A 231338-nucleotide genomic window follows, 5' to 3' on the forward strand; every position below is an offset into this window, starting at 1 on the left:
CGCCACGCGGGCCCGCGCGGCGGTTTCAAGGCTCCCCCCCCTTCCCTTCCCCCCTCCTCCTCCCCGCCCGCTGCGAATCACGCGCGGCGGTTTCCAGGCCCCCCCCCCTCCTCCCTCCACTCCCGCCCCGCCCCTCCGGGTGCTGCTGGGGGGGGGGACACACACACAAGGGGGTGACCCCCCCCCCAGGGTCTCGCCGTTGTTTTTGAGCTTTTTCCCCGCTCTTTGCCCCTCCCGGAGGGGGGGGGGGGGAGGGAAATGCCGCCGGGCCCTCTCCCACGGCCCCGCCGCGGACAAAGCCGCCTTTGAATTAGGCAAAGGGGGGGGGCAAAATATTTTGGGGGGGGGTAAAGGGGAGGTGCCCCCATCCCCCTCGCTGGCCCCGCCGTTAAAAATCGGGAAAAAATGGGAAAAAATGGGAAAAATCGGCTGCAAAGCGACACCGCCGGGCTGCCCGCTGGGGGGGGGGGGGCAAGCACAGCGCCCCCCAGGATTGAACCAAAACTCGGGGTTTTTTTTGTATTTTTATTTTTTTCCAGCCGCGGGAAGAAGGCAGGAAAAAGCTGCCCCCCCCCCAAAAAAAAAAAAATAAAAATAAAAAAAATTCCAGCCCCGCTTTCCCTTTTCAATGCCCCCCCCCCGGCCCCTCCATCCCCCCAAATTCCCCATTTATTTGGGAATTAAAACCCCAAAACCCGGTTTCTACAGGGAGGGGGGGAAGAGAAAATCCAATTTCATCCCGATCTAAATAAAATAAAATAAAAATAATCAACTCCCCCCCCCCATGCCCCCCCCCAGGGGTTTCGAGCCGCCCGCAGCCGCCGCCGGGCGTTTCCAGGCTGCCCCCGGCCAAAAACCGGGTGAAATTACCCCAAAAATCTCTGGGTTGAGGGGTGGGGGGGAGGCCCGGGACCCCCCCCCCGCACTTTATTTATTTTTTTTCCCTTTTTTTTCTTTTTTTCCCCCATTTTTTGTAAAGCCGCCGCGTTCCTGGCGTTCCGCAAGGCGCCGGATTTAAGGCAAAAAAAAAAAAAAATAGAAAATTAAAAAAAAATCCGTATTTATAGAAAAAAAAATGGGGTTTTATTTATATCCCAGAGCCGGCTGCGTCAGAGCCGAGGGCTCAAACCCCGCTGCTTTTTTTTTTCCTTTTTTTTTTCCCTTTCTCCTGCAGCAGCCCGAAAAAAAAATAATAAAAAAAATAAAAAATATATAAAATATAAAAAAAAAATAGGAGGGGGGGATATTAATGGCTTAATCGCTTTTATGTGGCTTTAAAAGCATATTTGATAAATGTTTAATGCCTTCACGCCCGGACCTCCCCGCCGCTGTCCCCGGGCCGGGGGGGGGTGGCGTGCCCTAAATGCCATAAATCAGGGAAATACTAATAAAAAGGCTGCCCCCCCCCCCCCGCCCCCCCCACCCCTTCCAAGCCCTTCCTCCTCCTCCTCCTCCTCCTCCTCCTCCTCCTCCTTTCCCTCCTCCCCCGGCCGGAGCCATTTTGCAGCAGCAGCTCCGGGGCTGGGGCAGGGCTGCAAAAAGCCCCCAGAGCCCCCCCCCGGTTAAAAATTCCCCCCCCACCCCCCCGTGCACCTCTCGTTTAATTTAATTTAATTATTAGGATCGCCTTTTCTCACCGCTTTCCCCATTAAACCCCCCCCCGTTATCCCCTCGCCCCCCACCCCCCCCCCCCAGCAGCAGCCGCTCCGGGGGGGGGCACCACGCTTGGGGGGGGCTCTCACGTTTTCTGCCTGAAATCAGCGTTTTTTTTCCCAAAACGCCGATTTTTTATCATTTTTTTGGGGGGAGCCGTTCACTGATGACCCCCCCTCGGGCAGGTTCCCACGGTGCCGCCCGCCCCTAGCCCCGGGGGGGGGACACCCCCCACCTCCTGCTCTGCCCCTTCATTAGTGCTTTAATTTATTATTATTAATTCATTCATTTCCCCCTTTTTTCCTTTTTTTTTTTCAATATTATTCCAATTTTCCACTTTTTTTTTCTCCCCCATTTTTTTTCCCTTTTTTTTTTTCTCCCCCCTTTTTTCTTTTCCCTCCCCCCTTTCTCACCCCCTTTTTACCCTTGGGGGGGGGCAATGGGAACAGAAGGGACCAGCCTGGAGATGCGAGAGGCAAAACAAACTGTCCCCCCCCCCTCCAAAAAGCTCCCTTCCCTTGCTTTTTGGGGGGACGAAGCCTTGGGGGGCATAAAGGGGGGGGGGCTCAATTCCTTCCCCACATCACCAAAGCGGAGCAGGGATCCCCCCACCCCAAATAACACCCCCCCCCCAGGGGGTGGCACAGCACGGATGGGATTTGAAGGCAAAAAGGGGTCCCTGGTGCAACGCATCCCAATACCAGGATAAATTTGGGGGGCATGCGACCCCCCCATCCTCGCTGCATCCCGGTGGGGGGGTCCCGTAGGGAGACCCCCCAGGAAGCAGGTGAAGGATCCCGGGGTGTTTGGTGGAGCAGGGCTGGCTTCTTGGCTTGTGTTTTGGTTTGGGTGTTATTTTTTGCTTTTTTTTTTTTTTTTCCTCATCTTTTACCCAATAAAAAGCTTTTTTTCTTCCCAAATCAGGCAAAAATAAATAAAAAATAAAGAACCCCCCCTGGGCAGGATGGGGGCTGGCACCCACCACCCACGGGTGTATGGGGAGGAGCGCAGATCCCGGGGCTGCTCACACCCCGGGGAGTGAAAAATGTGGTTTAGTGGGGAAATGTAGGGGAAATACCCCAAAATGCAGCCCCCCTATAACGCCCGGTGTCACAACTGGAGGTTTTTGGCACCCGTGTGCCGGGCTGTGCAGGGTGAGCCCTGTGCCAACCCGTGCCCGAGGGGGGGGTTCCCTGGATCTGTCATTTTGGGATCGGATGGGGCTGGGAGGGAGCATCCGATTTGGGATCAAGTTTGGGATTTGGGGTAAAACCGGTGTCCCCTTCTACATGCCTGCCTGTCGTGACATGCAACGTGTCACGACAAGGTGCCATCCGTGGACCCTGCCCTGTCCCGAGGTGCTGCCCGTGCACCCTGTCCGTGTGCCCTGCCCTATCGTGACAAGGAGCCCTCCAAGGACCCTGCCCTGTCGTGACAAGCACCATCCCCACGCCCCACCCCCCCCGTGGTGATTTCACGTGCCAGGCCCCACCACGGCCCCCCCAGGGCTGTATTTTTTTTTCCTCGCCCTCCCCAGGGACTCTGCCCCAGCCGCGCCGTCACCGCGCGCAGCTCAGCGCCCCGGCCCCGCTGGTGGAAAAGAAGAACAGGGGCAAAACCCAACCCCAAAAACACCCCAAAAAAGAGCCTGACCCAGAGGGAAACGGGCCCCAAAGCTGAGCCCGGCCTGCTGCTGCCAGCAAAAGCACGTCTGGAGAGAGCCCGCCGGGATGAACACCAAAAAATCGGCAGCAATAAGGGGCGCACGGGGAGACCCTCGGAGCCACTGGCTCCTCCTGTCCTTGGGGTGCTCCGTGCACCCACCAAGACATCACGGCACCCATGGGCACGTCACAGCACCCCATGGCCAACCCAAACACACTAGAAGGACCCCATTGGGGCAAATTTGCTGGAAACATCCCCGGTCCGAGCACCTGGGGGCTGTTGGAGAGGGCTCCCCAGCCCCGGTGTGAGACCCCACGGTGTCCTTTGGCCTCCAAACCCCAGTGAGGGTGTCCCTTGGCTGTCCCTTCCCACGTCCCCAATGCTCCTCGTGGCCCCGGGTGTGATGCAGGACCCGGGACGGGCGTCCCCATGCCCCGACGAGCAGCGGGGTTCGGCGAGGCGAGCCCTTTCTGCCCCACAAAGCTCCGCAGGCAGCGGGCCGATAATTATTATTTCCTTAAAGACGAGCCGAGCGGCTAGAGACAAAAAAAAAAAAAAGAAAAAAAAAGAAAAAAAAAAGTCCCCTCTTGTTGGAGCTGGAATTTGATGTCCTAACGACTGTTTTTGTACCGTGGCTGTTAGAGGAAAGAGCTCGGCAGGAGGGGGAAAGAGAGATTTAATTATAGAGCTGCATTGTGATTTTGCACACATAGCTGGCTGCTGTAATCAGGTTACAAGTGTATCTGATTTTCCTCCCTCCCCTCCCTCTTCCTCCTCTTTCTCTTTCTTTTCTTGCCTTTTTTTTTTTTTTCCCCCTTTTTTTTTTTTTTTCCTTTCGGGGGTCCAAATGACTTGCTGATGTTTGGGTGGCGCGGGGACGAGCTTTTAAATTTGGCTTCTCCCAAGGAGATGGCGATGAAGGGAGCGATGCTGCAAAAACCCCCACGGGACCCCCGCGGGGCTGCAGCTCGGCCCCTGCTCCCCGCCAAATTCCTGCAGATTCGGCCCCGCTCCCCCAATAAATAGAGGTTTTTGGCGGAGAGGAGGAGCCCTATTTACCTCCGCCGGGGTGGGAGGAGGAAAAGAGGAGAAAACACATTTTTAAAAGCAACTTTCTGGATTTGTAGCCGCTGCTGCGCCTGGATTCGGGACTGTTGTTAGGTTCGTTTAGGAATCCATTGTTGTCCATGTGAATTCTTTTTTACATTTCAAATAACAGGATTATTTCCCCAGGGGGTAATATCCTGTAATTTGAACACAATAATGGGAATAAATTACTTACTTAGAACTAATAACGACAGCCTGATTCCAATATATATAGGAACTGTAACAGCTTTGGTTAGTTAAAGTGTAATTGTGTCGACGGATGACATTTTCTTTCAAAGGAATCTGAATGACTTTTAATTAAATTTGCTGGGGGTGGGGAGGAGAGGGAGATACCGGGCAGATCTCTGCAGCCGTGGCCCCAAAGCTTGGCGGGGAAGGATGGTGATGGGGCAGGACCCAGCGGGGGCAGGATTGGGGTCGGCTTCTCCCACCCCTCTTTAGCATTTTGGGGTGGGGGGCAGATTGGCAGCGTGCAGGGCAGGGGGGGCACTGGGGTCCTGGGCACCCCTGGGGCATCCCCAGCGGATGGGTTTTGGCCATCGGTACTGGGAAAAGGTGGTGGGAACCCACCGGGCCCCCAAGGGTGTGATCCTGCCCCCATGCCCCCTCCCCAGAGCATCCCCCTGAGCTGCTGCTGCTGAGGAGGGCAGGGGTGGATGGAGGGGCACAGCCTTGCCCCTACCCACCCGTGGGGATGGAAGAGCTGTGGGGTATCCCGGGGGGGCTCTCCCGTACCCCAAAACACCCCGACCAGCCCCCTGCTTTGCACCTCTCCCCCCCATACCCCCATACAGGGCTTTCCTGCAAACCACCTGGGGGGGGTATTTCTGACCCAGCAGTGCTCGAGGTTCCCCTTGGAGGAAAAAAAAGAAAAAAAAAAGAAAAAAAAAAGAAAAAAAAAAGAAAAAAAAAAGAAAAAAAAAAGAAAAAAAAAAGAAAAAAAAAAAGAAAAAAAAAGAAAAAAAAAAGAAAAAAAAAAAGAAAAAAAAAGGCATCTTTCAGCCACGGCGTGCAGAAAGCCAAGTCCCTGCCCCGAAATATCTCGGAGAGGAGCGGCGTGCCGCTGCCAGCGGCTCCGGCCTCCTCCTCCTCCTCCAGGACTCCTTTTCCTCTGTTTATCTTGAAAATATTTCTGCGCTGAGGTCCCACCCAGCGCCGCCGAGCCCTGCGAGGCCGCCTCCAGCCTGACACACGGCCTCTTGTTTATCCAGAGCCAGTTTTACAAATAGCTCATTAAAGCCCGGGGGCCTGCTTACTGCGGGGAAAAAAAACCTCGCCGAGCGCACCCGGCCGCACGCAGCCCCCACCGAGGCTCCCTCCGGCCCCCCCGGGATGGGTTGCAGATGGCTGCTGGCTTTTGGAGTTTCTCAAGATTCCAGATTTTTAATAATTATTATGATTATAATGAGGAGAGCCGGAGCTGGAGCTCCCTCTGGTCCCGTCCCTGCCCCGCCGCTGGGATTTTGGCGCGTCCCGTGCGATGCTGCTGGGTCTGGGTCATGGGATGGTGGGAGGGTCGTGGGGGTTTTGTGAGAGCCCACTGCAAACGGGGGTGGTTTGGGGGTGGATTTGTAGGGATTTGGCTCAGATGGTGAGGTTTGGCACACGACAAACCTTGTTAGGGGTGTCCCGTTGTGCTTGAGCCTGGCCATAGGGTGCGGGTGCCTCTGGCCCTGCTGCCAGAACTGCCCTCAGCAGGGCTGGGATGGGGACCCTGCCTTGGTGTCCCCTCCTCACCACCCCAATGTGATGCCGGACTCAGCCCCAATTCGGGACGCCCACCCCGAGCATCCCCTCCCCAAATCCCCCCTTGGCACGCACCCACGCAGGGATCCTTCTGGCCAAGGGGATTGGGTTACCTGCCCCTGCAGGAATAAAGCCACCATTCAGCGGCGCTTTCCGCCTTTCCCTCTGCCAAGGCCAGACACCACGGTGACCGTCACACACCGAGGCAGGGGAATACGAGCCCCCTCCCTCCAACGGTGACCCCGATCCGCCCGCGTCCCCCCTCTCCAACCCCATAACTCCAGGCAGGGCGCACGCTGCGCTCGCCCGTCCCCGGCTCCCTTTATTTTTTTTAATAAAACCTTTAGAGCAGAAGTCAGTCCTCGCCGGCACAAAGGCAGCGAGATCTCCTCCCGGGATATTAATCACGGTCTTGGACGCGTTTTGCTAATTAGCCGAAGCGTTTGCCTCGACGGGGGAGAAATTGGGGCCTGGGAAAATAAAGAAATAAAAAATAATAAATAAAAAAAAAAGGAAAAGAAGGGGGAGAGGTGGAAGAAATGGGGCAGAGGGACAGAGGTTGGACACTGCTCTGCGCTCACATCCCCAGGGAGCAAAGCCAGCAGCAGCAGCTCCATCCCCAGCCTGGTGTTATCGGGACGGGGCGATCTGCAGCCCATTTTTACCTTCCCCATCCCCTTCCTTCTCGCCCCGGTTCTTGCCCGGCGCGACAGCAGCGGGCTCTTTGAAACGTGCTGGCTGGAGCTTCGACTGGCTGCTTTATCTTTTACACGGCTGTTAATCCTTGGGACACATGTTTCCTATAAGCTGGTGATATTTAACATACAATAAGCGCCTTATTAAAGCGCGGGGGCTGGCTCCACGCAGACCGCTCCCCCCCCCCAAAATGTGCTCCCGGCCGAGGGCACCCCAAAGGCCACCCCAGCACCCTCCGTGGCCATGGGTGTGCAAGGTGAAAAATGCAGCAGGGGGAAGGCTCCCCTGCCTCTGAGCAGTTCATGAATACAAGAATTCCTTGCAATTTTTTAAAGTCTTATTTTTAACATTTTTTTGGCACTGCCTGGCACTGTACATGTGGAGGTTTGGCCTGTACCCGGGGCTGAGGTCCCACCGCAGGCAGCTCTCTCCATGGGGCAGCTGGGGAGGTTTTGGGGTGGCACATTGCTACGGAGAGACCAGGAAAGCGTTAGGGAGGGCAAAAGGCAGCAGAAAACCTTCATCCCCAGCATCTCCCAGGGCCGGAGTGGCCAGCAGCGGCCGGTGACCACAGGGACACGGCTGGGAACCAGCCCATCCCGCGCAGGAACAGCAGCTGCCCTGGGCAAACTGCTTTTTCCAAGAGTCCAACCCCATTTTCCTAGCACCCGATGTTTTCTGGGGAAGGGAACACAGAGCAACCCACAGCGAAATCCCTGTCCTGATGCACTGAAAAAAAAAAATCCCAGTAAGAAACCGGCTCCCAGCACGTAACCTCTCCACACCCCAGCGAGCAAACCCTCGGATAGAGCCGGGGAGGAAATTTCATGGCACAAAACTGCTCGGCACCGTCCCCTTCTCCCAGCAAAACCAAGCGCAATGACAACAAAACCGGGCGACACTTTCCCCGCTAGGGAAGGGCACCCGGCTGCGGGTCCCCCCGGCCGTCCCCATGGCTCAGAGCAGAGGCAGCGAGAGCGTCGCTGGGGAGCCGGGGCCGCTCCTTCGGGCAGCGCTAAGAAAATAAATCGCAGCTCTTTGCTGCTCTTCAGCACGAGCTTCTCATTGCTGCGGGATGACACACGCCGCCCCCACCAAAACAAGGCGCTTTATTATTATTCTGTTTCTAATTTGGGGCTTGGAAATAATTTTCCATCCCGGCTTCCAAACTAAACCAATCAAAAGAATAAAAAAAAAAAAAAAAAAAAGAAAGAAAAGAAAAGAAAAAAAAAAAAATAAAAAAGAAAAGAAATTTGCTTTCCAGAGAGCCACCCAGGGGTCGGCGCTGCGCGAGAGGGATGGGAGCGTGAAAAGTCACGGGAAAGCTTGCGGCGGTCGAGGCGAGGGCTGCTCCCTGCACCCGTTTCCAGGAAAAATAATAATTTTTTTTTTTTTTTTTTAAGTTAAAAAAGGCAGTTATATAGAGAGCATAATGCATAAATCCTTCACCATTTTTTTTTTTTTTTTACCCAAAGTCTCCTGGTGGATCCTGTTTGCTCCCTGCACCCCCAGGCGCACCCACGCTGTCGCAGGCGTGCCCAAACCAGCACGCGCGGCGCTGGCGAGGGGCGGTGGAAACCCTGCAGGCTTCCTCTGCCGTTGTATAAGAGCCGCTGGAAAATAATAATCCCCCAAAAATTCGGCACTGGGAGCGTGACCAGGCTGCTTCCCAGGCGGCCGGCACGGTTTGCAGAGCCAACGCTGCACGAGGGGAGAGGGAAAAATAAAAAATAAAAAATGCCTCCAGGTGAGGAAAGCGCTGCGGGAAGGTCAGGATCCCAGCTGGGTTCATACCAAAGTCCTCCAAAAAAAAAATAAAAAAACAATAAACACAGAGCGAGGCACAGAGGCAGAGCACCCGGCATGCTGAGCGGCCGCAGCACAACAAGGTTTGGTGTGACTCAGCGGTGGGCAGAGCCGAGCCGCTGCGTCCCGCGGGTGGGCTCGGCCATGGGGACCCCAAAGGAGAAGCCCCCGGGGTCAGGGGGAGGATGCTCGGCGTGGCCCCGTGCGCTTCGCTGCGTGGATCCGTTCCCCTCCCCAGGAGGAGGCAGGAAAGTGGTTTGGGGTCACGCTGGGAAGGCTTCAACGGGAAACCCCAACCATGACCGGGGGTCTCCGGCCCTCATCCTTTGGGCATGGGGAGAGGTGTTTAGTCTGCAAGGTTTTCCCGTCCTCCCCAACCCAATTCCCGGGGGTGTTTCATGTGGACACCCAAGATGTGCCCTCACCGTGGCCTCGGGGCTTCTCCGCATCTCCTCTGCACCTCCGGCTCGTCCCGAAACCCCCGGGGCTGCCAGGCGCTCCCCACGGCACCAGCGCTACGGAGGAAGAAATTAGAAAAAAAATAATAATTTATTTATTTTTTTTTTTTAGAAAAGAAGCAACCCGAAACAAACAGTTTTGATTTATTGCTCGCGAGGAGAAATAGAGCATGTTGAAAGAAAGCACAGGAAGTCCTGGGGATAATAAATCCTGCGCAGGAGCAGATAAAGCCAACGCGCTTCCACGCTTGGGGAAGGCGGCGAGGTTACGGGGAGGGCGGGCGGGTAAAGTTTAGGGAATCTGGGGTGGGTTTTCGGGTTAAAAATACCCCAAAAAATAAATAAAGTTCAGCGGTGGCTGCTGAGCAGCAGGGGCCTGGCACGGAGCCGGCGGGATTGTCCCCATCACCTCGAGTTTTGGGCACGGGATGAGCCCAGGTGCCAGGGAAGGGGACGGCGCAGCGGGGGCCCCCCTGGTCTGTGATCCCTGACCCACAGACGTGTGGCAGGGATGTGACAGCACCGGGATGGTGTGGGGAGGACCGGGGCTGCTGCCCGTCCTCGTCAGCCGCGGAATAACAGGAATCCTGGATGCGCTGCGGGTACAGAAACAGCACGTACTCGTTTCTGGCTGGGTTTCCTGGCAGCCCCAGCGAGGATTTGGCTGCGCAGGAATTTGGAAGCTGCCTTAAATCCAGGAGAAATGAGAAAAGGCTGGAAGTGACTTTCTGAGCGGAGTTCCAGCAGCAAATCCCCGCTCAGCAGCAGCTCACGGAGCAGGGCAGTGCCTGCCCGATGCATGGCACCGGGGGCACGTTTGGAGATGGAGGTGCTGGGTATCGCCTCCTCCTCCATGGGGACACCGTGGGGCCCCCCAGGACCCATCGCCTCCCTCTTCCACCTCCCCAAAAAGCCTCCTCGGCCACAATGTGCAGAAGGCAACCTCCAAAACAGAGCGAGTGGGACAAGAAGTCCCTGTGCGCATGGGGGGTACACATTGGCTAAAATACCTATTAATTTATAGGAGTCCCCATCGGCACCAGCCGGCAGGATTTGGGCCACCCTTGAAGCGAGCCCTTTCCACCACAATGGTTTCTATCTCTCTTAGGATAACATTTTTAGTCAATATCCCCACCACCCCACACACTTGCTGTACAAACAAGACCTCTCCTCGATGTTTTAAGCACCCTGATATCCCCCAACCCTGATCCGTGCGTCCGCAGGGGTACCCGGCCCCAGGAGCTCTGCTTCGAGCCCAATCCCCCTTCCCCAGCCCCTTCCCCTCCTCCTGTTTGCTCACACCCGACCTACAGAAAGGAACGTGCTCCGTGTTCCCCCAAATTTGTCCTCCTTCACTGCCCAGCTCCCTTCTGTGCAAGAGGCTGGGACAGGGATGGACACAGGGGACCCCACACGACGTCTCCTCCAAGTCACGTTGTATTCACCCAAAAGGGACTTTCCTCCTCCTTTTTCCTCACCTACAGCCTCAGGCACCCTCCTTTCCTCTCCACCTGCGCCATGACCAATGTCACCCAACATCCCAGCCGGATTTTAAATATTAATCCTTTAAATCCCATGTGGGAGTCTGCAGGGGAACGGCTTCCTATACGGACAGCTTCCTATACGGACAGCTTCCTATATGGACAGGAACTTTTGCACCAGGCTGAGCATCTACAAAACCAAAGACAGCAGCAAACCCACTTTAAACAAGAGCAGAAAGACAGCCCCATTCTGGCCAGGTACTCAAATCAAATTAAATCCCAAAGGCCAGACCGCAAAAGCCTCCCCCAAGCAGGGGGAACCCTCGGTGTTTCACCTGGGTTGGAGAATGGCTACTGATGATGCTTTGGGGTGAGCAGAGATGCTCACTGGGGATTTGGGATCCCCTCCCATCAACCCACGTAGCCAAAAAATACGTTTTTTTTTGCTCATCAGCAGTAATCCACCATGAAAAGGGGAAAGAAACCCCATTGTGCCCTCAGTCCCATACAGCCAGGGCGGCGTTAAACCACACCAAACGAGCAAGCGGATGGGAAAGCAAAGAGAAAAATTGCATTAAAGAGCGAAATCAGGTTAAAAACCCAAGCGTGCACCATAAATACCAGCGCGGGGTGCGTGCGGGCGGAATGGCCGAGCGCATCGAAGCGGCGGCGAAGCGAGGGCGCAGATAGCCCTAAACGCAGACAGCGCCCCTGCAAAAATGCTTTGATTAGGATCTGGGCAGCATTCAGCCCAGATGTTCATTTGTCAATGAAAGAGGGATGGGGGGGAGGTGAGAAAGGCTTTAAATTAATCTTTACAACTAGAAAGGAGCTTGTAATACACACCATATGGGCACCAACGGCCTCCGAGCCCCCCCGGCCCCACCGCGGCTGCCTTGGATCAGGCTGGGGCTGGATCCTCCCTCCCCCCCCCAGCCCTGATTTGCCCCCATCCCAAAATTTCAGCCTGGGGTTTTCCCAAAACAACCAGGGGAACGTGAACCCGAGGTGCTCGGCCCCTTCCACATGTGTTTTAATCCTCCCCCCTCTTACTGTGCACAAAACTGCGACTCCTCTCTATTTTATCACCCCCCCCTTCCCCTCCCGCATCCACATGTGGCTTCTTTTTTTTTATTTTTTTTAACCCCTCCGAGCGGCTGTTTATTAAATGCCATCCAAATTAATCCCCCTAATGGACTCGTCGGCATCACGGCGTGCATCGCAATGAACACTCTGGCACCTCTCGGGGAGCAAACCTGCTGGAGAGCCGGGCCGGCGGTGGTGGCAGCGATGGGGACAGACCTGGGGAGGGAGAAATAAAAAATTAGCTACAAATGCCCAACGTGACGTGGTGGTGACGGGGCTGCGGGCGGCCCCCAGGAGCTGCAGCCCCAGCAGAGCAGCGAGGACGGGAGCTGCTCCTTCGTGGGAAGAGGGGAAAAAACAAAACGTGCTGCTGGGGTAGGATGGATGCGCAGGAGCCCCCATGCATGGAGACATCCTGGGATATTTTTTTTGCTGCTCTGGAGCCCTGGGAAGTGGTGGCAGGAGGATGCTGAGCCCCGTCCCTGCTGCACCCCGATGGTTTGGGGGAGCTGCTCAGCTCCATCCCTCCAGGCTGAGCCCCCAGCAGCTCCCAGCCATCCCCCAGCACCCAGGGGACCCCTGGATGCGGCCGCACGGACAGAAAGCACCCAGGGGGCAAGGGGAGCGAGGATGTCCCCAGGATGGGGACACAGGGAGGTGTCACAGCCCAGGTCAAGGGGACATCAGCCCTTCCTCCAGGAGCTCCGAGGCCCCGAGGAAGGAGGCAGCAGCAGCAGGGGTGCAAGCAGAGCCCTTTCTGCCACCGCTGGGGGCTCGCACGGGGTGCGGAGCAGCGCGCACGGAGCTGGGGAGCAGTGTGGGGTGTGTGAGCGGTGCTGAGCCCCGTCTGGGCCGTGTCCCCCCAGCGGGACGTGTCCCCAGCAGCCCTCCTGTCCCCATCGCACAGGCTGTAGTGACATCTGCTGGGCTCTCGCTCAGGAGCTCCCCACCAAAAATGTTCAGCGCAGACCCTCCGGCACCGCACGGTGCCAGGCCCTTCGCCCTGGGAAAACGGGGGACACCCGGCCCCAAATTGCCCCAATGTGCCCCAAACCTGGCTCCTCGGCACCCCAACAGCTTTGCTGCCAGCCACAAGCCAGCTCCCAGCCAGGACAGCATCGCCACGGGGGTGAAACCAAACCTCCGTGCGCCAGGAGCCACCGGGTGCCCACAGCACCTCGCCACCAGCACAGGGCTCCTGCTGGGAGCAGCGGGGTGCTGGCAGAGCCGAGGGGTGCTGGTGGTCGTGGTCCCCAGGGAGATGGGGCAGGGGGCTCCCTGGGGGCCCAGGAGCTGGAAAAAAAAAAATCAAATCAAATCAAAAACCCGCATCCAGCTTTGGGGGGGGAGGAACGATCGAATGAGGAGCAGGGGTAGGTTGTTTATCTCGAGCTGATTTTGATTTTCTCCTTTCAAATATCAGCAGGATGCTGAGCCTCGCCTCATTATGCAAATAGAAGCAATTAGAGCTCACCCAGGCTCTGCCCACGTGACGGGTTTATGGCACTCGCCGAAATCCTTCCTGCTACACGAGAGGAATAACAACAGCCCCCCGGCCGCGGGCTCCAGCCCCTCGCCCCCCGGCATCCCCACCCGGGTGCCCTTCGATGCCCACGGGGGAGGATTTTCCCCCGAGGAGTCTCCCCATCCTCCAGGGGGACACCAGTCCCACCAGTAACAAGTCCCACAGGGTCCTGGGATGGGGAGAGCCACGCTGGGAGTGTCTCCAAAACCTTTTTCTCTACCCAGCCAGGGGGGACCCCAAAAATGCCTCAATTTAGGGGTGGTGTCCAGGTGGATGCTCTTTGCTGCAGGGTGGCTTCAGCTTCATCAACGCCTGCAGAAAGGAGCAAATCCAGAAGTGTTTCCAGCCAGGGCTGCAGCCTGGCAGAAGCCCCAGCCTCGCGGGTGACCTAAAGTCACCAAATGGGGGTGAAAACCCCCAAAAACTCCTTGCAGCGACACACGCACCTGGCAGAGGGGCACCCACATGGTGATGCGTTGAGGATGCTCTGTGGGGATGAGGAGGGATGGGATGAAGCTGGCACAGTGGCACCGGGGTCGGAGGGTGCTGGTGCCCCTCGTGGGGCACACGGCGACCCGCAGGGACCAGGCACGGACGTAAATCCGGTGCTGCTCCCCTCCACCCATCACCTTCCCCCCGATTTATACCCTTGGAGGGTATAAAATCCCACCTGGAGGCTGCACCCCCAAAGGAACACAGGAACCAGGGTGAGTGAAACACTTCCAGCATCGATCTCCCTCCTCATTTATTTTTTCCCCTTTTTGGATGCAAATGGAAATTGATGAGCCCAGGCTGCGCCTGGGAGGCTCCTCACCTCCAAGGGCATTTTGCTGTCTGCATTCCTGGGGTGAGGGAAGGGCACGGGGTCCCCAATGTCCCCCCCTTTCTGCTGGGTCTCTCGCACATCTCTGTGCTGCTGGAGAGCTCCCAGGCAGCTGGCTCAGCCCGGGGGCGTTTGTTGCAGAGCACGCTGAGACTTCATTACAGGCTGTTTCGTGGTGTCACCACGTTTAACATGTGAGCATCCCGCAGGAATCCCGGGTCTGGATCCCCTCGCTGGGTTCTGCAGGGCCCTGGGGTGGGCAGGCAGCACGGATGGAGCTGGGTTTGGGGTTTGGTCTCCCCCAGCCAGGGCAGCTCCGAAGGATGGGGTAACACAGCGTGGAGAGGGGTTTGCCAAAGCAGAAAATAAATGGTAAAGATGGAGCAGCTCCGTACCTCCAGCGCTGTGCACACGGGGATGCAGGGGTCCGGAGCTGAGCTGGCTTTTCCCCAAATGGCTCGATGCTTCCAGACGAGGAGCTCCAACCCCTGGTTTCTTCTCCCACAGCACGCGAGCATCGGGCAGAAAGCAGAGAGGGGAGATCCGGGTGCACCCCACGTCCCGGCGAAGCCCGTGGGTCTCACCCCGAGGTGCTACAGAGACAAAGAGCTGAGGACCAAGATAAAAATCTCCCCGTGCCCGTATCCACGTCCCTGCAAGCAGCAGGTGTCACATTGCTCCAAACCTCCCCAGACGGAGCCGTGCCTCGAGCAGGGCTGGAGCAGGACGCAGCACACAGAGGAAGGGTTGGAGAGGCTGAGCAGCACCGGCCGCGTCCCTCCTGCAGCAGCAGGAGCAGGATCTGGCCCAGGGGGTGTAGGGCAGGGGCTGGACCTGCCCTGGGGTCAGCCTCTACCCAGCTGCTTGTAGGCAGGGCTCAGGAAGAGTTTTTGGTTTTTTTTTCCTTCCATGACAGAGCGGAGCAAATAATTCATAGCGGATAAATAATTCACAGCGAGTTTAGCCTTCCTCCGGCTGAGGATCGTCTGCGAGCTGTTAGCAATTATCCCGTATTTATTTGCGAGGCAGAGTTTTTAGTTGAATTATTCAGACAAGCCAAGGAAAAGCCCGGGGAAAAGGAGGAGATACCCGAAGCTGCCACTCGCCTTCCTCACCGGAGTCCAGCATGGGACAAGCAGGGGGCTCCATCGTTCCTGCTGTGCCCCCCCTGTGCGATGGGCACCTGGGATCAGAGCCCCCCCAGGGTGTCCCAACCTCGGTGTCCTTCTGCTGACCAAGCAGGAGGGTCTGGAGCACCAACCCGAACACCCAAGGGTGCTGCACAACCACCTCCAAGCACACGGATAACCAACACCCCTAGCTGCATCCTGCATGGATCAGGGCTCACACACTCACCCAGGCTCCTTCCCCCTCAAATTCCTCCTTCCTGCACTACCACGGGACAATCCTCCTCTCCTCCAGAGCCACTTTCCTCTTTCCACAGCTCCCAGTTTGCTCAGGGGGGCTCTCAGCACCCCACCTGCCCTGCGCCCCGCAGCCGCTCCCCAGGGTGCAGGATCTGGAAGGAGCAGCCCCCGTCCCGCAGGGATGCGAGGAATGCCCCACGTCAGCACTTGGCCAGCAATAAATAACTAAATAGTGGGGGAAGGTGGAGGCTGCGGCCCTGGGGGTCTCCAAGGGCTCCCCCCAGCTCCATCCCCAGTATTTTTGGGGCTCTGGGCTGTTGGGGCCACGGAGGTGCTGGGCATGGGGTGCGCGTCCTCGCCACGGTGAGGCAGCTCTTGGAGGAGCCCAACTCCCCCCCCGGGGTGGGGAATACAACACAAAGAGCTTTTGTACAAAAAGCAGATGTTTCTACCTCAAGGTGTGCAAGCAGAAAGAGAGGGGAAGAGAAACGCAGCAGCTCGGAGCTGGGAGAGCAACGCGGGGAGGGAAGGAAGAGGGGGGAGGACAAGCACAGTTGAGCCCCTGTTGTTGGCCCTTTTTGGGGGGCAGAAGGTTCATGACCACCCCGAAGGGCTGCAAAACTATGCCCAAGGAGGGGACACGTCCCTGCCCATGTCCCCACCGCCGTGACCCTGGCTGCGCTCACGTCTCAGCCCCAGCAGCCCTACAACCCGCGGTGCAATCACCGAGCCCCTGCTGCAGGGGAAGCAGCTGCTGCCCTGATGAAAACCACCGGGACACAAAGCTCAGCACCCCCTGCCCACCTCCCCGGCTGGGAACGGCAGCACCTGGGCTGTTATCAGATGGGCTCGGGTACCCCATGCCCGTCACCTGGCTCCAGCACCACGCCGTTTGCCAGCCGGAGGAGGACGGGGCTGCAAACAGAGCCCAGAAAGCCCCCAGCACCTCCCCAAGCTCTCCACATGCTCAGGCTGGTTTTGGGAAGCTTTGGCTCTCTCTGGCAGCCCCCCAGCTCACGGCACGGGTGCTGTCCAGGCACAGGGCAGGGGATGCTGCTCAGGACCAGACCCAGCGGGTGGCGTTGCCTGGAGGCGATGAAGGAACGCGCCCAAGGACGCACCAAGTGTGCTCCTCACATCGGGGAACCAGAGGTTTTCAGCTCCTGAAAGTCACCACGGTGCTGATCCGTATTCACCCAGTGCCAGCCCCAAGCTCCACTTCATTTGGGATTTCCCCGGTACCTTTTGACTTCCTTGAGAAAGGAAAAATCTGTCCTGGGGTCACCGCTGGCTTTGGCACAGAGACATTCCCGTGGCAGCAGCTCAGCAAGGATGGATTTGGGGTACAAGGAGGCAGCCTGCAAGGAAAATAGTGGCACAGGAGGGTCCCCGGTGTGCCGGGATGGCTGGAGCTGTTGGAGAGCCACCGGCGGGTTACAAGCCAAACACAATTTTGAATTGGAGAAGTGTTTCCAGGAGAGGCAGAGGAATACAAATGCCATCGGACCAGACACGGGGGAGCTTCATCTGAAAGGCAAATATTTCAAGGGGAATAAAATCCGGAGAAGGGCAGAGGAGCTCATCCAGCTGAAGCCCAGCACCGGTCCGAGACCAGCAGGACTTGGAGAGGGGGGGAGCTGGAAGTTTCCTCCCAGCCGTCAGAGCGAGGAGACGCTGTCATGGCCCTGATGGAGAAAAAACAGTGTGAGACACCCCAAAACCAGAGCAGGATCCCCTTCCCTGACACGGTCACCAGCCATAACAGCAGACGACAGTCAGAGCAGAGCCCTAACCCCGCTGTAAATGATTAAAATGAGGGGCACCCAGCTAAAGCCTGATTGCAGCGGGCTGCTCGCGCATTTGCTGGGCAGCTGGGCTGTGCTCCTGCAGAGCCCGCAGGGCACGGGTAGGATTATGCTGGAAATGGGGAGATTCCCCCAAATCCTACACCCTGATCCTGGCGGAGGGGTCGCCCTCCCCGTGGGAAATGGGCTCAGAAATTCAACAGGATGGGAAAAGGGAAGGTGGGTGATATTGGGGTTAGGAGGTGCGGCTGAAAACATCAAATTCATCATGGAGAAACATTGCCCTGGGGTTTGAAAGGATAAAACCTGGTGCAAAGATCAGAGCTGCTGCAAGGGGCTGCCTCACTTCGCACCCCGAGTGCCTGAGGGACACGGAGGGACCACGTCAGGGTGCGCAGCAATGGGGCAAGGGGAAACGGTTTTAAGCTACGTGAGGGGGATTTAGGGGAGATGTTAGGAGGAAATTCTTCCCCCAGAGGGCAGTGAGGCACTGGAACAGGCTGCCCGGAGAGGCTGTGGATGCTCCATCCCTGGAGGTGATTAAAACCAGGCTGGATGAGGTTCTGGGCAAGCTGAGCCAGTGGGAGGCGTCATGCCCACAGCAGGGGGTTGGAATGAGATGCTCTTTAAGGTCCCTTCCATCCCGAGCCATTCTGTGATTCCGTGGAAGAGCCAGGAGGCATGAAATATCCCCTTGCCATCCTTGGGACTGTCACCTGCCATCAGGAACGTGGCTGTAGAAGCTCACAGCCCTCGGGCTGCGCCAAGCCCGTGCACACCTGAGAAGCCAGAGGGGACCCCTCTGCACGGCCTCTGCCCTTCTCAAGGGACCAGCAGCTCCAGCAGAGCTTTCCAGCAGCACTGAAGGGAGATTTCCCAGCCCCTCTGGTGGCTCGGGACCTGCCTGGTGCTGTCAGGAGGGTGACTGCAGCCCCAAGGGCAGATTTGCCAGAAACGCACCCAAACGGCGCAGCAGCCACGGGCTGTGTGCGTGCCTGCTGCCAAGAACTGCTGGGGCCTCCGGCACGAGAGGGGCAGCGACTTGTTTCTTCCTCTCGACTTTTCCCTAGTAAATTAAACATAATAACAGTGGTAGTAAAACCCCCTTGGCTTTATCCTCCCCCAGCAGAGCCGATGCAATTAGCAGCCTCCCTGACTGGCAGAGGCATGATTTACTCCCAAAACGGGGCGCACGAAGATGTCGGGGCAGCAGGAAGCTTCCATTTGCCCCCCAACCACGTTCCCCTCCCCGGCCGTTCCCACCACACGGCATCAGATAAGCTCTCCCACCTCGTTTCCTCGTTAACAGCTTTGGGAGGTGCAGCCCCAGGGACAGGTTCACCTGGAGGAGCTCAGACACCTCTCCACATGGAGACCGTGCGCCATCCCATCTGCGGGATGCTCTCCAAATCCAGGCATCCCAAAACCACGCTGGTAGCCAGGACCTGGGCACGAGGTGCTTCAGAAGCAGACTGAGCTGGCTACCCTCAGCCAAAATACCCCGAAATACCCCTTGCACCAGGGAAATGAGTTCCTGTGATTTGCGCAGGCGTGCCAAGGGGAAAAGCGAAGAGGGCTCCGCGGTGCTGCACGGTGCCAGCTCCGTGCCAAGGGCATGGTGCACACTGTGGGATCACCCCGTGCTGCGATGGCTTTTTCAGCAGCCAAGCTGCTGCCCGGACAGCGCAGGAACAGCTGAAACCTCCCCAACCTTTGGGTCCCATCCCAAAAAGCCTCCCTGTCCCCAACAGGGGACGCAGCTGCAACCTCACCACCTCCAGAGCGCTCGGTTGGCCACATCCCAGCACCGTGCCCCGCACAGGGGGGCACCTTTCGGCCCCAAAGGGGACCCCGGAGAGCAGCTCGCTCCCTCTGCCCCCGCAGACCATCCTCCTGCCGTGCTCGGCCAGGATTTCACGCCGAGCTCGCGGGCAGGAGGGGCACGGCCGCGGCGGTGAGCCCCCCGCATCCCGCGGCTGCCATTTGGTCCCCTTTTAAAAGGGCCCGTGTTTGTACTTCAAAACAGCCTGTTCGCCTAATTGCCAAAAAAAAAATGAAAAATAAAAAATAAAAAGAGACACAAAACAACCCTGCTACAATGACTAATTAGCTCGCTCCTGCCTCGTACCCTGTAAACAAATGTATTTGTAACCAATTTGCAAGCACTTTGCATAAGGGGCCCAGAACACTCATGCCTGTTTGATGCATTTTGACATTAATTTGATAATAGCGGCTTAACAAGGAATCCAGGCTCCCTAGCTATAAATATGCTGCTTTTCCACTTCCTTTTATCTGCACAGTGAAATAATGTTGTTTTTCCCCCTGCTGCAATAACCACCATCCAACCCTTTCATGAATGCCCTTTATGTCCTTTAGCATTTTCAAGGCTTTTTTTTTTTTTTTTCCTTTCTTTCTTCCCCTCCCCTTCTTTTCCTCCTCCTGGAGAAAGCAAACGCCTTTTATTAGCCGTGTTTTTAATTCCTGTTTATCGGGGGGAAGGAGGAGCGAGGACGGCGATGTTACGGCGATAACGCTGCCGGCACCGGGAGGCGCTCAGAAATCCTGCTCCTTCCTTTGGGCTTCGTGGTGGGGGGAAAAGGCTCGTTTCTCTCTGCTCCTTCTCCTCTTGCTTCTCTACTCCATGCATCGAAAAGCAAATTTGAGCACAATAAAATGGGAAAAAAGCACCGGAGGCCACTTGGATGCCGAGCAGAAGGCAGCCCCTGACCCAAAGGATGCCCCCCCAGGAATCCCCGCTCTGGGTCTTTGGCTGCAGCCCCTGCTTGGAGTGGAGGTGACAACACAAGGACGTGTCCCATGGGGACCGAGCCTCTGCTGCAGCTCGTCCCTGCCCCGACACCAGCCCGGTCCCCCCTGAGCCCTCCTCTCGGATCATTAATGCCCAAACCAAGGCAGCGAGCCCAGGTCGGAGGCCTGGCAGAGGCTAGGAGCACATTCCTTCCCCAGCCTCCTCCCTCCTTATCTCTTTCCTCCCTCCCCCCAAAACCACGTTCAGATCAAAGTTACTGGAACAATAAAACCCGTAAGTTAAACACGACGGGGGCTGCTCCAACAGGGGCATAAAAAAGGCAAAGGCGAGCCCAGGATCACCTCTAAAATTTACGCCTGGTGACCTTGGACCAATTAATTTGGGGGAGATCAGTGCAGACGTGCTCCCTGCACAGACTCACCTGCCAGAAGCCAAGCACACAGCGATCCCGAGAGCTTGTACCTCCCCCGGTTATTTTGGGGATTTCTTAATCCCATCACAGCGGCGCTACCGGGATTAACCAAGCCCCTGGGCTGCGACTCTCTGGCTTGGTGCAGAGGGGTGCAGCTCGCTGCCCAGGGGCTGTGGGATCAGAGCAAGATTTAGGGGGTAGCTTGGGGTTTTTTTGGGGTGCCAGACCTTCCACCGCTCACCTCGGTTCACCTACCTGCAAACCAGGGGCTGCGGCTGTGCTGTCCCACAGAAATGAGGCTCATCAGCACGTGGACACCCAGGGAGGAGCAGCATTTCCTAGGCACGAAGCAGCCCCTCAAACTCACGTTGCTTCAACCTAAAACGCGGCACCAAAGCGTGCCCTCCCGGGAGGATGGCTTCAAAGGGGAAACACGAGGCAGGAGGCAAGGAGAGAGACCCGGTTCCAAACAGTTTCACTCTTTATTTGAAGTTTTACATGCCACCAGCGCACAGGAAAGCTGCACATTCAGAACTGGACTCACCACGAGAGCACGGGGCCGGACGCAAACACGAGCATGGAACGAGCGCACGGCTGGAGGAGCCCAAGCCCAGGAGCTGGCCGGAGCTGCTCCTGGTGTCCCTTGGTGTGCCGGAGCCAGCCCCAGAGCCACCTTCCCCGGCCACCCCCTGGGTGCTGGTCACAACCCAGCTCTCCCCTCCCAGGGCATCGCCGTTCTCCTTCGATGAGCTCACCGAGCGGTTTTGGCAACGTCTCCGGCAAAGCCGAGGGTGTTTGGGGAGCCACTGCTCGAGCGATGCTGTCTGCATTCCCCTTCCCAGCAGTTTTGACAATGAGAAACAATTTCCACCCGCTGTTCGTAGCGAGAGACGACAGCAATAGGGACTCTTACACTGACATTTTATTTTCAAAGAAAAGTTTTGATAGAAAAACATTTTTCCCCAGCAGCCTTGGGCAGGGAGCTGCAGCTTCCACTTCAAAGGACGAACTTCAAAAACAAATCCAGTGTCCTAATGGTTTTGTGCTACATTACTTAATTGTCATACAGCTAATTAGCAATGCCTGATTTCACATTCGCTGTACATAGACGAAGTTCACAAAAGAAGGGGCTACTTAAAACAATAAATAAAACAAGGCACCAGGCAGCCAGGCTCCGACAGCATTAACATAAAACGTTACACTTTACCATTTAAAAAAAAAAAATGAAATAAAAACCCCACTGTAATTAAACTTATATTGATGTCTTCCTTCAGATCTCAGAGCTTTGAATTTCCACGAGGGAAGGGGGAGAAGCAACGCGGAGAGGAGCAGGGGCTTAGCGCGCACGCCCGCGCACGCATTTTGCCGGCGAGCAGCAGAGATCTTTAAAATCCCAATTATTTCCTTATCACCAAGTAAGATCGGGATCAATCGATGGTACAGCCTGACCCCTTCCCTCGAGTGTTGGGGGGGGAATTAAAAAAAAAAAAAAAGGAAAGGGAGGGAGAAAGGAGAGCGTCAGAGGTCAGCGCCACCAAACAATGGATATTGATGTCTCCATTCATTTCCAGCAGCAGAAAGGTCAATGCCTCCCTTGCTTCACGTTTTATGGCCGAAATCCTGCTGCTAACAGCAACAGTGTTAGTAGTCAGACCTCATCCATCCCGTTTCGTTATTCGGATTATTTCTACCCGGGTTGGCCATTTTGAAAATTTGACGAAAGCCGGGGGTGGGGGGGGGAGCAGAGGGGAACTGAGCCCGCTGAGGGACGGCTCTCATCGGTTTTTGGGGCTGCCTTTCCCCCCCAACCCGTGCTCTGGCTTGTCCCTCTGCCCCCTAACACAGCAGAAGGGCCGGAGGCGCCGTCCCCTCCCCATTAATCATTATTCCCCGTACATATCCCGCCTGGTTTCTATGGAAATGCTTCTCCTGCCACTGCACCCTGTACGTCTCATCGGAGGGGCCGGGGAGCTGCAGCGGAGGAGATTCGGCCCCACAGCACCCAGCCAGGCTCGCGGGGTGCCCCACAGGCAGGAGAGGAGCTGTGGCTGCCCGATAGGGACCAAAAATTGGGGAGGATTCCCCCCCAGGGGGATAAACCAATTCTCCTGCACCGATGAGGCTGCACAAACTGGAAAATGCCACGCAGCCGCAGCCGGGGCAGCCTCAGAAAAGGGTAATGGTGATGCCCAAACATCCCCACCACCAAATCCCAAAATCCCAAATCCCCCTGAGGGAGTGCTGGTGCCACCCAGCCCCCTTCCCACTGCCACATTGCAAAAAGACCCTAAAATCCACTTGGCAAGACAGCTGAGGGAGCAGTCCCCTAAAAACCACTCCTAAGAGACCTCCTGAAACACCGAGGGCTCGGTCCCACCAAGCTTCTTCCACCAAAATCACAGTCACTCCTCACACCTAAAGCCTCCCAGCCCGCAGGAACCCAAAGCCACGTTCCTAAATAGGACTTTGAACAGGAACAGAGCAAAAGACTTCTGATTTTACCCACTGCTGGGACTCGCCCCGGGACGTCCATCTCCCGGGGACCTTGCCGGGGTCACAGCGCAGGCTGCTGCTCCTGCGGTCCCCAGAGCTCGCAGGGCTGATGAGGAGAGCAGCACGAAACGCCAGCAGGGACCGGGAACCCTGCAGAGGCAGCTCCTGCGAGAAGGGCACCTTTGGTAATCGACTTCATTTATTTGAAACGATGGGAAGCAGCATCAGCAGGCGCAGGGATCGCCTCGTCAGGCGCTTACGGGTAGCAGGGGGAGATTTCCAGAGAGGTGGGGACAGAAACCAGAGGAAAGGGGGAGAATTTCTTATTAAATAAAAGCAAAACCACCAGTCCCTCTGTCCTCTCCTGCTCGAAGGCTGCACGCCGAGCGGTCTCCGAGCCCCATATATTGCTCTGCTCTGAACATATGGTGCTATGCTTAATAGCCCGGCTCTGCCAATCGGGGACTATTAGGGTGGGTTCTTTTTTCCCAGTGTAAATGTTGCAGAATATAAATTGTAATTAACACCGCTGCCAAAATAGCACTTAGAGAAAATAAGCACATTATTAACATCTGGTGGATCCTGCCTGGAGTGCAGGAGCAGCGGAAATTCGCACTCACCAGAAGAGAATTTGTAGCAGGGGTTGGGAGCCTCGGCCCGCAGTCGGGGAGCAGGGAAGGAGCTTTTAGCTCCTCGTCGCTATTTATGGGGCTCCTTTTACCACCTGTGGGTGATCCCTGCTCAGAGCTGGTAGCGTTTGCATCGGGACTTTTGACCCGTTTGCATGAATACAGCTGTCTGAACGCCGTGCTGCAGGCAACGGGATCGTGGTGCCGTAAAACCTGCCTGGTTGTCTGCCCCAGCCCAGCGGGACAGGCAGATGGGGATCGCTGGTGCTGCAGGGTGTAGGTGGAGAGAAAATCCCTGTTTGGGATGGGGACAGCCTTTCTCCTGCTGTGCACAGTACCAAACTGGTCCCCTTAGGCAGCAGAGAGCTGGCTCCATACCCTCAGCCTCCCCTCTACCCTGCCCTGAGGCTGGAGGCACAGGAGGAGACAGTGGGGTTGGTGCTGCCTGCTGCCTGACCCCCATCATTTATTCCATGAAGGAAACCTGGACGACAACCAGGCAGAGCTGAAGTGGCCTGAACTGGACAGAGCAGCGACTCGCGTGCCTGCCAAGGAGTCCATCTGATTTGCTAAAGTGTGGGAGGAAGAGAAGGGAAAAAGAAAAAAAAAACAAAAAGCTGTTGGAGAGGGAGAGAGGGATTCAAACAGCCGAGCGATGTGACAAGAGGTAGAAAGAACGGCCTCCCTGGGACAGCAGGAGAGAAAACAGTGGCGGGATGCCAAGGAGAGGGTAGCAGCCTGCTGCACGCACCAGCACAGCATCCTACCTGTGGCACTCGGGGCTCGTCTGTAGGAAGATGCAGCTGCTCCCGGAGGAGCAGGGACCGGCCTCGGTACCGGCTGCTGGTGCAGGAGGGAGAGAAGCTGAGGGCAGACAGCAAACAGGCAGGGTTAGTTTTAGCAGTGCCCAGATGTGTGGTAGTAGGTTTGTTATCCTGCTCATCCACACCATAACCTGTCCGAGTGTAGGTTGCTGCAGTCTGATTTACACCAGCAAGAGATTCCCAGCCACGTGCACATCTGACTGATGGGGAAGTAAGAAGGGAAAGTCCTCCAAAGCTGCGAGATGCTTTTTGTCCTCAAAGCTATCCCACCAAACCAGGCTTCCTATGAAACGCTGATCACAGAAGAGCATTTGGGAGGTGGCACCCTGCACAGAAAGCGCTGACAAGGAGATGGGGACATCACCTTTGGATGACACGGGGCCTCCCCAGAAGAGCACTGCTCAACACGAGACCGTGCTTAGGAGATAATGGGTGGAGAAGTTACTGGGTGATAGCTGCTTTGCAGAGGACAGACCCACTGCTCTACCCCAAAATACTCCAGCAAAACAGAAATCCGACTGCCACCCAGAACCGTCGCTCCAGGAATTCACAGCTCGGCTTTTGGTTCAGCTGTCTGATGCTTTCAGAAAAGTGCTCAGTAAATAAGGCAATATGAAAGTGATCCAGACCACTGCTGATGCCTGAGGAGGTTCTGTGGAGCGGAGAAGCTGCCTGAAATCACACTGTGAAAACGCTCGATAACATCTCTAAAATTAGCATGAGCTCAAGGCATGGGACCCGAGGACAGAACCGGCACGCTACGTTCCCATCTAAACGGCGACACGGACAGCACTTCCACCAGACAGGAGCCCCATCTACCCTAGGACAAGGATTTCCTAAATAGCTGAGAGCTTCTGCCACCAGGCCCACTGATGGGAACCGTCTCAACCAGAAGATACCATGGTCGAGGTGTTAATAACCTGGAGCTGTTACTCAAAAATTAAAGAGTCCTCGTGGTACTTCTCATCAAAGGACCGTTAGATATCTGTGATTGCATGTGTGTGCGTGTGACTACAAATGCGGGTCTGTAACACAGGAAAAACGTGATGCATTCCGATGGAGCAACACATTTGGGCCTCTTGGCTGTCTCAGGCTTTCTACTTTGCCCAAAACAGACCAAAGCACAGGATGATTTCCACCAATATCACGAAGCACGCCGCCAAAGTACACGGGGGCCCTTAAAAAACACACCGGGCAACACGGGGGGGAAGAGCGTTACTACGTCAGGTTCTCTTACCTTCATCTTGAGGAAAGGAACCAAGCAATTCATCATCAACCACAAGGAAACACTCACCACATTTCAGAAGCCTTTGAGACAGGCTTTTCAGATGCGAGCACTATCCAAGAGATGTTTCCCCACTGCGAAGGAACAGCTTTTTTGTTTTGTTTTGTTTTTATTTCGCAATTGCACCTACTGAAAGTGATTGTACAGCATCCAGCGAGGTGGCCGGGAGCTGAAGGTGGGGAAATCCAGGCCAAGGAGAAGCTATTCCACGCGTTCCCTCCAAGTGTCCCTTGCCATGCTGATCACCAGTCACCACCACAGGTTGGGGGGCTCTTCGGCCACTCGGCTTTTGAACAAGGTGATTTCATCCAAGTGCCTCATGGGGACGTCTCTGATGACCTCCGTCAAGTCCTCGTGAAGCAGAGGGAAAATGACGACGTTTAGCGCGGGGCGGTCCGCCTGGAAACTGAATCAGACACAGGTTATTAGCTGGGGAGGAATACTAAAGCTCCAGGGCAACAGGAGGGGGTCGAGTGGATAAAAACCATGCGGCGGGGGCAAGGAAGGGTGCTCAGGGGGGCAGCTGGAAGTCAGGGTCTCCCTCTCTCCTCTCTGTGTGTCATTGGGGAGCGCAGGCTGGGCTTGTGCCCTTTTCAGAGATCTGTTGAGCTGACACAAGCTTGATGAGGGCAGGGAGAGAAAGATTTAAAAAATAAATCACAACATCATGGTATTCTGAGATCCCAGCTGAGCAGGGTGCCCAGCGACAACAATTTACACCAGCTACAAAGCAGCAGCAAGTTGCAGGGCTGTTAAAAAAAATAAAATCAGGCCAGAGCAGCGCTGGGCATTCCCTCAGGGCCGAGTGGGGGATCATTGCTCCAGGCTCGGTTGTTCTGCATGCAGAGTCTGCACTCTGCAATTAGAGCACAGGCAGGTTTAGAAAGCTCAGATCTGCAGATAAGCATTTAAGAGCACACACACACACACACACACAGCCTCCTTTTTAACACAAGTGGCAGAAACCTGTCTTAGCACTCCGTGAGTTTGCCCCCAACACATGTACGTACCCCCTCTTTGCCACTTCAATTCTGGGCTCCAGTTTCTAAATCCACAGCCCCAGGGGTTTTGTCCCCTCCTAGGAAAACCTGCGGGCTCCTCCTGTCCTCCCAGCTCTTCTTGCCAACACCTCTCTGCTTTCTGGTACATGCACCTAGAATCCCAGACCCTGCAAGTGACGGGCCTGATATGACAGCACGAGAGAGGAGCAGCAGAGGAGAACAGCAAGAATTAAAGCCATCTATACAACGTATAAGGAGCCATATAAAAGCCCAAGACCCCATTAAGCAAGGAGGCTGCGTAACAGCAGCCCAGCAAGAGAACGTGGGAGAGGAGAAATTGCATTGCTTGGGGTAGCACAACAAAAGAGTTCAGCCTCCTAAAGCTGGGGGGGGGGGGAAGGAAGTTCTGCTGTAGCTTAAGGGCTACACCCTGAAGAGTAAAACACTTGTGACTATTAGCACCGTGCCACCAAGATGTTTCCACTGAACCGTGTGACAAGGGCCAGCTCGGTGTCACTCTGAGGGAGGCAGAGTCGAACTGGCAGCGTCAGTCCCTCGAGGCTGAAACGAGTTGTGTTGGGTCGAGAGAAGGGCCGGCTGCTAAACAAGCTCCTCTTACCCAGACGTGTGTCTGAAGCTCGTCTTTAGCACTGAGACGGGCAGGTTATCCTCCAGCAGAGGGGATGGCTGGAGGTTTGGCTGCTGGAAACACACCGGAGAAGCCCCAGTGCCAGCAGTGCAGACGACTGAAGAAAAGGCTACAGGAGGCTGGCATTACCTGGGGGACAGCGAGGATGCTTCCGTGCATAAAGGATTTGGAGCAGAGCTGCCAAAAAATGCTGCAGAGGAATTCCCATACCGAGTTCAGCTGCTGAGTCCTGGTGGGTTAAATTAATTTGCCTGAACCTAAGTAGCCGCAGGAGTGAGGATTTCCAGCAACAGCACTACCTGGGGCAGTTTTCTATCTTTCTGCATCACAGACTGCCCTTCATGCCTCACGCCTGAGGGCTGGCAGAAAAGGACACGGCTCCTTGGGAGGATCTGGAGGCCTGGGTAGGAGCTGAGCAGTTTCTTACTTCCCTGGCTCTACAAGAAACCAAGCAGCAAATAATCGCCGATCTGGGAGGCGGTTGGTAAAGTCTGCGGTGCAATTACAGAAAATACAGCAAATGTCTCTTTGATAGTCCCTCCTCTGCCTCAGCTCTTCATGTTCCTTATCCAACACCACAGTCCTGCAGAGAAAATCATGTTAATAGGCCGAGCTTACTGAAGTTCAGCTAGGAAGAAGCCGCGATCTTCATGAGACGCAGCCTTCCTGACCGTAACCTCCCCAAGGCAAGAAACCTCTGCCTCTTTCTTTGTATCTAGAGCCTCCCAAATTAGATCTGCATGCTGCCTTCTCACCCTATACAAGATCATGGCTTATAAGCAGCCCTGACATGTAGCTATAAGAACAAGGACCTGGACAAGTTTACACGACAATCTGCCACCAAGACTGCTGAAAAACCCCAACGCAGTAAGCGTACCTTCCAAAGAGGCCAGGGTTGTAGAAGAGGTTTGAATTTGATCTTTTTAAAAAAAGGGAAAAAAAAGAAAGCTTTGTAATTTTCTCTCCCCCTCAACAGGAAGCTGTACATTACTGCAAACCTTGTAAATTCCATCCCCCAGCAAGTTGACGCCGGAGAATTCTTTCCATGTACAATTTGCGTGATTTAAGAAAAAAGAATCAAATGCACATGGCTCGCTATTATTCTCAGCTAAACGTGCGTGCAAAGCCTCTCCTTTAACTGCCTGTTAAAAAACACCCCGATTTTAACGAGCAGCTGTCATAATGTTAAACCGGGATTAGCAGTTCCCAAAAGCAGACTCCCTCCGCAACCTCTGCTCCTCGAGTCCGTCCCCGGAAGGCAATTCCTTTCTTCGTACACCTGTCCAGGTGGGCTAGATTAAGTGAGAAGCACTTAGAGCCCTAGTTCGAAAGGCCCCCGGCACGGGGAGGAGATAACAAGAAGGGGAAGAGATCGAGTTAATGAGTTGCAGAATAGCTCCTGTAATCTTCTTGACGGTTCTTCCTCATTCCACACCTGGATGGACTTCAAACTGGATCTACCCCTGCGAGCGTGCGGCTCGTAAAACGAAAAGCTGAAGGACAGAGAGGGATATTGACCCGGGGAGACAAAAGAACTGCAGTTCCAGGCATGAAACCCTGCTTTTTTCCGAGGGAAAGAAGCCAAGGATACGCTTACTTGCTCTCTCCTACGAAACCTCCAGACTAAACTCATCATGATTAATTAAATGAAAGCAAGTTTGCGAGGCAACTGACTAGCAGCCCCTTCAAAACATGTCCTTTAATCAGAAACAACCACTGGGATACAAAGAAAATACCCCCCCGCACACATATTTTCCAGCCATAGCCTCTGGTCCAGCAGACACAACACCAAACCACCATCCATCCACCAGCAGGAACTTTTACAAGGAGGTCTCTGAAGAATCCCAGTTGGGATCTGGACACTTTGTGGGCCTGGCTGCAGCAGCTGGCTGGAATCATCCACGGAGCTGAAAAACAGATATCAGATCGTAGCCTGCTTCATACGTTCCTCCCAGCATCAACGCTGCACTCAGACCTTGAACAGGTTGCCCGTAGCTGCAAGGGTTAATGGCACTCTGTTATTTGCCTCCAAAATTATCCCAGAACAGGTGTGGACTGGACACAGGAAGGTTATTTTCAAGCGAACAGCTTGGTAAATAGCCTACCACTACGCTCTCAATTACTTCCAAGCAGCGTGGCAGGATGCAATATGTAGGTCAGGGACAAAGTCAAAAAGAAAGGGAAAAAGTCTAGAGCAAGGTCCGCACTTTAATCAGATTTCCCCCGATTTTAGCAAGACAAAAGAGTCCCTCCCCGGAATGCCTTTATCTCCTGGCAAACACTGCCGGTGTGTGCTTTCAGACACAGCTCCTTGGAGAGGAAACCAACGAGTCCCCAAACTCCACCTGCTGATATGGCCAAAGGGCAGCCCAAAGCTGCAGGAAAACCTCAGCAGAGAGCCTGCAGCCGTGGGTTGTGCCCTCCTGTCTGTCTGCACCACAAATGCCCAGAAGACGACAGCTCCGCTACCTTAGGAGCTGCTCAAACTCACCTCCAACCCCTACGGATGGGAAAAGGCAGCGTTTGGAAGCAAAGGATGTAGTTTCTCTTGCAATTTCCAGAGAAACCTAAGAAAAGCCCTGTGCTAAATTCAGGTGCTTCGGCACATCCCACTTCACGACTGCTGGCAAGGTGGCGAGGGCAGGCGAGGTGCTGTAATTAAGCACTGGCAACAAAAGAAACTCACCCCAGGTAAAACGAGGAAACACGACGCAGCGGGAGCGGATGGAGGCCAGATTTTGAAACTCCACAAACTGAGATAAGCTCATGGGAAAAGAGGCTCTAGAAAGAAAAAGGAAGGAAGGAAAGAAAGCAGGAAAGCGGGAGAAGCTTGATTTGGGGGAACAGAGGGGAACGAGCAGATTTGGACTCCGGTTTGCACAGCCCTCGCTGCAGCAGCTGAATCTCTGCTGCAGCCACGTATCCCCTCCCTCCTCCTCTTCCACTTCACACACAGGCTGGAGCGTTGCTTCCAGCAGGAGCGAGCTTCCCAGGAGGCCAGGAGGCAGCCCGAGCCACATTTCGCCCTGCGCACAGCTCTTCCACCCGCACGCACAAAGCCCCTGCTAACCCTCCGCCAGGCACGGCGTAAGTTTGTTGTTGCTGGAAGAGCGGCTCGCATCGGGGAACTCACATGTGGCATCTGTCTTGGAAGCTTCAGCCCACGTACCTGAGCCAGGCTGGGAACTCCTGTCCCCGAAGCACGGCGTGGTGGAAGGGAGCAGCTGCCGAGGGACATGACCCAAGGGGACACGACCCAAGGCCCAGGCAGGCACTTTGCTCTTCTTTTCAGGAAGGCCAGGAGGACACTGCGGGTTTGCTCCACTGGTTGTGCCCAGATCTCAGGTCCAGGGAACTGCAGGAGCTCTCTCCTCATTGACAGCGACTGCCAAGGGCATAAAACAGAGCTTTTTCTTTTTTCATCCAGGCACACCAAAGGGGCTGCGGGTGGGATTCCCCCAGGCACCCTCCTGTGTCAGCTGGGAGCATCCTTGCCACCCAGCCAGCCCCCAGAGCGCTTTCAAGAGGGGTGCAACGCCCACAGAGACCCATTTCCAACTCTGCAAGAGCACTGGTGTCGCGCAGACTTCATCTTCTCATCTCAGAAACGCACCTCTGAAGTTCCCTAGGAAAGCAGCTGCGATTCCTCAAGTCGCTTCCAGCTCCACACAAGGAGATATTTCCCCCACAGAGCATTTCCACTCGCCGTGAGCCCCGTCAGTCCAAACTCCAACCCAAGAAGGGCACAGCCGGGACTCTGGAAGTCCGTGGCACACAGCACTGCCACCTCTGCCACCGCATCGTGTCCCGGACAAGAAGCGACACGCGCCAGATGCACCCCACAAGCAGGGGGGAATTACCTCTCCGCACCGTGGTTTCCCTCTGTAAGGCACGAATGGCACTCCACCGCTTCTCCCGGGAGCTGAGGTTTGTCAGAAATGCTTCCAGACTGGGTTTCTTAACGTTATTTTGCCAGCTGAACTCTGCATCAGGCAAATGTGACCGGACAATTAGAGAGGGAGGGAACGAGAACCCAAGGAGCGACGCCAGAGCGCCCGGGACACGTCCTAGGGGAGTGCTCTGCCAGAGCAAGCTGAAAGTTATTTCCTAATCTCTTCCACAAATTAAAAAGCAACGGCAGCAACTGCTCAATTAGATTTATTTTACTATGGAAAAGCTTTAAAGCTGCAGTTAATGCTTCCGCTCAGCCTTTTACACCCGCGCGAGGAGAGAGCACGACGGTGCTGCTCCAGTTTTATCTCCCAGCCAAGACAGAGAGGAGGACGCCGCCTGAAAGCCACTTGGTGCACAAAGCCATCTTCCCCCCGAGGAGGCTTTCGGGACTGAATTCCCTTCCAAACACACGAGCTGGTAGTTGGAGCGAGTCCCTTGGGTTAGCCACAGGAATGCATTTACGAAGGGGCTGCGTTAGTGCCCCCAAAAGGAGCTACACAAACACACCAAGGCTGGGGATGGCCCCACGAGCTGTGCTGGCTTGCAAAGTATTTGAACCCACCCTGAAACAACATCCCTGGCAGAAGCAGAGGTGTCGGGGCCACACCCCGAGCACAGTCAGCCTTCGCCAAGCCCGCCAACGAATTCTTGGGTAAGGCGAGCTGACAAGGATGCAGTTTGTTATTCAGCCCGTGACAGAATGATTCAGGGGTTTCTAAGAGCAGGAAATGAAACAGACAATGAAAGCTGGAGCAGGATGCTAATGATTCACTCCGCCAGCCCAGCGATACATTAAGTCTTCTGCAATCAGACGCGGGGACGGAGCCCACAACATGCTTAGGCTAGCGGAGCGGGGTTGGCAGCTCCCGCGCTGGCTCCGGGATGCAGGGAAGCAGCACTGCGCCGAGAGGGACTTCGTCAAGGTCAGAAGGAAGAGAAGGTGGTGGAGGGAAGCAAAAACCAGCTTGGAAATCTCAAATAAGCCTCGAGTGGTGATGCCAGCTTCCTGCAGCGCCCATGCAACTGCAGCAGGGTGCTGGATGGCTCTGCAGAATTCAAAGAGGAGCTTGCGCTCCCCGACTGCCCTACAGCAGCCCCCTCCCACCCAATCCACAAGTGGAAAGGAACACCCGAGAAGGGTTTTCTTGAGGCTGAGCCCACAGTGAGAATCCCAGCAAGAAGAATAAATCAGTTGACTAGAAAAAGAAGCTGAAGGGGCTTTCAGAGCAATAGCAACAAGGTGTGGGGGGACGCACACAGCACTGATGTGAGCAGAAATTCATTTGCAATAATTTAGTTCCATGCCAAATGCCAGGAGAGGGGCTGGCTCGCTCAGCACTTTCCAAATACTTGGTTTCATCCCCAAGCTCCCACCTGGCAGCCCCGTTTCTGCAGCTGAACCCCAGGAGGCTGCTGCAGCCCTTCAGCGAGCAGCACGGCTGTCACAGCCACGCGGGGCACCGGGATCGGCAGCTAAAGGAAAGGATAGATCCAGCCAAGGGTTTCATGTTTAAAAAAATAATAATAACAACAAGCAGGGGAAAATTCATAAAATGCGACAAACGCTTGAATAGTAAGATTAATTCAGACTGAAATAGCTATTCCTGGAAAGTAGCAGGAGTCCTATTGTGAAAGTCACGTCAAACTAATCGCTGCTCACACCTGACGCTGGCAGAAGTAGGAGGGCCAAGTTAATATTTCTCTTCCTCCATGTCTTGGATCCCCAGATCAGGCAGATTGTCCTAAAACATTAAAGTTCTTTGTAATTCCCAGCACTGGTTAACCCTCAGTCATCCAGATCCCGAGGCATGGTGTTACAGAGGGACTTTGCAGAGCCATTTGCTGCAGACAGGTAGCTGGCGTGGCGAGGGAAACAAAGGCACAGAGCTTGAGCTAGGGCTGCCAGCCCTCGGGGGATGCTGCACCAGCACCCCATGCCTCCGTCCCCTCTCCCAACAAGCTACCAGACCCCAGGAGGTTCCTCCCTGCCTCTGGGAGAGGTGAGCAGGCTGGCCAAGCTGCCCCCCCACCTCCCCAAAACACAGCTTTCGCTTGCTGACCACGCCGTCTTCCACGGCTTCTCTTGAATTGCACTCCTCTAAGTCACAACTCACCTCTGTGCCTGGACACTTTTCCCTTAAGTCTCCCTGAGACTTTTCGTTTTGCTTTGTGGTGGGTTTTGTTGTTTTCTTTCTAATTTAACCGTTGCTTTCTCGGCCTTTTCCAAGGCGTTTTTCCAAGGCCTTCTCCCAGGCGTGTATTGTCTGGTACTGCAGAGTCCTTGGAGTCATTACAAGGATAGGAGCTATCTAAACCCTTAAGCTAAAACCAGAAAAATTCTAAAGGAACACACTGGAAAATAAAATCTGTCCTTGAGGCCAAGGGGACATTTGCCAAAGCATTTCCCATCCCCTCTTCCAGCCGATTTTCTGCTGGCAAGCTCCGCCAGGAGAGCAACTTGTGCACATTTGCGAGGTGCCCGCTGACCGTGCCATGGAGCAGCGCGATGCTGAAGCCATCCAAATTCCTTTTCCCGCAAGATTTTTGAGGCAGAGAAATACAAGCATATAAACACGATTATTTAGCATGCAACGCATCAGGACAGAGTAGCAGGGCACCTTCCGTAGGTCACAGCTCCATCTACTGACTGCTTCTCAATATAACAGTGTGAAAATCCTCGGGGAAAGCTGCTCGAAGCCAAGCCCCCTCCTCTGACCGCCTGGTTAGCCCGGCTTGGAGCTCCCTGCAACCATTTAGGAAGAATCCCAGCACTGCAGCTCTGCCCAGAAGGGAGAAAACCTCTCGTTTCAAGGAAATTCTTTGTACAACAAAAAATAAAGGGTTACACTTGAAGATAAAACAACCGTGGGTCCTGGCACTATGGGGTTTTAATGGGTTGGAAGTGACACTGCAATGGGTTTAACAGAAGGGTTATTTAAGCGAAGGCAGCATATGCTTTTAGATAAGCACCCTGGCAAAGTTAGGGTGCAAGCACAGAAAGGAAAACGCTGTTGTGAGATCTGCTGCTATCTGAAGCACGGCGGCAGCTGAGCACCATGTGATGGAGAGAGAAATGTCGTTTTACAGGGAAACCGTGAGCCTAGACCAGTGTGATGTGAAAGCTGAGGCAGATGGGGGCAGTGGACATGGCTCACCCAGGCTGCACGCCCCCCTCTAATCACTGGGTCCCTTCCCACGTGCACCGAGGATGTCCCTGAACCATAAAAATTACCCCTCCCCTCCACGTCGAGGAAAAAAAGAAGAAAGAAGAACGCTGCAATGATTTATCTGCCCAGAGGGAAACCGTCGTCTCCCAGGCTCAGAGGAGACCTTGCCCTTGCAAGCCTCTTGTTTGCTGATGAGGGCTCCAGACGAATTCTCTTCTGCTTACTGTGCTCCGTTGCAAAAGAGGCAGGACTGAATCAGAGGCTTTTTACGGACTGAAACACGAACTAACCTCTCTGAAACAGCAGCGAGCTGCAGCCAGAAGACTGCCCGCAGGAAAGCTGGAGAGCACCAGGCCCAGCTTGGAGCTGTCACAAGGCTAAAAGGCACGAGAACAACTTTCTTTGCAGTTCAGGAGAGCAGAAACAGATAATGCCATCCTATTTTACAGGCAAGGGGAAGAGTTTGAGAATCTGCTCAGGCTTTAAGCCATCGGTGTGGAGCTGGAGGTTCAATACCTGAGCTCCCATCACCATAGCTTCCAGCAGAGGTCTGTGGTAGAAAACTGTCCTCCACAAATCGGTCCCAGCCTCTTCTGTGAGCCAAACCCTCTGTGAATCCACATCTGGAACAGAACTGCACGGCACTGGATGGAATTTTCAAGCCCTCCCAGCCCTGCCACCTGCAGCAAATCGCTGCATACGCCCAGCCCTAGGGGACCCCCTCGCTCTCATTTCTTTTTGGAGGTGTTGGGAGAACGGGGGTGATTTCAGCCCTACCTTCTTGCTCACAAGCTGCAGTCACTTGGCTGCCCTCAGCCTAAACCAGATCATTTCCACAGCCCCACAGCAGGAACTCTGCCCCACAGCGGGACCTGAGGAATACAAATCCTTTCCCCCAGCTCCAAGGGAGGGGAGCAAAAATGCCCTCCCTGCTCTCACCTCCTCCTTCCCACTCATCCCTCGTGTTCTCCCTGCACGCACAGCATCTGCACACATCCCTCCCCTCAAAAAAAAATAAGAAAAAAAGCCACCTTCTTTCATTCTAGAGCCTTTTCCACAGGTTTCAGTCATGAACTAGCTTGCTAAGGGATTTTACTGCATGTCTCCTCGCCCTTGGAGCAGCAGATAAAACGCAGGCAAGAGAAAGTCAATTCCTGACCCCCATCAGGAGGCACATTTACGCAAGGACGAGAACAGGATCGCTGGGAAAATCAGGTGGTTAAAGGCTCGCTGATGGCTCGTGGAAGACCCCAGGCTTTGCTTACACATCATTTTCTGTATTTTGTTCCTTCCGTGTTATTGCTGGAGACAGTTGCATGAGAACGGGATCTCTGTTGCTTAGGAGAGCATCTGCTCCCACTGCTTCTCCTCCTCCTGAAGTCATAATCTTACGTGGCATCAAAATCGTTTCCAGAGCCACCAATTACAGTGTCACAGAGGATTATGACTTCAGGTGCAGGATCTGCAGTGGGAGCAGATGCTCTGCTCAGAAAAAAGAACTTCAAAAATTCTGTTTTCATACAAACGTCTCTATTAATAAGACACAAAAGGAGAGAAATAGTCTGACAGCCAGAACTGTTGCTAAATATAAAAGCAGTTTTTAACATTTTCATGAGGCATCAGCTGCTCTTTGGAAAGTTCCCAGGGTTTAAATTATTAAGAGGTACAGAATGTAGTGGGAATCCATACACAACAGAGGAAGAGAGGAGGAAGAGACTGCAGAACAGCATTTTTCTGCTCAGTAAGCAGATGTTAAAATGTTGGCCAGTGCTGCAAAGGCATCTCAGGGAGGAGGGCAGAATAAAAACCAGAAACTGTGGATTCTGGGTTCTTTCTAAGGATCCCCAAAGCACTACCAAAACCAACCCAGGACTGACTTTACCGATACAAAGCCCTGTAAAAATACAAACCCAAGGAATCCCTGACAAGGGATTCATGTAGGTGTTTCCGACAATCACTGTCCCAAAAGAACAGGGAGCCTTCTAGAGGCTGTAACAAGCAATCCCGTGTGCAGCTCAAGAGGTAGCTGATGTAGTCATAGGCTCTTCTGGATCCGATCCTCGGAAACGAGCCAAGAGTAATAAGTCAGGCTGGAGTTGGAGAAAGGCTGGGGGGAGGAGCACCCCTCAGGACGCAGTAACCACACCGTGCGATTCGGAATTTTTGTTAGAGCTTAACAGGGCAAAGCAACAGTGGGTGAGAAAGAAAACAGATCGAAGGTGGAGAAAATGCCTGATAGAAGAAAAATAATAATGGAGAGTCTGCTGCATAGGAAATATTTTGTTAGATGACTGCCGCTATTCGATTCCAAAATGCCAGGAGTAATTAAAAGCTCTCTTTTCAAATGCAGTTCACGGCTCACACAAACGTTTCCCACCACGTGAGCCTCAGAGCACTGCAAGGGGCCAAGCGAAATGCATTTAAGAACTGCCAAACGTGCAAAGGCAGTTTGTACCAATTCTTCCCCCCCCCCTTATTCTCCGCCGAAGAAAAACCCTTCACAACAACCCTTTAAAAAGGCTTTGAATTGTACTAGCAGGGGATTATCAGTAAGTGACATTTACAAGTGATTAGAGGACGAAGAATTATCTCAGTCACTTGTGGGAAAGGAGGAAAGCTTCAAGGTCAAACCTCTCAGTGCTTCAAATGTCGGCAGATGTTTTGTTTACACGAGAAGTGCCGTTTGATTTATGACGGGGCCGTACATCCAGAACTTCAGCTGATGGAGCTGCAGAGAACGCGGGTGGGAACGGAATCAAGAATTCGTACAATAACTTCAAACGTTTCACTGATTGACTCCTATGAAATTAAGAGGCTATTTCGTGCTCCAAGCAGTTACACGGTACCTATTAGCTTCTTAGAACAAGTGCTCCAAGCCAGGAAACGGGAGATAAACCTCGAGCAGCTCCAGAAATCCCACAGCCACCCCTTTTTCCTCACTCACCTCCGGACAATGGACTGCTGGAGGTTTCTGCAGACGGTGAGAGATTCTCCCATAAACATGTGGCACATGACGACCTCGAGGCAGCTGGCCATGAATGACATCACTGCGTCAGACTGCAGAGTCCCGCTCCGGGAGACGATGCAAAGCCTCTGGAGAGAGGAGCAGTGGCTCAGCGCCTGGAAGAACTGGGCGCCCGCGCTGAAGTAGGGCTGCTCCAGCCTGCGGGAGGAAAGAGAAACAAGTCAGGGGGCAGCTGGGGCTTAGGGATGCTTTCAGGTAAGAGAGAAGATGGCACATTTGCAGGGGGTTGGCAAATGGAGCAGCCAACGTCCACCAACCTGTTCCACCTGCACACACAGCTTCTGCCTGCTGGTGCCAGCGGTAGGGCACGAAATCCTGACGTTGCAAGCTCAGACATCCCACTCGAATGACATCAGGGAGACAAACACACAGAAAGGCCCTACGATGCTGTAACCCTGCTCCTGAGAGGGTTCCTCAAAGGCACGTTGGGTGAGGTGGGTCTGAAAGCTGAGCAGCAGACTGATTCTGGTCTTAGGACAAACATAGGTAAGAAAAGCTGGGCTGACATCTACTTATTTAGGGACTTACGGCCCCAGCACACCCACCCCTGCTCTGGTTAGCTTTAGTTTACTGCCTGGAGAGAAGCAGGCGTGAAAAACTCACAATGTGCACGTGGTGATGCAGACCTCGTGCCTCTGGGCCAGCACTGACCACCTCCAGCCCTGCCTGGTCAGAGGATGGGAAAGAATTGACACTATTTAATGGAGAATTGATGCAAAATTTACTTTAAATACTCAGCCCAGGGATCAGAGATTGGATTTTCCTGCCGTGGATACTCCCAACGAGGGGTCTGTGCCCCAGCTAGCAGCACACCCCAATGCCCCCCGACCTCAGAGCATGTGGGCTGCCCAGTCACTGGGTCAGCGGGGCCGAGAGCTCTGCCAAGGTGAATCCAGCAGGTGGGAACAATCCATGGGGGTCAGTTTACAACACCTGAAGAGACCCTCACAGCCCACCAGCTCCTTGAGCAAGAGCTTGAAACGAATATTAAGGAAACAGGAAGCTTCTCCAATTTTTCAGCAGCATTACTGGCCCAAAATCGGTTTAGGACAAAGCACAGAAGCCCCCACAACCTTACAGCAGGTTTTTAGGTTAATCCCTGTAGGGACACGCTGCAGTACTGCCTCTCGCTCGCTAGATGACAATGTTGCTCTGGAATAGCCCTGAAACTAACGCTCAGCCCGGAAGGTGGGGAGGGGAAAAGGGGGAGATGCACCAGAGGATTAGTTAAATGAAAAAAAAAGTGCATTATCAGGAGGAAGCGCTGAGCATTAAAAACCTTTTAAACCTATTTAAAACCTTAGGCTTCGCCCAAGGAACCACGAGAGTTCCCCCTGAATCGCCTGGCTGTCACAAGGAGAGTCCCTCGCTCATCCTTCCCAGAGGCTGTGCGCTGCCTCCCATCTTCAGTGCCCACAGCCTCCATTTCGGAGGCTCTGGGAGCTGGGAGAAGCAGCGCTGCACGCCCGAGCCTCCCTCCCCTCATCTCAGCTCTTCCAAGGGCATTCAGCCTGCTCAAGGATAAATAAATATCCACGCACGTGACCCGAGGCATTAAGCAACCGAATCTCCAACAGCATCTCCGACAGCTGCTGTCCCTGGGATGAGAGCAACGCTCCTCGCCTCCTGAAAACGGGACGTGGTGGGCAAGGGAAAAACAAGAGGGGTTTCAGCTACCTCTTCACTGTTGGGATCATGCACACAAACAGCAGCCTCAGCTGACGAGCAGTGATTTTAGTCACGCTGTAATTAACTGTCTTTGTGGTCACAGGCATGCACCATGAGAGGATGACCTTGTTTTTACTGTTCTTGGGCATTTTAGACCTCTTTTGTGAATGGATAATGACCAGACCTCATGGGTCTGCTGGTTTCACCAACAGAAATTGATTTGGGGGGAAAAATAAAATTAAAAAATAATTTAAAAAAAAATGGTGGTTTTAAAATACAGGCCAAAGGTAGAAAAATATTGCAATAGGGCTTTAAGTTATCTAGACATTGTAGGAGTCTCTTCCATCCTGGAAGTTTAGGAGATGTACGTGTACACAAAGCCAAGAAGTCAGCGAAGGCACGTAACATTTAACCTAGCCCTGACAGCTAGCTCCCAAATATGCTGCGTCCACTCTTCCTTATCTAAAAGGAAGGCAGTTGCAGCACAGAGACTTTAAGCGCTTAAAACACTGGTTAAAAGGCATATCCTGAGCCCTCGAGAACAGCACGAGATGCCTTCCTGTGCTCCTCAGCTCTGGAAAGAAAACAACCAGTTTGCAAACCGTTGCAGCAACTTTTGACCCATTTTTTTGAACAGAGGGCGATCAGAAGAGGAACACTTGCAGTTTTTACACAAACCACGCGCTCCATTTCTGGAGCTCCACAAAGAAAACGGAGATGTTCGATGGCAGCCCCTCACCTGAGATCTCTCAAGCACTTGCAGTGTTTCAGCATGTCCATGAGAGCAGACATGTAGACCACCTTCCCCATCATGCCCAGGTTGGCCAGCGAAAGAGTCCGCAAATGCTGGCACTGCAATCCGATGCTAACGAGCCCAGAACCAGTAATGATATTTGGCAGTTGTGCTAGGGTGAGGCTCTGCAAATAAGTCAACTGGCTAATGGCAGCCACCTCTGAATCCCCCACGCTTTGCGCCCGGACGCAAGGAGGCAACGAGTTCCGAATGGCCGGCTCGTTGCGGGGCATGGCAGAGGAAAAACTGGACCCTATTATCTCCAAGGTTTCCAAAAACCGGAGGCTTCCCATCAGAGTCCAGAACACCGAAGACTCTATCTTCTGATTCGCCTGGTCCGTTAAGTTCCTCGGGTACGTCTGTATCCCCACCCGGACTTTCTTTCCAAAGGTTTGGGGCGCCGCATTGGGCTGCATGGGAGGCTTTTCCACGTTTGCAGCAACGTCTGTGATGGAACAAACCGGGAGTGCTAGCGAGAGGAGGTGCTTTAGCCTGGACAGAAGCTGGCACAAATGATTCCCTATGCTTTCTGAGCTGTGGTGGTGAGCTGCAGAGAGGTTGAGGTGTCGCAGGTTGCAGCAAGACACTACCAGGCTTTCCAGAATGCTGCTGTCAATGTCATCTTCTGCTTTTCGGAACAAGGACTCCGGAGCCAGACAGTGAACGCAGCCACTGAGGTTCAGGCTGGTCAAGCTTTTAAGATCCTTCCCCCCATTAATAACTCTCTGGATCAGGTGGCCACCAGATAAGGTGCATCGGCTAAAGCTGAAGTAGAAAGGGTTGTTGAACTTCAAGTGTTGCAGGAGCCCGGAGCCGTTAATCCAGGCTTTGGGCAGTTGTAAAGCATCCAGGCGTACGTTTCGAGCCATGGAGTCCAGGAGGTTTTTAGTGGCTCCAGTCTCAGCGAAACTACCAGGGGCAGAAATGAGGAAGGCGTGCAGGTTCTCAGGCGTCCGATCACTTAGCACCGCCAAGTACAGCCTCACCACCTCCTGATTAACGTAGCCAGGAGCCAGCCTGGCATAGAAGACGCGAAGGTTCTGGTAATGGGGCACGTTGCTCTCACCTACCATTAGCTGCCCGGAGAGCATAAAACCTTCTCGCGAGCGATCAAGGATCTCAAAGTAAAGCAGCAGTTTCTCAAGGCTAGTGCAGCACGGAACGACACCGTATGACGGGGTGTAAAGGGTTTGCTTCAATTCCGAGACACGGCTAAGAGTGGCTTTACACTCACTGCTTAGCTGACTGGCATCGAAACCCGGGTTTACATCTATCGCCAGGGAGCGCAGGTGCTGGAGGGCGGACAGCATCTTTGAGAGGCGGAGAGAAGTGATGTGGCACCCAGACAAGTTCAGTTTTACCAGGTTCTTGCATCGTATTACATGATCAATAGTGGAGCTGGGCAGCCAATAGCACCCAGCCATGTTCAGCTGGTAAATCTCTTTTCCGATATCCCTCATCAGTTGCTTCACTTTGTCTTTGTTTACCTGTGCTCAAACAAAACCAGATTCAATGAGATACATGGCAAGTGTGTACTGACTCAGTTTCCCATCTGAAGATGGGGTTAACACTGGCTAGCACTTAGATTACGTGGTTCATCCAAGGGCCTTGGAACACTAGCACAGCCTAAGAATCATTAAAGCACCGCTTAATCTGCCATGCTTTGACCTCTTAAGATTACACTTCCTTTAGCTTCTCAGGCTGTGAGTTCTGCATTACTGACTGCGAGGCCAAAATCTGTTCAGCAGCTGATAGCGGAACGGAGGACGATCTCCATTTTCTAACAGCAAAACTAGTTCAGCAGAATTATCTATGGAAACTCAAAGAACGCTTTCACTCTCCTTCATCGGCTTTCTTCTTTTGGAAATGAGGAAGAGAAGCTTAGGCTTGGCGATACGGTCCTCATAACATGTATCACCCTTCATTCCTAAGCTTTATTTTTGTTACAATTCAAATACATTTTCCTGCTTAGCTGACTGCATGCCTGACAGCAGCATGCACAAGTTTTTCTGCTCACATAGATTTCTTTGTGCAACAGCATGGAAAATGTATTTTGGGAAAATGGTATCTTCATACAGCCATAGTCAAAAGCAGCTATAAATGGCAAGTCAAGTTTACTTTCATTTGGCCTCCAGAAAGGAAGATATATAAAATACCATCAATGAAAACTATCTAAGGGAGCACAGAGCTGTCCTAACAAAGCATTCTGCAAAACAAATGCTTTTATAAAACAGTTTATTGTTTATTTGTTTTTCAGAGTTCAAGAGCACGACATTTATGCAGACACACTGAAATACTCTATTTCTTGGCATTTTTTCAGAACACAGACTTGTCGTCACAGCTAACAGAAGAAGCAAGCTACTCTCCCCACCTTATAGTCTTTCTGAAGTAAAACTGTATGGGTTAAGCTCTTGTCAAGGCAAAGCGTTGCGAGTTTCCTGCAGGTTTTCCGGACATTCAGGACAAGGTCTGTGCAAGGGACGTAGCTCAGGATGTGCAAAAGGATCTCATCCGAGAACTCCATCAGGTTGACACCATTACTTTCCTCCTCGCTCTCCCCACTTACAAGCTCCTGGAAGAGAAAAAAAAAAGAAAAAGAAAAAAAAAGAAAGGCTACCAGTTCACAGACTTCAGCAAAGCTTGTGAGAAAACAGACACTCTGTGTCTCAGTAGGGTTTATAAAGATAAAACAGAACCACTTGAATCATTAAATACTTCCCCCCTGCCTTGAGAAACCCAAACCTCTCCTTCAAAAGACCATTCTGAGGTGGTGCAAAACTTCACACAAAGCCACAGTATCTTTAGTCACCTTTTTGCTGTGGGCTGCTTAAAAAATAAATCATTTACCTTCATTCCTCCTCTGCCACTGACTTTGCAGTCGGAAAAGCGTCATTTTGGAAAAGCGATCCTTTCAGAATATAACCCAGCAATCCCTTCTCACATCCCTCCCCAAAGAGCAATCCATTCCCGTAACCTTACGAGTTATGTAACTGCTCATATATATCAAAAATAATAATAAACCTGCAGGTTTAAAGCCCAGGATTGGGTACCCCATCTCTTCTGCACCACACCACGCCGTAACCGTGCCAAACCTCCCTCACCCCACAACCCCTCCATCACCCCCCAGATGCTCCTGCCTGGCCCCTAGTCCACCCCATCGCACCGAGGCGGTGTTTTGGGGCTTAAACCCTGCTTTTAACGAAGCTCGAGTGGAAATTAACGCAATGCCAGCCCCTGAAGGGGAAGGGGATGCCCTGGCACCACGTCGCAGCACCCACAAAACCCCACAGCGCATCCCTACAGGAGGGCGACCCCTGAGGACCGGGTGCTCAGCCCAGCCCCGCGGGCAGCCCCCTCACCACGGGGACCGGCTCCAGCCCCTGAGGGGAGCCCGGTTGCCCCCATCCCGGCGCCGGCCGCGGTTACACCGGCGCTCGGAGGCCGGGGAGCGGCCCCTCCGCACCTCACCTCACCACAGCGGAACATGACGGCGGTGGCGGCGGCGGTCCCCTCGCCACACCGGCCACCGCTCAAACCCGCCGCCTCCCGGCCTGGCTCCCCGCCGGTCCGGCTGCCGCTCGGTTCTTCCGGCGCTGCCATGACCCGGCTTCCGCGCCTCGCCACTCCTCCGCCGCCCCGCGCCGCCATCTTGAGGCGGGAGCGCGGGAAGGGGGCGGCCGCCTCCCGCCGCCATCTTGAGCGCGGCGCCGCCGCCATGTTGGGGGTGGCGGCTGGGCGCTGCCTCCCTCACAGCGGGGTGCGGGGCTCGCTGCTCGCCCCCCCTCCGGTTTACAGGGCTCGGCCCTGAGGTTGAAATTAAGCACTGGTTTCTTCACTTCTGCCCAGCTCTGGTGGTGCTGAGAGCCGAGCCAGCAGGGCAGCCTCCCTGCCTCCTCCCGGTCTCCTCCGCCACCTCAGCGGCTGACTCACGCCAAGCCCGCGCCCCACGAAACCTCGAGGCTGCTCCCTGAGTGAAAATCCACCCTGTGCCCAGCCGTGACTCAGCCAACAGCAGCATACGGGGCACGGAGGGCTTGGCTAGTCACCCTAGTGGGGTATTTTGCAGCCTGAGGGGCATTTGCTGTATTAGTGCCCTGCCCTTCAGTGCAGGCAGCAGGCAAATGATCCCATCCCTGTCCAAAGTGGTTTTGTAGGCTGGGAGCAGCTTGGGGTGACACCCCGAGCACTAAAGGATGTGATCCTAACAAGATCCCAACATCAGTACTATCCCCTGCCCTCCAAAGCATCCACCCCCCCCCCCCACAAACCCCTTATGTAAACCAGCTGGCTTCAACCTCGCAGGTCATTTATGCAATGAGCATAACCTGGGTGCTGATGAGACTGAATTTTCCCCCCCTGGCAGCAGGTGTGAGGCAAATCCCACACGGGTGGCCATGCAGAAGTCACCCCGAGGTGCTGCGAGCACATATAGGAACGTCCACTGGGACCAGCTGGCTCAGCACTCCCGCTGTCAGCTCCTCTTCCCAAATCTCAAGTACAGACAGGACTGGAGCGCTGGAATTTCCAGTTACGTGTGTGCTCGGGGAATTTTGTTCATAGAAAATGTGTTTTAAAGATGACCCACAAAGGAAGATGAATAGGTTGCTGCTTTCTTCCTGGTTGATTGTTGCCATTTATGGCCATGAGTGAGATTAGTGGTGGTTTGGCGTTTTGGCTTAGAAATATCAAGCGCCTCGGGTCTTGGTTACCTGTTTTGCTTCCAGGCCTGTGAGCAGGGTCTGGGCTTGGAGAGGAAACCCCCTCTTAACCCTCAGATGAGGGAGAGCCTCCATAAGAGAATCGGTGCCTGCTGTTTGTCCTGTGTTTCAGTTACACAGAAGATAATGACAAATTAAATCCAGAGGCCCTGCAGTCAGGACTGACTCGTTTGACATCTGGGCTGAATACCAACCTGCTGTATTTGCAGTCATCGGGGAAAGCAGGGACCGGGGTGGAGAAAGACCTGCATTTCCAGTGCAAATGTAAATAAGATCAAGAGCAGGGCCCATAAGCAGAGAAAAAGCCCTGCCCGGAGAGCCAGACTGACTGGAGCAGCCTGCGTTAGGACTAGCCATGGGTTTCTTCCAGTCCTGGGGCGTTTGTGGACCAGACAGCTGTTGCCAGCCTCGAATGGGATCTGAGATAGGTTGAGGAACCTCCCCAGGCTCCCAGCAGTTGTAAGAGGAGCTGGGCTCCGACTGAGGACCCGCCACGCGATGAACAATGTGGCGGTGTAGATAAGACACGAGGCTGAACGCAAGGCAGCAGCAGGACATGGGGTGGGCTGTAAAGGAGGAAGGAAGCCAACAGCCACGCTGGACCCTGGCATTTCTCTCGATGCTGATGGCCAGCAGGTGAGAGGAGAAACCTTCCCTGCTGCTCAGGAGCACTCGTCCCAGTGCTGGCCCATGGGAACCTCCCACGGAGGCAGGTTCCTTTCACTGCTGGGCTGTCTCAGAGCAGACTTTGATCATCTCTGACTAATGCAGTTTTCTTAGCCCAAAGAAGGCAAGCACATACCATGCTGTCCCGGTCCAAGAGGGCAAACAAACAAATCTAGTGCTAATATCAAGATATGGTGTCCTGTACAGTATCTCTTAACTGTTCATGGCCGGGCTGACCTGGTGATTATTATTATTATTTTATTTTTTTTTCCCTGGGAAACTCTTGGGTCATTTCCCTCCCCGGGTTCTTAACACTGATACAGTCTGCACAGCTCATTTTTTTTTGTCAGCGTGACGAAAGCCCAGTGGCCAGAGCACTTGGTGTGCTCGGGTGAACTGCCGTCTGCAGTGCTGTAAGTGGTTTTCAGTGCTTGATACGATTTAATGCGGTAAGGCCTGCTAAAGGAGATTACAGATGGGTATAATGCAAGTCAGGGCAGGCTCCAGGTCAGCAATCCCTCACTTCAAAGAGCAGGACAACTCCTCCTCCTCCGGCCACAGTCCCATCCATGAGCTGACACCTCAGAAAGCCCGTTTTTTTTTTTTAATGAAGCTGAGGCTTTGTGCCCTCAGAGGGGACTTCCAGGAGGAGACGAGTTGTGTTTGAATGCCCTGGGACTTCCTGGGACATTTGCATGCAGCCAGCACGCTGCAGTGCATGTTCTCTAATGAGAGGATGGGGCCCCCCTGACCTGGGGGGGGCCGTTTCTGGCCAGCGCTGCCCGACAAGGCTCGGAGACAACCACACAAGGAGGCCCTTCAGGGCTAAATCCCGAGAGCTGCAGCCATTCCCCTTTGCCAAGGACATCACTAATTCCTGGTGGCGGCTTGATTCCGTAAGCGGCTCAGGGAGGTGACTTTCCAGGTCACCAGCTAATTGCAGGTGAAGTGCCAGTGACTGTCTCCAGCCGGAGCGAAAGTTGGGAGCTCTAAGGGAAGAAAGGGTGTAAAACGTGTTTGCTCAGCTCTCTTTAGCTGAGCCAGCTCCCCCTGGGCAGCTAAAGGGAAGCAAGAGAGGGCTGGGTGGCTTGCAACCAGCCTCGGCCGAGCCCCGCTGTCTGCTCCACCAGAGAAATCCTGGTACATCGCGGGTGCTGAGCCAGGCAGGGGGAGCTCAGCCCAGCCTGGTGGTCTTTCCAAACCTCCTGGTGCCCACACAGCCCCTGGCTCCCTTGGGTGCTGGAGAGGAGGAGGAGGAGGCAGCCTGACCACTCATTCCCTGCACATGTTCTCCTCTGAGCCTCGCCTGCTGCTGGTGGCCTCAAGAGCCAGGACACGGCTAAAGAAACTCCTCCGCCGCCCTTCCTGTCCCTTGGCACATCCCCACTCCTGTGTGGGGAAACGAACAACGATGGAGAAGCTGCAGCCAAAAAATAAAAATAAAAATCCCCCCTTCTCCAGCGCCTGGTGTTCCTCAGAGGAAACCAGCCGGCTCCCCCCTGCTCGCCGGGGTCGGGAGCAGTGAGTAATGCTCGCAGGCCGCCCTGCCCGGCACCGCATTCTTTTCTCCAGCATGTAATGGCCCAAAGGAGGCATAAAGCAAGCGAGCCTTGCTGGAGCGGCCGGCGGAGGAGCTGCGCACGCCTCGCGTCCGAGAAGTGTCGGGGAAGGCTGCAAAACCCCCGGCCTCGCTTTACCACGGGGCTGATCGCCAGGAGCAGTGAGAGAGCTGGGAGAAGGGAAAAAAGAAAACCCCACAAAGTGTTAACGGAGAGAAAACGTCGCTTTCTGCCCTTTGGAGTGTGTAAAATCAGCTCTGCTCCCTGCCCAGTGCTGTCCCTCTCTCTGCACCCGCTCCTCTCCCTGCCTGAGCTCCTCTCCGCCACCACCCCTCTGGTTCTTTGTGTCTCAACGCATTTTTCCGCAGCGATCAGAGGCTGCTTCAGGAGGACCGAGGGCAGGAGAGCAGAGCTGGCGCCCCGTTTCCCTCTCATCATCCCTCCTGGCCTTTTTCCTGCTCTGCTCCCACCCCCAGCGGCTGCCATCGCCTCCTCCTCGCCCCGTTTCCCCAGAACCCCGGGTTATGAGCCCAGTTAGGCTCCAACCAACCAGTTCCACCTCCCCCGTGGCAAACTGGTGCTTCCAGTAACTTCCAGTCTGCCCGGCCCAGTGTCTGCACCTACAGCCCAGGAGGGAGGCTGGGGAGACAAAGGGCAGAAACCAGCAGGTCCACCCCGAGCGCAGCGTGACGCCGGAGCAGGATCAGGGCAGGCAGAGGATTAAAGAGCCCACGGAGCCTGTTCCCTGCCTTTCATCTGCTGCGAGCGTGACACCAGCACAGCAGCCATTAGCTCTTCAAAGCCGGGCAAGGCTGCAGGAGCCTGGGGAAGGCAGCGTGCCTGCGAGCCAGGCTCGGAGCTCCTGGGGTGGGAATTGGGAACGCAAAGCGTCAGCCGGCCCCGCTTTCCCTGGGTGTCAGAGCGCAAGGGAGAGCTCCCTCGCTGCGCCCTTTCCCTGCTCCACCCCTGTGTAAGAGCCCCGTGGCCCTGCGCTGAGTCCATTTCATCCACTTCACAGGCTTTCACTGCCTCCACCCAGCCGGCAGCCTGCCAGAGCATGAGTCTCCCAGCCTCAGCTCAGGCCTCCCTCGCTCCTGGGCCACGAGCAGGGTGAAGCAGAGCGAGCTGCTTGGCAGGAGACACCCCAAAACAGAAGAGGCCACACACCCGGTGTGGGGACACCAAAGCAGCTCTGTCCCAGGGAGAAGTTCCATCCCAGGGAGAAACCAGCTGCTCCACTGGAAAATGAGGGAAGAAAAGCACAGGCAGCCTTTTGGAGGGGTTGGATGCCCACCAAAACCCATTCTTTCCAGGAGCACCATGCCCTGCCCGCCCCTGCACCAGCTGGGGATCTCCAGCCCAGGAGCCAAACTCCTGCTCCCCATATCACCAGCAGCCACCTGGCTCCCACCCCAGCGCGATAGCCGACCCCCGCAGCCTGGCATAGCAAGATCAGAGCAGGTACCAACCGTCAAGAATAAAGAAAGAACCAGCAACACCAGTCGAGCCTCTATTGTGTGCACTTTTATTTGAACTGGTCTTAAGTCAGTGTACAGGTAGCCCCTCTCTCCCCCGCATACTGGCACTTCTCCTAGGCAGGGGGGACTGTAAAGCCTTCATTCACATCTATCACTGGGGAACACAGCCCGCTCGCTGAACAAATCAAAGAGAAAGGATCAAGTGTGTTTTGTTTTAAGGCGGAAGATACAAAAAGACACTTGTTGGATTACATAATTTACAGACAAGCGTTTACAACCTAACACCAGGAACTGGTATCGGCTCTTCCAAGCTGGGCTGTTGCCTTCACAGAGGCGAGTAACTTCCTGTAACAATGCATTATAACAATATTTGGAATGACTATTACAAAAAGAAACAAATGTACAATCAAAGTCCTCAGATGCATTGTAGAACTTTGGGGGCGTTCGCTCCAACATGTTTCATTTTAAGACTGCTGCTGATACCTTCACCATTCCAGTTTTTTAATCCTGAGTCAAGCGCCAAAAAAAACAAATAAAGCCATGCCAATCTTGTCTTGTTTTACACGCATTTATGGGTTTCATTTTGTCACAAGGGTGTGGGTGTTGGTAACAGTCCGGTTTAGAAGCATTTGCGGTGGACAATGGAGGGTCCGGATTCATCATACTCCTGCTTGCTGATCCACATCTGCTGGAAGGTGGACAGGGAGGCCAGGATGGAGCCTCCAATCCAGACAGAGTACTTGCGCTCAGGCGGGGCGATGATCTGTGGGAGAGAAGAGGTGCTCAGCTGCAGCGTGCTGCTACGAGGTTTGCTCCTGCGCAGCCCTGCAGCAGCTAATCCCCTCGCCAAGGCGCTCCGAGGGCCAAGCAGGCTTACTTAGGGCATGGCCTCACACACACCACCCCCACTCGCAGCACAGAAATCCCATTATTCACGGGGCTGAGCAGGTGCCACCCCACACAGAGCAGGGTGGTGAGGCTGCACCGCTCCAAGCATGGTTCCCACCTCCTGTAGGAGTTTAGCTCAGGGCCCTCCACCCACTCGTTTGCATTTCAGCAGCAGGAGGTGTGCCGGGAGGCTCCCAGGGCTCCAGCTTACCTTGATTTTCATCGTGCTGGGTGCCAGGGCTGTGATCTCCTTCTGCATCCTGTCAGCGATGCCCGGGTACATTGTGGTACCACCAGACAGCACCGTGTTGGCGTACAGGTCCTTACGGATGTCCACATCACACTTCATGATGGAGTTGAAGGTAGTTTCGTGGATGCCACAGGACTCCATACCTGTGAGGAAGGAGCAGTCTCAAGTCAGCAAGGGCTGGGGAACACACAAGAGAGCCTGAGCAGCTACTGGGGGCAACTGATAGACAATCACAACTCTTCAAGGGGATGGCATTACAGGCAAAGCCATGTCTGACATGCTCAGCCTCCTGCTCTACTGCTGAGAGTCCCTCAAACAGCTCCAGGCTGGGAGATGTGATGGGACAGGTTAAGATTTTGCAGTAGAACACAAGTACTCTGGCAGCTGACTCCAGTCTCTAGCTGACCTTAAACAGAAAGGACACAGGGTCTCCAAAATGAGCTGGACTTACCCAAGAAAGATGGCTGGAAGAGGGCCTCGGGGCACCTGAACCTCTCATTGCCAATGGTGATGACCTGGCCATCAGGGAGTTCATAGCTCTTCTCCAGGGAGGAGCTAGAGGCAGCTGTGGCCATCTCCTGCTCGAAATCCAGGGCGACATAGCACAGCTTCTCCTTGATGTCACGCACAATTTCTCTCTCGGCTGTGGTGGTGAAGCTGTAGCCTCTCTCTGTCAGGATCTTCATGAGGTAGTCCGTCAGGTCACGGCCAGCCAGATCCAGACGGAGGATGGCATGGGGGAGGGCGTAGCCTTCGTAGATGGGCACAGTGTGGGTAACACCATCACCAGAGTCCATCACAATACCAGTGGTACGACCAGAGGCATACAGGGACAGCACAGCCTGGATGGCTACATACATGGCTGGGGTGTTGAAGGTCTCAAACATGATCTAGGGGAGAGAGAAGGAAAGGTTGAGTCAAACAGAATAAAACGAGGTTCTCGCTACAGGCCTAAACCAAGTCCATGCAAGTGAAACCACTTTATTTTATTTATTACTTTTGCCCCCAGATAAGAGCCTCATCTTTGCTCCCCCAGGAAGGAGGGGTGCTTATCTCGCCTGGCCTCCACCCACACCTGCCAGGTCAGAGCCTGAGCAAGGACACCACCGCCACAGGCCCATCCGCATGACACAGCAAGGAACAAACAAGTGCCAGATCAACTACGGTACGGTCACTCAAGGCCAGTAAATGGATTAGTGTCTAGTCAGAAATAGCAGTTAGACAAGTTGCTAGTTCAGTCTCAGAGAAAGCCAGCTTAGAAGAGCAAACAAAACCTGTCAAGGTCCAGCAAAGAGGAGACTCAGGTCAGGAAAGGAAAACCCTGCAAAGATGGCAAAAAGGGAGAACAGTGGTGAAGGCAGAGAGAGGGCAACATGGAAGAGGAGAGCTGGCCTGCAGCAACATCTGCTGTAGCTCCAAGCTCAGGAGTTCTACACACCTGTGTCATCTTCTCTCTGTTGGCTTTGGGGTTCAGGGGAGCCTCTGTGAGCAGCACAGGGTGCTCCTCAGGGGCTACTCTCAGCTCATTGTAGAAGGTGTGGTGCCAGATCTTCTCCATGTCATCCCAGTTGGTGACAATACCGTGTTCAATGGGGTACTTCAGGGTCAGGATACCTCTTTTGCTCTGAGCTTCATCACCAACATAGCTGTCTTTCTGGCCCATGCCAACCATCACACCCTGCACAACAAAGAAAAAGCATGAAGTTTAACCGAAGGACAAGCCCTGTTAGGCAAGTAACATTTTTCCAAAGCCACATCTCTATAATTACTGTTCCTCTTGTGTCAGAAAAATCATTCAGTCAGCAGCTCCAACGCATGCTGCATGAAGGCTCCACAGGAGGCTGTGCACTCAGCCAGTTCCTGTTGCAGTGCAGAAGCCTCTTGTGCCACATAGGAAATAAAAGGGCTTCTTGCAGCTCGCTGCCTTTAGCAGAAATGATTTCACCAAAGGTCCTCTCCATTGTCTGGAAGCAGCACCCCAGCCACATCGTACCTGATGTCTGGGGCGACCCACGATGGATGGGAAGACGGCACGGGGGGCATCGTCCCCGGCGAAACCGGCCTTGCACATACCGGAGCCATTGTCAACAACGAGCGCAGCAATATCATCATCCATGGCTGGCTGCGGAAGAAGAGAGATGGAACGTGAGCACCGCCGGCCACACACCAGCAACCAAACCCCATCCTGCAGGGGGAATCGCCCCTGGAGGCAGCAGCCAGAGAGGGGAGAGCCAGCGGTGTACAGGGCTCATGTGCGGGGCTCTGCGATGCCTCGGAGGCCTTCCCCACCCATTTCCTTCCTGCCAGAGCCTGCACCGCTTCGCCCGGCGCCCGCTAGAGGGTGCGGCGCCTTCCAGATTTCGGCAGCGCACAGATTTGGGACAAAGGAAGTCCCTGCGCCCTCTCGCATTATTACCATAAAAGGCAATAAGGCTGCAGCTCGCTGCTCCTCGCCAGCCGCCAGCTTTCGGGGGGCCGCCGCCAGCCACTCCCCCGACCCCTCCCCAGCCCCGGGGAGCCCCACGGCCACTCCCCACCCCCCCACCCTCTTTGGGGGCTGCCACCTCCTGGGGAGGGGGCACTCACCACCCTCCCTGCCTCCCCCCACTCCTCCTCCTCCTCTTCATCCCGTCACGCCCAAGCTGCCCGCACACCTCCGGGGGGCGGCTTCCAGGAGGCAGCCGCCGAGCTCCCGGCTTCGGGAAGGGGCAGGGAAGCGGGCTCGGCCCCGGGGGGTACCGGGGTGGGGGGGTGCAGGGAGCCGAGCCCTGGCTCTGCCTGCGGGCGGTGCCGGCCGGGGGCGGCTCCTGGGACATGTGCCCGAGTGGTGCCGGCCCTGCCCTGCACACGGGGGGCTTCTCCTCTTCCCCCCCCCCCTCCTTTTTTCCCTTTGTTCCAGAGCGCCCCTCGTAACGGGGAGCCGCCCACACCCCCCCCCACACACAGAGAAACCCACCCGTTTTCTGCATGGGGGTGCTGAGGGAGCCGCCCCCCTGTCCCCACAAGGGGAACGTGCCCCCCCCCCAGTCCCTACAAGGGGACACTGCCCATCCTGACCCCACCAGGATGAGGGGAATCGCCCCTCGACCCCACAAGGGGTGCTGAGGGGAGTCGCCCCCCCCCCCCATCCCCTCACACACAGCCATAGCAGGGCCGGGGGGGGGGCAGCCCTGAGCAGACAAAGCCCCACGCCCCAGCCCACCGCCACAAATCCTCTTAGGAGGCGGATTAACCGCACACACCACGTTAGGAGAGGGGGGGGCACACCATAAAGCCCCCCTCACACCTCCACCACCCCCCTCAGCACCCCAAAGCGCCTCAGCGCTCCTCTCCTCACACACCCCCCCCTCCACAGCACTACCCAGACCCCTCACCCCCCTCCACCCCCGAGCAGATCCCACGGATACCGACCCCAAAACCCCACCGCCAGCGAGGCGAGGGCCCCCTACACCCCCCCCCACACACCCCTTTCCTTTTACCCCCCGGTCCCCCCTCACCTTCGGGGAGTTGCGCGGTCAGAGGCGGGCGGGCGGCGGGAGCGGGGCACGGGCGGGCGCACGGGGCGAAGGCAGAGCTCGCAGCGACTCCCGCCCGCCGCGCGCCCCGCCTTTTATACCGGCCGCCGCCGCCGCCGCCTCGCCATAAAAGGAAACTTTCCGAGCGCGCGGCCCTGATTGGCCCCCGCCGCGCCTCCCCGCCTCGCGCGCCGGCCCCGCCCCCTCCTCCTCCTCCCTCCCCCCCCTCCCTCCTCGCGCCCCGCCCCGGCGCGCGCCCGCCCCGCCCCGCCCCGCCCGGCGCGCGCGCGCGCCCTCCCCCCCCCCCTCCCAACCTCCCCCCCCCCCAGCGGAACAAATACACAAATAAATAAATAATTAAATGGGTGGGGGGCGATTTTTTTAATTGATTGATTTATTATTTTTTTTTGGGGGGGGGCGCAACGCCACACCCCGATTTGGCACTGCTTTGATTAGGGGGGGTAATTGCACGGCCACCCCCACTGTTGTCGCTTTGAAGCAGGGTGCAGAAATGGGGAGCGGCCGCTGCTCGGTGCTCAGGGCACGGTGCTCGGTGCATGCTGACCACTGCATGGTGCTCAGTGCATGGTGCTTGGTGCTCGGTGCATGGTGCACAGTGCCCTGTGCATGGTGCTCAATGCATGCTGACCACTGCACGGTGCTCGGTGCATGGTGCTTGGTGCTCTGTGCATGGTGTCCTGTGCATGGTGCTCAGTGCATGGTGCTTGGTGCATGCTGACCACTGCATGGTGCACAGTGCACAGTGCATGGTGCATGGTGCACAGTGCATAGTACACAGTGCCCTGTGCATGGTGCTCAGTGCATGCTGACCACTGCACAGTGCTCGGTGCATGGTGCTCAGTGCTCTGTGCATGGTGTCTTGTGCATGGTGCTCAGTGCATGGTGCCCCTGTGCATGGTGCTCGGTGCATGCTGCGTGCTGCCCGGTACCTGGTGCACGGTGCCCAGTGCCCGGTGCATGTTGCTCAGTGCCCCCCCAGCCCATTACCAGCCACAGGCATCAGGAAACAGGCACAGAGCCCAGCGAGGCGCTGGTCAAGCAGGGCCCAGCCCTGCCCTGCACACAAAAGCAAGAATTTGGCCGAATTTGGGTGATTTTCACATCTTTCCCATTTTCCACAGGCACCCAGCCGGGGATGAGGATTGCACTGAGGGCAGCGCCCGCAGAGAGGCCAGGGGCAGCTGCACGGGGCCTCGCAGCTCTGCACGAGCACGGGCTGGTTAATTAAGTTAATTAAGGAGGCCCGTAAGTAAAGGCACAGCAGCCGCCCGCAAGCTGTTGCCGGCTCGGAGCAGGCAGACGTCAGCATGGGGACTTCCAGTGCCCGCTCTTGGCAGGTCGGGAACAGGGTTTGTAGGGCAGAAAAATGAATGACCAAACACAAAATGCTTGGAAAAAGGAAAGAAAAAGGCTAAAAACGCCCATTTTTCACAGCACGCCCTCGGTGGGCATTGCAGGGATTTTTTGCAGCGGGATCTTTGTCGCGGGGATGCTGCGAGGATGGGGCGCAGAGGACGGGGACCCCTGGAAAATCCTCCCAGATGGAGGCTGGAGGTGGCCTCCAGGCACCCGGCCTCGTCCCCCCCTGGCCGGGGGTGGCCGCGGGGACACCCAGCACCCGGTGCCACCACCCCTGGTGCCACCCCCGGTGGTGCGGAGCGGCCCCGCGGGCGCACGGTGCCGGATCCCGGCGGTAAAATGGGAGTCGTCGCTGTTAATTACCTACCTGGCGGGGAATTAATTACTGTTTGCGCTCCGCTTTTCAAAGGGCTGGTTATTAATTAGGAGATCGCGCGTCAAAGAAGGGGAGCCACGAGGCATGGGTGGCGCTGAGGGCGCAGGGCACCCGCTGATAAGGGGGCTGCAGGCGGCCCTGGCAGGAAAACGTCCCACAAAAACCACGGGTTTGGGACCGGGATCGTCACCGGGAGGCCGCCAGCGGATGGGAGGCCAAGAGGGGAATCACGGGGCAATTAGCGCTCGCCTTGATTACACAGCCCCAGCCCCGCCGGGTGCATGTCTCTGGGATGGGCAGGATGTGGCCCACGGTGCCCGGCGCACGATGTGACCGAGCTGGGACCCTCCTGGGGCCATCCCAAGAGCCAAGAGGAGAGAAAAAGGGGAACAGCGCGGGGAGCACCCCAATCCCCAGATCTGTGGGGTCGGGATGTCCCCGAGGGTGCTGGCGGCCACCACCCTGCGGGCAGCCCGCAGCCAGCCGCGGCCCCCCCGTGCCCCTGTTGTGCTCCAATTCTCCCTGCCCGACCTTGGGCTCGGACAAAAGCATGCGGAGGAGAGGAGGAGGAGGAGGAGGAGGAGGCCCCGACACGGCCGGGTGCCCTCCAGCCTCCCCCTTGTCACTTTTTGCCCCAATTTCTGCGCCCCGGGGTGAGCGCTTGGGGCTCTGCGTCCCACTCATCCTCTTCCAGCCCCCCTTGGCACAGCAGCTCAGTGCCCCGTGCCATCGTGATGCTGGGACAGAAGTGGAAAATTTGGGGGCCTGCTGGGCTGCCTCGCATCGCCCCGAACTCGGGGATGTTTCTGGGAGCCTCCCCTCCCTTCCCGCTCCCCGAGGGGAAGAGGGAAAGGCGCCGGCCACATCCCCTATTGCACGGGCGCCATCCCGGCCCCTTCCTCTTTTTCGGTTCAGCCCTTGCCACGTCGGCTCCAGCGGGAATCGGCAGGAGGTGAAAACCCAGCACGAAGCCCGGGGCTGTGCCCGGCTCCCCCTCAACCCCTCAGCCCCCAGCTCCCCCTCTCCGGGCACAGATTTGGGGTAAAACCTCCCCGCTGCGCGGCGGTGCGCGGCCGCCAGCATCCTCCTCGCTGCGTCGCGGCCTCTCTCATCTCCCCCTCCTCCTCCAAGCCTCGCTCTGCGCTCTCCTCCATCAATCCCCGAGGTTCTGGCTCCTTCCTATCGATCTCCCGGGAGCTCCCTGCGATTTATCAGCCCCTCCTGCAGCAGGGCCGAGCGCCCTTCCCTTTGCGGAGCTCCACGCACCCGGTGCCGCTGCCCCCAGCCCGCTGCACCCCCCCAGCGGGCAGGGTGTCCTCGCACCCAGCATCTCCCCCGCCCCAGGCAAATTATGATTTTCTATCATGCTGGAAAACAGCAGAAATCCACCGTTTTCCATCCCCGGAGGGAATTGGCTGCGGGTGTTGAGGAGGGCACGGGAGCGAAGCCGCCTTCCCCCCGCCGAGCCCGGCTGCTTCGCTTGACCTTGGCAGCGGGAGCCGGCCCTGGTGTCGGATTTGTTTCCTCCCAAGGCCGTTCCCCAGCTCAGCACGATCGCAGCAGCACGCACAGAGCCCACTCAGCCGCCCCCTGCACCCTTGGGGTTTGCTCTCCCCCGGCAATGGGACGGGGCCGAGCCGAGCCCTGTGCTCGGCGGAGCCCCCCGCAGACCCCCCGGTGCCGGGGGTTTTTCCTCCAGCTAAAAACAGAAGGGGAAGAGAAAGAGCTGACGCTCGCCGGGCTTTCTCTGCGAGTGTCAGCCCTCTGACAGCACCCACGGGGGGGCCCAAACCCACCCTGGTGCAGCCCTGGGGGGGCTTTTCCCTAGGGATGCTCCGGGGCTTCGCCACCCCGCTCCGGCACGCACCGCGCCATGCAGCCCGGGGTCTTTTCAGCTCCTTCTTAATTACTTTAGAAATTGATTTTTCCCACTGGCTGGCCATAAAGGCGAGGAGGCAGCTGGAGGGCTCGCTGCCAGCGCCGTACCTAGGAAATGAAGCAGGGATGGGGACGGCCGAGTGCCCTGAGATTCGCTTTGATCTCCACCAGGCTTGGTGGACGGCAACGCGCAAAGGGCACCCCCGTCAGAGATGGCCCCTGGAGGCAGGGGGAGAGCCCTGCCTTTGTTTTGGGTGCTGGAAACCAAAATCCAGCGAGCACGGATGTGCGGTGGTGTGGGCCAGCACCCTGGGTGCCACCCAGCACCCGGATTTTGGAGAGCACCCGTCGCAAAGCCCGGTGGTGCCGGCACCCGTCCCTGCTGCGCTTTGTTGCCCTCTCAGCCCCTTGCCCCAGAAATTTCCCCCTCTCCCTCCAGACGATATTTCCGAGTGTGCTTTGGCTGGTTTCACGCATTCCTGCTGGCAGCAGATAAGATCTCGGGAGAAAGTCAAACAGGAGCCGTCGATGCCGGGCGCTAATTGTCACTCCCCCGTGCGCAGCCGGCGCTCCGCCGGCTCTGGAGGATTTTTCCCAGGACGGGAGCAGACACCACCACGCTCACCCCGTCCTGTATCCGTGTGCCAGGGGTTGTGCATCGCCCTCCTGCTGCCTCCGAGGAGCTCAGCAGCCTCCTGGGCCTCCAGCACCGTGGGTGCCCCCTGGGCTGTTCCATCCTGGGGACCCAGGTGCCCACCCCACAGCTGGAAAAGGATTTGGGGGAGATAACCCGACCCTCGCCTCGGTGACCGCGGGGCTCTGCCAACACCGCTCCGTGGCCATCGTTTTGCACATCGGGTTTCCCTGCCAGCCCTGGGTTTGCTTGGCCGAGGTGGGGGATGAGCAAGAAGAGGAAGCGGCAGCAGCCAAACGCGGTGCTGGGAATGAGGAAGCCTCGGGGCAGCCACATCGAGGGGTGCTGGGGGGACAGGGAGGAGGGTGAGACCTCAACCAGGGCCCCAAAACACCGTGGTGCCCTGCCCGGACCCGTGCCAGGAAGGGGTTTTCTCCTGCCCAGCTGGGTCACCAAACACGGGGCATCGCCCCGCAGCCAAACCCAGACCTCCTCCCGCGGCTTTGCGCTCTGCAAAAAGAAAAATAAAATAATAAAAGAGGAGGAAACACCACCTCCTGCCCCGCCGAGCGAGAAGGAGAGGATGGGGTGGTGGGGAGCAGAAGGCAGGGGTCCCCTGTGCTCGCCCACCTCCCTGGGTGTGCGTTTCGGTGCCCACCCGATGCCCCGAGCTGGCAGCACTCGCACCGCTGGCGGCCCGGGGAAATCAGCCTTAAATGGCAAAACCTGGCTGCAGCGTAACCGATGGGCCTGGCTGGGGGAAAAAACGGCGGAAACAGGAAACCAAAGAGCAGCCGGGGCCTCGTCGGCGGAGAACGACGTCCTGCCTTCCTCCTCCTCCTCCTCCTCCTCCTCCCCGTCGGCTGTCTGTGTGCCGACAGCACACCTGGATGCTGCCCGGCCCCTCGGCCCCGGGGTTGTGCCCAGCAGCCTCCCTGCACCCCAAGCACACGGGGATGGGGTCTCACAGGGTCCCTGCCCCGTGCACCCCTGCAGGACCCCCAGAGCGAGGGGCAGGGCAGGAGAGGAGCCTCCTGACCCCATGGTGCTGTGGCACGGTGCTGGTGATGCTGGTTTATCCCCAGGGGGGTTTGGAGGTGCCCCCTGAGTCCATAAAGGGGTGCCACTGGTGTGCCTGGTGGGTGCTCTGCCTCGGGTTTGCCAGCAGAGGTGGGCAGGGGGGGAATTGCCTTGGAGGACATCACCAATTTCCACCCATCCATCACCAAGCAGCTCCTGCAGTGTGCTCCAGCCACAAAACGCAGGAGATGCCGACCCAGCCAACACCTGGGAATCACCAAAACCAGCCATTTACCGGCCATCCCCTCCTCTTTTGGGGTTTCCAGCACTTCTCCTGCACTGACTCCGAGTGCGCCCAGCCCCGGAGCCGCACCGCGCTCCCTCTCTGCGGCGACGTCCCTGCGCGAGCGCCCTGCCAGCAGGCTCGTTAGCGGCGACGTGTCATTAAAACAGCAATCCCCGGGGGAACTGGCACCCGTTTTGGGATCACCCGTCTTGTCTCAGACCCCAACGGGCCGGGGCAGCGTGAGAATCCTCCCTCCTACCCAGCCGATGGGCAGCGGCTCCCGACGCCGCAAAAGGGGCGAGATGCGAAAGCGGAGGGCGATGCTCGGACACATCAAAATAAAAAAAAAAAAAAAAAGCAAAATTTAAATTAAATAAAACAAATCTCGGCAAAGTCAACGCTTATTTCAAAACCCACGCAGGCGGCTGCCTCCCTGCAGGCCCCGTTGGGGCTGGCTTTGCTGCGTGTAGGGCCGGTTCCCCGCTCCCCACCCCGTCTGAGCACCCGCGGCCGTGGGAGCGTTTCCTGCTGGAGAAGGAGGAAAACCACCCAGAAAGCGGCTCGGGGTGGATTTAATGCCCGTCAGATGTCCTCTCCTGTGAGCTCTGATTCTTTTGAAACCCTTTCCATCCCTTGGCAATGAGGTGTTTCCAGCCTGGGTGTCCTCGGCCAGGCGGTGCCGCGCCGTCCCCTTCACCTCCCCGTGCGCTCCAACTGGGCATGACCGCCCCAGGGGACAGGCACCCCGATCCCAGTGCCCTAAACCCAATTTTAAACACCACAGCGGGGCTGGGAGGGCCACCAGAGAGGTCCCAGCAGCTCCCAGTGCTTTGCCACCCGGCCAGAAGGGTTTCTCAGCCGGGGTGGTGATTTCCACCCCTAAGGGCGATGCCAGCGCCAGCCGGTGCCGTGCGGTGTCACCGGGTCACCTCTGAGCCACTTCCCCTTGTCCGAGCCAGGTTTTGGGGGCAGGAGAGGTTTTCTCCATCCCATCACAGCTGGGTCTGGAGCTCGGCTCTGCCAGCCCTGCTCCACCACCCCTTATTTCCAATATGGCACATTTTTTGGGGGGGTGACGAGGAGAAAACCATTTTTCCCCATGGGTTTCCCTCACCCGGGGTTGCGTGAGCCCAGCCTCCGGCCAAAGCCAGCAGCTGGGTGCCCTCGGGGGCCTTGGGGACCTCGGGGACCCGTCCCCACCACCCTGTTCCCACAGCCCCAGCCTCCCAAATCTTCACCTTCCCCGCGGCGCAGCAGCGCCTAATGACAGGCGAAGGCCGGTGCCACACCTGCAGAGAGCCATTTTTGGAAGGGCACCGGGGGAAAAGGAGCGATTCCCATGTTGCTGCTCTGTAATTAGCATTAATTACCGGGGCTTGTGAAATCTCTTCCCCATTTACTCCGGGCAGCACCTGACGGAAACTGTGGGAATCCCATCCGGCTGAGTCAGCTGTGAGGGGAACGAGCCGGTCCCCGCGGGGCACGGGGCCAAATTTTGGGGTGTCCCCCCCACTCCATGGGGATGGGGTTTGGGCATCGGCGGCCTTGGGGTGCAGGGCTGGTTATGGCACTGGAGGACACACCGAGCTCATCCACCTCGCCCTAATTAACGAGGTGCTGAGGTCTTCCCCACCCAGCACCTCCTGGGGATGGGGGGCTTGTGTGTGCCCCCCCTTTAAGCATCCCGGCTTGTCCCAGGGATTTAATCACCCCGGCTGCCAGCCCACCCTGCAGAGGGGAGCTGCAGGTCCCTTGGGTGCCCCAAACCCAGCCCGTTCCCTCCAGCAACACCCCGAGGTGTTATTAGAGACCGAGGGAAAACCCACCCCGAAAACCTAACCCTGAGCAAACCACCCCATCACCGCCAAATGGCGGGGTACCACCGCCTGAGTCACCGACTTATTTTTTATTTTTTTTTTATTTTAATATCAGTGATTTGAATGAATCAGGGCGTTTCGTCATCCGGAGCCGCTCGGGAGTCATCTCACCCTGCCCCGGTGACTCCTCGGTGGCCCAAGGACACCGCCAGCCTTCCCCTGCAGCCTCGCCCCTGAGCCAGCAGCGCTGAGCTTATAATTAAAGGGAAATAAAATAAAATGAAATGAAATAAAATAAAATAAAATAATAAGGATGGAGGGGCCCTGCCCGCCCCAGGGGGGCTGATTTTTGCCTAGAAACTCCGGGTACCCCCAGCATCCCGGGGGTCACCCCGCTCACTGCCCCTTGGAGAGGTGGCGGGGGTCCCGGGGGGCCATGCCCAGGTGTCCCCATCCTGCCCCGCTGTGACCCCCCCACCTTGGGGTGGCCGCGTCACCCAGGTGGGTGACACCCCGTGTCCCTCTCCCCGGGTGTCCCCTCAGCCTCCCCGTTGACCTAACCTCCTGGCCATAAATGGAGAGGTTTGAGAGCGCGTCCCGGGGTGGAGGAGGAGGAGAAAAAAAGGAGAATAATGCCAAGAATGCAGGACACAGCGCGGGGAGCCGCGCTCCCGGCCCCCCCCTGCGCCGGCTGGGGGCCGCGGTGGCCACCCCGGGGAGAGGTGACAGCTCTGCCTGTCCCCATCCCTGTCCCCAGCCCCTTTTTGCTTTTCTCTCTGCCTTTCTCACCAGCCGTGTCCCGTGCCGTGCTGTCACCTCCCAGCTGCGGGTCCCTTCGCAAACACGTCCCCACCCCGTGTCACGTTGTCCCCTCGCAGTGACACAGCCCCCCAGCAGGCACCCACCCAGGGGGAGAATTGGGGATGTTCCCACCACAGCCCCCCAAAAGGCCCCCCCAAAACCCCATCCAGGCTGGTGCCACGGGTGGCATGGGGACCCCTCTGCTCCTCCAGCTCCTGGGTGCTCGGGCGTCCCCTCCATCCTCCCCCGGGGTGCTGAAAAGGGGAAACTGAGGCACAGGGAGCACAGCCTGAGCTCGCACCACACAAATATCCCCGGGCTGGGGCAGGGTGCGGGGTGACGGGGACGAGATGGGCACCCAGGGTCTTGACACCCCCCCGTGGCCACCAGCCAGCTGGGGAAGCCACACGGGGCCGCAGGGGTGGCCTCCCAGGAGGGTGGCACGGAGCGGCCAGGCCTCCGCTTGGGGCCGCATCCAGCTCCTTAAAATAGAAAGCGAAAACACCCGGGTGCCCCATCCGGACGGGGAGACAGAGGGAAGGAGGGGGGGGGGTGCCCATCCACGCCTCCGCGCGCCACCAGCACCTCGCCACCCACCCACTCTGCTCCCGTCCCCGTCCCCACTGTCCCCAGGGGCGGCGGTGGCAGTCCCTAAGGGCAGGGTGGATCCCTTCTGGGTTCTGCAGGAGAATTTGCTCCGGCCGGGCTCTCACTCAAATCCTCCTTAAAAGGAAAAACAGGCGGCAGGTAGCACTGCCAAACTTAGTCATCCCCAGCCCGGCTGGCTGCTGCTGGCGGCTCCGTCATGCAGCCATTTCCTCCCCTCGGTTCTTTGAGGGGGGGGGGAAACGGGGAGGAGCGGCCCGGCCCCATGGGGAGCACCCAGCACCCAGCCGGGACATCGCCACCACCCGCCGGGCAAAGGGCCCCGCGTGGGGTCCGCGGGGAACACACGCCCTGGGGCGAGGTCTGGGAAAGGCAGCGAGGCTGGCACGTGGTGGTGTGGGTGTGCAGGTGATAAAACAGCGCTTTGGGACGAGATAATAAAAATAGGAAGCGGGATGGAGGGGCTGGAGTGGGAGCGTGCGCGGGGGCACCTTGGTGCACCTGGAGTTGGGGGGTGAAGCTCAATGTCTGTGGGGCAGGTGAGGGAGCCCACTGGAAATACAAGGGGGTGACAGCACCAGGAGAAAGTCCCAGTCCCAGGCTGGCACCAGGGTGACCCCTGAGCTGTCCCCTCCTTCCCTGCCATGCCCAGGGGGGGACGTGCCACACACGGGCAGCACTGGCCACTGCAGCACCACGCCGCCTCCCCTGGCAGCTGGATTTTGTCTGGGATCCCACTACTGAGTTCTCCCAAACCTTAACAAATCAACCCCTCCAGAACTACCAGCAGCCTAAAACCCCTGCCCTAAATCTCCCTTTTGCACTCCCTGTACGAGGCAGGGAAACACCCACGGCACTGGGGGCTCGCAGGAACTCAGGGAATCGATCAGCCGCTGCGCTCAGCTGGCACCGGGTTTTATGAGGCTTTTGTGTGCAGCCTGCCCGGCCCCATAAATGATTCACCAGAGAGATAAAGGACTTGGGAATTTGGCCAACCCTGAGGACACGTGTGGGGCTGCTCCAGTCTCAGTGCTGGGTACCACGGTGGGGCCGTGGTGTGGTTCTGCTGGTGCTTTGTGCAACCTGGGCGCAGGATGAACAGGCTGGGGAGCACCAGTGATGTCCAGGCTTCCCCTTCATTGGTGGGGATTAAACAGTGCTGGAACACCAAAATACCCTTGTCAGGATGCTCACTCCCACCCTAAACCCAAATCCTGCGGGATTTGTGCTTTCTGCTCACCACCAATGCACAGCCACAAGGGATTGACCCCGGAGCCTCCCCAAAGGGACCCCCAACCCCTCCTGCTGCCAGCGCAGGCAGCAAAGCCCCCACCACCAGCTCCCCTCGGCTGCTTTGTTCGTCTCCATGTTGTCCACCCTGCCCGGGGCTTGCAGAAGCTGCAACACCCACCCGAGCTGCTGCAGAGCACGGCCGGGCTGCTGGGTGGCAGTGTTGGGATGCACACTGCGCTGCGCAGGGGTGTGCACAGTGAGACACGCAGCGCGCAGGAGCCTGCGCACAGCACGGGGCACAGCACGGAGCCATGCACCCAGCTGCCTGCTGCACCACGGGCTGCACGCTGCCGTGCACACATCCCAGGGCCTTGCACGCTCCGAGGTGTGCAATGCACAAAGAAATGTGTGCACCAAGGTGCGAGTTGCACCAGGGATTGCGCACACACCGACACGCGTTGTCGGAGGAGTTGCATGCTCACTGCACCAGGGAGTGCACACCCTGCAGCACGCAGTTGTACAAGCAATTCCCAGGTGCACTCTGCTCCAGGAATTGCAGACCCTGATGTGCACGTTGCACCAGGAATTGCACGCTCACCACATGCTCGCTGCACCAGGATTTGCACACTCCCAGCTGAGCGCCACGCGGGGCTTTGCGCACGCCGAGGTGCACGCTGCAGAACAGATGGCACGCACTGACACGCACGTTGCACGAGGGTTTGCACGCTCCAAAGTGGGACCGCGAACTGAGCAGTCCCACCACATCACCCCTGCTTCCCACCCAAGCCTTTATTATGCCCTGCAAAGCCGCAGCCACCCCCGCTTCACCCCCATGGGGTCTGCAGGGGGACCGGTGACTTCCCTGGCTGCTGGGACCCCAGCCTCAAGCTCGGTTTTTCGGACACGTGTATGCCTGGTTCCTGAGCTCTGCGTGTTCACCCAGGACCTCCAACGCCAGCAGGGCTTTATTCTCCTGGCTGCTGGCCAAGCACCTTCGTTAAGGCAGGGCTGGGTGATGCTGCAAGCCAGGACCACCACGTACACACCACATACACACTGCATAAATCCCCATGGCACAGCAGCGGCGGTGGTGGTGGAGCTGCAGCCCCTTCCCCATCAGCCCGGGGGCCTCCCAGCTGCAGCAGCACGGGGCCGGATGCGCAGACCCAGGGCCCCTGCGAGGCGGTTTTGGGTTTCAGCACAGCCCCTCCGCCCCACATTCCTGCTTTCCCCGGGGCCTCCCTGCAGCCAGGCCCTGTAAAAGCAGGGAAAGCCCCCCCTGCACCCCAGGTGACGTGTCCCCATGGCTGTTCGCCCTACAACAAAGCAGGGAGCAGCTCGAGGTGCTGTGTCTCGGGGAGGTGAAGCCTCCCCTCCTGCAAATGGGGCACCCCCCAGGCCCCTGCTCTTCCCCGGGAAGCCAAAATTCAACTCACAACTCCGAATTGCAGGTCCCCATCCCACCATGCAGGCGGGATGTGGGAATATGGGCACAGCCTGGCTGGGGAGCACCGCTGGGCATCCCCTGCGTGCTCAGGTCCCTCCTTGCGAGCCCCTCAGCCCCCCCGTGCCTCAGTTTCCCCATGTGCAGGGCTCCCTCCAGCCCCACCAGGGAGGCACAAAACCCCATTGCAAGAGAAATGGGTACAGATGTACCCACAGAGAGGCAATAGGGTACAAAGGCTGCCCAAGGGCCCAAACCCCACGGTGACCCCAGGAGCAGATGGAGCCTCCTCCCAGAGGGGGCATTTTGCAAGCACACGAGACAATACCTGACATCCCTGGGGGGACATAAAGCCATTTGGGGTCCCGAGCCAGCCCTTTCTGCCAGCTCCCCCATTTCCCAGCCCCGTCCCCTCGTGCAACCAGCAGAGGCCGGGTGGGAGGCGCAGCGCTAATCCCTGAGGCCCCGTTCCTAATCCTGACTAATGGACCCTTTTCACCTCCACAATGGGGTTATCCATCTGGAAGGCCATCTCCGGGCTCAGGAAGCCACAGCTGGTGCCCCCCGCTCCAGCCCCAAACCGCAGCCCCCTTCCCTGAACCCAAATCCCACCCCACTGCCTGCAGGGATGGACCCTGTCCCCTTGCTCCCGCCACCCCGATACCCCCAGCCCCACCAGGCAGCCAAACCAGCCCCTCACCTCCCCAAAATCCCAAAGCACGGGCTGCAAAATGCCCCCCAGCCCCCTCCCAGCCCTTTATAGGGAGCTCCCAGCTGGGTCCTGTTACAGCTCAGGGCTCGTAGCCACAGGCGGCTGCACCCTTAAAGAAAAAAACCCTGCTCGGGGGGGGGTTTGTGGGGGGACACCCCTGGTCCTGGGGGGGCTTGGCCTTTATTTCCCTCCTGGCTGAGCCCTCTCACTGCTTCAGGAGAGATCTGGACATAAATTTGCACACCCACAGGGCGCAGCCTCTGCGGGGACAGGGGTCTCTGCGCCCACCCCCTGCAGAAGGTGCCCGTGCCCCAGCCCCAAAGCTCGAGCTGCAAGCACCAGCCCCCCCCCCCCCCCTCCTCCTCCTCCTCTTCATCCCCCATCCTCAGCAGCTTCCTCCAGGCCCGGGCAGGAAACGCCGACATCCTCCCCGCAGCCCTGACTCATTTCCAGCCACCCCAAGGCTCCCCCCATTCCTCCCGACCCCTTTTTGGGATGCTCTGCGCCCGCTCCCGTGCGATGCCGCACAGGGATGGGGATCAGGGACCCCATCCCAGCCCTGCTCCCACCACTTTTTAATCCCAAGGGAGCAGCCTGAGGGTTGGGATCGGGGCATTTCTCCCCAATCTCCCGGTTTATTTTGGCGAGCTGCGTGGGCAGGTGCTGGCAGCACGCTGGGGGCTGCGCTCCGAATTCTTCCGCGCCGGCTCCTTGCAGCAGCAGTTGGTGGGGGGAGGACACGGGGACCATACAGACCCCCCCCTCCTGGCCCTCCTCCGGGGCTGCAGCAGCTGGTGGCTGCGAGGGGCGATGGCCACGGGCCAGAAATGTGCCCCTTCCGTGCGTTTAACCCAAATCATCTCCCGTGGGCCCCAGCCGTGGGGACACGGCGCTGCCACCGCTGTGCCCTGTTTCGCATCCCCATGGGAAGCCCCCAGTGCACGACCCAAAGCCCTGGGACCCCCTCGTAGGGCTGCCCTTTGTTTTCCTCGTGCTGCTTTTTTTTTTTCCCCTTCCTTAATTCCACCTAATGCAATTTTAATGAGGCCAGGGCGCCTGCCAACTGTTGGGAGAGCCTCCACCGAGGCTCCCAGGGGCAGCCGGCTCCTGGGGTGTCCCCATCCGTGTGTGTCCCCCCCCCTGCAGCTGCCAGGAACCGCAGCCTCTGCCCGGGGTTTGGGGTCTGTGTGCTTAGGGGAAAACCCAAAATCTCAGGGGGATAAAGGAGCTGAATCAGCTCCTGGTTTGTCAGCAGCTCGCGATGCTCCTCGCCCCTTCCAGCCCCGCTGGCGGGTGCGTGGGGTGTGCGCGGAGACGTGACACCCGCTGTGCTGCCGGGGGGGCTCAGAAATACCCCGAGCCCCACGGGATTGAACTAAATACAGGGAAAAAATGCAAAAAAAAATGCAAAAGGCCCTCCCCAGCCCCACCGCTGAGCTCCGCAGGGGGTACCTGCGCTGGGGGGCTTCCATCTCGCTGCCCCTATGAGGGATGCGCACAGCCCCGGGTCCCCGAGGAGCCAAACCTCTCCCCAGTGCGTCGTCCCTGCGGCAAAATGGCCCCAAAAAATCCTTCCAGCAGGGACAAGCGAGGGCTCTGCCACCTCCCCGCCAGGCCAGGGGACACAGGGGGCACCCAGGGGTGAAGCCAGCCCTCCTTGCCCCCACGCCTGTCCCCAAGCCCCGTGTTCAGCCCGACTTCACCCGCCTGCCCCAAAGCTGCGCGGTTTTCTGCAGCCAAAGCCGAGCTGCAGCAAAAAACACCTGGGGAAGGTGCAAAAAGCAAGGGCAGGACAGGGGCCAGGCCCCAGCCCCTCTGGGCTTTTCCTCTGGGCTTTTCCCAGACTTTGTCGGGGCCGTGGGGGTGCTCCGGAAAGCCCCCATCATTTATGGCCTCGTTTATGGCCCCATCCCGGGGCTGGGGACCTGAGCTCCCGTGGCCTCGCAGCTCTCGGTCACAGCAGTTTGCAAATGCAATGCAGAGAGGAAAAGGCAGCAGGGAAAGGCAGCTCCTTCCCTCCTGCTCCATCCCACGCAGCTCGTGGGAGATGGATTTAACACCGCACCCCCAGCCTGGGGGGCACCGGTCCCCTTTGGGGACACCCGGGGACATCCCCCTGCGCTGAGCCAGCGGTGCCAGCCAGCACCGGGGAGAAAACCCTTTATTATTATTTTTTCTCCTGCATAATTGCTTTTTTTTTTTTTTCTTTTTTTTTCCCTGCTGAGCAGAAAGGGCCGCTTCTTTCCCAGCCTCGCACCATCTGCGGCAGGAGGAGGCAGCTGCGGGCCTGGGCAGCTGCACGGCCCCGCGGCCGGGTCCTAACATCCCGCTGCTGCTGCAGGATGGGGAAAAAAAAACAAAAAAAAAAGAAAAAAAAACTCTGAAACGCCCCTGCCTCGCTGGGGATGGAGGGTTTCGCTTCCAGCCCCGCCGTGGGGTTGCTTTTGGTTGGAAACGGGGTGGATTTGGAGCAGGAGGAGGAGGAGGAGGAAGGGGAAGGGGAAGGGGAAGGGGAAGGAGAAGGAGGAGGAGAAGGAGAAGGAGAAGGAGAAGGAGAAGGAGAAGGAGAAGGAGAAGGAGAAGGAGAAGGAGAAGGAGAAGGAGAAGGAGAAGGAGAAGGAGAAGGAGAAGGAGAAGGAGAAGGAGAAGGAGAAGGAGAAGGAGAAGGAGAAGGAGAAGGAGAAGGAGAAGGAGAAGGAGCAGGGAAGACGAGGGGGCTGGATGGGCCCCAAACCCCCTTGGCACCCATCCCAGCTCCGGTTGTGCCCCGGGGGGGTTGTGGCTGCAGCCCCCGGGCAGGGCGGGCGGCTGGGGGCATCCTGCAGGCAGAGGAGCTGCCGGAACCAGTACGCCCAGTACAAAACCAGTGCAGCCTGGGGGCCTGGGGGGGAGGTGGGGGTGGACGCAGTCGTTCCTGGGGATGGTGCCAGCGGCTCCTTGTCCCACTCCAGCCCGGTTCAGCTCCCTGATCCGGCTGGGAACCCCCCCATCCCTCTGTTTTCCCCCAGTTTTCTGTCCTGTAGTGCTGTGCCCACCCCACTCCCCCCTGTACCCCCCCCAGACCCCCTTTGCGCACACAGTGACCCCCCCATGGGGTCCCCCTGCTTTGCCACGTCCCTGTGGGGGATTCAGTGCGGATTTGGGGCCACATCAGCACCCGGACACCCCCTGAGCCCCCTCCCCACCCCCTGCCCACTGCAGGGGGGGGAATTTTGGGGTCCCCCAGCCCTGGGTGCCTGGCACGGGGCATTCAGGTGGCTGGGGGGGGGGGGCTACAGCACTGCCCCCCCTTCTCCCTGCTGTCCTTCAGCCCTGCAGCACATCCAACGGGGTGGGGGGGGGGGATCATTTGGGGGGGGTCTGGCAATGTAGGGTGAGTTTTGGAAGGGGGTGGGGTCTTGCGATTCAAGGGGGAGCCTTGCCTTATAATGGGGGGGGGCTTGCAGCACACTGAGGTCTTGTAATGCTTGGGGGGGGGGGGGGTCCTGCCATGTAGGGGGGGTCCTGCATGGTGAGGAGGGGTCTTACAGTGGGGGGGGGTCTCGCAACGCTGAGAGGGTCTCGCATTATGGGGGGGGGGGCACTGCAGGGAGGGGGAGCGTGGAAATGGGGTGGGGGGGGGGTCCCTGCAGCATGGGGTGGGCTTTGCCACGCAGAGGGGGGGGCGTTCCTACAGCAGGGGGGGCGGTCCCACAGCACAAGGGGGCTGTCCCTGTGCAATGGGGTTTCGTGCAATTTTATAGGGGGGGGGGGGGTCCTGCAGCAAAAAGGGGGGGGGTCCCTGCGAGGGGGCTGCACAGGAGGGGGGGCGGGGGCTCGGAGGGGCTGGGAGGGGGGGGGGCGGCGCTGCGGCGGTGGGGCCGTATAAAAAGGCGGCGGGGCCATATAAAAGGCGGCGGGGCCGTATCAAAGGCGGCGTCGGGGCCATATAAAAGGCGGCGTCGGGGCGGCAGCGGTGGCGGTGGCGGCAGCAGCAGCGGCAGGATGACGGCGAACGGGACGGCGGAGCCGGTGCAGATCCAATTCGGGCTGATCAACTGCAGCAACAAGTACCTGACGGCCGAGGCCTTCGGCTTCAAGGTGAACGCCTCGGCCGCCAGCATGAAGAAGAAGCAGATCTGGACGCTGGAGCAGGACGGCGAGGACTCCAGCGCCGTCCTCCTCAAGAGCCACCTGGGCCGCTACCTGGCGGCCGACAAGGACGGGCGGGTGAGCTGTGACAGCGAGGAGCCCGGCCCCGACTGCCGCTTCCTCGTGGTGGCCCACGGCGACGGCCGCTGGTCGCTGCAGTCCGAGCCCCACCGCCGCTTCTTCGGCGGCACCGAGGACCGCCTGTCCTGCTTCGCCCCCGCCGTCTCGGCCGCCGAGAAGTGGAGCGTGCACTTGGCCATGCACCCGCAGGCCAACCTCTACAGCCTGGCCCGCAAGCGGTACGCCCACCTCGGGCCTCGCCGCGACGAGCTGGCCGTGGACCGCGACGTGCCCTGGGGGGTGGACGCCCTCATCACCCTGCTCTTCGTGGAGCAGCGCTACAGCCTGCAGAGCTGCGACCACCGCCTGCTGCGCTGCGACGGCCGCCTCGTGCCCGCCGCCGAGCCCGGCACCGCCTTCACGCTGGAGTTTCGCTGCGGGAAGGTGGCTTTCCGGGATGGGGAGGGACGCTACCTGGCCCCCTCGGGTCCCAGCGGTACCCTGAAGGCGGGGAAGAGCAGCAAGGTGGGGAAGGACGAGCTCTTCGCCCTGGAGCAGAGCTGCCCGCAGGTCGTGCTGCGCGCCGGGAACGATCGCAACGTGTCCACCCGGCAAGGTGAGGGGATGGGGAGGAGGATGGGGTGGGAGAGGGATGGGGATGTGGGGAGGGATTGGGATGTGGAGAGGGATGGGGACGTGGAGATGGAGAGGTGGGGATGTGGAGATGGAGAGATGGGGACATGGAGAGGGCTGGGGACATGGAGACGGAGAGATGGAGACGTGGAGAGGGATGGGGCCATGGAGATGGAGAGATGGGGATGTGGAAACGGAGAGATGGGGCCATGGAGACGGAGGGCTGGGGGCACAGGGCAGTGCGCCCCCACGGTGCTCTCGGCATCGCCCCCAGCCCCCAGCCCTCCGGCACCGTCTCCTCGCCATCCCCAGCACCCCTCGGGCACCACAACCCCTCCGCGCCCCCCTGCATCCCTCGGGAGCTGTCCCCCCACGGGCACGGCCCCGTGACCCCGCTCCCTGCATCCCCCTGCAGCACGGTGTCTCCTCCGCACCCCCACATCCCTGGGGCGTCACTGCCCCCCGTGGTGCCCCCCCTGCAGCCCCCCAGCATGGGGACCCCTCCTGGGGCAGCAGCGACCCCGCAGGGTGCCCCCTGCCGCCCTCCTCCATGGCCATGTGAGGGGCTCCCCGCCCCTTGAGCCCCACAGACACCTCCCTGAAGCCCCCATTTCCCCGTGGCCCCCCCACCACAGCTCCCTGGGGTCCCTCCCCCTGCCCCCCCACATCCTGCCCCAGCCCCCTCCCACATCCCTCTCCCTCCCCCTGCGCCCCCCAGCACCCCCATCCCTGCTGCGTCGCCTCCTTGGGGTGCCCTGGAAAGGGGGGGACACACAGTGAGGGGCTGCCTGGGGGGCAGAGGGGATTTGGGGGGGGATTCATGGGGTCTTCCATTGCTGGGGAGGAGGCAGGGCTGCCGGCCGCCTCGCTGCCTCCAGAGCTCATTGTTCACCAACAAAGCCCTTCCCAACCCCCCCCCTCACTGAGCATCTCTGGGCCACGCACCCTGATGCATGGGGCCCTGGGGGGGGGGCTGCGGTGCCCCCCGATGGGGCTGTGTCCCCCCTGATACATGGGGGGCGTGGGTGCCACCACCCCCCCGGTGCTGGCAGCAATCCATAAAATGGCTTCGCCGAATCTCTCGGCGGTGCGGGGCGGACGTGACCTACATGGAGCCGGCACAAAGGCGGCCGTGATGCTGCCACCACCTCTCCCCCACGTCCCCATGTCCCCGTGTCCCCATATCCCCGTCCCCTCATCCTGTGGGTGAAGCCACCCTGTGCCCCGATCCATGCCACCGCTCCCTGGGCACGAGGCCACCGTCGAGCACAAAGCGCAACCGGCCCCGTGCCCAGTGGGTGGGTGGCGGGGCCAAATCCCACCTTTGGGGCTCAGAGAGGGGCTTTGGGGTGTGCATGGAGAAGCACCGGGCCCCCAAAAATGTGAGCCCACGGCGGGCAAGGCGATGCTGAGCAGCTGCAGCGTGGGAGCCCCAGGGCACGGCGCCGGCGTGCCAAGTCAGGCCGGCGCACGCCAGGCGCAGGATGGGTGCGAGCATGCCTGGCTGCAGCACAGCCCGGGCCAAAAAGCACCGGGGGGGGATTTTTTTCTTTAAAAAAAACAAAATATTTATATATTTCAAGGTTGCTGCTTAACCCTTATCAGCGCGCGGGCAGCGACCTTGCAGCCTTTTTCTCCTTTCGGGGAATAAATCCTGCGCTGAAAGAAAGAGATTGCTGCAGAGGAGATGGGCAGCGCTGCCAGGGGGCTCGGGGAGGAGGAGGAGGAGGAGGAGGAGGAGGAAGGCGATGGCGATGCTGGCGATGGCGGCGCGAAGCTGCCGCAGCGCTGTGGGGGAAGGGTTGCTGCAGCCCTTTGTCACGGGAGATGGGAAAACCAGATGTGGGGCGAGGAGTGGGCTGGGGGACGTGGAGAGGGGGCTGGGGGGACGCGGAGAGGGGGCTGCGCTCGCCAAGCCGCCGGCTTTGTGTGCTGCGGAGAAAGGGGGGGGGGAGTGGGAGCCAAATCTCCCCGGCAACAGGGGTCCCCCCGCTGAGCACGGGCCCTCTCCAAGAGAAATAAAGCGGGGAGGGGGCGCGAGGGGGGGAACGGGGAGGAGGAGGAGGGGGCTGCAGCCACCCAAGCGCCCGCGCTCATCCTGCGGGGTGCTGGGAGCGGCACCGCCGGGCTCCGGGTCCCTTTTGGGTTTTTCTGGGCTCCTGTCCTCCTCTTGGGAAAGGTCCCTTGGGTAACGGGCTGGCAGCCACCAAAACACCCAAACACCCAGCCAAGGAGGCATTTGCAGGCATTTCTTCCCCCTCCCCAAGCCCTGGTAGCTCCTGTGACCCCCCCAGGAGGTGGGTGCTTGGGGCTGGGGGTGGCCCCGTGGCTCCCAGTGCCAAAACTGTGGCTGTGCCCCTGGGGGTCCTGAGCCCCAGCGCACCTTAAAAAGGAGCCGGGGGTGTTTGTGAGCAGCCAGCAGCTTCCTTCCCTGCTGAACGGCTCCGAACAAAGGGCCCTTTGTGGCAAGGAGGGTCCCCGAGGGCTCGCTGCGCCCCTGCCAGCCCCCCTCCTGCCTGGGGAGGGGGGAAAGAGGGTGAGAGGAGCTCGGAAGGGAGGAATTTTTGGGGAGGGGAGGTCCAGGGATGCAGCTTGCAGGATGGGTGGGGGGCGAGGAGGGGCTGCCCCCCCGCTGCAGGCACAAAGCAGGTGGAGATGAGGAGCGGCTCCTGGATGGAGCTGGGGGCAGGGGAGGGTTTGGGGGGTGCAGCTCTGCCCGTGACCTGTTGCAGAGCTGCACCCCAGGGTGCTGGGGCGGCCCCGTGAGCTCTCCGGGCTGTTTTTCCTCGACAAAACCCCTCCTGGTTTGCCTTCGTGGGGTAGGAAGGTGATGGTGATGCCAGGAAGGTGGCCGGGCACAAGGGCTGCAGGGCTGGGATCTGCTCCTGCGCCCACGCTCACCTCCAGCCTCCTCCCCATCCCCAGGACAGAGGCGCACAGGACCCCGCAGCAACCCCTTGGGTTTCTCCCAAGCTGCAGGGCACCCACACAGGGAATTTTTTTGGGGGGACCAGCAGGCTTCTCGCCCCTCCCGCAGTGCCACCCCCCCAGCCGGCCCCGTGCTCGGCCCCCTCCTGCCTCCAGCTGTAATTAGCAGCCTTGGCAAGGTCAGGGAGAGGCGTGCTGGCTCCAGCCTGCCTTCCCCAGGAGCGTTAATTAAAGCCTGCAGCAGGAACCACGGCCGGGCGCTGCGGGAGGGCGGCGCGGGTGCCCTGGGCTGCAGAAAGTGGGGGACACGTGGCCGGGCTGGGAGCAGGACAGGGGGACACGGCGAGGGTGACACAGCCGATGTCCCACCATCCCCCAGCTCCTTTCTCCAGCCCTGACCCCCCAAACCTTCAGCTCGGGCTCGGTTACAGCCCTTTGAAGCCTCCCCATAATTGCATTCCTTTCTGCTGACTCGGCGTAACCCAACCCCGGGCTGGGGGCGGTGGGAGACCCCCCCCTCGCCAGCAGGCCCCGCGAGGCGCAGCCGCTTCCTCCTCCTGGCACGGGATAAAGGAAAAACCTCCCCAAAATCCCTGCTCCAGGTGGGAGCAGGGGGCTCGCCGTGCCGGGGCTCCATCCCTGGCCCGTCCGTGGCGCTTTGCAGCATCTCCCGGGCTCCCTGCTGCATCTCCAGGCTGAGGAGCCCACCAAAAATGTGGTGTGGAGGGGCTTGGGCATGCAGCTGGTGGGGCGAGCTGTCCCCGTCCCCACTGTCCCATCGGGGACTGGGTGCTGCAGCGTTTTCTGAGGCTGAAGCTGGGTTCGTGCCGTGCCGGGAGGCGCTGGGCTCGCCGAGGCCTCTGCGCACAAAGGTTTTTTTGGCCAGCTCTCAGCTGTCGGTTCCACGACTCGGCAGAGCCAGCGCGGGGCTGCAAGCAGCTGGGCCTGGCGCTGCTTTCCCAGCGGGAGGGCAAAATCCAAACCAAATGTTCAGATGTTCCCCCTCCGCCGTGCAGCCACGCTGCGCCCTGCGCCTCCCCAGGAGCCAAAACCTGGCCCCGTGGCACCGGGCAGCTTCAGCACACGGGGATGGGGCCGGGAGCGGGGCTGCTGGTGGCACCACAATGGGGTGGTTGAGCCAGCCCCGAGCTCTGCCCCATGTCTGGCCCCCCAATTTTCTGGGACGGAGCCCTGGGAGGCAGCAGGGCCCTGGGGAGGTGCTGGGGGACCCCCGGCTGGGGGGAGGTGGTGCGAATATGGGCAGCATTGTGGAGGTGACAGGACAGCTTGGGCGCGGGGAGATAAGATGAGGGACTACAAAGAAAAGCCTTCAAAGCCTAATCCCTTTAGCAGGGGGTGGGAGGCTGATATGCAAAGCCCGGCAGCAGATCCTGCCCGTCTGGCGGGCAGGGTTTGGAGATGCAGATCCAGCAGATAGCAGGCCGCCAGGTAGCCGGGTCTGACACATTTCGGGGGGAGGCATTTCCATTTCAAAGGCCGGGAGCCAGCTGGTGCTGGGGTGCCCTACAGAGGTGGTGCCTCCTCCTCCAGCACCTTGTGGGCAGCGGGAGCCGGCACCGGCACCGTGCGTGCCTCCAAGGGGTGCACGATGGGGTTTGAGCCCCTAACACGCATGAAGCAGGGAGAAATAGGGATGTTTCCAAGCTTTCAGCTCGGAAAGGCTCAGCCCAGCCCGTGCAGGCAGCAGGACTCCCGGGGCAGGGGCCGCATCCAGCTCCCTCCTCGAAACCCAACCCGGCCAACTCGGCTGCTCCGCTTCGGCTCCAAGCTATGGCTTTGTGACTCCCATCCCGAAAGTATTTTTAGGCAAAAAACCCGCCAAGCTGGAGAGCTCTGCCTGCCAGCATTTGGCCCCGGCAGCCCTGACTAAGCAGGTTTGTTGGGCTGAGCGCCTGCGGGCAGATGTGCTTGTGGCCGGGGGCCAGCGGTGGCCCTGGCACCGCACCCGGTGGCCACGGGGCCGGCCGCATCCAGCTTGGCAGGGCTGGGGTGAGTGGGGTCCCTGGCCTGGGGGAAAACCCACTGTGAGGCACTGTAAGCTCCAAAATGTCGGAAACAGCCCAAAAATGGTGCCCGAAAATGGGGGCAGCCACTGGCTACCAGGTCATGGCCACGGAGGTGAGCTGGGAGCCCATCGGGGGCACGGTGGCCACAGCTAAGGGGTTGGATAACCCGGCTGTCACCTCCTGGAAAACAAAAAAACAAACAAAAAGAAAAAACCTACAGCCATTTTGCATGGGAAAATACCCAAAACTGTCTTTGTTTTGCTGTGCTGGAGCCAAGAACCCTGAGCTGGGGCTGGGGCTTGCTCCTTGTGGGCTGCAGCGCTGGGTTCTGGCCCTTTCCTTGAGCATCCAAATGGAAACCCGGGTTTGAACCCCAAATGTCACAGGGGAGGCCACCTGCAAGGGACTTGGGTGTTGCCAAATTGAAGCAGGAGCTGCTCATGGCCCCGGCAGCTGGGTCTCCATGGGTTGGGGTCCCTGTGACACCCCCTGACCTCCGTCTCCATCCCGCAGGCATGGACCTCTCGGCCAACCAAGACGAGGAGGGCGACCAGGAGACCTACCAGCTGGAGATCAACAAGGACACCAAGAAGTGCGCCTTCAGGACCTACACGGGCAAGTACTGGACCCTCACCTCCAACGGGGGCATCCAGTCCACCGCCTCCACAAAGTGAGTCCCCGCCTCGCGCCCCCGGCCGCTTCGGGGACCCGCTCGCGTTTCCAAGGGGCTCGCCCCAAAATCGCTCCCCAGAGAATTCCCTGGAGAGCTGGGGCTGAGCCTGGGCTCGCCCCCGCGGTGCTCGGGAAGTCCCTTGGGCCACGTCATCCTTCCCGGCAGGCTGGGGCGGCCAAAACGCTTACCCTGCACTTAGAGCCGGCTGCTGGAGCTGGGCGGAAAGGCCCCAAAGTGCCTCCGGCTCCGTGTCCCCGGGGACAGCCCAGGGGCCGAGGGCTTAACCCGGGCGGATGCCGCAGCTTCCCTCGTCCTGCCAAAACCCAGCTGGCTCAGGACATCCCGCTTCTGAACTCAATGGGGGTGGTGTTTTTGGGGGTCCCTGGTCTGAAATGTCCCACTGACCGTGCTGTGCCCCTGCAGGAACGCGAGCTGCTACTTTGACATCGAGTGGTGCGACAAGCGCATCACCCTGAAAGCCGCCAACGGCAAGTACGTGACGGCCAAGAAGAACGGGCAGCTGGCGGCCTCCATGGAGACAGCGGGTAAGGGACCCCGTGGGTAAGGGACCCCGCGGGGACCCCAGCCCCAGGTTGGGATGGCAGCGAGGATGGGGACAGGGGTGTCCCCAAACGCGGCACCTCGCCCTGGTGATGCTGTGGGGTGGGTGAGAAATATCGGGGCACGTGCGCCCTCCTGGATGCTGGGTGCCCTCCTGGGGACCATGCTCCGTGTCCCCACGGGCTCATGCTGCTCTCCCCTCCGGCGCAGGCGAGACGGAGCACTTCGTGATGAAGCTGATCAACAGGCCCATCATCGTCCTGCGCGGCGAGCATGGCTTCATCGGCTGCCGGAAGGTGACCGGCACCCTGGACTCCAACCGCTCCTCCTACGACGTCTTCCAGCTGGAGTTCAACGACGGAGCCTACAACATCAAAGGTGAGGCCGTGGCTTCGTGCCGGGGGGCTCCGTGCACGTCCCCATCCCCGTGGGCATCGCCGCTTGGGGGGGTCCCCGCGGCGGTGGCGGCTCACGGGGTGCCCTCTGCCCGCAGATGCCACCGGGAAGTACTGGATGGTGGGGAGCGAGTCGTCCGTCACCAGCAGCAGCGACACGCCCGTGGACTTCTTTTTTGAGTTCTGCGACTATAACAAAGTGGCCATCAAAATCAATGGCAAATACCTGAAGGGCGACCATGCCGGGGTCCTCAAGGCATCCGCCGACGCCATTGACGCCTCCACCCTCTGGGAATATTAATGCACTTTAGCGTACCTCCCATTGCCAACTTTCCTTTCCCCTCTCTTTATTTTTTTTTCTATTTTTTCTATTTTTTTTTTTTGGTTCGGTTTCGTTTCGTTTTGAGTTTCTCCTCTCTGTAAAAGGATTTCCAGACTGGCTTTGCCCTCCCCTCCCGCCGTAGAGCCCAGCGCCTTGTGTCGGAGGTGGGTCCCCCCCCTTCACCCCCGTGAGAACTGGATCAGTCACCCGGCAGCGCGCGGTGCTGCCGCCTGCACCTGGAGGGTTGCCGAGGGCCCTTCCTCGCCCCGGCCTCGCTCAGCTCGGAGGCTGCCGTACCCCGTCCCGGCCCCGAGCACCACCTCAGTAGTTTACTTTCTTCTCTGCAACTGGAAAAAGAAAAAAAAAAAAAAAGGGAATGAGGTCACCTCCGTGCTCTCCTCTCCATAGCAGTGCCGGTGCCACTTCGCCCTGCGCTGCCAGGGTCCCCCCTGGTCCCTGTCCCTCCGCTGTCCCGTCCCCAGCCGAGGCACAAGAGGTGACCTGACGTGCTGCAGTAGGGCCAGCAAGCTGATCCCCACCCCGGCTGTGCAGGTGGCACACCTGGAATCAATTTTTGGGGTGATCCCATCTGGAAAGCCCCGGCAATTCATCTCGCTGCCACCCTGCGCTCCTCTTCCTCCTCTTCCTCCTCCTTGGGGTCATCCCTGCCCCTCACGGTGCCCCTGGTGCCAAAGGAGCTGCGGTGCCCAGGAGGGGACAGAGGTCGGGGTGGGGGCACGTGGAGCAAACCCGCACCGGGGGGGCTCCAGCACCGGCACCCCCATCCCCATCAATGCGGGGCCGCGTGCCCCCCCCAGTGGGCACGGCCTCCCCTGGGCACCGGCTGGAGGCAAGAGCTGCAGATTTCGGTTTACAGAATAGAAAAGTTCCTTAGCAAACTTTGCACAGTGATATTTGCTCAGTACTTTTTCTTCTTTTCTCTCTTTTTTTTTTTTCTTATCTTTCTTTTTTTTTTTTTCTCATACAAATACTGGAACAGCGAAGCGCATCCCTGGATGCCCACCGCTGATTTGGGAAGCGCCCCCGAGGAGGGGCAGCTCCTGCTCTACCAGCCCGCGGGGGCACCTCGGCTTCGCCAGCATGCCATCTCGTCCTTACTGGAAACAGAAAAGAAAAGAAAAAAAAAAATAATGACCAAAACAGTATTTTTGTTAGTATCTATTTATATATGCTCTCCATGGCACTGTGTTACCAGCTGTTGTCTGTACTAGGTCTGCATTAGCGTGTAATGATGTGAGCGTTCGCGACGGGTGGTGCTGAAGCGTCCTCGAGGGTGTTGAAAGGCACTTTGAAAATCCTTTGGGGGGCCGCTCCCCACACCACGGAGCCTTTTCCCCGCGCCCCTCGCCCCCCACGCCAAGGGTGCTCACGGCGTCGCCGCTGTGCCGAGACGAGGCCGGCGCCTGCCGCAAGCTCGGGGCTCGCCAGCCTTAAAGCCTGTCCCAGGGGCAGCCTCCGCGGGAGCTTGGTGCTAAAACTCTCAGCTCGGAGAGCGCCCGGCCCGTCCCAGCGAGGGGACAGCTCGCAGACGGGTCCCTCGCCACCACGGGGTCCCCGCCGGGGCCCTATTTCGGCTCTCCCAGCCAGCGCCCTGGAAAACGCGCCCGCCCGGGGCCGAGGGCGCCTCTCGAAGGAACCAAGTGTCTTGATGAAGCCCCGAGCGACCCCGGGACTTGGCACTCACTCTTTGCTGGCCTTCACACCCACTGCGTCCCCTCCTCCCCGGCCCCAGTGGCAGTTCAATCCGTGTCCCCCCCTCCCCTGCTCCGGCTTCTCCCCTGTGACACTAGGTCGCCATCTCCTCCCCCCCCTCCCCGTCTCCTCTCCTCGGGTGTCGTGACTCTCCGAAAACATCTCACTCTGAAATTTAAGTTTGGGGTTCGTTCGTTTGTTTTTTTTTTTTAATTTTTTTATTATTTTTTTTTTGTAAGTGCCATTTGTATAACTTAAAAGAAAACTAGCTTCAAATGGAGAAAAATGAATAAAAAAAAAAACCTGCATTCGGACACGAGCGGTGGTGCGTGGTCTGTGGGGATGGCCGGGTTTGGGGACAGCGACCGAGGAACATCGGGGCTGAGCCCGGGGCACTCGAAGCACAGAGGCTTGAGAGAATTTGGGGGCTGGCCAAAGAGCGTCCCAGAGATGGAGCTGGCTCTGAGGATCGTGGGTGGCGTGGTGGGAAGTGAAGGCTTGCTGCCAGCGAGCAGGCTTAAAAGCAAAGCTGGCCAGAGCCCAGGCCACGTTTCAAGATGCTCGGGGCAGTCCCCAGCCCCCAAAAGCCCACGTGCGTCCTCGAGGTGCTCACGAGGGATGCTCCTGCAGCCACCCCTCCTGCGAGCGGCCTGGGAGGCAAAGCTGCTGCTCCGCTTGGTGACAGGGGAAAAAAAAAAAGGAAAAAAAAGAGAAAAAAAAAAAAAAGGAAAAAACAAAACGCATTTGCAGCCCAGCCCAGCCCAAACACTGCGTGCAGGCGGATGAGCCGGGGCAGCAGGATGTGCCCCCAGCCCAGCCCCGGCAGACGCTTGCTCAGCTTTTAAAGGTGAAGTTGGTTTGCTGGGAGCAGAGCTGGAGCTGCAGCACAGCCCGGGAGGGACCTGAGCTTTGAAGAAGCGTTGGAGCAGGGCAGCGAGGGCTGAACAAAGGAAGGATGTTGGGCTGCTGCTATAAACAGGGGGAAAATAAAGGAGAATGCTGTGCAGGAAGCGCCGAGCATCTCGCTCTGCTCAGCTTCCCGGCCACGCCACGAGCACCCAGCACCTCCCTCCTGGCCCTTCTCCCCCTGCCCCACAGCCGGTTGGTGGGGGGCTGCCAACCCCCTGGAAACAGGGTTTTTAACCCAAATCTAACTCCAGTTCACCTCCCCCCTCCACGACAAAGCAAGCACTGATCCCTTCCTGCACGGCAGCCACCGCTCCCATTTCGGGACCCTCGCTGCACCATGGAGAGCAGAGGAGCCCCCCCGGCGGTGTCTCCCCCCCGTCCCCGAGCTGCCAGCAGCCGTCTCCTTTCCTTTTTGCTGCTGAGCCAAAGGAAGCCGGAGCCCCGCAGCCTGCAGCCTCCACCGCTGCTCCTGCAAGGGGGAAGTCCCCGAAGCCTGGCGCAGCGCTGCTCACACCTCCTGGTTTCCATTTACAGGAGCGACTGGAAACCATTTTCTGTTCCGTTCCTCTCGGCAGCGGCTGGAAGGCATCAGGCTCCCGCAGGAGGGGTGGGGGGCTCTGCCCTGCAACCCCCCCTCCCCCTGCTCGGCCCCAAAAAGGGGCCAAAAAAGTCCTGTCCCCACCGTCCCGCGGCGGGGCCGAGGCTCCCGCTGCAACCACAGCACGGAGGTGAAAGCCAGAGTGCACAAATTTATTTACAAAAAAATTCAAATTACAATATAATACAGGAAACTTTTTACACACGGAATATTAGAATGGTTTACTACCGGAAGGTAAAGAAAAATATTTTTTTTTTATTTGTTTTTATTTTTTAATAAAACACCTATTTGTTTTCGGCTATTGTTATACAAAGTTGCAGAACATGCACATCTTTACAGGGTTTTCTTTCTTTTAATATAACGTTTTGCTAAGTGCAAATACTAAGTTTCTCTCTCCACCTTTAAGGCAAGTAAAACGGGACACTGCAATTAACCATAACGAGTACCTGGAGGGGAGCAACCTGGGCACAGCGACCCCCCCGCCGCCCCAAATAACCCACGGCAGGGCGGGAGAGAAACGGGGCGCGGAACTGGAGGGCCCCGAGCAGGGATTTCTGTGGGTTGTGCAATCATTTTTGTTTTGTTTTGTTTTTGTTTTTTTTAAAGTAAAAACCAAAAACAGACCCAAAATGCTATCGGAAAGCACAACTGCTGGAAGCCACGTGGGTTAGAGGGAAGGAGCAGCCGCACGGTTCGGCTGCGGATGCATTTTCAGTGGTCTGGGGGTTTTCTCGGTGGGGGAGAAGCAGCCACAGGCACCGCCAGGCATGTCCCCAGCACCGATTTCTCCTCTCGGACACAAAGCAGCTCGTGGTTCTGCGGGGCTCCAGCTTTTCCCTTCCTCCCTGCCCCTCTGCCAGCAGCCTGAGCGTTGATCCAGGGCAGCACCACGGAGCTGCCACGGCCCCACGGAGGTGTCCCCAGTTCCTGGGGGTCATCTAAACCTCATCCAAGGCAGCCCTCAAGCCCACAAGATCTCAGCTACTAAAAAACCAAGGTTCCCTTTCTGCGACGGGCAGCCACCCGTGCTTCGTCTGAACTGGGTCGATTCTCTGAGCGCCCAATGGTGCTGGGAAGGGCAGTGTTTGGTGGATTTAAACCTGGCTAAAATCCTGACAAGAGTGGGGAAGCCACCGCAACCCCGTGGCTACCTCCAGAAATACATTAAGAGAGAAAAATTAAAAAAAAAAAAAGATAGCAAGTGAATACCACTTGGTTATTAACGCTAGACAGAACATGGCACCGAGGAACACGCAACGCTTCGCAGGACGCATTTCAAACCATAGGAAACACCTGAAAGCAGGGAAAATGCTGATTCAGCTCCAAAAGGCAGGGAAGTGCCCGCTGTGAAACCCTCCCAAGGCCACAGTCCCACAGCTGGTGGGGAAATCTTCTCCTGCCACCTGGAGCTGCTGTCCCAGGCCTCTCTCTGGGAGCTCCCGCTGCCAGCACAGCGCCGAGGAGATGCTGTGCCAGGGAAGGCTTGACAGGAGTCAAGAGGCAGAGGCAGGGGAGATTTACCTGAACAAAAAACCACAGGCAAAAGACACCTGGATGCTAAAACACAGCGGGAGGAAACCAGCAGGGAACTGCGGTGAGCTGGCTCTCAGCAGGAAGGAGCAGGATGCAGCACGGATCAAAACTCAGGAACAACTGCGCAACCGGACTGGTAAAAAACAAACCAAAAACCAAAACAAGCCCAGAACTTCTGGGAAGAGGCTTTCTCCCTCCAAGCATTTTTTTTTATAGGGGTCCCAGACAGTACAGCCAAGGTCTGGGGCAAGGGCTTTGCACCAAGGCTCCTCACACACCCCGCTGACAAGCTCAGGCAGCCATCACAACCCCTGCTCCTTACACAGCTCTGCTTCCCCTAAATCCTCACCTCCTGAGCCCAGCGATGCTTGTGTTTGCCTTTTAACACGCCCTTCTGAAGCCAATTAAACTGCAATTCAAGTTTTCGGGAGTTAAATGTTTCGGAAGCAGCCAGCTCCCGACAGCACGAGGCTGCTGCCTGCGGGCTTGCAGGGATTTCAGCTAAGGGGGGGCTCCGAGCTCGCCGCCTGCCTGCAGACCTACACACGGGTACTCCCTCGTTTTGTGCAGCAGCACACAGCACACACCACTCCTGTGCACCAAAACACGTGTCTGCCCCAGCAGTCTTGGAGATGAGGGAGCTGGCTTTGGCTCTGAGTGCTTCCCCCAAGTGCAGAAGGGTGTTTGGGGTGCCTGGGTAACAGCAAAGCCAAGGCCACGCTTGGGGAAAACACCTGAGCCCTTGGAAGGGGGCAAGCTCAGCTCCCAAAGATCAGGGTAGGGAGTCTCCTGCTGTTTCAGAAAGCCCTGAGACAGGAACGTGGCTCTGGGGCTGCCTACCAAGATCTGAGCAACGAGGTGGCTGCCCCATCTCCTCACTCCTCTTGCAGAGCGAGAAATGCTGAACACACTACGTCTACTGGGGTTTGAACAATTTATTTCTGCTGGGAGGTGTTAGCAGATTACAGGGATGCTGGAGAACACGGGAAACCCTGCTTTGGGCTAGGGCAGCAGAGTTCTGTTATCTTGATCCTGAAGGTCTTACTCAGGTGCCAAGTCTCTCCTTCCTTCCCCCAAGACTCAGGCTTGTTGCAGCTGCTCTGGCCAGCAGGAAGGTTGGATTTTTGGAAAACTCCCGAGGAACGCTTGCATCCCTGTGCTCCACACGTCTCACTTTCCCTCCCAACAGCTGTCTGAACGGACCTCGTCAAACAAACAAACAAACAAACGAACCAACAAAACCAACCTGGACTCTCAACACGGGAAGAAATCCTTGGAAATGCAGCACCGAGCCCCGCTGTAGCACAGGCTGAAATGTTTTAATTGCAAAAAGTCCGGAGAAGCCACAACCAGTGGGGTGTAGTGCAGGGACACTGAGTCACAGCAGCTCCCCTTGCAGCTGGCTAACCCAGGGGGCTGAAGCAGGACTGGGGGGGACATTACCGGGGTGGCTTTGCCCCGCAGTGACTCTGTGTCAGATGCTATTGGAACCAGGTCAGAACCGGTGTCGGGGCTGAGGGCCAAAGTGCATAGGCAAGTTGTGCTCCAGCTGAACGTTGATCTGGGGAAAATCGTAGTTCACCCTCATGTTAGGCAGCGGGGGCACGTAGGGGGCGGGGATGGGGCCTATGTTGAGGGGGATGTTATTGTACATGGGGCGGACGGGAGGGAGAGGGAAGGGGGGGTGCACGAAGGGGTACGGAGGCATCCGGGGTTGGTGGAGGTTCTGAGGAACGGGCCTGGGGATGACCTCGATTCTCTGGATTTTCTCCACAGGCTTTTCCACGGGAGGGCCGATGCGCTTGAAGCTGTTCTCTGCAGAGGGAGGAAGGAAAAGAAGCAGTCATCCTACAAACAAAACCCACTGACCCTGGTCAGCTGCTTTGCTGAGCAGAGAGGAGACATCACTGCACGCACAAGCCTCCTGGCTCCCCACGGTCCCAGCTACAGCCTACAAGCTTTAAAGCTCGAGGGGCTGCCAGCAGGAGCAGGGGGATGGTTGGCACACCTCTAGAGCAAGGTTTTGGTGCTGTTTGGTGCTGAGCAGCAGTGCCCAGTGCAGCTTGCAGGCAGCCAGGCTGTGGGAAGAAGCCAAGGAAACCAGAACTGGAAACCCCAGGCTCTCTGATTGTCCTCAGTCTGATAGCAAAGCACAGATAAAGCTTGTGACTTACCCCCGTTCTTCTTCCTTTGTTCCTCTTCAGCCTCTTTCTGAATCTCCTGAATTATCTTCTCGTCATCTTCCTAGAAACCACAGGAGTATAAAGAGTCAGTGGGCCAATTCCTGCTGCAGCAGCTTCCTCCTCTCCCACTGCTGCTTTTCTTTTCGCCAGGTGTTTGTATAGGAAGAGGCAAATTCAGCTGAATCGTCCTTGTTTGGGGATGATCCAGTCAAAAGCAAGGCTGCGACAGGGGACTGCACACAAATCACTTGCACAGAGCCAAGCCTACTCTACGGAGTATGACTACGAGGTTTAGATCAGCTTTCCAGGGAGTTCAGTGCTAAAATTCATCGACTTGATAGAAACCAGAGAACTGCAACCCAGCTCCGCCCAGCCCAAGAGTTGCTGGAGAGCTGTTAATCTTTTAAATGGCAATAGGCTATTAAATATTTACACTATGCTAGCACTTCTTGAGTTTTTGGCCCAACAGCTGGAATTAACACAGCTTAAATCCTGGCTCCACCAGCTAAATGGTGCTCTAACGAGGCCATTTAGATCTTATCTGTAACTTTGAGGAGGACATAAATCACCATACGTTTAACGTCTAGCTAGACTTTATAACAAGAATATTCAGACAAGAATATTCAGACCCACTGCTCAATGAAAACACAGGAGCAGCTAGAAGCTGCAAGCATCCTTCTGCCCCTTGTTCTTCTCCACCCAAAATAGCAGCAGCCAGACCAAGCAGTGTAGTAAAGCCTCAGGTGGCTGCAGGGAGCTGACATTTACACCTCCTTTTTATTAAATCGAGGGAGCATGATGGATAAAGTCTTGGAAGAACGTGCAACTCCTGAAGCAGAAGACAGGCGTGCCTGGAGGGACAGCCATGGGCACCAGCAGCCCCTAGGGACCAGGCAGCTCCCAGGCTTTGCCCAGAGCCACCCCAGTGTTAACATGAAGCCAATCACTCTGATTTGTGTTTCAGCAATCGTCCACGTGCAAGAAAGGTGAAAAATGATTTTCTTCATTACACCGCAGCATGCTACGGCCATCAGGGTAATCAAGATCCTACCAAGGGTCTAACGAGACAGCTCCCTCGTAGTGCCAGGCAGCAGATGCACTGGTGGCAGCGAGAGGTCCTCCTGGCCTCTGCAGGCTGCATTCGCTGCTGCTGTGTGTCCTTTGGGATGAAACACGGCCTGGCACAGCCAGAAAACAAATGAGAGAAGCTAAACATCTCCGACAGTGTTTGTGCTCTCGTGTTAGTGACTGGGGAAGAAGGCCAAGAACAGGAGCTGCTGGGTGACACAGAACACCTGCACCAGCCCCCAGCCCCTCCGGGCCTACCTGCATCCGAAGGAGCATTTGGTTTGCTTCAGCAGTTCATCTGCAAGTGCTAACGGTGGAGCAGGAGGGAAATTCCACACTCTGCACACCCCACAACGTGCAAGGCTGCTTCGCTTTGTTCATCCTACTTCCAGCACTGGCCAAAACCCATAAATTTCTTCCTGAGCACTCTTAACGTGGAAAATATCCTTTATTTTGAATAGTGCTCTGGGACTACATTCAAAATATGCTCTATGTGTATCTACACTGAAATGATACTAGGTCTAGCCGGCCTCCCCATCTCACTGTCCTGCACATGTCTAGCAGCAGTGCCTGGGAAGCTGGGATGTGCCCTCCTCCTGCTACCAGATAAGGTTTCCCTGGGAGACCAAAGTTATCTTAATCTGCAGAAAGCCATCAAAGTCAGTACTTCCCTCCCTTTGATTATTCTTTGAGTCAATGGTTAAAATTAAGATTCTCCAGCAAGTTTTTTTTTTTTTTTTCTCCAAGCAGGCTGCTTCCACAGGCTGTTAATTACAGCCTATCTATCTCCATAAAAAGTGCTGAAGAATGGCTCTTCTGAGCCTATGCAGAACTTCTGATTACCTCCGAGTATCAGATTGCAGCACTCCCTGGCTACAAAGCAACACGAGACCTGGGCGTGCTCCACAACAGGCAACCAGACATCCCGCGCTGCTCTCCGGGGGTGGCCCCAAAGCTTCAAGACCTCACTTTGATTTGTTCCCAAAATATTGTTTTTCTGTGCCATTGAAAGTGAGACAGGCACCTCTCCTATCTTATTGCCACTTGCTTTTTTTTTTTTTTTTTTTTTAAAGTTATGTGACAGGAAAGATGCTGATATTTTAAGCACAACTGAACATGGTTATCTCCCATATCCCTCCCTCGCACAAAAGGTAAAAATCTCCCCTTCAAGCCTAGAAATATGCAAGAGTCCCTTCTAACCAATGCTTTTGCTGCAGTCTAAGTCCAGAACTAACCCTCCAAACTGGTCCTTTCCAGGCACTACCATCCTGCTGCCATGGAGAGCGCAGCTCAGATGCTAACAGCGTCCATCCCATCCCAGAGCCGGGCTGCACCATCCCCTTCTGTTGATGAAATCAGCCCTGCAGAAGTCTGGGGAATTGGACACATCAAGAGCACAACTTCACAAGACTCTCCAGCAGCTAGGGCTGCTTGACCCCCGGTTTAAACTGCAGCTGACCTCTGCACTAATGACAGATTGACAAAGCCATCTGCCCCGGGCAGGCGAGCCAGCTGCAGGCACCCCCGGGTGCTGCTGGCTCCAATTACTGCAGCTCCCAGAGCACGGGGCAAATGCCTAACTGCAAACCCCATCTGCCAGACCTCCAAAAATGAGGTCTGTCTCCTAAGGGTAACACGAAATACATCGCCTCAAATGCAACTGCTGGAGAGCCCTGCTCAGCCCCGTCCCCTCTTCATCTTCAAGAGGGGGCAAACCCTGCAGCACGCCTTTGGGGCAAAAAAATCCGCTGACTGCAGACCCATGGGGGGACAAATACAGCCCTGGGTGAGAATAACTAGTTCTGGACTAGTTCTGTGGCTGTCCACCACAGCAGAGGCATGACAAGCCACATCTGAGAAAAGAAGTTAGCAGCTTTGCTGCTTCTCGGCTGCTAACCTTCCAACGCTAGGATACACTTTAGAGAAGCATTTATACTGAAGCCCACATACCAAGCGTTGGCTTAGAGCCTTTTTGCATCAGTATTTCTGAAAAACTGGTATCCATTAATATAAAGAGAACAAAAATACACTGCACAATATGCACCTTCCTACTTCAAATCAGAACCTGACGTTACATTTGGCTCAGCACAGTTCAATACATGCAGCGTTTAGGAAAGATCCACATTCCAGCTGGAACAAAAGAGAAAACAGGGATATGTGCACATTAAGATAGTTTTAGGCTATTTTGAAGAAAAGCTGAGGCCGCAAGTTCTGGCTACTACATCCTGCACAGTCATAGAAGTAAAAAGTCTCAGGGCTGCAAATATACAACAAACACAACAGTGGTATTTTTGCAACACACCTCTAATTTTTGAGAAGCAAAGGCTGTTTTCTGATTGCACCGTAATTGGAGAGGGATGACAGATTCATTTAGGGGCAAAGCATCTGCACCGAAAATTAAGTTTTCATTACAGCACTTACGGCTGGTTGCTGTGGTAAGAAACCATCTAATGTCATCTGATGGGGTGGAGTCTCCAACACAATTTTAAAAGCCTCTTGTGTCCCTTTTCCTGAGTGGGATCAAGACCCCGAATAAAGGATTAGATTATAATTTTAATAGCCTGTTCGCAGGCCGCGTGGATCGGAGGGGTTTATCCTGTCAAGTTAACAGTCATCTTCCTGTCAGCTGCCTCGCCTGCAGCAAAAATAAAGACAGAAAAAGAAAAAAGCGACCCCCCACACCCCAGGGGGCTCTCAGCATGACCGGCCTGTGTGTTTCTGAGCAAGGAGGAGGTAAACGGGCTGTTTTGTGAGAGAGAAAATGCAGGGCAACGCGACAGCACGGCCCTTCCCCGTGCTCCGCTGCATCACGGGAGAAGGGAGGTGGCCAAGGCAGAGCGCAAAGGATCTAGGAGATGCGATCCCCCTCCTTATCAGCAAACGCTGCAGAGAGAGAATGAGGTTATTAATAGCATCGACACGTTAATTGAGAAGACAGGACGGAGCTTTGCCCCCAAACAGGGAGCGAGATGCTGCCTGACACCAGGCCGCTGACCGGCCTGAGGCCTGTGACAGGCCCCGAGGGCTCCTGTCTTCAACCTCCTCCTGCTGAACCTAAATACAGGGGGCAAGGAGACGATCAGAAAGGATGGCTGGGCTCTGCTGGGTTGTGGATGGGTTAAATCAGGAGCTGGGCTGCTAAACCAAGGGCCTCTCACTGCCACAATGAGGCCGAGGGGAGAAGGGGGCGCAGCAGCCATAGCTCTGTGAGGGACAAGCCCACAAGTGAAACCTCCTCTGCCTGGAACAAAAGTGCCCTGGCAAAGCTTTTGAAAGCTCTGCTGTTATCTATTGTGCTCCTCGTTATCTTCTTTAATTATTAAGTGTCACGGGGAAAGGGCTGCCTGCCTCCTGAAAGGGAGAAAACAGGAGACCTGCCGACTGCCTCGCCCTGCAGAGGGGCTGGAGGCGCGTCGGCCGCCATCGCCTCCCCCTTCCTGGCTTTTCACTGCTTTCTTTTTTTCCACGTATGTGTGGCCGCAGCCGTTCCCAATAAACTCGAAACCATTTTCACGACGGAGGCTTCCAAAAGGACTAAGGGGTTTTGTTTCAAATCATTCCCAGATCAGCCGCGGAGAGCCTGAGCAAGAACAGGCGCGGGCTGTCTGCTGCGCCTCGCTCCGTGCAGCAGGGAGGGGGATGAAAGCCGCCTGTGTTGGGACTCCAGCGGGGCTCAGGCAGTGCTGCAGGAAAAAGGGGGGCCAGCACAGGGACCAAGCGCACACTGGTGCCTAAGAAATGCAGGATTCTTTCAGCAGCAGACATGCCGTATCCACAGAAAGCTGTCGCTACCGTGAAGTAAGCGTGTGCTTGCGATTAGGGCATTTCGGAGCTAAATTTGGGGGAGTTTTCCCCCAACGCTCCAAGCTTCTGTGCCCCCAAACTCTAGGGTCAGTGCTGTGTAGGCATTTCATGCAATTCCCTAACGGATTTTAATTTTTACACAGTCCTCACTCAACATCTTCTGGTTATAATACTAGAGAAAGGGTTAATTGCGAACACCTTAAAATGATTAGTCTCCTGCTTTGAACTTTAATGAGGGGTGCTTGGGAGCATTTTAGGAGTTACTGAAAACATCTTAAAGTAAAAAAAAAAACAAAAAAACCTGCTATGCAGTATTACTGAGAGTCTGAAGGTAAGTATTGCATTAAAAATAACACATAGGAGAGCAGAACCTGGTTTATCGAAGCAGTCAAAATGCGTTAGTCACACTGCACCGTGGGGTTAGCACAAACCACCTACAATGCACACAGCACCGTGCACACAGCCTCAGGTTTGCTACAGATACTCAGAAACCAGGGAGTGCTCAGCCCCTGAGCTTGCTCTTTGCAGAATCAGTCCTCACCGCTCCATCTTTTGCTTTGTCCCTTATTGCATCAGCCTCTCGTGCAAGCAGCAATGCCTCGGCAAGCAAGCCAAGCCCAGGCTAGCATGGGCTGCAGAACACGTGCACCGGGACTTTTGGCCGAGCAGCTTGCTGGCAAGAGTGCCTGGCACGTGCTTGTGTCCTGCAGAGGTGCAGGGCACGATAAGCTGTAGCAGAAACGCAGCGATTAAGCGATTACTGCCTGCTACCTTGGAAGCCGCTGACCACAGCCTGCTTGCAGCTTGTCTCTGAGCCAGCAAATGCTGCACTTAGACCTCTAATTTAGACTCAAGGCTGATTACAACATAGGAACTAACCTTTTATTATGGGGAATTTTGAAGTGTCTGCTTTATTCTCCCAAGATCATTTGAGACAAAGACTAACAGATGCTGCAGTTCCTAGAAGAATGTCTCTAATACATCCTAATTAAATGTCTTTAATAGGTTTTTTAAGCCAAGCTAATGAAAAGGTTGATTTATCCCTTCTCAAGGATCATTTTAGACTGAGAAAACGTTAAACATTTGGAAAGGAACAAAGCCTCCCTATTTTAACGAAACCCAAATTTTGCCTTAAATAATGGGGAGTTAGATGCAAACCAGATTCTTCACAGAAGTGTGAAATTACCCAGGTCTGACTGAAAGCTAAAACCTGCACCCGTGAAACACAAACTGACAAGACAACAGCACTGCGACCATGCCACTGCTCTGCCAGGGAGACTGGTCTAGGCGGGGTGTACATGAACACATCAGAAATCAGAACAATGTCCTGTCACCCTCTAACAGCCACGCTTTGGTGGCACATGTGTGCCCTCCCTGTTTTGCAGCAGAGCTTAATGCAGGGAGACAAGTGGAAGCTCCTGAGCAATGGCTGCAAATTCCACAGCTGCCCCAGCCTTGTCTTCTCTGCACGTGTGCACAGCAAGGCTGCAAACACATGCAGACCCACAGGAGATACTCCCTTCCCACGCTGATAGCACTAGCCATCTACTGACTTCAACAGAATAAAAAAGATTGAGCAAAACCAGAAAAAAAATGTGAGAAACACATTAGAAAACGGCCCCATACCAGCCAACAGAGCTGGGGTGGGGTTAAACCCTCGGACAGGCATTATCCCTGACAAAGGATGGACACTACAGTGGCATTTTGCTCTTCCATATCTCCAAGTCAAGGTTCAAACTTGCTCCCACTCCTCATACCTACCACATTAACTCTGCTCACGTGTCCCATAGGAGAACACAGATCTCCCAGGTGGGACTACACGTTCATGGCACTGAGCCCCTTGCAAGGAGGGTGATGCAAACAGGTACCGATGATTTTATGCTTAGAAGCCAACAGCAGAGCTTCCTGTCATTTTTTGCACCGCAGCGAGGACAGTCACCCCACATCAACTCCCCAGACCACCACTGCTCCGTCATCCAGAAAAAAAGGAGGAGGCAGTGCCAGCTCTCTGCTGACGGTGGGAAATTTTCCTTTGCCACAACATTGGTTAATTAGAGAGCTGGAAAGGGGCCGGTGACAGTGCCCTCTTTGTGCTGCTTGCTTATTTATTTATTTTAAAGTACAGTATGAGCTTTTTGAGAGGCCTCATGTTTTCTCTGGCTCAGAACAAATGCCATTACTGAGCACAATCAGCAGCCTGACGGGAACAAAGGACTCCAGCGCTGCTGAATCGAGGAAACCAGGGAAAGGGGGACGGGACTGCAGGGACTGCAGAGCCAGGTGTCCAAAATGTGGGGCTAGGGGGTGCCTGGAAGCAGGTGTCTGCTTAGTTTAGCACCTCTCAGTGACAGGGTAAGGCAGAGAACAGAGACTGGCAAGCAGAGGACTAGGAATCTTACACTTCTAGGAAGAAGGGAGTCATTTTGAGTGGCTTTGCTCCACACCAGCGCAGGATTGTGTGCTTCTCCTGCAAGACATGCTGGGAGCAGCCTGGAAAGCCACGGCATCCTGAGACAAAGAAGTGTTGGAACAACTGAGGCTCAGACAGGCCCTGCGCAGGCAGATCCACGTCCACAATGCTCTGCTACTTTGCTGAAATCAGGAGATTCAGCTCCTGCTCCAGCCTACACTCCCTTCCAGATTTCTGCTACAGACAACCTTTACAGAAATGCTGCGTGAAAGCATCATCCCATGCTTGCCATAGCTACAAGATGCATTACAGTGTGAAGTTTTAAGTTACTACAGCTCCCCTTACGGCCCAGTCCCTATTGCAGTTCTTCCCCTGCAGCTGTTGACAACAGCCGTGAGAACGGACACAACTGCAGCACGGGACCTTTGGCTCGCAGGCACTTTTCTCAGCAGCTCTGTCTCTGCGAAGGGACTTGCAGAGTCAACTGAGCGGATAGGGAAAGCTATTGGGCACCAGCAAGACAGCAGATGCAGAGCTGTACCAAAAAGCAACTCAGCTGCAAAAGGCAGAAGCCAGTTCCAGTAATCCCAACGCCTGCTGCTGGGCCCTGCTGCCAGCACACGCTGCCCACCAGCTCTTTTCACAAGTCCGCTCCCCAGAACGGCGCTCAGAGCACTTCCAACCAAAGCCCTTGTCTGTTTTTTTTCCTAAAGCAACACCAGTTGCTTCCAAGTCGCGGTCAGATTAAGTCTGTGCTGATGGAGAGGCTTTCAGTGTGTTTTTTAGCTGCTTTGGGAGAAGAAATGTTTTGCTGTCTCTGACCGGCTGTTCTCCTCTGGTGGAACGCGTGCATTTCAACCCGCTGGCATAGGACGGTAATTGAAATCAGGGTGCGAATCGTGGACAAAAGCCCTCCGTTACTTACTGTGGGATCTGTCCAGAGAGAACACTTGGCACAGTCCTGGCAGGGAGCCCCGGGCGAGCGGGGGTGCTGGCAGAAGTGGTCGTACCCGTTAATGGCAGCCCGGCAGAGGTAGCACATCTGAGCGCCGCAGCGGCAGGACATGCGGTTGCAACCCTCCGATTTAATTAGGCCAGTCCCGCACTTGTGGCATTTTCTAATGCGGGCAGCTGTCATCTTCTCTTCTCTGCAACACAAGGGGAGGAAGAAGAATTAGAGACAGGCTGTTTGCATTCACCAGCCTGCGGTGAAGTTGCTGCTGCACCATCCCAGCACGGCTTTAACCCCCTCTCCCCCTTCTCTCCCCTCCTACGCTATCCCCACAGTCCATCGCCGTTCCAAGGAGGTCTGGGCTCAGCTCCACTTGGAGCCAGCCCATGACAACTCAAGAACAAATTAAGTGAAGGAAAGTCAATCACTTACTGCATGCTACAGCCCCAATTCTGGTTTCCATGCGAGCCAAAACACAGCGGTGCCAGGCTCTGGCTCGGGAGGAATTTAAACCGTAAGTCAAGGGACCAAAGGGCATGAGGATTCCTGACTCTGCCACAAAGAAATATGGTCCAGGAGATAAAGTTCAGGAAAAGCAAACTGTTTGCTGTCATCTGCTCGATAGTTTTATGTTTGGCTGTTGCTCTGGTTACAAAGTCGCCATGGCCATGTCGTTTTTTTTTTCAATGCTGGCTGCTACGCTCCAGATTTATTTGGTTTTCGTTAAATTTAAATCAGTAACTGAAAGATAATCACGTCTTTCCCCACAGAGACTGGGCTTTCCCAGTAAAATTCCCCACATAAGTCTTCCAGAGGTTATTGCTTTAGGTGCAAAAGACAGGCTTCTAACAAGGCATGGATGGGAATCCAGGACAACGCGTGGTCCCGTCCCGAAGAGGCAGCCTGGCAGCAACACGCCCCAGTGCAAAGGCTCAGCCCACGGCGATGCTATTTTGGCACTGAAAGGGAGCAAAGCCTCAGTCATTTTAATTAAAAGACTTAAGAGTACAAGCTGTCATCCTGAGGGCCCATTTTCTGACCACGGGAGATCACGTTACAATTTAATTCGCCATCTAGAACTGAAATCTGATGACAGCAGAGCGAAGGGACTGCACCAACCGAGGAGGCACGGTCCTTTGGCTGCGCTGACCCAAGTAGGGAGAGATCTTCCCCAGCCAGCACCTCCACCCAGCTGCTCCAGCGGCCCTGCGAAGCCAACATGTGTTTGGGAGATGACAGAGAGGTATTTGTGAGGAGGATCACAGCAACAAAGCAGGCACAGCCCCACAGATCGCTCCATCTGCACAACTGGAGAAGCAGCGAGTGGCGAGGTGGAAAAAGGAGCAGCTGGAGGTGGGAATTTCAGCTGCCCTGCAGCTACCCCCAGCTCCCGTGTGGTTATAACCAGCACGACCTGTGCCCAGGTATTGGGAGGTACACTAAGAATAGACAGGAAGGAAAAAAAAAAAATCAATTTGAGACTGATTTCTGCGAGCTGCAGCTGCTCTTCCCTCCTCTGCTCAACAGGATGCTGCTGATGCAGGGTTTTTTTTGGAAACTTTGAGCCCAGCAGGAAGTTTGGCTTGAACTCCAGCTGTGCTTCCCTTTCCTTACGCAGGGCTTCAAAAGGAAGCTTTTATTGTACCGTGCAGTAAGACTCATCTATCTACGGCAGCAATCTGCTAAAGGTTTTGAAACTGATTTTTTTTTTCCTTGCTGGGGACATGACAACTTGTTTCTCCTCCCTCTCGCCCCTCTTTCCTACAGGGAAAGGAGTGACAAGAGAAAGAAACCATATCAAATCTGGGACAGTATTTTGTTCTAAGTTATGGACTGTGAGATGAGCAAGCAGCAATCATTCAAGCTCCCAGCAGAGGAGCTCTCCAACCTCTGCTCGTACCGGACACGCTGAATCAGAGAGGAAAGGATTGGGCAACGCAGGCAATTCCCCTTTGACTGTGCCAGACATGCAGCTTCATGGCTCAGCCCTCGCTCATCTCCTAAAGCCAGCAGATTTTGTTATCTATGGTAGCAACGAGAGAGCTCAAGCTTCAGAAGGTTTTGGGGAAACACTTGAGATTTACACACAAGCATTTCAAAACGTGACTTGATTCTGTAGAGATTCCTACAGACGGAGTGGTTAAAAACAGAGAAACTTCTGAGAGCAAACACATCCCTCCATAAAGCCACAAAGCAGCAGCTGAGCAAGCCACACTTCAGCATGTTGTCACCAGTCTCGATTTTCAGAAGGTAAGCTCCTTTGACTCAGGATGCTGCTTTGGCTCAGCACAACACCTCCCTTCTCCCCCCAAGTGAATGGGAGCAACGCAGTGGGGGTTTCTCACCTCGGAGAAGGACCAGGTGCCAGCCTGTGAGACATGGGGCTAGCCAGGGGAACAGGCTGGTCTGGTGACAACTCTCCCACCTTCTCAGATTACCGCCTGCATCCCTTGCCAAGTATCTTTCACAGAAAAAAATCCCATCCTCGGAGCCTCCTGACCCCTCAGCTTTGATGCCTCCAGTACCTCCCTGATGGAGGTAACGACACCCAGCAAGACTTCAGGGCTTCCAGTGTTTACAAGAACAGCTCAGTTTCTTAGCCCCTCTACACCAGTTTATTATCTTGCACCCTATTTTTGCTCGTTTGTGGCCTTTACTTACATGGACGTCCTGTATTTGATGTCATCCTTCTCAGCCAGCTGCTCGCAGGTGAGGTTCATGTGCTCCTTCCACAGCCCCTGGCACTTCCGACACGTTTCCTGAAGAAGACAGAAAGTGTTAAAGGAAGAGAAGACCCAGCACACCACTGAGAGCACTGGGGATTGGAAAAATTCCCATCTTTTCCCCCACCACATTGCAGATTCTCAGCTGAGGATGGGGCTGGCAATTCTGCATCGAGGCACAAGGCCCCAGAGAGGTCCATGGGTCTGTCCCCCACTGGAGACCAGAATGAAACCACCCATAACAGGAGCCAGGGGGTTTCCAAGGCACAAGAACCCAGGCACAAAATGCAACTGGAGCTATCTGTGACTGTGTAAAACGAGTCTGTAAATCCTAGTTCACCTCCAACTCACAGAATGGCCACCAGGTCAACCAGGAGCAGACTGCAGAAACAAAAATAGGATGCTAAAGGTCACCAAGCTCCTATGCTTCCTGAGCGAGATCTTTCCCCTGCATACAAGGGGCTTTTGGTTCAGCTCGTGATGGAAAGCTTGCCGCTGTTTTGCGGTTGCAACAAAAACTCTGCCTCACCTCAAGCCAGTCTATATTTTGCTTTGTAAAACTTCACGAAATGGTTAGAGCAGCTTGTACAAGTAAATGTTTTACAAGGCAGGATGTGGACAAGTGTCCACAGAACAGCAGTGGCATATGAAAAAGTATTTACGAATTCAACCAAAATAGCTGAACTAAATTTAGAGCAAGCGACTGAGCTCTCCTGTTCTTGTAAGCTCTTCGGCACCAAGACTCAGCTCAGGCTGGTGAAGCCTCACGGAGCAGAGAGCTGTGGAGGCACTCTTGGCAAGGGAGCTTGGACTAACACTGGCAACACAGTTGATTTTTTCAGCTGGCTGTCCAAAGAAAACATAATTTTGTTTTGGGTCAAACAAGAGATTTTCCTTTAATTTGAGGACGATTAAAAAAGCATCCAAATCAAACTTGGAAGAGGCGCGCGTTTCACGATCCAACTGTTTCATCTTCAGGGCTGGGACTCGGGTTTTTACATCCAGCTTTCTCCCCCTGGCAGGAAAACCAAAGGGCTGTGAAGCATCCTCTTCCCCTCCACACCAAGGGAGGTCCCTGGAGACAGCCCTGCCCTGCTCTAGTCACACAGCTAGCGAGATGACAACTGCAGGGACACCTTTTTGAGTGTATTACCTTCATTTTATTTTAATAAGGAGCTTCATAGGATAGATAAGAATTAGCCAAGACTCTGAAACTCTTCGTTAGTCTAACCAAAAGCTCTCCTCAGCTCTCGGTGCCTTCTCTGCCTAAAGACAGGCGCAGGCAGCAGCGCGCTTTTGATCGCTCATCAGCCAAACAGGATGAAGCCCAAAGCTTCCAAGGAAGCCACCCCTAGGAGGGGGAGTGCAAAACGTTGACTTGTTTGTATTTGTGCTCGCTGGGAGCAGCTTAAGAGCTTTGGCTTTCATCTGTGGAATGAAAGGCTCCTCGCCCCGCCTGGGGAGCTGGATGTGTTTGCACACCGCAGGCACAGGGCTGGAGGAAGAGTGCCGAGCGTGTGTCCAAGTCCCAGAGCTCAGCACAGCATTTTGTCATCACTCACCATCCCGACACACTTCGGGCAAGCAGGCCCAAGCTTTAAGAGGCTATAGGTGCCTTGTTTCTGGTGATCCCTGTGAATCGCTCACCCTATGCTGCGTTTTCCCGTTCGAGCTGTTCAATCTGGCACCATTTTGGGTGCCTCCTCGGCAAGGAAGCTCCCTCCCCTTTGATTCGACACCCAGCCAAACGCCACTCGAAGATCAGAAGTGCTGCATGCTTTTTTTGCACACATCAAGGGTTAAAACCAGTCGCTGGGGCCCTGCTACCCACAGCCACTTTCACACGCCAGCAACAAAGATTTCACAGCTTTCTGCCAGAAGGGTTGGCACACGCTGCGGCCAGGAGCCTACAATCCCCAATTACTGAGCTCCAGGAGCCTCTTTTGCTGCCGAAGTAGAAGCGATGACCTTCTGGAGCAGACGGAGCCACTTCTCCTTCACACCAAGTCCTTCCCTTTGCCTTTGGTTACCGCCACCACCCCGGCTTTGAACGCCGCGGGTATTTAAAAACAGCGCAATCCCTGGAGCCGAGGCTGCTGCTGTTTGCCAAACAGTTGTCTCCTCCACCCAGGGGAACGGATTCCTTTACAGCCGAGGAGAAAGGGAAAGGACAGAGCCTCGTGGGCTCCCAGATGTGCTGGCACTTAGTGAACCTGGAGGTGTCCGTTTTGCCATCTCACGGTGAGCTCCACACAGCGAGAGCCATCACGGGTGGGCGCACGGCAGCGATCCTGGCTCTACCTGGGGCTCAGCACCACCATCCCCAGGGTTTGAGCTACCACCATCACCTGCTGCATGTCTCCATCCTCGACATTCCCCTTCCAGTAGAGAGAAGGGAACATTTTGGCAACGCACGGGCCGTTGAGAGCTCGATGCAACTCCTGGTGTAAGCAAGACAATGGCCCATTGTTAGCAGCTACAGGAACTGGTGTCGGACCCCTCGGCACAAAAAGGAGAGGAAAGTGTCTGAGTGCACAGCTCGGACAAAGGCAGCTGCTCCAGTGCCATAGCTCAGGTCACAGCCGTTCCCTGAGAACACAAAAATGCCCTCTGGAATTTTTACACCTACTTGAACCAAACCCGCTCTGTCGGGGAGGGCTCTGCCCGTCTCGCCCAGCGACGATTTCCATCTCGACAGCGTTTCCACAGAGGGCTCTTTCATTTCAGCGGCAGCTTTTTGCTCGGTGAAGAAATGTACTCTGCCATTTCCATATTAATTAACCTAAACACGCAGTAGGACGGCTGATTTCTGCAAGCACCCCGGATTATTTCTATTGTGCAATCCTGGCACCACGACAAGGCTGCCGCGAGATGAGGCAGCATCTCGGTGCACACAAAGGGGGAACGCATCCTTCCCACCCCCAGAGCTGACAGCCGGGGAGCGCATCGCTCCTCCAAAACCAAATCCTGTCCCCAAATCCCATCCGGCTTCTCCTGCAGCTGTCTGTGAGCCAACCCTGTCATACAGAGGTACCCGAAAAAGCAGGTTTTATTTTTGTTGTAATGAAAACAAAAGCTTTTTGGTTAAATTAATCCCTTCCAGGGGGGTGAATTCACTGCGTTTCCCCAGCCCAGCCCTCCTTGCAGGCAGGGCCAGCCTGACAGGCAGGTACAGCTAACACAGCTCACACTTCCAGGACAGTTTGGAGAAGCTTTGGCACTCGTGAGCAGCTCCAAACCAGGCACGGATGCCGGAGATTAAATATCTCCTGCCTGTTACATCTGCCCGGGCTTGGCAGGCGGCCTGGGACAGTCCATTAACGCGCCGGGCTGGGACAGCGGAGAGGAGGATGTGATGGAGAGGGTGTTTAATCACCCTGTAATCTCCTCACTGTACATCTGTTAGAGGTAGTGGCTCCGTTTCCTCTCGCCGGCCGCCAGGAAGCAGCCGGGATTAGCACAAACATGTTTGGGTTCAGGAGGATCCTTTGTTCCCAGGGGCTCTCTGTGCTCGGGGCTGCCTTGCAGCGCAGCCACCCCGATCCTAAACGGCCCTTGTTCATTGTCCCTGCCTCCAAGGAAGGTACAAGGAAGTGTTTTATGGGAACCAGCCTTCCCCAGCACTTCCACTGATCCTCGCCACAGATGCTGAAGTATTAAAACACAGCCTCAACTTTTTTCTTTTTTCATTCCACCCTCTCCTAAAAATAACTCCGAGGTCCAGCCCGTGCATCGGGGGGAAGAAAGCCCTGAGAAATTAACTTCCCCCCCAGCCCTTGTGTCCTTTTGGCCACAGGCAGGCTGTTGTTTGTACCACCGTGAGCCACCACGAAAACATCAGCCGATGCAAAGGGCTCCGTGAGCGGCTGCCCACGGCATTCCTGCGTGCCTGCTGCTGCTGGGGGAGGTTACACGAAGCCACGTCCTGACTGAGCAAAATGCAAAGAGGGGAGGGGAAAAAAAAAAAAGGAAAAAAAAAAAAAAAGCTCCTCTCAAACACCAGGCAGTCCAGCAGGCTGTCATCACCGCCCTCCAGCTCTCAGCGGTGGTGGAGCAGGGTCTGGTGCTCTCCTTGGCTCCCCGTCTGCTGGGGAATTAAATCCTTTTGCTGCAGCACCACACGGGTCCCCGTGTCCCTGATGGCACATGTGGGGACGTCGGTGGCTGCACTCCCTGCTCCTTCCCTGCTCCTTCCTGCTCGCAGACGCACAATAGCGCAGGCTGGCCTCAAACCGGCCAAGTTTTACCCCAAACCAGATGTGAATGCATCAGTCTCGGAACAGCACCTCCGGGCCAATCTGTGCTGAGCTGGTTTCGTTACAGGGCTGCAATTCCCAAGCAGAGGAGGTAAAGGGAGAACACGAGCACAGCCTTCCTCCCCGCTCCCTTAATGCCGCACCGACCTCGGGTACAAGCGGGTGCAGGAGGAGCTCCAGGAACCCAGCGTAAGCACGGGTACGCTCTCATGGCAAACTCCTTCAGAGCTGTTTCTGGGATTTCTTATATGTTAAACCAGGATAAAGAGGACACGATCCAGCCCCAAACAATCCACATTGGTGCAAAAACCTGCTTTAGATCCGTAGGAACACCCAGCACAGGAAAAGGGGGCTTGGAGAGCACCCGACTGATCCAAGAGCTGGCACCGCTGCGGGCAGCAGCCTAGATCGACCCCAGGCATCAACCCCAAAAGCATAAAACCCATTCAGCGTGGCAAAACGGACACAATGCCTCGGGTGGACAAGGAGTGACGAAGTGGTAGCGGGGAGGAAATCAGTGCTGGGTGGTTTCCTCCTCCTGCTGGAGCTGCTGTTCCTCAGGCAGCGCTGCCGCTCAGCGGCCGCCGGCCACAGCGCAGCTCTCGGGGTTTGGGGATGGAAAAGGAGGAGAGAAAGGAGGAGACGAGCTGCTGGGAGAAAATGTGACGTCTCCTCAGCACAGCCATGATTTGTTCTGGGAGGGGAAAGGAAGCCTTGGAGTAGTCTGTGTGAATGGGGCAGCGTGAAAACCTAACTGGAGACCTGCAGGGGCCGGGGATAAGGAAAATCCACATTGATTCCTGACGCTCATTAACAGTGCTGGTCAAAGCTTTTACAGCCATGTATTAAACCGAGTTACCAAAAATGACAACTCCAACCAACGCCTCCTGTTTCACATGTTTTTGTTAAATGAAATATATCACAACCCCCCCTACCTTTAAGACAATGGAGACGTGCGATGCCCAAAACGCAAAGGAAAGCAAAGCAAGCTTCTTCCCCTCCCCAGAGCTCAGCTTTAAAGGGCTGGATAACCCGGTGCTTTGGCTGCAGTAGTTAGAGACGTACAGAACCAAAATACCCGCAGCTTCACACCAGAAGTGCTGCTGGGCACCAGTAACACCCTGCTGCTGGTCAGAGAGGAAACTGCGAGCACGAGGAACTGCTCGCTTACCGTAACACAACCAGAGGCACGGCTCTGCTGCTGAGAACAAACATGGTTTAATGTCATTTTGTACCAGAGTTTAAAGAATTCCACTACTGATATTTGAAAGAATTAGTTCTGATTCAAAGCTCCTTCCTTTTAAGCCCCATGGATGTGAGGAATGCACCACAGGTCCCAGGCAGCAGGACGGCTGCACGAATGGGCGCTGGAGCATTCGCATCACTCCTTCATCTCACCAGGATCCCTTCCCTAAGCTAAGAAAAAAGTGTTTATTGTACAGGTAAGCTTCACCCCTGAAAACAACATTTTTTTCAAAAGCTATCCCCTGCCTCTGGGCAGGATCCAGCAGCTCTCCAAGCAGAGAAATTTGGGGACAGCCCGGTGGAGTGGCTCAGGCACCTTGCACGGTGCTCATCCAGCAACCCAAGGCAGCTGGAGGAAGCCACTGCTTGATCACTTTATAAAGGTGGGTTAAATATAGGCTGTGACCTCACGCTGAAGACGTTTAAACCCACAGACCTCAAGTTGCAGCACTCTCTGCTAGGGCAGGAAGGCAGAGAAATTCAGTACCTGCTACAGGAGTCACTCGTGGAGCTGGTAACCAGCCTTCAGATCTGCAGGACTGATTGCAGGTATCAGCTGTGCGCCTGCCCAGCCAAAGTAAATAATTAAACTGGTTCAAAGCTCTCAGCAGCTGACCCTCCTGCATCTCCCCCCCGCTGCAGATTGCCTTACTCCACCCAGCAGAGGAGATCTAAGAGGTTGTCCATTTAAGCCTGCGCACAGCAAAACAGCGATGCTGTTTCCAATTGCTCGAAGTCCAGATCATGAAATCTAGCAGGGCTAAGTAACAATGACTGTGGTTTTAGTGGAACAATGCCGACCTCGGGACTGGACCAGATTTAGCTTGCAAGATAAGCAGCCTGATTTTTTTCAGGATAACTCAGGGGCTGCACCCAGAGATAACGCGATGGCGAAGGTGGTACAAAAGCAAGGCACCTTGTTCGCAGAGATAGCTGCTAATGAAGCATTGTAAGGCCACGAGGAGGAACAATCCCTGGAGTTAATTTTGAAACTTCCCTCTTACACCACCACAAGACAAACAAATCCCCTATCGCCCTGCCCTGGACACCGATCCCTCCCCACTGCTTTCTGGGGCAACAACTGCAGACCTCTTCCAGAGCCGGCTGTCCTGCTCATCTCTTTGGTCTCTCTCCCCTTCCCAGCTCCCAGATTTTGTGCTAGGAAAGGATCACACCAGGACCTCGTTTCCAGATGTCCTCTCCTCCAGCAGCAGTTGCGTGGAGGCCCAGGTTTATGTAACATACCTACGACCACTTTTAACGAGCCTGTGCAATATGGCAATTCGGAGCGTAATTCAGCAGCATTAGCACGCTTCTTTTCCCATTTAGAGCCTTATTTTCAACAGTACCCTTTGCTTACAGCATAAGTTAACATCCCAGGTCATTGTAACACTTGCAAGGGATGAAAAATGTGAGCTTTCTGAGCAGGGTGGCTATGCTGGCAAAACAAACTCTCAGAAACTGTGCGAGTACAGCTTGCTTTGCCAGGGAAATTAACCTTGAGCAAGGGGAAACCCCGCAAGTAAGCTGCTCCTAGATTTAAGCTAGCCATAACAAAAACAAAACAAAAAAAAAGCACAATTCAAAGCAGACAACGCAGAGAACCAGCAAGGGTACAGAACTGCAGGAAGATGAGAACAAAATGATACTTGGCCTCCTTGAAATCTCAGAAGTTTGTACAACTTTTTTGTTTTAATGCCTGCATGGGAGAGTTGCCTCTTACCTGTTCCTCTCCATGCAGAGGCTAAGAGAAAGCACTTTCAAAGCCCCAAAATTTGATCTGCACAGCACAGCAGGCAGACAGTGCTTATGGCAGAGAGTGAAAATGGTGAGAACGGCCCTCTGAAGTGCTCACCTCCATCTCCCAGACTCACCAGTGTGACACCAAGCCAGCTGCAACTCGTTTGCTACCCTAAAATAAGCCAGTGGTAAAATCAAAGCTGGGGGGCCCCGTGCTAGCACAGCCTGCTGGAACACCCTGGCTCGAAGGGGTGCTGCGTGGACACGCAGGGTGCTGGGCAAGGCTTTGAAAGCCTCAAAGCACCAGGCAGTGCAGCGTGGTGGGAGATGTTGGACCTGATGTTCCAGTGCAGCCAGGCACTGGGCTTCCTCCCACAGAACAAAAGCTATTCGAGCACCTGGTAAAAAAAAAAAGAAAAACAGACACTAAACAAATGAGCATGCGCTGCGGTAAAGCCGAGTAAGGCATTAAGAACTAACCAAGGAAATAAGTGTGCAGGCAGCTGACCAATTCCTCTTTCAGAGCCCCCAGCTGACATTTTCACTGCCTCCTGTTGTACCCAAAGCACCCACGAGTCCAGACCAACCCCGGCTGGGCATGGGTTTCCCTTTGGTGCAGAGGTGGCAAGAGAAACCCCAAAAGTGCAGCTTCAGGAGGGTTTCTGAAGCCCTAAAGGGTTTCTGAAGCCCCCCCAGGCGCAGGACACTGAAGTGGAGCAGCTTTCAGGGAAGGCTGAGACAAACAAGACCCAAAATCTGGGGGTGCAACACCCAAAAAGTCTCTTACCCATATGGTGAAAAAGACCAACTTCAACCCTTGCCATACGCATGCCCTCACATCCCAGTAAACAACTGTGGGTGTTTTGCAGGCAGGAACACACCAGCCTTCAATTTGTGAGGTTTGGAGTGATACAGGAACGACCGAGGGGCCCTGCACACCACACAAACCCACCTGGGGGTGCAAGGAGCATGGCACAGGGGCCAGGGCCACCCGAGGATATCCCACACCGTGTGGGCTCACACCCAGACCCGTCCAGTCTTCACCAAACCCATCGGCCGAGCTACGTCCTGCAGGAGGACAGGCAGGTTCAAGCAGTGGTGCCGCAGTACCCTGCCAAACAAGGGCCAGCTCAGGACACTTTTGTCTCCTAATTAGAAGAATCATTGAATCTGTAATTTAGTTTTCACTTAAGTCTTATAATCCCTTTTGATTCGCATTTTTAGTAGTCTCGGAAAAACGCAGCGGTCGGAAGCACTTTGGGATAAGAGGAGGAACATCTTGGATCTGCCTAAAATAAAGCTAAACTGAGCGAGCGCTTCCAAGGGGAGCCTCTCCACCCTGCCTGGCCCCGAAACAAAAGCTGGTAATCCAGCAAGACAGGCTCGCTTCCACGCAATCATGTGAGACGAGGCAGGAGGCTGGGAAAATGAGACAAAAATCCAGCTCTCGAACACCAAAACATTTGCAAGGTTCCGGCGTCACTCCGAAAAAGGCTCATCTGAACAGAAGTGAGACAGGAAGAAGAGCTGCAAGGCTTTACATTGTGAAATCCCAAATGAAGTAGTTCCCTTTCTGCTACACTTGCAAACACTGAGCAGAAAGCTTGGTTCCCCTCCCCTGCTTCTCTGTAGCACCAATTTAACTAAATGCCCTGTTCAACAATTTGCATGGCATGGCTAGCCTGCAAACCAGAGCTGCTGCAAGGCTGCCTTCTGTAAAAGACAAACAAATAAAATAAAAATACAAGCCACCTCCTCTCCAGGGACCTGTTTAAGAACCAGCAGGAACTCCTAAGGAGCAGCAGCAATTTCTGCCATGATCTGACCACGACAGCAAAATATTTTTGTGTTGTATCGCTGCTGTCAGGCCAGGCTCCATGAGATGGGGTCTGCTGGATGCTCACGTTCACCCAGCAGAGGCCATCCCTTTTGTTCCAACCCCGGACCAAGGCGGATTGCCATGAATCCCACTGATGGCTGTCGCTGCCCTAAATAACATCAGGCTTCATCCATTCTTCCCCACGCTCTGGTTCAGGCAAGCACCACTGGGAAGCTCTGGCAGGAGGAGAATTTGGGTGCAGACCTCCACCCGATGTTCAGTTTCGGATGCGTGCCTTCCAGTCCAAACCCAGGACCTAGCAAAGATTACCGAGACTCTCAGTAATTAAATAGGAAAAATTTAAAGCCTGCAAGTAGCGAGCGCTTCTGTAAAGCTGGAACGAGGCGAGGATGGAGATTAGTTACCTTCGGGGGTTACCTTATCAAAAGGTTGGATTATTGACTTACACTGCACAGGCAGTTCCCTCGCAAGGATTAAGTGCCGTACCCTCAGAGGGTAACCAAGCCCAGACAAAAACGCAGTGTGGGATACTGAAAGATTAAATCAACAATTCTGGCAGCACAAACGAAGTATTTAGAAAGAGGATTGGTTTTTACCATCTCCCCAGCCCCAGAGCAGTTTAGAGATTGTGTTCTTTTTTCCCCTTGGACCTCTGCTGTAAAGTCAAGGGAAGGAGGAGAAAAAAAAGAAATCGTGATCACAAATAGACTATTGTTAAACCAGAGCTGAAGAATGTGCAATTGCTACTGAAAACCATTTCCAAAGCGCTTCCCCGACACGTGGGGAAGTGCTCAGCTCCTACTGACCAGCTGGTAAGCAAGAGGAAGCTTCCCATGTGAACAAAGCAGATTCCTTTGCTGCTTCCTACAGTCAGCAGCAGAGGAATCAGGATCTTCAAAGCCACCTTCCCCTGGAAGAGAAGCCACACGCCCACAGCTGGAGCTGTTATCTGCTGAGGGGGCGGCTGGAACGAAGCAGGAGATCTGTGAGGTGCTGAGATGGTTACGCGAGCTCTCATCCTCCAGGATATCCAACTCGTTTGTCCCGAGGTGCATGCGGGGACGTAACAACCAGCTCAACCAGGTGGGAAGAGCCTTTCCCTCCTGCCTGCCGGAGGGAAGAGCGGAGCAGCCCGTAAGCGATCCCTCCTGTCGAGGTCAGCAGCTCCTGGCAGCGGAGGAGGCTCGCCAGCAGCCCTGGGAACATCAGGGCAGGCTCTCCCAAGCAGTCAGCCCTTCCTCCTGATTTCAGAGTTCAAGGGCTGAATAAGAAGTGAAACTAAAGCAGCTGCCAGCCTGCTTCGCGGGGAAGGAGCGAGAGCCGTGCCACTTAAGAACTGAGTGGTTATTTTAAAAGATTGCCAAATAAACCATTTGCGTTAAAGCCGTGAAACAGGATGTGAAGCACTTCGTAGCGAGAAAGAGGAGGCTCGCTTTATTAGAAAAACACTTTTAAGGTTCAAATTCATCAAGCCATTTGCAGCCACAGATGATTTGTAAGAGACATTATTGGCTGAGAAAGTTGTCTTTTGGCTTACCACCACCGTGCAATTACCACCCAGAGGGTCATTACCTCTCCTTAGCTAAGGAGCGGAGCCGGTGCCAAGCGTCACGCACCGAGACCGCATTAACTGCTGCATGAAATGGCTCCGTAGGGCCCAGGAAGAAAACTATTCTGAGCCATCCATTAGAGGCCGAGACACTTCGCTTGGTGCGAAACAGTAAAAGTAACTGTCAGAAAGGAGGCATTGTCTTCCTGCGTGCATCTAGATTCAATCAGAGTTTCCTAGACACAATCAGAGCATCTGAAAACCCTCCTTAGCTGGGCTCGGACCAGATAAACTTCTCCCCGTGAAATTAAGACTAGTCATGATGCCTAATTGCTGTCTTAAGCAAGACTGAAGGCTTGAGGCACCCCTCGAGCAAACAAAGCAGGCACCTCTGGGTAGATGTTGTAACTCGGGTTTATTTTAGTCGAGAACTTGCTGTGTCGCAAATCACATCCCCACCCGCTGGGAGCTGGTAAGACCAGCCCCTTCCCCCTGACCGACTTCTCGCTTCCACTTCTGACCCGGGATTTTATTGCAAAGGGAAACCAGCATTATTGGCCATAAAAGGAAAAAGACCCATCTGCCACATTTCTGCGGAGGGGAGTCAGCGAGGAGGAACTTCAGCCACTTCCTTACAGCTCCGGAAACGCCGCAGGCCACCGCCATCACACCCTAAGGATTAAAGGGTTTTCCCCTTTCTTCCGTAAGGGATGCACACGGGCAAGGACACCAGGCTGCAGAGAAGGACAGGGGTCTTGTTTGTACGGAAAACAAAAGAGGAGGAGAACAAAAGGGAGAGCAGCGAGCAGGCAGCGCCCAGCGCTCTGTCCGGCCGGCACCGGGGGCACTTGGCTGCACAAGGCGCTGCTTCACCGGGGGCTGACGCCTCCTTTCCAAGCAGCCCTAATTACGTAGCTACTGGAAAATGATGTTCAACAAGCTGAGAGTTTCTTCTAAATCAGGATCAGCTGCCCTTTTAGTTGGGGCATATTTCTGTCCGCTCAGCAAACTCCTGGTTCTCCCCTCTCACGTTAGGCTGAAGTCCTGAGCTGAAACACAGGTGTGCTTCTTCCAAGAGTAAGAGCTGACAGGAGCGAATTTATTCAGGAATAACAACTTAAGAGAAAAATAAAAGGTGTTTTCTTACCTTTATACCATGAAACACAAGCACATGGAAGCCTGCATACACAAGGATAAATGGAGGCTGAGCGGCCCCGCAGCTGAAGGCGCTCCCTGGCTGCCATCAGCGCTGCACATCCAGCAGCTCAGACACTCCACAACAGCTGACAGGACAATTTCATTTTTCGTACAGTGCTAGTTTCGCTTTCAGAATCGCATAAAACAATGCAGCAGCATTTGGGTGGAAACCACAAAACTCGTTATGACTCCAGAAGTAACAACCAACCCAGCTTCAGACTGGCCAGCCTCAGCCAGGCAGACAATGTCTGCACGACAGCATCTGGAGGGGGAAATCAGCGTTAGGATTCCAAGACAACACCTCCTGTTATTCCTCATGGGATGAGGTGGCACCACAACCGAAGCTTTATGTTAGAAAGGCATTTAGAGAAAGGGAAAGCAACACGACCTCACACTCGGAGTCTCTAAGGTTCTTCCCCACTGTGGTTCCCCCACGCAGGACTGCGGTGCTTCCCACCGTCCCCAGCATCAGCCTCTCAAACCAGAAGATTTTTTAGCAAGAACAGAGCCAGACATCACAGAAGGATCCTCGTCCTTCACCTCGCTCCAGTGGAAACACCGCTCTGTCCCACAGCACGTCTCAGGAGGAGCTGCTTCACCCCCTGCAGCTCCCCAAGTCAGCGTTGCTCTCGATGTACCTCACCAGCAGAGCACCCAAGAGCACATCTAGGATTTATCTTCAGTTTTGTTTAGCCTTGTTCAGGTGCACCAGCTTTACCTCTGGTAACAACACGACATCAAGGCTCCTTTGCAAAATGGTTTGGTGCTGCTGGCTGGACTCTGTCCGGTGGCTACAGAGCTGCTGGTGAGACCACTCTACAGCCAATCCCTCCCTTCCATTTTTTTAAAGTTTTATTTTTTAATATAAACCCACTATTTCTTGATTTCCCAGGAATGCACACATGATATTTGTGTATTAAATGATATATTATAAAATCAACTAAAACTTGACTTCCTACTTTTGGCTGCCAATCTGGACTCTCTCCCTCAGAAAAGTAGCTTTTCAGAATGAGCCTGAAAATAATTTGTCTTACACAGAGCCTCACTACAGGACAGGCCAACAGAAAGAGAGTCAACCTTTCCGACACATGATAAAATAGCAAAATTAAGGGGTCAGACAGACATCACAGAATCACAGAACTGCAGGCTGCAAAGTTTCCTTAGTCATAATGTTTGAACCCCATTCGCCTTAAATCAGACTTTCACTACCCATTTAGTGTTTCTCGCCCTGCTACACGATGGCTGCTGGTAAGAAAGGCAGCAGGCTGTGAGCTACCCCAACGCCTTCCAGAGCCAGTTGGCTTTATGTAGCAAGATCCTCAGCACACATCATACTCTGGGAGAGAGAAAAATAGAGACAAGCAGGTACAGTACCTCATTTGTCTTCTGCCACAGGACTCCACAAAACTTTTTTTCACATGAGGCTGCTAAAAATAAGCCACCCTTAAAAAGCCCTGTTATTTTTATGCAGTCACAAGAGTCGCTGGATTGCTTCTAATTATCCCATCCTTCCTTGGAATTTCTATTTGTGCTTGACAAGACACAACAGGCTGCCTCACCAGGGCAATCATCACACATCTTGATTACAGGCAGCTGGGGAAGTTTAGTCTCCTGGTGAACAATTTTGGGAGAAGGACGGTTAAAAAGAGCCTGCCTTACTGTCTCGGGAGTCTGTGTTAAAAAGGGACAAGCTTACAGCCAGGTGCCAGATCAAAGCAGACATACCTCATGCTGGCCATGGTTAAAAATAAACTCATCCCTTCACAAGCATCCACACCAGGACCAGAAGTGTTCCACCTAAACAGGACCAATGAGGAGATGCCTAAAAAGCCCATGAAGCAGACTAGGTGTGCTGGAGCTGCCTGTCCTGCCTGGGAAATACGTCCTTACTGCTTCCAGGGGACGTTTCCTTTTTTCCTTTCCCCTCCAGACAGTGGCAACACGGAGGAATCTGCTCCAGGCACGCCAGCAGCATAAATAGCAGGCCATCTGCCCCGTGCTGCATGGCCCAGCCGGGCAGCTGGATCTTTCTGGGTAAACACGCTATCAGCGCCCGTTTTCATAACATCTCCAGCGCTGCGAGTCAGCAGCGAGCTATTACTGGAACTCATTGCTCCACGGCCAAAAATTTGCATGGAAGACTGGCTGGATGCTTACTCACACGCTGCCTGGCTCCTGCACGGTGTTCTTCATGTTGTTCCTACCCCAGGGGGAAGCACATTTGGGGATTACAACCCACAGCCCCACATCGGGCTCGTAATTACCACCTACTGCAGCTACAACTTGCGCCGCGTTGCCACTGCTGCTGCTTTCCTCCACCTCTCTTCTTCTCCTTTGAGAACCACGAGGCGAGCATCCCAAGAGCCAGCCCTTGCAATTTCCATCGTCATGGCAACACAGCTCCTGCCCAGAGCTCCTGTGCTGGGTACCAGACATCGTGTGCAGACCAACGCCGCCCCTAACTCGTAGCCAGGGCGAGGATGCCCGAGACGCCAGCAGCTCCCACGACATGGGTGTAGTTAGGACAGTACAAAGGAAGGAGTCTTGCTAGGTCCAATTTCTCTATTCAGGCAAAAAAGCAAGGTTTGTTAGCAAGAAGGTATTTTTATGCTCCATTCTACTACACCTGGTAAGATGAAGAGGCCTGGTTCGTAACAAATCGGAGCAGTGGGGGGAAAAAATTTAGGGTAGGTGTAGGGGGTTTTGCTAAGGCAGCTTGGATGTACTGTTAAAGAAAGAGGGGAAGACTGCTCCACAAAAGAGCAGACGCAAGAAAAGGGCTCTGGAGCCCTCTTATGGCAGCTTGCTCTCAGCTTCCTTGGAGCGAAACCCTGAGCACACGCCCCAAATCATCTCTTTGTAGAGAAGAATGCAGTGCTGCTCAAACAGGCTGGGAAAAAAATACCCTGAGAGTGAATACTGATACCACAAAATGTTTAAAAAAGAAACAGAGCACACGTTCAGCTACCTTACTGCCCCTGATGTGTGTGCAGACTCATGTTTAAGAGCAATGACAGAAGACAGTGAGACCCCCTCATTTTTTTTTTCCACAGCTGAGGCATTACTTCAGCAAAAGAGATGCACGAGCAGCACCAAGGAAGTTACCAAAAGCTGCTGCTTTAGCACCAACAGCCTCTCCACTGGCATGCAGAAAGGCTGGACTGGTTTTGCACAAACTCTTTCTTGAGTTTTTTGGCTATTAAGGTCCAACGGAGCCACAGAGCTGTGCTTAGCGAGCCCAAATCTCCGCCTGGCACGGAGCACAGGGCGAGGAGGAGGCTCACTGCTAGCAGGGAAGAGCACAGCAGCTGGGCTCCGAAGGGGTTACAGAGATTCACCAGCAAGGAAATATTTATGGAGGGAAGATGCTGAGCTGTGCATGTTTCCCAAGCAGTAGATGGTTTTAATTTACCTCTTGCAAAGGCTGTGATTATTTGCTGCTGGGTTTTGTTGAAAGCAACCATTTGAGGCTCGCTTGCTCCCTCTGCTGTCAGAGCTCTGCAGCTGATTCAGAATAAATCACCCCGAAAAACACACAGAATACAAGGAATGCTGCTTCTTTTCCCCTCTGGAAAAAAAAAAGTGTGCAATATTTACCTGAATTAGAAATGACTGTGGCTTTGTAAGGCATAAAGAACTCTTTGACCTTGCTCTTTTTCTCTCTCTTAGCTTTGGAGACTGGTCTCTGCCTGACTTCCACGCCCCTCAGCAGGCCTTGCTCAGCAGCAGTCCCCAGGTGCACAGCTCTAATTAGTGCTGAGTACCCTCCTTGTTAGCTGGGACCTGGCACCCGATCCCCTTGGGACTCGCTGTGCTCCTCTGGGGGAAGGAATCTGTACCTCGTTAGCCTGCCTGCATCACTCCCTGAAGTCCAGAAATCTGCACAGCCCCACAGAAAACAAAAAAAAGGGAACCAGCGTTCCCTAAAATTAAAGCCAGCTAACACCGCCTCCCCAGGCATTCAGTGCTAAATGACACCCTGTACATTCCTCTGTCTTCCAGCCTCGAGCTGCTCCTCCTTCGCTTTGCCTTTGTGCTTCTCCTCCTGTGCTCATCACCAGTCGCTGTGTGATGCTGGCGGAGCACCGAGAGCAACTCCAACTCTGCTGCTTCTCCTCCCTTCTCCCCTGAGAGCCACGGCTGCTGCCTCTTCCCCATCCCTGCCTGGGGGTGCTGCACACAGAGTGCTCTGTGTGCTCACAAATAGTTTAACCTCACAGCTGCCCCTTCCCCAAGCTGGCAGCAGCTTCCCCAGCCTGGCAGGATCCCTTCTTCAGCCCACGTGAGCAATGTTTGCAGGCTCCCCGAATAACACATCTATCCCACCTCGCATTCTTGCGCTAAGACGTACCTCAAAAGGAACCATAAATATTTGCCTGGATTTTCTGTTAATCTGGCTATGACACAGCTATTAGGATTACTGAAGTGTGGGCTGATAAGCGGCGGGGTGGAGTGCTGGAGCGGTTGCGAGGATGACAGCAACATCTCGCTGCATTTTCCTGATGTGAATGCCTCGGTGACCTGTGCTAATCCACTTGGAAAATTACTGCGATGGAATCGAGATTCTTAAAATATGAAGCAGGAGGTGGAGTGCTGCAAAGAGGAGTTTATTTCCAGCCCTGCCTTTTCTAAGTATACGCATAAACATTTGTAGTCAACGTGAAGTGGAGGGTTGCAAAAAAAACAAAACCACATCGAAACTGCACAAAGAACCCAGAGCACGACCTTCCTGCATGCCCACATCTACTAGCAGGAAAAAAAAAAATAAAAAAAAACAGTGAATCTGGTGTTAACACATACAGAAACGACTACCTTTGGCCCAGAACAGCAGCAGTTTAACAGAACGCCACCCCGAAACGAAGGCTGGTTTTGCACAGCTCAGGCCAGAAGTGGAGGTTTAGAGACAGCCACTACCTACAGCCCTTTACATAGGCATCTCTTATTCCTCAGTATCAATACGTTATCATTTTCTCCAGCAGCAAAATCCATGTGATTGAACGTGGCATCATACATCAGCAGCCCATCTAGACCAGCACAGGAGGATGCAGAACACCCCACGGAGAGGGCAGGCGTCCTGCACCCCTGCTGCTGCTTTGTCTAATCGCTCTCCGTACATTTTCTTTCTCTGAGCTTGTCCTGTGGCCTTTGAATCCCACGGGTTCCTGGGTTTTCTCCCCCATGGCAGTGCTAATTAACGCTGCACGATCCCCAGGGGATTGTTACCTCCTGAATCGGGGCCGCCGCTTCTCGCAGCTCTCCGGCTCCTTGGCTGTCATCCAGCCACATCTGTTTGCACCTCGGCTGGCTGAGCCCGGACAACCTAGCTGAATCACAGCTCGAAATGCTGGGGCTGCAGGCTGAGATGGTGTTAAAGCAAGAGATTGCAGCTCAGAACGAAGCCAAGAGCAACCATCAGACTCGGGAGTCAGATGCCAGCATCTACGCCTGGTACCAAAAATCCCATTTACAACTCTAACATCTCCCTCGGTCCTTCTCAACCAAGGTATTGAGGTTGATCCCAGAGCTCCAGGCTGACTCAAAGCACGGGTTTTCACCCAGCTTGGCTTTCAGACCTTGAATACCACCTGATTGTTACCTGTTGGGTGCGTTTACAGACTCATCAAGTGATTTCATAGCATTTCTCTGGACAGTTAGCTTTAACATCTTACTTGAAGGCAGGATTTCTACACCTCAGAGGATATTTTTTGTACGCTTTAAGTGTCTTCTAGCTCCCTGTCATCCTTAACTAAGAACCAGAACAAAACACGTGGTGTCAATAATGGTGCCAAACCAGAAAGACAGACCTTTCTCTGACTCCACGGGGCCCAGCATGCAAGTCCAAGGACTACAGCAGCTTTCCTGGCAATTGTTTTGCTTCCCTTCACTTCTCCACGGTGACGTGATGTGCTTCAGAGGAACTGCCCCATCCAAATTTCAGGGGTAGCATCTGCAATAAAGCCTGTAGAAGGCAGTGAGAAGGGCCCCCAATACTCCAGACAGGCACTCAGACCAGAAAGCAGCCTGGAATACCACACACAAGCAGCCCACGGGACTTCTGCAGCTTCCTGACAAGTTTTTGTAACGAGTCCATGTGGGAGATGAGGCAGAGGACCTCGGCGTGTTTTGGTACAGCTGCATCGTTGCACAACGCACTGTGTACAAGCACAGCCCGACCAAAGCGTTGGGTAAATACCTTTCAGTTTTCCATACCCCGGTCAGCCGAGGCAGCCTTTCCCCCACACCCTCCAACTCCCCAGTGCTTTCAGGCTCCTCGGTGCAGGGGTTGTTCAGGCAGTCCCACGGGCAGCGAGGAAATCAGAGCAGAATGTGCAGGAACAGCAGGGGGACGGGCATGTGCGAGCACACGCAGCGCATGCACACTAATATCAGCCTTTTTGAAGATAATTTCAGGGCACTGGAGACGACAGATACCCATTTCTAGAAAAAAAAAAAGCTGAGGAATAAAGCCTAATATCGAAATAACATCTGATCAGCATCTAGCCACGGCAACTCCCTACGCGTAACAGGATGCAGGCGAAGGCTAACACGTCTCGTACTCAACTACTTCATTCCCATTTAGCTTCCAAAGCTCACAGGAGGGAATAGAGAAGCTAACAGCCACAACTAATGCGCAGCAGCTTTCCCCTGATCTGGTCATCTCATTCCTCACCCTGGCTCTGCTCGCAGCTGGGCTTTCAGGCTGCCCCTCAGCACGACGGAGCTTTGAGCCGAGCGCAATTGGAGAGAGCAGGTCTGAGCTCACACACACGGGGCTGTGCACAGCCAGGGCTTCTCAGCCACCTTCTTCTGGCACAAGTCATCCATCTGGGGCTGAGATAGCTGATTTCACACCACGTCTTTTAATTTATCTACTTACGGAGGGTAAAGCACAGGGAAGGCAATCGCAAGTGTCACAGCAATAAGAGTTTAAACTGTAGACAAGGAACCTGATCCACGTGTTTGGTGAGCATCCGGGGCTTCTGCCTAGTCCTCAGGGAATCACCTGCATTTCTCCGTGTGATCGTTGCTATTCCTTGTTTGCATGATTAGAGTTCATCACATTAGACCAGGAAAAGGCAAACAAGTGTAATAACATGCAAGGTACTAACTTTCAGAAGGCCACTTTGAGAGCAATGCTTGTTTGCCACGCTTAGGGGTCAGCTTTGACTCAGTAAATGGCGCTTTGCTTTTAGAGGACCAGCTCCAACAGCTGGGTTAAGTCTCCTGTGCAGAACGTGGTTTAGTCTGGCAGATGGAGATGCTAAGCAAAACTCATTAATCTGTTATCACTTTCACCCACCCACAAAAATCCCAGCGGTCTGAAGTCATGGTTTTCTGACACAAATCTCGAAATCTATAGCTTGTACAACAGCTGCAACCAGAATAAAGTTCCAGGATGGAAAAAAAAAAACCTGCTTCATTTAATTACACGGGGAGGTCAGAATTATTCAAGACGGGGATCTCACAGTAAAACAAAGCTGCCTCTGAAAGCATCTGAATAGCTGCTTGTGGTACAAAGCCGCCGAGTTACCCGGTGACTCCTGCAGGCTGCTCTTTGCTCTGCACACCTGAAACACGCCACAAAGGGCCAGGAGTCGCAGGATAACCAAATACTCCCTAGGAAGCTTTGCTTGAAAAACACACCAGGTTTCGAGTGCAGAAGGAACAGCTACAAAAACAAGCCTCGTTCACATAACCTCATCTAGCCAGCCTCTCCTCACCAGCACAGCTCAACCCCAAACACGGGAACGGCGAGGACCCAGCCTGAAAACAACAACTGCAGAGCTGGGAGGCTGGCAGGCTGCTGTTCCGAGCTCCTTGGTGGCGTGCCTATCTCCATATCTAGCAAGGTTTCAATGCCTTCGTCCTGGGAGGCGAGAAGAAACTAAATATAGTCGCAGGAGCCAGCTACCAGCAAACAAACTGGCACGGCTTGCAGCTACCTGAGATCCATCCCTCTCGCAGCAGGCCGCTCCGATCGCCGCGAGCCTTTCCCTTCTTTGGGGACAGCGTGCCCTAACGAGGCACTCCCAACCCTCACTTACGTGGGTAATTGCACACACAAGCTTCAGGGTGAAGGTAATGCACTGACACCCCCAGAACCCCTCTCTCTCTCTCCATGGGATCACCCCTTGCAGACCTTCCCCCTCCCCAAAGACCACTTGCAAACGGGAGGCAGCATCCTCCTTTTCCAGGGCAGGGCTTCTTACAGCAACTGCCTCTTAGCAGGGGAGCGCAGGCACCACGAGAGCAGCTGCTTTGTTTTAACCTCTGCCCTCTAAGGAGGGCCCAGAAAGGAAAAACCCTCTAGCCGCCGACCGGCTTTGTTGGTTTGTACGAGGCTGGATCGTGGCGAGGCTTTTCACTACAGAAAAGGCCTCCGGGAAGGATGCTCACCTCTTTTCTGAATGGCATCTTCGCCACTAACAGCCCACGGATGCTGTGTTTTCAGCAGCATCCCTGAGGACAGACCCCAATTTCAACTGGGCTTTGAGATTTGGCTTAAAGGCACGCATGCCTCCAACACAAATAATAAAAAAAAAAAGGAGGTCAAAGAAGCCTCTTTTGAAAAAATAAATAGAGCAATAAAGCATTCTTTCAGATTAGCTTCGCAGAGGATAAATCACTGCACAAATACAACCATCTTATCTTGTTGGCAAACGGGAGGTTGCAGCGTCCAGCCTTACGGGAAATATGCTGCTTGGTCTGGAAGGCAAACGGACTTTTCATTGTCTAGAAAAATGCTGCTCTTTACTTTTTTACAAGATTTGTTTGTTTTTAAGAGCCACATGATCCCTGAGCGGTGCCAAGTGCGCTTTGCTTCCGGCCCCTCGACGCTTTCTTGCGTGCCTTGGGAGTTCCTAGCAACCTCGCAGCCGATCCCATCTTACCAGCAGGACGATTTGTTTAAAAGGAGCTCTCAGCCACCCTCCTTCCACTTCCCAACAGGATGGGCAGCGGTAATTACGGGGACCCTCCAATGCACGGAACAAGCCGCCGAAGCAGCACCCTCCCAGCACTCGGGGGGAAAGCTTTCCTCAAGCCCTCCACTCCCAGCCTCTCCTTGGCCCTTTTAAAGTCAAGCACTGATACTAAAAGCACCTGGAGAGGCAGGCAGCCTCTGAGCAGCTAATGGCTAGTTACAGAAACATCGCTGGCTGCGGGATCCGGCGGCAGCTCTGCCTGCTCAGGGTTTTTGGCACTGATTTATGACAAGTGCGCTCGCGCTTCCATTAGCCGCGGCTCTCTCGGTTGACCCCTCTGCTTGGAGAGGCAGGCTCGGCATTAAACTCCCATCAGCTCGCCGTGCCGCTGACCTCATCCCCAAAACGCGCGGCGATGTTTTACATCAGCCCGGGGCCGGCGCATTCCATTAATGCTCCCCTGGCTCGGGGAAAAAACAGCTGCTCTGGTTACGCTGGTAGCAGCGCCGAGAGCACTTAAGCATCACCTCTGCTCCCCGAGCCCGCAGCAGGAGGAGCGGCCGTGCACAAGCCAAGCCCTGGCCTTCCTAGCCCTCGGCACGCCGAGCTGGCCCCGAGTTATTTGGGAGGGCAGGGGTCGCTTAAAGCATCAGGGCGGAGGAGAGGAGTTAGGAGGTAGCGGGGAAGGTGGTTTGATTAAGGCCAGGAGAAGGGCGAGCTCGAGCAAGGATTTGTGCCGACTCCGGCTGAAGATGCACAGGCTGAGTGGGGGATGAAGGGAGGAGGGATTAAAGCACAGCAGAAAGGAATTCAGGATTTTAACTCCAGCTGCTTTATGGATTCACGTGTTTAGGTAGAGATTCGATGGACACGGCTGATTGAGGCATGTTGGAGCTCCCACTTCGAGGGTGTCTCTCTGTGCTGCCTCCCCAAACGCATCCCAGCAGAGTTTTGGGTACCAAAGCAACCCACTGCCTGCCTCTGATGCTGGGGCACCTTCCCCCAGCAAGGGAGAGCCCCGATCCCTTCCTGAGCACAAAGCATAGCTCGTCCAAAACGACCCTCCAGCCCCAAAACACACCCCACCCACCAACTTACCCAGCACAGCCCCCCAGCAGCCCCCCACTTCTCACCGGGAAGGCCTGACAGCTCCCAAACACCTCCTCACGTACCTATCAACACCACGTGCCGGCCACTTATGACAAGTCTCCACCAGACCAAGCGGGTGCTGCTACATTTTCCCACAGATTTTGGACAACCTCAAGCTCCGGAAGGACTCAAAGCTGTGCAAAACCCAAAAACGCTCACTGCTCCCCTTGGTCTGGCTCTGCAGGGCTCGGACCGTGAGCTCGCACAGCACTTGGCACACGAGGACCACAAAACCTCTCACCGAGGTCTTAGGCACTAAAACCACTCTTCAAAAGCTCCTGCAAACTAACATGAAGTCCACTGCAAAACAACCTTCCTCCCCCAGTTTTATTTTAAAACCCTACAGTGCTTTAAAAATGTCTTTTTTTTAAAGACTGCTAAGGAGGGCTGGTTTGATTCAGGTTCTGGCTTCGCAGTTCAGTCAACTTAACCCCACTGATGCTGAACGTGATGGCAGGTATCAGGGTGGGAAGAGAAAAAATAAAACCCTTGCTCTCAATCTTCTCTAATATCTTAGGGACAAGTGACACAATTTGCAAGAACACCCCACTTTTCACCTCCTTCCCAGTGCCCAAGGTGGCAGCAGCTCTCAGATCAGCCAATTCCACCACGAAGCTAAAACACTGATGGAAGAAAGGGATTTTTATCTAAACCTCTTTCAATGAAAGAGTAAAAATCAGCAGACGAGGAAGAGGCTGGCACCGAGTGAGATTGCTCCTTTCCAGCTCCTTAATTCACATGTTAGGGGACGACCATAGCTGGGAATTTCAATCTCTGGAGCAATTAAAGAAAATTAAATTCAGGGAATGAGGCCACATGCACTCAAAGCTTCATTAACCCTGTCACCTTTTAATTAAATACGTGCAGATGAAAATTTTGGGTAGAGAAAGCATTTGCTTTACTGACAATGCTCGATTTTTATGGCAAGTCAGTACTTACCTTTTAAAAAGAATACCGGGGTCGTAAACTTTAGACCTCTTCAGCTCCACAATGGCTTTATTAAAAACGTGGTTGAAATCAATGCCCCTCATCAGCTCTTACTTGAAGGGAGTGCCTGCCCTCCCTAAATACCCAAAGCTGCACTGGCAAAGCTCTGCTTTGGGCTCGCTTCAAGGTAGCTCCACCAACAGCACAGATAAAATACGAGCCAGGATTTGAAAGCCCTACACGTACGATCGTCAGTTAGGAAAATAAAGTTGGCGAGCCACATCAGGACAAAATTTTGAGCCCACCAAGCATAGATTAGAGTAGGCAGTCTCTCTTTTAAATACTGCTCATCCTTACAAAAGGCTCAGGCAGGCGCCAAAGGCCTGGAGGATAATTTTTGTTGCAGGGACTGCACAAGTTGCTTCGATGCCTCCTGTGTTCTTCCAAAAGCAGCAGCACCCAACCCACACTCACGGCCAGAGCAGGCTGCCATGTGCTGGATGCTGCAAGGATGTAGGAAAAGCTGCTTGCTGCTACCAGCAGCACAGGGAAGGAAGAAATGCACAGCTCCTTCCCTCCTCTCCAAGAGGCTGGTAAGGAGTTTGCCACCTTGAGTTAGCCACAGCCCCCAGGGACAAGCTCTCAGCCTCTCAGCAGCAGCTCGCTCGTATGGGCTTGGCAAGCAGCCTTACACAAGCCCCCATCCTGCAAGGGGAATGTGATGGTTCTGGGAAAGATTAGACTTCATTTTTTTTTTAAAGGATCTTTTGGGGGAGAGGGACTTCATTCTTCTGCCAGCATGCACAAGATGTTGTATTTGTGTTTTATTACTGACATACATTTAGCTGTTTTAACTACTTCAAAGAAGAGAGCAATGAAAGCATTAATTTAAAGAGATTGCTTCCTTTATGCTGTCATTTACCCTACGAGACAACCCGTTTGCCAGTAAGTGGCACTCCCCTTTTCACTCTCGCCCCTCGCTCAAGGAGCAAGCTATCACGACGGCACAACTGCTGGCAGCAGTGCCTCCCGGGGACACCAGGTTCCTACGTGGATGCTGTGCCCAAGGGAGGGACACAGCCCAGCTCCACTGTTTACAACAGCTCAGTATTTGTGGGTTAATGGCTGCATCCCCCAAATAACGTTCTCATTCTGGTTTCACAGCAGCCATATTCTCTTATAGAGCACGAGAGCTGTTTGCTGCTGCAGGATGCCCTTGGTGCTGCCAAGGACAACCTGAATGCAGCGAGTGTGACAGGCAGGCTCCTGCTGAATGCAAACACAAACGCAGCCACTGACGCTTCCTCCCCCTCTGACACCGACAGGACAAGGGGCTCTGCACCACACACGTGAATTTTGTGATGCTCAAAGCACGATCACAACACCTTTTACTCACTCCATCCCTCAGCTCCTGGAAGTTACAGGTCCGTTTACACTCGTGTGTGTGCAAGCTGGTCACTGGCATGCAGCAATGGAGCAAGGTCACACGTTTCCAACTCAAACCTGCTCATCGAAGAGTTCTGCTCCGCAGTTCTGACACTGTCGTATTGTGACGACAACGTTTCCTGACCCAGTTTCTATCTCGCTCCTTGCTCCTCTGCTACAAGTAGTAATTAGTAATGTCAGTGTTCTGGCTGGATTGCGAGAGCCCCATTAATAATGCAGGAGTAGTAACAGAGAGAGAGCAGAAGAAAAGAGGCTTGAAGGTTAAAAGCAGGACGGGAATGCATTTTGGGGGGCACTGGGAGGGGAGGGAGGAGGAAGAGAAGAAGTGCTGGCCTACTGAGATTATCAACTGTGTTCTTCAAAACACAGCGTGCCTTTCAGGTGGAAATGGTGGGTGAGTCAGTCCTGCCTAATTAGCAGATGATATGCAAATGCCGAATGACACACAGAGGAGATTTTTACTAAAAAAGAAGAAAACTTGTTTCACCTTCCCTTTCCCCTGTAAAGTTGCTGCCTCACCACTTTACGCCCGTGTTTCTCCATTACTGATGTCTCAGAGGTCAATGCTACCAACACTTGACGCATGCTGAAGGTTCATCTCTCCAGGGGATCTTCTGCAGGGACCAGCCCGTGCCTGCCCATCCGCTGCCAAACATTTAAGGCTGATTATAGCAATATTCATGGTGTACCTTAACCTGTGCCTCTGCTGAAGCTTTTTATTACCTGTACTCTGGACCTACAACAGGGGCTGGATTGCAGTAGGCAGCCCAGCATCTCCTCGTGCTTTCAAGGCCAGGGAATCTTCTCCAACATAGGTGGCAACTCCCTCAACAGCAGCAGCTTCACCATCTGTAAGGCACACGAGCCTCCCAGTATCACCAAACAAAGCTGCATCCTCGACTGGATCACCTGGAAGCTGTCCTCCCCCTCACCCCCAAATACAGCAGAGAAATCAAAGAAAGGAGACTCCAGCTTTGGTGTTGATGCCTCGGCTGTTGCTGATCTAAAGCTCTCCCTGACCACGTAAGGACAACCTGCCTCCTGCATGCCAGGCAGGCAGCTCGTTTGGGCTGACTGTGGTTCGATGCAGAGCAGCATTCCTTTTCCAAAGGGCCCTGCAACTTGTAGTTTTCACGACGCAGCAGCTAACTCATGAAGGCCAGGCAGCACAGCAGACCCGTCGCACTCTTTCTCCCCCAGTGGTTTGCATTTTCAGGGTCCTAAACAGTGCCAGGCCTCTCGTTAGTGGTACTGAGACAAAACAAGTGCTCCTTCCATTAGCTAAGGCTGGGCTTGCATCGTTGTCATCTCCCCCTGACATCTTGTATTGCAAATACATCAACTTATCAGTTATTATTTAACTGTTTTGTATTCAGCACATACAGCTCCCTCTGTCAGTAAGAGAACTAATCCAAAGTCCTCCAGCATTAACAGCTCAAACAACTTCTCAGAAGGGATAAAAGGCCAGTTAGGGTTATTGAAAGCTCATGAAAGGGTGGCAAAGAAGGAAAAGGCTGGAAAGATCACCTTCAGCATTGCATGGCTTTTTGAAAGACACCATTCAAGTATCGCTTCCTCTGCACGGAGGAAGTGAGAAGAGCAGGAGGTTCTCCAACACAAACAGCTTCCCCTCCACGACAATGATAGAAAAGGACGAGTGTTTTCTTTAAAAAGAAAAAAAAAAAAAAGGAAAGCAGGCCAGCCCCAAGCACACTGTGACCAAATTAGGCAACGAACTCAACTGACAGCCTCCAAAATGGACATCGGCTGCGGCAGCCTTGTGTTAGCCCAGGAAGTCTGGTGACTGTGTCATCTGCTGCAATCTGTTTATGTGCAAACAGAAAGGAGAAGCAAAAACACCTCCCTGCGCTGCATACCCCAGGTTGAGCCACCCCGGTGGTGCTCTGGCCCAAAAGGAAGAGGCAGTCATCAGCTGCCCTGCCACAAAACTATCCGAAACCTTCGCCGCTGACTCATGGCCTCCAAAGATAACTCTGGAAGCAGCCAGGTACACAACGAGGTGTGTTGCAGAAGCAGCCTTTTTTTTTTTTATTTTTTTTGCTGCTGTTGGGTTTTTAGTTTTCAGTTTTAAGTGGTTTAGCTGCGGCAGATGAAGCTGAGGTTAGAGATCAGTGATTACTATGAGAGGAATGTGAGGGGGAGGAAAGAGAGAGGGAAGATGTAGCTTCTTGAATAAGGTCAGAACAATGTTTTTCAATTGGCTTGGGAACAGCCTTTTTCCATCCTCTCCAAGCTCCATTTCCACCGCAGCAGCAAAACCTTAACCCTGCTCAGATGCCCTGCGAATACAAGTAGCACTTGGCAGAGTTTTAACCCTAAATTCACCCCGACTTCTGTATCGAGTCCTGCGGAGGGTACCCGGGCTGAGCTCCCACCTCCGTCCCAGGGAGCTCAGCACTACCATTACCTGTTGTGGGGACAGGCCCGAGCAGCAGAGGCCGAGTTACTTCACTGCCCAAAAATCAACCCGAGCAATCTGAGCGCCCTGGTCCATGCAGAGGTTTTAGGTTTTCCCCCTGGTGTTAAGAGAAATTGTGTTAAGCTGCTCCCTCTCTTGTTTCCCACACAAAATGGACTAACACCACTGCTCCCTTCCTCTTTCAAGTAAACTTAGGAGGAAAAGGCAAGGTTTGAAGCAAATCTGAGACTGCAGCAGGGCCTCTGCTCTACCCAGAGCAACGACAGCCTGCAGGGTGCCACCCTCAAGGCACCGCCTGCCCTGCATGCTCTTACCTGACTCCTTTTGGAGTCCATCAACTGACCTCCAAGGACACTGCCACCTTGCCTGCGCTGACCATCACAGCCCTCACAGCTCTTTTTCACCTAAATTTTGGCAGGTTGGGCCCTTGGAGAGAGGGTGAGAAGACTGCTGGGTGCTGGGCACACAGCTGAGGCCCAAGTTTTCGTCCTGCACGAAGCATCCAGCTTCTTACCTCCAAACCTTTCCTTGGCAAAGGACGGAGCTGTGAAGGGAGGGCAGCTCACAGACCTGGCAGAGAGGTGCTCCCTGGTCGGTGACCAGGAGAAGAATTGCCTTTTCACCGAGTGGATATTGCTATATAAGGCAGAAGCCAAGGACAGGAGCAAGCTTTGTTGCTTGAAATTGCACTGACTTACACGGTCTATTTTTAAAGAGACTAGTTTGAGTTCTTGCTTTCAGCAACTTTTTTTCTTCTCCTTTCAGAGACAGACACCCCATTTAAGCTGACCTCTTTCCTCAGGTCCATTTCCAAGCTGGGCTTCACCCTCTCCTCCTCCGTCAGCCTCATTTATCAAACGAAGCGTTTCCACGGAAAGCATAAACGGGCTTGACCTTGTGCAGCAGCACCTGAGCTCCCACTGATAGAGCCTCTCCAGCCCCCCCCAGCCAAGAAGCCAGCCTGCTGCTACCCTCCTTCCAGGTGAGGAATTGTCCTGACACCTACAGCCCGTTCCTACGGGTCCCCAGGAGGGATGGCAGGCGTACACACAAGGCAAGGAGCGATTTCAGGCTGATTATTATGGCATTAGGAGCAAGCCACCAATGGCATCAGTCAATTTTTGTAGCTGCTCCTGGCTCAGACTGAGCACGCACCAAAAAGCAAGCTGTGGGAGCTGCCCTGGGTGGCAATGGGGACAATTCACTCCTGGTCACTACTTTTTGTGGCTCCCTTTTGGCAAGGGAGCAAGCTGCCAGCACAGCAAGCAGGCACGCACCGTGCACCTGGGGAGCGAGGAGAGCCCCTGGCACATGGCTTTCCCCTATTTTCCCCTACAGCTCCCCTAAAAGGTAAGTGAACCACCCAGCACAAGGCCCGGGATGAGGCGATCTCCTGACTCTCAGCACTCCCCAAGCAACTTTGACCCCACACGCCCCATGGGGACGAGCACGTGGGGTAGCACGCGCGCGCTCTTCCTGCTCGGGACTGTACTTTTAAGGCTTTGCAGCAGCGGGAGCAGCCCTCCTGTTATCTGTCTTCCTTTAGGACTTGGCAAGAAAATGCCAAACGGGGCGTTATCTGCCTCTTACGATCACCTCCACCCCACCTTCGGCCTCGGTCCCTCCCCTCCAGCCCATCCCTTTGGGAAGAGGCAGGGAAATGAGCAGTGCTCCTGCCGCAGCGCTGCGGGCGATAGCATCGCCGCTCGCCCTGCTCGCCGGCTGCGGCGCTGAGCCCCGCCGCTGCAGACGAGTTTCAGTGGCCTTTTATGGAAGAAAAATGAATCGCCTGCCCAGCCACGAGCGCCTCAGCGCCGAGATGACAGACGGAAACTTGCCATTTGTTGTGGTTTTGGCAGTACGAGAAGAGGGGAGTGCGTTCCCATGCGCGGCGCTCGTTTAAAAAGGGCGCAGCGAAGGCACCGAGCTGGGGGAGAAAGCTCACAGCTCCGGAGCTGCAGATTTCTTCCTGCAGAGCTGAGGAGGAAGGTGGCAGGGACCTGAAAATACAGCTTAGACCCTTCTGCTGGGCGAGATAAGGGGGTGACGGGCTTCCAAGCAAAACCATACGCAGGCACGAGTGCTCCCTTCCCAAGCCCCAGCAGTAAGACAAGTAGCAGCACCACATCTCTCTTCCCTCCTCATCCCAACAAATTCTGCTAAACCACACTCGCACAGACACAGGAGGATGGGAACTTAAACACAGGAGCTGGGCCTCGAGGTCACTGCCAACAGAAAGAAAGGACGAGGGTTTGCCATAAGCAAATGCCCCTGCCGGCTCTGCTCTCTAAAGCTGTGGGGCTAAGTCAGAAGTAACAATGAAACCCAAATAACCAGGCTCAAGGCAAAGCACACAGAGAACAGCGATAAGAACGTCTGAACAGAGAACGAGACAGGACCATGGGACCTTCAAAATGTTTGCACTGCTGTCAGGAAGCTGAACGAGACAGCAGACTTCAGCAGCTGGGAAAACATGTTGCAAAACGAGGAGAATTAAGTAATTCTCCATATGCACATCCTACATTTTGGACAAGCTCAGTTTCTCCAACCAGAGAGATTTTTTTTTTTCCGTGTTGCACACGCACCCAGTGACAAATCGTGATAGTGCCTGAGCCTAAAACCACAGCGTGTTTGGAGCTGGGCAGGGCAGCCCCGGGCAGCAAGAGCCCAGCCTCTAGCACACAAGTAATCGCGCTGCGGTATGTGCTGGATGACATCCCTGGAAGGATATGTCACCCCCAGCACATCCCCAGCTGCCGGGGACTCGATTACACAAACATTTCCCTTGCACCCTATAAAACACTCCGAACTGGCTCAGAGGTGGCTGGGGCTGCCTCCTTATCTCGTCCCCTGAGCAAGGCAGAGCTGCGTGCCCCGGTCCCGCACCAGGTTTGGAGATCGCAGGCCCTGCAGCACGCCCCAAAAGCTGCTCCTGCAGCTTTCCATCTGCAGTTTTTTCTGCCACGATTTCGTGTTTCAGCCAGGAAGGCCACGCTGGCATCAAAGCTGTTGCAAACCACGCACCGTGGCTTATTAGCACAGGCTGTGGATGCAGTGTTAGCACCCCGCTAGGAAAAGCTGTGTTCAGGCATCGCTCGCTAGGCAGAGCTCTGTACAAGCTCCAACCTGTCTTGCTTCCAACAGAAAATGAAGGGGAAAAGCAGCTGGGTGCATCTGTTCCTAGCAAGCACCTTGAAATCAATCCTGCAGGGTATTAGCAGCTTCGGAACGAGTCCCCTCTACCACCATGCCTTAGTCCTGCAAATGAGAAGCACACACGAGGACTGCTGCGGCCAGAGCCCATCCTGAAGACAAAGAGGCAAGGCATGGAGTTTATCCACCTGACACAGGCTTATCAGCTCTTTTTTCCAGCACAGTTCAGACACCCAGCATGCAAACTCATTCCCTAAACCCAGCCTCGTTAGCAGATGCACCAAGGAGCCCTGAGAACAGGGGTGGCAGCTGCCCGGTCCGAGGGCGATGCAATTTAGCACCACGCAGCCGCACGTAACCACTCCTTCACATCCCGCCTGCACTGAAGCAGCCGACTCAAAGGAACAGAAATCCTAAGGCATAAAAAGGAGTTTTAAGGAAAAGAGCTGGAAATGCAAGTCCCTGCAACCTGGCTGCAGGTTCCTGCCGGGGGATGAAGCGACTGGTGTGGGTTTGGAGCTCTCCTCGCCCGGAGGGACAGTGCTGCTCCATGCATGCAGGATTTCCATGGCAACAGCAGCTTTCACCTCCCCATCTCCTGGCTGGCTGAAAGCCCTGCAGTGCTTTGTGCTGAGACTGCAAAGAGGGGAGGCTGGCACCCCCCCAGCCGCATCGCCCAGCCTGGGAACAAAAGGCTTCCCCCAACAATATGGGATGTTGGGAGGAGGGAGGCAGAGCAGAAAGAAAGGACTTCCTTTGCTGTGCTTCCCCCAGCATGCAAAAAGTGCAAGCTCAGTGCTTAAAAATCCAAGGAGCAACATGTGTCTGCTGTAGTCCTCCCAGAATCACTCTGTGGGAACGCAGGGAGGAGAAACACGCCCCAGGAGGGATGAGAAATTCACCTCGCATGGGGCAAGACGGAGGCTGACCGAGCTGGGCAGCAAACCTGCCTGCTGCTGGCAGCCTGGCTGAGTGCCTGCAGGCCTCCTGGGAACATGCTGCGAGCAGCTCAGTGCAGAGCAAAGCCTCGAAGCTCCAACAGGTCTCCAACAGGTCTCATGGCAGCCTGCTGAGAGAAAGCTGACTCCATCCCACATCAGCTCAGACTGCAAATACCCAGGGGAATGCATTCAGCGGGTAGCTGGAGCAATTCTTCCTGACTAATTAAGCTCTTCCTCCACCCTGCAGTTGGTGATGTTAAGATTCAAGCCCTGGTCACCTCACTGGAGCCACGCCGGGTGCATTCGGTCGGTCACAGGCAGCCTCTGGAGCTCTGCCCATTGCTGGGGTTACAGCCAGCCATGCTCTGGTCCCTGCAAGGTGCAAAGGACTGGACCTACAGCAGAACATAGGTGAGATGCATAGGGAGTAACCTGGGTACGTCTAGAGATGATCTACTGAGCCCACCACACATCTACAGCCAAAAAACGAAGGCTTCCAACTGGTTTCCATCACTTATTTTACAGTATGGCCATATCAGATCCAAATATAAATCAACCTCTCTGTAAGATCTGAAGGAAAGGCAGAGTATGAACATGAACTCTGTAAGCAAGACAAAGGAGCCAGGTGATGGAGCACAGGAACGCAGGACCACCATCTGCTGCTCCTCTCTCCACCCCTTAGGAGCCTCGAGGTTTCAAGACCAGCACATTTTGACCTTTCACTTTCTATACTTCCCCTCGCTTTAGGTTCAGCTGTGCAAGCACAGTCCTTCCAACCAGAGAGGGACTCCTTCCAGGATCAGTCATCACCACCACAGCCTGCCAGAGGCACTGCTAGCAAAGCCAACGCATCCTCTCCAACCTCTGTAGTGCTCCCATTGAGGAAAGGCTAATCCAGTCCTTTCCTCCCTCAGGGCAACAGTTTCCTGAAAGCAAGAGCATTAACTGAAATTCTTCGTTCTGGGAAGAGACAAGATAGCAGGGAATAAGAAGCACTGCAGGGGCTGCCATGAGACACCACCACATCCTGCTATCCCAATTCTTCATCCTCTCTTTCAAATCCTCAACTCGTTCAGACTTCTAAGAAGAGCACTGAGCTACTCAGCAGATTTTCAGCTAATGAATCAACACAAGCTGTCCAGGAAACCAGAAATCCAGCCCACTGGAATGCTGCAACCCCAGGGAAGGGGGAACAGACAGCACGCTAGGAAGGAAATGAAACAGCAAACCAGAAGGAAAGGAACACATCAGCACTGACCTCTCTTATCAGTTACTGTACCACATTACACGATTTAGGAAAAAGCCTTCCATTCTTTTTGCATACTGAAACATTCATGTTTTTCCGAGCCTGAGTTTTGTTCGGTGGTGCTGACATATGTGCATTTCGAAAACAGCTTGGGTTTTGCACAAACAGATTAAGAAAAAAAAATATTTAACACATGAATCAACAGTGCCACCTAGTGACTAGCAGAGCTCCTTGCTCCTGAAGTCCGGATGACTACAATTGGATTTCTTTCCCAAATGCTAGAGAGGGATGTTAGCAAAACATTATCTGGATATCCGAGACCTAAAATGGAATTGTGTGTCTTTAAGCAGCTCCCCCCCATATTCTAATTTTTCACTAAGAAATGGAAAGTTCACTGCTGGCAACTTCACTTTCTGCACACAAAAGATTTGGACTGCCTGTTCCTTTCCTCAATAAGGCCAATGGTGGAATCACTCATGAGAAGAACCCAAAGCTACAGCAGCTACAAGCATATGGTTAATGCACTCGAGAGGAATTTCTGTGATGAGCAGAAATCTCTGCTGGTGGATGGGCAGCTCTCAATATTGCAGGAGAATTCATCGCTGTGGCTACAGTTACGCAAGATGCCTCCTAGCTCCAGCTCTTAATGCTGATACTGTGTTGGCCTCAGCTCGCTGGCACCAGATGTGAGCAAGGCTCTGCATATATTAAGGAAACTGAGAAAACACATTTCTACATTTCTGCCTTCCCCCAGAACAGAATGTGCAGAAGTAGCAGCAGCAGCGAGTTTCCCCCACTCTGTACCCCCACTCGACCTGGTGATTGTTCTGTTATGACTAATAGCAGCTTTTGATAGAAGCACAAAAAGAATCTGCCCTTTGAATGGATGCATTCAACTAAGTTTTTGTCTCTTCCAACCAAAACCGTATTCAAATGATGGCATAAAACAAAAATGTAAGATGCTAAGGACAGTACACAGGGTTGTTTCAGGTCATTCACCAGAATTTTCATTATTTCATTACACAAAGGACTACAATTGGACTTTATGCTCATTCCCTGTTCACCTAAAAAGTTCTGTATATGCATGACAGCTCCCTAAGGCTTTTTAGACTCTTTTTTAGTATCTTCCAAGTCTGCTACATGAAAGGGATACTGTTGTCTGCATCAACAGTGCCCTGAAATACATGTACAAGTCACCAGCTACGCAGTTTTATAGAGTATCAACAGATCCAGCAAAATACCTGTATCACTGTCCCATGCAGTCGCTTTAGATCCTCATTCATCTGGTACTAAGGAAGCACGAGCTGTGTTCCAGCCCTGCTGCCTACCACTCTAGAAGAGACCAAGGGGCAAGTGCCACCCCATTACCTTTCTGCAGCGGGGATTAGGACAGCTGAACCGCTTCACGTCGTTGTCCAGTAGAGCTGGGAAGTTACAGAACGGACACCTGCAGCCCAAAAGAAGGTGCTGTTCATGCATAATGCCAAACAAATCTCCACTGAAAGTGGATTCAGTCAAACAGCTATGTGGTTGTTAAGAAAGATGCCAACCGAACGTCTGCCGCCAGGATGTGCTGACTGCTGTCTTTTTGCTCATTTTTCTTCGATCACTTCCCTGTTTGCAATCAAAATATTATACGCTCAGCACTACTTTAGACCATGTAATTTAGAGGATCAGCACAGAGCTAGCAAGCAAGTCTTGGGGGGAGACGGCTCTATTGAATTTTAATCCGCTCCTAGTCAAAGGCAGACCAAGCTGAATAAAAACAGTCTGAAGCCTGAAACGATAAGGCAGCTCTTTAAAAGCTGCACGTCTGGTGCATGTTTAGGGTTTGGGGGGTCAATTTTGCACAACAGTAAGCACAGCCTGTGTCTTGCACTGGGCACTTACCTGACAAGCTCATCTGCACAGGCAGCAGCCACCTCCTCCTCCGCTTTCCTCTCGTAGTATTTGCAGAGGATGTTCTCTGGAAGCACCTTCTCCAGCTCGCTGGTGGGGAATGAACACATGCAACTGCCCTCCATGCAGCTGAGCTCTGACTGCGGTTGGAAGAAGAGAGCTCAGTTTCAGTCTGATGGTAGTGACAGAACAGGAGTTAGTACCTAGAACATTTGCAAGTAAACCAGAGCAGAGCCTTGCTTAGAGATAAGAGCATAAATCAGTAGATAATGGCCAGAAAACGGGCTTACTATGGTAAGAATGTGGCTAATTAACGAGCACTGGACATGAAGATGCTTGCTGATAGCTGGGATCACAGTCCACAAGCTCCAGACCCGCTGTGAGTGCACAGTAGCCTGTTATTTCTGTGTGGTCTCCACTGAGAACCAGCACTCTGAACAGCACGTTACATTCCTGTCAATACAGTCATATAAAAGCTGTCTGGTTTATCTTCACATGAAATATAGATGCCAGAGTACAAAAGCATCCTACAGTTTGATTATCATATCCGAGGCAAAGGAGCACGCACACCTCAGAGCAGTCAATAATTCATTTGTAGCTCAGCTAAGTACCAGGATGCTGTTAACTGCTGCTCCTTTGCCATTGGAACCGCCCCCGGTAATTGTGTCCTAGGAACAGCAGCACCTCTAAATGGGATTAGGGTTACTAGTACCATTGAGAAACCAACCCCAAAATTGGGTTGGGATCGCAAGGAACTCATGAAGGACAAACATTCTTTAGCTATGAAGAGACTGGCTGAGTCAGAGATGAGAACACATTCTCTGTGCAGACTTATCACTGGTTTATTAAGCATTAAATCAAAACCAGATGAGTCTAAGTTATTATGAACACTGTAAAAAGTTTTTCCTAATAATCCATTAAAAACTGCTAAGTATGGAGCAGAGAAGACTGAGGTCAGCAAAACGAGGAACCTACTCAACAAAAAATCCATTGTGAAGTCGTCGGCTGTTCACTCGGTGAGACTGACTTGTTGGATTTGGATTTCAAGACAATTCCATTCAAATACTTCTTGGGAAGTGCAGTTACATCTGGTTTAAGCAACAAAACTATGCAAACAGCAATGTGATCTCCCAGCAGCAATTCATCCATTTTCCCCTCATCCAATTGGGAAATTCTTACCTTCCCAGAGCCAAAGACTGCCTCCTGAGCATATTTAATTAGGCACTCCTTGCAGAATAAGTGACCATCTGCACACTGAGTGAGCTCTTCAAATGCAAACTCCCCGTAACAGCAGCGGCACTCTATCATCTGCCCATCCTGCAGCCATAAACAGAGGTGTTAGCTACAGCAAAAAATAAATAAATACAAATCAATACCGAGAGCAACATACCAACACACTCTGCTGCAAATAAAACGCAGCGATGCGGGCACAAATAACGGCAAGCCATAAACAGTGCCAGCATTAATTATAAAAAAAAAATAGCCACAGATGTACATCATTCCAGCAGATATCCTACTCAGTGGTCAAAACCCACTAAGCAAAACCAGGAACTCAGCTTTAAGTAACTTAATATCTACATATCTTGCTTAACAGATTCCAAAACACTAGAGAGCTTGGTATTTAAATAATTTTTAGCTTGCAGGCATAGAAGCATCTTGGGCTGGGGAAGCTGCAGAGCACATGCCATTCACGTGGGAAAAAACAAGCTTCAAATCTGTTGTCCTCTAAAGGAAAATTTACCCAGCTGCTGACAGAGACCCTGTCTTGGCCCCTTCACTGCAGGGGTGGGGAAGCTTGCCACCGTTAAGAATAAGCATGCCCACTTCTTCAAGGGTCCAGCATCTTCTCCAAAGTTTGAAGAGAAACAGCCATCAGAAAGAAAAATGTAATCCACAGCTGCTGAACTGATCTTTACATTTTCTCATCATTTAAAGGGAAAGACCTGGTTTTTGTTTTTTTGTTTTTTTTTTTTTGAAGAGTCCTTTCTGCAAATAAGAAAGGCCTTTTCCACTGGCAGAGCTCCAAGAACAACAAATCTGTTTTAAACAGCCATAACGGTGGTAGCAAGAGCAAACCTGGTGCTATTCTATTGCAATGTTTGTTGTGGCCAGTAAAGACACAATGACTGAATTCCTACAGATCGTTACATGCATCAATACTGTCTTGCTGCACTCAGCTTTTGTCTACCTTTTCTAAAAGCCAGCCAACGCACACTATGCAGGTTTTGCCTGCTCAGCAAAAGCAGCACAGTGCAAATGCAGCCCTTCAGAAAAGCTCCCTTCCAGAAGCCAGGAAAGTCTGAAGTGGTAAGTACAAAACAGCATCTATGCAGCAGCTGAACTCCAGGGACGATGTTATGGATACTGACCTTCTGATACTGCTCCTCATTCATCTGCAGAGCAAGGAGGAAGTCTGCGTGCTGGAAAAGAGACATGTGCATCTGTATTTACAGAGTGGATAAACCAATTTTCCAGCCTCTAAACTCTTTTGCATTATCTCACAACTTACAGCCCACCACGTAAGGTGCACTGTCTGCTTTCAACATCACTCAGCCCTATCCTTCCAGTCCTTCAAGCTATTTATGATTCAGCTAAAACAGATGGGAGAAGCCAAAGCAGCAAGAACAACCAAATTCTACATCATGAGGGCCGCTCGTTCAGGTTCCTATGGGCAGAAAAGAGCTTACACAACAGGCACCTCCAGAGAAAGCCCCAAGGAACATTATTTTTACAAGGAGATACCATTCAACCACTTAAGAAATGTTGGTCTTCAAGAAGCTGCTTTAGAAAAGGCCTGTAGGTGCAGAGGAGTGAATTTAGTCATCCCTCGGTCTATGAAGACAACACACCAGCAGGTGTTGCTGGGTTCTGCTTTGAAACACGCAGTCCTCAGCAAGGGACAAGTTGTTCTGGAGAGACCAGACTGCCAGCTTCTGCTAAGCAGAGTGAGTGGACAGACTGTCCCTGGCCTGGTCATTATTAGCCACCAACATGAGCTGCAATTACAAGCCCTAAAGCAGCAGAGAAGCCTGCTAACAATTAGAGGAAAGAAGTCATTAATACTAGCTTTTAATAATAGCTTTTATTAATAATAGCTTTTATTACTACGCAGTTAAAGAGTCCAGTAAGGTGTTTTATCATGGGCTATAAATTAACATTAGCAGACACATGGAAGGTTTTCAATAACAAAATTGCCAGCTTTAATATAAGTAAATCTGAAACCCTGTGCTTGCCTTTTTTTCTTTCAAAAATAAGTCACCTGGAAAAAGTCATAAACATTAACAGGCAGTAAAGGGACAAAGGTACTAAGTTATTCAAGATTCTGTTCAGCATTTGAGTTTCTGTAAGAGGCAAATTTCCATGTTCAGGGCCAAGATCTCTGTAACAGTTGAAGTTGTTTGCACCACAAAACTGAAGCAGCTCCGCCCACTCACCTCTGCCATCTCTTTAACTTTTTGCTCATAGAATTCCTGCTCCAGCAGCACTGGTGGAAGAAGCGAGAGCTTGTCATAGGTTCTCCAGTGTCGTCTCTTGTTCTCCAGGAAGAACATCCGCTTCTCAATTTTCACATCACCTAAAGCACAGTTACAGGCACTATATGAGGCAGGATGAAGCAGCAAGAAAAAAGCTTAAATCCTTCCTCCTCTACACACCACCAGCTGCATAACTTCAAGGCCTCAGACAGAACTGTACCAAGCAGAAATACTAATGAAGCACGTCTCCAAAATAAGATACCAGACAGTGACAAACACAGCTGTTCTGGGACAACATCCCTTTTCAAGGACAGTACTTTCTAGCGTAATCTAGTTCTGCTTACAATAACCACACAGACAGCACAACACACACTGCTTGTTATTTACCTTGCTCAAATTTGAAATCTATATACGAATACTGATTCATTTCTTTTCTTCTTTTTCGTTTCCCACTGGTTTCCGGAGACAGCTCCTGCCATTTTTTGATGGCATCTGAAAAGGCCTAAAAAAAAAATAAAAAATACAACATGCAGACTTAAACCCCTTCTGTTCTTTGGAAGAAAGCAGAAGCACATACTTCACATCAACGCACTGCACAAACACACATAGGACTGATCTAAAACAGGAAAGCCAAGCACCCCATAGAGGCATGAATACCTCTTCCCTTTGTCCACCAATCATTCCATAAAAACAAAATTGTCACCACGCAGAGCTGAATGACGCTTCACAACCCCTCAGCTATTAACTCTAATACAACTGGTGTCCACTCTGATGCAACAGAGCTGATATTTTTCCTGTTATGTTTTTAAATGAAGCTTCTTTTTGGAAGGCCTAGAGCTAGAACCTGATTTTGTTCAGTTCTATCAAATGAAGAGGCACGGTATTTTTGATTTAGATTTTAGAACTGTGGAACAGTGGAGGGAGAAGCTCAAGCAAGAAAAGCGTATCAGAAGAGTAGCTCCAAGTCAAAAGCTTGAAACCACATTCATATTTAGTTTGTTGATGCTTAAGAACAAGTTTCTTTGCAGCTCCATTACAGTGAAACTTTTATGAGCAATATATGATTCATTTCACACATATAATTAAACAGGACAGTGAGACTTGGGTTTCTCTTTAATTACATGCAGTCAGTTAAAAACTAATGGCAGCAGTTAAATGTTTTAAGACTTAGTTAAATGTCTTGGCTTTATTGGCAATTATACCCCCACTTCAGCAAAGTACAGGAACACTTCTGAGTTCAACGCATCACCTATCATCAAGTAGCCAGTGCTTCCTCAATTCTCCTGTTACAGAAGAGTAAGAACTTCCTGCAGCATTCCATCTGGCCAATAAATTTTGCGAATCTCTACTAAATGAACAAACACTTCTTGAAAGGAAAAGAAGATCCTAAGAACAAAGCACATCTACACGCACACACAGGCAGATGGCACAGAACAGCAGAAGACTTCACACTGCTCTCCACACATACAGAAGATAACCCTAGGAAAGAAAAGGGACTTGAAGAGGAACCTTTCGTGTGATTGCATAGTGTCCCTTGAGTTCATGTAGTGCCCACTTAATGTCTTGGCTGCTCAGCATTTTGAAGTCCGCCATAAGGAGGTCAGCTGCCTGAATAAAGCACCGCTGATCAAGTGGAGCAAGCTTGGAAAAGTCGAAGTAGTCCACTTTAGGCACCTAAGAAGAAAATGCAAAAGAGAAGGTAGTCCACACACAGCCATCTCAACATACTCAAAGCAGTTCAAATGAAAAAAAAAAAAAAAAAAGGAGAATGGGCTTTAAAATAAGTTAATAAAATCAAGTAACTGTATGCAGACTTGCAGTTAAGAGACTAAAAATCAACACCTAAAGGTCACCCAAGATATAGACCTGAGGGCCAAATCTACTTCATGCGACAGAATGACCAAGGAGTTCTTACACCAGTTACCACAACGAACACTGCAGACAGCAGGTGGCTGATGGGCAGGCAAGCCAGGGGGTCTCACTGAAGGCGGAAGAACAGACAAAAGGCAGCTGCACAACACCAAAACCTCTATGTGATTTTGCAAGCAACTACCTATTGTTATTTAACACTATCTTAATTGCACCTAGAGGCCTCCTAACAAAGCGTGGCTCTGTTAGGCACTCCGCAAGTACGCGCTAATAGACCCATACGCCCCAAGATGAGTTCAGATCGGACTGATTTGATGGGAAGCACGCTGTGGATAAGGTCACTCTCACTTGCCTTTGTCTCATCTTGGCTGGCAAGCAGGCTGCTGCTGGGATTTAAAACCATTCTGCCTTCCTTCTTTGGGTAATCTGGGTTTTCCAGAAGAAAGTTGCAAAGTCTGAAAAGATAAATACAGTTACTTCAGGTTCTGGGAGCTCAGGCTCATTCCTCACTTGTCAAATTTTTAGCATCCTCTAATTAAAAGGCTGGGCAGGCAAGTCACAGCTTGCCCTGCAAGAACCAAGAGAGGTCTCAGGCTAGAGCGAATGGAAAATAAATGACTGAGAATTAAGAATGATCAGCTGTGTGTGGCTGCAGAAGGAAAAGCAAATAGACTTCTTTCAACAATTACATTTACATAAGAGGAGCTTGTATGGGTGAGCTACTAGCCAGCCCAAATCTCCCCATGCCAGGAGGGAACAACTGGGCTTACTTCCCACTCACATCCACGGCTAAAACCACGTGAAGTGATACTTCCTCGGGCTATCTACCTCTCATCTTTCACAACTAAGCACCAAGGTGTGCTAACGTTCTGCCGCTGTGGAATTAACGTTGTCAGGACTACACAAGAAGGAACAATCACAGCAGAGCAGCATTAATTGTAACAGCTGACATCTACCGTGGCTAACACAAAACCAGCTATGGAAAGACAAGCACACAAACCCCTATAAAAAAATGTGACAGGTTGATGTCTTCCTGGTCAGAAGATTACTGCTTCAAATTTGAATTAGAGCCTCCAGTCTTTATCTGCTTTCACAATGCAGCAGAGGCAGAGACATGCTGAATGCTGTTTACTTAAGCTGTGTACTCTGAACACGGGTTTCATCGTAGTAGAGCTTGAAATCACACTGCCATTGTCCAAGTCACCCTGAAAACTGCTTTAAGGGAAAAAGCATTTAGCAAAAAATCACTAAAAATACTTGGAAAATTACATACTAGGCTAAATGCAGCATGCCTGAGGTCCTATTGCAGTCATAACTTTGTCAGGTAGCTCAGCTGAGCATTGCAGCTTCTGACTGCAGCAAGTAGTTGCAGAATACCCCACAAATACCTCCGAGGCCCTTTAGAAGGGGGAAGCTTGCTGTAGGCGATCTGAACCTGCCTTTCACACCTTATTCTCAACTGCCACCAACCAGCTGTGCTCCACAGGTCGAGTAACAGAAGCTGATCCTCAGTTTCCCCAGCTCTAGAATCATATCCTCCTGAAAGGAGCTACGAGGAGCAATTAACATTTGTGAAACTTTTTGAATGAGAAGGTGCTAGGTTGCAGCAAAGACATAATTGCTGCTAATTTACATTCCTGATGTCAGAAATCAGTCCCTAATTAAGAAATCCGAACAGGCTTGCAGCATTAACCCGCTATCAAGGCATGATTACTTTAGCCCTGCTTTCACATTCAAAGCAGAGGCATTTCTTTTTGTTTAATCAGGTATTGACATACCCAGCCAGAAGCTTTTGACCGAGTGTGAATGCTTCTGCACACAAAAGCTGAATAGATGATACCCTGCTAAGAGGAGCTCTCACATCTTTCGCATGGGTTGAAAGTTTTTAAGACTATCATTTTGGAAAACAACAAAATATCTCGGCTGAGCGTTTACCAGCTTCCCCTTTTGTCAAGGCCATCTATTCTAATCTGACAAAACAGAAACTTCAAGGAGCTCCGAGCACTGCAGCTCAAACACCAGGGTTTCAGCTGTGGCACAGCCGGAGCAGATCTGATCCGTCCTGCATGTTGCCACCTCAATGCTCGGGATTTTCGGAGATGTTAACCTTCGGTGTCTGACAATTAGTTAAGTGGGTCCCAGCACGCACACTTGTGGCACTGTTCATTAATATCCGCACCACGGGACACAGAGGCAGCTAAAAGCCTCATCCCTGCCCAAACCCAGCCACCCTGAGTTCTTATATTTCAAGCCTGATTCAGCTTGACACACCGTGGAGATCAAAGGGACCCCGCCAGCCTGGCTGACCAGTGCTTTGACCCGTTTGTGCTCACACAAAAGATGCAGTGACGATTCAAAAGATAGTTTGGTTAAAGGAATAAAAATATGGAGGAGAAATCTTTATCATCCAGTAAGTCCGTAATGCACCACTGAGCAGGCACTGTAGATGGCCTGCGGGGAAGCCTGTAAGCACCTTTTCATCTCCCTGGCTCTGCAGCACACAATAGGAGAGAAGAGATTTCGGGAGCAAAGGGAAGGAACACATTAAGACTTAGAGAAGCTGATGCTGGGATTTACTTCTACCAGGCTTCACTAAGGCCCTGCAGGATGCAATAAGGAGGTTTTCACACAATCCGTGCGAGGGTGCAGCAGCTAGGCACAGCTGCAACACCCCAATCACCCCAAGGAACTGGCTGCTGCCCTACCATCCTCCTTATTTCCCACATAACCAACTGCTCTGAGGCACAGCTGAACATGTCACTGCTGCAGGGAAAGCACTTTGAGAAGACGAGGATAGTTATAACTTGATCATTTTCCAACCAAGAAGTCCTTCTCTGAAGGCACGACTTGACTACACAGGCAAAAGTAGTAGAATAGGAAATCTAAGGGTGATCCCATCTATTATTTTATACATTAGGCTCAGTTCCTTGCCAGTTACCTTATTCATGCTTCAATAAAGTAACTGAAAGCCTCACACGCTTGAGTACTGCTTAATTAGTGCCTTAGTTTACTGTAAAGGGCACGGGATTCATACGAGACAAAATGAAACCTCTGGCAACCAACACCTATTCCTCATTCTTGCATCTCGTAACTAGTTTCAGCATGTTTGAGATAGTGACAGCTACAGAGAGAAAGAGAGAGGGGCCACCCAGCATCAGACCAAGGCAGACGTAATTTACTTCAAACCACTCTCCCCTCGGAGCTGGCTGGTGCCAACACCCACCATCTTTCACTCTTCAGCTGCACAAGCTTTACCCAAAAGGGGAAGGTGATGATGCAACTTATCAACAAAGGTTGATGACTTTTTTTATTCTTCTGATTCTAAAGTGAACTCCCAAAAATATCAAATATGATTCTTAACGCTAAGGAATCCTTGAGCTGCTAGTACGATTGGGAAAGCAACAGTACTCAGAATGATTTTCTATTGCTTTTACTTCCTTTCTTGGCTCAGATTTCTGCTCAATTTGACCAACTCTGTCCATCAGAAGACATCTATAACCAATCCTGCTAGCCTTTAACTGCGTTTGTTTTATCTGCAAAAGGGGGTTTGAGAGAAACTCGAATAGCACCACTGCCATTCAGTCAAGTTAATGGGATAAAAATCATCATGACATCAAATGAGCAAGTCCAAAACAGTGTCAGTTTTAGCCAGAAAAGGGCATGAAGAGGTGGGAAATTATTTTCCACAATTCAAAATTCACCAATTCACCTTTGAATTACGTTTTATAGAAACCACCTCAACACCTACCCTTGACAGCAGTCTTTAACGAGCCAAGTACCACTTCAGAGGAAACAATATGTAATAGTTTTAAATAATCAAATAGCCAGTAATAGAGAATTTGCAAATTATCTTAAAAGCAGAGAAGCTACAACATGACGTCAGAAAGAAAATTTCTATTAGAACAGGGATAAAACAACAACAAAAAAAAATCCATGCTCTCTGGCACTGCCAGCATAGTGCTGACTCCCAGCCTGGATAAGCTCAAAGCATTATTAGCAGGAAGGAAAATGGAAGCGTGACTGCAGCCAGCCTGTTTTATGATGCACTCTGGCTCTTATTTTTATACTTACACATTTAAGTCATAGCAGTTCTTGACATTGATCAACTCTTCAATATATTCCTTCTTCACATCTGGGAACCTTGCTTCCTGCAGTAGGAACAGATGAAGGTTATACAGGCATTAGAGGAGCTGTGCGATACAACCAAGCAACAGCACCAAAGACAGAAATATACAGGAAATTATCTAACGTGCTCCCAAGACAGGGGCTAGAATGGGTTTTAAGAAACACTTTCTACACATCCAGCCTGGATACTGCACATTGCTGGCTTTCCTTGCTCCACAGGATGAACACCAACAAGAAAAATAGGGGCAGTGATATGAGCAGTCACGAGCAGCTGGCCTAACAAGTGATTCAGGGTGGATGGAAAGAGGAGAGGCACACAGGATCTACACCACAAGCAAAACTAATATTTACCTTTAGATAGAAGATTAAGGACTTCCAGGTTGGGTGCTGAAATACAACATTCCAAAGCAAGAAGGGGGAAGAAAAACACACTGCATATACCCACCCAAAGCACCCAGACACTAGTGATGAGATCAGAGATGACAACAAACTTTTACTTGCATTTCTGTGAAAACTCTTCTAACGTTAGCCACATAGAGCAGTAAAGAGTGCTCTAGGCTTTCTCCTTGGGTTTTCATACAGGTATTGCAATTGGTTGTACCATACAGTATTTTGTTTTGCAAGACTAAGCTGGTCAAAAAACCCTGACAATGCAGGAGTATCTCTACCTGTCCACCTGTTAAAGCAAGTCAGTGATCAACACGGTCTTACTCTGAAATAAAGTGAATTTTGTTGAATTGCTACTTGGAGAATAACACGAACATTTTCTCAATGTCTTTTCCAAATAGAATCAGGTATGGGATAGGGAGGAAGAAGTCGGCAGAGGGAAGAGGGGATTGGTCCAGATACAGTGGGATGCATCTGTTTGAAAAGCTTGTCTGAAAATAAAATGCACATGGAAGGCAAACAAGCCTGGGAGCACTTACTGTCTCTCTGATGAGCAGCGCAGTGAGGTCTTGGTCCTGCCCAGCAGCCCCCTGTTCTGGCACATCACTAGAACCGAGTTCGTGCAAGCCCTGTGCCGGGAATGCTGGGCCTGGCTGCTCGTTGTCTATTGCTGCCTGCTGCCCCCTCGTTTCTTCTGGGGGGTGTGCTGGCTGGGGCGAAGCGGGACCAGGAATCCCATCCTGCTGTGGCTCAGGTCTGGGGAAAGCCGGCCCAGGAGCCTCCTCTCCATAAACCCTCGAAGATACTGAGTCTGCTTCAGGCTGCCCTTGCGGAGGAGCACAACCATTTACAAGGGCCTGGGGCTCCCCTCCTGAGGGCTGGAAGCGATCCAGCCGGCCGTTCTCCTGGAGCTCCTGCTCCGTGCTGGGTGCAGCAACTGTTCCTTCAGCGTTTTGCAAGAGCTCTGGCTTCAAGTCCTCTCCTTGCCAGCCCTGGGCTTCCACCTTTTCCTCCTGTTGCGGTGGCACGTCTGCTTTCTCTAGATTAATGATTTCCTCGTCGACGACAACCTGAGGACTAATCTTTACTGCTGGAAGCAAACTTGGGTCAGGCTCCAGGTTATTTGGAAGTTCAAACCTGGGGCCGTTTTGTTCAGATGGCCCGGGCTGCTGCAAGGCAAAGTTCACATTCTCATCCCTGCTTGGTCCAGCACTGCTCTCCACCTCGTAATCACGCTGGTCCTTCTGGCAGAGCAGAGCTGACGTCTCATCCTGCAGATACGTGCCCCTCAAGGGCCCTACAGTGCGTTTGGATCCTCCTTCTCCCACAGTGTTTGAACCCTGCCACTGAGCAGCAGGCCTGATGACATTGGGACGCACAAGCTGCTGATGCTTTGGGGTCTAAAAAGAAGACAGACAAGAGTAAGTAGGAGTTTTCTACTCGTCAGAATCCTTCCTCCAGATGGTCCTTTGCACCTAATCAAATTTCTAATGGGAAAGAGGTGAAAAATCTGTTCTAGCAAAGAGCATAAGGCATAAAACTGCAACTGCTCGTTTCACTGGACACCATCCTCAGCCTGTCCCCAGGTGCCAAGAGTACATTTGTGATGAGAGAACACTTGGCACAACTGGGGATGCACAGGACTTTCACACTGGAATAATTCCCAGAGCTCACCCCAATCTCCATTACACTCCTGGTACGAGAGTCTGGAAATTAGGAGCTAACGGATGGTGTATTTGCATCTCAGCAAATTCATTCATTTTAGCCAACAGCAAGAACCAAAGCTCAAAATGTTGATCTCTGGCCTTGCTCCTGCCTCTGGCAAGCTAAGGCTGCTGAATGCAAGTAGAGTTTGAACACTCTCCGATACTGTTTTCAAGTAAGAAACAGGAAAGTTACCTTTACAAGCCAATTTCTCAATAACGCTGGTTATTTTAACAGAAAAGTGAAATATATCCTTAACACAGCTTACATTTGAAATTCAACATAAAGCACTAAGGTTAAGCCAATGCCTTTGGCCCTCCTCTGTGTGACTGCCTTCACCCAAGGAAAGAGATTTACCAAGTAGGCTGGCTTTGTAAAGCTGCAAAAATTCAGGTGCCTGCAACAGCCCAACAAGAATCCAGCGTTCTGAACACCAGAACAGGCTTCCTAGAGAGGTGCTTGATGTCCCCGCCTGTCAGTATTCAGGAGGCATTTGGATAATGCCCTCAATAAAAGGCTTTAACTTTCAGTTAGCCCTGAAGTAGTTATGTCTGAACTATTCTAAACAGCATAGATATAAAGCACGCAAGGTTAAACAAGGCAGGTTTTGAACACCTGCATTCTAAATAACAAGTCCTTTTTTTTGGATAAGGATAGATAAAGAAGGCTCTAGCTTACATAACGTATAACTTTATGATACAGCTAACAATCTAGTTCTCCCTGCCTGTGCCCAAAATACAAACACACAAACCCAGCAAAATTCCATCATTTCAACACTCATTTAAGGCCTCTTAAGTAAATTACTGCAACTAGGCAGGACTCTCGAAGGAACACATCAGATATTTGCACAGGAGATGGTTACAAAGGCCACGAATAAAGCAGCAACACGTACAAGAGTGAAAAATTACCTCTGCCAAGATAACCACATCATCATCATCTTCTTCGTGCTGCTGTTCTGCTGACGTTTCCAACAACAAAGGTAATTCTTCATCCGAGGAATCTGATATCGTGATAAGACCGTCATCCCTGCGGTTTATCCAGTCTGCAGCAAAGTCAGGACAGTTAGCTGCTTGCAAGTGACAGAGCATGAGTGCTGGAACACGTGGAAAAGCCATCTCCACGTTGTCATTGCAGCAACAAGGAAGAAGCACACAAAGGTCCCTGGTTCCTCTGCAACGTACTGCCACAGCCACTCCTATGTCCCTCAGCCCTCTGAGCAAAAACCTTGCACAAAATACAGCTCGAGAGACCACAACGGCACGTGCATGAAGTGGTCCTGCACAGAAAGTCTTCTACCCCAATTGTGAGCACGAGTCAAGCTGCTGCAGAAACGATTCTGACTAATTCATGTAGACTTCTTCCTACTTTCTGGAGAGAAATCCTGACCATTCAGTATCTCAGGTACCGTGCATTTTCTTTTATTGATGCACAGTATGTTGTAGCAGACAGATGAGGCTCCAGGTGCGATTTGGTGCCTCCTGAAAGAGAGTGACTTTGTGGGAGTACCTTATGCCAGCCTGAGATAGGGCCCCTGGCTGCGAGTGCAGATGATATCCTGCTATTGGATGACAAGCCTCAAGGTTTGTCAGCTCTGAAATAAAGATGCTACTGAGCAAAGCTGCTGGAACTTGGGAGATACATGCCAGGCAGAAGCAGAGGGTTTCTGTACTGCAACAGCAGCATACAACCACACCTTCCCTAGGATTTAACACATTTTGGTTTACGTTTCTGTAACCCTGCAGCAAACCAGCACACAACCACTTCACGCAAGAGCTGAAAGCATCCACCAACTTGGAGCATTTATCTACCTATTTATCTACCCTTCAGGCACACAGAAAGTGTCATTTTGAATTCTACTCGAAGCAATGGGTGACAGCGCATCCAGCCCTAGTAGGAACCAAACGAGGTTCTTAAAAATGAGGTTCTTAAGAAGGTGGAGCATCACGAGTCCTTGAGACCTGCTGAAATACCTCTGCTTGGCTTGGGTGTTCCCAAGAAGTTAGCAATCTACCTTAAGGCAGTACAACACCAGAAAGACAAGAGCCAAATATTTCACGTCAGCGTAAAATGAGAGGCTTCGTGGCTACCTCCAGAAAATTAAACAAAACAGAGCGGTGCATCACGAGGCAGAACAGCCCACGAGCAGCTTCCTGTTAACATCACCCCTGCAAGTTTACTGGCTATTATTCCCAGTGCTTGTAAGCAGAGCTGTGTGGAGATAACTTTGGAAACACAAATCAATGCTCACCTTTCCCTCGGTGACTACGGAAGCTGTTTAAGTGAATGACTTCTTCATTTCCACCTCTCTCTGCCATTTTAAACAGCTGCTCCCAGAAGTGTCAAGGCCCAGGCATGGCAAGCAGGCTGGAACAAGGAACTAGAAGACAAAAGAGAAGAACAGTAAGGCAAACACAGTGACACCCTAGGCTTCCCCTGCTAGATCCCTTCTGGGATTCTCGTGGCTCTCCCAGCGAGACTCTTAGGAGATGTTTTCCATGCCCAAAGGAAGGCACGTCTCAGGTCCTCTTCTGAGGGTTAAGACAGGAAGACCAGCGAGCATAATCAGTCCTGAGAAACCCCCCAGAGGAGAATTCGGAGGCGCTCACAACTCCGGGATCACAGGAGGAAGGGAGAGGCACTTCTGCCCCGCCAGCCTCAGCCCCTGTGTTTGTGCTCAGAGCTGTTTTCCTGGTTCCAAGAAGTCAAAAACCCCACAGGGGCATTTCTGCCACCACCTACCGGTACGAGGAGCCAAAGCCACTTGCCTGAGCTGCCCCAGGACGCCGGCACCACCTCTGCCACCCGTGACAGCCACCCACAACCAGCATCGAGCTCCTATCAGCCAGACCTGGAGGTTCGGTGCAAATCCCAGGATATTCCACCTGCTCTCCAACTAGAGACCCAACAGGGCTTAAGTTCCTTCACGGGACAGCTTTTGGGACTGCTCTGCCACCCCACCTGCTCCCAGATAGGCTCCACGTGCTGGCAGAAGGCTCCGGGGCAGGATCAGACCCGAGGAATCACCACAACCTCAACACCTGGCTTCCTTTCTATGCCTTGCCAGCTCCCTCTATCACAGAACAGCTGAGTACATACGAACTCCATCAGTTTGATCACTGCAACAAGAAAAGTCTTTTTATTGGGGAATATTTGCCTTATTGTGAGAGCACAGAGGAGTCTGCACGATTTACCAATGCATAAGCTGAAAGAAAATGGTGGTCTGCTATAAAATCCTGTCTGCTAGCGCACACGAGCAGCACAAATTCCTCCTCAATAATTCCACTTAACCTTCTCTGCAGGGAACGCCATTTGCAGCTAGCACAGCAGATGAAGAAATCTGTTCGGATAGACTCTGGGAACTTAAAGATGTATATCCCATACGCACACCGGGAACTACTCATCACCAGCCTCAAAATATTTTAATACAGCGTAAAATCGTGGAAATAAAAATGCATAATCACACAAAAGCATCTGTGAAAAAAGTCAAAGCTCACTGCAAGGCAGTGCTGAGACTTGGGCATCTTGGTGGAAACCCACACGTCTCCAGCACGCACAGATACGGTCCCAAAGCCTCACACCACAGGTAATAAGATAAACGAGTAGGGAAGCAGTGTATTCCCATTTGTAGGGCAGGATTTTGGCTTAGCACACACAAAGGGTGCCAGCAGCAGCCTTCCTTGAAGGGTACCTCCACCCTAACAGCTTTCGTGGCTTGGACAGGAACGGCCACGGCTCACCTGGTCCCAACCCTGCTGATGTCCTGCTCTGGATGGGACACGGGACTGGGTCTCCTCTAACCAGCACTGCTACAAACATGTAACTACACCGACCTCTGAGCCCTGGAACTTCAGCAGCACGCCTCGTTTCCAGCAAGCAGCCCCAAGAATGTTACGGGCATATTGATGCCTTGAAAACCCTTCAAAAAAAACAAGGTTTGGGGGCTGTTTCCACAAGACTCTTCAGCTTCTGCCTTATTACAAGCGAGGTCACTCAGAACAGCACTTCAGCTCCCAGAACAGCACCAAAGTGCTGCTCTCCCTCCCTGCAGACAGGTGCTGGAGTGGCAGCTGAGGGGCTGGCTAATTGTGAGCATCCTTGGTGAAAACAGCATCCTTTTTACGAGGGCACCTCCACGTTATCGTTCCATTTCCCTGGTGCTTGTGACTAGCCACCACGTGGCCCCGCACAGCATTTTCCCTTCCGTAGCCCTCCAAGCACTTGAGAAAAGATCAATATTGTTCCTGCCATTTAGGAGATGGAGAAATAGAAGTGCTGAGAGGAACAGAGCGGCCAAGGTCACGAAGCAGGGCTCGAAGCAGGGCCAGGAATAGCACCCAGGCTCTTTAGATCCAGGTGGGTGTACCCACACCAACCATTTCCACCTGCTGGTCCCCAAAAATGCTCCTCACAGCAGTCAGCAAACCCTGTAGGGCCTCACTCCGGCTTAAGCTAGACGAAGCAATGGTTTGGCAGGCAAAAAACCAACGCTCAACCTGTCAAATGGCAAAGGATTGCTCCAAAACTCGCTGGGGAGGGACAAGCCTGGTCGTGAATGCCACAAATCAGCCCCTGCAGCACCAAACGGTGCAGACAGAGGCTAGCCAGGTGTCTGCTCAGCTCAGCTCTGAACAAAGCTCAGTGGCTGGGATGGTTTTTCCCCTGCAGGGGCATGCGATGAGTTAGCAGAGGTCAGTATGTGTGGGCTGGTCAGCACCACAAATGCTTGGCACAGTCAGCAAGAACATCTCCCAAACAGCTCCACTGGTGCTCTGCCCACAGCTGCCCACACCCAAAGGCAACGCTCTCCCCCCCCAGGCAGCTCCAGTTACCTGGAAAGGAACTTGTACATCAAGAAAGAGGCCCACAAAGAACTTGGGATAACAAACTGCTCCCCCCAGTACAAGAGAAAGGTGCTTGCACACCACCGAGAGGCTCACAGAACAGCATTAGCCATAATACACAGCCAAAGCAACATAAAAAAAAAATAAAATAAAGGCCAAGCCGGGGAAGAGCTGGCTATGTACCACTTCTCTCTTTCAAAACAGAGCCCATAAAAACCCAGGCAGCTTAATAAAGCTCTGCCTGGGGGGTAGAAAGCACGGTTCCACCAAGCCAGCAGTTTGTTTTGTCAATAGGCAATAGAGGACTGGAGTTTAAACAAATATCTATAAGCATGGGCCAGTTCCATCTAGTGGCATGAATACGAAGTTTGGTTGTGTTTATAGCACCAGGCTGCCAAGACCGTGAAGTAACAAGATCAAAGCCACCCTGGGGTCCTGCCCTACATAAACAACACAATAAAAAGCAAAAGAGGCAGATGGAAAGCAGCTACCCACGCTACCTCGGTGATTTTTATGCCTATTTTTAGGTACAGAATAAGGCCACCTGTAAGTGAGCTCCATCACAGCCATCAGCTTCTTCACTATGCAGACTAGGACTGAATGCAAGAACAATTTTAAATGAAAGCGACCTGAAGCAGCACACAAACTGGGTTTCCTTCCTAAAATCTCCCACCGGCACTACAGAACAGCAGACTGCAGAGATTCGAGCCCCAGATCCAGTAACGGGGTGACACAAAACTGTTCCAGTGACTTGGAGATCACCTGCTGATGGCACGATACAGCACCAGGCTGGAGATGGGGTGCACAAAATCACCCCTCTGCTTCCCACATCGCTCCACGTCCTCAGGACGCCGCACACCCGAGGTATTTCACTGAGCAGGAGATCAAATCCTCTCCGTTAAGGTTTTTCCTACAGCAACTTGGGAGGGAAAACCAGCATTAACGGAACAGCTACCGGAAAAATCAGAGACCATGGGGGATGTAGGGGTAACCCCGCTCTGAACAGAGGTCTGGGGCTGCCTGTTCACACCCATTTCCAAGCTAACCACACACACACAGACATACAAACCCCGCAGCCACCAGCTCCAAGCTGGCAAAGCTGCTGCCAGGAGGTGAAGCAGGTCCCAGGTGCAGGCAGCTCGCTTACACGTGAATTCCCAAACCCGCTCCAAATCCCCGCAAGCACCACGCTGGGTATTTTTAGCCTGCCCTAAAAATAGCAGGCGGCGGTGCTGTGCATATATTTCAAGTCCCGGTGTATGCAGAAGTTTCTGGATGGCAGGAATTGGAGCAGAACTCAAACACGCTCCCTCCGTCTTCCGTTTGTGCCGTGACGAGCATCCTCAGCTGGGGCTGGGATTTAAAGCCACAGTGGAGGGGAGAAATGTTCGAGTGTGGTTTTTCCTACTCACAGCATTTAGATCTCCAACTCCCACGTTCCCAGGATGGGACTAGGCACAAAGTGAGTGCTCTCTCCTGGTTCAAGGCAACGGGACCGGACAGAAAGCACTGCAGGAGAGGCTGGAACCGAAATCCCAACTAAATACGGGTAAAAAAAAAAAAAAAGAGCACCATGGAAGAGATGTCAGCAGCAAGGAGTCACTGCGTGTTTTAGCACCACCGTTGCTGCTCACCTGTGTTGCAGCACAGCATCAGTTCCTACCTTCTGCCTGCAGGCAGCACACGTTGTCTCCTGGTAGCCTGCGAGCAAGGTGAATTTCTGCCTCGTTTCAAGCGGCTAAGACAAAGAGAAACTGCTTCAATAATGCAAGGCTCGTGACAAGCAGTGAAACGAAAAGCTAAGGCTCAGCCCTAAAAAAGAAGTAACAAAGCCACGAAATGCACCAGAAGTGAAACAAAGCAGCCCGACCTCTTGTCAAGCATCACAAGGAGACGTTTCCAAGGGCTCTGGGTGTGCTGGGGGCTGCTCCTCCTCGCGGTCACCCCCCTGCACGTGCAGGAAAACCTCTGGGAACAGCAGTGACTTCAGAAGCAGCGCCCCAGGCTGGAACGTCGTTAAGATGGACAAGAGGGACAGGCAGCCTCCGAGCTCCTCTGGCAGTAATCACAACTTCCAGTGATCCCTTGCAAGTTTTCAACTCCTCGCCCTCTCTTACCAAGGAATAAAGGCGCGCTGTGAATCATACATCAAAGGCAGCCGTGTGCCCTTTTCACCACACATGCCATTGATGCAGGCTCCTTTGATAACTGCAGAGTGCTTCGTTATCACTTCATTGACAAAAAGCAAACCACGAGCACTAGAACGGGGCTGCCCAGCTTTACTAAAGCCTGCTCATGGCTGGAACAAGGCCAGAAGCGTGGCACTGCAGGGATCCGAACGCTGCTCCGCTTTTTGGTCACTTCTCAGTCCGTGGTGTCAGCAAGAACAGGCTGTAAGACACTGGGATAAGCGAGGTTAAGGAGCAGCAAGGTATGGGCTGCTTCCGTGTGTCAACGCTCCAGGGAACTGATCAGCCTCCAGGCAGCAAGAGGGCACGCTTTGGGATGACTTGGGTACAAATCACTCGAGTTTTCCTGTTTTATGACTTGCAGGAAGCATTTTGTACAGCACGAGGCATCTGAACAACCTCATCTACGCCTGTCCTTTCATTAAGGTGAGAGTATAAGTCAGCTGTAACTCCTGAAAAGCAATTAGCACCAAGTACAAGAGGAAGGAAACCTGTCCAGGTTTCCCACCTGTGTTCTCCCAAACCGTTCTAAAGCACCGTTTTGTTCTGATTTTGTGGGCTCAGGGCAGGGATAAACAGAAGAGCGCGTGCAGCCACGTGATTTGCAGCTCTGCCCCTTCCAGAGCAAGCCTTACTTCTGGTTTCTTTGCCCTGAGCTCACGTGTACCCCAACCCAAGGCGGGTGAGGCTCTTCCTAACGAGCAGCACCGTTATTAAGGCCCCTGACGGCTGTCTCTGCGGGCTGCCAGGTGCTCCATGTTCCTGCCACTGCCTGATGTTAATTGCAGCTGCCTCCTCTTCCCCATCAGCCCAGAGGCCAGGCAGAACAGAAGACAAGCAGCGACCTTCGTGCCCCAGGATACACATGAGAGCTCTTCTCCAGCACTCAGACTTCACAGAGCTCTCCAGGAGAACGGACGCCGCATTTCCTCTCCAAACCCTCAGTAGTCTTTATCCTTTCTTCTTTCCTTTTTTAAGGAAGCCCAAGTATCACTTTCAAAAGGTGTAGGAGAACAAAGCAAACGAAGGGCAACCTTTCAAGCAGTTATTTAACGAGTCGCGTGCACATCTTCGGGTTACCATCTCAGCCCAGTTTGTTCTTGGGGAGGAAACCGGGAAATAAAGGAGTTTGAGGCTGCTGCTTACGGCCAGCTAAAAGGCTACAAAACCAAAATGCACCAGCAGCAAGCACGGGAAGTTCAAGGGGATTTTAATTTATATCTTTTGAAACGGTGACCTGAAGCTCTCACGTGAAATTCTGCATTCAAGGCTGGGTGAAGGCTGCAGAGGACACCTCACCTCATCTCACAGCGCTGCCGACAGTAAAAGCCGAGACTTGACCTTGAGGCGGCACAGAAGAGAAAAGCAGCACTCTGCAGCAGCCCACCTCAGCAAAAGGGAACAAAGGTTTCTGTGTCAGCCCGCGCAGTCCTTTCAGAAGTGCTGGCTTCAAAGTTTGCCTCCAGCCATTCTTCTGCAGCGTGCAGGTGTCAAACAGCCCAGAATTGGGGATTTCCATACCGAATGCCTTCCCAGGTCACGTTCCATTTACTGCAGCCCCCTTTTTTTTTTTTTTTGGAGACACGTCAAGCATCTGCTCCTGTCATAATTCCATAGGTCACTGGAGGTGGCCAGAAGCTGAGCCTGCACGTTAAGAAGTGTCTCACTGCAATACCTGCCTGAGATGTTCCCATTCCCACTCCATCCCTTGTCACCTCCCTTCGTGCTGAGCCGTGCCAGGAGCTGGTAGAGCTTTTGCAAGAAAAGCCCTGGAAAACTTTGCAGGGCTGGGATGTGACACCATCTCTCTTCACATGTCTGCTGTGGCATAACTGTGAGAACAGAAAGAAGATACTAAAATAAGCTTCAAGCGGGGGGGGGGGTCTTAAACGGCAGCCTGAGAGCTGAGACACGGCACGAGCCCAGCCCAGAGCCAAGGGGCATCGAACAAAAAGCACTCCTTGCCCAGGACCAGGCTCTGCTTTGGGAGATGCTGCGCACCTGCAGCTGCCCAGCACAAAGGCTTTGCTTTGTGAGAACTGACAGCAGTAAAAACCAGCCCGTGGCCAGGTCTAGAGCTGCTCCAGAGCCAGCATTTTTCTTTTCTGAGCCTATTACAGCTCACAAGGGCAGAATGAATTACCAACTGACCAGTAAAAAGCCAGGAAAGAAGCACCACGCGTCAATTCTCCAGCTCCACGCTCACACACACCCAGGAGACCACAACGGCCCGAATCTCAGCCCAAAGGAAACGAATCCTTTGCACATGCAAGATTACAAGAACCACGACAACTACGAGATCGCCCAGACTGAAGTCACACATTTGCTAAGGACACGACTGCCTCCAGGCTGCGATCTGCGTGCCTCTCCCTTGGTCATCGCAGTCAAAGCGTCCAACGCTGCTGAAGCCCACGAAACGCCCCGCGCTGCTGGTTTCCTGCAGAAAGAGCTGCCTTTCCTGCCTCCCCACCACGCTGCTGCTGTCAGCTTCCTCAAATTGCATTACAGCACAGCACGGCAGCAGCAGGGAGAGAAGGGAAGGCTCCCGGGCAGCAGCACTGCTGCCTGTTTCCCCCCACAATGCGCTGAGCCCCCAACATTTCCTACCTGCCGCTGGTAGGTGGGTGAAGGGCTCCTCGGAGAGGTGGCCGGCGGGTCCCTCCGGGCTAAAATGACCTGCAGCAAGCAGCAGGGAGAGGTTGCATCGTATTTGGTGGAGGGGGCATCATGTTTTGGGGCTATTTGGTTATCCGTACGTCCCCCTGACACCTACGGGCACTCCCAGGCTTATTTTGACTCAGCAGCTTTGCTCCTGAAAACACCAGCCTCTAGAAGTCACCCCACAGAAGAGACACGAGCCCCAGGAAGCCAGCAGGAAGCCTCGTTTTGTTTTCGTTTCCCTTTCCCCTGCCCAAGCAGAGTGATCAGAAGGCTCTGGGAGGGAACGGGGAGAGCTGGGCTCTGCCACCACCCAGCAGCCACCCCGAGCTCTGCTCTCAGCACGGACCCAGCCCGAGCACCTCAGTCAGAAACATGCAGGGACAGCGGCGTGACGGGGGGCAGCATTTCCATCCTCCCCTTGTTGGGATCTTTCCCAAAATCCCAATGATTTTCCCTCTGAATCAGTGCAGGGACAGAACCACAGCAGCACTCTGCCCAGGAGCAAGGTGTCCGTCAGCAGCAGCCTTTCAGTCCCCAGGAATTCCGGTTCCTCGAGGACCATTCTGAATTTCTGACCACCACAGGACACACAGCACTCTTGAGATACTTCCAAAGTCAACTCCAGGTCCTATAAAAGCGCCGTGCAGGCGGCTGAGCACACAATTAGCTCAGCTCAGCGCAACATTCCTCGTTAGCTCACATCTCAGGGCCTTGGCAAGAACTGACTCAAGCCCCCAGCACACTGCTGAGGGCCTTTTAAAATCCCTTTCCCTCACCTACCCCCTCCTGCGTGTCCCAGAGCCACGGAGCCATCCCCAACACCCACTTCAAACAACCCCACCTGACCTCTCATTAGGCAGACGCTGACCGGCACGGGACTGGCTCTGTGTCAAAGCCAGGACCCAGGCTGTGAGCACAGAGAAACTCTGCTCCTGGAAGACAGCCAGAGTCCCAAATAAGCCCTGCGTTTCCCCCACTGGGGAGAAATCCCATTAGGAACAGCCAAAATGACACCTAGCAGCTCGCAGGGCCCATCAGGGCAGGTGGGACACCGAGCTTTAGGGCACGCAGCTTTCTCAGACCACTGGAGCCCCTCCTCTAAGCATTTAAGAACAGGGGCCCGTGTCTGAATCCATTTAAATTCCAGCTTTAAACACCTCCAGACCAAATCCAGGTGCAGAACCCGAGCTGCTGCCTGGCAGAAGGAGCAGCACGGCTCTGACTGTCCCGAGAAGAATTCAGCCCCCGAGCTGCCTGTGCCATTCCGTGGCGAGCCACGCACAATGCCTCGGAAAAAAAAAACACAAGAGAAGCCACCCATCCCAAATTAATGAATGGGATCGTCTTCCAGCAGGCACTGGGAACGTCCAGAGGGCTCCACTTCTCTCTCTCTCGCTTGGCTTTGAGCTGCTCAGGCTTCGGAAGCGGCTCCTGGCCCCCGGGACACGCTTCCTGCCTCCCTTCAGCTGCTCCACCTCTTCTTGCCACGGGACTTTTTGGCGATTTGTGTCCAATTTCAAAGGCTCCGAGGCGGGGGAGGCAGAGTCAGTTACAGGCTGGTGGCAGCAACGCCCACCGCATTCCCCAGCAGACAAAGACATCCCCCGGCCTCCTCCCCAGGAATTTGGGAGCTCTGGGGCAGCTCCTGAAGCACAAGGCCGGGTCCAGCTGCCAGCACCCTGCTGGAAATACACCTCAGCAGCAGCAAACCTGCCCCTGCTGCTGCTCTGGGGATGGTTATTCGCGCTTTGACTCCTGCAGCTGCCCCAGAAGGATGCCTGAAGCCACCCTGAGAGGAAAGCGTTGTAGGAAGGAGGGAGGGAGGGAGGCAGAGGGCGGCCCGGTACCGAAACACCGCGCTGCGGGGCTGAGCGTCGCTGCAGATCGTCCTCAGGAAGTGGGGCTGAATCCTCTCCCAAAGCCTCGGGATTCCAGGCACAAGCTCCTGTCAAGACGATTGTTTATGAAGAGCCAGTCACGCCGCGCAGGCCCCCGGCACATGCAATCTATTAAGATGTTTACAACGGCACAAGGCGGCGGAATTCGCAAAGCACCGGCCCTAGAAACGAACAGCTCGGATGAATCCTGCAGCTCCGAACCTAAAAGCTGTCCCCACAAATCCGCTCGCCCTGCAGAGAGCAGCTCCCACGGGAAGCCTCCCCCTGCGGCTCCAGGGAAGGGCTCTGCTGCCTCCATGGGTGCTAAGGGAGAGGAACCGAGTGCCACGAGACACAGCAGAGGGGCGCTGCCTGCCCCTGTCAGCTCTCCAGGCAACTTTCCGGCTGCTTTCGGGCTTGCTGGCTGAAATAAAGCAGGAGAAGCCTGCTGGGCTGTGTGGCAGTCAGCGAGCTTCAAAAGACAGACGAAGAGACTGTGAAAAGCAGAGAGCTGAGCTGCGCTCACTGAGCTTTATCCCTCAGTAATGGACGTAAAAGTGCACAGAGGCTGTTTTATGGTAAAGCAGCGGCAGCCTCAGACCAGCGGCTCATCTGTCCGAACCAAACCTGTCCTGACGAGCAGTAAGGATGCAAAGAGCCACATGGATGCTGGAACTTCTCCCTGAGAACTCTGCTGCTGGTACAGGAGTTGTTCAATTCCGTTTCGGAGTCGGTTTTTAGGAGATGTTTGGCGAGGCTGCTGCTCACAAAGTGAGCCCAAGCGAGAGGTGCATCGCTCAGGGCAGGTTCCTGAGCACAGTCAGCACTCGGCTGGCCAACACCAGCATCGGGCTCCCTCAGCTCCCAGCTGTGTGCCAGGAAGTCAGCGGGACATTGGGGATTTTTTAGGCTGACCTGCAGCTCACCTGCTGCACAGCAACGCAGGGCTCGCTGCCTTGATTAACTCACCAGAGGCTGGGAGCTCACTGAACCCCTTCAGTCCCAAAACACTTCACGTGTAAAACCCCGACCTTATTTCAATTGTGGGGGGGAAAAAGAGAAACGACAACAGCAGAAACCTGCACCAGGTGTCCCCACACTAACACACCACACATTTTTGCCTTTCTAGCATTCGCTCTCCCCCACCAAACCAAAACAGTGCTGAAATCAAAACGGTGAAGGGAAAAGAGCCAGAAAGCCTCCCTTATGCAGGCAGAGCCCCTCACACAAGACCAGAGCCCTCTCCTAGTGGGGCAGAGCCCCCAGCAGGGAGGACAGCCGTGCTCCCACAGCCCCCCCACCGCATCCCAAGGCCCCCACAGGCCCCCAGCAGGCCCGGAGGCGATCAGCCTGAGCCCCCTCATCCCTCCCAGGACCCGGGGGCACCGGGGGGGGCACTAACGGGGCAGGGGAAACCACCTCAGAGCCCCCCAGCCCCGCCGCTCCCTGAGGCGGGCCGGGGCTGAGGGGGAGGCCCGGGGGCTGTGAGGGGGGGGCCAGGCCCGCGTGAGGCGCGCAGGGGAGCCCCGGGATGACCCGGGCCCGGGCTTTTCCCGTTCCCCTGAGGGCTGCGGCCGCTTCTCCGCCCTCCAGTCCCGGTTCCCGACCGCTCAGCCCCGGTCCCGCTCCCGGTCCCGGCGCTCACCGCCCCCCCGCCGGCCCCGCTCCATTGAGGCGCCGCCGCCGCCGCCGTTCGGTTCCTTCCGGCCCACGTGACCGCCCCGCCCCGCACCATAGAGAGCAGCGGGGGGATCGGGGGGGGGGCGGTGGGTAGAGCGGCCGGGCCGCCGCGCTCAGCTTACCATAGAGTGCTGAGGGGGGAGGTCCTCCAGGGGAAGCCCCGCCTCCTTCCATGGGGGGAGGGGCTACGGGGGGGGCTGTGGGGGTCCCAGAGCCACTATTGAGGTCTGGTGTCCCCTATAAGGGTCCTATAGCCTCTATTGGGGGTCTTGTGTGCCCTTATAGGGTCCCATAGACCCTATTGGGGTCCCACATCCCCTATTGGGGGGGGTCTCGTGTCCCCTATAAGGGTCCCATGGCCTTTACTGGGGTCCCATAACCCTATTGAGGGGTCTCACATCCCCTATAGGGGTCCCATAGTCCATATTAGGGGTCCTGTGTCCCCTATAAGGTTCCCACATCCCCTATTGGGGGGTCTCGTGTCCCCTATAAGGGTCCCACATCCCCTATTGGGGGGTCTTGCGTCCCCTATAAGGGTCCCATAGACCCTATTGGAGTCCCACATCCCCTACTGGGGGGGTCTCGTGTCCCCTGTAAGGGTCCCATAACCCTATTGAGGGGTCTCGTAGCCCCTATTGGGGGTCTTGTGTCCCCTATTGGGGGGTTTCATGTCCCCTATAAGGGTCCCATAGCCCTTACTGGGGTCCCATAACCCTATCGAGGGGTCTCGTATCCCCTATAGGGGTCCAATAGCCCCTACTGGGGGTCTTGCATCCCCTTATTGGGGTCTCACATCCCCTACTGGGGGTCTTGTGTCCCCTATAAGGGTCCCATAGCCCCTGTTGGAGGGTCTCCTATCCCCTCTAGGGGTCCCAAGGCCCTTATTGGGGTCCCATAACCCTATTGAGGGGTCTCCTATCCCCTATAGGGGTCCCATAGCCCCTATTGGAGGTCTTGTATCCCCTATTTAAGGGGTCTCATGCCCCCCGTGGGGGTCCCATATGTCCTATTAGGAGGACTTTTGTCCCTTCTGGGGTCTCATGTTCCCTGTGAGGGTTCCATGAACCCCATGGGGTGTCCTGCCAAGGGGGCACATCCCCTATGGGGGTCCTTGTATCAGCTGGGGGGCTCATATCGCCTACCGGGGGGTCTTGTGCCCCTATTAAGGGGTCTCATGCCCCCCGGTGGGGGTCCCATATCCCCTATTAGGGGATCTTACATCCCCTGTGGGGTCCCAAAGCTTCAACACAGGGGGCTTACCCGCAGCAGGGCTACCTCTGCAGAAACCACGACCCTGATCTGATTCCATTCTCACCGCCGGCCTGGCTTTGTTCTGCAGATCCCGTTCTAGAACCCGGCCAAACCCCCAGAGCACCCCCAGGGGCTCCCAGGCCCTTTAGGGACATTTCTCCCCGTGCGGGGCCCGCTGCGCTTCGGCCGCTTGCACTCCTCACAGGAGGGTTCGTACATCCTGCAGAACGAGGCAGAGACTGGAAAATTTAACGTGAGGAATTGACTTGACCTGCCACGCTCCTGTAAAGGAGGCAGCGAATTCCTTGAGCTGTGGGATTTCTTCCTTCAATTTGTTTTGTTTCCAAAAAGTCCCCGTGGTGCAAGAGGCCTCCGACACACCCGAGCTGAAGCAGGCTCCAGGAGCCCTCTTTATCTTAGCTATGTCTGCAAATGAAAGAGATACCAGAAAATCGGGAATGCTTCCCCAAAACGTCTTTATTAAGGAAAACAGGAGGCAGGAGAAGCGTGTGACAGGGCACCGAAGGGCTGACAGAGCTTCTTGCTCCGTGCCATCAGGGGCGAGTTGTTCGACCCCTCCTGCTGGAACGAGGGGCAGGAGGAACCCCTGCACGTCGGTGCGTTTGGCCACACCGTGAGGTTACTCAAATAATAAAAAATATTGAAAAAAATACTTATCCATCTTTCTCCAGCCTTCATGAAGGGGAGATTATCATTTTTTTTTTTTTCCTGAAAACTGAGGTTTTTGGAAAAGTAACGGGATGGATAAGAACAGAAGTGGACTAAGGCGGGTAAGCACAGGGCTGAACGGAGGCGTTTTCTCCTCTGGGTAAATTTGGGAAATGAGTTTGGGTTTCCACAGCGCTCCCACAGCTTCCCCCACCGCTGGGACACCTCTGCTCAGGATGCGGTGAGCCAACACTGGGAGAAAACGCTGACGCTCAATATTCCTGAGCCCACTCACCGCAAACACCGGCCGAGCTTCACTGCCCTGAACTCCGGGTCTTTAAACCTAAATGGGATTATTTTTGTTAACCTTACTAAATATTTCATAATGCTACAGAGTTTTTTTTCCATGTCAGCAATGCTTTGCCTTTGTCCTCCACCCTTACCTCCTAGCTAAGCACGGTGCTACCCCCTCTAATTTGGAGCCCACCAATTTTCCTGCAGCTTCCAGAAATACCAAAAAAGTGGCGGACACCGAGAGTTTAAAGTTGTGAGTTTATTGCATATGTAACAAAAATGAACATGACCTCCTGGGTCCAGCCTACTATACAATCACTGTTTATTCCAGCTGGTTCCATAACCACATTAAATAGAACTAGTATTTCTTTAAATACTTTGATTTAGACATAAAATGAAACATTAGTGTACAACTTTCACAAAATAAATCTGCAATAAAAACAGTGGGAAGAATAACAAGGATAGCAGCAATACTTAAACATGACATTACAAAATAATAAATTAAAAAAATACATTATAAAGTGGTTGAGGAACAAAAATTAACAAATTAAAAACAGATCCATACTGTGTTTCTGGGAACTTGCTGTGCCATGCGGCCCTGAACCTGGGCACTGAGGGCCTGGTGGCCAGATCACTAATTTACAAAACCTATCGGATTTCACAACCACCCCGAACTTGAACGACGTACATACTGCTGAGCGAACTTTGATTTCACCACTTGGAGCTTCGAGCAGCCTTTTCGAAGCAGGGTCTCGGCTATCATAATGCCCAAGTTGACGCTAACATTCAGAGAACAGTCTCCTTTCTTCCCGGTTTAAAACACGAGCAAAGTGGTGGTTTCCTGCATCCCTGAGCGTGTAGAATAGGCTGATGAGCAGTATCAGGGCAAGCACTGAAGGTCTGTGCCAATGGACCAGCTTTGGGGTTTGCCTTTAGGACAGGAACAAAAGACACGTTGTACCTTGTGTTTCCTTCAGGTCTGATCCAAGACGTACAAAGGTGGAACGCAATGACAAAATGAACACCAGACTTCATGTTATTCTTTGGGCAAGTTTGAGAAGTAACAACCAGTTCGAGTGCTGGCAGACCAAGTGGGAATGAACACACAAATTCGGACAGCTGAGGTTACCCGAACAGCCCCCAAGACCTCAGAGAGTCAATGGCTCGAGCCGTGCAAACTCTTGTTTGCATTTCATCCTTCCCTGGCCTTGAAAGCAGCCACTGGAAGAAGAACTCATCATTTAAAACTCGCACTGCCTCGCTTCTTTATTTTCTCCATCCATCCATTCAGCTTTAAGGCCTGCCTCAATTGCATGTACAGAACAATACAAAAAAAGAAAAAAAGGTCTTCATCATCACTGAAGTGGCACAAAGTTGCAAAGACAACACACGACGGGAGGGGCGGTGAAGCTGTTTAAAAGAGAACTGAAATAATTAAGAAGACAGCGCCCTATGCTCATTATCGTCAGCAAGGAGGAGGTACCTTGACGAGGGCTTTTAAATACAGCAAAAGACATACAGACTTCTCAAAACAACGATCCTTGCCTATTCTTATCTTGTGCATTCAATAAAACACTGACCTAGCAAAGACATCAGGAACTATCGTATGCCAACCGGGTCATTGGCATAAAGCTACTTGACCTACCAATCTCCAAATCAAGGGCCTTCACCTTCACCTCGCCTGGCTTTTTCTGAGCCAGTTGTGCTGCACGTAGAGCTTGCGTGACAGGCTTTCTGTTAGTGGTGGGCTTTAGTAGTTGGTTTTCAAACTCCCTTAGTGAAAAATCCACATGAGACTGCATGCAAAGCTTTGGGGCGATAATCTATTTCGCGTTTTTCCTATCTGACTGGTTTATTGCACATTCAAACATACCGAAAGGATTAAATACACCCTACGCACAGGTACGGCTTCACGGTCATTTTGAAAAGCCAGGGCTGTGGGGATTCTGCTACTCAGCCCCAGACCGTACAGGTGCTCACCTGCAGACAGCTGCGTTCCCTCTCTTTCCTGCAAGACACACAATTTCATTTATTTCCCCGCAATCAGTACTGTGGAAGCTGGTCCCCAAGTGCAACAAGATGCCTGCAGAACACAGGGCCAAGCACACTGCTCCTGTACAATCTGTCGAGATGAGCACCTTCAGCCACCCTGCGCGAGTCTCACAACATGGTACAATTTTACACCTCCAACGCAATCCTCACTCCCAACATCAAATCACAAGAATTATGGTCAATGGAAACAAACGGAACTGGGAAAAGATGCCGGGATTTTGACAAGTGTCTACCTTCTGTCCTATCACAGTTTAAAGCTATTATCAAATTCAATTTAAAAAAGACAAAATAGAAGTATTCCAGTAGACGTCTTCTAAGAACAACCTCTTACCCACAGCTGAATTTCAATACACTATTCCATAAACAAAACATCTGTTAAATGTTTCAGTAATGAATCTCCCTAAAAATCAGGCTTGCCAAAGAAAAAAGAATCCTATACAAGCAAGTCTGCTTTACTTAAGTTTAGACACGTTTGATAGATAACCGGGTCTTCCTGAAGCTGTGTTATTTGTTAGAATACTGCCTCATCTCGGTGTGCAAACTGGAAAAAATGTTAGTGATTCAGGTATTTGATTTGCTTTTGTTTCCCCTGGGAAGTCATTTTAGCAATGTTAGAGAACCAACCTTTTAATATTAGTTTCGGATATTTGAAAAAATTGCCTTATATGGCTCTCTGGAGAAATGTTATCCCTACAGAACTGAAGTCATAAATCCTTCCAATAGCTTTCCATAACACTTAAAATGTATTCACCATATAGTTACCCTTTTACCACAGCCTCCAAACAGACCTTTCAGAAGGCCAAAAACTCCAGAACAGAAGCTTGCTCTGTTGACTTAGCTTTTAGCTATTTTCATTTTGAGTCTTAGAATTTGAAGTCACACCAACATCTCGGGTAAAACAGTGGCACAGGAATCACAGCTTTGGAATTGAATAAATTTTCTCCTCTGTCTCATCCTTACAAAGCTTCTCTGCAAGGTACTTACATCTGAACAAACTATGGAAAGTAATTCTGCAGGAGGAAATAATTGTTTTCATGTGCAAAACAATTCGGTTTCATCCAGGACAACCAAAAAGAAATCATACAATACCATTTAAGCAATGTCCCCAATTCCTTCACTTTTCTCAAGGTGAGCCACAGCTTCCACTGAGAGCTTCCTGCTAAGGCAGAACTTGTATTTCTTTACCTTTCAGTTAAGTGTTCATACGGAGGCATCTTCTGCTAGAAGTTCACTTTTTAAACAGGTTTTTAAAATGTGCAATGCAAATTCTAGTGCCAGTCAGACACACTGCACCCACTGGACTCTACAGGGCTCAAGCTTGATTTAAGACAAACTAACCAGGTACACCTACCAGTTGCAAGTCCTCAGCAAATCAAGCTCATTCTTAATTACACTTTGATTCTCCTATTTAAAAAACAAAACAAAACAAAACAAAACAAACAAAAAAAAGGTCACTGACCCTATCACAATATGTGTTACAAATCTAGCAGAATATCCTGTGTATCCAAAGCCAAATGCTGAACTTGGCTGCATTTCGTTTCATGGGGGATGGAAGAAGAGGGAAGGGCTTATTGTAACAAAGAGGAAAGAGAGTTGGAAACCACCAACAAAAGCCCCTACCCCCACCCTCATCCACCAACAGTGGAAGGGAAACAACCCATCTCTAAGTTGTCTAGAGTTCTGATGCTTCAGACAGCTTAGCAGGAAGTTCGCAGCAAGCTTCTTCTAGCTTTTGATTTGGTGGTCCATGAGCTAGCATCTGTTTCCTTTGGTTGCTTTGTCACTCCACAGCAAACCCACATGTCTCTTCCACAGCTGTCAACAGCTTCTCGTAAAGCTTCTCGTATGACTCATAAGGCGGTATGTCAATCCGGTTAAAGCTAGAGGTAAAATAGCAACACGTTGCAGCACACAAATCTAACACATTTATTGGAAACAAGTCAAATAAACAAACAACAAAACACAAGCAAACCCTAGATCAGCTACATATAGGCAGAATTTGTAAAACCCATGTCAAAGAAAGCCTCGACCCCATCTATGGCTGAAAGAGACAAGATCAAAGAAACTATTTCTGCAGCAGGAATGCTGCACTTACCAGGGCTGCATTTGGGAGGAGACAGGTGGCCGATGCAGGAGACTTGCAAATAAAGCAAGCCATCAGGCAGGCCTCCTCCCTGCTCTGCCTGCATATAATCTGTGCCTCTGCTGAAATGATTTCCTGTCCCTGATAGTGAGATTTCTGTATGAGAGCTTAGTTCTGTGCTTATACTGTACCAATAGCACACACATCCTACATTTTACATCTGAAAACTATTCTTTGTAATCCTAAACATGTGGAACTACGCATCTCACTATTGCAGCTAATCAACCTTGGGATAAACAAAACCCACAGATATTACAGAAAACGTAAATCAAGCTAGAACAGAAGTCAATTATTTTGCTGGCTGCGGAGTGCAGATATTTCCAAGCTAGCAGAACACACTTGGATTCATCTAGACACATCACGTGGATTAATCCACAGCCAGGACCGACAGAGATGACTACTTTAAACCAAGACAACAAGAAAGCAAGTACTGACAAAAAGTGTTTTCATCTTACCAAGTGTGGGCTTTTGGAAGGTTGTCTGTGTTTGCATCTATTAAATGGATGGTAAACAGTCTGGGGCCTGCAGCGCCTGTAGAACCTTACAAACAGACATTCTAGTTAATGCACTTCAAAAAAACCTCATTTGTGTACACGCATTTTGCTACTTACAAAAAGGAAAGTGAGAAAAATTACAGTTCCAGATGCAAGTACAAGTATGTTATATGACTAAATCTATAGGTCAGATCTGCAGCTAGTGAAGAGACAACAGAAGTGATGGGGTTCTTAATGACAATAAACTTGCAGCCTTCTGTTTTGGAAGGCAGCTAAATTTCACATCAACAACGTTGCACTTTCAGAAATGAGGAGACTCAAGTGCAAGCAGACTTTCCGTGCAAAACAGAACTATGCATTTTAATTCTGAAGATCAGCTTACTGACAGCAAACAGTTGGAACGCTATCAGGAGAATCTCAACAGCCTAAAACACTGCCACCTTTCCTGGTGACAAATATTCCAATTTTCAGAAACTTACTTTAAAGTTTTTACTTTAAAGCATTGTTTGCTGTCAAACAATGAAGGAAACACACTTTTCACTTAAAAGAGTTGTTCAGCTCTATAATCATGTGCATGCTAGCTAACATCAGTCCAGAAAGTTGTAAGAGACTGATAAGCTAATATTGACAGCAGTCTAAGTGCTATATGATGACAGATTTTCCAGCTTGTTTCACTATCAGCAAAACAACTAAAGTGGTCACCGTCAGCTGCTGACAAACGTAAAACTGCTCTTGGGATCAAAAGTTTGTAAGTAATTGAGTTATCCAGTAACACGCTGATATTCTACAAGGGCCTAGTAAATACCAGACGATTTTTATCTTTCTCCCACCACACATTAACTCGGCCTCCACATCAGTCACCTTGTAAAGCCTTGAAACCTTGAAGTGGGACACGCGTTGAACCCGTCACAAACTGCAACAGCCTTGCCCTTCTTTCTTCATCAAATGTTTCGACTGCTTGCCAGAACCACTTCACAATATTGCTATCTGCCATGCAGTGCTTTAGACGTGTGTTTGACTTCCAGTCATTCAGGTCTATCTTATCCAGGCCTCCTATGATTAGCTGTTAAAGGATTAGGAAATGCTTTAACATTCAAAGCCGGTGCAGGTTTTCAGCTATAATAACATACATCAAGCTATTTCACAAAGGCCAGCATTCTTTACACACTTGAGCCACCTTTTTGGTACACAGTAACGCTCCAAAACAGTTTAGAACAGGAAGTAAATCTCTCCAGTTAACCTGCAACGAAACTGAGGCTGAGGATTACACTTACCAGAACTGACATTTTCACAGGAAACCAGACTTAAAGGCCCATTCAAGACCTGCTTTTAAAATCAATCCTACCTGGAAAGTACAGCCAATCTTTATGAGAGTGCAGCACAGACTTGGAAGAAGGCATGCCATCTGTTGAGCTACACACATCATCTCCCTGATTTGGGTTTGTCATAGAAGTGCTAATAACCAACTACGAGAAAATCCTGCTCAGTTTCTGGTAACATCCAAGCTGGTCTGGTGTTCCAGAACTGACCACAAACTACAAAAACTTTGCATATGTTTTCTGATGTCTTTTGTGAGATCCTCTGACAAAGACTGGATGTATTACTTCAATCTCTCTTCCAAATGAAACCAGGTTGCAAAATACCGTAAAAGGAAGTCACTGTTGGCCACGAATCTAGCCAGCCACCCTGGCAACAACAAATAAATGGCATACAGAAGACATCATCACTCAAAACAAAACGTGTGTCATATTCTAAGTTTCCCATAGTACCTCATATCGAGAATCACATTTCTGAGAGCTACCATTTAGCAGCTGTCTTTTTGTGCCACCAAGATAGCACCCACTTAGATTAATTTAGATTATTAGGGTACTTGTGACTATCCTAACTTAGACCTCACTGAAATATTTAATGGATTTTTAATCTGCCTTTTCAAACAGCTACTACAGGGAGTGCAGTAACTTTGTGATTAACTGGTATGCAAAAACCACCAGCATGAAGCTATTTCTTCCAGTACCCCAAAATGGTCCACATTCCACAAGACACCTTCTTTATTAAAAAACAACAGATGGAAAAAGGCTATAATAAGAGTTATTTGAAGGAGTAGCATTCTATACCTCAGGATTACATGTGAAAATAACTCTGGTTCTTTTCTACACACTCTAACATTTGTCTTACCCACTGGAAACCATGCCCTGCATGCATACAGGAACAGCCACGTATTAAAACAGTTACTGAAGAAAACAAGTTCTGGGGTAGATAACAGGTTAGGTCTTGCCAACAATTCCTCAGCCTTTCAGTACTCCCTCTCTGCCCAGACCACCTGCTTTGAGCATTAGTCCTTGGTTACACAACACGAGGTGTTTGTCTTTCCCTTTTTAAGTAGCCTTCTCACTAATGCTAACCCAAAGAATGTCTAGAATAAAACAAAAAACGTTTAGTTAAATAAATACACAGCTTTTTGGTATGCAAGCTATAATTGCGCCGTTAGATTCATTTGTTCATTTTTTTAAAGGTCAGTGTTTTGTCGATCTTAAAAATTAAAAAATAATATTCCACGTGGATAATATATATACCTCAAGTTCCTTCTGGTCAAAAGGCTTGAGGAGATGTTGAGGAATAAGTTCATTAAAACCTTTCTGCAGAGCCAAGAACTGTGCCTCTATTCCTCTCATAAATCGCCAGTTTACATATAACCTGGGGGAAGAAAAAAAAAGTCAGGGATGACAAGCTAGATGGCATTGGGCTTTTTATAGCAGAGCTGGAAAAAGCTCATTTTACAGACCAACTAGCTTTAATAAACGCATTTTGTTTTATGAAAGAAGTGCTTATTAGTTCCTTTTTCCATCAACAATTAATTATTGCACCATCAATAGAAAACACAAAGTACAATTCACAACCTTCATCTTTCCAGGTCTTACAATAGCACATTGTGTGAAAACACTCACGTAATTTATGACTCAGGTATTTCCCTTTAAAAAACCCATTCCATTAGTTTCACTATATAAAAAAAAAAGCGTTCACTACTTTCTTTCTACTACATTTGCAGGAAATATTTTTGTTTTGCAATACCTGACATATTCTTTCTTGTTCTCTTCTGTCACTGGAATATTCCTGCCATTTGGTTTGAGTTCATGCTGTAAAATCCGCCCAAAAGCATTGTGCTCCACACAAAAAGTGTGGTCCAGAACTGGGGTGATATCATTCTCTCTAGCAAATGAAAAAGGGAAGGTAAACTTAGCATTTTTGATACTTTGATAACTCTCTGTGCTGATGCTCACATATTTTTTATCTGAACGCTGAGACAGTCTTCAGGATAAACCTAGCAACTACCCATCTGCATTTCACACCACTAGAGCAGTACTGCCATGATCATCAGTTTTTGTGTAGCTTAATGCATGCTGAAAGAGCCTGACCAGGCATGTCATTGTCACTCTTCTAATTTTAGTGGTGCTCAGGATAACGAATAAATGATTAAATCCTATACATGCACACATGTGCACAGTAATAAACCAATTTGCTGCCGTGTGTTGGTGTGAAGCACAGAAGAGGTTGCATTCAATGAATGTGGACAACATACCAATAACTTAAAATATAAAATTTAAACCAGCATTTGTGAAAACAGAGACAATACAAAGCAGTGCTGAGGAGTCCCAAAGCTACAAATAATGATGAATTTTTTTCTGAACTGTAAATGTAGAGAAGTTGAAATTAATTCCACTTATTTCCTTTTTAATCAAAATTGGTGATTGAGCCACAGTTTCTTCTGAACAAAGATTGTACTTCCTCAGAACTCTGTTCTGAGTTTGGATTTTGGAACTGTAGCATTCTACCACACCCATGTAACACAATGAGTTAGAACCTAATTTGCTGCAAGGAGGGCTAACAAAGAGTTCTGTGTGAGACTCTCCCTCACTTATGTTGAGCTTTTTGACATAGAAACAGTTATTTGGTAATTTTGTACAGCTCTCCCCCCATGACAAGATCTTTGTGAGAGTTTTCCAAAAAGCACTCTCTCACTAGTGCCAGCACACCCTGCCCCATCTCCTCCACAGCAAGGCAACTGATAAATACAGTACTTACAAAATCCAGACTAAACTTTTGTGTAGTTCTGGGTCAACAGATTCCAGATCAGAGAGCTGAATGGGTTTCCCCAGAAGCTGTTTGTAAAAGGGAACTGTGAAACCCCCGTTAATATAGTGTCCATGGAACACAGCCAAACCCATTATCCGACCAACAAAATGGAAATAAGACAAATGGTCCTGCAGGGAGAGGAGAGAAAAATCAGGCAGCAGAAGACATTACAACACTGACATCTTGTGGCTACAGAAGTGCAAGTTATCTGCAACCCTCTGGGCACAAGGAGCCACCATTTTTCCTCGTAACATAACCAGGAACAGAAGCATTTAATAATTAAACATCTCAAACAAGTGTCTGCGCATTACCTAATAAATTGGATGCAAGTCTTCTATACCTCACAAACAGCAAAATTCAGAGAAAGCAAATCCCCATGAAAGCACTGGAATCCAAAAATATATGACAATTCCAAGCAAATTAGTTCATTCTTTGCTTAACAACCAAAATGTTTGTGCTTACTCTTGAGGAAGCAGGGCATGTGCTTGTTTCATTCACGTGTCTTTTACATTACTCATATGCCTCAGTTTTCAAATTAGTTTAAGTTCTATCTCCCATTTATCTCCCCCATCTCACGCAGAAAATTAATCATGTCAGGAAAAAATCCCCCATGCTAGTATAGAATTGCTGCTCCTTTTATGTTCTGCATCAATACAAGTTCTCCAATAAGGGAAAAAAGAGAAAGCACAGCAGCTTATTGCAAAAGGGCAAGCAAGACTTATGAGCCCCTACAGTCATGAAGTGAACACTGCTTGTAATGCAAGGACGTTTACACGACCATCTGCATGGAAAGCAATCAACATTTTTACCTACACATATCATATCAGAATCAATGTGCAGCCCCATCCAGTACCGAGGAGTCTCAAATGACAACCTAAAGAATTCAGATACTTCAGATCTCATAGGAGATCTCCTCTCTCATGTTTTTTTATTTCTGTACAACCCCCTCTCTTCTGCGCTATGTCAATATAAGATTTGTTAACACATCCTTACCCCTCTTCACTGTCTGTTTACACTCTTGGTGTGAAAAGACAGCTGTAACGAAAGCCTGCAAGGGACGAACGATCTCTTAAAGCAGGTATGTTGCTCAGAAGTCAATACTTACAGGATTGATAGAAGAGTCTGGATTGATTTGCAGCATGTAAATATTATCTGTAGAGTACTGGAAGAGTCCATAATATGGATTCAACATTTCATGGCACAGTAAATACAACCATTCTCTGAAAAAAAAAAAAAAGTGGTATTTTAGAAAGGAGAGCAACAATCAACTTAAGTTTGAGACAACACAGTTATTGTGAATCATCAACAGAGTTATCAGATACGAGTTTCTTATTTCTAATCAAATCATTTTGTACTGCCCTCCATTTGCAGACCAAAGAGGTATGCTTAGAAAGCTATCAAGTGACTTACTTCACTCACAGGCAGCCTGGTTTAGTTTGTAAGTACTGAAGGAATTAACATCAATTAGCATAGTTAGTAAGCGATTAGGCAATACCATCATATTCCTCACCTGAAAGAGGCATACTTAAACAAATCGAATCTGAACAATATCCATTTCAAAGACAAACAAATATTTTTACAGAATTTGAATATCTGGAGGCTAAAGAGGCCTGACCCTCCACAACCTGAATATTGCAAAGAAAAACTGTTGCTTAAAACCAGTTCACTCACTAGAGGTCTTTTTAAAAAAGCTGTTTTTCTGCAAATACATGACTAGAGAATCTCTGCTTTCATCAAAAAATTCAGAAGGGGCAGAGACCAAACCCATTAAAAGAAGACAGGTCTGGTAAATTCTCCTCTCATCTCAGTAACATACAAGGACCAGAACTGAACAAAAGCTGTTTTTGACCTCCCTGCTTCCCATGACAAACACTCCTTTCTTATTAAATTTGGTAGAGAACACCCATTGCAGGTGCAAAATATTCTGAGAGAACTATGAATTTTAATGCTTTGAAGTGAAGCAGTACTAATTTCAAAGAGTCTCTTCCAGCCAGTGAGCGATTATGAAAGACATCAGGGAAATACAGACATCAACAGTGAAGACCCTCAAGGTTGCCTCGTGTAAGGCAGCTCAGAACGTTCCAACTTCTTTCCTTTGTCCAGCCATAGGTTGCTGGGCAATGCAGCTTTTGTGGCTTTGAAAAATCCCTCAGTGAATTTATGTGATGCATCTCAGCCACTGCACAGATGAGCATTCTGGCATTGATGTTACAATCGACTCCAGAACTGCTGTGGCTTTTAAGGAATTACTATTTTTAACAGGCAGGCAAGTCTGACCTAAAACTTTAGCCTTTGTTTAGGATTAGTTCATCTTGACTACTGCTCCAACAGATCAGAACTCTCTTGAATACATCTTATAGATTAAAAAAGAAGCCCCATTGTCTTGGAATCCTTTCACCAAAAATAAGATGTGTAGTTAACAAAACTTGTACTCAGGTTTAGATTTTGCTTCAGAGTCTGTATGCTTCTTGACAGACCTTGCAATTTTAGCTGATCTCACTTTCACTGCTGAAACTGCATCATGTTGCTGAGACCAGCATTTTCTACAGCAAGATCAATAGCCTACCCTAAACGAGCCTCCTACAATCACCAGGTAATGGTGATGAAAACAGATTCTTTATGAGGAGGAGGAGAAATTGAAACAATTCAATCTAGTGTTAACTCCAGTAGCATTCCCAAATCCAAAGCATACCAAATCATTCAGTATGAGCCTTTGACAGCACGAGAGCTGCAGGACAACTGTTACTACTAATATACTATTAACAGATCATTTGAAAGGGAATATCAGCCATAGGTCACTTTAAGGACAATTTTACAGTTAAAAAGTGCCAGACAAACCCAAAATCTCACCTTGCTACTCCTCCATAATCCAGGCCTTCCTCTCCTCGAAATTTTACCATGAGCCTCTTTTTCAAGTCCTTTGGTCTCATCTTCATTATCTGACGGTAGGATTCCTGTACGTGTGTATAGATATATATAAATATATAATTTTTCAAAAAACAGATTACACATTTTATTTCCTTTTTATAATTAAACTCTACTAAGAAGTATTAGTATAATAATATCTGGATTGTTACTCAGCTACAGAAAACATTCTGTTAAAGGGCTAATCTAAAGCACATTCCAATGACAAATCTAATATTTGTCAGTATAAAGTCCACCGAATATTTAATTCCCTTTTGCTACACAAAGGTGCTTAGAAAGTAATCCAATCCAAGAACAGGAGAATTCCCAATCACAGTCACCTTTTACATGCCTAAATATACAAGTTATAACAGCAAGCCTACAGATGCCCTTCAACTGTTGCCATTTCTAAATGAAAAAGAACGCTCACATTTGTCCGTAAAACCCTTGTGAAGTGTATGCAATTTAGCTCTCCTTTTGTAAGGTGCAGGAGTTTTAGCAACTGAAATTTTGTATTGGCAAAAGAGTACAAAAGCAATCTGTACTCTGAATTTGTTCCTACCAACTCCCATGTCAAACCTCATTCCTTTAGTTTCTTATTTTATCAGAGCTCGAATAACTCATTTGATGCTATCAGATTCACCAATTCTCTGATTAAACAAACCTGATGTAATAAAAGATCCATTTTATTTATCTCTTGAACGACAAAAGCTGCTATTAGTAGTAAAGAGTCAAATACCTCAAATATTTCCTCTCTGGACACTTCAATGCGACAGTGACCAGCCTGCGGTTGCTGAAGAGAGAGCTCATGTCTAAGAACTTTCAATTTTTGTACCAAGTCTCTTTCATATCTCTGTGCAGGCAATTCCTCACCGTCTTCTAGTGACCCCTCATTTGGAGCTGGCAGAGGCTGCTGGCTGGGCTCTTTTAGCTGGCATTGATGGCTTTGAAAGAAAAGCAAAATATTTATTCTAGAAGCATAACAATAAGGAATCTGTAAAAGCAACAGTGGAGAGAACTCATCAAGCTCCTCTAGGAGTAACTTGGAGTAAAACGTATATTCAGGTGGGTAATGTCTATAACATCACTACCCAACATTCAGGGATATAAGGGATATAGACTTTTACAATAGTCAAGAGTTTCAGCAATTTCCAGCTAAGGTTTTTCTTTTTTTTTCTTTTTTTTGCTTTTTTTTTTTAATGGTAATACGCTGCAGAAGAAATTCTCTGTTACTATGGAGCAAGATCACTGAATGCTGACTGAACAGTAATTAAAGACTTCGTGGTATTTCTCCCATATGGAGACAACTTTCAAGAGTGTAACATGAAAAGAGATCTCTAACACAACAACAGCTTTATAAATGGAACCACCTAACAACTGCTATGAACTTTTTTTTCCAGCTCCACCCAAAATAAGGCTGGGGATTACTGATGCAGTAAAAAGAATTGCATCTATGGTTATTAGAAGAGAAAGAAATACTTGTCCCAAATAGATGCAACTTCAAATATTCAACTATCCTTATCCATCAGGGTTTTATTTGGGTTGCAGATCAATTTTTTTTCTTTGATTGATTGGTTTTTGTTGTTTTGTTTGTGTTTTGTTTTGATCCAGAGATTCCACAGCTGGCTTCAAGCACAGACAACTCAGATCCACAAAAAATTCTTAGCTCAGGCACAAGCACTGTCAGACTGCTTCCAGGGTCATGTCTGTAACAGTTCAGCTGCTTTTGTGTGATGCAGAGCTTGAACTTATTAAATCCTGCTAAACCCAGGCTGGCTGTGCACAGCACCAGGCAACCAGACTGCGGCTGGCTTTATATTTCTGTTGTCTGGAGCTCAAGGAAGCACAAAGCCAGTTCAGGTCTAGCAGAGCTAGCACAGAGCTAGAAGAGCTGTCAGAGAGACATGAGCTGACTGCTGTGGAACTGTCTAGCAGAACCCCTACCCTGCACCCCAGAATTTCTAGAACTGCCGATTTGCTCCAGCAGAATGTGGTCCCACTTTGCCAAACTAGCTTAGAAGATAAGAATCGTGTCAAAATACGCAAGCCCTCCCTTAAACGTGACTGCAAATGATAATAAAAACATTTTTGAAGAGTCTTTCCATGAAGGTTAGCCAAAACCAATGCTGACAAACAATATTCAGACCGGCTAGACCCACATAGGAACCTACCTCCTTCCATCTGTTCCCCGATATCATTAGTACATGTTTTTTTTTCAGCCCTTCATGATTTACAGACTGCAGTTAAAATTGTACAAAAATAAATGGTTTAAGAATCCAAACTTGAGGTGAGTTATTTATCATACAAGGTTCTTACTTCATGATGTGATGTAGTCGTGGATCTGTGAATTGTGTGGTTCTGTTGTTATGATCTACAAAATATATTCTTCCTGAAACTGTACTTCTAACTTCCCAGCCTGGAGGCAAAGGTCCTAGTTCATCACAATTCACACTGTTAAGGTCTCTAAGGAGAAAAGTAAACAAAGTTAAAGCACTTCTGAAGTTGAGATGAAACCAATTACACTCAGGGGATGGGGCGGGGGAATGCATCTGGTGCTCAGTGATTCTAGCTGTGGAAGTCTTGGTAGGAAGGTGAGAATAGCTGTTTTAATGTTGCCTTTTTAGAATCCTCAGTCTAAGCAGTGCAACTCCTTATGTCTGTCCTTTTAAGTCTTTGAAAGTAAAAAAGCCATGCAGCTTAGAAGTAACTTCAATATGCAATGTAGTCATTCAGGTGATGACAGGGCTTCTCGGGGCTATAAAAGGAGGAAGAGTCTTTTTTTTCCATAGAAAAAAAAATTAAAGAAAAAATCCTATTAACACCAGGATGATCTATGTGCAGAAAACCCAACAATTAATCAAAGGTCTCCACACCAACCACTCAACACCAGGTCCCAAAGATCTCAACACCAAACGCCCAATAGGTTAAGAAGCCAAGACAGCCAAACACTAGGATCACTTAAAAAGAAAAAATCACCCCCTTAATTAGCAAGGTTAGAATCCTAAGTATTTGACCAAGAAATCATCCAGAGTAAGGCTTTAGTGACATATTCACCCCTTTTATCCCAGATAGCTTTAAGGTATCTTTCTTTCTAAGTGCTGCTAAAGGTAGTCACTCACTTGTAGGTAGCACAGTAACATGTGAATTCAATGTATGGGATGTACTTAGAGAATTTAAAATGTTTAAGACCCCTGACACCTAATACAGTAAAACCAAAGAATGGCAAGAAAAGGAAAGAGAGGAACTTGAAGATTATTGTTTAGACAGAAAAGCTGTTGTTAAGCAAAATATTCTCTAGACAGCTGACATGGATTCATCTATTACCCAGGGTTGAAGACATCACTCTGTAGATTTCCTTACCTAAATCTAACCACCCAGCATCAGCATAAGCAAGTAAACTGAGAGGCTTCAGCAAAGGTAGAAACACTTTGTACATCAAAGGCTTCATTACTGTCAGAGTGAGTATAAGCCAGCAGGGGGTACACAGGGAGACAGACAAGCCTTTGTTAGGCTCCTTAAAAGAAGATTATAGTTGTAACCATTTGTTTCAATCAGCTGTGCATCTGAAAGTACTTTAGAGATCTGATTACATCAAGTTTTAACCTACATCTGTGCTAAATGCCAAGGTTAGGGTTTTGCACTGTAACTAGTAAAGAAAAGCCACCTTTAACTGAAATAAAACAAGCGACCTGTGACGCACAAGAAACCATTGTGTCCACTTATTTGCTGGTCCCAAAAATCTAAGATTTGTACAGAAAAGAAGCAATAACTTTTGTTAGGCATCACTGGAAGAAGAGACACGGCTTTGGGCACGCAAGCCTGCCGTGAGTGACACAAATGAGCACTGTCATTTCTTCTTCCAACTACACCAGCTAATCTAACATCAGCTATTTTCTCTCTCTCTCTAAACCTTATTTCTCATATCCTCCCATACGCTGTTATTATATCAATGCTTTTGCCTACACTGCTTTATATAATTTTTCTAATATCCTGTATCACGCTGGTGTATTATGCAGCCAGCACAGCAGCTGAAGAGTTACAAACTTTGTGTTTTACCAGGAATCTGGTGTGCAGGTGGCCCAGTGAAACAGCCCAGACTCAGAGCCCCTCAAGGAAGAGAGCCAGACCTTAGTCACAAAGACCTGGATTAACTGCAGGTTAAGTTTTAAAGAGGCTTTACTAAATTAATCATGTGGAGGATTCAAATTTTCTAGCTGCAAATCATTGGTCTGAAGCACAAAAACCCCAACGCTATTTCAAGTTTCAAGATGAGAAGTGATCTCTGTTTCAATTATACAGGAGTGGGCACTATTGTATGAGAAGCTGCAAATTTAATACTCAGGAAGCAATGGCTTTAAGGCAGTGGTCACCTTTTTCTTTAATGTACAGTTCAAACTGGTTTTGGACAAAGTTTGGGTTAGATTCAGAAATTTGTAACTTTAAAAAAAAAAAAAAAAGGAAGCCACATGGACATTCTGGGAAGAATTTGTCAAATGTGAATTCCCAAAGGACTACACAGATTTTTCCTTTGTTTTGCATGATTCACACGTAAATAATTTTCAAAAAGTCATCTTTAATGTATGGTGAAAAGCTAACTGGAGAGGTCACAAATTATTCCTCTGCTCTCACCTCTCCCTTTAAATTTAGATAGCCCGTTTTACAGATTTTTGCTCTTTAAGATTCAGCTCACTTCCGTACATACACACACAATTTCCCCCCCCCCCAACGATGAGTTTGCAACTATAAATACATACCTTGGTATCCTAGGGTCATGCCATGTGCTAACTCCAGTCTGTGTGTGCAAAAAATAAACCTGTCCCTGTACTGTTGTTCTTTGTTCTGCAAAAAGAGAGAAAAGATTAGTGTAAATTACAAATCTGAAATAAACAACACTGAATAACAGTTTATTTGAAACCATTAGTGTGTACTGTCTTTCTGTCAGCACTAGGAGAAAGCACTTGAGCCATCCCACCTGATGTCTTGCAGCATGGACTACTTTGTCTTTAAACGCTGTCTTCACAAATTTACTTGACTACACATTTCAATAATCCTTTTCAAACTCACAAATCCTGGCACCAACATGTTTCAGTTTGTATTTTTAGATTTTCAGACAACCCAAACCCCCAAACTGGATTTCTTTCCTCCTAGATTTGGCGTGCTCTTTTCTGAGCTTTAAATTCCCCTTAATCTTATCCTTCCTAATCTTCTGTACTACTGGCTTCTTTGTTGCTTTTATATTTTCCCGATCTTTTCTCAAACGTGGGCTCAAACTTACACGACATGCCAAGGGGGAAGGAAAAAAATAGCATTACTGCTCTAGTTTAAAGAGCTCTTTACATTCGTTCTCCCCAGATACACAGCCAAGATTAGCAGTGAATTTTCTATAACAGCATCATACCACAAACTCATGTTTAATTCACCATCAACCCCTCAGTGTATCCTGGAGTAGGCAACTGCTAATTAGACACTCTCAGACTTGCATCTGCACTGTTTAGTTCCTTTTCCAAAATGCAGACCATTAGATGCACACACATACTGCATGTCCCGACAGGCAAACCACAACTATATGTTAAAAGGGGAGATTTTTGCTCTGAAGTCTTTTGAAAACCAAAATTTAATAGTTCTGGAGAACTCTTACCATAGCCTTCTGGTAGGTCAGGAGACTGGTGACCATGGGGTCTGTTCTGAGGTGTCTGTACATGACCTCTGACTTCAGGAGTCCGAAGTCGCTGTGCCTGAAGCCTCTGATCTTGACTGGGGGACTCTACAAAGCGACAATTGCCTCCACCAGCAGCCCCGGTAGTGTCTGTGTATGGTGCTGGCTCCTCCATAAAACAGCTCAGTGGCCTTCCCGGTCCGGAATCTTCATAAACCGTTCTGAAAATGGGGAAACTTCAAGAGTTTCCATCACAAAGAAGTGAATGCAGAAATAACTTTTTCTCTATCTGTTACTTCAAGTACCACAACTTTAAACACAGGATATGACACTAACATTTTTATACCCCAAATTTCTTAGCTAAACAGAAATGCCATAAGCACTGGTAACAAGAAATATCAAGTCCAAGCCAGTTTAGCATATTTTCTTCAAATAAGTATTCAGCTAAAACCTTACTACCTGTTACGTATTCCCAGACAAGATATTAGTCACACTACTATTTAATATTTTGAGTGTTCCTTATATTCTTCCCATATGTAAGCTGTTTTTCTAATTAAGCATAAGAAAGCAATTCTTACCCTTCATTCTCCAAAAGCCCTCTGCAGTCTACTACAGAACCTCCTGTGCCTATTCTGTCCCGTGTCTGTAAACTGACTGAAATAAAAAACAAACGCAAGTTAATAATAAAAGAACAATTGTTCCCTAAACAATAACAGCAACCACTGCACAACCCACATTTATAGAGGGTAAAATATTAAGGAACACTAAATCTTAGTACGCATGAGAGCACACCACTTACCACAACCCCTTCTAAAACCCTAAAGCATTATTCATTTAAAAAAAGGGAGAAAAGAAACCAGAGGCATCACATCATCAGAACTTAAGCTGAGTCTATTTCTGTAAATATCAAACATGCCAGATTCTACATCTGCATTTCATGAGGATTCTGAAAGGTTAGCTAGAAAGAAGCAGCTCGCCACTAGATGTCATCGTTACAGTTAGAATTTAGGCTTTGCCAAACATTTATGGGCTTGGGTTTGATGCGGGGGAGAGGCACCGCAGTGTGGTAAAATGGGTTAAGTTAGGTGTACAACTAGCATTGCTGAAATTTGGAAAGGGGTTACATGAGCCAACGATCAAGAATGGTATTAAAACTGCAATTCACAACATTTCTTCTACCTCCTTTAGGTCCTCTTTTCCAGGTAACATTCTGTTTGCCTGTCACCTCCATCCCAATACAATCAGTTTTACAGAACATTCACCCTTCCAGAGCTGCATTAGAGACCTTGCCAAATGCACTCCCTATTTTTAATATTGTTTCCCATTATCTAATGAGAGAAACCAAACTGCTATGTAGGAGGACAACAAAAAAAAAATCATGTTATGCAATTTAATCCCATTAAAGTCTGAAGAAACAGCACAGAAAAGGCATTGAAGCAATGACTGGGGGTTTCTGTTTTTAATACAGCATTTGCCCGTGTTCTGTATTTACCTAAGAAGATAAATGTTTAACCAAGAGCGTTCTTACCCACTATTTGGCCTCGTACAGCATCAGTATCTGTGGGATTTAGTTTGCATAGATCCAAACGCTGGTCTGCAAATGAGAATTGGAAACATCAACAAAACACTGAGGGGCTGGGGGACAACACTACCCACTACTCAAACACAAGGCACTGAAGGCTCTTGGCTGTGCCAGGCAGGGACTGCTCTTACATCCAGTATCTTTTAGCCTGCTGATGGCATTGGAGAGGAGTCGGACACACCCCAGGAAGCCAGCTCCCTGTTTCTTGTGGATTTTTTTATGGTTCCATACGCTGATGGTTATGGAATCCGTCTTGCCAACGTATCTAGAAAAACACATATTGGAAGAGTAATTTTAGGAAAAAAAAATCTCCTTTTTACTCTACAGCATTTATGCTTTATTTGGTACAAATTCTGATACATTTTATTCCATTGGTCATGCTTCTTTATTATAAATGCAGAAGCGCTTAAGGCTGAAAAAGTGTTATTAATGAATTACTGTGCTATGATTTTACACAGCACATTAAATTGATATTTCTGCAGCACGAATTAACTACAGACAGCCTCATTAAAACCTATGCGTCAAGCTAATTAATGTACAAAATTTTTAAATTTATGTTTCTAATATTTTGAAGAAAATAAATCACTACAACAAGGACAATCTTTTCTAAAAGCTGGGCTGCACTGCTCCAGTAGAGCTTGCTCTAAGCAGTTGCACTGTGTACCTAACACACAGATGTTGCCACATTCAAACACGTAGAAGCAGGAGATGTAACCCTTTATTTACAGCTAATTTTTTATTATTGCAAAAATGAGTCCTCCTCAGCAAATGCGATTCTTCTTGGTAACAAAAAATGAAGCTGCAGTGGCAATCCCTGCACTTCGTTTAACAGATAAATCTCAGAGTTTTTACTTATGACCTAAGTAATAACTCACAGATCATAATGCTGGTTCCATTTGGGGTCCAACGTGTTCTTCACAGTGTCAGTTGAATGGCACTGACCTGACCCATCAACAACTATTTTTGCAAATGGGTCAGGAAGTCCTGTGGAAGGGAAAAGGAGCCGTTAAGCTCGATGCTTTTTATTTTCTTTCTTCCTTTTGTTTTGTTTTGTTTCTCCCAATACAATGCTATTCTCAAGAAAGGAAAGGTGCCATTATCCTAAAACTATTTTAGTAAATCCAAACTGAGTTCCTAATTAAAGAACAAGGTACTTCTGCCCTACACATTGATAAATGCCATAAATTGTACAAGAACTTAGAAAACAAAAGGCTAAATGTGCTTAATTTAACAGTGCTTAAATGTCCCATGCATACAAAAAGTGGGCATTTTGATTCAGTCCTTAACATGACATTGAGACTCCAGCTGGACCCTTTTTGTTTTTCTTTGTTGTTGGCTGGTTTTTAACAATTACATCCCTATGAGATAGATGCTATTGGTAACCCTCAGAAAATTATAAGTAGCAACCTGCTTGCAGTCTCATCAGCCAGACTTCCAACCTGAATTTGCAAGTCCTTGGTCTTTCCAAGGCTAGAGTCTGCATCACCCAAATACAATTCAGAGCAATGTGCATTTATGTAGTACTGCAAGCAGGGAACCACAGAACAAATCACATCCACAAACGAGCCATGACAGTAATGCACAATCTGCAAATAAACCTGATTAATCAAGAGCAGAAAGTTACACAATTGGGGCATACTTACTGAAGAAATCTTTCTTTGCAAGATTCTTGGCACATAATACTGCAAAACAAAATACCAGATAAAGAAATGTTAAGACCATAAATAAAACCTTCCAGCAATCATACCAGTTACAACAGTACGTGACCTGCACTCTTAAAGAAACACAGGTATTATACACAAGCGTTGTTTTCTTCACCTGTGATGGGAATTTACACTTACAGAAAGAAGAAAATCCTTTTGCTGCTTTTGTTCTATTGTTGCAAAGATTTAATGAATGTGCCATTGCATTAAAGCCAGCAAACTCTCTATATTACATGCTCACACAAGTGCTAAAACAGAATTTTGCTGCCGTTGTTTCAGAACCCACCCATTTTACAACGAGCACTAAGCAGGTTTTGAACCAAGAAGGGTTCTGGGGCTCCTGGAGACAACTTCTGTATGGAGTCCCATCAAAGGCTGCGCAACCTCCTGCTCTTTGCATGCAAATGGTTTGTGGTACCTTGTAAAAGAAAGCATCAGCGGCTGCTGGACCAGCCCAACATCTCACAAATACAGAAAGGTTTGGGGATGGGTATCACAGGACCTCATTCAGGAGAAAAAAAAATACTGGGAAAAAAAAGCATCAAGTTTTTTTCCTTTGGAAGGGCCACAAACAAGACATCATTTCCCTTTCTCCAATTGGAGTGAATAACCAAGTAGTTTAAGCAAAAATTAGATCAGGAATCTTGCATCCATCTCTCTTTCTATTAGGTCTGTTACCAGCTACAAGCCTCATTTTACTTTTCAGTAAGGGCTGCTCGGTACGATCTCAGCAATTCAAGTTGCTCAGTATCCGCTGAACTCTTAGAGCAGGCCAGGAAAAGTCACCACAGAGCCAAAGATGAAAATATTAGAGCTATAACTTATCGAAAACTGGGAGAAAGAGAGAAAGAAGAAAGAAAGATTATAAAAGACCCAACTATCTTTGAGGTAGCCTCTTCCCCACCAAGTTCTGATGGTTCCAGCACGACAACAATTGCTCAGAAAACATTGAGATGGCCACGTCCCCCAAAATGTGGTAATTTTTTTTATCATCATTTTTTGCACTTCTGAGGGAATTTCACCTCTCAACTCCAGAGCAATGCCCACCTGCTAAAATACCTGGCAGAATAAAATCTACCTTGTCTCACACGTCAACAGACCGAAGCCTTAACCCATAAGTTAAAATTAGTGTAAAAATACAGAAATCCTTTGTTTTATCAATAATTAAAGCAGCTGCAAAGGGAAACTGTTGTTCCAAGGGATTAAAAATTCCGTACTTCTGACACTGACAAACCGCAGAATCGGAGAAAGCTCCTCTCAAGTATTCAATTTCAACAGCTGACCAAAACCAAGGAGGCTGAAGGACTACAGCAGTGTGATTTGAAATCAAACAGGATTACAGAATCACAGACCTCCGCTCTATAATTTCCTCTTCCTGTCCTGGGCGCTTTGGAAGAAAAAATACCAGAAAACCAAGGAACGAGTACAGGTAAAATCAGAACCTGAATTTTAAAGTCCCAGTGAGTGGTGGAGCTTCTCCTTTCTTAAATAACTCACTCCGTGTCCTATCCCCAGTTCTAAGAATCCATTATTAAGCTGGAAAAGCACGCCATCTGTAACAACCCGAGTACCGTCGGCCTTTGTAATTATTCCATTTATTCTGTATTTCAGGTGTGCTCTCTAGAGCTAACCAGCAGCCCAAGTTTCATAAGCTATTATTGAAGAATTATATTCTGCATTTAATGCTTTTCCCTCTGCCACAGGCTTTCAGTCCGCAGTAGAGGAGTGCAGCTGCCAATTTTCCAGTTGCAGCCTGTGAAACCCTCAATTTCAGGTTGCAAAAATCATTACTCTTTCTAGTAAGAAAAACACTGCCCCAGCAGCTGGTAGCAGAAAGAAATCTTGATGGAGCTGTCTCTAGAAGCAGCCTGCCCAAGAGCGACCGGTGGCTTTGCTCTACTATTTGCACATTAAACTTGCTATGGCAAAAATATTTCCAAGTGCCCTATCGCTTAAAAGCTACACAGTTCGAAATTCCAGTAGAGAAACGGGTGACAAAGGTCACCAACAGGACAATTGGGCACAAAACTGTGCCAGGAGCCAGGCTGAGAGCCCCTCCCTGCTCTGCAAAGCCGTGCTCGTGCCAGATTTACTTCTTAACCGCACTGCCTCCAACGGGACTTGTGCACGACTTTCTTCTAAGCCAGTACGGCTCTGTGTCAGCAGCAGGAATCTCCCCGTGTGTGTTGCAAAGTTACAGAAGGCACCGATTCTCCTGCCTCGGTCATTTGCATTCTGCCTCCTGAACGCCAAGGGACTTGTTTCGGCTTGACACAGGATTTGTTTGGACGGCGCTGCGCATTGCCGCGCGGCGCTGGGGAGCTGCTTTTACAGGGCAGAGCCCCAGCACCGCTCAAACAATGTCTTCACGTCGAGATTATAATATTTATAAAGGGATGGGAATGTTTTTTTTTAAAGTACCTGACATTACTGAGATAATTTCAAAGGGTAAATTAGCCAGCCGGGGAAAAGCACTAGCGTGAAAGCGTATTTGGCAGGAGGTGAAGAAAGGACGAGCCGTAGACGGAGTTGGTATTCACCCTGGGGATGTCTTTGGTGCAGCCTGAGTGCGTGGAGCCGTGCCTGTGCCAGCCCCCGTTGTCCACCCAGCTCCCAGGGCAGGAGTGAATCACCTGCTGTGGCTCGGGAGGTGCTGCGGGAGGGCCTGCAGCCAGGCGCAGGAAGGACGGCGCGGCGGCACCGCTGCCTTCACAACCCGGGCTGAGAATTGCATCAGCAAGCTGCTGCTCCACCAGCAGGCCACCCATCCTTCTTCGGGAAGGAGGCCGAGGAAGACAGCCTGGGCGAGGAACCATTTCAAACACCCTCAGCAGAGACAGGCCCAGGCTGCAAATCAAAGCCGGGGCAGGCAGGTTCCTCCTCCCGACTCGTCTGCGCCCAGAGCAGCCAAATCTGTGACTGGGCCGCGCTCGCTCGCCCTTTGCTCTGTGCTCTGAGTTAAAGCTAAGCACCTCCTTGCTCAAATTAAGCTTTTTTTTTTTGCATGTGGATAGGAGCCGAGCCAACGACAGCATTCAATTTAGCACTCGAGTCGATTCTGAAGACGAGACAAACCAGCACTGCGTCCAGGTCGGCTGCAGGAGCGGGGGGAAGGTCATGCTGCAAGGCGCGGGCAGGCAAAGCTCCCAGTCAGCTTCGGCCGTCCTTTGATATTCCAGGTTAATCATTTGTGCCTGTACAAACATGCAGCTGGATTCCAGGATACATTCGTTTTACTTTCTGACAGAAAGTAAACACAAGGCCAGCGGGCTGGTGACGTAGAAAGGACTTGACTTAATATTTACTTCTGTGCAGACCGTCTCGAATCACGAAGATACGCAGCGTGACCACTGAAAGCCCCGCGGGCTGGCGGAGTGCTTGGAGGTGCAAGGAACGCCAAGGGAAAGCTTTATTGGGAGCAGAGGGGAATAAGGATCCCATCGTGAAATGAAACTGAAGTTACTGCATACCACTGAAAATTAAAAAGGCTGCAAAATGCGATGCAAGCAGGCGATGGGAACGTGGCTGGTAGCACGTCGAAGCCTGCTGGGCTCTTTTGGCTCGCGGGGCTGGCAACCTGTGGGTCAGCTGGGGAGGGCCCCACGCTGCCTGCTCCTCTCGGCGAGGCTCTTCCATCCTGAAAAGGGTGGCAGAAGACTGCACAGACAAATAACGTGCTCCAAGTGTAAAAAAAATAATCCCCCAGAAAGAAAAAAAGAGCGCGCATCAGCCGTTTCCCACATGCTACTCCACCCCCCCAAGGCACCGCAGCCCACAATTAAAATCTTTGCTGGATGTGTTTTATGAGATCGCTTCTCGTCCGAACGGTTCGGTGCATTTTGTGTGGAAAATACTCCAAATACCACAAACCACCCCCCCCCGAAACGCCTTTACGAGCGGCTCTACTTGGCGTCCCTATTCCCTGCACATAACCTTAAATGAGACTTCACTGCAGATAAACGTCTGGTTTTATTTCTACTACCAGGCAACCCATGAAGGTTTTTAAGTGTTTTGGTTTTTTTTTAAGGCTGACAATCATTTATGTTTGATGGGGTACAAGAGGCAAGTTGAATGGAAAAGGAAAGATGGCTAAAGGCAGCAAGTGTGTAAAAATGTGGTTTCTTTGCAGCTAACCACATCACTGAGCTAAAACACCCCGTTTTATTCACATATCGAAGCTTAAGTTGTCACCACAAAGGCCAAGGTTTCTATTCTAGTCTTTTTCTTGTTTGCTTTAAGAATACTTTTGGTCTTCCTCTCTGTCTGCAACGCAGAAACCCACAGACTGCTTTAACTTCTCAGTAACCGAGCCTGAACCGCTGCCGTGCCTAACGCCCAGAAACAACCCCAAGCCTTACGTTACGTTTGCAAAACAGAGCAATTACCTGTACTGAACTCATTTTACAGACACGGATGCATGGATGTGCACACCGAGCTGCCTTCATTACTGATCTCGGTATCACGGTGCCAAGAAAGTTGCAATCTGACAGGTAAGCCACCCAAAAAAACCCAAATCCCCTCCGACTTCAGGGCTGCGTACATCACACCTCATCACCTGGAAGACTCTGCCTGAACTCAAGCTAGAGCTGAACTCAGCCAGCAGATTAAAGCAGTGCTTCATTAGAAAACCTCAGCTCTCAGAGAGCTGCTAGATTTGGTACACGAAGCCTTTTTGTGGCCCTTTTGTGTAGGCTGCAGTAAAAATCAAAGCCTCTTTTCAAGGCATGCTTTCCTCGTGGGCTGGAACTTGGCTTCACGCAGCCAGTCGCAAACACTAGACAACTTTGAAGAGATCTTCAAAAAACCACACACCCAGAAAAAAGCCATTTTTATTAGTCCATTAACATGTCATTAAAGTATCTCCTTAGCCCAGAATCAAAATTCCATCCTACCTAAGCAGAAAAACGTCACGCATGAGAGAGCCCTCGCAGAGCAAACACCACCAGGTTGACAAAACAGAGTGGTTTCATCTCCGGGTTTCCTGAGACGTACTCAAACTGAAAAATCCTCTTGGACAATGCCCAACAGTAAGCCTTCAGGTCTTCCAGATACACGCCAGCAAGGGCTGCTTAGCCCTCAAGAAAGTAAATCAGTAAAACAATAAAAATAAACAAACAAACGGCACGGGGCCATTGGAAGAAGAAGGCTCGTTAAATTCCCAGTTACCTGAGACTGCACGCAGCACGGCGAGTAAAGTTTAAGAATGAACTGACACCAACCTTGGAGATACACAGACGGTTATGGAATTAGTTGAAGATCTTTGCAGGGATTAAACAAAAAGAGGAGATCAATAGGAAGCTGAATTAATGCTGATGTACAGACTCAGAGAAAAGCGTGCAGATCAGACAAGTGGAAATAAGCACATCCAATTATCTCTCCGAGTAACTCTTCTTTTTCTCTTCTTCCCCCTCTGTTCACCCATAACAAATTCCTGACACAAAGGCGAACTCCCAGATTAGATTTTTCATCAAATCCTAGCTATAACATCAGTTTTCTTACAAGTTTGCTGTGCTTCCTCTAATCCAGGCCAAGAACCTTCTCCTGTTCTCTATTTCCCAGTCAGATACCAAAGGCCAGAACCCCAGCCGCTGGAGCATTACAGCCTCAGACCTCAGAGCAGGAGCCACCCATGGAATTTATTTGCCCCTTGTACAATGGGGCAATTTCCAGAGGTACTGGGACAAGAGCGAGACCATGCCTTGTGAAGCCTCCTCTGCCATCAAAAAAGTGCCCCTGCAGCATCAGCCACCCTCACCTTCCTTCACCTTTTCCTTGCAGACCTTCTCCCAACATGTTCTTCGAGCACTGGAGTTCAAGAGGTGAGTCACCAGTCACTGTCCCCACTTTACAGCACCTGGAAAACCCATACCCAAAGAAAGCCACTCCCAAAAAATACCCCATTGCTCACAGCTTTACCAGAGAACACATTAACAGCAGGGGAAGTCAGAGGGAACTACCCTACGGCTTTTAAAAGTCAGTCCTCTACCACCAACACATCCACCAGGATCACAACCAAGTGGCGTAAATAATTCTGTAGAGATTTACCAAATGCAGTCAAGTTTTTGTTTTGGGAAGATGTCCACAAATGGCCTCGCAGTTCCTTGAAAACAGAGCAAATGCTCGGGCTTCGGCTATATTGTCAGCGCCTGTATACACGAGTAAGAAAGAGAAACAACTGGAAAGAACTCAAAATTTCTGTTAAAACCACACAGAATAATATTCTATTCTCAGGGCAAATTCAACCTCTTAGCTGACAGCTAAATAAAACAATTGCAATAACAAAATTCCTCCTGGAAACACAAAACGTTTTACAGTTACTCCCCATTTCATTGTGCAAGTGGTAGCTACTGGGAGCAACACAGCTCTGCACTGCTTCCCGGACACATCTCGCAGCTCCCACCACACAAACCTGAATAATTTATATTTTTAAGCAAATAATGTTGCTCAAGATAGGCTTATCTGCACGGCTTGCACTTACTTGTGCTCACATTTTGAAACAGACACCACCGTGCATTGTGCAAGATCGCTGCTGTGAAGCTGAAAGCATGCCACAGGACTGACTGCGGGGCTCAATTTTCTTAAATGACATTAGAAGTAAGGAATAAAACCGTGTTGAAGTCTTAATATTTTGCTTTTATAGTTACCCAAGTGCTGAAAAAGCATCTGGAAAAAAATTCCTGAAGCATGAAAAACATGTTCCTCCACCCACATGCACTCATAACTCAGATTCCAAACTGAATTTTACTCAGATTGCCAAAAATATTTTGCACTTTTAACACTTGGAGCTTTCAAAGCACCTTTTGCAAAGCCGTACAAGTGTCACTACCTGACGGGACTGAACTCTCAGCCTAACCCTGCTCACAAATAGAGCTGGGATCGAGCCCAAAGCCAGTCCCATTCCATACCCTCAATAAACAACAGGTCCTGTCTAGAAAGAAAGGATCCAAATCTTCAGATGTATATATTTGTTTCTCTGGAAAGCACCAGATGAACAACAATACATTACAAAGGAAATACAGGAAAAAAAAACAACAACAAACAATCCACTCTAGAGATGAATACAAAGCTATGCTGCTTTTCACTACCACTTTGGCAGAAATTACATTTTAACTAGCTGGCTCTCCTTTCTGGGAATGAAAGCCCCTGTGCAGCACAGCCTACTGCTAAGTCAGCGTTTAATTTAGGTGTGTTTCATTTAATGCCTCTGATCTCCATTTCCATAAGTTAAATGTCTACAGCGTTCAACACCTTATTTTCATTATCAAAAAGAAGCTTACACGGACGCTCCCTTGCAGCTGATCATTTGCTTACTAATTCAGTACATAAAAGGCTTTTCAATAAACATTATGTTTGCTATAAAACACAGAACTTTAAGATTCCCCTCCTTGCAGATACTCTCTGTGGGGCTACCCACACCATTAGCACAACTATATTTTTTATAACCAGTTTGTGAGACTCCAGTTACAAGTGCATTTAGACGCTAACAGCAGCATTCCCCCCAAAAAACACCATCCAATTAATGGACTTGGAGTTTTTATAAGACATACGTTTCCGAAGCCTGATAGGAAAAGCTGCCCAACTGCTCTCTGCTGCTTTATAAAAGTGGAAAAGTGGAAAACAGAAGACTAAAACCAGAAGCAACGCGTTTGAGGATGTTTACCACGCGGCTAAAATTAGCGGACCATGCAACCACACCAATTAAAGCAGATCCAGCCTTGGGGTCCTGTCCACGGAGCAAAACATTTCTGAAAGAATGGGACAAACAGAGCCACGGGTCAGCTGTTCCACCCCAGGCTACAGGGAACTACAGCTCCTGTATCTTCTGACCCAGCACTACCTCCAGCTCTCTTTCCGTACCTACCGTCCAGCTTCAAACTATCTGCCTGGTTTGTGGAAGGCAGAAAAAAGTCTGACCTTCCAGTGCAAAACGTGCAAAAACTGTGAAAGCAAAAATATGGTACCAAAAATCTTGGCAAAGTTTGACTAGCCAAGCAATAGGTCAATAGAACCACTAGATTTATCTGAAATAATAAAAAATCTAAAATTTCCAAGCTAAAACTAACCACATTTATCACTTTAAAACCTAGAAGGTGTTTTGTATCTCCAAAGAGTGGCTGGTATTTATATACAGGCCTTCATATGCGGGGAGGGTCAATATTTCAGCCAATTTGTCTGTAAAACACTATTCTAGGGAAGGAAATATGAACGCAATTTAACACATTTTGAATCTCAATTTTAAAGCTAAGATTTGTTTTTCCGGACAGAGCCAATATTAGCTTCTTTGATATCTCACAGCAATTAAATATAGTACAAATCAACTTTAAGGAAGAACATTTTCCAGTGAGGATATTTTAATAAACAGTAAAAAAAAAAAATCACGTCTGGTTTTCATCAAACATTAAGCAGATTGCTTAAAAGCACGAACATTGTTATTTCAAAAATGAATGGTGTGAAATCATATGTAAGTTGTAAACTATGTAAACTATTAGTCATGCAGGTTCAGATGTATCACTAGAAGAGTTTCAGTTAAACAATTCCCATGGAAAACTGCCTTACAGCTAAATTTCCAGGCTGGGCCCTGGTCGGGGCAGGGCTCAACTCAGGGTTAACCTAGACCTGCACAGTGAACTACGGAAAAGAAGCTGGCAAGGGAGTTGCTCGGGTGAGCTAGGATGCTGCTGATGGTGACATTAGCAAAAGGAAAAACAACAAACCAAGTCTTTGAAAGCACAAAGTAAGGAACAACCAAACAATTGAGAAGTATCAAACCACCACCACGTTTAAGCATATTCAAGAATCTACATTTCTTCATTCATTCTTCGAACATCTGAGTGAAGAAATTCCAATGTAGAATTCCAGCAGAAACTGAACCTACACAATGCCTGGTAAATAAAAAGACCAGACTTTGGGAAGAAAAAACGCATACTGTGTTTAAGCTGTTTTTCTAAAACTCGAGCTCATTTTGTGTTTCTTTAATAAATCTTGCAACAAGTATTTGCTCAAAGTCTTCTGCAGAGAATAATATTCATCAAGCACCTCTCTAGCACTACTCCAGCTTCAGTGACTGCTACCAGAACAAATTCCAGTGGATATTGGATGGCTTTTCAATAGGGACTGTCAACACCCTCAAATTCTTTCATAAGTAAATGAAAAGCATTCCTGATATCAAGCAAGACATCAGCACCATATCAGTGCTTTAAAATCACATACCTGAGGTAAGGAACGACTTAGAATATGGGTATGGAAAAATACTTTATGTGCTAGAAATTAAGGAAAATGTCTCAGTATACCGAGTGCATTTTGGCATGTTTGGTTAGAAAGACAAAACGCCACAAGCCTTGTCATATATGCTCCTCCAAGCCCTGCCACCAAGAAACCCTTTTTCATGCTCTTACAGCTTTTGCCTTCCTCATTGGCAAACCTGTTGTTCATTTTGCGGTAAGCACGATACCAAACAGATGAGGTGGAGGAGTACTTTCTGCACAGGCCGCGAGCGAGCTCCGATTTAAAATCAGGGCATTGAAAGCCAATACTCAGCAAAGAGTTAACAGCGTGCAAAAGCCTCTAGCAATGAGTTCATTTTGTTCTGGGCTACTTAGCAAACGGTCAGCCAAAAATTGAACCAGCTGGAATTCATTCAGAAGTACTTCTTGCTTCCCAGAGCTCCCCGGGCTGCAGTTATCAACCTGAGGATAACAAGCGCACGGATCATCAGCATCGAGCTGGCGCTCGAGAGAAGTGGCACAGCCTAATGGCCCGTAATAAACGACGTTTTGATCCTAACTCGGACCTTAGGACTGAGTTATAACTGCTCCTAGGGTCTTGTGGGAAAAACTGTAGGATTTGCCTGAGGAAGATGGAATTAAAGAATTGCACCGACCTCTCTGTTCGGTGATTACCTTGTTACCTGTAACGTTTAGTGAACCCTTCTAACCTCAGTCCTTTTGCTGAGTTTCAGATGCTGTCAATACGAAACAGACAGAATGGAACACTGAAGTGGGAAGATTGCCTGTTTTAATCAATTAACAAAAAAATATATTACAAAAAACGCCCTAGAGTAGTTCAAAATACCATTTAGATACCTTGCTGTAGGAAAAGATACCTCAAATGCCCAGGTAAAGTTTCAAAAGTAATGATTATTTAAGCACTTAAGTTACAGAAATGGAAGAATGACTCCAGGAATTCCAACACCAGTTAAAGGTGCACAGTTTAAATTCAGAAAAGGAAGAATTTTGTTTGCTCAAGTTAAATTCTTGGCATCGCTTCTGATTTTGAATGAAGTACATTGGCTGGTTTAGAACATTGGTTTTTAACTCCTGGAAAAACTGAACTCCACAATCTTAGGTTTGTTTGCTAATTACTCAGTCCGTTATAATCCCTTTCAACATCCGCCTGAGATGTTACGAACTGCTCCTCGCTTTCTTTGTGCATTTTTTTCCCCTCATTTGTTCGGAGAGCTCAGCTTAAACCCTTCTTGTTTGCAAATGAAATAAAAAACACACAGGAAGCCCCAAACACACGCCAGTGTTTGTTCCTGGCTGGTGAAGGGCACCAGCATGAAAAGGTGAGCGGTGACCCTGGCTACCTGCCAGTGGCAACGTGCATCTCAGCTCACTGCTTGGGCCTGCTGCCAGATGCTGAACACCAGGGGGACGTGGGGACAAGTCGGGGGGTGACAGTGGTGGCACCCCTCAGCTGGCAGGAGCAGGGGCATGGAGCTATAAGGAAGTTGCGGCAGAGGGGAAAGGAAAAGAATGGGACAGAAGCGAGGCTTGTTCCAAAAAAAGACTGTAATTACAGAGATATTAATAGCTTCTGGAAGGCAAGAGTTTCTAATTCATTCACCTACTTTTGCTCTTTCTATTAACCCTAGTACGGAGTCGCTGTTTTCTTCTACACGACGTTTGCCCACTTGTTGCAGGGGAGACATTCCTTGTACTGTAATGAACTTTCCCAGGAATTAGCATGAAAGCTATTAGTACGTGGAGGAAGAAAAATCTGATTTAACAATCGGTCCAAGCTAAAGGGCTAACAGGAGAAGGAAACAATGAGTAAGAAACATTTTTGTTGCTGCTGTTGTACAGTTAGCCATGTCCTCAGGAAGCCCATACACTCACCCTCCGCAATCTACCTAATCACCTATTAGTCACCCCACTGGTAATTCCCTACAAGTGCTTTGGCTTGGGTCATGCAGCAGCCGGGAGACTGTCACCAATGTCACCAGCTCTCTGATTTCCAGGCAGTGAGATGCGTTTCCTGGCATGGAGAGGCACGTGCCCGAGGAAATGTGGGTCAGCGAGCGCGCATCCTACCGCCCAACGTGCGCTCTCCAGGGACTCGTGGCGGTGTGACTCAGGAGCAGCGGGCTGGCTGCAGGCTCACGATGCTCGTTTGTTAATGAGATTATCACCGTTCCTTGCCGGCATGTCCACACCACGCTGCCAGTCAGCTAGAAGAGATCTTCAAGGAGCCCAGTGCACACAAAGCAAAATATTGTGTGTTAGGGCTGTGCTGAACAGCACTGAAAATGTTAGAAGGATGTAGAACACCGACAGGCACATCACGCAACAGTAGCCGTTAAAAGGAAACGTCTGCCTTCAAAAACAATTAATCACCCGTTGTGTTTGCCTACAAACATCCCGATCCAACAGGCGTGTGTTTCGCTCAGCCGAGCAGCAGCAAGATGGACAACCAGGCTGCTGCTGCTGCTGCTTCAGAGCTGCAAGCAAGGGGGGCATTGTGAGCGGGACCCTGCCCTGAACGCATCCCCTCGCCTCCCCCAGCAGTGGTTGTGGTTAACCAGTAACCTCATGCAGCTCGCCAGCCAGCCCTGCTGCCAAGCAGCGCTCCCCAGCAGTACCAAAGTTCAGCGGATCCACGCCAGATCCGTGTCATCGCTCTCTTACACAAGCAGTGCCGGCCTCTCCACTTTAGGTACCTCCAACAAAACGCCTAATTCTTGCGTGACCTACGGGGAGGCACAAAACGGCTGCGAGCTGAATAGCACCAAAGAAGATTTCATGAAAAGCGGGCTTTGATTCCGAATCAAGCCGTATCAGCCTATGTGTTACTCCCTTGTTCTAATTATATAGGACAGCATCTATTTAAACTGCCAAGTTAATGACTTCAAATTTGATCAATAGGCTCTGTTTATTCAGCCCAGCGCTACTGACGGTCACCAGGGATGAACAGCAAAACAAACAGGCTGCTTACAGCAAATCTGCGGTTGAGGTGGGGTGCGTATGAGAAACCCACAACCAAATAGCCTGCGAGTTAGTCAGGGGGTGGGGAGGGAAGCCCCCTGCCACAGCCAGACACCCCATTTCCCTTTGTGTCCATAAAACATTTATCCGTGTTGCTCTGCGAACAGCCAAGTTGCGAGCTGCGTGAGCTCAAGCGTGACTAACATCACGGATACAGGACTCCGAGCCTTATCTCCTATCATCTAGCTGCGTTAAATATTTCACATTTGTTTTCAGATTAAGCCGTGGTAGCACACGGCAACAACAAGGGGACATCGGGAAGCCTTCGGACCATAAGCAGTGACTTCCCTCCTTGTCACCGTACCCAGGGCTGAAGGAAATTTGCTTTGGAGCCGCTTCGGGAAAGGCCGGAACCACCTTCTTGAAAGCAGGATGACAAATGTCCTTGACTAAACCTTCTGCCAGCAGACGGACTGTTTTACTTACAGACGAGCTAAATAAAAATAGTTCAGAACACAAGCAGCATACAGTGTGCGTGCAGCCTCCCAGCAAAGATGGTTTAAAATTTTAAAAAAAAGAGCTTTCGTTGCAAACAGCTTCTCAACGGCAGCTTAACAGCAAGGGATGTGGAAACCCCCAGCAATTTTCAAAGAACACCATGCGAGGTATTCAATATAGGAAACCCCCTTGCTAATCCCAAGTGAATCTGCAGCCACAAAGGCAGAGATTTTGATGAAAATGCTTTCTTGCATTATTCCGACCAGGGTGCTTGTTTACAATTTTCCTCGACATTAGGCTTTCATCACGTTGTCTGCGAGAGGGATCGCTACCTGCCCTGTAGGAAATGTCAGCGTCCATTCCATCAATAAATTATAACCCACTACTGCTCTCATACCTCCATCAAAGGTGCTACGTACGTAAGAGGGAGCATGAATGAAAAGATGCCATGTCTCTTCCTACGCAGCCTTCGTGTACGCCTTTCATACTCAGATTTTACCCAAGTGACAACACTCGCTCGCTGGATCACGGAGCAATAAAATATGAAGGAAGTTCTCCTAAACAAACTGGTCTCATCGACCTGCTGTATAAGCACAACGTCTAAAATTTAATACTTAAAAAACAACACTTGGAGCCAGCCGCTTCAGTCAAAGCCGAAGAAGTTTGCTTTCCATTTTAAATTGATTAAATAGATTCAATACATTAAATTTTGCATGGGTGGTTAGCAGTGCTAATATTCTAGATAAAACGAAACGCTCTGCGAGGAATATTAGGGCGAGCTCTCAGCAGATGTATTACTTGCTCTCACAGTAATTTAGTATAACAGAGGCCTGACAATTTCACTGAACATGATTACAAAAACCAGCTCTTCACAGTTCGACACAGAAGCTCCCAGAAGTACCTATTTCTTCACTGTGTACTCAGCACAGGCAACGCACTTGAAGACAGACGGAGGCTTTGTGGGAGCTGTAGAATAACACTTTATTTTTTTTTTTTATTAAGAAGGTGATCCCCATTTATCAAAGAGCCAAGATATTAAATGTGAGCCTTTATTTCCATTCCTATCGCTGAGGCGGCTCGCACACCTAGCAATCTGATATTGTCCGAGCTCCGGATGACAAATGGCTAGACAGAACCAAAAGAGAGCAAAATTTAATAAACAATTTTCATAAGCGAAAAGCCTATAAACAACGTTTCCCTCCTCACTAAAATAAGCTACGTGGCGTTAATTTGAAGTGATAGCACTGTTCTTTTAATTAAAAAATGCCAGTAGGAGGCTGATGCATTGTGTGCTGCTGTAAGCGACAAGCTCGCAGGATGCAGATGAATCTTCGTGCAAGGAATTACCGCGCAATTTCATCTGGGTTGAGAAGCAAAACGAAACCCCTACGTGAAACCAGAAGCAGACAAGGTGTTACCAGTGGTGATTGATAAAGACTTCTGGATGTTTCCCTCAGAGCATGATGTGAAGTTCTGGGAAACAAACAAAACCCCCAAAAGACAACAGCCCGCTCGCTCCAGTTGCTGGATTACGAGCTAAATGCATGAAGTGCGACTCGTTACAGGTTTGTGGCTCACCTTGGAGCTCCTCTTCCATTTCCATCCCTGCAGACCCAAGCCCACTGCCTTTTGGTGAGACAGGGACCGAGTCCTGCACCCTGCCCGCAGCTCAGGTGGGTGAGGGAGAAGAGAAGTGATTGTGCCCAGCCCCACATCTTCAGCGGGCGTGGAGACTGTATATTGAGCATCTCTGCCCTTTCCAAATTTGACCGAAATTGGATGAAGACCCCAAATTATTTAGAGAATGACAGGTGTGATCCCCTTTTCAGCCTGGTTATTTTCTTTCAGTCTGGAAAGAAGCTTAGGCTTGTCCCCTCCGTTTATCCATCAGCCTGATGGTCAACTAAGGCAGTGCTGTCCTCCAAGAGCCACGGACAGCTCGGCGTGCCAGGTTTCACTGCTGATTGGCAAAACCTCCAGAAGCCTAGAAAACTGATTAATATCAGCTTTCTGATCTAGCAGAAGTCCCTGCAAAACTATTTGCCAGATCCTTTTCCCCCTGGCCTTTTAAAATAATTCCACCACTTTGGAAGGGGTTGGCAGCCACAACCAGGACCTTCTGCACGTCTGTGCTACGATTCTGTGATCACTGCTATCATCAAGAAAAAAAAAGCTCTACGTAGGCATCTGGAAGCATGGCTGTCTTAACAACTGGCAGCTGCTTTGCCTGGTAGAGCCGCCGCAGTAAGGAAACATCAGAGAAACAAGCAGGGCATTTTGTTTTTCCTTGGTACAGAGGCTATCCAAGAGAAGTCAGTTTATCTAAAGGTTTCTAGTGTGTTTACTCACCAGTCCTGCAATGACTATTTCAATCACGTTTACACTACCAGCAGCATCTCAAGCATCACAGATTAATCTGATTCCTTCTGGTGCTTCAAAGTCTGTTTTCTCTCTGCACACTTGTACGATTTACATCCTAAAGCAATGACAAAAATAAATAAAAAGGAAACCTGGTACTGTTTTTCAGCTGGGCTTTATTTCCTTTTTTTTTTTCCCTTCTATCAAAAAATAGTTCTCATCTATGCTCTAGTTCAATTTGGAAGTAGCACAGGCGGACTTGATAAGCATCCTGCGAAGGAAATGCTTTGAATTGCAGACTACTTACAGCACATTTTCCCAAGCAACTTTTTATAAATCCCATTTGATGGGCGGTTTGCTAATTTCCATTGAAGTTTATCAAAACATTATTTGTAGACAAGTCAAATTACTTCTGTGATTGAACAATAACAACAACGAAAAAAAAATCTCTTGTGCCTGCCAGTCCAAGCCAGGCTGCTGGATTACGCAGGAGCATTATTTATCCTGTTACCAGACAGCCCTTTCTAACTCTGAGAAGGTATTTAATTTTGAACGAGAGAACACACCACAAAAAAGCACCCATTTACGCGTTTCTTTTGTTTGCCTGAGTCTTGTACAAGACCAGGTAAAAGCACTGCTAATAAGGCCTGGTGACAGCACAATTATTGGGACTTATTATGCTCCCCTGAGTAGATCTAAAGGCTGCACGCTTGTGACAGTCTGGCTGACTGACTCTCCTACCTGTGCCGGTTTATCAGGCTGCAACAGACCCATCTAATTAATATATATTGAAAAAAAAAAAAGTCTATTAACATTCAATCCCCTAGAAATCTTGGAAAGGAGGAATACGAGGTGTAGGTGCTCCTATAATGTCATATTAACTTTAGATATAGCATGGCGTATTTTCGATAGCTATTGCACAATCTGTGAAGTCAGTCTTACAAAGGCAGCCGGACATTTAATCCTGCATCCTGTGCTTTTGCATTAGCAAATTAACATTAGACTATTTAACGAATCATGGGCACGTTTTCAAACCCAAATTTAACTTGGTTACATCTCACAGCTACCCAAGCTGAACACAGTCATTAAGGAGTAGGTTTACAATTTGCACTCTTTTCCTGAAATCGATGTGTTCACTGTTGGGAGGACCACGCTGTGTTCCAAACATCCATGCACTTGCTAGCACCTACCAGCTCTGTAACTTCGCTTACACCTTTCAAGCGTATCTCATCTGCATTTCAGCACTCATCTGTAAAACGGGGAACCCAACGGAAGCATTTTCAGTCTTTGGTCAAAATATTTCAGGAATAGGTTAAATACATCACCAGATCACAGCATCAAAACTCTTTGCACAGACAAAAAAAAAAGCTGAGAGATAAAAAGAGAAAAATAAGATACACAGTTTTCTGACAAATTCAAAGCTTGATTTTTTTTTTTGCCACCTAGCTATTTCTGTTCTCTTCGATCTGTTATTTAATAGGGTATTTACAGACACATGAAGTCTGAACATGCCCATCATAGCTTGATCGTTACCTGTCCGCAGACAATTTTAAGAAAGTTACAAAAGACACTGCTTGTAATTCCTACTGCTATAATAATGCTGAAATAAATATCATTTCAAGAGCCCAGAAAATTCAAGTTATTCTTTCAATGGCTGATATATCTTTAGCTGACGTTCACCTGCTCAATCCAGAACTCAAAGTTTACCAAATCTAATGGATTTCTTCCCCATTAATGCTAGAAGTTCCCAAGAAGCCTTGTTCAACAACTAGGTATCCATTAACTAGACTTACACTTGTAGAGTATGACACCTCTAACTTCTCATTTTAAAGTTAAGTCTAAAGTTAAGTCTAAGTTTAAAGTGCATGTCCCATGTGCTTATAAAAATGTCCACATGTTAAACAAAGCTAAACACATCAGCTGTAAGAATCAAGAACAAAGCTTCCACTGCAAATAAATCAATCGCTGCAGTCTGAATCGAATTGAAATTCCTCATTTTTCTAAATTCTGCACTTGTGAAGCCGAAAAAAATGTTAAAGCAACAGCACAATCCATGTACTCAGTTAATTTTCATGTGCAGTCTTGCAGTCTGGGCTTCTTTTTTTTTTTTTTGCTTATGCTCATCAGTAAAATGAAGCATATGCATTTCAAAAGATGTTTCCTTTTTAAGAAACTTGTTGAGCCGTACACCTGCATACTACAAGATGCAAACACGTTGACCACAGGGACTAAATTTCCTGCTGTAATGCCCACTTTACACTGAGGATGCGACACAGGCCACATTCAGGGTTCGAGGAAGAAAAAACAGGACCATAGAAAAGAGCTCGGAGTGATGTTAGCAGCTGCCTTGAATTCAAAATAAATGCAAAGGCAACTATCTTAAACAATTTTTTACCTTTGCTTTAAGGAAGAAGAAGCCCAATGGAGAACTTTCAATATAGTGTCCTGGAAATTAGGAAGGTTAATTAGGAGAATAGATTTTCTCTAACACACGCAAATTTAATTATGAAGTAAACAAGAGATGGAAACTTTAAATTGATATGAACCTATGCAGTTTTTTAGTCTAACGATTAGAGGGAATAGGCAGGTTTTTATGGCAGACTAAAATGCAAACATATGAAAAGGTCAAAGAAAATGCTGTTCCTTCACTCACACACACAAAGTCATTTTATTCCAAATAATATAGTGTACCAAGACAGCCCTCATCAACTCGAGGGGGAAAAAAGGCATCTTATTGAAAATGATTCTTTACTTACTATGGGTTAACAGCAAAAGCAAAAATTACTGCAAGATCGGATAATGCCAGGCTACCCGTGAAAGTGAGAGAAAGAAGTGTTGTTATTGTCTTCAGCAGGGCTTCCTCATAATCCAGGGGGGAAGAAGCATCCACCATTCAAAAGGAAAAAAACAAGCACCATGGCCAGAACTGAGCATCAGCGAGGAAATTCAGGGCCCCGTAGTATTCCTGGAGTATCCTAGTGGTCAATACTACTTGGAGTTAAAAGCATGGTTTAGTGCTGCCCTTTATTCTTAAACAAGCTGTAGCAGGAGCTTAAGTGACAACCGGGAAACAAAGCATCAGACGGAAAGCTCTTACAAACACCTGCTTCCACGGGATTTCTCACCATTTCTGGGTGCTTTAGGATTAGGGCTGCGTCCCCACGGCACAGCCGAGGCCTCACCGAGCCCTGCTGCTGCTGCAGAGGCTCCTCGGCCGCCTGCCATCGCCTTCAGCTGCAGCGGAGGTGAGCACAGCTGGCCCGGGAGCAGCGTGCAGCGCCGCGCGGTCGCTGGGGGGATTGTGCATTATTTTAGCATTACTCCCAGACAATACCGGATTGTTTCGCCCGCAAACAGATGAACAAGCCTCCCATTTAAATACTTTCGGGTAAATTGTATTAGTATGCATAATAGTGTCCATATCCTCTAAAAAAAAAAAAAAAAGAGGGAAAAAAAGAAAAAGGATTTTTTTCAGGGGGGAGGGGAGAGTAAAGGCCGCTCTGCCAGCGTTATCCATCGACGCTGTGAATTGGGTAGCCTTGGGGATTTTTTGCCTGCTGTGCTTAGTGTCCTTGACAACAAGCCAGTTTGAATTTTGGCCTTTAACTTGCCAAAATGACTTACTGAAGAGGAAGGCATCAAGCTATTACAGCCCTGTGGAGAGATTCTTTCTAAAACAGCATGCGAGCTTATTTTGCCAATTCAACTCGAGTATCGTCAAATTTATCATCCTGCTCCAATATCCCCAAATATTCCCAATGCAGATGCCAGTTCTTAAGAGAATATGTAGAAAAAAAAACTTGCAATGTTTTTACTCTGTCCTCTCATTGCATTTGAAGACTTTCACAAGGGAAGAGAGAGCTGGAAAACCCTGAGAAATACGCCCAGGGATCCCCTTTGAAAAATTACTGGTTTCCGTTCAAATAAACGGGAAATGAAGCTTATAAACATTTTTTGGTAGCATCTTAACCTGCTACTGACCTACTGACTGGTCTTTAGCAAACATACACACAGGTTTCTTCTTCTATTACATTAATATTTATCTCATCTTTCATAAATTGATATATACCAATAGGCAAGCTGCAGCAAAGCTTGCTGCACGGTTTAAATCACTCTTGTCCCTCTGTCTCCTGTTTTCCTCTCCCAAATTGACCTCCCCCTACCAGAAGACAACACACGCTCATACCTCAGCTTTCCAAAGTCCAGCACCTTGCCTTAAATTCTTGAGACTCACAGTGAGAAGCTGGACTTGCACGCACGCAGGTGAAGCATGAGCACAGGTTTTCTTCCACCAGTTCTCTCATGGTGGGTGACAAATTTCTGGCAACAGGGGGCAGCGGGCTAGCAAGGAGATAACATCTTAAGATAACATCATCACCTGAGAGCAGCGCCGCTTCCCCACCACCAGCAGGAACACGTTTGGTCCTAAGCGTGTGTCTTCCTTTGGGCTTTCTAAGGGCTACACTCGAGACCTCGGCACATACCCCAAAACATAAACAGACCCACGGCAGGAGAAACGACAGGGTGGCTGCCAACAAAGATCTTGAGACTTCTGGTCTCACTGATGTTTTCCTGCCCCCAACACCCCGAGCTGTTGGTAGAGGGGAGAACAAACCACTTGCAGTAATGGGGCCATTCAGCCTTGGTTCCACTCCAGGAGAATAAATCAGCAGCGGTTTTCGGTTCCCAAATGCAAATTAGCAAAGCGCTAATACAGATAAAAGCTTTCAATGATCCTGCAGAATCATGGGCCTCTTCCACAATAACATTTTGACCGGTTCCAGAGGAATCATCGTGGGGAAAAAAAAAATAAATCAAGAAAAAAATAATTCCTAACTTAGGGAAAAAAAATGGCAGATAGAACAGTCTCTTCCAGACTTTTTTTTTAATATTCTCTTCACTTGAGTCTTAAATGAGCTGCTCTGAAGTGTACATACCCAAGCTTCACACGCCTACCACACTGATGTAACCTTACCTTCTTCAAACCAATCCTCCCTCTCACGCTATTTTGACCAACGCGGCCCAAAAGAACAAGGCAGCCGGGCGAGTATTTAAGTCTGGAACCATAAATAGTAGCAAGTAATCTAACCAGATTAATCCAACTTTAAGCATGTCGACTGGACTTGCTTAAAAGTTGGGCAGCAATCCAGACAAACCTCCGAAACTCCGGCTGCCAACAGGCACACGTGGTGTTTCTGCACAGCTCCTCTTCGCCCTGTGAGCCACCAACCACTGTGGGTTCGCTCAGATTTACCTGCAAGGGCACTTCCAGCAGCTTCTCGGTCGCCGTCAGGAAGAATTCAGGTACCAGCTCGCAAAATCCCAGTGTAAAACTGGCTTCCTCGCAGGGGAATTGCTGTATAACCCTGGAATGCTCAATTTTGCAACCCGGAGAAAACGTGAGGCTACAGAATTGTATAACATGATGCAGCCATTTAAGGAAGCGGAGGAGAAAGCTGCTCACAGACTGGTGGCTAGCAGGGAATTAGAAAGAAATCATTAAGGAACTGCAGAGCAACATCCCAAATTACATCTCTTTATATGAAGACATTCAGTTGGAGAAAATAAAGTTTCGAGTCGGGAATAAAGTAGTTATTGTTTCTACTTTCCCTGCCTGAGGGGAATATTCAAGCAAACTCCTTTTGGAGATTTAATTTACTTCCACCAGGACAATGGTGCTGGCACGGCTCTGGCTTACTGGGAGGAACACAAAAGGAGGCTCGCTACCCACCAGCCTGCCCGGAGGAAAAGGCAGCTCGTTGGATTCCCACTCCAGCAGCCCGAAGCTGCCAGCTGGCCGGCTGCAAAGGCTGCTCCCCAGACTTCTCCCCATGAAAGCAAGATTATTAGTAGTATTTTTTCTTTAAGTCCCCCCAGTTACATGCCCTAAGCCTCTTGGCCGGCCCCATCAAAGGGCCTCTGAGCAGCCCCACGTTTACCTTGACAAAAAGGCCAGGACTCCACGGTGCAGCACCCCAACCACCAGCACATCGAGCACCCTGCTCCCAAACACGTGAAGAAAACCAAGCAACGGGACAGATTGCAACATCCTCCCGGACTGCTAGGCAAAAATCAGTTTGGAGCTACTAAACTGCTGCTTCCCGTTGTGCTCCCCATTGTAGGATTTTAAATCCCAAAGGCTGGGCTGACCCAGCCTGCCATTTCAGCCTTCCTTTGCACTAGCACCAACGTCATCAGCTTCAAGAGCTCTTTCTAATGTAAAAGAACCTAAAAGTACAGGCAGCCCATGAGGGATGTACTGCTGCTGATCCCGACGTGGATACTCTTCGTTGCTGACCACAGGACAGAAACTGCCCAGGCCGTCGATATCAGCGCTGCTATCGATCAGCCCGGTAACTGCTGCAGCGATCAATACTACATTAGTCCCGAAATGGAAGCTTTTGGGACATGTTTTAACACATGCCTTCAGAGCAATCCGAAACAGACGTATGAAAGGAACATAATATTTTACTTGCTACCAGAAATCGCTGTGCTCTTTAACGGGTTCCTTAAATTACAAATGAATATCTACAAATTGACCTAAAGCCGCCCATCTAGAAGCAGCGAACCGCTCATGCTTTGCAAATGGGACTTCCCTAAACCGTGCTGACTACAGGGAACCGAAAGCGGTGTCCAGGCTCCTTATCTGCACCACCACTTCCCTCGTTCCCTTTCTTTGCCACTGCTGAGCACCAAAACCTTTCCTGCAGCGATCCAACGCATCGCCTACACACCCCCGCAGCTCGCACAAACCACCCACTTCCACACCAGCTTTGTCATTCCTCCCTGGCTCTTCCGACACCAGAATTTCCTTTCTCTCACGTACACCCTCCCTCCCAAACCTCCACCAAGGCGATGACAAACAGCGGCCCGGACACTTCCTAGACCAGGTCTGGGACGAGGGACGCCTCCACTGAACACTCAGAGCTATTTATATGCTCCTGTTCCACCAACTGCTGCTCTTATGGGAAAGAAACTGCTTTTGCCATCAGCCCTCGACACGCCATCTATGTGTGTTCATGGGCTCTGACTTACACGTGAGCCCTCTCCCCTTCCTGCTCCATGTCTGAAGCCATCCGTAACGGCTGAACCAAGTCCTTTTCCTTCCCAATGTTTCCTCAGTTCCTCTGCACTCCCCGGAGGCAGCCAGCTTTCCACACCTCAGCCGAGACACCGCTGAAAAAGCCAGTAGCGACCAAGTCAGAATCCAACCTCCAGCTTTTTTTTTTGGGTACAGAAGTTGCACGTTGAGTCCACTTCACAATTTTTCCAATTCCGTCTGCAACTTTCATCTGCAGGCTACCTGGAATAGGAGTGTCTCTGATAGCAGCACAATGAGACTGCAGTTTTCACAAGTACTTCTGCGTGATAGAACAGTATGAGTAAGAAGTGTGTAAGCCCTGGAGTTGATAAACCCTTAGGAACTTCCCCAGGGAGCGACTGCAGCAGCAAACAAAGGTTTTAGAGGAGCTCACCAGTTAAAGAAGGGATAGACACATGCTCCACAAAGATGCCTTCATCTGTGGGTCACGTTCCTCCCTGACCCAGAAGATCCCAGGCGGACTCCTCAAGCACAATGTCATGTTATTATTTCCATCCCTTTTTTGTGATGTCCATCCCTGTTACACTACCCTGGTGGCAGCACAAATACAAAAAGACCACGGACTTAACGCCAAGTTTTACCTTCCTTTGCCTTGAACTGCTCCAAGTGGCAAGAGACAAGGCCACAAATACCTTTGGCTCCTGCATCACCAGTAGAGGTAAAAGCTCCAGTGGAAGTAAGAGAAATTTCGCACGCGCTTTTGGAAAAACTGAGATATGACAAGAGAGCAGCGCATTTATGATCCACGGGACACCAATCATCTGAATCTGTCACCCAAGTTACTTGCTGTTGGGTTTTGCTGCTGTTTCCTCCTTTCTAACAGGAAGCATTATTTGCCATTTTACCTCCTTACAATCCTCGTCGGGGTAGGACTGACACCACTCTGTATAAGCACGAAGACCATTTGAAAATAACCAGAGGATCCAGAACTTTGAGATAGATTCACACAAATAAAACACTCCCAACACACCAGTCATACGAATCCATTTCCAATATTCAAGAAAACGAAGAAAAAGCACGAAGGATCTGACTCCCGTTCACTCCCCAAAGTACCGCTCACAGGCGCCTTCAGACTAAGTGCTATTTACACAGCTATTTTCGGTAGCGCAAACCAAATTGTTTCTAATCACAGGAAACACAATGCAAGGAGTAAATCATAACGGAAGGAGCCCTCGGTTTGATTTCATTCCACTTCAATCTCCCAACAGCAAAACAGGGGAGAAAAAGCCACTCCAGCTACAACTGTTTGGAACAGGTAAGTCAGCACGCTGGCCTCCAGCGAAGCCAAGAATACGTTTCCTAATGATCCTAAAGGGAAATCTCTCCCAAAGCAATTTATTTTGTGATTAAATACAGCATTTTTTTCACACTACGCAGGTCGCATGCTTATGAAATACAAGAATGTTTGAGCAAGCAGATTTCTTTAATTATTAAAAAAAAAAAAGATACGAGTGAGAAAATCCACCAAGTTGCTCAATAAAGTAAAACTTCAGCCCCTTCCAATCAACATTCTCAGCTAGGAGAGAAGAATTGTGCATGCTAAAAGGAAAAGAACACTTTGAAGCAGCGTTCGCTCTTCAAAATTAAACCCAACAGCTTCTATCTGTTATTTAAATGATATCCTCCTGCTCAGAAGGGCTCTGACCGCAGCATAAGTTACTCAACTCCCAACATTTTTATTGACTGACTTGCATAAAAATAAGCCACATTAATGACAGATCTGACATTTAGTACACATCGCCACAGAACTCGTTTCAGATCAAACATCAGCCATCCACCCTCAAAATATTTTCAGCCTTCTCGTGTCCAAAAGGACTTTCGGATTTACATTTCCCTCACCAACTTCAGCCTTCTGAAGCATGAGCGGCGCAGAACCAGAGAACTGATTAAAGGAAAAAAGGGATTTTTTGAAGAGACGCTTCTGCCTGATTGCAGCATCTGCCAGGGGCACGTTACCCTGTCCCTGAAGTTCACCTAGTGCCATTTTCTCGTTATTTGGCCACCTTTTATGCTCCTGCAGCCTCTTTAAAATTAAACCCAACAGCTTCTATCAACCCTGTGAAGATCAATGCCGGTGGCTGAGCAGCTCCTTCGCACCCAGAGATCTCCAAGCATCCACCTGTTGCCTTTGAAAGGCCGGATGGGGCCTTATTTATTAATAATTCACCCCGCAGCCTGAAGAAGCAGACGCCGTGCCTCTTTCTGTTTAAGCTGCAGCCTGGGCACCAACTGGAGCAGCTTGTGGCAGATTTAATCCAGACCTTTTGAGGGTGCAACAGAAATTGGCTTATCCGTGCGTGCAAGCGCGCCCCGACACTCGGAGGAGCCGCCTCTCGTCACCCTGAGCTCGGGGGAAAGGAACTTCAGAAGTTGAATGTGTCACGTTGGAAAAGGAAATCGAGTCGTGGGGAATGGTAAGAATAAAAAAGAATGCAGAAAAAAAAAAGCATAAACACAAAAAAAAATAAAAAGAAAAAAGGGGGGGATGCTAAAAGCAATGAAACGGGTGTTTTCTCAGGAGAAAGATCAATGGGGTTGTCTTCGGCAGCAAAAGGGGAAGGTAAATGGTTTAAGTAAATCGAAGTGAGGTAAATTGTGAAAGGAAAAGCTTCGCTAAAAGTCAGGAAAGGCCAAAATCTGAGGGAGCCGGGGGCTGAAGCAGCCCGTGGGCTGTGTTGTGGGGGGGGGAGGTAACAACGTGCCACGAGGGGAGGAAAAAAACCGAAAATCAACAGAAATAACTTCAAAATACAGAACCTCCGCAGGGCCCAGGGGGTGGGAGAAGGGGTCTTAAAAGGATAAAAGTTGCGGAGAGGTGGCTGGGGCCCGGCTACCGCCGAAGCCGGCCCACGGCGGCCCGGTCAACCCTCCCCTCACAGCCAGGGGGCCGGGGAGGGGGCGAGGGAAGCTGAGGGGAGCTCGCCGTGAGGGGAGGGTTGAGCGGGACGAGGTTTTTGTGGGTTCAGGGGAGCCCCCGGGCCGCGGCCCCGTTACCTGTGAGGCGGATCTTGATGCTGGAGCCGTTCCGCCGCGTCCCGGGGTTCGACATCGCGCCCAGATCAACCGGCGGCCCCTCGCAACCCCATGCGGGCCTTGCCTAAGCCCCCAGCGAGCGCTCCGGGAGCCTTTCTCCGCCGTTAACACGGAGCCAAACGCGGAACCGCAGCCGCTCCCCTCAGCCGCCGCCCGCCCGCCTCAGCCCGACCCGGCCCGGCCGCCGAGAGGGCGCTGGAGCCGCCCCCGCCCCGCCCTGCGCCCGCCGGAGGGGGCGTGACGTCAGCGCGCACAGCGTGGCGGCGGCGCGGATCCGCCATCTTGGGAAGGTCGAAGGGTGGTGGTGGGGAGCCACACTCGGAGGGAGGGGGGAGCGCCCCCTGGCGAGGTGTGGGGGGGGTTGGAGGGGAAAATGGGCAGAAATGGGAGAATGGCGCAGGAATTAGGGGTAAGGGTAGAGGGAATAGCCTAAAGTTAAACCAGGGGGTGTTCAGGTTGGAAATTAGGAGGGATTTCTTCTCAAAATGAGCAGTCAGGCATTGGGACAGGTCACCTCAGGTGGTGGTGGGGTCACTGGGGGTGTTTAAGGACAGGGTTTCAGTGACATCGTTGATACCAGATGATCTTGGGGGGCTTTTTGAACCCTAATGAGTCCAGGATTTGAGTCTAGGATTTTAGACTGGCACAGTGGGTGTGTAGGGACACTGTGAGTGCATGGCAGGGGTATAGGGCGGTGCTTACCCACCCCATCCCACACAGGGCAGGAGTCAAAAATCACCCCCACAGCCCATACCCCAGCATAAAGTAAAGGAGAGGGGCTCTAATTAACACAGCCAGCCTCATGCGGGAGCAGGGGGAAGGCACTGACCCCACAAGATAGTGGCCCTAACCTTAGAGCTGCCTCCTCTCTGTCCCATGCAGAGCTGCACAGACACAAATTTTTTGAGGCTCAAGGCTGTGGTGGTGGAATCAGGCAGCCTTCCTACTGCAGCCTCACATCCAGCACACACAGGCCAGCAGGGGAACAGCTCAGTAGCTGCATCCCCTCCTTCTGGCTTGCCCCAACTCAGAGCACCACCACCCCTGCTGACCCCAGCACCTTGGGGGTGCCTGTGCAGCTCCACAGCCTGAAGTCAGGGCAGCCACAGGAGCCCAGCTCCAGGCTTTGTCTCCATTTACACTGAGGAAGCACCTGCCTCAGATTCTTTTTACCTGGTGAAATCCGATCACTTCCAGATGCTGCATCAGCCCTGTCAGCAGCACGCTACAAGGAGGCAGAGGCAGCCAAGGCCTTTGTGTTAAGCCATGGGCACAAACAAAGGATGTGCAGAAATACTTGTCTCCAGTGCACATCTCAGGCTTTGGCATAGTTTTGAGTACATAGTTTTAGTACATAGCTCAGCTATAAATCCCTATACCATTCAGCAGCTCCAGCATTTTAATATTAAATAAGTGATGCCCAGCTCTGACCCACAAGCTGAGGGCTGCACAGCCCCTCACAGAGCACAACCAGGCTCCGCTCCTTGTTCCTAGGCAGCCTGGGAAGAAAAATGCTTGTATCCTGTGGAGAACAAATTCAGGGCAGAGGAAGAGGTCCTTCCCTCCAGAAATTGTGTTTTCCCTTCACATTAATTCATCTGTCACTCCACCTCCCCCCACATCTGAGAAAGCAGAGCCCTGAAGCACCTGGGGTCCTTTTGAAGAATCAAACCTAGCAAAGCATGGATGATAGAGCTGCCCACCCCCAGTTCTGCATCAAACAAAGTCCTTAAAATGCTTCAGCCCCTGGGGCCTGTCGGGTGCCAGCAGAGCCCTCCAGCCTGGGACCCCAGAGACACATCCACCCTCCTCAGCCCATGGAGGGAGGCTGAATTTAGAGGGATTGGATACAGGGAGGACTCCTCAGCAGTGACATGCAATGGGCACCTGGAATACAGGTCCTTGCTAGTAGAGGGCAGCTTTAGGCAGAGCTGAATCAATGGGCTCCAGGCAAGTGGGCAGCATCTTTGAGGCAAAGCAGCTCCCACTGCAAATATCTGTGCTGCTGAAGGGCCCAAGTTGACTCAGCTCCCACGTCCAGATCCTGCTACATCCATGGAGGGCTGGAATAGCAGGACAAAGCCTCTCAAACAGCTTCTGAGAGGTTTCAAACACTTAGAATCAAGCCTAGAAATTTCAGCACAAGTACCGAAATCAAGCTGGATGTGGTGGTAACATCCCACTCTTTAGGGGTTTGACTCTAGTCAAGCAGTTAGCAGGAAGTCTCAGGCTGTGCTTTTTCACCTAGAAAAGGCACCCAGGAGCTAACACCTTCCCTATGTTTAGGGCTTGTGGAATTTGTTTTGCAACAACTCTTTGCAACAGTGGCTTATGAGGGGGGGCAGGACAGAAGCAATTAGAAGCAGAAGGTACAAACCCAGAAGTGCAATTTATTGATAAGCTTCAAATGTAAGAAGATCCCACATCTTTGCTCCTCTTGATCTGGACATCCTGGCTCTACCAAGACTGCCTAGCTCAGAGCTGTGCAGTGCCTCATCTTCAGAAGTTGAAGTCGTGCTTCTCCACTGAGAACTTATATAGTCCGTCCTCATCAGTCCCAGGCTGCAGATCTGGATTTTCCTAGGAGGAAGTTGATGGCCTCTAGTTAATGGTTCTGCATCTTTATAGCAGAAGGTTATTGTACCAGGTTGCCTGAAGCTCTGCTGCAGCTTGCTGCTTTATTCTCCTTTTAAAAGCCTGTTACAGCAGCAGAACAGCTTCACCAAGTCCTCCTGTTCTGTACAGCACACCTTGTCATTGTCCCTGTGGCTCAGGTGCCAAAGTGAACAAATCTACAGACTCAGACACCTGGGGCAGGAGACAGGAGTAACTGGAGTGGCAGAATTTGCTTGAGTTTAGTCTGCTTCCAACAGCAACCAGGGTTGCTTTGGAGAGGCGTTGCCCTGGCATCCAGCCCCTCAGGTAGGTGCTGGTGCGTAGGACAGCTTCCTCCACACCCTCTCACCAGGACACCCTGGTGCTGGGCAAAAACCACAGCTAACAGACATCTGCTCCCTGCTGCAGGGGGTTCAAATCTAGACCAAGCCTCAGCTCCAAGGTCTGCCAAACCACTAAGCCTCTTCCCTGGTGTTCCCCCATCTGCAAGACTCAAAGGCTAGATCCAAGGATGGCATCTGTGACAGTTACAGAGCTCTTGCAACTGCTGGCTAATGTCCTATGCTCTTTTTCCACAAGTTCGTTAATGTGAGAAGGGTCAAGTAATCCAGAAGGAACCTGAGCACAGTTATCAGCCAAGTAGGAGGCTTCCATTCATAGCAACAAGCTAGCTCAGCTCTGAAGGAGGAAACTTCTCCACATTTGGTATTCATACCAGCAACTGCAGTAACCCCAGCTGATGCCAGTTTAAATTCCAGCAGCAAGATGCTATCAAGGCATCCATAGCTGTTGCACAACTAATCAGCTGACAACTGAAATCATAGCTTTCAAAAAGCTCCAAGAGTAAAGGGAGCAAGCTGCAAGAACTAACCTATTCATGTAGAGATCTCTTCTAAGGCCCTAACTCAGCATCCTTGAAGGATGTGCTTCATTTCAGCACGCAATAGCTCATTTTCAGATGAGAAACAGCAGGAGCTCACATACCTCACCAGAAAAGTATTTCTCTATGATATTCAGTGCAGCTCGGTAGACCATGTTGTTGTCGTGGGTTTGCAAGGCTTCAATTTTCTCCAGGCCATCAAGCTCCTCCACCAGCAGGCACAGCCTTTCTGTCTCTCCCAGCTTCTCAGCTGCCTGTGACAAAGGAGGCAAATACAACCTCATGTCAGTAACAGGCCCAAGATGATCTCTCCTGTAAGGCCCTGAACCTAGGGGTCGAGTGTCTGCAACCCCTTTGCATTTTTGGTCCCTCCCTGCTTTGAGTTTAGCAGAAATCCTTGGGATACGACTACTGTGCATGTGAAGCAGTCCCTGTTAGGATTATTGTACTGTGGCTTCACTGCACAAACAAGTGAGCCAAACCCTACTCAGTTTCTGTAAAGACCCCAGGACCACTCTTTCTCCTAGACCTTTACCTCTGTGCAGCTCAGGGATCAGCACACTACATTTTTTCCCTTACCAAAACCCTTGGGAACTTAACCTTGTCAAGCCCGGACAACCCAAGAGGATCCAAGAACAAATTAGATCAAGTCCAACCCCAACTCCTGCAAGACCACTGTCTGACATAGGAGCTATTCTAGCCACACCATGTGAGCCTTCAGCTCACACCCTGCTGCTCTGGGGGGGAAAGGATGCAAGAAACAGTACCAGATCTTACCAGGAAGAGATTTGAAATTGTATCCAGGATGACCAGGATAGTTTTGCTGTCTCTAGCCAAAAGCAAGTTGAGCAGAGGCTTGAGGACCCCAGACTGGACAAGCTCCACCACCTGCTCCACGGTGCCTCCAGTCGTGAAGTTGGCCACTGCCCACACAGCCTCCTTCTGAGCCTTGAAGTCCCCCTGGAAGAGCAGCACAGTGAAGGCACTGCCAGGCTCCAGCATCCTTCGTAGAGCAGGGTGAGGGGCCAGGAGACAAGAGCCAGCTTGGACAGGTCCCTAGCACTTGGAGAGCTTGGTGACACCTTGCAGAGCTGCCAAGAGCAGCTCCAAGCCATGCTGTTGTGCCACATGCAGGCATACTGACGGCTCAGGCTGTTCCAGAGATTGCTCAGGTGGCTCTGGAGCACACACCAAGTGCCTCACAAACCAAATGTCATCAACTGAAGCTTAACTCTGCTCCTACAGCAGCTGGACAGGCAGCACTGCACCCTTACCTTATCGAGCAGCTCCACCAGAGGTGGCAACAACCTGCAGGTGATGAGTTGCTGGATCTGCTGGCAAGGCCCAGCAGCGATGTTGCTGAGCGTCCACGCAGCTTCCTTCTGTATGGTTGGCTTTGTGTGTCGCAAGAGAAGGGGCAGGACAGCCAAGACGCCCGCATCAATAGCTGCCTGCGTCTGCTCATCAGTCCCTGTCACAACATTCCCAATGGCACGGAGAGCTGGGGTCTAGGCAAATTAGAACAGATGAAGGAGGTGAGGAGAATCCTTATCTCAAGGGATGCATACCAGGAGGACAAGTTCCCTAAGTGCTTGATCCTTCAAGCAAAGGAAACACCATGGCTGATTACTCTTACAGACCTACTGGCCTCCTCTTTGGCTCTAAGCAGCTTTAGAGTCTTAGAGCCTGTAAGCTACAGCAAGCTGGAACAGAGTATTGGCTTGACCAGTAACCAAGCAAAACTGGGGTCTGGGGGAACAAATAGCCACACACAACAAGAAGACATCTCTTCCCTTGATGTAGGGCATCAGAGGAGGGGAACCCAAGACTGGGAGTTTGCTTCCTACCATAATGATCAGCTCCGGGCTGCCCATGAGCTCCACCAGCCTTGGGAGAATCCCTGTGTCCACAATGATCTGGATGCGATCGTTGGAGCCATCGGTCAGGTAGGAAACTGCCCAGCAGGAGTCAGCGATGATTTCCTTATCCTCATGCTCCAGGAGGCAGGTGAGGACCGGCAGCATCTTCCTCACTGCATCCAGGGGTGGGTAGGGGTTCTTGTTCCTGCAGAGGTTCGATAGAGTCCATGTGATGTTCCTCAGGAAGCCAACCTGGAACAAAAACAAGGTGTAAGATCCTCCCTGGCCAAGGAAGCCTCACAGGAGCAACAAGCACAGGAGAGGGAGCACCCTGCTTCTGGGCCCTGCAGTTCAGAGATGTTATCGGAGTAGCCAGAAGCAGCCTTCTTAATAAGGGCTGAGGCTTGTTTGAAGATGAAACAAGTGAGTAAGACCTTTCCCCTCCTCCCTCTCCAATATTAAGTTCCAATAACTTCAAGTCTGGTGGTGTGACAAGCTCCTATGACTAACAAAGGTGCCCAACAGCTTGTTTGCTGGGTCTCTGGGACAAATTACAAAGCATTCTTTGGACAAGATCAGGAATTTGTTGTTTTAATATTAGCATTATTAAGGATCAGCAGCTCATTGTTCTTGAGCAGGGCACCTCAAGGATTGAAGCTGCCCCATCCAGCTCATCTCAGCAAGGAGTCATGGCTGCTCCAGGAGAGCAGTGGAGCTACCTCCAGAGCATCCCAGCTACCAAGGTGTGCATAGGGCCAGTGTTCTGCCCTGTTTTGGCTGGTATCCTGCCCTGTTTCACAGGACACCCCCAAAAAGAGGAGAGGTTGAATCAGGAACAGCAGCCAGAGAAGTCCTTCAAAAGGATTTTGCAATATAAAAATCGCAGAAGGCCTGGAGGGTGTTTTCTTAACACTACCCTGCGAGGCTGTAGGTATGCCTACAGAAAGCACACGGCTTCCACCACACCCAGGGGTGGGACACCTGGAGGCATCGGTACTGCTCTCAAAGCTGCTGTGTCCACCTCCTGCCTCCCCCGAGCAAGCAGCAGGGCAGGACCACTGCAGGAGGGCAGGAGAAGGCACAGAGCCAACAGCTTGGAGCTACCCGAGAAGCAGCAGGAGGAAGCTTGAAGGGCAAGTTCAGCCCTTCCACATGCATGTGCACGTCCCAGTGACATCTCAGCCTGAGCTTTCCCATCCAGCTCTGACCATTTCAAGCCAGGAATAAGGCACTGCATCGACCTGGAGACCCCCTGGCATGCCCAGGTCTTGTATGTAGTTTAGAAGCAGAATCACCAGAAACAGTTTAGAAAAGGGTCTCATTCAAATGTGCAACCAGCTGGTTATTTGTAAGTCACCATTCACCCATTGCCCAAGTGATTGAGAGCTGTTAAGTTGAGAAAATGAAGGTTATTTACTGGAGTTACAGGCGACACCAGAGCCAGCAAGGGAGGAATCACATTGCAATTGATAAGAGCATCTCTGTACAGAGGGCCATCACCTGCACAGAAAGAAAGGGGAGTTTATTGCATCTGCAGCAGCCATGAGGCAGGGACGTGCTGACATCAGGGAGCAGCCAGACCTGCTGCCAGAGGCCAGGGCTCACCACCAGCCCCACACCATTCAGGATTTCCAGGCAATCTGAGCACCATCATGGCCAGCCAGACATCCCATTGTTTTCCCCCCCACTAATGACACCAGCAGGGGACACCATCCCAGCAGGACAGACATTTGCACTTGGCTTTGGCCAAAATCCTCCTGCAGAACCCACGCAAGATCTCAAAGGCTCAAGTCCCCCATGAAGGGATGGAGGAGTTTCAACAGCATCAGCAGCCTGGAGACAGAGCCAGGAGGAGACAAAGGCATCCCAAGGAACCCCAGTAATCCCAGTTCCTGACTGGGAATGTCGGCTCATGCTTACCTGCGATGTTGCCCAGTGCCCACACAGACTGCTCGCTGATGTGCATGTGCGGGGAGGAGAGGAGGGCGATGAAGGCTGGGATTGCACCCCCATCCACCACCGCCTTGGTGTGCTCAGAGGTGCCAGATGCGATGTTGGTCAGTGCCCAGGCGGCCTCAAACTGCAGCTGAGCGCTGTCAGCACGGGAGAGGAACTCCACCAGCCTGGGGATGATGCCCAGCTCGATGATCTGGTTGAGAGGAGGGTCCTTCTGCCTGGACAGCATTCTCCTGCAAGAAAGGGCACAGCACAGCCCACCTTGAGCAGACCAAGCCTTACTTGGCTGTGAGGCACCATCAGGACACTGACCTACCCAAAAACAGCTGGAAAAAAAACATGTTTTCAGCCAGATCTGCTCCCCAGCCTGGCTCACTCTGCAGCCACAATGCTGGCACAGGGTAGTGCAGAGGTGGGAATCCATGGCTTAGAGCTGCCTCTCCACCTCCACCGGGTATCTCCCCATGGTGCAAGCTCAGGGTGCTGCCAGGCTGGGTGTGTGAGCAGGCAGGAGGCCAGCTCCGTGCTGCCGAGCAGCCTGGGGAGCCAGGCAGCACTCATCCCTTTAGGAAGGGTCTGCTCTGGCCAGCCTCCAGCAGACACCTTGGTCCTCCCCGATGGTTTCAGCAGCTGGCTGGAGCCACCACGACCCCTGCCCCAGTGCAGGGGCTCCAGGAGGCACAGCAAAGCCCTGGGCTGGCCCCAACCACACCACACAGGTCCCTGCCTGCTGCAGGCACCACCCAGGGCTGGGCTCCATCCCAGCCAGGCACCCAGGGCACACTGCAGGGCTTCAGCCATCAGCTGCAGCCCCTCAGGGTTACCGGGCTCCTTCCCCATGCACTTTGTCATGTCTCCAGAGCTCTTCCAACAGGAAGAAATGCCTGCAGCCCGCAGGACCCACCGCAGCCAGCCCAGTCCCTCCCGGTCAGGCAGCATACCTGGCAGCCTGCGTAGCCTGCAGCTGGAGCTCAGGGTTGTTCCCGTTCACAGCTTGGACTATTTCCTCCAAGGACAGCTGAATAATCTGTGTCATGGGGAATGATTCAGAGTCAGACAGCAAGCCAAGGCTCCCTCCAGTTTAATCTCCGCAGTCAATCAGCCGTCTAGACCCAAGTCAGTCACCACTCCATATCTAAGTGGTGTCTACTCTTTATGCAACGCAGTTTCGGGATGATGCAGAGGAAGAGCATCCACAAAAAACCTTCGAGGCAACTAATCCTTGTAATCAAGCACTGGAAGAGTCACTGACACCGTTTTGGCCCTACGAGCAGTAATTACCATCGCCAGCTCCCAGAGCTGAGGCTCTAGCCAGTTCTACCTGCCACTGAGGGAAGCTGCGTGGCACATTTCCATGCAAAATAACCCAGAAAAGGGCTAAGCCACCTGTAAAGCATTCCCCAGTGCTGGGCATGGGGAATCAAGAAGGGCACTGGCTGTTTAACCCAGGTCCCTTTAGCCAGACCCGGGGATGGCCCAAAAACTGAAGTAGCAGCGAGACCCAGTGTGCTACAGCACCAATCCTGTCCAGGTGCAGGGCACCCAGCACTCACCACATTTTTGTCTTCTGGAATGGGGCTTTTCTCCATCAAGGTGATGGAGATACTCCTGCGCTTCAGGATCTGCTCGTCCTTCTGGGCCTTCCGCAGCTCGACTTGCACCTCCACCCTCTGCCTCCGCAGGGCCTGTGGGAGAAGGGGACACCACCACATCAGTGCCCACAGCACACGATTTGGGTCCAGCTCCACAACCCCAAAATCCCCCTCATGAGGGGCAGAAGCAGCTTCTGCTTTCAGGTAGCTCCTCACCATGGCCTGGAGGCTCACACAGGAGGAAACATCTCACCGGGTGCCTCCCAAGGAGGCAGGCTGAACCAGCAACCAGAGGCTGATTTTAAAGTCAGATTTTCTGGAAGGCAAACCCTCATCTCCTGCACTGCCCTAGAGCAAGCAGACAGACCCCATAGCCAGGATAAACCCCATAGCTGGGGTAAATGCTGCTGGGAGCTGGGCAGGACCATCCTCATCATCCCCATCACAGCCACCCACCCCAAACTTGAGTCCCCCTTGCCACCACACAGCCCAGCCAGCTCTCACCCAGCTCCACGCCCCAGGTCCGTACTTACAGCTGCGTCCTTGCCCCTGTTCTTGAACTTCTTCATCCTCTCGCTGGGCTCGTTCATGACTGGCATCTTGGCGAGGCTTGGGAGCAGCCAGAGGAGAGCTTCCACGTGCTTTTGGGGTGCAGGACAGCAGGGTCAGGTCACAGTAACACCCACCTCCATCTGCAGGGGACCCAGGACCCCCCCACCCCTAGGGCACAGCCACCACCCCAGCAAGGTGGGTGCTGAGATCCCCTGCCCCACACAGAGCTCAGTGAGATCCTCACACCCCATAGCAGAGCCTCTGAACTAAACACAGGCACAAACCACCACTTAACTAGGAGAATTACAACCCTACAGGAAGCAGGGCACCCCACTTCTCACGGATACAGTCACACCACCTTCCTCCAGCTCTGGATCACACACACAGCCCAAACCTGGTGGGGACACCCAAAAAGCATCAGCTCAAGGCCCCACATCCACCCCTACCACCTCACCCCACAGCCCAGGGGGGCTCCTGCACCAGAGACCCCCACAGTGGGGTAAATGCATTGGGTCACACGCAGGACACGGGGTGACCAAGCTCAGCCAAGCAGATAAATCCTCCTTCAGACCCAGCTCTGGGTTTGCCAGGTGAGGGGAATTAAGTAGGACAGGCAGAGTTATTTCTAACCCTATTAGGGTAAGAAAAGCAGAGGCATACACACAAATAAGACCAGGACCAGACCTCCAGACAGTTTTTAAACCAGAAAAAAAAAAAACAAAACAAAACAAACCCACAGCCTCCACCCAGCAGAAACTCCTCCCTGCCTCCATTTAATGTCCAAGAAGCCCCAGTAGGACCCCAAAAAGCCTCTCCATTCTGGGGGCTTCCCCCAAGCCCACCTCAGCAGGTGGAAGAGACTCAGCACAACCCCAAGCAGCACCCAAAGCCCCACACCCTGCACAAAGGAACCCAAAGAAAACCCCCCACAGAGGGCAGAAAGCTGCCCCTAACCCCCTAGAGAAGAAACTACCCACCCTTCAACCTCTCTCTTGCCCACCTCACCCTCATCTGCCCCTTTTATTGCCCCCCAGGGCCGCATCCTGCCCTGCTCTGCCCCAGCATTGGCTCTCCCCGGGCAGCCTCCTCGTTAGCTCCAGCTGCTGCGTGGCGAGGCAATTTGGGGGCACCTGGGGGAGCAGCAGTGGTGCCTTCCCTCCTGAGCTGTCCTCCAGCCGCAGCCACCCCTCTCACACCCCAACACCTCCTCTGTGCACTTACACATCACCCAGTTTGGTGTTATTTGGGTGAGCAGCCTGGGGGGGCCTCTTTTTTGACCGGGCTGTGGCAGGAGGTGGCACGGAGACACCCAGCAGGGACCTGTGGTCTGTATAAATCCTTTAGATTTCAGCCAGGGCATCAAATAACTGCTCACAGTGGGGCTTGGTGTGGCACTTGGGCAGCTCTGGGGACTCTGAAGAGTCTCTGGGGACTCAGCCTGGCTTTGCCAGCCCTCCAAAACGTCACCCTTTTGGGCAAAGCCCTGTAAAACCCACACGGGCAGGGGCACGGTGGGGAGCACGGCCTGGAACGAACGGAGAGGCTGGGGCAGGAGGAAGAGCGGTGTTTGGCAAATGGGGGGTCAAGCAGCTACTAAAATATGTAATTAAAACCACATTTTAAATGACAGGACGCAGCGCTGGGGTCGGCACCCTCTGCCCCCAGCCCCTGGGAGCACAGTGAGCCCTCCAACCCTGCCGGTTGTGCAGCACCGTGGCTGTTTCCACGTAAATTATGAGAATTACAGCAAAAAACTCCACGGTGAGGCTATTTCCAGCATGGAAACACCCATGGAAAGGCCCTGTGCTGCACCTGGGCTGCTCCAAAATCGTGGATTCAAGGCTCCCTTTCAGGGCAAAGGATTCAGGTTGTGCAAAGCTTGGCGCAGAAGGTGCGTGGGGAGGGGGCTTCAGAGAAGACCTCCAATAAACCCATTGCCTGTGGGTGCTGAGAGCTGGTGGTGCCGATCCTCGCTGCCGTGTTCCTAAGTTTCAAGTGCCACTGGTTGCATCCTCTCGTTTTCTTGGCTGCTCGAGACAGGAAAATTACATTTCAATTGCTTTTTAATTCAACTTAATCTGGTGCAAAAGTTAGTGTGCGCCCTCTAATTTGGTTTTCTGAGCGGTTTGTTTCGGCTAATTCCTCATCAGCCAGCGCTAAATCAAAACAGGCCTGGTTTGAGCCGAAATAGATGAGTCCTTGCAACCTTTCCAAGCAGTTTAATTAAATTGGCCCAAAATCACGCCCCGGGAGGAGCAGGGGCAGTCTCTCGCGCCGGCCAGCCCCAAGCTGGGAGCAGAGCAGATGCTCTGCTGCCTTCCGAGCTCTCCAGGTGCTGCAGGACCTGTCCATGCAGCTGGGCTGGGAGAGGTTTGCTGTTACCTCGGCTGCTCTTTTCCTTTTTACCCTTTCCATCCTTTTTCATCCCCCTTTCCACCTGCCAGGCACAATCGGAGCCGTCCTGCTCGGCGCCCTGTCACTGCCAGAGCAGGGAGAGGGAAAGGATGGGGAGAGAAAACCGAACTGATCACCGTGCCCTCCTCCCCACCCTTCTTCTCCATCCTTGATGGCACCAGAGGTGGCACAGCTCAGTGCTCGGTCCCCAAACAGGCTCAGGGTGAGCGGAGCTGCTTTCAACCCGCGCTGAGGACACGGGCAGATCAATATTTGCCCACGGGGAAAGGGGAGAGCCGCTGGAGGAAAAAAGCGTTTCGGTTTCCAGCATAATAAGAGGGTATCAGAGCTAATGGAGAGGAAAGGAGATAAAACCCTAAATCTACATGACAGCGTCCCCTGAGCTCAGCCTTGTGTGCTCAGGCTGAAAATCCACATGGTGACAGGTATGGAAAGCCACGGCTCCAGCTTGGGGGTTTGCTTTGTGGCTGCTCCCTCCCAGCCTGCGCCCAGCACCCCCAGCACGGCACCACGGAGTGGCTGGACACCGACTGGTGCCAGGGCCGAAAACACCAGTTTGAATCCCTGAGATAAATGCACTGATTTTGCCTCTTTTTTCTTCTTTTTCTTTTTCTTTTTCTTTTTCTTTTTCTTTTTCTTTTTCTTTTTCTTTTTCTTTTTCTTTTTCTTTTTCTTTTTCTTTTTCTTTTTCTTTGTTTCTTTTTCTTTTTCTTTTTCTTTTTCTTTTTCTTTTTCTTTTTCTTTTTCTTTTTCTTTTTCCTTTTTCTTTTTTTTTTTCATTTTTTCCTTTTCCTTTTCCTTTTCCTTTTCCTTCACCTTCTCCTTCTCCTTCTCCTTCTCCTTCTCCTTCTCCTTCTCCTTCTCCTTCTCCTTCTCCTTCTCCTTCTCCTTCTCCTTCTCCTTCTCCTTCTCCTTCTCCTTCTCCTTCTCCTTCTCCTTCTCCTTCTCCTTCTCCTTCTCCTTCTCTTTCTCCTTCTCCTTCTCCTTCTCCTTCTCCTTCTCCTTCCCCTTCCCCTTCCCCTTCCCCTTCCCCTTCCCCTTCCCCTTCCCCTTCCCCTTCCCCTTCCCCTTCCCCTTTCCATTCTGTGTCTGTGTCTCTCTAACAAGCCTGTTCCCACTGCCCATGGCAGAAGGACCTGGCCAGGAACGAAGCCCACCCGTGGCAGCTCTGCAGTGGGGTGAGAAGAGGCAGACCCAGCCCAGGCTCCTTCGCCGGAGGCTGTGCAGCTGCAGGCACAATTCGGGGCAATCCTTCCCGAGAGGAAACCCTCACCTGGCAGAGGGAGGCCACGGGCAGGGATTCCTGCCAATGCCCTGCACGCCCGCTCTCCGACGGTGTATTTTCTCAGTCAGCTCTCATGTAGTCCATTAAATTAACATCAACAAATTAATTTCCCTTATTAGTTACAGTACAACCGAGGCAACATCTGTGTGGACCGCCCGGCCCAGCTGCAGCAGCCGCATTCACACAAGGTGAGGGCTGCTGGATGCGAATGCGCCCGGACCTCTTCTCCTCCTGCCCTGCCAAACCCATGCACAGCACCCCCAGCGCGATGCCCCAGAGGGGACGGAGCCTGGAAATTCCTCCTTTTGGGGCTGGGAAGCCTCCTCCCGGCACAGCAGCCTGCCCTGATCCCTGCCGGGGGCATGGAGGTCCCTCAGCCGGTGACGTCCCCAAATCCATCCCACGGGGCTCATCGCGGTCCTGTTGTTCGTGCAGCAGCCACGGATCGAGGTCGAGGTCAGAGCTGCGTTGTGCTGGGCACCAAGCACACACATAATAAGTGACAGCCCCTGCCCGTTACAGCCTGTCTAATCAGATGATCCTTAAGGATCATCTAGATCCTTAAGGATCCTTAAGGATCCTCAAGTCCACCCCCTTACTTCCTCGTAAGGGGGTGTCGAGAGGCAGGAGACCTTTTCTCCATTAACACCAGCGACAGGACCCGCGGGAATGGAGTTAAGCTGAGGCAGGGGAAGTTTAGGCTGGACATCAGGAAGGGGTTCTTCACAGAGAGAGTGGTTGCACACTGGAACAGGCTCCCCAGGGAAGTGGTCACTGCACCGAGCCTGACTGAATTTAAGAAGAGATTGGACTGTGCACTTAGTCACATGGTCTGAACTTGGGTAGACCTGTGCGGTGTCAAGAGTTGGACTTGATGATCCTTAAGGGTCCCTTCCAACTCAGGATATTCTATGATTCTATGATTCAATAATCAGGGCGTGCAGAAAGAAGGTGGGAGAAGGGATTTATTGTTATCCCTGTCTTACTGCTGAGCCAGCGGCAAAGCCGAGCACGGCAGCTGGATTTCCCGAGGCTCAGGGTCCAGCTTGTCGTTCCTCCTAATAAGTTCCTCCTAAAAACATTGATCAGTTTGGCTGTGATCGATGCTGCTGTGGCTCCGTGGTGTCCCACTGCTGCACCGTGGGACATCCAAGCTTGATTCTAGGACTGTATTTGGTTGAATAAATTCAGTGTTCACATCCAACGCTTCCCTGAGGTTACACAAACCGTGAAACTTGTCCCTTTGTGCCGCGCTTTTCAAGGCGAGAGTTCTTCAGCGCCATTTCCCTGCCAAGAGCAGGATCGCTCACTCAGAAAGGTAGAGCTGGAAAGCCCCACTGATAAAACCCACAAAAGGGATCCGCATTTATTGATACAGAAACTTGGCAGGGCTGTGAGTTCCCTGGGAATTAGGGACAAGGGAATTGCTGTGCTGGAAGAGAGCTCACAAACACCGATTTGGAGCCTCTGGGTTGTGAAGTGGCCAAAGCACGAAGGGTAACACCAAGAATTACCCCATCCGCTGGGCACCACCCATCGGTGGGAGCTCCTGACAAGCTCATCGAGCCTCAGCGAGGACAAAAACAGCAGAGAATAAGTTGTGGGAGGCCTTTAAGGCTTGCCAAGTGCAGCTGTTAACGTCCATTAGGCAGGCAGCGTAAGCGGATGCCTCCGAAAACTAGCACAGCCCTGGAGGGCCTGTAACTCCACACCAGGCTGAACATTAAGGAACTAATTTTAACTTCTAAGCAGCATCCTTTCTGCCAGCCACGGAGGGATTAGAGTAACAGTTTTTGAAATTATTTAAAAATAACATCAGACTTAATCATAGCTATTTATTAAACCCATTATCCTCTGTCAGTTATGGGACACTGATTTATTCAGCTGCGGAAACTATAATCACTTATGGCCAAAAATCTCACAGTTTTTTTTTTTTTTTTTTAATGGGGGCCCAGTAATGATTATTCCTTTAGCCTCTGGATCTGTAACTCAAGGAACTGAAACAGAAAAAAAATCAGTGGTTAATTTGGGGACAAGGCACAACGGGGTGCTGGAGAAACCTTGGATGTGCAGAAAAATCCTGCGTGACCTCGCCGGGTGGCACCCAGCAGAGGAAAGGCTGAGGCACTCCTAAAGGAGTGGAGTATATTGTAATCATGTCAGGTGGAAAAGCCCAACAAAAATATCAGAAAAAAAAACACATAAATCACAGGGTGTCCGGCCTCTGGATGCCTCTTTGCTGCCAGGGACCCGAGGGGGAGCTGAGATCCCCCAGCAGCCCAGACGTGGGCTCCCCTTGCTCAGGGGTCCCTGGTCATTGCAGCCGAGGACAGCATTCCCCCAGAAATCGGTGTCTTTGTTCAAAATGTGTATTTAGGGGCCTTCATTTGAAAGCCCTGCTTAGGAAATGCTAAAAAGAAGATTCAGGTTGCGTATTGTAGCTGACCCTTAGGAGCCAAAGGTAGTTTTTGCTGTGTCTGGGGGTGATAATCATCTCTGTTTCAACTGCTTCACATCTCAGACGGCTTGGTATCGAGCTTTTGGGGATTGCTGCATCCATTTGTGCTGTCTCCTTTCTGCCCCTGCTCTTCTCTGCTCCCCTGGACGTGGGCAGGATGCTGAGCCTGCTGTGGGGACTAGGACAGCCTGTTTTTTGGGACTACAAGGGTAAAAACGTGTGCTCACACTCTGCACGGTGCTCTGAGCAGGGCGGGTGGTTTGTGAGGTCCTCGTGTACTCCGTTTTCTGAGGTCGAGGTAAAACTTCCCTATTTCTCCCAGGAAAAAGGGAAACGAGGGGAGAAGGGGACTCAGAGCTTCCTCTTTGCCCCAGGAGCTGCGATCTCCCCTGCTTTGGTTAGAGACCAGCCCCGTCCCCATGCAGCCAGAGCCCCTCCAGCCCTCGCAGGAATAGGCTGATCCTCCCCAGCCAGGACCAGACACCAGCTGAGGACGAGGATACAGCTTTCATTACAGCATCATTTTCTGAACGATTAACAAATGCACAAACGTCTTGCTGCCTTCTGGGCCAGATCTTTGTATAACCCTGGGATCCTTCAGGGCTCTCTGACCCGAGTGCCATTCCTCCCCTAAGCACCGGAGATGGGTTTGTGGCTGCTGCTTAAACGCAGCCTTGAAAGGCAGCATCTGAAAGGGAGTTCCTTGTTATTCCCAGGCTTGCCACTACAGTGCAAAGGCCCAAGCTGTGCAGTGAGCCATCACGAGCGGTTTTCCACAGGCTGCTCCTCTCCCGGCTCTCTGCACGGCTACAACCTCCTGCTTTGGAACTGGGGATGCCCTTATGGGCACCTGGGTCGCTGTTTAGCCTGGGAATCCTGGCGTCCCTCAGGGCGAGAGGCCAGAACCTTTCTTCTGCGTGGGTTGTGTTGTAGGGACGGATTTGCCCCTTTATCTGAAGACCAGTTTCCAATCTCAAACCTAGTGATGCTCCCGGTCCCTTCAGGCAGGAAGCCTGGACTTTCAGGCTCACTTTATGACGAAGAAATCGGTGTCAGAGCAAGAAACTGAGCCCGTGTGGCAGGCAGACATCCTGCCTAGCCGACAGCTCCCTCCCCATGATCTGCTGCCTTCTGTGCAGTGCTGTCCAGACCCAGCAAGCTGAACGGCTCCTTCCTTTTCTAAGAGATCCTCCGAAAGGCTCCCTCCCAGGTAACAGCGTGGCTCTAAGGGGATGTGGCTGGAGCTGCCATCCATTCCAGGCTGTCCCAGCGGGATTTATGCAGCGTGGTGCTGTGCTGGAGCACTGCAGCCAGGGATGAGATGCAGGACGGGGTTACAGAAATTGCAGAAATTGCATTAAACTCAGCCATAGGTGTCTGAGCTACTCAGGAAGCAATTTGGCTGAGTTCTAGCCAGTGCTGATCTGTTCACGGGCCGGGTGAGCTCGTGTCTATTAAACATCTGACATTTTGACCTGTATCGCTCCACCGAGAGACGCGATTGCTCCCTTTGCAGCTGATTCCTCCTGTGCAGCCAAAACAGACACTTCTGTGTGCTACACATGAGCGAACAGGTCAGAACCCATTATTTAGATGCATTTCATGCCCTTCTTTAAGATGTTTGCCTGAGAACTGTTTACAATCTTCATTCACAGATTCAAGGTCTGAAATAATTACCTAAAAAAGCCCAGAAAATATGACTTGCTCCAGATGCATTCCTGGGGAGTTAATCACAGTTCTCAATATTCAGCACTCAAGCTGGCCACGGTTTCTGCGGTATTATCCTGCTCCTGACAGGACATGCTGAGTCCTTAGGATCAGATTTTCGGTGTGAATAGCCGGTTACAAATTCAAGGTGGGTGTAACACGGACTCTCTAATTTTCACCTCAAAGGGACTGTTTCTCTGAATCCTCCTGCTTGGAAACCCAATCCCAAGCATATTCACCTGCAACACTCACGCTGACAATATCTGCAGAGTAACCAGCCACATCCCAGACGTTCCAGCAGAGGCAAGCACAGCAGAGAAATGCTTGAAGCTGATACAAAACAATTGTCTTCTCGGGAAGTTCACAATTCACTGAGCAACTGAAACAAGCAGGACTGTCACTCACCAATAGCCTTTATCCTCTTTGCTCATAGCAAACACAGAATTTATTCATCTTCAACACGGGGGCTAGAAATGGTTTTAAAATGAAACTTCTATTTTGCTACAAGCCAGTTAGGTCACCAACTTGCCTGCTCCCTCCAAGGACTCAGTCTGATCTTTGCCAAGCTCCTCTCAACGCTGAAATCTGCCCGGCCACCTTGGCAAGAAGGGCGCAGCTGGAGAGGTGGTTTGAACAAAGCCTTCATTAGATGATCTTTCTATTGAAGCCTCTCATCCTTATCCACCAGCAGCTGAGTTCCCAAGGCACCCTGTAAGGAAAGGAAAGACAAGAAATCCCAAGAAACAAGGCATTATCTGATCTCACCCGAGGGACCCAAGCTTTCCCCGTCAGGCTCCCAGCACTACAGCCTGCTGAACTCGTGGATAAGGAACGTGTTGTCTTGGCTAAAACCTGAGTGCTGGCTCAGGCCCTTTGGACAGCTATGAAAGAGCCCGGCCAGCCCTTGTAAACACACACACGTCCTCCAGGATCGTGGGCCTGGCCCAGCAGGTACGTGCTGTGTGTGACTGCTGCAAGAGGTGTGCGGTGGAATCAGGAAGGACCGTACACCTCCATGGGGCACAAAGTGCAAGCAGAGGCAAAAAGACAAAAGCACGGTGCCTGCTGGTCTAGATGAAGCCAGCCCGGGTTTATATTCACTGTGTTTTATATCAGGCAGGCTTGAACCCATGGGTATTTTAACTCTATGTTTATTAAACTCCGTGTGATTTGGGGGAAATTAAATCTCAGGATTTTAACTCACCTCCAACCAGTGGCATGGCCTTACCACTTCCCTGACCCATGCTGTGCCTCGATCTCCCCAGCTGCAGAAGGATGGTGAGACACAAATTTATGAATTTCAAATCCATAAAGCTCTGAGACCTGCACCAAAAAGCTCTGTTTGATGTGCGTACAAGCTATTTTTACTCACAGGCGTTTATCTTCTGTAGGAGTTTGGTTGAACATTTCATTGATCTGCTTCAGAGACCACGCCAGTTCGTGTGCGGCAGGGGGGTGACAGCCTGCAGTCCTGAGCCTTCGGTGGGAAGGGGCTGCAGGATCAAGTCCCGAATATACACTGCAAATCTGGGCATCTCAAACCTACAGATTTAACAGGACAGGTGGAAAGGGGAAGTGATTGCTGAGCTGTGATAGCTCCTTATCTCTGCCTGATCAGAAGCAGAAACGCACAGAGGAAAGTGTCTCCTTCCTGGTTTATAGGTGAAATTCATCCCGGACTAGCAGACCACAACTGATAGCGTTACACCAGGACCTTGCTGATCCCTGAAACCAGTTTCCAAAGGTGCAGCACTGCTGCCTGGGAGTCCCTGCACTCACACACACACACACACACACACACACACACACACACACACACGTATTTTCAGACCACCCAAGTCTTCAGGAGGATGGCAGGGAAAACGAGATCACCAGAGCAGCCAGTGCTAGCATCATCCCTGGCCAGTGCAAGGCTGTTCTGACTTCAGCCTGAGCAGGAGCCTCTAAAAGCAGACCCCGATGGCAAAGAGCCCCCTGCCCACAGCGGGGGCTTCTCCTTACTCCCACTGCTCTCCCCCTGTGCAGGCGCCGTGACTCAGGAGGCTGGCACAAAGCAGGGCTTGGGGCTGGCAGCAGTGGAAGGGAGAGGAGCTCTTGGCCTGAGCAGCGTGTCCACACAGCGAAACCAAGCCACAGCACAGCCCGAGCTCCCTTTCATCTAGGTAACACAGGCAATAATAGCTGTGACAAGATCAGCTCTGTCTCCGCACGGAGCAACACGTTGAGCAGGTCCCAGAGGTCCCCAGGAGGCAGCCCAGGAGTCTGTAGGCAGCCGGACAGTGCTGGAGACAGCTCAGCATCAGCAGTTTGGCTGTTGCCTTGACAACGTTCAAGCTGGTTCAGGTGCTTTGCGAAGGAAAGCTTTGTGGAGTGTGGGACAGTCTGCTCCTGACGTGGGACAGGTCCTCGAAAATGCAGAGCCCTGGGACACGACCTACATCCGTGCACTCCCCTGCTCCATCCTGCTCCCCAGCACATCCTCATGGTGAGGAATGGATAGCAGACGGATGGATGTCCAGCAGAAGAACATGCCCAAGCTCACCAAATGGATGGCAGGGCCAACGGGACCCTCCTCAACAAGGCCAGCTCCCTGGACAGCCTGCAGCAGCCCCACACCCACAGGTCTGCATGGGCAAGGGCAGAGAGAAATGGCAAAGCAGCACCTCGCCAGTCTGTGCTGCTGTGATTTGTGTGTGTGTGAGGCTTAAATCTTCCAGCTCAGGTCCTGGTCCCTTCCCTCTGCCTGGCTGTCGCTTGTTAAAAGCAAGCAGCAAAGCACCAGGATGTTTGAGTTCCCTGCTTTGCTCTGCTCTGCCTTCAGATGAATTCCCTACGTTTCTTTTTTCTCATTCATAAAACAGAGGGTGATATTGATCTGTGGCTGCCACGGATCTACCCTCACACAGAGCTCTGGGGACTCGCAGGTGGTCTGGAAACTGAAATAAATAGCAGTGGGAGGATTAATCACAGTGACTGCAGAGACATGGCGATTCCGGAGAGCACGGAGCTGGAGAGCAGCCTCAGGGATCCTGGGCCAGGAGGGATTTCCCGGCAGTTTGTTTCCTGCCACCTGCAAAAACAAACTCGAAAAAGTGTTTTATCTGGGTAAAACATGAAGAGCAAGTTGCCCAAATAATAAGAGAGGCATATGCATCAATAAGCAGGGAGGAAACCTGGCCTTTTTTTCATAATAGCAATGAAGTTGGGAGCAAGTAGAAGCCCCCTGTGCTAATGGCTGCTTCAGCACCCACAGGCATTGCAGCTTCCATAGCTGACAGCATTCTTTTCTTTTCTTTTCTTTTCTTTTCTTTTCTTTTCTTTTCTTTTCTTTTCTTCTCTTCTCTTCTCTTCTCTTCTCTTCTCTTCTCTTCTCTTCTCTTCTCTTCTCTTCTCTTCTCTTCTCTTCTCTTCTCTTCTCTTCTCTTCTCTTCTCTTCTCTTCTCTTCTCTTCTCTTCTCTTCTCTTCTCTTCTCTTCTCTTCTCTTCTCTTCTCTTCTCTTCTCTTCTCTTCTCTTCTCTTCTCTTCTCTTCTCTTCTCTTCTCTTCTCTTCTCTTCTCTTCTCTTCTTTTTTCCTTTTCTCCTCTCCTCTCCTCTCCTCAACTCTGCTGTGGGGGGTCAGTAACACAGTTCACAACCTACAAACATCAATAGCAACTACATCTGGCCTTGCAGCAAAAATCCTGTTATTCTAGCCTTGTGGGATTCCTTCAGTGGCTTCCTATTTCTCCTTCCAGCTTCCTTACCACCAGAGCTCTGGCCTGTCGTGTCCCAGCTTGTACTTCTGCGCCTCTTTCCTCCTCCACAACTTCTCCCCCAAGGCTGTCCCGACCGCACTCGCATTCCTAGCCTGTCTTATGCTGCCCTCTATCCTTGGAATAACCTTCCTCTTCCTGCAAGCAATGATGCTCACCCTTCTTTCCAGGCTTTCTGCCTGCCCATCCAGCCTTGCCCTGCCATTCCCTTGTGGACTTCTCACTCCTGGCATGTCCCAAAAACCTTTTCTGGAAGGGTGAAGCACTGAAAATTGCATCGTGCCTTGCATTTGGTGTTGCTTCTTGGAACCGGGGAGATCAACCAGACTCCTGCCTGCCCCAAATCCACAAGACGTTTGGGGAAAGCCTTTAGTAGGGATGAACCTGAGAAGGTCTTGAAGGTGACCTCGATACCTGCCAAGATCCACAGCTGGGCTAGGGTGCATCAAAACCCCTTTCAAGCAATTCCTGCCTGCCTGACACAGAGCACGGAAACTGCAGTGCTTGCCTCTTGAATTCTTCCCCTTGCTGCTGTACAATCTGCCCTTTTATTTGCTTTATTTTTGTGCCAACACAATACTTGTTTTCCATACTCACTTTGCCTAGTGGAGAATTTGGAGCTGGCGAGGCGAAGGAAACGAGAAGGTCATCTGGTGCTCTGCTGCTGTCAGCAGCGCTGGCAAGCAGGCTGCAGATGGAAAGGCAGAGGTGCCGGATGGATGGAGGAGCACAGCCTGCAGAGATCCTCCCAGCAGCACGGCAGCTTTCTGCGGGAGCCGACTGACAGCAAATGTACTTACTGGGTTGCTTTGGATGGTGAGGAGGAGCTGTGCTCAAAGCCTAAAGTCTTCGGCATCCTGCTGACACTGACTTTTATCTGCTTCCTTCTAGGGGGATCACTGGAAAATCAGATCATCCAAGCAAACCTGTTCTGGAGGCCTGTGGTAATGCTAAGACTAAGAGGAACAACAGTTCTCCCATTTTGCAAGTACCGGGTCTCTGGATTTCACCGCTAGGTCACTAGATCATAGAAAGATATTCCCTAACAAAAAAATAAAAACAAAAATTAGTTTTGAGTGCTTCCTAAAGCATTACGGTTTGTGTGTATTTTCTGAGATCTCACATTTCCTTGAACCAAGTGTTTCAGTGGATTTTGTCTCGACTTCATGTTCTTACATGTCAAAAGAAAAAAATTGTTTTGATCAATCCCAAATCAATGCCCTTTCACTGTTTACTTCTGCAGACTCAAAATGCTTTCATTTTTTTTCCCCAGATTATTATTTTTAAATTTGAAATTGACAGTGAAAATGGAAAACACTGGGGTTTTCAACTGAAGTCTCATTTCTCTGTTTGTGTGCTACATACTTCTGCCATATGCTGCAGAGAAGGAGGATTTCTTTAAGCTCTAATACAGAATCCAAGAAGAAAGAGTTTTTTTATAGATCTGATCTTTGAAAAGATTAAATTTCCTCTCACTGACTTGCAAATTTGCCCCTACGGGCACTGCTGTCTCTCCCTGATGAACGCACAGAACCTCTCAGCTCCTTTCTGTTTTCCTACCGATATTGCAATCTTGATTAACAGACTCATCTTTTATTTTCTCATGTAGGGCAAATTTATCCAAATTCGCTTTGGTAGCACAAGCAGGCTGGCTAGGGCTAGCGCTGAGAGCTCTGAGGAACCACAAAATTCTTTATATTCATTTTGCATTGGATTTTTTCCGGGGTTGAACGGACCCTGTTCTGATTACATCAGGCACAAGAAAATCTGAAACTAATTCTGTTAATTGGAGGAATCTGTACTGCTCTAGATGAACCCCAAATCTGGCCCTGCTTCCACAGTGGGGTTACGTGCTTTAGATGATGACAACTTTATTTCTTCTTTCTTTAGTTGACTCCGAGGCTCCATGTGAACACGTAAAAGGCACAATGCTTGCCCCCAAAGCTGTGCACTTTTCCTTCTACAATTACATCGCAACTGTTCCTCACATTCATCAGCACAACATTGTAGTTGTCTTGCAATCAGGATCCTAAAAATAACAGTCCAGGGAAGGTGCATTGTTCTTTGTTTGCACACGTGCACCTAAGACTAAAATGAGAACCTCAAATCCCAGCTCACAAGGTAGAAAGACCCCATTATGCTTCCTGACTAAAGCCCTTCAGCACGCAGAAAAAGGAGAGAGGAAACATATGGACCGGTTATTCTTTAATGTGGGATTGTCTGAATCCCTCCTACTTTCAACTCATCCCAGATTTGCATCACACCAAGAGACCATATGTTGGGTTTGCCTCTCTGGACCGTGGGCCAAGGCAGGTTTCAGGTTGTTTTCTGGCAGCTTGCAGCTCCTTCCAGCCTGGCCAGGAGAGCAAGGGCATGGACAGACCCTCTCTGTGCAGGCAGCAGCACTGGCTTGGGGTCCTTCTGCACCCTCACTGGAGCTCTGCTGGCAGGGATTGCATCTGTGTCACCTGGACTTGCTACAATTAACGATAAAGGTGGTTCGATCCAACCCAAATTTGTCTGAAGAACTCACACGATCCCTTTCACCTACACACCTATGTGGGCAGAAGACTTAACCAAGAGGCAAAGATGAAAATGCCCAGCTAAGACAGCCAGCGAGGTCTGGTTATTTGGTACAGCTGAACGAATTGCTACCCTGAGGTCTGGGGACGTGTGCTTTTGTGCTTTTTGTCAATATCAGAAGTCAAACTAACCACGTTAGGGCCTGACAGGAGGTATTGGCAGAGAGCTTACAGCACACAAAACATCTTTTCCAGAGCTCTTCTCAGAAAGAAAGGGCAGTACAGGGAGGTGTTTTCACAGATCAATCTCCAAACCTTGCACTGGCAATTCAGAGGGTGCTTAGCAGTGGGATGAGTCAGTTTGGAGACCCGCTCCTGAACCCAGCACTGACACAACTGGAAAAGCGATGGCATCTTTTTGCCTCCACGTCACGAGCTGCCAAAATAGCTGCACTAAAACTTATCCCAGAGGGAACTGTTGAGAAGCTTAAAAGCGCTCTCTGAGAGCATCAGTGAAGGATATTATGAGCTATGCTGCACTTACAGGACTTCCAAAGGACATCGGGGAACTGCTGGTTTCACTGGTATCAAAACCTAAAGCCCCACTGATGTAGGGTTGTAATTTTTCAAGCTCTGGCTGCCACCTGCACCTGGACGTGTTTGTCCCCATGTTTCAGACCCAGAGAAGACACGTGTCATTTCCCAGGAAGCAGAGGAGAGAGGTTATCACTTCTTCTACCAGATTATCTCCAAGAAGAAACCTGAATTTATTGATAAGGGCACTTTGTGTTCAAGTGATTCACTCCCTTAACTGCAGCCTTCCCTGCTCGATCCTCTGCTTCTAGAATAAGAAACCTACTCACAGGAGCCGTGTGCTTGACTAGGGATTGAAACAGGTTCTGTGCAGGGGAGGGGTTGTTGCTTCATGTCCAGGAAGAAGAGGATTGCAAGTGACTTCTCCTTAGGCAGGCCAGAGTGAGGAAAGAAAGCTGTCTTCCCGTATCTTGATCAATGCACAGCGAGGTCCCTCGTGTTCTGGCAGGGCTGCCACTGAAGTAAAACCGATCCTTTTCAAACTGAAGGGCTGAGCTGCCTCATGTCAATTGCTTACATCTCCTCAGGACACGAAAGACAGCCAGGACAAGTTTTTCAATAAATGTTGAAAAGGTTTGTGTGTTCAATCCCACTTACATTGATGCAGCTGCTATGTCAGAATCTCGGCAGCCTGAGCAACTCATCCCCAAAATGGATTTTATTTTATTTTTATTTTCTAAAGTGATACACTCAAAATGTGCTCAGGAATTGAAACCTAGAAGAACCCTCAGTCTGCAGCCAAAAAACTCATGCTGTGCCTTGATTAGGGCATTTGGTATAATAACCTCTTGGTCTGTCTCCTGCTGCAGAAACTGCTGCTTGTGCCCGATCCTAATCCGTGATGCATCGAGGTGGGATCACAGCAGACAACCTGGGCAATGGGAAGAGCCACTTCTCAATAATGTTAGCCTGCAGAAACGTCGATGAAATTGATGCAGCAAACACGACGCTGCCCCCAGCCTGAGGTCCCCCTAATAATAAAATTCAGCTTCTTCAACCTGAGGATAAATGAACTACTGGAAGAGCAGCTAGCAATAATGTAAAGATTTGTTCAGTTCTCTCTCAGTTGAAGCCTGGATATGAAACATTTGCTCCAGAGCAAATGAGCTTGACGTAGGAGTTTCTGGTTAACATTCAATGGCCTGGGGTTTGCAGGACTTCAGACAAGCTGGCTACGGTGTTTGTTTGAAGCCCGAAAACTGACAGATCTGAAAACTGAGGCAAGGACCATGGGTTAGAACCTGTTCGTCTCCCATGCATATGTAATCTCTAGGAGCAGCTTTTGTAAAGGAAGACTTGACCCTTTGTCTGGTTTTGACACACATTTTCCTTTTTAATATCATTTTGAAGAGTATCTGATACCGAAAAGAGCTTATTGGGAATATCTGCTGGCTCCTGAGACTATTATTATAAGCAGGACTTGAGCTACAGAAAGATCAAACAGTCTCCAGCTGCTGAACTTACAGTGCCCTTTCTAGCAGCTGTTGGTATTTTACAGCTTCCAGGATTTGTACATTGCAAACAAGCCTTTTGCACAAAGCAGCTATGATTTTCCTAGCCACTAAGGCAGGCAGCCCCAAATCACGGCTCGCGAGTCGCACATTGTCTGCAGGATTCTGGAAGCTGTGCGTGCTCCCCCGTCCCTGGGCAGGCGGTGGGAGCAAGGCACAGCGCTGCCAGCAGAGCTGCCGCCTCCTCCTTATCAGTGCCAGCTGAGATGTGGGACGGTCGCTGCGAGGGGATGCTGCTGCTCACGTCCTGCTGATTTTAAAAAGCGTGGTGAAGAGCGGAACGAGCTGATACCCTAGACAATACATTGCATTTTGCTTGTGGGATCGCAGAGGCACTGAGAACAACTGCTGTCAAAGCACCCGGTCCTGAGCTAGCATAAATCAGTACAGGAGAGCCGAGCAGAGTGCTGGCTTACAGCAACTTTAAGCTACTCTGTCCCATTTTAGTCTGAAGGGAGCTGGCTGGTCAAATTTCAATGGGCTGGAAAATTATTTTAGATGTCTAGCATTATGGGCCGGATTCCAGTTTATGGTGCAGATTAAGAATCCCCTTGTGCGGGTCTGTGTCCCTTCTGCCAGGTGGCCTTTGATGTACCGGGCTTCGGTCCAGAAGAGAAGATCTGTGTTTACAAGCTGGCGAGAGGTAGCGTGCACTTCAGCGCTATGAAGTTCAGGCAGGAGCCAAGAGAGGAGCAGGCAGAAGTGGACACCAAGAAGATAGGCTGAGAGCTTACACACCAGGACAAAGCCAGCGTGCTACGAGCTCAGCCACTTCGCTAGGAGTGGAGAAGCTGCTAAAGCCAGACTCTGCTTCCAGGGAATATAAAATGACCTTAAACAACACACTGATTTATTTTTCTTTGTTTTGTTTAAATGAACAGATGTGCTATTGAGAGTCAGAGCTGGCATTCACAGCTGCCACGGGGCAGCAGGCCTAGCCAGATGGTTGAGCTGTCAGCTCAGGACTGGATCCTTCTTTGTTGAAGAGCCCTGCTTTGCAGGTGTTTCTTGCAGCCATGGTGGAGCAAAGAGGCACCTACCTCTCGGAGCATATGGGAGCCCAGATTCAGAGCAGTTGCTGTAACACCTTGTCTGAGGGGGGTGTTGTTGTCTCCTCTCCATCCAGCGAGCTCTGCAGAATGGTGTGTGTGTGAAGGGACAGAGCTGAGACTTCTGTCCTTCTGTCCTTCCCAGTCTGTCCCCAGCAGGGCTGGAGAGCCTGCCTGTCCCTGAAAGCAGAGGCTATAACCATTTTCCTGAGTATGGATTAAGGGGGAAGGGTGATTTTCTTCCCTTCAACAGTGGCTGATAAAGTTGCTTCCTGAGTGGTCTTAATTCTGGCAAGCTCCAGAAGAGCATCACCAGGCCCAGGGTGAAAGAACAAAAAATGGTGCAAAAAATGGACCAGTGGCACGACTCTATCAATACCCTGATGCTTTTTTTTCCATCCCCACAGCCCATGGGCATTTTCTCCATCCTGAAAGAGCAGTGCACGTTCCCCAAGGCTGCCAGCTATAACCACCTGGGCAAATCACCCAGCCTCCTCCAGCCCAAGGGAGGCAAACGTGAAGGGGCAGAAGCTCCCCTGAGCTGGCGTGTTATGCTAAGAATGTGCTCGTAGCAAGGCTGGACATGAGGCCAAGATGTAGAGGCCAAGCCCTATGGATCACATCAAACTTCCATGGGTTTTAACATAGAGAAACGTCGGGAAAAGTACTTTGCTGGTGCAAATTAATGTGGCTTTGTTGCTGTACAGGAGTACTGCAGCCAGACACTGGCTCTGCCACACAGAAATGTGTGTCTCCGAAATCCTTTTCAGTAACAATTAATTGAAAACACTGTGCAAATGCCTGACAGTGACGCAACAGTTGGGCATTTTAACGTACAAAGACTAGCAAGGCAGTTTCATGACTCTTCAACATGTTGCCACTGGCCTTGGCTTAAAATATAATCCTTACAGATAGTCTGAAAAGGAACAAAACCCCAAAAACTCAAGCCATAGCTTGTTTCCAGTAACACTAAGCTGTCGGAAAGCTACCCAAAAAGCACGGTAGCCAAAGGATTAAATTCGGTTTTGATTCTGCTGCTCACGCATTGCTGGAAGAGCCAGAGCCCTGCAGCTCGCTGCAGCTTGCCTAGCCTTTCCTGGTGAATGTGCCTTGCCTCTCTGCTGTGCTGTCAAGCAGCCATGCTAATGCTTAGCAGCAGGAGCAGTATTTAAGCATATTATCAATCTCCACTAGTTATTCATACGACTCCGCTGCACAGACATCCTGACAGAACATGATCAGAGCATGAATCACAGGCCCTTCACTCCCTCTTTTTTACACTTAGCAGCTATTTCCCTTCTTGCTACCAAGCGGGTTTTTGCAAGTGACATTTGACTGTGCCAAGATACATTCTGATTGCACTTGGCTATACCAGCCTATAAACCACATTGTCCCCTGTCAGCGTATAAACGTACGAGCCTAAAAGGTAAAAATATCATCTCTCCACAACATCCTTTCCTTAGAAAATCCTGCAGAATCCCTTATTTAGGGCATTTGTGCTTCCCATGGCAAGGGCCCCCCACAAGTCCTAAGACTCCAGAGAATGCATTAATGTTATTCCCATGCCAGCGTTCACTTGCTTCCTTTTCTTACACCCACAGAGGATTTCTTCCTCTCTTTAGCCAGGTTAACGAGAAGAAATCTGCTTTCTTATGCACTGCTACTTTCTCTCTGTGTCTGGGCTGGTCATGTCTTTTCTCCCTGCTCCTTTCCATGTAGCAGGGTGGCTGGAGAGGAGGGAGGATCCCCTGAATGAACCAGTGGCAGACTTGCTCCAGAAATCCAGCGTGCTTTGGGTCCTCTTCAAGGAGGAGGTGCAGGTAGGGTGAACATTATGTGGCACAATCGATATTGTCAGCACAACGTCGGCAAGTAAATGTCCTCAGTTCTGGTCCCCAGTGCTTCCCCATCATTCCTTTGTGGAAAGGATTAAGCCTGTCAGCGTAATGCTCTCTTCATCCAGGTAACAGCCTGTGTGTGCTTCTCTTCCATGCTGAAAGACGATCTAGCTCTGTCCTTGAAAATTCTGCCCCTCCAGCACTAAAAGAGGCGCACTGTTCACTTTGCTCACCGAAGGCAATACCAAGCACTGCTGCAGAAACATGCTTGCACAGATGGAAGCATGAGTGCAGTCCTGGCTTAATGACAAGCTAAATAATCCCCTCCTGGCAGTCAGTGGCCTTCTGCTGCCCAGACAAATGTCAGGTTTCTATCAACCAGAAAAACTTGCTGCCTGCTAGGATTGTCATCAGCTCAACTCAGGGCTCTGCAGTTGAAAGGTGAATATAGAATGGTCTAGCAAAAACTAGACCATTTTTCAGTTTTCAAGCTATCAAATAGATGGGCTCAGATTTTATTCCTACTTCCTGCATTTGCAACTCCATCTCAGCCTATGCTAAACTGGTAAAGCAGCACCAGCGTAACACCAAGGAGACTGACTCAGAGTGCAAAGAATCGTGTATGCCAACAGACTGTTGTGAATGCAGCTTCTCTTCTTTTCCAAGGGCTGTGTTCAATCCTGGTCCAAGGATTCCCTTAGAGCAGTTAAAAAAAAGGAGCAGCTTCTAAACCAAGAAAGAATGCAGGTAGAGTAACGCGTATTTCTTACTTGCTTTGTAGTTTATTCAGACAGGACTGAACTGCTAACTTTAGTCAGTTAAGACAGATTTATGTTGGAGGCTACAGTACACCACTTCAGTGAGACTCCTGTTCAAGAGCCTCTCTCACATATTCTGCACAATAATATTGATTTTAGCTGATGGCAGTGAGAGGCAGGAAGGAGGGTCTTCTTTCGTGTCTACCTCCAAGTTCCACAGGGTAAGCAATTGTCAATGCCTTTGTATTTAAACTGCCATCAATGCTTTTGTACTGAGCAGCAGCTCTGTCTGACTAGTTTATCTTCAACCTTTCCCAAGGCTGGCTAACCCTGGTACCCTGATTTTACCAATACAGCACTGAAAGAGAGAAGGATGCTGTTCAGTTACCA

General features: G+C 51.5%; 6 protein-coding genes and 1 long non-coding RNA gene across 18 annotated transcripts; 1 reads left to right on the forward strand and 6 right to left on the reverse strand.

Annotated features, from left to right (window-relative positions):
- Nucleotides 1-11739: 11739 nt before the first annotated feature.
- LOC110352835 (uncharacterized) lies at nt 11740-17930 on the reverse strand. Of its 2 annotated transcripts, none has more exons than XR_011803629.1 (3): nt 16656-17930; nt 14442-14639; nt 11740-11914 (listed from the first exon to the last, which is right to left on the reverse strand). It is a non-coding gene; the product is annotated as an uncharacterized lncRNA (long non-coding RNA). The 2 variants fall into 2 exon arrangements; XR_002402482.4 differs by lacking the exon at nt 16656-17930 and adding an exon at nt 15403-16644.
- A 2933-nt stretch (nt 17931-20863) lies between these two features.
- On the reverse strand, nt 20864-44117 carry FBXL18 (F-box and leucine rich repeat protein 18). 3 transcript variants are annotated; one of them, XM_027469575.3, is made up of 5 exons: nt 43357-44113; nt 42260-42460; nt 39835-41375; nt 37347-37565; nt 20864-26037 (listed from the first exon to the last, which is right to left on the reverse strand). In XM_027469575.3, exons 1-5 carry the CDS (start codon nt 43603-43605, stop codon nt 25881-25883), a joined length of 2367 nt encoding a protein of 788 aa, XP_027325376.3. In that variant the 5' UTR covers nt 43606-44113; the 3' UTR covers nt 20864-25880. The 3 variants fall into 3 exon arrangements, with proteins under 3 accessions (XP_027325376.3, XP_071880016.1, XP_071880017.1); XM_072023915.1 differs by lacking the exon at nt 20864-26037 and adding an exon at nt 26110-27864 and having other exon boundaries at nt 43357-44117; XM_072023916.1 differs by lacking the exon at nt 20864-26037 and adding an exon at nt 35985-37130 and having other exon boundaries at nt 43357-44115.
- A 4226-nt stretch (nt 44118-48343) lies between these two features.
- ACTB (actin beta) lies at nt 48344-52970 on the reverse strand. The gene is given in 6 exon segments (NM_001310421.1): nt 48344-49072; nt 49409-49590; nt 49899-50337; nt 50886-51125; nt 51441-51569; nt 52945-52970. Coding segments are annotated over 5 exon segments (1128 nt in total). The 5' UTR covers nt 51564-51569; nt 52945-52970; the 3' UTR covers nt 48344-48928.
- A 16050-nt stretch (nt 52971-69020) lies between these two features.
- On the forward strand, nt 69021-80699 carry FSCN1 (fascin actin-bundling protein 1). Its single transcript, XM_027469169.3, has 5 exons — nt 69021-69956; nt 75442-75598; nt 76025-76146; nt 76373-76540; nt 76656-80699. The coding sequence occupies exons 1-5, from the start codon at nt 69134-69136 to the stop codon at nt 76856-76858; spliced, it is 1473 nt and encodes a 490-aa protein (XP_027324970.1). The 5' UTR covers nt 69021-69133; the 3' UTR covers nt 76859-80699.
- Nucleotides 80231-153649, reverse strand: RNF216 (ring finger protein 216). Of its 3 annotated transcripts, XM_072023803.1 has the most exons (18): nt 153496-153533; nt 151821-151918; nt 142531-142659; nt 141191-141324; nt 139118-139978; nt 138138-138214; nt 134419-134521; nt 133707-133871; nt 132585-132699; nt 132159-132298; nt 131094-131144; nt 129904-130041; nt 128716-128864; nt 128194-128272; nt 94711-94808; nt 92023-92245; nt 83807-83876; nt 80231-83447 (listed from the first exon to the last, which is right to left on the reverse strand). In XM_072023803.1, exons 3-18 carry the CDS (start codon nt 142595-142597, stop codon nt 83128-83130), a joined length of 2790 nt encoding a protein of 929 aa, XP_071879904.1. In that variant the 5' UTR covers nt 142598-142659; nt 151821-151918; nt 153496-153533; the 3' UTR covers nt 80231-83127. The 3 variants fall into 3 exon arrangements, with proteins under 3 accessions (XP_071879904.1, XP_027324964.3, XP_005020184.4); XM_027469163.3 differs by lacking the exon at nt 151821-151918 and having other exon boundaries at nt 153496-153649; XM_005020127.6 differs by lacking the exons at nt 151821-151918; nt 153496-153533 and adding an exon at nt 145886-146037.
- Nucleotides 153650-155988: 2339 nt separating this feature from the next.
- SMURF1 (SMAD specific E3 ubiquitin protein ligase 1) lies at nt 155989-201801 on the reverse strand. Of its 7 annotated transcripts, none has more exons than XM_027469167.3 (18): nt 201565-201801; nt 176350-176388; nt 175582-175690; nt 174838-174971; nt 174653-174718; nt 173703-173778; nt 173107-173345; nt 172223-172307; nt 169785-169931; nt 168208-168412; nt 167415-167518; nt 165670-165784; nt 164514-164692; nt 163503-163640; nt 163007-163127; nt 161295-161496; nt 160395-160479; nt 155989-159676 (listed from the first exon to the last, which is right to left on the reverse strand). In XM_027469167.3, the coding sequence occupies exons 1-18, from the start codon at nt 201617-201619 to the stop codon at nt 159577-159579; spliced, it is 2199 nt and encodes a 732-aa protein (XP_027324968.1). In that variant the 5' UTR covers nt 201620-201801; the 3' UTR covers nt 155989-159576. The 7 variants fall into 7 exon arrangements, with proteins under 7 accessions (XP_027324968.1, XP_027324967.1, XP_027324965.1 ...); XM_027469166.3 differs by having other exon boundaries at nt 160395-160470; nt 173107-173360; nt 201565-201799; XM_027469164.3 differs by having other exon boundaries at nt 173107-173360; nt 201565-201798.
- Nucleotides 201802-203973: 2172 nt separating this feature from the next.
- On the reverse strand, nt 203974-220108 carry KPNA7 (karyopherin subunit alpha 7). Its single transcript, XM_072023808.1, has 11 exons — nt 219453-220108; nt 211040-211147; nt 210468-210599; nt 209856-209941; nt 208879-209147; nt 208376-208458; nt 206947-207210; nt 206374-206607; nt 205877-206059; nt 205204-205353; nt 203974-204183 (listed from the first exon to the last, which is right to left on the reverse strand). The coding sequence occupies exons 1-11, from the start codon at nt 219567-219569 to the stop codon at nt 204103-204105; spliced, it is 1707 nt and encodes a 568-aa protein (XP_071879909.1). The 5' UTR covers nt 219570-220108; the 3' UTR covers nt 203974-204102.
- Nucleotides 220109-231338: the final 11230 nt, after the last annotated feature.

This window comes from Anas platyrhynchos, chromosome 15, assembly GCF_047663525.1.
Source record: "Anas platyrhynchos isolate ZD024472 breed Pekin duck chromosome 15, IASCAAS_PekinDuck_T2T, whole genome shotgun sequence".
Taxonomy (NCBI): Eukaryota; Metazoa; Chordata; class Aves; order Anseriformes; family Anatidae; genus Anas; species Anas platyrhynchos.

Excerpts from the sequence above, each read along its gene's own strand:
- FBXL18 (XM_072023915.1), bottom strand. The coding sequence starts at position 43,605 with ATGGCGGCGGCGCCGCGCTCAAGATGGCGGCGGGAGGCGGCCGCCCCC. Across the intron at positions 42,461-43,356 it reads TCATGTTCCGCTGTGGTGAG|GAGCTTGTAAGTGGGGAGAG; the intron begins GTGAGGTGCGGA and ends TTTCTCTTCCAG. Across the intron at positions 41,376-42,259 it reads TACTTCAGAAAGACTATAAG|GTAAACAAAGACAAAGTGAA; the intron begins GTGGGGAGAGTA and ends GTTTGAGCACAG.
- FSCN1 (XM_027469169.3), top strand. The coding sequence starts at position 69,134 with ATGACGGCGAACGGGACGGCGGAGCCGGTGCAGATCCAATTCGGGCTG. Across the intron at positions 69,957-75,441 it reads CAACGTGTCCACCCGGCAAG|GCATGGACCTCTCGGCCAAC; the intron begins GTGAGGGGATGG and ends TCCATCCCGCAG. Across the intron at positions 75,599-76,024 it reads CAGTCCACCGCCTCCACAAA|GAACGCGAGCTGCTACTTTG; the intron begins GTGAGTCCCCGC and ends GTGCCCCTGCAG.
- RNF216 (XM_027469163.3), bottom strand. The coding sequence starts at position 142,597 with ATGGCAGAGAGAGGTGGAAATGAAGAAGTCATTCACTTAAACAGCTTC. Across the intron at positions 133,872-134,418 it reads CCAGCCAAGATGAGACAAAG|GTGCCTAAAGTGGACTACTT; the intron begins GCAAGTGAGAGT and ends TTTTCTTCTTAG. Across the intron at positions 92,246-94,710 it reads ATCAAATACAGGACGTCCAT|AGAAGAGAAGATGACAGCTG; the intron begins GTAAGTAAAGGC and ends CTTGTGTTGCAG.
- SMURF1 (XM_072023804.1), bottom strand. The coding sequence starts at position 194,693 with ATGGCAGGCGGCCGAGGAGCCTCTGCAGCAGCAGCAGGGCTCGGTGAG. Across the intron at positions 174,719-174,837 it reads CAGGCTAAAAGATACTGGAT|ACCAGCGTTTGGATCTATGC; the intron begins GTAAGAGCAGTC and ends TCTCATTTGCAG. Across the intron at positions 168,413-169,784 it reads CGACTACATCACATCATGAA|CCATCAATGCCAGCTAAAAG; the intron begins GTAAGAACCTTG and ends TTTCTTTCAAAG.
- KPNA7 (XM_072023808.1), bottom strand. The coding sequence starts at position 219,569 with ATGAAGGCTTTGTTCAAACCACCTCTCCAGCTGCGCCCTTCTTGCCAA. Across the intron at positions 206,060-206,373 it reads TGGTGGAGCTGCTCGATAAG|GGGGACTTCAAGGCTCAGAA; the intron begins GTAAGGGTGCAG and ends CTGCTCTTCCAG. Across the intron at positions 205,354-205,876 it reads CAATTTCAAATCTCTTCCTG|GCAGCTGAGAAGCTGGGAGA; the intron begins GTAAGATCTGGT and ends CCTTTGTCACAG.